Source organism: Aristolochia californica, unplaced genomic scaffold (assembly GCF_029961685.1).
Source record: "Aristolochia californica isolate CCGP_79_NKW_82.1479 unplaced genomic scaffold, dmAriCali1.0.hap1 SCAF_11, whole genome shotgun sequence".
In the NCBI taxonomy this organism is placed as follows: Eukaryota; Viridiplantae; Streptophyta; class Magnoliopsida; order Piperales; family Aristolochiaceae; genus Aristolochia; species Aristolochia californica.
This window is the reverse complement of record NW_027181782.1, coordinates 33,726,663-33,961,176: the sequence shown is the minus strand read 5'-3', so window position 1 is coordinate 33,961,176 and position 234,514 is coordinate 33,726,663. Positions and strand designations below refer to the sequence as shown.

Sequence of the window (234,514 nt, the reverse complement as noted above, 5' to 3'; positions counted from 1 at the left end):
CAATGACGAAACTCCAAATATCAATCTTAAAAGGTTGATCAATTTAAAAGCAGACCATCTCAATTTTAGAGCAATAAAAATAATCTACTCATTTTGTAAGGGTAACTCCAATATACTACTTGGATAAAAAGAATAAAATAATTGATTTAAGCTTGACCTTAGTCTATTCATTTTTATGGTATAAAATGTCTCAAAAAAAGGAAGCCTTCTATTGTCACTCAAACCTTTCTTGTTGCCTGACCTTTGTTCCTTTAAATGTCAATTTCTTTTTGTAGATAACTTAGATTGTAGAAAAAATTTTATATTAGAAAATAGACTCAAATAGATTTCCACTAACATATAATTTATAATATGAAAAATATAGTATGGAGGTGCAAATGCTAAGGAAAAATGGGTATTGGGACAAAAAAATATCAATGAGGAAGAACAATATAGAATATAAACCTAAACTAATAGAAATATTATCTTTGTGGGTGACCAAGTTAACTCATAGAACTTGCACTAATACTATGTTGAATTTCTAAAAAAAAAAAAAATTATTGACTTATGTAATTTGAGTGCAGTGGGCCTCTATTTATAATAGAAGAAATACATAGAATCATAATAAATTAAATTACCCAAGTCCTATTTACATCCAGAATAGAATTCCTCATCATAATCAAAGTAAAAAACAATTTAAAGATAAATCTAAGAATAATCAAGCAACTCTTAATAAATTAGAAATCTAAAAATACTAAACTTCCTCCTTCCCATGAGATACCTTTCCATAAGAGTCATGGAAAAAATATTCATATTTATTCTTCAATATTTTTTTAAGTATCAACTACAATTTGTCTAAGCTAGCTCTACTCAAAATATGTTATTGACGAATTCTTCAGCTTATATAGGTCTTTTTTTTTTACTTTTTTTCATAACGAATATGTTTAACAATCTAATGACTACTATGACATAGAATAGTTTTTTCTGACTTTTAGTGAAGATAAAATAATTAAAAATTACATGTTGATAATAATAAACATAATAAATATCTTTTGTTCTTTTTGGTGCACATTTTTTGACTTTTTATTTAGATTTATTTTGTCAGACTTATGGAATCCTTACATGTACTTCATCTCATTGAACTCTTGAATTTTCTCTAATAAACATATTAAATATCTTTAATGTTTTTTGGCTATTTTTTTGTCTCTATGTTTAGTGGAGACAGACGAGAACAAACTAACTGAGTCGAGTTTTATAAATCCTAAAAGAATCCAATTTGGTTTTCTATTCTTTGATGGGATACTTATGCTTTTTACATCAAATTTCCTTTTAGTGTTGAGTGAAATTGATAAATGAATTGAAGTTTTCTAAGGTGGGTTTTGTTGAACTTAGAATCCGTTAGAGAAGACGTGGGTTGAGTCAGAAGAGTATGGGTCAAAGGGATAGAAAGGGTATTTCAGATTTCTTTAAGTTATGGGTTTGACGTGTGAAACACTCAAAGAAATTAAACCCTCCCTTTACCATATATCACCTCCCCGAGACTTTCTGCAAATGTGTGATTTTTATAGAGAAACAGAAATCAAACGCTTCAAGAGAGAAGCTCTTTGAACGACCGATACAGAGAGAAGAAAGTTTTTTCTTCCGCCGCAACAGAGATTTTTTCTCCTTACCGTCGTGTGCTGCTCCGACGCTATTGATTCTCTTCAGTTGGGCATCTCCAACCTCAGCATAGAGAGAGAGACCAGAGAAGAGAAAGGGTGTTGTATCCTTAGTGTAGAGGGAGAGAGCAGAGGAGAGAAAGAAGAAAGCCTCGATAGAGGCTTTATCTGGTTTGTTTTGTTTCTGACCAGTGCTAGTTGAGCGTCGGCGAGTCTCAGGAAGCTTCATACAGGTTACACTGTTTCTTTACAAATCTATATTTCTTGTTATCTACAGTGGTAGATTGATTTATGGATTTGTAGGATGAGAATGTTGTAAACACTGTGAACATATTTTCCCTATAAAGAAATATTTGCAGCAGCTATGGACGTAGCCAAATTTGGGCGAACTACGTTAAAATTGTTATTTGTTATTATTGCCCCCTAGGTAATCTGACTGGTATAATCCTAACAAGAGTGGTATCAGAGCGAGGTTGTACAGAAGGTCAGATTTGAGTGGGAACAATGGCCGCAGATGAAGGGAAGGTAAAAATTGAAAAGTTCGATGGGGCGGACTTTGGTTTATGGAAAATGCAGATAGAAAATTATCTGTATCAGAAAAGTTATACCTACCGCTTGATGGAGTGAAGCCAGACAGTATGAAGGATGAAGAGTGAAACCTCCTTGACAAAAAAACCATTGGATTTATCCGACTATCGTTATCCCACAATGTTGCATTTAACATAACAAAGAGAATACCACAACAGGTCTTATGAAGGCTCTCACCAGTATGTACGAGAAGCCGTCAGCCTCAAATAAGGTGCATTTGATGAGGCGATTGTTCAATTTGCAGATGACAGAAGGAGCATCAGCAACTCAACATATCAATGAACTCAATATCATTACAACCCAATTGAGTTCAGTTGAAATTGAATTCAACGATGAGGTACATGCATTGATACTTTTGTCTTCCCTACCAGATAGCTGGAATGCCACTGTTACAGCAATGAGTAGCTCGTCAGGAGAATAAGTTAAAATTCAGTGATGTACGTGATTTAGTTCTCAGTGAAGAAATCAGAAGAAAATTGTCGGGTGAAGGGTCGATTTCTTCAGCATTGTCTACAGAGGCAAGAGGAAGAACTAGAGGAAACAAACCTGGAAGGTCAACTCATCGAGGCAGTTCTAATAATAGAAGGTCTCAATCTAGAAATCCAAACAGATCTCAGAATAGGAGGTCTCAATCCAGAAATCCAAAAAGATCTCAAAACTCAAGTGTCAAGTGTTGGAACTGCGGGAAAATCGGACACTACCAAAATCAGTGTAATAGTGCACCGAAGGATCAGGAGGCGAAGGTAGAAACAAATGTTGCTTCCTCCTTAAGGAATGATGCTATTGATTTGCTCTCTGGAGAGCAAGGAGTCTTGGGTGTTAGACTTTGGAGAGTCGTTCCATGCTACCTCGCAGAAAGAACTCTTCAAGAAATATGTGTCCAAGAACCTTGGTAAGGTATATCTTGGTGATGATCAACCGTGCGATATTGTAGGCAAAGGTGTAGTGAAGATTCAGTTGAATAAGTATGTATGGGAGCTGAAAAATGTCAGGCACATTCTCGACCTGAAAAAGAACTTAATCTCAGTAGGGCAGCTAGCCAGTGAAGGCTACACCACGACCTTCCATGGTGATGATTGGAAGATTGCGAAGGGTGCATTGGTGGTTGCATGAGGAAAGAAGAGTGGTACTCTCTACATGACAACAAAAGCTTGTTGTACCATTGCAGCTGCAACAAGTAACCAAGGTTCCAACTTGTGGCACCAGAGACTTTGACCACATGAGTGAGAAAGGAATGAAAATTATGCATTCCATGGGGAAACTATCAAAGCTACAATCAGTAGAAATTGATATGTGCGAGGATTACATATTTGGAATGCAAAAATGAGTTAGCTTTCAGACACATGGCAGAACTCCGAAGAAGGAAAGGCTAAAGCTCGTTCATTCTGATGTTTGGGGGGCCAACAACTGTTTCATCCATTGATGGAAAACACTACTTCGTGACATTTATCGATGATCATTAACAGAAGGTATGGGTTTACTTTCTAAGTCACAAGTCTGAAGTGTTTGATACCTTCAGAAGATGGAAAACCATGGTTGAAAATGAAACAGGACTTAAGATAAAAAAGTTGAGAACTGATAATGGTGGTAAATATGAAGACACCAGATTCAAGAAGTTCTGTTATGATCATGGGATCCACATGGAGAGAACCGTGCCAGGTACGCCTCAGCACAATGGTGTAGCTGAGCGTATGAACAGAACTTTGACTGAGAGAGCCAGAAGTATACGTATGCAGTCAGGCCTACCAAAGCAATTTTGGGTAGAAGCAGTCAATATAGTAGCTTATTTGATCAACCGAGGCCCATCAGTTCCATTGGAGTACAAAATACCAGAAGAGGTGTGGAGCGGAAAAGAAGTAAGACTCTCAAACCTTAAAGTTTTCAGTTGTATGGCGTATATGCATATCAGTGATCAAGGCAGGAATAAGCTTAATCCCAAATCCAAGAAATGTAATTTCCTCAGTTATGACTAGGATGAGTTTGGATACCGCATATGGGATGATTAAAACCAAAAGGTGATCCGCAACAGAGATGTAATTTTCAGTGAAAGGGTGATGTACAAGGATAGACATACAACAGATGACAACAATTCAGTAGAGAGTGTGCCAGTATATGTAAAAGTGGATGATGTCCCAGATGATTCAGTAGCAAACCCTCAACTAGAGAAATCTGTTGAACAGAATAATGCACAACAGTCTGACACATCACAGTCCCCTGTTCCAGCTCCTATATTGAGAAGATATTCTCGACCTCATGTACCTAACGGGAGATACATCAATTATCTACTGTTGACTGATGGAGGAGAACCTGAATACTATGAAGAGGCATGTCAGACTAAAGATGCTAGCAAGTGGGAGTTTGCTATGAAAAATGAGATGAATTCTCTAATCTCTAACTAGACATAGAAACTACTTGAGTTACCCATAGGGAAGAAGGCCCTTCATAACAAATGGGTGTATCGGGTGAAAGAGGATCATGATGGCTCTAAGAGATACAAAGCCCGATTGGTTGTCAAAGGATTTCAACAGAAAGAAGGAGATGTCAGAGTGGTTTTGTCCACTCTTGTTAGAGTTTGTGGTCTGAGTTAGGTACTTGGCTTTTCGCACCTTAAACGGCTAGTCTTTTCGGGTTGTATTGGCTAGGTATCTGACTCAAAACTCCGAAGTTAAGCGAGTTTGGGCAAGAGTAATTCTAGGATGGGTGATCTCCTGGGAAGTACTCTTGCCTAGGACTTTGACATGGTATCAGAGTTAGGCACGCCACGGCCCGCGTTCGTATCCCGTGAGAAGCGGGTCCAGAATGGGCGGGGTGGGTGTCAGAGTGGTTTCGTCCACTCTTGTTAGAGTTTGTGGTCTGAGTTAGGTATTTGACTTTCCGCACCTTAAACGTCTAGTCTTTTCGGGTTGTATTGGCTAGGTATCTGACTCAAAACTCCGAAGTTAAGCGAGCTTGGGCAAGAGTAATTCTAGGATGGGTGACCTCCTGGGAAGTACTCTTGCCTAGGACTTTGACAGGAGAAAACTGCATCTTCTCTCCCATTGTGAAGCTCACTACTATCAAAACAATGTTGAATATTGTTGCCGTTGAAGATCTCTATCTAGAGCAGTTAGAAGTGAAAATTGCATTTCTTCACTTGGATGAGGAGTTATATATGCATTAGGTTTCTCAGAAAAAAGAAAAAGAGAATATGGTGTCCAAACTCCAAAAGAGTTTATATGGTTTGAAACAGGCCCCAAGATAGTGGTACAAAAAGTTTAACAGTTTCATGCATAAGGAAGGCTTCCAGAAATGCAATGTCGATCACTGTTGCTACTTCAAAAGGTACACGTCCTGTTATATCATTTTGCTACTTTATGTAGATGATATGTTAGTAGTTGGCTCAGATATAGATGAGATCAGAAGTTTGAAGCGGCAATTGTCAAAAGAATTTGACATGAAAGACTTGGGTCCAGCAAAGAAGATTCTCGGAATGCAAATCACAAGAGATAAGCAAAGTGGAGTCTTGCAGTTATCTCAAGGAGAGTACATCAATCGTGTTTTGCAGAGATTCAACATGAGCAATGCCAAGCCAGTTGGCACACCCTTGGACAAACACTTATGTCTATCCAAGGATCAGTCCCCTCACACGGAAGAAGAGAGAGAACTTATGGATAAGGTTCCCTATGCCTCAGCCATTGGCAGTTTGATGTATGCAATGGTTTGTACAAGACCAGATATTGGCCACGCAATGGGAGCTGTTAGTAGATTTATGTCAAACCCAGGTGAGACCCATTGGAAGGCAGTAAAGTGGATCTTGAGATATCTACGATGCACCACAGATAAGTGTTTGTACTTTGGCAAAGGTGAATTGAAAGTGCAAGGGTACGCAGATGCAGATTTTGTAGGAGAAGTTAATCACCGGAGAAGAACCACTGGTTATGTGTTTACTGTGGGCACAACAACTGTTAGTTGGATGTCCCAGATACAGAAGATTGTTGTATTATCCACTACTGAGGCTGAATATATAGCAATAACAGAAGCCAGTAAAGAGATGATATGGCTTCAAGGATTGTTAACCGAGCTAGGATTCAAACAAAGGATGAATGCTTTGTACAGTGACAGTTAGAGTGCGATACATCTGGCAAAGAATTCTGCATTTCATTCTAGAACCAAGTACATTGGTCTACATTATCATTTCATCAGATATTTGTTAGAGGATGAGGTGCTAACGCTGAAGAAGATCCAAGGTAACAGAAATCTTGCGAACATGCTAACAAAACCGGTGACTATTGATAAACTGAAGCTATGTTCAACTTTAGTTGGCCTGCAAGAATGAAGAGACCAAGAAAGAGCTGCTGCATTGATATGTGTGAAGACAAATTGATATCAGTCTTCAAGTGGGAGATTGTTAGAGAAGACGTGGGTTGGGTCAGAAGAGTATGGGTCAAAGGGACAGAAAGGGCATTTCAAATTTCTTTAAGTTATGGGCTTGACGTGTGGAACACTCAAAGAAATTAAACCCTCCCTTTACCATATATCACCTCCCCGAGACTTTCTGCAAATGTGTGATTTTTTTACAGAGAAACAGAAATCAGACTCTTCGAGAGAGAAGCTCTTTGAACGACCAATATAGAGAAGAAAGTTTTTTCTCCCGTCGCGACGTTGCTGCCACAACAGAGATTTTTTCTCCTTACCGTCGTGTGTTGCTGATTCTCTTCAGTTGGGCGTCTCCAACCTCAGCATAGAGAGAGAGAGACCAAAGAAGAGAAACGGTGTTGTATCCTCAGTGTAGAGGGAGAGAATAGAGGAGAGAAAAAAGAAACGCCTCGGTAGACGCTTTATCTAGTTTGTTTTGTTTCTGACCGGTGCTAGTTGGGCGTCGGCGAGTCTCAGGAATTTTCATACAGGTTACACTGTTTCTTTACAGATCTATATTTCTTTTTATCTGCAGAGGTAGATAGATTTATGGATTTGTAGGATGAGAATGTTGTAAACATTGTGAACATATTTTCCCTATTAAAGAAATATCTATAACAACTGTGGACGTAGCCAAATTTGGGTGAACCACGTTAAAATTGTTGTTTGTTATTATTGCCCTAGGTAATCTGACTGGTATAATCCTAACAAAATCCATTGAGACTGATTAGCTAGGGATGTTAATTTTATCCGATTATACGATTTTTATCCATCATTTATCAAATAGAATAGAAACAAAAGAAAAGAAAACAACAAATCTTACCATCGTTTATTAAACGAAACATAATTGAATAATACCTATTTCATTCATATTAACCAATTTAACCATTTACTGAGAGTATTATTGAAAATTTATTATATACCTATGTAGGGGTGGGAACTTGTTATGTATGTTGTTAAATAATTTTTTACTGTTTTCGGACATTATAAACATGTTTCAAAGTTTTTTCTATTTTTAAGAATTTTTTTATATTTTAATTTTTTTCTCCTTTAGTGAGATAGTAGGACAAGAAGGCAAAGAAAAAAGGCTACACAAAAGAAGAAGAGACAACCTAAATAAAATATGAAATTAGAGGCGATGATGGGTCCATAGAACATTCCCTAACCATTGGATCGCCACACGAAGACTTCCCACGTGCATTAAAACACTACGTTACAAGCATTTATCCTGCTTAGAAAACGCTTCAGCTTCGTTCCTTGTTTTTCCAAATTTCCGGCGCGCCATATCAGTTCTAGTTTCCGCTGACTCAGCAGAGGACAAGATCGAGTGTGTTGGAAAAGTCTGCCAAGCAAGATCCCGTTTAACTCCGATTAACTTAACCATGGTTTACTCTTGTTTCATATTCCCCCTCCCCTATAAATTCCAATCTCCTTCTCTCTATCCCCGACCAATCTTTCTCCCTTCTGGATTTTCTCTTCCTACTGTAACGGAGTCACGCTCTGGCCATGGCTACTTCAGCTTCATTTTCCTGCCGACCTTCTCAATTCCTCGGCGATAGCTCTCTACGGACACCGTCGCTGTCGGCTTGGACCGCTTCACGCGTTGGATTTGGATCGCCGCGAGTTGTGGCATCCGCGGCGTACAGCACGGCGGAGACGCCCCTGCGATACGCTTCCCCGAAGAGAGCGCAGTCGACGTCGTTGTATGATGCGTTAGGGATCACCACCGGAGCCACTAGACAGGAGATCAAAGCGGCGTACCGGAGACTGGCGAGAGTTTGCCACCCAGACGTGCGCAAGGACACGTCGGCGGAGGCAGAGTTCATGCGGATTTACGCTGCCTATGCGACGCTCTCCGATCCGGAGAAGCGCGCCAACTACGATCGCATGTACAGGCCACGCGTGCCGCTGAGGATGTCGTCGTCCTTTTCCGGTAACTCTCGCCGGACCTGGGAGACAGATCAGTGCTGGTAGTGAAGTAGGCGCTGAATTCCTGTTAATTGATGGAAATCGACACCGGTGTATAGCAGTTTGGGACTGAGGATCCAGTAATCGATGTTTCTTTCCTTTTCTATCCGCCAGAGGCGAGATCAGAAATTCCGACTAGGATCCCATCTGAAATATCTCAGTACGCGGTTTTCTGGAATAAACAGAGGACGGCTGGGATCTCGTCAAGCCAGACGACCACGCACGATCGGTTTCTCAGCTGAGAGTTGCTGTACCGTAACAAATGTTTCGAGTATGTGGCGGAGAGGGAGGAGGTGAAATTATGAACTGTTCACGATTTTGTGTACATAATTGGTACATAAATGAAATATAAGTTCCTTTCAGATAACTACACAATTCACGTTGAAACTGCCGAGAGCACCCACCCCCCCCCCCCCCCCGTGTTTCTTTCATTTTGTTGTTACGAAATTGGTAAAAGATAAACCCATCAATGCACTATACATTAATATCAGATTTTTGGAAGGTGTTTGTTTTAGCTTTGCTTTTTCTTCCAATGCATCATCAAAATTGGATTCGAAGCACAGTGGAGCCTTTTGCCTGTTCGAAACGCCTTTCCCATAAATTAGTATTTCTTGTATCAAGTGACTGTCTTATCTCTTCTTGTCTCTTTTCCCCACTAGATAAATGTCAATTTCAACCACCCTTCTATTCTTATCAGGTTTGAATAATCCCAGAAACAAATATCAAACTAAGAAACATTTTAGACGATTGATTTTCCAGCCTTCATTTTTTATCAGTTTTTCAGTTTTAAAAAAAAAAACTTTTTATATTTATTCCATTTTGTTCAACTATTTTACATTTATGTACTATTTGTATTTCTGTTAGTTTCAATTTTTTTTCCTTATGTTTTAACTTAGGATCATAACTAATGATGATTGAACTGAAGTTATATTTATAGTTTCTAGAGACCATGTGCCAAGGACAAATCCACTGGCGGGCAAGTCAAAGAAACCCATTTGCATCAATCAGTTCTAGACAATTTGCTTACATTACTTTCAATCTTGCTTCTTTGAAAAGGAAAGAAATAGCTGGGGCAAGTGGAGGTGCGTGGGCTGGAGGCCACAGGGCAAGGTGAGCGGATTATTTCCAAGTCAATGTGGAAAACACAATGGAGGAAACGTCCACAGTCACTAAAATCCTGGAAAAGAAAAGGACATATGCAACAAGCTTTCTCGGGCCAAGGAATAGGTCCCCCCCCGGTCACTCTCACTGAGACTGCCGTCCACAATTACAAATGGTATGTTTCTTTTCTTACGAGCTTGTATCATATGGTCCATGTCAATTTGTCCATTTGATAGTCTTCTATTGCTTCCAATGGCCGGAATAGTCTTTAAAATATCAGACTTGTGCGTCGCTTCTTTCATTCTTTGTTTTCTTGTGGTAGTGTATACATTACTCTTTCCTGATTTTTGTTGTTTTGTTGTGTTCATGGAAGACGTTATCTTCTAGAAGATGTCTACTGGGGTGAAGGATAGGTAGACTCCAATAGAAAACCCTTCTCTACAGTTTATATTGGACTAGCTACCATTTTTTCCTACATCAAAGATAGTAAACTCCAGATGTATCTTCCACAACTCAGTGAAGAATGGGAGTCTCATAAAAGCTAAAACAAGTTTTGTAGTAGATATTCAATAAGGAAAAACGGAATATAGACCTAAGTTTGCATAGGTGCACCTAATTTTTGTTTTTACCATTAAAATTGAATGTTATAACTTAAAAATTTGATTTCTTCTTATTCTATATTTGTTTATTATCATATGCATTCAAGATGATGATATTTCATCTTTTTTCTTATTTTGATTAGTTTCGAGCATAAAACAAAGATCATTATTGTTGCAAATATAATAAAAGTTAATGACATTTATGTAAACAAATCAAATTTCCTAAAGAAGAGAAAGTTGGTTCTAACCAACCTTTGGACTTGAGTGCAGCCTCCTTTTCCACATTCAATAATGGCTAAGATATATCAAATGAAACACTTTTTTGAAGTTCAGTATAGAAGACCAAAATAGGGAAAATTATTATAAAAGGTGGTAACGTTATAACTCAAAACAAAATATCTTAAACAAAAGTTCATACTTTTCAAATTAGTTGATTTACTCCACTTTATTGAAACCAATATGGAATTTTTAAAAATATATACAAAAGGTTTCATAGGTCATTATTTTCTCCGAGTTTGCAAAAATTTTTTTTCATGAAATGACATGATGGTTTTTGCTTGGTTAAAGTTTAAATTTTAATTTTTTGATAATAATCTCTCAGTGATTAACCAGGCATGTTTAAATAGGGGTGGGCATGGGTTAGGTCCCTGTAAACCTGACATAAACCCATCCCATCCTTTCCCCATCCACACAAAATCAACTTAAACTTGACTCATCCCTGCCTTATCCATGTAAACCCTACTCATTTCCACCTCTTCCCTACGCTATTTCATATCCCCGCCTCATCCCCGATGGTCGGGTTTGGAGAAAATCATTCCTAACCTAAAACTCAAAGAGTTTTTTCTTTTTTTTTTTGCCCCGTCCTCAAATTCGGGGTTTTTGGGTTGGCTCAGGCCGAGTTCCCCCAAAACCCGGCCCAACGCCCACCCCTATGTTTAAGTGCAAATACATTAAAAAGAAAGAGACAAGCACACCTCAAAATCCCAGGTTCGAGAAAGAAAGCAAGATGAAGGCAGGGGCTGAAGACTTTATATATATGGAATTGGATGTCAAGAGGCGGAAGGGAGACGGGGAGGAAGAAAACCAGTCGGAAATCGCGTTTGATCTTTTAAAATTCATCGACCATCAATTTTCATGTCCGAAGCCAGACCAATCTCCTACTTCATTGAACCCTCTTTCTTCTCTCTCTGTCTCTCTCTCGCTCGCCCTCCCCCTCCCTCTCTCTCTCTATCGGGCGAGCGAATGAACATCTCGCTTTCCGTCATTCCAGGGTTGAGAAAACCCAAAACTGAGAGTTGGGAACTTTTGCAGATCTTCTTTCTCCTCCCGGAAAGGAAAAGAAACGAGGGTGTGAGGAATCGGAAACTTAGATAGATTTTTTATTTTTTCCTCTTCTTGTTTGGTTTTGTTGTGCTTATTTCTTTCTTCTTCTGAGGCTCTGTTCTTGATGAATTTGATTGTTGTGATATGAGGATCGTGGGATCATGGCTGCTTGTGTGTTTTATTGATTGAAGACTGTTGATTTGTGTGGGAATTGGGGGAATCGTCGATTTTTTGGGTGGGGTGGTTTATTTAGGTTTTCGCCATGGCTGACATCGTCAAGCAGATCTTGGCGAAGCCCATCCTGTTGGCGGACCAGGTGACCAAAGGGGCTGACGATGTCTCCAATTTTAAGGCGGAGTGCGCAGAGCTCAAAGCCAGGACGGAGAAGTTGGCGACGTTGCTCCGGCAAGCGGCCCGCGTTGGCTCTGACCTTTACGAGCACCCCTTGCGCCGGATCATCGACGAGACGGAGCAGGCCCTCGACAAGGCGCTAACCCTGGTTATTAAATGCCGCGCCAATGGTATCATGAAACGGGTATTCACCATCATCCCCATTGCTGCTTTCAAGAAGGTGACCGCCCAGTTGGAGAATTCCATCGGGGATGTGATCTGGGTCCTCGCCGTCTCGGCCAGTCCTCGCGTCGAGGAAGTCGGTCTGCCTCCCATTGCATCCAACGAGCCCATTCCTTGCATGATCAGGGAGCAGATCGCCACCCTCTACACGGGCTCCATGGAGGTCAAATCCGACGCCGCTGCTTCCCTCGTATCCCTCGCTGACAATGACCGCTACAGCAAGCTGATTATCGAAGAAGGCGGAGTCGTCCCGCTTCTCAGGCTCGTCAAGGAAGGCCGCCAGGAGGGGCAGGAGGATGCAGCTCGGGCGATTGGGCTCCTTGCCCGTGACCCGGAGAGCGTCGAGCAGATGCTCCTCGCCGGCGTCTGTTCTGTATTTGCAAAAATTCTCAAAGAAGGGTCGATGAAGGTACAATCCGTAGTTGCCTGGGCTATCTCTGAACTTGCTTCCAGCCACCCCAAATGCCAAGACCATTTTGCCCAAAACAACATCATTCGTCTCCTTGTGAGCCACCTTGCCTTTGAGACCGTTCAAGAACACAGCAAGTATGCAGTCAGCAGCAAGGCCATGCCCTCCATCCACTCGATCGTGCTCGCCAACAATAACAATGCCGGCAACAACAAGAGCGACAATAGTGCCAAGACAACAAACGATGAAGAAGACAAGCAGGTACAGAGCCAAATTCCTCATCCATGGGAACCAATAATGCCCAGAATCAGATGCTAACGGTTGTCAAATCGACGATGGCGGCCAATGCAAACGGTAACAACCCCAATGCCCAAAATCCATCCAAGCCCCCACTTCCTCAGAAACAAACAAACGGTTCTTCCGCGGCTAATCACCATCAACACCACCATCACGGCACTAAGCAAAATATTTCCCTCTCTGGGGCCAGCATTGAAGGGAGGGAATACGAAGATCCCGCCTCCAAAACCGAGATGAAGGCTATGGCGGCTAGAGCCCTCTGGAAGCTGTGCAAAGGAAATTCTGGAATTTGCCGCAGTATCACCGAATCCCGAGCGCTCCTTTGTTTTGCAGTACTGCTGGAGAAGGCCCCCGAAGAAGTCCAATACAACTCTGCCATGGCGCTGATGGAGATTGCATCAGTGGCAGAACAGGATGCTAATTTGCGTCGCTCAGCTTTCAAGCCCAGTTCTCCGGCCGCCAAAGCCGTGATGGACCAATTGTTGCGGATCGTTGAGAAGGCTGATTCGGATCTTCTCGTCGCTTGCCTAATGGCAATTGGGTCATGTCTAATAATAATATAAACATCATAAAAAATAGATATTAAATCTTTCATAATTTCATTATCATGAAAACCATACATATATCATAGAATTAAAATAAGAAGATTAAAGAGAGCGTACCTTTCATCTTGAAGAATATAAACAGAACTTGAAATGCACAAGATAATCTTTTATAATTCGTTTACAAGTGATAAGTTTGCTCCTGTTCAGCCAGACTGGGTGTGCAAATAGCCTTAGCCTCACTTATAAGACCACGGAGGAATTTATAGATTTTCAAAGGGTGTGACACTAATGACTATTCATAAGGATATATCCCTTAAGGAGAGATACATCCCTTCAAGAGAGATATATTTCTTTATGCCCAAGGGATGTATCCAATCAATGCACCCAATGAATATACCTCTATAGGGGGATGTGTTGGCCATTCAATGACAACATCTAGAAGTAGGCCCCACACCTTTAATATCATGGTAATTTTATTTTATAAATAATATATTTTGAAACCATAATTCCAACAAACTCCCACTTGGTTTCAAATCCATTTCAAATTTCGATTTTCGAAAAAATATGAAAAATCAATCTTGACACATAAAACCATACCATGACCATAGGCATTACCTTAAACACTTTAATATACATGTGTAGTTAACCCGAGCCTACATACTATATATCTTAGATATTCAAGGCTGGGGAATAAACCAAATCCATACTTGTCAAATTTGCCAGTTCAGCGGTCTCCATTCATAGCATACTCGGACATGAACTCAGGGTAAAACTCTGTACCAGTTCAAGTATTAGCCACTGAGGTAATTGTGCCTAATCAGTACCATAAGCCTGAATAATTTAGACATCCAACCCTACCTTCCTATTGAGATCCTTCCGTATATACATACAAGTATATACCTAATAAAAAAGCTGGACATCAAGGCATCTCACCGTCCATAGCATACTTAGTACTAGCCGTAAAGGAAACTGTGCCTATGAAGTCCCATTGGCCTGGACAATTTAGAGACTCAACCGTCATTCCCTATTGAGACCCTCATATATACACGTACAAGTGCATACCTAATAGGGAGGCTGAATCTCATGGCATACACTGAATGCTCATATTATCACACAAAAGCATATGCATTTTGTCAAAATCATTCCATGGAATATAAATTACAATATCATGACATACATAGTATTACAAATCATTGAGACCACAATGCATACAAAACAATGTTCTCCCACTTGGTCTCATCAATTATAAACAAGTCAAACCCATGTTCCCCACATGGAAAGTGAAACTGGTCACGGGAAGACACTTGGTTAGTGGATCAACTAAGTTATCCGGAGAAGATATCTTATAAATAACAACTTCCTCCTTCCTCAGCATGTCTCGTATGTAGTGGTATTTCCCTTCGATATGTTTAGCCATGGAGTGACACTTCAGATCTTTCGTGATAGCAATAGCAGATGCATTATCACTAAAGAGAGGAATAGGTCGCTCTACAGTCTACCACTAGAAGACTTTGCAAGAATTTGCTAAGATAAACAACCTCCCTTGTAGCTAAGTTCATAGCCACATATTCTGCCTCCATGGTTGATTGTGAGACACAGTCTTACTTCTTACTTTTTCAAGAAATAGCACATTCGTCAAACATAAAGATAAAACCAGAAGTAGACTTACGGGTATCAACACATCTTTGATAATATGAGTCAGAATAACCAACCAATTCCAACTTGTCCGTTTGATAAGTCAAAGCATATGACTTTGTTCTTTTTAGATAGCGCATTACCCATTTTACCCCTTCCCAGTGAGTGAAACTTGGATTAGCCTGAAACCGGCTAAGAATCCCAACAGCATAAGCAAGATCAGGTCTTGTACATATAAGAGCATACATAAAAATCCCCACAATAGAAGCGTATGGATACTTAGATTCGTCCAATTTATCTTTGAGGTGAGAAGGACAATCCATATGGCTCATCTTTTTAGTGCTATCATAAAGTACTTTACCTTGTATACAAGTAGACATGTGAAACCGATCCAAAAGAGTGTCGATATACTTCTCTTGAGACAAACTCAATTTTCGCAAAGATCTATCCCGTAGAATTTTGATGCCAAGAATATAAGAAGCTTCCCCAAGGTCTTTTATATCAAATGTCTGAAACAACCATGTCTTTATACCTTGGAGTAACTGAATATCATTCCCGGCTAATAAAATATCATCTACGTATAAAGTAAAAAAAGCAATACGATCTCCCACTGTTTTTATATAAACACAGTGATCTTCTGCACTCTGAGTAAAACCATACGCTGTAATTGTTTTATTGAACTTGATATTCCATAATCTTGAGGCTTGTTTCAAACCATAAATGGACTTGTCCAACTTACACACTTTTGCTTCAGTTCCAGATCTAACAAATCCACGTGGTTGTTCCATATAAATCTTCTCATCCAAATTTCCATTTAGAAAAACGATTTTAACATCCATTTGGAACAACTCATAGTCATAATATGCTACCAATGCCAGGAGAGCTCGAATAGATTGTATTCTTGCAGCAGGAGAGAATGTTTCATCATAATTAATCCCATATTGTTGAGTAAAACCCTTGGCAACAAGACGAGCTTTGAATCTTTCAACTTTACCTTCAACATTTCTCTTCCTTGTAAAAATCCACTTGCACTTAATGGGCTTAACCAATGTAGGAGAATCAACAAGTTTCCAAACTTCATTTTTATACATAGAGTCCATCTCTTCTTCCATTGCCGACTTCCACTTGTCGGAATCCACATCAAGGAGTGCTTCCTTGTAAGTTTCAAGATCAGTAACATTTTCATTCAACCTTGTTCTTTCATAAGTTTCTCCAGCATAGGTATAAAAATCTGAAGATGATAAGAGTTGACTAGGTTTTCTTTCTCTAGTCCCTCTTTGAATATCAATTTGGGTGGAATTCTCTATATTAGAAGGAGATTCAGAAGAAGACATTTCAACACATTCTTCCAAGTGAGACTTCATACCTAAATCTTCATCACAATCAAATCTATCCTCAATGAATTTTACATGTCTACTTTCAATAATCACCTTCTCCTTCGGATCATATAACCTATATCCTTTCGAATGTTCAGAGTACCCAACGAATAAACATCTTCGAGTTTTAGCCTTCAATTTGTCCTTAGGGTCAAGTTTTAAAACATGAGCAACACATCCCCATACTTTAAAATGGTTAAGCTTAGGAGTTTTGCCTGACCATACCTCATAAGGTGTTTTCTCAACCGACTTTGAAGGCACTCTATTTGAGATATAGGTAGCTGTCAATAATGCTTCGCCCCAAAAGGATATTGGCAAATTTGCAAGTGCCATTATAGATCTTACCATCTCTAGTAAGGTTCGATTTCTCCTTTCAGCAATACGATTCTGTTCAGGTGTATAAGGCATGCTAAACATATGGATAATCCCATTTGACTTGCAAAATTCAAAGAATAATTCCGAACAATACTCTCCACCTCTGTCGGTGTGCAATGTTTTGATCTTCTTTCCTATGGTATTTTCTACCTCCAATTTGAAGGTTTTGAAATAATCTAAGGCCTCATTTTTTCTATGTAGTAAATATACTCTTCCATATCTTGAGAAATTATCTATAAATGTGATAAAATACGAATGACCATTACGAGTATTCACATTCATAGGTCCACATATATCAGAATGAATAATATCCAAAACATGAGAACTTCTTGAGCCTTTGGATGGAAAGGGTATGTTTGTCATTTTCCCATATATACAACACTCACAAATAGGAAAATCATTATGTGAAAGATTTTTCAATAATCCTTGTGTCACAAGTCTTGTAATTCTATCCTTGTTTATATGCCCTAGTCGTAAATGCCACAAATACAATTCATTTTCTTTAATATCCGAAGAAGTAGAAACATTGAACACCATTTCCACTAAGTTGTAATTGATATAGACCAGAATTTCGAAAACCACTCAAAATAACTTTATCATCTTGTAACATAAGAAACTTTCCATTTCCAAAGTAAAATGTAAATCCTAGTTTCTCAAGACAAGATACAGATAATAGACTTCTTCTCATAGAAGGAGCATAAAGACAATCTTCTAAATCAAAAAAACTTATTATCAACAACCTTTAGCCGGTAAGTTCCCTCGCCTTCCACAATGGCCTTTTCATCATTTCCCATATAAATAAAGCTTGTTTTGCCCTCAATCTTTCTTAGCTCCTTGAAGCCCTGCAACTCATTCGATACATGAACAGTTGCACCAGAATCAGCCCACCAACTAAAAGGCTTGATATAAATAGTACAAGTTTCAAGAGATAAGGACTCACTGGTGTTCTCATGTTGCCCTTCTTACATGGTTTTCAAAGCCCTACAATACTTCTTTATATGTCCTGGCTTATTACAGAAGAAGCAAACACGTTGATTTGCATGTACTTCAACTCTTTGTTGATTGACCTTTTTGTCCTTGAAGTTTTGAAATCGAAAGTTCTTTCCCTTCTTCTTAAAATTCTTTTTCTTCGGCTTCAAAACTACATTAGCACTAGGTGAAGGTTTATCTAACTCAATACTTGGATTGAGTCTTTCGGACTGGTGGTCGATCATATTAACCAAATCAAATATAGTCCACTTTGTCTTGGACAAAGAATAAAAGTCTTGAATATATTTGAGAGATTTGGGTAAAGAGTTGATAATGGTGACCACTTTAGTTTCTTCATCCATTAGTCTACCATGATATTGTAACTCATCTGCCATGGCAAGCATGATTGAGGGAACTTTAGATAAAAAAATTCATCTACAACATGATAATTAAGGGAACTTAAAAAAATCTTCAATAAGAAAGTTTTGAGATGGAATATAATAATGGAAACTTTTGGGAACTTTCTAAAATTAGACTTCTCATAATTACTTTTTTAACACAACTTGATCAATTTGGAAAATATTCAAGAGATAAATTTTGTAATAAGAAATATTTAGGATATTAATATTTGGAATTGAAAATTTTATAATTCAAAATTTTCAGACTTTGTAAAAAAAGGAAACTAAACTCTTATAAAGAAAAATTTTTCTTAAGGAAATTAATGTAATATGAGATTAAAGAAAGGAGAATTTCAAGGAAGGAAAGCTACTTAAGTTGGTTTAGTCTTGACTTGACTTTGAAAACAAATAGGAAATTTAATCAATATTAAAAACTCAAAAAGAGGCAAAAAAAAAAAAAAAAAACCTAGCTTTCCTTTGGTTTTTCACATGTAATAGGATACTGACATAACTTTTGATTCTTTCGATGTGGATATCCCCCTCTAGAAAGATCAGATTGAGAAACATTTTAATGGGGTAGAAAGTAGACTCATATTGGTTTCTTTTGTGATTAATTATTAATATAAATTCTCAACTTTATTGGTACAAACCGTTCAAAAAGTTGAGGCTTTGTGCAACTACTCGAAACTTTTCTTCAGTTTGATCTTTGTTTATTTAGATGTCAATTTTTCTTTCTAAAAATCTTTGATTGAAACAATTCTTTTTGAGATGGAAACTAGACTCAATGATCTTTCCAACGGTATATAGTTTTATATATAAAACTTATGTTAAGAGAGTAATAAAACCAATAAAAGCAAGGATTTTGAAAGAAGACTAAAGGGAAAAATGAGAAACTTTTATTTTTTCTTTTCCTTTTTCTTATTCTTCCTCTATTTCTTCTTCTTGTTCTTCTCCTTTTCCATGTCAGATTTTTACCCACTCTAATATTTCTAGGGCCAATAATTTGGAACAAACTTAGCGGGGGAGGTTTGTTAAATTTTGCTACTTTTTTTTTACTCTTATGTGCTTAAATCTTATGTGTCTTCATTCATTCAATTAAACTAATATACACAAGTATTTTTACAATAAATGTACAAGAACATATAATTAAAGTAGGGTACGATGTAATCAACACAAAGTTCACAATCCTTTTGCAAATCTTTGTCCACCCCCAAGATGCTTTTTATACACCTTGGAGCTCCACTAAGTTTGTCATGTCCTATAACATCTATTACAATTGCCTCTAAGACCAATTACAATGTTGTCTACAAAGGGACTTATGCCACTTAATTGCCTATTAGAACCAATTTACAATAACATGTCCTTAGATTTATAACAACTAACTATGCTCTCAGCGTAGATTGACGTGGAATTTACAAAAAGAGCTCACTAGGCACACAAGGCCTAGGACCACAATGGGGTTTTTAGCACTATTTACTTACTCTAGAACAAGGCTTCTCAACCCTCAAAAATATAATAGCCAACTAAGCAACAACTTAGATTGTATAGCATCTTCTCCACACCTGCTAGGCTATTCTCAAACAACTGAGATGAGGGTGGTCTTGCCAAGCCAAAGTTTGAACCAAATTGCTTGGGTTACTTACTTACTCTTCAACCCAATAAAAATGCCTCTCTAATTAGGTAGATTTCACAATTCAAATACAAGTAAATAGGTACATAAATCATGACTATGGAATCCATATAAACAACAACTCAAAAGTTTTTAATTGATCAATTTCAAAAGATATGCTTGATAAAATGGATAGCTTTTTCAAATTGGGGCACAATAAAAAAAACCTCAACTCCAAAATGATTTCACAATGCAAGCACACTAGTTAAGGATCTGAATTTTGTGTATTCAAAATTTCTAGACTATAATCAATAAAAATATTACAAAATATCAGTGTGATGATACTTATATTTTGAGAACAGTCCCCCAAATAGCAAGACTATGCAAAAGTTTCTTCATATGCCTCAAACAATTTAATTGAATGCAAATGCCACTTCAGATTTGCTTGCTAGAACAACCAATGTGATTTCAAGGTAAAGGTTCAGGAGTTCTAGTAAAGTCTAGTTAAGCAAATGGCATTTTAAAGTAAAAGCACAAAAATTACTCAGCTCTTTATTTGGTGCTGTTAGGAGTGGCTGTCTTTGATTAAGAGTCAAGAGAGACATCATTTGGGGCAAATCTACTTAATTCAATAAGTTCTCAACATTCAAATTTCAAACTGTTAAACTAGGAAAGAGACTTTTTTTCCTTTTGAAAACTCAACAAATCTCATATAAATTCGCGAGAAAATATTCAAAATTTTCTTTATGAGCTACTAATCACATAGATAGGTCACTTACAAAATTTGAAGACTTATCTTAATAGAATTGAAGCCTTCAATCTTGTTCTACAACTTTTCTAGAACACATTGTCTGGTCGATTTTGACTTAGTTGGTCGATTTTCATTGGATGCCTCTTTCTTGTTCAACTTCTTTTGAACTAGTCATTTGATTGACTTTTCAATCACTACATATGACTTTTGAGAGAGACTTTTCTATCTCCTCTATTTCGATTGACTTGGCATCAATCCATTGACTTTCTCAATTGTTCCTTTTTCTTCATGCTTCTATGCACCTGCTCATTTGATCGTTTTGGCCTACTACTTCCAATAAAGACTGTTCTTTCTCTAGTCATTCAGTCGAGTATCAATAGGCTTATCAACCATCATAAACTCCTCTTGAGATTTTTTTATTCAAGTTCCAGTCGAATAATGGGCTTGGACAAATAGATTTCTTTCCCATTCCCTTTTTCTTTTCTGGTGTGTTTGCATGGATCATTTGGTTGACTCTTCTTTGATCAAATAATTTGCATTCCATGAATATTTTTTTTTTTCCTGTTAAGTCAGGCACTACAGGTCTAATTAGATGACCTTCTTTACTTACCCTTATTTTCTTCTTTCCTTTTCTTTTGCACTCTCTTTAATGGTGCTACTTTGCATATTGTGTTGGGTTCTCTTACTTTGTCAAACGGGTTCGCTAAGCTTTTTGCATGATGTGCTTTTCGGCATGAGCTACTTACTTCCCTTTTTGTATGAGTCATCTAGTCGATCATGTATCGTCGAACATTGTAAGAAACTTTCTTTGGTTGAGCTGCAAGGCATTCTTAATACACATAATTAGTATATTAAATATTTGTTATTATCAATATTATCTTGATGGGAATCTTGAGACTAACATCTGACACTTTCCCAACTAGCCATCCATACAAAATACATAAATTCATCCAATTTAATTGACCAATGAACTATGCAATTTTGGAGAGTTATAGAGAATAAATGCATGACAAGCTAATCAAACTTCATTTTAAAGTACATCTTAGTATGAGATCACAAATATCACAATATAATGAACATAGAAAAGTGATAGAATGAAATGCACCTCCAATGGCATATAGTTGCAATGATAAAATGCTCACAAAAGTCACTCAATATACTTTATCTTCTTACTGTTTCCCAATCTGCCAATAATAACATTAAAGTCTAACTTATTGAACATAGTTCACTGAAGAATGAGAACCTTACAAAAGCTGAAACAAGTGCTGCAGTAAGTTTTCAAATCTATCAAAGATAAAGACTATTTAACTTAACCAAAGTGCAACAACACTATCATAGAGATGCCATCTATTGTGGAGCTCCAATGTGCAAGAAGCCCATAGTTTGCTTTCAGACGGACACCAATTTGTCATCAAAAGGAACCGGAAAGCTGTGATGAGAGAGAGAGAGAGAATACAAAACATGAATATCATTGATGCCTTCCATGGCCATTTTCGTTTGCTGCACTTCATTCTAATATTTCTTCGAGTCCAGACACTCCTTTTTATCGTCTCTTTAAACTGAAGCCAGTTCCAATACAGCTCGGGCATTACCCGAGTTTTGGCCTTTCACAGCTTCTAATCTTTGTTGCCATGGTTTTTCGTGTTTCCAGTGCCTAAAGTTTGCCTGGTTTTCATTACAGAAAATGGGCCACACCTGAAAGGATTCACTAACATTAGTAATCTCTTGAACGATTACTGTTTTCTTCTTAGGCTGGTGTATCTTGTCTCCAGTGAGATTGCTGTCGATTGTCTTAGATTTTTATAAGGGAAGCCCTGCAAATTTGTTTTTCTACTTTGTTATGCTAGACGGATCCCACTTCATCACCAAGGAACAATATTTTACAGGTTGATGGCAATGAGATTGCTTTTCTGCTCTCAGAAAGGTGGGAGAGGGACAACATATAGAAAAGCTACTGACTCGTTTGAACTTGAATGATTTATCAGCACCATGGAATCATGTTCATCGAACATTAATATACCAAGCACTTTGATTCCATTTCACACTGAGAAGCTACAAAAAACATCTCAAGAGATTTGTTTGATGAAATTGTAAAATGGGCAACACAGCAGAGCTTTCTTCAGAAATAAACATTACCAACCTCTTGCATAACTGTTTCTTCTCATTCTGAAAGAAGGTAATTGATTCATTTATGTGTGTGGCTACCATTCTCACTTGCAACAGTTCTATCCTCGAAAAATTGAAGCCTCGGTTCTGGTGCAGTTTTTGGCATCACCCAACTTTAATCTTTACTGTCATGCTTTTGTGAGTGCCAAAGGTTGTCTCGGTTTCATTACAGACATTTGCTTGTTTAAGCAAATGGGCAGCAACCGAAAGCATTTCCTCAACATTTGTACTCTCTTGAGTGCTACTTTCTCTTCGCCTGATGTATCTTGTCTCCAGGATTGCCGAATATCTCCCCAAATGAGCCCCATTTCATCTCCCAAGAGGCACTGTCACACCGACTCATCAACGGCTTTGAGGTTGCTTTTCTGCTCTCGAAAAGATGCCTGTGAGAGAGAGAGAATCATATGAAAAGACTAGTGACTGCTTTCACGGACGTGTTTGAATATAAGAACTGATCAGCACCACGTGACTAGCTGCATTATGCCTGTAAATGATGCAGGTTTTTTCATGAAGAATATAGCAATCCTCCCTTGGTAGGCTTTCTCCATCAACAAAATTCTAGTTATGTCCTGATAAACACAGACAAACAGGGTTGAAGAGAAGCATTCATTCTGCAATGCCTGCTTGAAACGACAACTATAGGATAACACAGAATAAGATTCAATGGGTCTGAAGGGTCTGAGAGTTCATTCACAGGGCGGAAATTGTCTTGTGAAGCAAAACATCAAACAGGTTGAAGTGAGAGTTGCATCTGCAGAACAGCAATAGCCAGACAAAACCAGTACTAATCACAGTTACTTCAACAAGTTCGGGAGAACAAAGAATGCAATGACGATTACTTATCATGAATCCCTTCACGTCCTTTCACACAGATGCAAGCACCACTGTGGAGTCACCGTACAGATTAGTCGAGGTGGATTATGAGGGGTGGGAATGAAATCATAAATGTGCTAATCAGACTTCGTTTCAGCTACCCTTTTCGTTTGCGTACGCAACGCATCACCTTCTCAGCAACAGGGAAATCTCCCTGGTGCAGATCGTGCATGTCCTCGTCTACGGATATAACTGTATCAAATAATGTTTATGAGCCTTACGAAGATACAGCCAACACCGACATGACAGACGAATCTTTTTTCTTTGGCCACCGTAATCCGGAAAAAAGGACCCTCGAGAAGATAATCTGTTTCAACAATTCTTAGCTTTCTGGGTTGAAAGATTTCAAAGGAGGTTTGCCCAGGAACCGAACTGGCTAGCCTGAAGGAGTGATTGCCTGCCAAATCAATCTTTTCACTGTGGTGGAATCTTTCATTAAATTCAAGAAGGGAAAGAACCATTAGAATTGGACAAACTTGATAGCGTTGTCTGCGCTTATCGGAAGGAGGTCTATCCCATCTTGCCGAAACCTAAGGTGATCCCGTGGGTACACCTACTGAGCCCAATTTTCATTAGGGGCTTGCCTGGGAGCTTCCTTGATTTTGTCACCGCCTGCATCAATGGCTCTGGCCTGGCTTCCGTACTCTTGTCGGAAGACGAAAGAAAAAAATGCAACGGAAGTGCTTATCCTTGCTATCTCTGATTGTGGTGCTCATTTACTTGGAGAAGGCAAACAATTTTCTGTGGACAACCAGGCGGAGACCTGCCGGAAGGCTCCCGGTGATGACATGGAATCCACCCAATGACGCCTAGTTGCTTCTGTCGAGTAACACACTCTCATCCTCTCTACACTTATCCCGACCCGTGAATTTCGTTACGAAAACGTGAGAAACGAGGAGGAAGAACAGATTCGGGTCGCTCCCAACAGTGCGGTTGGCTCGACATTTTTGGGAGGGGCGAAATGACAGAGGATGTTTCCTATAAAAGTGTAAATAGACCATTTGATGGAATCATCAGTAATCCTATACCAAGATGGGACTTTCTCACGACATTTGGGAATTCACCTCTTAACTGTTGTCATTCCTGTCCACTTGTTAATTCCGGTAAAGAGGGAGCTTCCTGTGTCTTTATACCGAGGAAGAGAAGACAATGATAGGCGCAGCAGCAGTGCATTCCCTGTTGACAGACTGCTTACCTACCATATCCCCAGATTTTGCTGTAACATCTAACTCTAGAACTGATGGAAAATTGTTTACTCAAAAGCTCAAAGCTAAACAGATTTAATGGGTTTGCTGGAAACTAATCAGTTTTCCATTTTTCTGTGGGGATCCTCGCTCATTGTGTTTCGTCATGATGACGAAGAATTGACATGTGATGCTATCAATGGTTAAAGAACTATCCCCCAAGTGCACGGATGAAACAGCCAGAACGCCTTGTCACTGCAATTGCATTGAGCTTAGGGCTAACCCAGACAGATTCTACTTTGTTTTTGTCAACAAACTTTGTTTGGCTCTGTTTTTCTTCTAATTTTCCATTCGGGCAAAAACATTGCAAACCCGGCTCCATATGTTTCAGGTGGATGAGAGTTACAGATGCCTTAGTTTAATACTAATGTGAGTAATAATAATCATAGAAAGAAGAAAAAATAAATAGGAAAAAACACAAGATTTATACAGGTTAGTATCAACGTGAAACTACGTCCCGTTTTTCGTTGTTACAAGATCCACTCAAGTATTTTTTTTTAACCTCTCTCAAAATGATCCTCCTCCACTGATACCTGACAACGGTACTCCCAAATATAAAGAGAAAACTAAAGGAACCCAATATAAGTATGAAATTTCCAAACTATAACTATCCTTAATGATACAGTCGGCCCCGTGAATTGACTTTAACATAAGGCGTTAATTAAGGTCAGTAACTTAATATTAGGTAGCAAAAGGAACGATAATTGCTTGAAATCTAGAGTGGTGTTTTGGCCCCAATCAGCGGCTACAGTCATGGGTCTGTGTAAATGACTCGTCCTCCGTCTGGTCAAAATGTGACCTGGGGAGTCTCTTCGTTCTCTCCCCACATCCCGATTCCTACGGCAAAATGTGAGGCAGTGTTGGCTTGTTATCGCAGAAAAGGGAGTCAATTCTCAGTGTTTTTGATCCCCTTTGTCAGCCTCTCGGCTTTGCTTCGCCTGTTTGTAGAAATTCCAAACAGAGACCAAGGAGTCAAGTCTCAGTAACTTAATACTGAGCTTGATGTCTGAGACTCTACACCACTCTATGTTTCTATACCATTTATGACTCGTTCAACTTTGGGATAGAGAATAAGTAAGTGGGTTGTTGATGAGTCAACTCGTGAGCAAGAAGGGGTTTGGAAAGGAAACGAACCATAAAGTAGGAAGGGCCGGTCCGGGTCAAAATCCCAGGTTCGAGAAAGAAAGCAAGATGAAGGCAGGAGCTGAAGACTATATATATATGGAATTGGATGTCAAGAGGTGGAAGAGAGATGGGGAGGAAGAAAACCAGTCGGAAATCGCGTTTGACCTTTTAAAATTCATCGACCATCAATTTTCATGTCCGAAGCCAGACCAATCTCCTACTTCATTGAACCCTCTTTTCTTCTCTCTCTGTCTCTCTCTCACTCGCCCTCCCCCTCCCTCTCTCTCTATCGTGCGAGCGAATGAACATCTCGCTTTCCGTCATTCCAGGGTTGAGAAAACCCAAAACTGAGAGTTGGGAACTTTTGCAGATCTTCCTTCTCCTCCCGGAAAGGAAAAGAAACGAGGGTGTGAGGAATCGGAAACTTAGATAGATTTTTTTTTTTTTCTTCCTCTTCTTGTTTGGTTTTGTTGTGCTTATTTCTTTCTTCTTCTGAGGCTCTGTTCTTGATGAATTTGATTGTTGTGATATGAGGATCGTAGGATCATGGCTGCTTGTGTGTTTTATTGATTGAAGACTGTTGATTTGTGTGGGAATTGGGGGAATCGTCGAATTTTTGGGTGGGGTGGTTTATTTAGGTTTTCGCCATGGCTGACATCGTCAAGCAGATCTTGGCGAAGCCCATCCTGTTGGCGGACCAGGTGACCAAAGGGGCTGACGATGTCTCCAATTTTAAGGCGGAGTGCGCCGAGCTCAAAGCCAGGACGGAGAAGTTGGCGACGTTGCTCCGGCAAGCGGCCCGCGCTGGCTCTGACCTTTACGAGCAGCCCTTGCGCCGGATCATCGACGAGACGGAGCAGGCCCTCGACAAGGCGCTAACCCTGGTTATTAAATGCCGCGCCAATGGTATCATGAAACGGGTATTCACCATCATCCCCACTGCTGCTTTCAAGAAGGTGACCGCCCAGTTGGAGAATTCCATCGGGGATGTGACCTGGGTCCTCGCCGTCTCGGCCAGTCCTCGCGTCGAGGAAGTTGGTCTGCCTCCCATTGCCTCCAACGAGCCCATTCTTTGCATGATCTGGGAGCAGATCGCCACCCTCTACACGGGCTCCATGGAGGTCAAATCCGACGCCGCTGCTTCCCTCGTATCCCTCGCTGACAATGATCGCTACAGCAAGCTGATTATCGAAGAAGGCGGAGTCGTCCCGCTTCTCAGGCTCGTCAAGGAAGGCCGCCAGGAGGGGCAGGAGGATGCAGCTCGGGCGATTGGGCTCCTTGCCCGTGACCCGGAGAGCGTCGAGCAGATGCTCCTCGCCGGCGTCTGTTCTGTATTTGCAAAAATTCTCAAAGAAGGGTCGATGAAGGTACAATCCGTAGTTGCCTGGGCTATCTCTGAACTTGCTTCCAGCCACCCCAAATGCCAAGACCATTTTGCCCAAAACAACATCATTCGTCTCCTTGTGAGCCACCTTGCCTTTGAGACCGTTCAAGAACACAGCAAGTATGCAGTCAGCAGCAAGGCCATGCCCTCCATCCACTCGATCGTGCTCGCCAACAATAACAATGCCGGCAACAACAAGAGCGACAATACTGCCAAGACAACAAACGATGAAGAAGACAAGCAGGTACAGAGCCAAATTCCTCATCCAATGGGAGCCAATAATGCCCAGAATCAGATGCTAACGGTTGTCAAATCGACGATGGCGGCCAATGCAAACGGTAACAACCCCAATGCCCAAAATCCATCCAAGCCCCCACTTCCTCAGAAACAAACAAACGGTTCTTCCGCGGCTAATCACCATCAACACCACCATCACGGCACTAAGCAAAATATTTCCCTCTCTGGGGCCAGCATTAAAGGGAGGGAATACGAAGATCCCGCCTCCAAAGCCGAGATGAAGGCTATGGCGGCTAGAGCCCTCTGGAAGCTGTGCAAAGGAAATTCTGGAATTTGCCGCAGTATCACCGAATCCCGAGCGCTCCTTTGTTTTGCAGTACTGCTGGAGAAGGGCCCCGAAGAAGTCCAATACAACTCTGCCATGGCGCTGATGGAGATTGCATCGGTGGCAGAACAGGATGCTGATTTACGTCGCTCAGCTTTCAAGCCCAATTCTCCGGCCGCCAAAGCCGTGGTGGACCAATTGTTGCGGATCGTTGAGAAGGCTGATTCGGATCTTCTCGTCCCTTGCATAATGGCAATTGGGTCTCTAGCAAGAACATTTCGAGCTACTGAAACGAGGATTATTGGGCCGCTGGTCAGATTACTCGACGAGAGAGAAGGATATGTGACAAGGGAAGCGGTAATCGCGTTGACAAAATTTGCTTCTTCCGATAATTATCTTCATGTAGATCATTCGAAGGCAATTCTGAATACCGGCGGGGCCAAGCACTTGGTTCAACTCGTCTACTTCGGGGAGCAGATGGTCCAAAAAGTGTCCCTAGTTCTTCTCTGCTACACTGCCCTCCATGTACCGGACAGTGAAGCTTTGGCCCAAGCGGAAGTCCTAACCGTACTCGAGTGGGCTTCGAAGCAGGGATACATGGCGCAGAATCCTCTTGTTGAATCCTTGTTACCGGAGGCCAAAGGCAGACTGGAGCTGTACCAATCAAGAGGGTCTAGAGGATTTCACTGATCCAATCCAGTTTCTCTCTTCTTTCTCCTTCTTCTTGGAGTGTATATACAATTTAGCATTTCGTTGGTTACATAAAAAGGGAAGCTAAGGGGAGTTCCCAAACAGCCACTTGTTTTGTGATGTTATTTTGTTAAGCTGAAACTTGTATTTGATTTTCTTGGGTCCTTTGGTTACATCTTAGAAGTGAACAGATACTACTTCTCTTTTCAATTTCATCAATCACATTGATTCAGGTATATCGCTACAAATCTCTTTGTATCTTTTCTGTTCTTTTTATCCAAAGCTCCAGAGCACAAACTGAAATTACAGTTGCATAACTTGCATTCTCGCTGCTGCAATGAACTCATTGCGGAAAAGTCCTGATTTTCAACCTTGAAAGCTTCCTTTTCGTCTGTTTTGGTCGTTAGCTTCTGCCATGGATCTCAGAACCTAAGAATTTCCTGTAGGTTCTGGAAAGCTACAAGAGGGTCTTTGGCTCCTTGATTCATATCTGCTTCCCAATAGGATTTGCAAGCCTAGCACATGGACTTCTGGATTTAAAGCCAAGATCGAGAATGGATTTCTGAGCAAATCGGCAAATAATTTGTAGTAATCTGTGGAGATTAAATATTTACAAGTGCGCTGCCACTACCTCCGTCTCCTCGAGAGCTTCTTGCCACAGAATCAGGGCCAGAGTTTCAACTGAGGAATGTCTCCTTCACTGGAAGGCGAATCTTTGAATAGAAAAAAGTCGACAAAGAAACAGTAATCCGTCCCTGTTTCGTTGCAAACATTTCCCACCTTTTTCCCAAATAATCCCTGTGTATGCGGCAGGATTTTTGTTTTTCTCAGTAGAATAAGGAAAAGCAGAGTAAACGGTTTTGGTAAACCTCTGCTTTGATTATTCTTTTTCGAAGCATGAGGTGACTGACTTCTCTCGCAATTGTTAGGGAGAGGCATTCAATAATAGGTTTAATCAGAGCTATTTTGTATGAAGCGATGGAAGAGAAGTCAACAGAGTTCAATTCAATTATTTTCACTGTGCCACCATTTATCAAAAAATTTAGTCTAGACTACTGAAACCCAATATCTTTTACCATCAGAAAGCACTCGATCATTCAGAATCGTCATTCACATTAACACTAGGAGGGTGGAGGTAGTAAAAATTAAGATAGAAAAAAAAAAAAATAGGAGCAAGAAGGATTTATGGAGAGATGGCAATATGCCAGATTCTCCTCATTTTAGGGCTTAATCAGCTCCTAATAATCTTTTTTATTTAATTCATAATCTAGATTATACATATCAAATAGTTCTAAATTGGTTACCCAAGTAAACAAATTTGTTTTTATTCAATATTTTAGTAAATATTTCACTTAGTTGTTGTTATGAGGATTTAAATTTAGAAATAAAAAAATTTCCGCTTAACACTGCATCTGTGATAAAATAACAAACTACTTCAATATGCTTCGGTTTCTCATAGAATACCGGAATTCTAGCAATAAAAATAACTATTTGATTATCACATCCCGTCTGCATCTAACCTTTAATTGGAAAATAAAATTTCCAATAGGGATTCCACCTACATAAGCTCACACACAATGTGAGCCTGTTCTAAATATTGCCTCAACACTAAATCGTACTATCACAATCTGCTTATTACTTTTCCAACTTACCAAATTACTGCAAAAAAAATGTACTTAAACTATTAATAAACTCCCTATCTAATTTGATGCCAGCATAATTTGCTTCTAAAAAACCTCTCACCTTTAGATTCCTCTTAGGTTTATATAGAAGTCCTTTTTCTAGGGACTTTTTCAAGTATCTCAAAATCCGGGAAATTGCAACTCTTGGTGAATCCATAAATTAGCTCACCACACTGATAACAGATGAAATATATGGGCGTGTCACAGTATCATACAATAACTTTTCTACTAATTTTCAATATTGTGTTGTTTCCTTAAGCACCGGACTTTGTTGACAATACAAATCAATACCTCTATCCATCCGAGTATCAACTGGTTTTGCTCCCAATTAACCAACTTTCAATAACATATTTTCTCTTGGACAATAATACACCAAAATTACCATGTGTAACTTCAATACCCATAAAATACCTCAACTTGCCCAAGCCTTTTGTCTGGAAATGTGCCTACAAATGACATTTCCCATCTTCTATGTATTTAAGATCACTTCTAGATAAAATAATATCACCGACATAAACCAACAAAATAATAGCATTAGTCTCCAAATTTAACACATAAACATAATGGTCACATGACTCCTCGAAAAACTAAATTCCATAATCATCGAACACAATACACTTCTCCCCTTGAGCAACATAGTCAGATTATTGCTCCATATAGGCTTCCTTGATCAAATCACCATACAAAAAAACTTTCTTCACATTAAACTGTAATAACGACTAATTCATATTACAACCACATAAATCAATATACATCGCCGAATAATTAAGAGTAGCAATCGAGGAGAAAATCTCAACACAATCAACTCCATATGTCTGCCAACAAGGCAAACCTTATTCTAGTCAATACTCCCATAATAATTATATTTCACTGTAAATACTCGTCAACATGCGACCACGACACTACTAGATGTAAGTCACATAATGATCAAGTACCATGAGAAAGCTAGACATCCATTTCCTCACCTATAACACGCTATCATTCAGGGTATTGCATAGCCTCCTATGCAAACTTAGGCACAAAAACAAAAAAAACACAAAAGATGTTAAAACAACGAAAAGGAGACAAATGAGAAAACATAACATACTTCGACCAAGGATAACGTAACAAGAAACTTTATGTAAAACAATAGGAAGATGAGAATCATTATCAGAGTAAACAAAGAGGAATCAGCCACACGGATGGGATGAAAGCCCCTAAAGTATCCGCTTTAGTATCAACATCAAAAGACAAAACCAGAGCGAGCTCACCCTGACATGAAACATCATCCAAAGCTATGAGGCAGGTAGTGGCAGAAGAGGAAGGAAACCACAAGACGAAACAAAAGATTACTTGCTTTGATACCATATAAAAATTATGATAAGAATATAGTAACAAAAAGGATTTATGGAGAGACTCTAATATGTCAAAGTCCCCTCACCCTTATGACTTAATCAGCTCCTAATAGAAAAATTATTTACTTTGAGTAATTTTACAATAATGCCCTCACCTTAAATGCTTATTTCTCCAACAGGTTGCAGTGACTCGAAATCTAATGAAGAAAGTGCTGATGCTGATGACAGGCCGTGGAGGTGGCACCCAGACGTAGCCAAATTTAGTACTGAGGGAAGCTTTCTTTTCGATCTGTCTGAAAATGGGTGGTCGGGTTTCCCACTCTGTAGCCCAAACCACTGGTGTGTTAATGGCGGAAAAGAAAAGGGAGTCGAGACCTTATCGTAATGGAAATGCTGATTGCAAAAGCTTCATCGGAGTGCTTTATCCCTGCCCCAGTTGTTTGTTTTCCAGAGACACGAAGGTTTAAGCGCTGTTTGGTTGTGGAACAAGACAAGAGGCCACACAGTGAAGACAGGTGAACCTCTTTTTCAGTTTCGGAATCGGCTTTTGTGAGAATGAGAATTACCTTGACGACGAGTAAGAAATTGTGGTAAATGAAGATATCTCACATGGCTCAGAGATTAACCAGTGAATCACGTCTTGAAGGTTGGAGAAGATGCTGAATCCAGGTAGTGGCAGAAGTTTGAACGCGTCGTCATGGATTAACCATGTAGATCGAACTAGACAAATTGCCAGCTATGTGTTTCATCAACAGCTGCATAATGCATTTCTCTTTCTGATCAAGATGCAGTTATGTCCGATGCATTTCTCTGCGCCTTCGTTAAATCTTTCTGTAATGAAAGATTCTGGTTTATTACTTGTTCAGGCCTAAATATAGTCTCCCACCTGCCATTGCAGAGGAGCCGCTGAGCAGGTTCTTCTACAAATACGGCCAAAGCAGTTTCTTGAATCTCTAACACGCCATGGCAGTTTCTGTAACTGCTACCTACATTCCTTTCAGATTTTACAGGGTTCCAAAAAGCTTCAATTATAAAATCACACAAGGACCCAATATCTCTTTCATGCATTTTCATAATACAAGGTGGGTATGAACCAATTTAACTAACTTCAGTTATTTGGTCTTTGCTCTCCAGACTCCATTGTAAGCAAATTTGTACCTTCTTCTTTTCTCTCTCTTTTTCTTTTTTTCCTGATTCTTCTTGTTATTTTAGTTTTTATTCTCTTTACCCTTTGATCATTTCAACTGTGAATGATTGAAACAACGAACTCTTCTTATAAAATTTTCGTTTGGAGAGTTAAATTTTAGTCTTATTAATAGTAGATAATAAATGGTAAGAGTTAATTTTTTAATTGTTTATTATATTTTTTAATAATTTATTATTTTAGATATAAGGTAATAAAAAGTGTATTCATAAATTTGATTTAAAAAAATTATTCAAAATTTTTATCATTTAATAACGTGGCTGATGATGTGTTGAAATAATGACGTGGCAATTGATATGTTCATCTACTCATGACATAGCGACACGTAAACAGTCAAAGCTTATGTGTCACCTTTGACTATACACATGTACAGTGAACCGGTCAAAGTTGGGTATTTTTCAAAATAAGTTCGTAGTATCGTCGTTTCTCGAAATTTGTTTTTGAAATTGGGTATTTTGGTAAAAAACCCTTAATTGTTTATATACTCTTGAAATATAGCAAAATTAAGTATATACACTTAGATTTCAAATTAATTTTTATGTATCCCTTAATATCATTAGAATTAGTTAAATATCATTGCCATTAAATTAAGTTAGCTAACTCTTAGTTTAGTTTGTAAGGATATAAAAACCTTGTTGTAAGACACTAGGGGGGGGGAGGGGGGTTAGTCAACATGAATCAGGACATGAACTTCAGCCGTATTACTCAGTTCATGTCCTGAGGTCGTTAGTGGAGAGCCGGCGGTCAAGTCATGTACATGACTAACATGACTCACGAGATCATGTCCAAATCATAAACGAGGGAAAGCGTTTTCCGCCCAATTTTGAGAATCATGTACATGAAATGAGTGCGCCCCTATCTTTGCAGCACACCCTCTCCGTGAGTCTGCTCATTTCCATTTCCTGCACCCCTTCTCTCCCCGAGCTCTCTGCTCCCTCTCTCGTCTCCACCGTCCCTCGTCGATCTATGTCTCTCCGGTCTCCCTCTCTACGGCCTCTCCCTCTCAACCTCCGTTGTAGAGTACAGAAGACCAAGAGGCTCTGCGACGGAGGTGGAGAGGGAGAGGAGAGGAGGGAGGGAGGCCTTCCTCCCTCGGCGACGACTTCTCTTCTCTCTCGGCGTCCCTCTCTCCTCCTCCCCCCTAGTTGGCCATCCTCCCTCTCCTCTCCCTCTTGACCTCCATCGTAGAGCACGGGAGGTTGAGCATCTGTTGCAGAGCTTCTCAGCCTCCCTCTCTTCTCCCTCTCGGTGTACCGTGAGCGCCGCCCCTGTCGACTTTGACCGCCGTCGTCGCCATTGCCCGTTGGCTCGTCGCTGAGGAAGACGACGATGGTTTAATTTTTCCTAAGTTAGGAAAAATTAAACTATCGTCATAAAAATCATTAATTTATAATTTTTATTTATAAAATAATTATTTTTATTTATTTAATATATTTATTTTATAATTAATATATTAAAATAGTGATTTAATAGTCATAATTAAAATATTATTAAAATAAATATTTGATAAATTATTTTGGTTTAATTATTCGATTGTTATAATTAATTAAACCAATGGTTTTAAATTTTGTGACAGTATATTATTAATTAATAATACATAAAATATATTATTTACAAATATATAGTGTGTTAAAGTTATGATTAGATCAATTTTTTCTCTTAAATCATTCATTTTTAGGTTAAAGTATTTCATATGTTATTAATAAATTAATAACTCAACGTATTACTTTCATTTTTGTTATTTATAACGTTATTTATTTATTATTTGTAATTAATCATGTGCGTATTTCATTGGCTCATGTAATTACCATATGAATGCACCTTACAATATCTAATTCAATTAATAAATATATTAATATATTTAATTATTCATTAAATAACTTATTCGTGTAGTAATAATGGTTGTTTTACCTAATTTTGGGTTTAAAGATTATGTTGTAATTAAGTGTACTGTAAGGATTTAGGGATTCTTTTGTTTTTGACGTTTTTCTCATGTTGGGGCACTAATACTGGAAACTGTTTTCCAGAGTACATGAAGTTGTCAACACTAGGGGGGGGTTAGTGCACATGACTCAGGACATGATCTTCATGCGCATTACACAGCTCATGTCCTGATGTCGTTAGGAGGCGCCGAAATTCATGTCATGTACATGAATATACATGAATCACGAGTTCATGTCTCAAGAGTAACGGGCGGAAAGTGCTTTCCGCCCGATTTTGAGAGTCATCTACATGACTCTCGCGCGGGCTCTCTCTCGGCGAGCGGGGCTGTCTCTCGGGGGGCTCTCTGCCGGACACCCTCTCTGCCGTTTCATTTCCACAACCCTCTCTCGGTGTTGCCGCAGCCCTCTTTCGTTCCGCAACTATCTCTCGTTCCCGCAGCCCTCTCTCGGTGTTGCCGCAACCCTCTCTCGTTCCGTCGCCGGCCGTCGCCGTTGCCTACTAGCCCGTCCCCGTCGCCATCATCGTCGTCGCTGGCCGTCGCCATCGTCATTGCCCTTTGGCTCGCAGCTGAGGAAGACGACGATGGTTTAATTATTTTTATTTATAAATTAATTATTTTTATTTATAATTAATTATTTTTATTTATTTGATAAATTATTTTTGGCATAATTATCCGATTGCTATAGTTAATTAAACCAATAGTTTTAAATTTTGTGATAATATATTAATAATTAATAATACATAAGATATATTATGTACAAATATATAGTGTGCTAAAGTTATGATTAGATCATTTTTTTCTCTTAAATTATTTATTTTTAGGTTAAAGTATATCATATGTTATTAATAAATTAATAACTCAACGTATTACTTTCGTTTTTGTTATTTATAATGTTATTTATTTATTATTTGTAATTAATCATGTAGTTATTTCATTGGCTCATGTAATTACCATATTAATGTATAATAAAATATCTAATTCAATTAATAAATATATTAGTATATTTAATTATACATTAAATAATTTATTCATGTAGTAATAATAGTTGTTTTACCTAATTTGGGGTTTAAGTATTATGTTGTAATTAAGTGCACTGTAAAGGTTTAGAAATTCTCTTGTTTTTTATGTTTTTCTCATGTTAGGGCACTAACACTGGAAACTGTTTTCCAGTGCACATGAAGTCGTCAACACTAACACAAATTCTTACCTGATCTTCATGTACATGACATGATATGATCTTCATGTTGGACATGACTTGATCTTCAAAAATCCACTTTGGGGCACTAACCCCCCCTAGGGGGGGTTAGTCCACAATGAAGTGGAAATGAAGTGGAAAATTGAATTGAAGTGAGATGAATTGTTTCCACTTCAAGTCATGTTTGAGTGTTAGTCCAGGCCAGTTGAAGTGGCTGGAAAATAGATTCCAGTGTTAGTGCTTGGAAAACAGATTTCAGTGTCCTTTTCTAAATAAATGAGTATAGTTTATTATAAATTAAAACAATAATTACGTGTGACTACAATATATTATATAAAATTAATAAAAAAATTAAAAATAACATAAGAAAATATAATAAATAAACATAATGGTTTAATTAATGATAACAATTGGATAGTTAAACCAATTAATGATTATAGATTATTATAAATTAAAACAATAAGTACATGTGACATGAATAAATTATATAAAATTTAAAAAAATAAAAAATAACATAAGGGAATATAATAAATAAAACTAATGGTTTAATTAATTATAGAAATTGGATAATTAACCAATTAACGATTATAATTCATTATAAATTAATATACTAATTACGTGACTAGAATATATTATATAAAATTATTAAAAATTACAAAATAGCATAAGGGAATATAATAAATAAAAATAATGGTTTAATTAATTTTATAAATTGGATAATTAACCAATTAATGATTACAATTCAATATAAATTAACATACTAATTACGTGTGACTAGAATAAATTATTTAAAATTAATAAAAATTAAAAAAAAAGGAATATAATAAATAAACCTAAGTGTTTAATTAATTATAGAAATTTCATAATTAAACCAATTAATGATTACAATTTATTATAAATTGTTATACTAATTATGTGGGATTAGAATAAATTATTTAAGATCTTGTTTAGGATTATTTCAAAGTAACCTGATATTATAGATGTATAAGTCACAAAATCTGGTTTTGAAGTATCTTTAGAACCCATTTCTTGCAATAAACCGCACACTCTATTTGCCTGGTTACTTTGAAATAATCCTAGAATACGACCATTGTAAGTAATCGCATCTGGAGGACAACCAAAAATTGCCATTTCATGAAAAATTTCAAAAGCCTCACTAATATTTCCTGATTTACACAATCCCTTAATAATAATATTAAATGTGCAAGTATCAAGATTAAAGTGCTCCATCATTTGTTCTCTAAGGAATCTTACTGCTTCAGCAGTCCGGTTGTTTCTCACCATATAATTCAAAAGAGTATTAGAAACATAAAAACTAAGCTTATATTTGTATGCCTGGGCTTGATGCACTAATTCCACAGCAAAATCTACCTTACCCACCTGTGCAAAGGATGTTACCAAGACCCCCAATATTGAATCACCAGGATAATGACCATCAACCTTCATCATATCAAAAACGTCAGTGGCAGAATCTAAATGCCCTCTATGACATAATCTTCTTACCAAAAGTGCATAACTGGGAAAAATATGCTTCAACTGGACAGTTGTACGTGTAAAGTTGACGAAGTCCAAAGAAAGCTTAGGACTTCTAAAGTGTTGAACAACTTGGTAAGCGATGGAAGGACTCAAATTATGCTGAAAGAATGTCAAAATATCTTGAGATTGAGAGCAAATGAATAAGGTACAGATAACTTTAACCACCCACTTTCCAGGGTTTTGGACTCCAACCTGTCGCCTATGAGCAAGCAACTCAGAGTGAGAAATGGCAATAACACGATCATTAAAACTTGAAGCGAGACGACTTGTTTGTAACGATCGATGGAGAACCATTTAAAACCCTAAAAAAAGTCAAAGTAGAAGATGGAGCTCATTTGTAATACAAAATCCACAGACTAGATAAAAATCTTAGGGTCTTCATTAGTCCTTGCCCATCTTCAGACAATTGGAAAGTTGAAGCTTTTTTCACATGACAAGTGCTTTCGTTCAAGGGGCTGCTTGAGGGGTGGGGATGATCAGAATGGGGCAGAAGAAAAGCCCTATGCCAGAGAGACTGATTTAACAGATTAAGAGAGAGAGAGAGAGAGAGAGAGAGAGAGAGAGAGAGAGAGAGAGAGAGAGAGAGAGAGAGAGAGAGAGAGAGAGAGAGAGAGAGAGAGAGAGAGAGAGAGAGAGAGAGAGAGAGAGAGAGAGAGAGAGAGAGAGAGAGAGAGAGAGAGAGAGAGAAAACTTTAAAAAGAAGAGTCAAGAGTTACAGAACATATTTCCTAAAAATGGAATTGGCACAACACTCGTGATACTTGTTTGAAGAAAGGAGTTGCTGTTCTAACAAAGGTTTCATCAAAATTCATTTTGCAAAAAAAAGGGCAGATGTTATATATTTTTCAAGAGAATAACTATTAATTAAGATAATAAGCCTTTTTTAAGAAAAAAAAAGACCTCCGTACAGATAGGATGCAGTAAGAATTCTAGTTAAAACAACAAAAAAATAAAATTTAAGATCTTGTGGAAGAAGGATGGAAATATTTTCATTTCGTGAAGAGAGACCATGACATAGAACCTCATCAACAACATTATGATTGTGTGGTAGTTCTTCTAGGTCGAGCTGGGTACTTGACAGATGCTTATCAGTTTGTTGAAAGTATGCTAATAAAACCAGAAGTAACAATGTGGTGGGCACTATTAAGTGCCTGCAAATTCCTTAAGAATATAAAGTTAGGACAATATGCAGCAAAACAGATTTCTGCTCTTGATCCATCAAGTGTTGGCCACTATAATGTGCAACTCTCAAATCTTAGAAAAGAAGAAAAGAATTTTTTTTGAGTATTATCTTCATAGCACATCTCTCTACAGGGCATTTTACTTTCCAGATCTTTAATTCCCCCTTTTCAATACTCTCAGATTTTAAAGGTTCATACCAAGGGTAGTAGCTAAACCTGCTACATATATATCATCATCAGATTTACTCTCCTAAGTATCTACCTATCGACATACTCTTTCTTACATCCCCATGTTATCTCCAAGATATATGCCCATTCGTATATAAATCTCAGATTTTAGAGTCCGACCAATTTTCTTTTTACCAACTCTGGTTTTAAGATAGGGGTTGCAGCAACCATTTTTTAGTATTTTATAAATTTTTTAAAAGCAAACGGGGAAACGTTACAGTTCTCTTAGTCAATACTCTTCCAAATTATTTATTGGGGCACAATCAAATCTGTAACAAACCAACTAATAAAAGGGGAGTTATGTTTAGAGTCGGAACAAGTCACTTCTGTGACAGGTGTAGAGATTTTGCTGATAAACAGTATAAGAAATAAAATTCATCACAAGTTTATGAAAGATAAAAACAGCTTCAATGAATGTGATATTATTGGAATTAATTTGGCCACAATAAAGATAAATTACGCACAAAAATTAAAATTAACTCAAACACAAAACTAAATTAGTTGAAAAAAAAATTAGGGTTTCGGATTACCTTCTGAAATTTGGGGGAAATCACCGTCAAATGGGGAAATGTAAGCCCAATGGAAGAAATCGACGCCTAACTGTCAAAAATCGAAGAAGATTGAAGGAAATCGAAGGATATCGAAACCGGAATAGGTTAAATCAAAGGAAATCGGGGGAGGAGGAAAGAGAAGAGCGAGAACGAGAAGGAAGAGGGAGGCCGAGAGTGAAAAGAGATGGAGGCCTAGAGGGAAAAGAGAGAGGGAGAGGGAAGAGAAAGGCCAAGAGAGAAAGAGACGAGAGAGGGAGATGGGGCGAAAACGAGAGATAACAAGAGAGAGGGAGCAGAGAACGAAGACGAGCGCCGAGCGAGAGGAGCAGAGCGAGTAGACGAGAGCCGAGCGAACAGAGACAGCGAAAAAGAGAGAAGAAGTCGGGCAAAATTTTTTGTCCAGAGACGAAGGCTGAGCGAGAGGAGAGGAGAAAGGAAATGAGCGTGATTTTTTAGTTTTGGGGGGGGGGGGGGGGGGGGTTGGGGGCGGAAAGAAGCGACGCCGTCGCTCGTGGTAATTGGATGACTTGAAAAAAAGGGTGGAAACAAAATTCCGTAGTTTTTGCCTGAGGAGATAAAATGGTGTTATCTCACTTCAAGTCAAGTCATTCTGGACTAACGCCATAAGTGGGATGAACTAGGTAATGCGGGGGGAATTCATTCCACTTCATTGTGGACTAACCCCCCCTAACACCAAGTGCGAAGTTGAAGTTCATGTACATGACTGACATGATCTTCATGTTGGAGATGAACATGAACTTCAAAAATGCTAGAAATGCTGGAAAGACATTTCTAGTAGAAATACATTTTTAGGGAACATTAGAGCATTAGGTGTCCTGGAAATACTTTTCTATTTGGAAATTCTTGCTAGGAAAATCATATGATTTTTTTTTAAATAAGTATTTGACAATTGATGCTATATTACTTTTAGCACAAGATAATTCTCCATGGTAATTTTTCTTTTATAATTTTATTTTAATTTTTTTTATCAAATAAGTATGGTAATGTATGAGATTGATTATTAATTTCTATATATTTCCCTCGAAAAAGACACTAACATATCCATTTAATTTTCCTTGGAAATTTCTAAAATTTTCTATGTAATTTCCTAGAAAGCCACTAATAGGATTTTATTTGAAGGATCCTTGGAAATTTATATCATTTAAAAAATATTTCTAGTTTTTCCTGGGATATAAATTTTGAACCAAGGGCACTAAAAAGGCCCCGAGTCTTTTACAAATACAAAAGCGAACACTTTACATTATTTGATGTTTTCTTCACAAGCTAAAGTTAGAGTTAACTAACGGTGTTTAGAGTAGGTGTATATTGATAATTCTAGGGATATTAGTGGTCCCATTCATTTGAATGAAACCAAGGATTACTCATGCTTCAATTACAAAATGGCTGCTTATTTGGTCTAATGAGTGTTTTATATTTCAAAAGCTCTAACTTCTTCTGTTTTAACAAATTTATTCAACTAAACCCTAAACCCTAAACCCTAAACACTTTGTTAGAATTAACATATAACTTAGGCCAATTCATACCCATGAAAACACAATTAGGTGGAGTACTCCCAAACGGTAAAAAGATGGGATGAACCGGGGCTGCTTCACTAATCGTGACATAAGGCCTATTTTGATCATCTCCATTTGAAATACCTTAACCAGTGAAAAAGAAAAAGCCTCTCACTGGGTTAAAGAACCGGGGAAGCAGAAAAATGGAGGAAGAACAAGAAGAAACAGACAAGTTGTTATTGTTACAGATAGCCAAGATCTCTCAACAATGGGAAAATCTCCCCCCCTTGAGATGCCAACGATTTCCTCTGTTAGCTGAACGAATCAGCTCTTGGTGTCTTCAGTTGTCTCTTCACTGGGTTTCTTCCTCGTGTGGATCTTGTAATACAGATCTCTCATCCTGAATGCTAAAAAAACATCCAGCCCAAGTCCCACAAAGCTGGCAATGGTCATGATAATGAAAACCAACCTGTAACAGTGGCCTCCTATGCATGTGTTGCCGCCTCCAACAGTCTGTGTGGCCTCAGCGTCGTAGAGAAACCCGGCGAGCAAGCCAGAGAAGAGGAAGGAGCCGAGAGGAAGATTGAGGATGAGGATGTTGTAGAGGAGGCCATAGTACTTGAGCCCAAAGAGCTCGGAGGCTACTGGAACTGTGACTGCTAGCCGCACCCCGTAACCCATTCCAATAAGGATTGAGCCGATGTAAAGAGATCCGGGCAGAGCCATGGCCATTACTATGAATCCCACTGCCATTAAAATTTGGGAAGCTGCATTCCACAGGGGCCTTGGTGTTGCAGCCTTTCTGCACTTAACAGAGTTGGTTGGTTGATAAAACTCAAAGAAAATTCATGAAACTTTCATCAGTTGTTAGTGTGACTGAAGTAAGGTAGAGAAGGTAACTTACTTCATGAAATACTCAGAGATCCAACCAGAGCCAATGCGACCGAAGAATCCCCAGATGCTTGTGAGCGAGATGAAGATGGAGACGTCCGAGTAACCGAGCGCGAGTCCAATTTGCCCCATGTTATTTATCACCGCCATGCCCGTTCCCACCCCACAAAGAAACGAGAGGAACAAAATCCAGAAATCAAAGGTCCGAACCGCCTCCAAGAGTTTGTGATCTTCTCCTATTGCCGGTTTCTTCTTCGCTCCTCCTCCTTCTTTCTGTTGTTCTTGCTGGCTGGTCACGCTTTCCTGGGTGGGCGAAACTGGTACTACGATTCCTCGGCCTTCCACATCCAAAGTCTTTCCATTTTTACGGCGATACTTTATTGCGGAATAAATGGGAACACACAATGGGGACGCGAGTAACGCGAGGAGGATAGCTGCGAACGCGCGCGAGAGGTCGGGACCGTGCTTGCCGGTGACGTCGAAGAGGAGGAGATAGACGGCAACGATGACAGCAGCGACGTTGAAGAAAGCGAAGTACCGGGATTCTTCTTTCTTTTCTGCTGTTTCCACGGCTGCTGGGTCGACCTCGTGGAGGAAGACCATGGAGGTGAGGCAGACTACGGCGGGGATGACGGCGAGCATGAGAAGGAAGGAGGAGGGACTCTTGGAGAAGAGAGCGGTACAGAGGTCGGTAAAAATGGCGGTGCTGAGGCCGATGTACCCTTTGAGGATTCCGGAAACGGGGCCCCTGTCGTTTCGGAAGTTGCGCATGCAAGTGACCAGAACTGCTGTGTTCATCCACGTCGTGCTATTGCCGCCCAGGCAAACAAAGATGCACATCTGAAAATAAGCAAACCACTGTGTGTGAAATTGTCCGGATGAGTTTTAACAGAAACGTAGTAGTCCCATTTATCCTTTCCTGTATTGGAGGGACAGCTATCTAGCTAGAATACGGTCTTGCAGATCTGAACCCTACAGAAACGAATAACCCCTCATTGTTCAATGCAAAATCACGAGTTTGTGTTTTGAATTTCCTATGCCAAACTGTGCCCGATTTTACTTTTTTCTTTACGAATAGCGAAATCACCAACTATGGAAGAGGAAAATGAAATTAATTTACCCCAGTTGATGAGTCAGGATGGAACCAGATAAAACAAATTTTACCGCCACGGCGGAGTTATCCAGTTACGACGTCGACGATCACGATGAAGATCGAACTCCATCCTTTCTGAGATTTTCGGTATAATTTTTTATTCAGATTACACGTGCTTCTGCGTCACCATGCATGCGGGAGAACCGCCTTTTAAGAGAGAAGGAACAGTACCTGCCAATATGGAAGCGGGCGGATTCGGTGGCTGACGACGAGCCACTGAGCGCCGTACCCGATCAAACCTTCAACGGAACCGATCAGGAGAATGACAGCGGTGGGAACGCGATCGGAGGCCAGGCCGGCAAGAATGCCGAAGGCTTTCCCCATATCCTTCACGGTCGAGAGGTTGTTGAGCTGCAATTGGGTGAGACCCATCAGAATTTTCAAGGCGTTTGAGTAATTGGAGAAGGTGTAGTTGTTCCCCGAAATCGACTGGACCCAAACCGCCGTCACAAAACCCAGCCATTTCCCGGTGAGGGAGCTCCTAGAAAACAGCCTCACCATTTTCAGATTCAGTACTAGGCGGAAGAGAAAAGAGAGAGAGAGATGTGAGCCACACCAGGGAGTGATCGTCTACTTATATTAATTTTTCGCTCCTGCTTATCATAATCTTTTGAATAGGAGATCTCAGTGGCATGAGTCAGACCCAGAAAATTTTTGTGCCCTGACACATCAAAATCCATAGCATGTACACATGGTCGGATTTTTTCTGTGTTCTTTCTTGCTTTCTGGGGGTTGGTTGCATCCGAACGTTTCTGGTTTTTGCCGGTTGGTAAATGTGCCCTTTTCTGCTGCTACTCTATCATTACCAGGTAGACCTTTCCTACGTCTGGGTAAATTTCAATTTTTGATCTTTTCGGCGGATAAAACAGAAAGAGGGAACTCCTCCCAGAAGTCAACATTTGATTCTAAACCCAATATAAAACCCCAACGAGCAAGACCATTATTCGTTAATGGATCGAGCAGAAAGGGTATTGCCTTATTGGCGATCCCACCTTCGCCAATGTAAAATTTGACCCAGGAAGACGAAGCCGCAGTCATAAGTTTTCACCCAATGGCTTATTCGGTAATGGAAGAAAAAGGGGCTTGTGCGGCTTTTGCGTTTAATAAAATTTCATGATTACGAAAGAAGATAATGAAGCAAAGAGCTGATTACTGAGATAAGCTCAAATGAGCGGATGGAAACGGATATTCAGGAGCCCAAAAAAGCAAGAAAACCGAGATGACCGACCCTATCCCAAAGGTGGGATGCAGCTAGCTAAGAACGTGCCTGCGTGCTTGGCCACATTATCGTTAAGAAATGAGAAACATGAAGAATCGGAACGATGATATCAGGGGGGAGCTCCGCGGTGGAAGCTCCACTCAGAATTAAAAAGTCACAGACACGATCGATCGATCTTACATGGGCTGTCTGGTTTGTTCTGGGATCTGCACGGCCAGGGCGTACGAAACTAACGACGTATCCGTACTAGACTGTCAGTCACTGAGACTCGAAATTTCAAAATGGGCGCAGTGGGCGTCGATTCGTTTCGGACATTTTTTAATCTCAACGTCTGTTCGTTTCTTAATAATTTGATTTTCATCAACCTGCAATGGCCGAAATAATAGTTGCAGAAGAAGTGCAAATTGAAAGAGAAGTTATCACATAGAAACTGAATAAATATTGAACAGGAAATTAACCAAGTAAAGGACCATGAGAACTGTTCAAGAAAAACGGAAGCAAAACAATTGTTCCCATTATTGTATCTAGAGCATATGAAGTCAAATAATTTTTAGAGATTTTTTTTTTATTTTTTTTAAAAAGATGCCCATTATTGGATTGAAACCTTATCTGATATACTTGTGAAAATTATCTTGTAATTATAAGTTAAAAAAATTAAAAATAGAATTACAAAATTACCAATTTGAATTGATTGTAAATATGTCTTTTAGTCATAACAAGGGAAGACTTCTTACAACATTGTAAAACTTATTCTTCCAGATGAATATGGAAGATGTAACAAATTCTTCCTCTCAAGTGGTTGCTCCTTCTCTTCCGTCTAATTTCTGATTTCTGATCTCCAAGTGTTCAGCCCAAGAACCTTCAAAAAACCTCCCAAACCTTTCTCTAAAAATGGGCTCCAAAGACTTGAGTTTTGACCCTTATTTTTAGTATCTTACCAAATTCATTATGAAGGGAGAACATGGAAAATCACCATTTATGCGAGTTAAAACATTCTAAGGTTATTAGCTACAAAAACCCTATGGTGCTTGTCCCTTACCTTCCTTTTGGTTCGATTTGGATTGGTTGGAAATAGGGGTGGCATCAAACCAAGCCGGTTTGCGAGCGGCACGACCTCGGCTCGATTCGATTTATCTGGATCTCGAACCGAGTTCGAGATCTAGATACAACTCATTTGAGTTAATGAGCCGAGCTCGACCGAATCATGATTCGGTTCGAAAGCTCGTGAGTCGGCTCGTTAACGGGCTCGTGAGTCGCGGGATCGGGAGCAGGGGGGGGGGAACACCGGGCCCCTCCCGTCCGCCTCTGTCGCCGACCGTTACATCCCCTTCCCTCGGATTTTTTCCTCTTCCTCCAATTTTTCCACCTTTGTTTCTGTCGCCGTCGGCGGCGCCGCGCCTTCACTCCACGTCGTCTCGACGGAAAACCAGAGTCCAGAGAGAGTCGAGACCTAAGTTGGGAGAAATAATTTTAAAATAAGCTAGACAATATTTGGGGTAAAAAAGGTTAATATTGGTAGGTTCTAATCCATTGTCGAGATTCAATCCCAAACCTCCCCTATCATTCTTTTTTTTTAAATGTATGCATAATTTTATAGATAATTTATTTGACATATTTTTTTATGTAGAGTATTAAATGTAGGTTAACCTCGAACTCGGTTAAAATTATTAAGCTCGAGCTCAATTACAATTTTAGGCTCGAGGCTAGGTCAGCTCGAGCTCGAGTTCGAAATCTTTAAATCATGCTCGGCTTGAACGTAGGAAGGTTCAAACTCAGCTAGATTCGATGCCCACCCTTATGCCCAATTTTATGTAGAGGTCATGCCCAATTTTATGTAAAATGTATTTGACATGTATTTTTTTTAAAAATTAAATGTATGTTGGAGCTCGAACTCAAGACATGGAATTTTTGAAAAGTTTTAAATGAATGTTGAAGCTTGAACTCGGTTAAAATTATTGGGCTCAAGTTCGATAAAAATTTTAGGCTCGAGGCTAGGCTCGACTCAAGCTCGAGTTCAAAATATTTAAATCAAGTTCGGCTCAAACATAGGCAGGTTCGGGCTCGGCTCAGCTCGATGCCACGCCTAGTTGGAATTAGTTTGAATTGGACCCAATTTTCTTCGAGTTGACCAAATTAAGTTAGTGTTAGCCAAGATGGGTTTCATGTTAGATTCCTTCAGCTTGTGCAATTGGGTAGTTCATAGTTTGTGGGATTGATTTTTTGGACCACTCTCCCTTTTGCATAAAAATCAAATAAATGGGGTTTTATACATTAAATTTAATATAAAAGACACTTGCATAGTCACTACATAAAATGTCGTTTTTAATCTAAATTACACATGACGGACTAGGGATATATCATATAACCTATGTCAATAGTATCATAATTTTGATTAAAATTATATAAAGGGTTTTATGAAAATACCCTTCGATATGCAAAATTCTATATGATAAAAAATACTAACTATGTATTGGTTTTTGAATATGCTCACCACTACATCGGACTCCAATGGAGATATTTTTTAAGCTCATTATAGTTATTCAGTACAACCTAAAACATCTTCTAGTATTTAGCAAAATCAATCTCCAATGCTTTGCAGGCGCTCAACCCATGTGTTGTGCGTGAAGAAACCAAATTTTTTTCTTCACGACACACCATAAATCTCCATTATAACTTCAATCAGTTTAGTTAAATCTTATTTCTACCCCCTCCATATTAAAAAATGTTAGCACATTACTATTAATATATGTCTCAACGATGGATCCTTCAGGACGAGCTTTATTACGCAATGTGTTTTTCTACTTACAAAGAAACCTATCAAAATTTAATGAGTTGGGATAAATAGGGCATGATTGGTAAGACAATCATTAGTATAATATGGTAACATTAGTACAAACTCCTTTTTCAGCTCTCTTTTCTTCTTTTCCACCTTTTCCTCTTTCAATTAGAGTTTTCAAATGTGTATATTTTGTTTACAACTTATCTTCTTACAGAACAAAACTTGATCTTAAAGCCTTCAAGTGTATTTTTATTGACTATTCAAAAAATCAAAAAATTTATAATTGTGACCTTCCATCCATGCATAAGACCTTCATTTCAATTGATGTAACCTTTTGAATACCAACCATACTACACCACTAAAAATACTAGTATGCATAGACTTGTGCCACTAGATCAGCCACTTCAACAACCACAAGAAGACACACTAACTAAATCATTTCTGCCAAATTCAACAATGATCAGTCACTCACCTATGTTGTCTTGTGAACCTAAGGAAAATACTCCTTCCTTATCATTTTTTATGCACGATATGATGATAGACCCATTGTCATTTGTAAGCCTTCTTGTTTAATCCTTATATCAAAACCACATCTTCTCACATACCATATCTAACTTTGTATCTACAATAAATTGACCTTGACTTGTTGTTCCTTCTTAGCAACCCTATCCTTTGTTTATATTCCCAAGGCATATCAAAAGGCTATGAATCATTCAAGGTGGAGAGCACAAATTAAAAAAGAGATGGCTACCATGTACTATAACAACACTTGAGAGTTAACATCTTTTGCCACTAACAAAACAACCAGGTATGGGTTGTCGATGGGTATTCACATTAAAACATAATTTAGATGACAACATTACTTAACTTAAAGCAAGGTTAATTGTAAAAGGCTATAACTCAATCCTATAGGATTAACTATAAAGAGACTATAAAATCTCCAATGCTGTAAGTTAGAAATTATCAATCCATCAATTGGATGTAAAAAAAAATTCTTCAATAGAGATTTTCTTGAGGAAGTTTACATTTTTCTACCACTTGGATTTGTGGTTGAGGGGGAGAAGGTGTGTAGATTGAGGAAATTTATTTACGACCTCAAACAATCTTCAAGGGCATGGTTTGATAAGTTTAGAAAGGAAATATGTTTTGGACTTATCTGAAGAAATACAAATATTTGAATGTTGACTTATTGATACTCCTATGGACCCAAATATGAAGCTATGTGTTGAATATGGCAATAGGGTAGATGTGGGAGAATTCTTCAACAACTACTTGGTAAGTTAATCTATCTTACTATAACAAGGCCAAATATTTACTTTGTTGTAAGTTTAGCTTGTTTATACATCTTCCTCAACTCTCTCATTGGCCAGTTTAGAAAGAATTCTTCGATATCGCATGAAAAATCCAGGTCAAGAACTTCTATATAAGTGTCGTAGACACATCAGTATAGAAGAATTTGTAAATGCAGAATAGGCTAGGTCTCTCGATGACAAAAATGTCTGGCACAATAATTAAATGCCTTTACTTGCAAATCCAAGAAGTGCCTCAACCTTTTTCCTACGAAAGTTTTCTGATTAGGCAAAAAAAAGTGAAAATAGAAGATAAAGAAAAGCATAGGATAAAGAAAAATGGGTAGTGAGCGGAGAAACAAGAACAAAATGGGGGAAAGGAGAAAGAAGAAGAGAGAGAGAAGCATACCTTTGAGCTTGTGGGTTGAGGAAGAACAATGGATAATGTACCACACACATTGGGTAGTGAGATCTCTACTTCCGTTGATTGCAAAAGGCTCCAAGTTCCTAGGACTCTTGAATGGGTAGTGAAATGACGAACAACTATTTATCTTTTATCTCTCAAGAACATTGTGCTTCATCTCCTAAGTTTAGCTTATCAAGTTTTTTTTTCTCATTGACATATTCTCTTTTGTTTTGATGTTTCTTTTGATCATCCGTCGACATAATAGACATATCAGAGCACCATTGTGGTTATCCATTATTTGCTCTTTGCTCTCATTTTTGCTTTGTAGTCTAGATTTCATCTTAAGTTTCGTATCTTCTGTTGTTTCGTATTGCATCACCCCTTTATATCTATATATGTATATATTCATTTATGAATATTTTCATATCAGATTTCCACCCGCCGAAGGGTGCCCTATTTTCTATGTAAAGTGGGGGCCATTCCTCTCAATGAAGGATTCTATTGACAAAATATGAATAAACGCAAATAAATAATATGAATAAAAAAACAACCTTGTTGGGCAAGTGCTTCAGAAGATGCCCATATAGGAAGAGTTTGGGGAGCAATGTAGTTTAGATTGCCATCAAAACTTTGAACAAAGATTTGATTCACATCTAAATAATATTTTAATGGATTGACAACCCTAAAATGCAATCCTCACATATGTGCAGGCTAGGCACAACAATAATTTGAGATGTTGGGTCAAACAAATGGTTTTATAGCGACAGAAAAATTAAAATTTCTCGCATAATCATAAAATAATTGCAAAAAAAGAACTCATTCTATTTGTGAAAATAGATATTGGTCTGAATGCCTCAAAATTTATAGCAGGCCACAACATTGGCTAGTCTAAGAACATGAAACTCAAAAATAATAATACAACGGAAGAAATCCATAATTTCATAATAAACCAAACAATGTCCTCATGGGAGAGTAAACAAGAGTTGAAAACCAACGAATCACAACTTTGGAGCCTCCTTCAACCTAGAAAAATCACTCAAGTAGCTAGTATTGACGAACAAATATGGAAGAATCTTCGTTCAGTTGTTCAATTGTTTTAAGACTTATCTTTTAGTGTGAAACTTTGGGTGTAATCGGGATAAAGATAGTTCAATTATAATTAGATTCTACTTGTTTCTTCTATTATAGATAGAGGTTCATTATATTCAAATTATAACAAGTTCATAAAGATGATGAAACCATAGCCGAATATTCTTCTCATTTGCCAAGAGAATAGTAGAATGGTAGATACTATATTTGAGTTGCTTGTATAAGGTACTAATTTCCCTTTCCTAGTCCACAACCCAGTCTCCTTATTTTCAACCACCTTGTCTCACAATGGCTCAGTGATTCCATCTACAAAAATGCATAAAAAAAGATAGTGGAAACGTATCATTCCACACACAAAATGGTTCTTTACATTAATCCAAAGAAAGCTACTACCAAACGTGGCCTCCACTTCTTACAACAATCACTTAAAAAACTTGTCCTTCCTAGGGATGGAACAGGGAAATTCTACTTGTAGGTATTGTGGGTAGGGGTGTCCATCATTTGGATTTATCCAAACCCAAATCATTTTCTTACTTATTGGATCTTACTGGATATCCAATAAACTTGATGGAACCTTATTGGATACCCAATAAGATCCATTATGAAATTCCAATAAATTTTAAAATAAATTAAATCGTAAATTATTTAAATTAATAAATTAATTGTTTAATTTTTTAAATATGTCACATAAAATATAACTTAGGAAAATATTCTAAATTACAAATAATTTTCAACTATCAAATTAGCCTAAAATGGATGATTTTGTGTGGGAGAAACGAGAGTAGCTGTGGCGGTCATAGACTTATCTAAACAGAATCCAGACGCTCACAACCATGACCACTGCATTCCCTCCAAGTCTCCTCCACCCAATTTAATCCTCCCATCCACCTTTCTCTCTTTCCTCTACCCATCTCCATCTCTTCTCTCGACGAACACAACTTCTCTCTCTCTTCCCGACACTTTCCTTCAGCTCGAAAAACCATGGCTGCTGCCGTCACGGCCGCGGTGTCTGTACCTACGACCAAATCATCTCCTCTACCCGCCAGAACATGTCTCATCTCTTCAGAAAGAATCAACTTCCAGAAGGTAAGGGCTGCCTGCCCCTAGAGAAGTTGAATTATGTGCCATGGGTTCGAACTAAACTATAATTATCTGATTACACTTCTGGAAATGGTTTCCAGACATGTCTATACACCAGGAATGTGTCTATTGTCGGGAAGGTTGGACCCATCAGAGCTCAGGTCACCACGGAGGCTCCAGCGAAGGTAGAGAAGGTGTCTAAGAAGGATGAGGAAGGTGTGGTGGTGAACAAGTACAGGCCCAAGGACCCGTACATTGGCAGATGCCTGCTTAACACTAAGATCACCGGTGATGATGCACCTGGGGAGACATGGCACATGGTTTTTAGCACCGAAGGTAACTGTTTACGTTTAAGATTGAATCAAGACACAGTTTTCCGACGGGAGTTCTGTATTCCATTTCCCGTTTGTTGATTTCCTGTCTTTTGAATGACAGGGGAAGTCCCATACAGAGAAGGTCAGTCAATTGGTGTTATTCCTGATGGAATTGATAAGAATGGAAAACCACACAAGCTGAGACTGTATTCAATTGCAAGCAGCGCCATTGGAGACTTCGGAGACTCCAAAACTGTGAGTGTTGTCTTATGAATGTTTTTCCACCACTCTGATCTTTTTAGTTCTGTTTTAGGACTTCCTTGTCATCCTTTTTTGCAATTTTTCTTCCTGTGTAAATGAATATGTTCTTGGCGTTCTTTATATGGATGTTCATATCTATTATCCTTAGGTTTCTTTGTGCGTGAAGCGGCTTGTGTACACAAATGAGCAGGGAGAAATAGTTAAAGGAGTGTGCTCAAATTTCCTATGTAAGAACTTCTAAATCTTCACTTCGATCCTTTAATGGAGTTGCCTTCGTTAGTATAAATTAGAACTCCCATGAAGTGATACAAAGGGCAGACAGACAGCGGCCTTTGGCCTGCTGAGATAGGCGTCTCTCCTCCTGGATCTCAAGTCATTTATTTTTTCAGGTGACGTGAAGCCTGGAGCTGAAGTCAAGATTACAGGACCTGTGGGGAAAGAAATGCTTATGCCCAAAGATCCTAATGCCACAGTCGTAATGGTAAAAACCTAAGATCTCAAAATCGTGGTTAATTTTATTGTACCCAGTGATAATTTCCTGCAAACTAGATCCACAAATTGATATAGGAAAAAAAACCCAGAAAAATCTAAGTTGCTTATGCAAGAACTGTCTTATGCAGCTTGCAACAGGAACAGGAATTGCACCCTTCCGTTCATTCTTGTGGAAAATGTTCTTTGAGAAACACGATGACTACAAGGTAAATACCAGATTCAGGAAGGAAATCGTGTATACTAACTATGCGTTTGATAGTATTTCAAACACAACTAAGGTCATTTGGTTCCCTTGGCTGAGCGAGATTTCTTTCCACCTTGACTTGTTATGCAGTTCAATGGATTGGCTTGGCTATTCTTGGGAGTTCCCACAAGTAGCTCTTTGCTCTACAAAGAGGTGAGCATGATCTAAACTCATCTTTCTTCTCCTTAAGGAAATAAACAGTTATTAACTATACTACTGGTTCTGTAAAGGAATTTGAGAAGATGAAGGAGAAGGCACCAGATAATTTCAGACTTGACTTTGCTGTGAGCAGAGAACAGACTAATGAGAAGGGAGAGAAGATGTACATCCAGACAAGGATGGCCCAATATGCGGAAGAATTATGGGAACTGCTTAAGAAAGACAACACATTTGTCTACATGTGTGGATTGAAGGGCATGGAGAAGGGAATTGATGATATCATGACATCTTTGGCAGCTAAAGATGGTGAATATCCCCATTGAAGCTCTTGCATTGAGGTATCAAAAGGATTTGTAATGGGTAACTAATTCTCTGGTTGTGGCTTGTTAATTTTCAGGAATCGTTTGGGCCGATTACAAGAAGCAATTGAAGAAGGCAGAGCAATGGAATGTTGAAGTGTACTGAGGACTTCATATAGTGCTTTTTGTGGAGCCTATCTTTCAGTGGTTTCGTCGTCTGTAGATAGGTAGCTTATTTCTCTGGTGCTTTAAATTTTATTTCTCATAAAATGCAACTGTCTCTTAGTGACCTCCTCATTAGTTTTATTGAAGAGGGAATGTACAATGTCATTATCACCAACTGTATTTGCATGTAATCATTCTCAAGTTTCATTTGTTAATAGTAATCCCAATTTTCCACAGTGCTATATAAATCCTTGAATAGGATTTGCGTCGAAATATTGCAATGTATTGAATGTCTTGATTTCGCCTAATGTTATATCAAGATTACCATTAGTGGTCATCAAAAGCACACCAACTCTAGTTTGTATGATTGAATTGCATTGCAATTTTGTTATGTACGTCATTGCTCCAAGCAATTTTAATCGCATAAGGGGGACATACTTGATAAAACATAGAATCCTCTATTTCGAATGATTTTTCTCTTTGATTTACAATGTATATATAGCATAATACAAGGGGAGAAATTCAACGATGACAAGCCGTTCCTCCTGGTATCATGGATGATCCATGAAAGAAGAAAACCAATTGTAATAGATCCACAAAATCTTCTCTTTGACAACTCATGACACTATAAAATCAACCCTTAATTTATCTATTTGATAGTTCATGCTGACATTCTCCTTCAAGTTGGTGCATAGATATCTATCATGCCCAACTTGTCAAGTGACTTGTAGAAAGTCTTGCTACAAACAACTTTTGTCAGTATATCTGCCAATTGATCTTCAGACTTAACAAATGAAAATCGAATTATCTTGGCCTCAAGATTCTATTTGATGAAATGTCTATCCACGTCAACATGTTTGGTTCAATCGTGTCGGATTGGTTATGACAAATATCAATGGTTGCCTTATTATCACAATACAAGTTCATTTTAACATTAAGAGCAAATCTAATCTTGGTTATCAGACTTTGTTGCCAAAGTAGTTCACAAAAACCCTTGGTCATTCCTCTAAACTTGGCTTAGCCACTAGACAACGACACTATATCTTGCTTTTTGGTTTTCCATGTGACCAAATTGCCTCCTACAGAGGTAAAATAACTTGAGGTAGACTTTCTGTCAACAATATTCCTAATCTAATCAGCATATGTGCAACCATCGATGTTTAGATGATAATTCTTGGAGAATATAAGTGCGTTTCCTAAATTGAACTTTAGATATCGAAGAATCTGAATTATAACTCTCATATGATCTTCATTATGACAGTGCAAAAATTGACTTACTATGCCTGCAACATAAGCAATATTTGGTCAAGTATGGGATACATAGATTAGGTTACCAACTAATTTTTAATATCTTTCTTTATTAGTTGGCACCTGATCTGTGCACTCTCCAAGTTTATGATTTTGGACAATTACAGTATTGACACACTTACAATCTAGCAATATTGCTTCTGATAGCAAATCTAGAACATATCTCCTTAGAGATAAAAAAAAAAAAATTCTTGATCTTGCTACTTCAATTCCCAAAAAATATTTGAGTCTTCCCAAATTTTTCATTTCACATATGACAATTATTCTTATATTTTAGAGATCTCTTCCATGTCATCCCTTGTAATAATCATGTCATCCACATAGATTATTAGAGTTGTTACCTTTCCCATTCGATGTTTCAAAAACAGAATATGATATAAGTTGCTTTGTTTAAAGCCATATTTTTACATAGCCAAGATAAACAGACCAAACCATAGAACAAGGTGATTATTTTAGCCCACATAGTGTGCATTACAACTTACACACAACCTTAGTTTCTGGGGATGTAATATACCCTAGTGGGATATCCATGTAGACCTCCTCCTCAAGATTACCATGAAGAAATGGACTTTTTATGTCAAATTGATACGACGACCAATCTAAGTTTGATTCAAGGGATAATAATACTCAAATGCTCTTCAATTTTTCCGTTGGTGAGAAAGTCACTTGTGTTAGAGGTGGTTTCGGTCCACCTCTCTTGATTTGGTTGGTTTTCCACACCTAAACGACTAGTCTTTTAGGTTGAATTGGCCAGCCTCTTTACATGGTATCAGAGCCAGGTCCGACATGCCCCGCCTTCGAATCCCGCGGGGAGCGTTAAGGGGCAGGGTGGGTGTCAGAGGTGGTTCCGGTCCACCTCTCTTGATTAGGTTGGCTTTCCGCACTTAAACGACTAGTTTTTTAGGTTGTATTGGTCAGCTTCTTGACAACTTGATAATCAATGTTATATATCTATGTATATCATTTTGCCACAAGTCTTGCATTATATCTTTCGATGGAGCCATTTGCCTCGTGCTTAATAGAGAAGATCCATTTGTACCTGACTGTTTTCTTTCCTTTTGGTAATGAAACCAAGTACCATGTATTAATTTTTTGCAAAGCCTCCATTTCTTGTTTTATGGCTTGAACCCACTTTGGATCAGTTAAGGTTTTTTGTATTCTACTTGGAACATTGCATGAGGTAACGTATGCACAAACACTTTAAGATGTTCTAACAACCTTTGGGTAGATACGTAATTTACAATCAGGTATTGTGAACTTCTTTTCCTAAGATCTGGGGAGTATTGATTTGTTGGTTTACCACAATTGTATCTGAAAGGTAAATCATAACAAGCATAAGTTCCAATTTATCAACAGGAGAAGGTGTACTAGGAGAGTTTACCTCAAGAATATTTTCACAAGATTGATCTAGGTCTTTGGCTTTCCGCACTTAAACGACTAGTCTTTTAGGTTGTATTGGTCAGTTTCTTGACAACTTGATATTCAATGTTATATATCTATGTATATCATTTTGCCACAAGTCTTGCGTTATATCTTTCGATGGAGCCATTTGCCTCGTGCTTAATAGAGAAGATCCATCTGTACCTGACTGTTTTCTTTCCTTTTGGTAATGAAACCAAGAACCATATATTAATTTTGTGCAAAGCCTCCATTTCTTGTTTTATGGCTTGAACCCACTTTGGATCAGTTAAGGTTTTTTGTATTCTACTTGGAACATTGCATGAGGTAATGTATGCACAAACACTTTAAGATGTTCTAATAACCTTTGGGTAGACACGTAATTTACAATCAGGTATTGTAAACTTTTATTCCTAAGATCTGGGGAGTATTGATCTGTTGGTTTACCATAATTGTATCTGAAAAGTAAATTATAACAAACATAAGTTCCAATTTATCAACAGGAGAAGGTGTACTAGGAGAGTTTACCTCAAGAATATTTTCACAAGATTGATCTAGGTCTTTGGGTACAAAGGAGTGAGGGGGTTCATTCTCATATTCAGATCCTTGAAAAATATCAATAGTTCTTTCTTCCTCATTAATTACCTTCAAAATTTCTTCATTCATCAAATGGTCTTCAAACGCTAGCCACTTGCCCCAAATCTGCTCTTCACTTTGGATCTCCCTCTAAAGAGGAGACGCTAGTCTGGGTGAAGGTAAAATGTCTTTGATTCCAATAAGGTAACATCCATAGTGACATAGGAACGCAGAGTTGTAATATCAAATGTATGCCATACCACAAAAAATATAGTGCACCACACATGGATCAAGCTTAGTGCATTAAGTTTTATGAAGATAAATAAAGGCCACACATCAAGACATTCTTGGAGGAATTACCAAAATGGTAGGTAAAGAAACATGATTGGAAAAAACATGTAAGGGATTTTTAAAATTCAACACTTTCGATGTCATTCAATTTAACAAGTGAACTAATGTGGTCACAACATCTTCCCATGTCCACTTGGCATGTGTTTCGATTAACTTGGCCCAAGCTATTTCTAAGGCATGCCTATTCTTTTGTTTAACTACTCCGTTTTGTTGTGGCGTATGGGTACAAGAAGTTTCTTGTAGAAGATCATGGGTTTGAAAATAAACTTGGAATTTATGATTGACATATTAGGTTAGAGAATCTGAATTTTAGATGAAAACTATGTCTAAACCATTGCATGAAAATATTAAAAGATACCAAAAACATCATCTGTATGTTTCAACAGATAGAACCAAGTCATTCGAGTGTAATCATCTATAAATGAAACAAACCATTAGACGCCAGAAGGAGTAGTAGTAGAAGAATGACTTCAAATATCAAAGTGAATAAAGGCAAAAGGAATTTCACTTTTATGCAAGCTTACTTGATAAGGTACACGATGACGTTTGTTTTCGAACCTTGAATTCATTCCACCATTCTGGATACCATGTAACTTAAAACAAGTTTCACGAGTATGCTTCATTTTTCCACAATGAGTATATCCTCTTTTTGATTTTTCTTTTATCTTGGAAGTGGTATTCGATGTCCCATCTTGATTCATTTAGAAACCATAACAACACTGGTTATATTTTTGGTTCCCGTTATCATTACTACCTATCTCATATCTTCTTTTCTTACATAAGCATAGGTTTGTTCTATAGTAAGAAAACGGTTGCAGTTGTAGCATAGCACTTCGAATCTTATCCAACTGATCATCTAACCAATCAAGAAAAATATAGACTATCTTCTTGTAAGATGGAATTATATTTTGATATATCTACCTCGCACTCCATTTGGTTCGGTCTACAATAATGAATTTCCCTACGTAAGCTTTAAAGATCATTGTAATATTTTTCAATCGACTCTCCAACTTGCCTCATTCTAGTCATTCATCTTTTTAAATCATATACTTGGGAAACGTCAGTGCCATCATAAAAGGTTATAGCAATAGAATCTCGTACCATTTTTGTTGTTGAAAATTGAATAAAATTACTAATCAGGGATAATAGTAAAAAAAAATATTCCTTTTTAATAACTATATTTTTAATATTAAATACTTAATGACATAGTCGTAGTAAATCCCATTATATAATAATAAATTATTGGACATGAAAAAGGAAAAAATTGGTAAATGGTTTTCTTTTTTATTTAAAAATTTATAGAATAACTATTTGACATAATCTCATCAGCTCCAACAAAAAAGAGTCATTATCAAACACATGATTAAGAAGCTGAACATGCTTAACGATTTGAAAACCTATTGAAGCAAGTAGGGGCCCACAATGAGAACAAAAACTTCTCCTTCTATGCCCATTTAGCTTCTTATTTGGTCCGAGAAAAGCCCAACATCTTCACTCCTTCCCTTCCACCAAAAATCGAATTAGTAGACCCGTTTGGAAGATAGAAGCCAGTGGGAAGCATAACCGACAAAATCCAGTCCGTCGACCGGATTGACCAACCGTTTATTGTTTGACCAGCCATAAACGACAAACTCATAAAAAGCATAAAATACGACACGCACCTCAAGAATCACTAAAAAAAGTGGAAGTGGTTAGACAAGCTTTACAAAACCCTAGCTAATCCAAGGGCGCGATTGGCTTTCATCCGAGAGTCTCCACCCGTCCGATCTAGATAAAAAAATCTGAGAAGTCCATCATCGAATCTCTTCTAAAGGAAGTTTTCTTCTTTATTTAATATTTCGCGCTAACTGAACGGTCAGGATGAAGTGGCTGTTGAAGCCGCGTATAAAGAAAGCGGCTCTGCCCAGAGAGAGAGAGAGAAGGGGTGAGAGAGGCAGCAGAGGGGGAGTTAGGGTTTTGTGGGGATGGCGCAGGAGATCAGGATGAGCGGGGTGGTGAAGTGGTTCAGTGCCCAGAAGGGGTTCGGCTTCATTAGCCCTGATGATGGCAGCGAGGATCTCTTCGTCCACCAGTCGTCGATCAAGTCCGACGGCTACCGTAGCTTGGCGGAGAACGAGAAGGTCGAATTCGAGATCGAGCAGGGAGATGATGGCCGGACTAAGGCTGTGAACGTGACGGGTCCGGATGGCGCCCCTGTGCAAGGGGATAGGAGGGGTGGCGGCGGTGGTGGTGGTTTTGGCGGCGGTGGTGGTGGTTTCGGCGGAGGGAGAGGCTCCGTTGGTGGCCGAGGTGGTGGTGGGTATGGATATGGGGGTGGTTATGGTGGGGGATACGGGGGAAGGGGAGGAGGAAGAGGTGGGATGAATGGAAGCGGTGGCGGCGGCGGTGGTAGCTGTTACACTTGTGGGGAGCCTGGGCATATGGCAAGGGACTGTTACCAGGGTGGTGGTGGTGGCGGCGGCGGCGGTGGAGGCAGGTACGGTGGCGGAGGTGGTGGAAGGTACGGTGGTGGCGGCGGTGGAGGGAGATACAGTACTGGCGGCGGTGGAGGTGGCGGTGATGGATGTTACCACTGTGGCGAGCAGGGGCATTTTGCTAGAGAATGCCCGAAAAGTGGTTGATAATCCGATCTCCCCTTGTTTTTCTCTTTCTTTTGTTTAATTTTCTTCCTGAATTTTGATTTTTTTTTGGGGGTTTTATGTTGACCCATCTGGGGGTGTTTGAAAGAGGGCTTTTTGTGTTTGGCCGGCGGTGAGACTGCCGGTAAGAAAGCCAATGGAAGTAGAGATGGGTCCTATCGTCTTTCATTGTTTTTAATCTTCTGGTAATGTCTTAGTGTTTTTGGTCTTGGGTGATGGAATGTTCAAAAGGGGAGAAGCAATAGCTTGTGATATACAGATACACAGATTTCACTCTCTTTTGACATTATATTTTGTCTTGATATACACACCTAGTATGTTCAAATGAATTATCATGTTCTTTCTCGTAATCTCCACTTCTCCTTTCTTCTCTTCAATGATTCTTTTATTTTGCTTTTTCTTCGAAATGGGTCTCCATTTTCATTCTCATCTAAGCATCTCTGTGATGATAACGATGTCGTCTTGCTGGAGTTCACTTTAATGGCCGATGATGAAGCATCAGCTAAACTTGAAGTCCTGTTTATCTTCAGGACTGATTTGCACTTTCTGAGTTGAGTTGATCAGGGAGAAAAAATCAAAATGGGAAGTGAGCTTTCGTTCCAGAGGTGTGAAAACGAATACATTCTTCTAGGGTTTTCTCACCAGAGAAAGCTAAAGTGAAAGTCTGCCAAGTGCCAAGCAGGGCAAAGTGGCGATAGCATCCAGTTCTGATCGAAAGGAATCTGTTTGTTGGAATTTGTTTATTCTGTGATCTGAAATCTAATTCTCTGACGTCAGGTATCTGTAAAGTTAAAAGTTCTTAAGGGGATAATTAAATTTTCTATAGAAACTTGAGATTGGAAATTTGCATCTTTGACCTATATAACGTCATAGACGATTAGACGAAGGTGGCTTAGAAGATCCTAGTGAAGAAGCAATTAAGAATTAAGGTTTGCATTGATGCCAATAGCTTGAAAGGAGGATGTCAATCTTAAATACAAAGACCATTGTTAATTTTCTTGTTGTTTCTTAATGGTGGAACAAACACAAGAAAATGGGTCAAAAGTAATTTTTTTAATAACAAAACCCTTTTGTTATCCTCTTTGTAAATTCGGTAAACAAAGATGGTCGGATTGTTTAGAAACCGATTAGTCTTTCCATGGAAGAACCCATCAATCCATTTTTATTTCGCTGAAGAAGCAGGATTCAATTAACTGTAAGGCTGGAAAGGGGAAACGTGGTTCGTTTTCAAATAGCAGGAGGTCGCCGATTTGATCCTTTTATTGGGAGTTTGTTGTGGGCAAGTTTGCCAGTGGAACGAGAGGAACCGAAGGGGTGCAATGTTGCAGGTCTGAGGTTGATGATAGGGCCCACCCACTCGACTGTTTTTTTGAGTTGGTGGGGCCAGTGGCTTGAGACATTTGTTTTGGAAGCTTCTCGCATGCGCATGAATAAGGATCGGTAGACATTTAAATATCTGACGAGTGATGAGTTTTCTCATTCTCCGGTATTCCCTGCTCGAGAATCTACTCACCTCTTCCTTTCCCTCCCTCCAAAGCCATGGCCGCTTCTCTGTTCATCATTTTGAACTGTAAAATATGCTGCCGTCTTGGGGGATGATTCAATTACCCATCATCATCTCTTGACGTAGGCCTTACAGTCTTCGAAATGCAAAAGGAGAATAAAAAGATGTTTACATTTTTTCATGCTTTGAACCTTTTCATGCTACCGCTCTGCTGCTCTGCAACTCGGAGCTTTTTGTCGTCTAAATATGGAAAAAGCGATAAGATAGACTTCTTACATTCCGTACAGAGCAGCCGTTTTTCCTCGATAAGATTGGAACCAATGAAACGAGTTCATCTCCTGGAGATTCTGTCCGTCCTATCACCTCTTCATCTTTTTTCAACGGGGGGAAGAGGAACTCTTAGAACAAGATGATATCGACAGGCTTTGGTTACCCAACACTTCCAAAAGTTTGTCTGCTCTGAGAATTTTCTGTTTTCTGCTTACGATGAAAGGGAACTTTGGTTTTCCCCTATCCGATCAAGTTATTTGTGAGTGACAGATGGAGCAAATGAGGCAAATGTGTGGGAAAAGAAGGGATCCATCGGTAAAAACTGAACTCACTGAGCAGCAGAACAGAGAATTGAAACAAGGAATTATAAACCCATCATTTCGCTGCATTCACAATTCACAACCAAAAACATTACTTAATATGATGTGATTTCTCTACAAATTTGCATCTGAGAAGACATGCTCATGACCGAGTTTGGAGTGACATTTGCACAAACAAGAATCCTCGAACGCTTACAACTGACTAAACATAAACAAACTCTTAAAAGGGGAAGATGACAGATGTCGTCTACTTTCCAAAACTTTTTCTTCCTGTGGAGCATTTCTTTTTTCTTTTTTATTTTCTTGGGTCTTTCCTGTTCCTTCTGCTTCATCTGTTTTCTTCTTACCTTCTCCGGGTGATAGGCCAAAGGGGCTTGTAAGGGATCTCTCTCTGCTCATGGGCTGTGGAGGTGGTGCTGCTGCTGGAAGGAAGGAGGAGGCAGAGGAGCAGTGACATTGTGTAGAAGAGGAGGAGATGGAGGGCACTGATAACACTTGGTGAAGATCCCAAAAGTGTCGACCTGGTGCACAAAATTGGTCATGGATGCCCATCCTCCAAACCCGAATCCCACCACCAGAATCCAGCCTACCACAAACACATTAACCGAATAGGTTCCCACCCATCTCCCCATAAACCATGGGGGCCTTTCCACAGCATTCTGCACAGCAAACAGATCTCCTTAAAAATACTAATCTCCTTAATCTTCTTCATTTTAATGTATGTAAACTGTAAAGAGCCCTTTGTCGTTCTATTGAACAGAAAGAGGAATTTAAAAAGAATACCTCTCTGGCAGCAGCAGATCGGAAAGTGAACATGTGGGCCAAGGCTGGGATGATGTACACAGTGAAGCTGACAAGAAGAGATCCCACAGCAGAGTTGATTGGCCCGAAGAAAGGGAAAATAATGGCGAGAAACCAGATGGGGATGACAACAGGCAGCCTTGCCAAAGCACGCTTGCACATGCTTTTGCATTCATGCATCCCTATCGCCTTTTCCCACACGAAATACAGAGGTGTGCATGCAAAACCAAACGTAATGAACTGTAGAAACAGGAGCAGAAGGAGAAGCAGATCAGAGAGAGAAGAAGAAAAATAGTAAAACACCATCGGTAGATGAGAACTGAGAGCCCACTAAAGAAAAGAAAGAAAGACCTGGTGGATGAGCATCAGAACGACTGCCATGTCTCTGAAGTGGCTCCTGGGGAGCAGAGCGAAGGCATTGGAGTGATTGAGAAGCAAGTCTCCGAAAGCCCAGTAAACAGAGGCAGCAGAAGGTAGAGTCAGTGACATCACGTACAGAGTAGCCAGTAGATAGATGGCTTTGAATTTTTGAGGCTTCCACATGGCGTGCATGATCTCCCTGCAACAAAAACCCAATGAATGCCCCATTTTTTTTATTGATCCAATTTCCCCCCTTCTGTTCTAAAATTCAGCAAATACATTGAATGTCCCTATTCATCTCTGCTTGCTTTCTTCTCAATGTCACAAAAAAAATAAAAATAAAGAGGTAGGTGTACATGTTTCGAACTCTTCTTAGAGTTCCATTTCGTTAAAACGAAGATCTGTAATACTTGAAGACGACAATGGAATTTTACGTTCTACGAGACAAAAAAACCAGGGAACAAGCTGTCGTCTTACACTGTGACTGCATGCCCCCCGAATGTGTAGAGAATGTTTGTAGCTCCCGTGAAGTAGAGAACAAGCTGGGTGGGACCTGAGTGCTTCACACCCTCTATCTGCAATTTTTTTAACAAATGAGAAAATTTACAGAAATGTAACATAAGGTGTTTTTTTTTCGATCTCGAAGATGGTCCAGGTTTCGTTTTGTTTCATTGCGTTACCTGCCCATGAGCCAGTGAAGCAATGGTGAGGTACCAGGCAGTGTAGGTAGTCATAATCAGACCCAGAAAGGACCAGATTCTGTAGTTGTGAAAGGATGGAATGAAGACTGTTGTAGCACAGCAAGCACCGAATATGTACGTCCAAGTTCTCTTGTCTAAATTGTCATTAATGTAGTAAATGTTGCTGCAATTTTTCCATTGAAGGACAAGCAAGTTAGTTCGATCAAAACAGGAAGGAAGAAATAAATGAATGAGGTAAGAGGAGAAAATGAAAGTTACCTTGCGCATGCTATGAGCTGAATAACGGATCCAAAGAGTAGAAATGTGCAGTTAAATGCCAGACCCACATTTCTCCAGTGCTTCCCAAGCAGGCCGTCAAGAACTTCGAACCACTTTTCAGAATCAAGAAATCTAAGTTGGTTATGGGTTCAAAGCGTCCAAAATGAGCAAGTAGGATAGCTTAGAAAGAGCAGAAGAAATAGATGATGAACCTGAATGACATGGTTCCTGAAATCCACTTTCTCTCTCTCCTTCCTGGTTCTGTACTCTACATACAAAATACTGATGAGATACGCAGTCCAACTACCCATCAACCCATAGAAGAGCTGGAAGAGGATGCCAGATGCCATTCCAAGCTGAGAAAATGAGTAGGGCAAGGTGAGCAGAACCTGAGCAACCTGGAATACACAAAGAATGAAGAAAAGTTTCAGTTTTGAGAAGAGTTTGTCATCTTCAACTGCAAAAACTAACCAAAACCATCACTGAAATATCCATTATCAGTTTCTTCCGGAATATGCATACAATAAATAAACATGACGTACCTGGTTGGAGGCACAGCTGAACCATGCATCATAAACGGAGCCACCATGCCAGAAGAAATTGGACAATTTGGATTTTATGGTTTTAGGCTTTCCTTCAGTCTCCATCTCCACATAGCTGCCTACTATTACAGTCTCCACCACCTTATCCGAAGGCTCCATGGATCTCTGCTTCTTCGACTGTCTTCTTTTTTCTCTGAGGGAAAAAAACGAAAAATGGAACGGGGAGGTCGGGGAGAAGGTAAGGTCTAGAGGGTGTATTTATACAAGACAAGCTCTAGCTTTTGGGACACTACTGTTCCAAAAGATTAGTGGTTTTGCAGCACAGACAAAACCACTTCTCCAGCTTCAAGAGCGGGTTTGACGAATCCACTTCTATTCATATTAGTTTGAAATAGTTTATTAATATGCTAATGCTGGTAAAATTGGGTAGGGTTCTTCGCACGATTGGTTTAGTTGCTTCCCAAGCTGATAAGTATGCATTGGATTCTTAAGCTTTCTCATAATTGCTCACAGAATCCTTCCCAGTTCCTATTCAAGGACCCAAATCCATTTTTGTGAAAGACACGTTTCATTTCTCGACCATTTGATGCCAAGGAAGGAAAAAAAAAATTGGATGTTTATAGGAATAATTAAAGAATACAGTAAGTAATGGAAATAATAAAAAGGAGGGAGAGAATTATTCTAGGGACGACCACATGATTGCATCCAAACGGGCGTGTTCACTTTAAGAGAAGAAAAAATTGAGAGAGACAAAGGGAAAGTGGCTTTCTTCCCCACATGGGGCAGTGGGGGAAAGGAGACAGGAAAAAGGGGCCAAGGCCTTCTTCCCACATGCCCCTGAGCAAAGGAAATGGGATGTGCCCTTGGGAAACGGCAAAGTTATTAATACGCTTCTTCTCCTGTTTCCCTTGCGCCCCCCAAAGTCCACCTCCTCTCTTCAAGCTCTCTCCTCTCTATTCTTTTTCACTCTCACTGCCCACTATTTTTATTGAAAGATTAAAGAATCCCTGAGCCTCATTCTCAAATTTTACTTTTTTTTTTATTTGGGTGTGCCTACATTTGCAGCTTTATTACGTGGGGATGATGCAAATGGGGTGAGAATTAAGTTGTGGGTTTCAATGCAAATTTTTTTGTTTAGGAACAGATAGGATCTTGATTTATGATTGCTGTAGACCCACGAGCGAAAGGGCCTTGCTGTTTTTTATTCCCAATTTTGTTTTGTTGTTCTGTGGTGATGGAAACCAGGAAGTGGAACCAATCGATCGGAAGTTCAGAACTGGACTGAACAGACTGGTTGCCCTTTGATCAAATTTGAACACAGCATGGTCTGCTGTATTCAGATTCTGTCTCTTCTTACAGAAGGGTAAAAAATAGACAAGAAATTTATATAAAAAAAAAAACTCATATTTGTTAATGGTTGAGACTTTTCCTTTACATGATTCAAATCGACTCATCATCTGTTTTAATGGTGCACCCAGGTTGCAGCTCTTAAAGGGAGTCTATAGGGTCCCCCTTCGAATTATAACTTTTAAGAGCTCTCTTATTCGTGGAGGCTGGAGAGTGGAGATTCTGGAGAAAGGGAGTGATAAGCTCTTTGAATTCATGGCAAGTCAACCATGATGAACAATTATTCTCTTTCATAAATGGCTTATCTGTCATGATAAGCAGCTCTGGTAGGTTAATGAAGAACAAGACGAGTAGCACGCCTGAGATATATCCATCCATAGAAACAAACAGGAAATTTTGCTTGTTTATGATTTGATCCAATTCTTTTAGACCGCCTCTTGATACGATCTTGACGACAATTAGCTTTTGTTTTTTCCTCATCAGCCTCTCACAAATCCATACTTAAACAAGCTCAAATTAGACCTTTTCATGGACTTGAAAAGCTTATCCCTGGGAATGATTGAAGCTCCACTGTATCCATCTCTTGTGGTATCGCCTCCACGAGTCTTTTTTGTTGACTCTTAAGCACGTCCACTTTTTGTTCTCATCATCTCAAAAGAAACGAGGGTGAGAATATGGAGATGAGCCTTCTTCTGGGAAGCTCTCCTTCCTTTCGACTGTGGACCCAATGATGGTTAATTCTTCACGGAGAGAACCACTTGTCTCTCTTGCCACACAAAGTATTATTGAGTTACAGTCACTAGGGAACAAGCGGTATCATGTTGCCTCATGGAACATTCATACTTTTCATGGTATTTCTCTACTTGCCTTTGATGCAAATGGTAAGAAATTACAATGGGAGTACTGCTCAAGGATTGCTGGAAATCAATTGCTTTGGACTTGGGGGCACGATAGCCTTTTTCTTTTGCCATTGCTGACTTGTTGGAGAAGGTGATGTTGGGGTTTTGTCTGGGTATTGCATGAGGGGAATTGATTGGCATCTGAAAAGATTAAGTATTCTCAAAGCATGCTTTGCTGAGTCTGAGCAAACTTAAGCAAGTCAGTCTTGTTCTGGGTGACCATCTATGAGCACCAAATGCTGGCCGAGAAGAACATGGCTGCAGGCAAAGCATAAAGAGGCCTGAGACCAAGGACTAAACCCATATGATGAAAAGCGCAGGTTTGGCCTGACCAGATTCATTTTAGCTTATGATGTCTTGTCTGGAATCTGGAATTGGGAATTGGACTAAGAATAGGTTGACTATCTGCAGTTTTGGGATTGATCAGAAAAATGAATGTTTCTTTCATCAGATACAATGAAGCCATCATCGTGAGTCAAGTTATCTATTGATTCGTGGGTTCATCCATTGGAGTAATTCATGAACACATGTTCTACCATTTTTAAACAATACAAATTTAACTAAGTTCAGTTTTAGTTAATAGAAAGAGGAAAACAGAAGTGATTTCATTTCTTCTTCTTCCATTTCTGTCGCCCCACTAAGTGATAATCACTTCTCACCCTCCCCATGTTTGGCACCACGAGAACGGCCCCTGAATTCCTCGCTATCAAAAGCGAGAAGTGAGGCTCCTCCCTCGCCTGCAGAGAAGGATCCATTAAATCAAGGCCGACGAAGGTTTCTTTTTCAACATGACACTACAAGGGAAAAATGCCACTCCCTATCTCATGTTTAGCAGTCAACACGGGGAAGCAAGGACCTCCCCAGTAAGCAATGAAAGTGGGGGAGAAGGTGTGTAGAAGAGTACATCTTTTCTAACGTTGTCCATGGATCTTTCTTTCAGTTTAGAAGATAAATCTTCGTGATTGTATTTATTTTTTTTTATTCTAAGTTATATAAATATCACACTTATTAAATACAAATATGTGGTTCAATTCAGTATCTCATATGGTACCGGAGTATCTAAATTATATAAATACTACTCTTAATCAATACAAAAATATAGTTCAGTTTAGTATCTTATATGGTATCAAAGTAGTTCGATTAATCCTTTGCATCTACCTCTTCCGATTTTTTTTCGAAATCCTCTCCGCTCGTCACTCCCTCTCTGGCGGAAACTTGTATCAGTCGAGCTTTCGTGCACCTCTAATAATTCAAGTTGAGCCACCAGAAGTGATGGATTGCATCCCCACCATCTCTTCCTCTTCCCTTTCTACTCATGCAACACATTTGATCCACGTCGCACTTAAAAAAAAATTATCACAGTAAACGACTGCTTGCTCACTATGTCTAGTTCTAGCTCACCACAAATTTCCCTCCAAATTCAAGTTTCTCCCTTTTGGCTCTCCTCATTCTTATCATGATCTCCTTAAGTACATTGATAGCTCGAAGCCTTATCCATCGAAAACCTTCACTGCAAATCTCTCTACAAAGTCAACCTCTCCCTCTTAGCTCAAATTCGTCCTTATCTGGTATAATCTCCTGCAAGTGTAACATTCATAGTTTCAATTGTTTAGGAGATAAGATTTCTTATTTCTCTTCGATTTAGGAGATAAATCTCTATGGTTGATTCTATTATGTTCTAAATTGTATAAATACTATTCTTAATCAAAGCAATGTAAAATGTGGTTAAGTACAGCATTTCGTAGTTCGTAACACTCCACACATGCGTACGCCGAGCAAGAGCCCCAAACTTATTCTTCCCCCTGATATTTTTGTAATTTCGTTTATTTGAAAGACATAATTTATAATTTACCACCAAAACTTTTCATATGAAAAATAAACCTTAATTATAACTAAAAATTTTAAAATGATTTACCGTAGGTTATTACATCTACTTCGTCCGCTTCTGAGTTCTGAGTCTTCTGACTCGGTAGTGGAGTCGTCCGATATCCAACTGAACCCACGAGCCCATTTTTCCTAACCATGAACTGGAGCCGCCATATCCGATCCCTGGCGATAGCCTAGATTGCGGAAGCTTTCGCCGCACAGCGAACATGGCACAGGCAGCACCTCTCCGACAGCTTCCAACCGTTCTACGCCTCTTTCCCTCCGTGCGTCCTCCGGAGCGTCGCCTCTCTTTCTCCGCCTCTCTCTACTCTCGTGCCCTAGATTTTCGACCAAACGGCCTGAGACTACCTGATGCGGATCTCGGTCAGACTTCCGACTCTGAACTCCCGGCTAAAAGGAGTCGAAACGAGATGAAGCGCGAATCCAGGCGCGCTGTCCGCTGGGGAATGGATCTCGCCAGGTTCTCCACTCCTCAGATTAAACGAATCCTCAGGTTCACACTTTACATGGTCTCTGCATCTCGTAGGCACGAGATATTTTCCTGCACTTACTCTTGTCCTGAAAGTTCGCAATTCTAGTCTTATGTTTTGGTGCCTTCCAGGGTGGCTTCAGTCGACCAAGAGGTTTTCGAGGCGATCATGCTAGTGAAGGTTTTACTGAGTTTTCCCACCCCATCTTCATCTTTTATATTCTGTTTAGCTTCGAAGTGTCATTGATTCTCACTATTTTTTTTCCTTTACAGAGATTAGGTCCGGATGTTCGTGAAGGGAAGCGGAGACAATTCAATTATATAGGTTAGTTTGTCACTTCAGTTGTATAGGTTCGTTTCAGCGTTAGTCCTTCCAAAAAAACTGTTGGCTTTTAAGTTTTTGTTCTGTTTTCCCTATTTTTGTCATTGCAATACTCATGTTGTTCGCATTTGAACGTATGGAGCCCATCAGTTCGACTCACCAGTTTAGACACGGAAAGCTTTAAAGCGTTAAGGAATATTTATGGTGATAAAAATCCTTCTTGCGCTTATCGACTGTTCATGTCACTTGCATTTAGCATTGAAAATTATTAATACCATACTTTTTACCAATTTTGCTCTTACTTGTTGTGTTTCTTCTTGATAAAGGTTCCGGTTGCATAAGGAAATTCTAAATTGCAGACTTCATTGTGAATTGATAAGATATTTAACTACAGATATCAAACTGAATTGAGTGAGAAGCCAGGGTACTCTGTCGAAGTGAAATTAAACTTTTTTTTTGTATTGCTTTCTACATTTATGAAGGCCATTACTGTCTAGTAAGATGGTGTCAAGCTTTTCTGAAGATATGCTGTGAAAATGATCTGTAAACTATTCCAATGGCCGAAGATACAAAAAGGTTGGTCAAAATGCAACTCGAGTAAAAAATACTCTTGAAGCATATTATGTTGGAGTCCACAAGTGCAGTTCATTTTAACTCTAGTCCAATTGAGACTTTACCTCTTTCAACTTCAAGACCTAAAGTTTTTTACAAGAAACATGGAATTCACTACACCTGTCATCAATTTCACTGCCTGAAGGTGGGCAGTCATTAGTCTTGTGTTTTTTCCCTCTGACCAGGTACAAATACAAATGCATATTAATTGCTTTCAACATTGTATGTGATTTCTATGTACTGATCTGCAAGAACCGTTATGAAAAAAGAAGAGGAGAACGGTGAAATGCTATATGATTTTTTCATGCCTATGACTCCAGGTACTTGTCCCTGATCTACGAATAAAATGCTCCCAAATCTGGTGCTAGAATAACGCTCTTTTGTTCTCTTTTCCACACATTCGGTAGCAGGAAGAGATGTTGAAGACTCTTATTGAAGCTAGTGGTCTACTAAAACTGTATATTTGAAAGTGCACGGAGAGTGTAACGTCATTTAATTGATCAAACTTAGCAGAAAAGGAGTTGGAGGCTTTATGAAGACTTTCTAGCTCTAGATCATGCAATTCTATTTTTTTTTTAAATGGATGAAAAGCATGAATATCTTAGTCCACAGAGTGGATATGATAATTAAAATTTGACATTGCCGGAGAAGGTTTTTTTAGGGAGATAGACTGTTTTGAAGTTCCTTTGACTGTTTGAGGGAAAGAAGAAGCAAGCAAACAAATGTGGACGTCTTTTTATTGCAAACTGTTAATTTTTTTCTGTCAGAAGTTTGGTGGGACATGGCCCCTTATATAATTGTCTGTTCTGGAGGTCTTTAATTTTTAGACAAGATATGATTCTTTGAGGAACATTTTTATTTCTTGATAAGTCACTGAAATTTTTGGGCACATCCAAATGGTGTAAGGACAAATCTAGGTTTCTCATTGTAGATTCTGGGGAAAATAATCCTATGTAGTCTATTGAATTTTGTGAATTATAGGACATGGCTGCTGGGATTGCCAAGTCTTCAGGATACTTGTTCTGATTGAACTTAACATTTGAAAAAATAAAATTAAAAAGTTGACTACATCACTGAGCAGTTCTCAAGTCCCATTTTTTGGTTCTATTCTGTATTTTGCCATGCTTGTAGAAAAAATGAGGATGTATACTCTACTATGTGTCACCCTTTTTAATTTATTTTTGGTAATAACTGTATCAGACTTGTAATTAACTCTGTGTCAGTCTTTGTAACTTTTTTTCTTATTTCCATTATTATTTCTATAACCATTACATATCATTGTTAGGAAGATTGCTGCGGAATGTACAGCCTGAATTAATGGATGGCTTAATCCAGGCCTCAAAAGATGGTGACAACTCCAAGCTCCAAAGTTTAACTGGTGAAGCAAACTGGATAATTGGTGGTGAAGAAGGGGAGGATGAGGATGATGAAGAAACTGAGCATGAAGAGGAAGAAGAGGTAATAACTAAAACATCAGCATTTCGTTCTGTGGAGCTGTAGAACAGCTTTTGAGTGAAGCTTCACTTGGGTATCCTTCAAAGTGTAAATGATTTGCAATTGACTCGGCCTACCCCCAAACCAAAGTATTTCACCAACTTTATAGAGACCCTTAACATGTTTTCCTGGCTAGCTAGGATGATCTGGAAGGTGAGTTTTTCCCGTTATGGCCTGTAGAAGTGGGTCTGGTTTGCCGCAGGTTTCACATTTATAGTGGGTCTTGCAAGTGGAACTCCTGTTAAAGGTTTACTATTTTCCCACTGGTTTCAGCAATATTAGGGAATTATATTTTTATTCTCTGATCAGCTTCTCTACCCCTCTATGGGATCTTATGCAGAGTACGTTTAACTACTTTGAGGTGGCCAAGAGATGGTATGATGGCCTAATCGATAAGGATTCGTCTATTACTAATGAAGTGTATTCAATTCATAATGTTGACTTTGATCGGCAGGTATACTTTTTCCTATGTTTTTTCATATTAATGTAATTCAGTCAGATAATGCGGTCTGCTGATCATAGGAAAAAATTAATTTATAACACAAGGACAAAACTTGACAATCAAAAAAATAATAAAGAACAGAACTCGAGAAATTAGTATTGGAATGTGATCATTCTCATGTCATTCGAATTATTAGCATGTAATACTGATATAACCTCGTGTGTTCATAATATGCATTGGAGTCTAGTATGATTTGTAAATGTCAAGCTTGTGGATTTTACTCTCCGAGGTGAACCAACTATGTTCTTTATGCTGGTAGGAGCTTCGAAAACTTGTCAGAAGAGTTCAGCTGATGCACGACAAGGAAGCCATCAATGAAACTGGGGAAGATAATGATTCAGCAGTATTCACTGGGCCAAAGAAATCTCTTATTCGATTCCTGCGTAGACTTGCAAAACAGAAGTTGAGTTCAGAAGAAATGTAGCTATTCTCTTATAACAGTACAGGAAATTACCTTTGATACCCATGCATCTGCCGATAACCTCCATTCCTGAAATCATTATTGACTCAATGGTAACTGATCTGATTACAATTGTTTTAATGAAATTATTATATTTATTTTTTGGCCGTCTCTGACTGTGTTATGAATTTTGGGCAGAACCAACTGGTTGAACTAGGTTTAATCAACACTGACGGTTCTCCCATCAATTCTCCTCTTCAGACACTGGGATGTTGTCTTATTCTGAGACCCACCCTCTAATCTCCATTATTAAACCCCAATGGAGATCAATCCACGCCTCAAAAAGAGTTTGGCACCCCACGTCCACTTCAAGACAAGAATCCGTCTTACCCAAAACCAACTAACCCCAATTATAATGACGATGATTAGGAGAGCACTGTGGCTGATGGCTCCCGTTTTGGTAATCCTCGACGAAGACATCTTCCTGTCTTTTTTAGGCTTCCTTTAATCATCACCGTCCGTCCCAAATCACGAACACGAACCCCAGTGTGAAATGTGTTAGTAACAAAGTTAGCATATTCGCTTGATTAGTATATTTAATCACTTTTCTAATCTAGATAAGGTGCATGAGGTGAGGTGTTTAAAAATTGACATCTTAATTAGAGTTTAGGGTTTAAAAATTGGGGTCCCACGGTCGTGGTGGGCGTTTAATGGGCATGTGGATGTCCGCATTAATCCAACGTGGAAAGATGGGGTATCCATCTATCCGGACCTGGATCCGAGTCAGCTAATCGGGACTTGTCGGCGGTTCCGGGGACAGCGAATCCCCCAACGCGGTCCTAGCACCGCACAGGACGACGCCGGCGAGAACTGAGGATCCGACGGCCGTAATCCATTTTCTTGAAGTCAAAGTTGAAACCTAGAAAGTCCGTTTGGTGGGACCAGATTGATGACAGATTAAGGCGTTAAGCAGAGTATCAAGGTTTGCTTGGAAGTCGTTATCGAGAAAAAAAAAAAAAGTGGGCCAGGGTGTCGGATTAAATGATTTGGATGATGCCGGCATAAGGGGTGGGGTCAGCAAAGGGCGTGAGGGAGTGCTTACGTTGCTTCCATGCTCCGGAAGCATGGAAAATGGCGTGGGTCCAAACGGACAAAAGAATGAGAGGAGGGGACGTGAGAGACATGCCTTCCAGGACCGGTGACGCACCTCTGACCTCAACACGGGTCCCATTGAGGTCACACTTGTTGGCAGCCTTTCTGAAAGTGCTCCACTCAGCTCTAATAAAACTCGTCACTTCTCGCGCCGGCCTAATCATTTGATTGTATTACTCGTTAGGGATATCTTAAAATAAGAGGCAGAGGAGTATAGGACAAACATTGAACGTTAATGCGTCTTTTAAGAGTTGTTAGAAGCTGGCATTGACCCCAACCTTTCTCTCTATCTGGGTTTTCGTTTTCCTCAACTTGTGAAGCAGTCCTGGCCATATGTGCCATTTAAGAGCCGGTTTTTGTAACCTTCTCTCAGGCTGGATGTGCAAGTGTTCATTAATTTAAGTAATATAACTTTGGTCTCTTCATTGGCTCAAATACTTAATTGACATTTTTAACATCAAATTTTTTAGCCAAGAGGTAGGTGATCAATTGGGACATATTAATTGTGAGAGTGGGTAGTTTTCTGTACCTAACAGACCGGTCTGTTAGGTTGTATTGGCTAACCGCTGTCATGGTATCAGAGACGTCCCGCGTTCGAATCCCGTGAGAGACAGTAGAGAATAGGCGGGGGTTCCGTCCACTCTTGTAGGTGGTAGTTTTCCACACCTAACAGATCGGTCTGCTGGGTTGTATTGGCTAGCCATTGTCATTAATAAAGTAATGATCAAATCAAATATTTTAATAATGCTGATAAGATTATGACAAAACACATTTAATTTCATCAATTTTTCGAACAAATGTGTTTAACATGATATAGGTGGAAGTTTTTCGTACCTAATAGATCGGTCTTTTTGGTGTATTAGCTAGTCGTTGTCATGGTATCAGAGACGTCCCGTGTTCGAATCCCGTGAGAGGCGGTAGATAATGGGCGGGGTGGGTGTTAGAGTGGTTTCGTCCACTTTTGTAGGTGGTAGCTTTCTGCACCTAACAGACCGATCTGTTGGGTTGTATTGGCTAACCACTGTCATTAATAAAGTAATTATCGAATCAAATATTTTAATAAGACGAATAAGCTTGTGACAAAATACATTTAATTTCGTCAATTTTTCGAACAAATGTGTTTAATATGATATATAGATCGCTAAGTTAAAGACGAATATATGGGGGAAACAGTATTTAATTTTTTTATCATCAATAAAAATTATTTCTTATCACGAGTCTCATTCATAAATCGTTCTATATAATAATTTTTTTCATATTTCGTTATTTTGCTGACCTTAAATTGGACACTAATATTTTGTTTTATTGTTGAAGACATTAGGGTTATTCATCATTAATTCATGCATCATAAGTTCTACATGGCAAACACTAAAGAGATTTGGCAATCAAACCTAGGAATAGTTAAATGACCCTTGTGCATAGAATAAGAAATTATGTTTCTTGTAATCAAGCTTTTGTGTACTTGAGTGTAATTTAATCAAGGAACCTAAGCCTCAGGTTAAGTTGATAAAAGAAGCAACAAGATAATCTTAATATAAATAATTTCGGGGGTCGTAACTTTATATATTAAAAAAATATTTTTAAAAAAATTAAATTAATGGATTTTTTATTTAAAAAATCCCCTTGAATAAAAAGAAAATTCTTGGTAGGCAATAAATTTCCATCTTTTTCAATCATTTATTTTCTCTTTTTTTTTAATTTAATTTAGAAATTTTTTATTTTTTGGAAGGCAATGAATTACCTCATTTAATTTGACAAATTCAACTGGCCAACATGTTGGCTACAGATTCATCCATCCAAAGATTCACAGTTAAATGGACCTATTGACTAAAGATCATCTGAAAATTGACCGTCAGATGAAAGGGGGTCCAGCCAATGTTTTGGAGCAGCCCTTTTTGACCCTTAACTAGACCCATAAACATGGTTCAGTGACTTTAGTGGATACATTCCCAACCCCCAACAAAATTAAATTAATTAATAAGATCGATTTGGTGGCTGGGCAAACCCAACTTGAATACTGCAAGGTCCAAGGCCGGTGTAACGAACTCTATCAGCCTATTTGGGCCGGGCCCACGACCCCCAGCAATTAAAAACGCAAATTACAACGGTCAAATCTAACACGTGTCTCTTATCCATTTACACGCAGCCAAACGTGACCACATGTTCCCACGAACCGCCTCCTAATTTCAGATTTATGAAATTATTAAAATACCCTCGATAAAGTTCGTTAATAATATTTAATTTTTTAACTTAATTTAAATTTCAATTTAACTGGGATATAATTCTGAAAAAGTAAAGAAGGAAAGAAGGGAAATTGTGTTCTTGCGTGTTTTCGTGGGGGAAGGACATTTTGGGAACTTTCTGTTTTCAAAAAACCACTGGAAGGGGAGAGGGGGCAGAGGAGGCTTATATAGCCTGCTCCTCCCCACAACCGGCCACTCATCTCTCTTTCTTCCTCGGAACAGCCTCTTTTGTTGACGGTCCAGTGGGGGGGAAGAAGGAAGAGTTGCCGACTTCAGAGAGAATTTAAATGTGGGTCCGCTAAATGTCCAGCACAGATAGAAACTGAAAAGGAAACTTGCTCTATAAATTCGCGATTCTTGCCTGTCTTCAAGATCTCATCTTGCTCAGTTCTACCCTTCCCTACCTCCTCCTACGTTGGGAGCGTATCCTGTTCCAGGATTCTGTTTCCTTTGTGGGTGAGAAGGGGAACTGGAGTTTGAGAGTCAGACGTGAAGAACTGAAACAGAGGAAATCGTTTCTATTGTTATTTTTTGGTTAGGTTCTATATTCTTTTACCTCTTTAAAATGGCCAGAATATCATTCATGGTGTACTTCCTCTCTCTGCAGCTTCTATTCGCTTCAGGTTTGTCATGGTCATATGTTGCTCTGCTTTTGGTTTCCTCTGTTTTGTGTTTTCTACTTTCCTCTTGATCTGTTTTGTTTTTTCCTTAGGTGTTCTGTCAGCGACGTTTACGATGACGAACAACTGCGAATACATGGTATGGCCGGGAGTACTGTCAGGAGCAGGGACAGCGCCGTTGTCGAAGACGGGATTCCCCCTCCAGAAGGGCGAGTCCCAGGCTCTAACCGTACCTACCAACTGGTCAGGCCGCTTCTGGGGGAGAACCCAATGCACGGAGGATTCGACCGGCAAATTCTCCTGCGTGACCGGAGACTGCGGCTCAGGTAAAGTGGAGTGTGCTGGCGGGGCAGCACCTCCCGCAACTCTGGCTGAGTTCACCCTTAACGGCAGCGGCGGGCTCGACTTCTACGACGTGAGCCTCGTGGACGGCTACAACCTGCCCATGACCGTGGTCCCCCAGGGCGGTTCGGGCAACTGTACGACCACCGGATGCCTCGTGGAGCTGAACGGCGCCTGTCCGTCGGATCTCCGTGTGCAGAGCGCCGACGGCAGCGAGAACGTGGCCTGCAAGAGCGCCTGTGAGGCATTCAACGAGCCGCAGTACTGCTGCAGCGGCGCGTACGCCACCCCAGACACGTGCAAGCCTTCCTCTTACTCGGAATTCTTCAAGCACGCATGCCCTCGTGCCTACAGTTACGCGTACGACGATAGCACGAGCACGTTCACATGCGCTTCTGCCGATTACACCATCACATTCTGCCCTAACTTCTCTAGGTATTCTCATCGTTGCCACTTAGTTCAGAAGGGCAGTTCAGTCTAACTCCGCTTCCGAAGTACAAAAAATATCTGAGAGAAAAGCGGAAAATATCCGACTACTATTTTCCCTGACGCTTTGACTTTTTTCTCCTTGACAGTAAGAAGTCGGCGAAGCCGGACAGCAACGGGCGACCGGAGGCGATGCAGCCGCCGCTGGTAAACTCGTCGATGATATTCACCGGCATGGAGTACGCAAGCGACACCGCCTCCCACTGGGGGGTCCACTCGCGCCTCGCGATCTCCGTCGCTGTTTTGTCGACAGTGTGGCAATTGCGGCTGTTCTAAAACCGTCGTGTACTATTGCTCAAACTTAGCGCCGACGTCACTCAGGTGCCCACCACACATGAGCTGTTTTTGGCGCGGGGCTTGGCGGGAAATGACAACGGATCCGACAGGGACAAACGACTTGTACCCGATTTTTCTTTCGAGAATTGCCATTTGTTTATAATTCCATCAGATACCCATGACGGATATACGAGGGATCCCCTTTACCCGCCAGTCGGTGGGGGGGGGGGGGCGGGGGGAATTCTTCTATTTTATAATTTTTCTTTATATTTTAGAGATTTAAATTTGGAGTCGAAATAGAGAAAGGTGTTGCTGGGTTTTTGGTTCTGTTGATTTGATGGAGCAGTGTCGTGATTGCCCAAACGAAGGAATTGTTGATTGGACACTTACGTTATCGTTGAAATGTGAGGATTGTGGGATTGATTGGGGGGTTGTTTTCTGGATGTTAATAATGAAGAACAGACAGGGAACGATTCTTTGAATCTGACTCTGGATATCCTTTCACGGAATGAAACCACTAGAATTCGTCGCCGCGTTCTGATCGTGAGAGGACATGGGTGATAAACGTTAAAACTTTGCCAGAGATCGCTGTCTCTCTTCTTACCGAGAGAGAGAAGTAACCTGGGATCTAATTAAGTTCATCTTTTATGGGACATGAAGCCCTAGGAAGGGACCCTTAAGGCACATGGGGTGACTAACTGCCTTAACTAGCGGTTTAAGCAACTTTCATGTCCACTCACATTCCTGGATGTGTCCCACGTTATCCATTCCGATCTTTGACACATAGTTGTGCACCCACAGTTCCACGTGTCATGTCTGCCGGTCCAAATCTTCATCCCATGTGTTTGGGTTTTGTTAAACTCTTTTTTTTTTAGCTTTTACCGCCGTGCATAATCGTTGTTTATTTAGTTTTTGACGAAATTCGTCGGAAAGGAATCTATTCGACTAAGATTTTGATGGTGGGATTGCGACTGAAAGCGCCGGCAGGCCGGCAGCAAGCGGAGGGTCCAGAAAATTAAGAAGCCGCTGGTTGCGATCACATACCAGAAGGTCCAGAAATGACGGACAGACTCGGGTTGCGTGGATTGATTGCTCTTCTCTCCCACTTACTGTCCCTGTCCCCGCCGAACAGAGACGCGGGATTCCGCTGCTGATTCACATGCTTGATTTCTGAAGAAGAATTCTGTCAGAATTTGAAACCGAAGATGTAAAATTAAGAAGAATCCGCAGCAGTTTGCCTGCTTGATTCATGTATCTGATACTGTTCGAAATATGGAGATGAATGGGTACATGGCTACTCGATTCCCTACAGAACCATTGACAAACTGGGAACTTAGTTCCCTCTTTCTTTTCTTTTCTTCAATTCTATTACTTGGGTCGTATTCTTCTTCTATTCTTTTCAGTTAATCGACAAAATTGCAGAGCTACCTAACACCACTACGGCAATTCATGATTGAGTGTTATTTCCTTCTCTGTTTGGTTTGAAAGGAACTAGGAACAAAAAAAGTGGCAATTCCTTCATTGACGTTTTGTTCTGTGGGCCAATTCGGAAATGCCAACCATATTCACACGGTTTAACAGGCCACTGCAACTTGGAGTTTATCCCCAACAGAGCTGGAGAATCCCTTTAAAGAGAAGCTTATATATAATATATATTCATGGAGGAGGGGAAGGGAGAGAAAAGGAAGAGAGGTGCAAGCGTGTTAATGGAGGGGATGAGTCAGGACGGTAGCTTTTTTACGTGTCTGTCATGGTCGGAAATCAGCAAACGCAAGGAAGTGAACGTTTTAGAAATGTGGATTGTCCGAATCATATTCGGTGGGCAGGTGTCCTACCATTAGAAAGAGACCCATGAAAAAAATCCCTTAAAATGTATGGCAGGAGGTGGGAGGTAGGACCATCCCTTACAAAAACTCAAAAACCCTAAACCCGACCCATCCGCTTTGTCCTTACCCCATTTTCATATATTTCCATGCTCCATTCTCGCGACCCGAGTTTGGAAAAAACCTTATCCATGGACGGAACTCCCCCGCCAAGCAACCTCACCTCACCCAACAAAGGTGGGGAAAAAGGCTGAAACTCAAAAGCAGGAAAACACCAATGGATCGAAGAGGCTCAGCAGTGAGACAAAAGCTACAAAATCCACTTTCCACAACCCCATTCGCTGACCCATCGTCGTTGCTGATGACACAGGAGACGAACAAACAATCTCTCAACTTTGACCTCTTTACAATCACTTATCAGGATCATGAAACGATAAGTTTCTCTACATACTCGAAAGGCAGATTCTGCCATGAAGGATTTAACTAGAGGCATGTAGGCATGTGGCTGTGTCTTCTTTTGACCACTTGGATCGATCCTCTCTCCGAAAAGAAAAGCAGCAGCAGTAAAGGAGAGAGGAAAAGAAGAGGAAGAAGAAAGGTGAGGGGGGGCTTTTGCCATGGATTCCTGCATGGGGGGAGGGGGTTGCCATAATAGGCATAATCAAATGGAACGTAGTGGGGCTAGTGGCTTGCTTTGATAAAGGTGATCGATCAAAGGGGGAGGAAAAGGGGAGATGCTCATCGGAAATTAAAGTGGAGGGGAGCCTAATCCTCATGAAGTACTTTACATAACAAACAGCGGTAGACGTCCAGGGATATGGTGGTGTAATGGGTTTATATTATATGGCCGCGGCTTTGATCTGGTAGAGAAAGACAGACCAGTACGTCCTCTCTGATTACAGCGAAGTGCCATGCACGTCACGGAATTTTGCTCTGAAAAGGGCGCTTAAAGTCCTTCCCCCGAAAGTCGATGAATGGTAAATAAAATACTCTGAATCTTTGCGATTGTGATGATGTACATAATTGAGTTGGATAATCTGCCTGAAGATAAACCCCGTTGTTGCTGCTTATGGTTTGTCTTCAAAGTGTGTGAAACAGCAAGTAGAGGTGAATGGGCTGATCTTACTTTAATATTGGTACACTCGCTGTTCTCCCGAGGATGGCTTGCAAGCATGGATTTTCAAAAACTCTACGTAGTTTCCAGCCTTAATTCCAATAATCTAATTGGAAACTACACACAAACACTCGTGACCCTTTAATTTTAAGAAGAATATCCCAAAAGAAAGAAGAAAAAAAGTCACTAATGAGGCTGGTATACGGTGTTTGTAACATTTCACACACGTAATGTACAAACATCACGTGACACAGAATAATGCTTACCATACACTAGTGGACTTGTAGTTAGGTTACATATACATGTTGTTGCCCCCCCTTTAGGTTGTGTTTGGAACACAGAAAGTGGATAAGGGATTAGCATAATCCCTATATTTATTGGATAAGATCTTATTGTATTTATGCCCTATTGTAATTAGCTGAACCACCCAGATGAAGTGCTCTCTGATTCCGTCCGCCTCACCTTCTACCACCGTCGTCCTCATCCAACTCCTTTCCCATTGCCCAAGGCCGCACACTTGTGCCGGACTGCATATGACTTTCCCCCAACTGAGCCATCGGATATGCTGCCATCATCGCTACAGACATCGTCGTCAACCTTTGCTGGCTATCCTCATCGAGTGTTGTCATTCTATCTCGCCGGTGCCAACCCAAAACGCCTTCTTCCTCCTTCTCCGTTTGACCTTCCCCAAGCCATCACCGTCGAGCCAACCCGTCACACCACCGTGTGGCTCACCAACACGTACATGTGCGCCTCTCCTCGCAGGCACTCTGTTCGACAACCACAACTCTCAATCCCCTTGGCACAGTCAGTCATAACTTCCACTTCTCCAATCGTTGCAACCTCCTTCCCCAGTCTACTGCCTTCATTCCCTCCTACTCTATATTGAGCTACACCTTCATCATCGTCGCTATCGACCTTCCTCTCCAATCTGTCGTGGTCATCGTCAACCTTCACCATTGTCAGTATTGTTGGCAACCACGCTTGCTTTTGTTGCACTAGCCTTCTCCCCCAATTGCATCGTCACACTAGAACCAGATCTAAGTCTAGATGCCCTTGTCCCGTGCATGGGGAAACTCACACGTGCGAATTTCACACATGAAAAAAATCGTCACAGTCAACCGGCGCTCTTCCATATCTCTTCACTGGATAATGCGCTCTCTCCGATTCCAACTGCCCCAGCCGCTACCAGTGTTGCTACTCTTCCACATCTCTTCACCAGACGATGTACTCTCTCTAATTCTGTCAGCCCCATCCGCTACCAGTGCCCCTACTACTCTCTCTTCGATTTCATCCACCCCAATCGCTATTGTTCCACATCTCTTCACTCTCTCTTATTTCGTTCGCTCCAACCCCTACCAGTGTTGCTGCTCTTCCACATCTCTTCACAGGATGATGATCTCTCTCTGATTCTATCCGCCCCTGCCTCTACGAGTGCCGCTGTTTTTCCACATCTCTTCACCAAATGATGCACTCTCTCCGCTTCTGTCTACCTCAGCCGCTACCAGTGTCATTGCTCTTCCTCATCTCTTCATTGGATGATGTGCTCTCTTCGATTTTGTTTGCCCCAACCGCTACTAGTGCCACTTCTCTTCTACACCTCTTCACCAAACGATGCACTCTCCCTGATTGTGTTCGCCCCATCCGCTACCAATGTCTCTATTCTTCTCGTCCTTTTGCTTCCAAGAACCTTTGAAACAAATGTCCTTACATAGCTAGAGCCAAGTTCACAGTTTCAATTGTTATAAGACAAGATTAACTTCTCTAACAGTGAGCTATTTTGAGGGGGCATGATAAGGGATTAGCATAATCCCTTTAGTTATCGGATAAGATCCCATTGTATTTATCTTATGTTGTAATTATCTTCTCATATAAACCTTATCTTTTCTATTCTAAATTATATAAATGCTACCCTTAATCAATTGTAAAGTGGTGGTTCAATTCAATATCTAACAATTTGCACTTCGAATACTGCCATTGTACATAACACAATGGTACCCTAAAGAAGAAAACTCCGTTATTTATTGAGTCCTGTCAACATGCTCCACAATCAGCAACTTGATTGTGAAGGAACTATGAAGCACATGTAAGGTAGCAGATTCAGGTACTACCGGCATCTTCAATCATAAAGAGTTAAAGACACTTTAATGAATAGAAGCTTTGAGGTGCCCTCAACCATATCGCCTGCCAAAGGTGAACATTCTGAATGAATCCATGCTCTTAATTCTTTTATCAGTTATTTTAGATTAGCTTATGCGTATATCAGTTTGCCTATCCTTCACCATTCAACCGAAAGGCAACTTTAGCTGAAGATACAATCTGACTACCCTTGGATCAAATATGTTTCAGTGACTGGGTTTCTAAAATCAACTTTGATGGCTATTATCTATCACCAATAACAGGTGCAAGAAAGAGTGTAGGTGAAGCAAACTGACAGAACTGAGTAGATGAAAGAACGAATCAAGCTTTTAGTTGAAAAGTTTTTTTCTGTGTTTTTTTTTTTCTCCTCAACTAGCTTTATTTGTTCTTCCCTTCTTTCCTGTTACCGGGACATAGGGGTGGCATCGAGCCGAGCCGAGGCCGAATCTGCCTATGTTCGAGTCGAGCCTCGTCTCGAGCCTAAAATTGTTATCGAGCTTGAACCCACTGAGTTCGAGCCGAGCTTTGAGCCAAACTCGAGCCTCAACATATATTGAAAACATTTCAAAAAATATATATCAAATAAAATATATATAAAATTATGCATACATTTTACATAAAATTGGGCATGACCTCTACATAAAATTGGACATAACCTCTACTTAAAATTAAGTATAATTTATATATATAATACCTGTATAAAATTTGACATGACCTCTATTTAAAATTGGGCATAATCAACATACATAATATCTGCATAAATACTCCATAAAAATTTTTATACATTCCATAAACACTCCAAGAAATTGTTTATACACTCCATAAAATAGTCTAAACACTCCATACACTGCATAATATTATAAATAAATTCCATACAATAATCAAACACAACAAAATTAAATGAAATTTCACTATCAATTTACAATCACCCAAATAAAAACTATAAATTTATTATAAATTTACAAACTATAGTTATTTCTCTTCATGCTAGAAAATAATATACGTCCTTGCTTGAGCAAAATCTCCACCTATGACAAAAACAAAAAAATAAAATTAGTTATTGTCAGATAAAAAATACTCTTCTACTACTAGTTACTTAATGACGTTAAAAATATTAAAATTACCATGATGAGAAAAACATTAAAAATCATGTAGCTGGTAGCATTATCTCTGCACTCTTCTTCTCATGCTGTAATCATAAAAAAAAAAAAAAAAAAAAAAACTAAAAAATATACTAAAAAATATCATAATAAATAATTAATCAAAGAAATTCACCTTTTGATTTTTCTTTATACCGTGAAGAGTCCGAACCCAATCACTGCAACAAATCAAATTTTGAAATGTATTTGGTACCAAGGAAGAACGATACGAGTCTATTACTCTACCACCAACACTAAATAATAACTCTGAAGCTACTGTGGATATGAGAATTATAAGGGGAGTTAGTCAACAAACTTAAAGTTTAAAGTTCATTTTCATCTCCTGCTTCAAATTCATTTAATTCCTCTACATGAAATTCAATTTCAAACTTGTTGTTAATGTGGACGAGTTCATATACATTGGAAAACAGTTTCCAGTGTTAGTGCCCCAAAATAAGAAAAATATAAAAAAACAAAAAATTGAGTAACTTATAATAGTATACTTAATTAAAACATAATATTTAAACCCCAAATTAGGTAAAACAAATATGATTACAACACAAATAAGTAATTTAATGTATAATTAAAATAAATTAACATATTAATTAAATAAATTAGATATTATATTATTTAATGATTGCAGTTTATTATACATTAATATAATAATTACGTGAGCTAATTAATTGTGTACATGATTAATTATAAAAAATAAAAAAATAAACAGGAAAATTTGATCAAATGCTAACTTTAGCACACTATATTTTTACATATTAGTGCATCGTCCAGAGGAAAAATAGGCTGAGAATAGGATTTGCAAGCTTTTTTTTTTATATATAAATCACACGTGCGAAACTCGCATGTGTGAACTGCATGTGCGAGTTCACACACTGTGGGGGATGGAGCGTCGAGGGGCAAAAATAATCTCCCTCCTCAACGTAGGTATCCGAACTTTAGGCATCCAGGGGTTCTATGCCGTTCCGGCGAGAGTGGTGTCCGGCTGATTTGATTGGGGCAACAAGCAGTGGTAGGGGGGTGACGACGATGGGAGAGGGTCCAGAGCAGCCGCTCTAGTTGGGGTACGACGAGGCGAGGGCAACGCTACGGGAGTCGACAGCGATAACGATGAGAGGCAGAGAAGGCGATGAGCGGGGGGAAGGATTAGGTGCGGCGGCGGCGAGAGGGAGAAGGGAGATGGAGGCCAAGAGAGGGAATTTCGGAGGAAGAAGAGAGAAGGGAAGGAGGAGAGCGAGGGTGGGAGAGAGAGTGCGAGACTCCTGAAAATTTGCCCCATCCCACCACTCGTTAAATTAACGAGTCGGCTCGCGAGCCAACGAGCCGAACCTGGCTCTGTTCGAGTTCGGTTTGTTAACCTAAACGAGTTTATTTCTGAGTTCAAGCTCGGCTCGAGCTCGATATATAACGAGTCGAACCAAACAGAAACCAAACCAAACACGAGCCGCTTGCGAGAGGGCTCGGTTCGAAGTCACCCCTACCATGACACATCACTAGACAAGCTTGGAAAAGCTCAAGATCTGTTTTTTGACGAAATTCGTGAACGAGGACTGATATTTCAAATCAGTATGGACTGTATTGGGGACAAGTGTGTGACTGTGTCGCATTGAGAAGATTTGGTAGGTCATCATCAATGTAGGATTTCAGACTTCATCCCATCCCCACTTTGGTGTTAAATAGCGACGTCATTCCCGCTAAAGGAAACCCATTTAAGTGTTATCCGGCTATTGAAGGCAGGTCTCCTCCAATGTAGAAAGATGGTGAGCATCAATTCAAACCCATGCTGAAGGGACCTCTTCTTCCTTCATGTTTTTGTTTTTTTCAACGGAGAAGATGGTACCTATCCTCTCAAGTGCCCAACTTTGTCATTTTTCTTTCCAGAATACAGGGAACATTGTATGGTGACTCTTTGAGCTTTCGAACCTAGGTTGGATTTTACAACCTAAGTTGGGTCCCATGTTCAATGATGGTTACTAGGGATGACAAGCTCGAACCTGTATATGTTCGAGTTTGGTTTGATACTTCAAACTCGTGCTCGAGTCTAAATTAGAATCAAGCTCAACCTCGAATCTAAAATTGGAATTGATCTTGAGTTTGGTTCGAGTTCCAACCTCCATTAAAAACTAAAAAAATTATAAAAAAAATAAAGAAGGGTTGAGCAATCAATCGTGTTTGAGGTTTATAGTAAATAAGAGCTACTATAAACCAACTAAAAAAGGAATTGACAAGAGCAATTAAAGTAAAGAGTATTTACGTAACAAAATTATACTAACAAGATAGTTTACAAGTTAATATGTCGAGTTTGAAAAATCTCGAGTTTGACTTATTATACTTAACGAATCTTATTTCAAGTTTGAACTCGAGTCGAGGTTCAGTAAAAAACTGAACTGAAATGAACTCGAACGGTTTACGAACCCGTTTGGCTTGGTGGATAAGTTTTCAACAAGCATAATGAATTCAATCCATTAACGAGCATATATAAATTGGATTTGGAAGCTTTAATTGAATCAACTTGATCTAAAGTTTTATTTTCTTATGTTTTCATAATGAAGCTGTCTAATGATCTTTCTCTAAATTGATCGGTCAATAAAGCCCCGGGAATCCAATGCTTTTGTCACTTGTGCCCATTATTTACAGCCCACGGACCCACGTTCAGTCAAACCGACGTTTCCTGACGTGTATATTCCTAGGCCGCTAAAATGACCCTGGCCCACTCTTCGCCATTCTGGGACCCGCAAGCTGCTTTTGAAGCCGTAACGGTCACCTTCTTTCGTAAACGGGAATCTGGGGGCACACGAGGAAAGCGGACGTGACGGTGTTGACGGCGGGGATCCTGTTTAAGTTAAAACGGTCGCCGGATGTTGCATACGAACCAGATCTTTCCACGTGTTAGGTTGGGATTGACCTCCTCTGCCTTTACGGTAAGACCCTTTGTCATGCGCCATGGAAATCGGATTCTTCCCAGGAAATTAATTTCCCAGGAAAATGACAAATGTATCCTCCTCCGTCTTCACTCGCCGTCGTCACTCTTCGTCTTCACTCTTGAAGACAGTTGATCTGATGAACGAATTTTAGAGGTAGTTTTGCGTAAAAATGGAGACCAACTTTCCAAACTTTCAAAGTAGAAGAATCGTAATGATTCGAATAAAAAAAAATTTAAAAGTTTTGAAGAATGCTTCTCTTCCTCCTCAGGATTAAGAATTTTAAGAGCAGAGAGGTCAAAAGAATGGCTGAGAATGATAACCTCCCAAAGAGAACATCAAAAGCTAAACCTCTCAAAAACCCTATTATACCTCAAAATTTCTATTGGCCATTCATCACCCCGACGCCTCACCCATCTTCCTTCCTATGAACAAAGACCCTTGGCTTTTCTCCCTTCGATTTCCTTTCAAATATTCTTCCAAGATCTTCCCCATATCCTATAGCGATTTGACTCACCGGAGTTGCAAATCCATGTTCTAAAGTATTCAATTCTTTTAACTACTAATTTTTAACAGAAGGTAAAAATAGGAAGCTGGGAAAAAAGGAGTCAAATAACTTGACCAGTTTCAGCAGTCCCTCGAGACCCACAGGAAAAAGGGACCCGCGACGCACTGGAGGGGTTGGGTTATAAATACATGGTTCGCGGAAGGGGAGGAGATTATTCTCACAGGCGGCAGTCAGCCCAGCACGGTCTGTGAGAAACCATTGTCTGGGTGATCACCAACCTCTTAGTTATTCGTCTGCAAAGGCCTGTCTTGGTTACTGTTCCCCTCTCTCTTTGGCTTCTGATTCCTTTAGAGACGAGATCAAAACGCCATTGTTTCATCAATGCAATTTTTTAATAATATCTTAGAGTCAGATTCTTAGAACCCCAGGAGGGAGGTTTCTTGAAGCCCAGTAGGAGAATTACTGGGTATTGTTCGAAAGGGTAGTAGAAGGCACGGAAAAATAGAGGGAAAGAAACAGATACAGCAAAACGAAGGACAAGAAGCTGTCAAAGGAAATAGAGCTGCCATGGATGTCTTCTCTTGTTCTCAAATTCTGGGTTTCTTGTTTTTCTTCATTTCTAAAGGTATAACGGTGCGGAAATGTAGATGCAAGAGCTCTGTCCTGGCTTCTGACCCAGTGACTGAAGCAAGATTTGGTTTTTGTTACTGTTTCGTTGTTGCAATGTCTTACGGGACCTGAGTTGTTTGTTGGTTTTCGCAGGGGTGATGGGAGCGACATTCACGTTCGTAAATATCTGTGACTACACAGTCTGGCCAGGGATTCTCTCAAGTGCGGGCAGCCAAAGTCTAGAAAGTACCGGCTTTGAGCTCCCAAAAGGGACATCGCGGGTCTTTCAAGCTCCCACCGGCTGGTCCGGCCGTTTCTGGGGCCGCACCGGCTGCAACTTCGACTCATCAGGACAAGGCAGTTGTGCCACCGGTGACTGTGGATCCAGCCAGGTGGAGTGCAACGGCGCCGGAGCCGCCCCACCCGCCACTCTTGCGGAGTTCACGCTCGGCTCCGGTACGCAGGATTTCTACGACGTGAGCCTTGTCGACGGGTACAACCTGCCGATGTTCGTTACCGTCAGTGGGGGGACGGGCACCTGCGAGTCCACCGGATGTATGGTCGACCTGAACCGGCGTTGCCCAACGGAGCTCCGGGTGGGTGACGGGGAGGCCTGCAGAAGCGCCTGCGAGGCCTTCGCCACGCCTGAGTATTGTTGCAGCGGCGAGTATTCGTCACCGACTACATGCCGGCCGTCAGTGTACTCCGAGATGTTCAAGTCTGCGTGTCCGAAATCGTACAGCTACGCTTACGACGACGCCACGAGTACGTTTACGTGTTCTGGAGCGGATTATGAGATCACCTTCTGTCCTGGTCCACCAAGGTAAAACACCCAGAAACGCTCCAAAACTGAAGCCATCTGCGTTTTGTTCTGTTTCGCTGTCTTCTCAACTCTCAAGCTTTTTCTTCATTTTTCTTGAGAAAGCCTGTTCTTTTTCTCTCTCTACGGAGAGGTTAGTCCCCTGTCATTGTCGTTGTCCAGAAGAGTGGTTTTGTTTATCAATTTGCTACAGATTTTACTGATTCTTTCTTCTGTTAGGGTTATATGCTTCGCTTTGGTAGGTACAGATGGGTTTAGTGTTTTTCATTTTTATCATCATTTTCATCTTTGCGTCTTGGAGAAAAAGACCCACTTCATAGTGGGTTTCTCAAAAAGAAGTTGAAAATTTGAGAGGCTAACAGTTCTTCTTTGATCTTTGGGTTGTGTAATGAATGTTTTATTGAATTCTCCAACTCTGGATTAGTAAAGAAGGGGTCATTATCTTGTTTAGATTCCTAGAGTAAAAGAAGCTGAGAAAAGGAAAAGTGAAAAGTTCTGTCTTCCTCGACATCTTCGGCTATGTTTAATGCTTTTTTTTTCTTTTTTTTTAATGTTTTGACAGTCAGAAATCGTCTAAAGATCCTCCAAAGACATCTGAAACAGCGGGAACCGGAGCCACTACAGACAATGGCGGAACAGGCGCTGGTGCAGTGATGCTTGCAGACATAGCAGGCTTGGCTATAGGAGATGCGACGAGGACGCTCGCGTTGTCTCATTTATCTTCATTCTTTTCCGCTGTCATTTTTGTCTCAGTCATTTTGCTTCTCTTTTTGTAACTCCTATCCTTTCCCCACTTCCGAACGAAGGAGGAAAATCAACCAATCAAGCTCCTCTGCTGATGTTCCTCTGTAAAACCCATTTTGAGATTCAGATACAGTGATGTTAATATTAGAAAAAAGTTTTCATTCAGTTGCAACCAGTGAAAGAATTGTCTTAGCCATGTGAAGCACAAGCCAAGCAAAGCTTGCTCTGGTACTTGTAGCCGTCCTTTTACATTTTTTTATCCTATCCTTACTCATTAAAAAAAGTGAACTCGATGGTTGGTGGATCTTGTTGCCTCCACTTTACTGCAATTGCAAGATTGGGTGGTTGATTGATACTAAATGGAAGATGGGTTGCTGCTGCTACCTGTTCCTTTCTCTTTCTTATTTTTGGTTTCCGGTCCTTGTTGCGGACGCGGAAATGATGAAAAACATCAGTAGTGTTTCCAGATGTTTCCATCAATGGCAGATCACAGTAGTAAAGGTTCTATAAAATGCCCTCTAGCTGTTGTGAAAGCGTGGGATATGGAGCTGCGAAACTTTACTCTAACACCATTCTGACTTTCAATAAAGTGGTGTGATGTAGTGGGACCTCCTTCATTGTTGAAACATTGCTCTAGGACAAGCTTTGACGGGTTTTGAAGAAACTCTGGACATTTATGATGGGTAAGCCATCTCCATTGTGATAGGACCAGATCGGAATCTCACTCACTGTAGGTGAGAAGTTTTCATGCAGAAAGTAGGAACAAGAGTTGGGTTCTGATACTTTCCGTGGCCATGATGCTTTAGAGTCGGTGGATTGATAAGTAGGATCGGCCCTCTAAATTGATGGGACTGGGATAAGAATCTGCACGATGATCAAGTTTCGCTGATTAGCCAAATTGAAAAGAGGGAGTGAAGAGAATTCAGTCTATGGGAAGTTTAAGACAAAGGATTGGATTCAATTATTTCTTGGATTGTAGCAGCGGATCTGTCGCTCGGAGCTTTCACACGATAGCTTGGAACCGCACCTGAGATGATTCATCAGTAGCCATTGTCTATGTTATCTGCAAAAGCATCTAATCAAATATGAATTTTTCTTTATTTTTCTCCAGAATTAAAGGAACAATCAACTGCATTGGCAAAGCAAATCAGGCTTTCATTTGGTGGGAAATTGAATTGATAATAGTTAGATTCCCACTAGAATTGCTTTAGATAAACTACTCAAGAAGCAGTTGATTTGTTTCTCTGGGTGGTGGACCATTTTAAACTCACGGACGGCTACTTATGTATCTTTATGCCAAAGGGAAGTCAGGGAATCTCCTGCACCGTCAAAAGGTTGTATCCACCGAGCTACAAAGAACTAGCAAAGCCACCATTTATGCCTTTTCAAGTTTATAAATGTAGATGATTGGAAAACACTTTTTTGCGGAGGAGAAAGTCACAGGTGCTCATAAATTTTGTGTAAATCAGGTACCTGCTTTTAGAGTGTTTGATACAGTATAAGTACACAGAACCTCCGGGGTACAATATGCTTAGAAATTGATTTGGGTTCAATTTTAGTGTGGATGATGATGATGTGCTGTCCTGTAAAGCAATCATTCCTAAATCATAAGGCATAATGTGCTGCAATATATTTAACATGCTTCCTATGCTGTTTTAGAAATGAATCAGAGTAAAATGATCCATTTGTTCTAGCAATATTTGAGCACAAGATCATTTGTTGAGAGACAATTTTATAATCTCAAAGATTCAGAGCAGTAATCAAAGGGAAGATATCCAGGATACCTTGCCACAAAACTAGCTTGATCTTCGAACCACATAGCCGCTGAAAAGCCAGATTTACTAATCAGATGAGCACGAATGTAATAGTTCATAAAGTGATTCTGATAAGTAAAGGGTAGCAGTGATCCTTGTCATAGTTTGGCCAAGAGGAATCGCTGCCATTAAGAAAACTGGTATGAAGCTCCCAGACTTTGTTTTCATATTTCTCTTGGATGCTGAATTTCAGTCCGATCTCTTCAACTTTTTGCAGGAATCTATCCAAGGAATTACCCCTCTTTGGGCTGAAAAATAAGGCCTCTGAACTCTCTGAAGGTTTTAGAAGGGCTTTGACGATAAAAGCGAGGCCATTATGAAATTCCTTGAAGAACGTACTGTTGAAAAAAAAAACAAAAGATGAAATTACATACAGGCCTAAAGGAAAAGAGAATGTACACATCAGGAAACTAGCAAAATATCTTAGCTTCCTACGCTTCCAGTTTTGTCTTTGTCATCTTTATTGATGATAATCTTCAAAAGGATCCTAACTCAGTCGTTTTTACTTTTGTCTCTACCATACCCAAGATATAATCTACATTTCTGGAAACAACGTACCAAATGCTTTTTATGAAATCTTTCTTGGCTGCAATTGTCAATTTAACCTAATAAGGTGATGAAATTTTAACAAACCAAGATAACAGTCTTAAAAAGATAAAATGAAACACAAAATAATAATTGTTGGAAAATTGACCCAAGCCTACACGACCAAGGAAGGCCCACACGCCCAAGTGTGCGGAAGATGGGCTCAAGCCCACAGAGCAAGGAGAAGGCCTACACGATGATAGCATGACGGTAAATAAAAAATTATCTCATAAAGATGGCACTAATGTAATTAATTCATGATTTATGTCTCTTATTCACTCTTACTAGGGTGAAGGGTATTCTTGAAAAATTAGTACTTTTGATATCTATAAAAACAACTTAAGGGGGAGGGTTTGGAGAAGTAAATTACCCTAATCATCCTCCTTTTTTTTCTCCAAATTCGTCATTCTTCCTCTTCTCCTCCTAAAACGTTCTCTTCACAACTCTCCTTCTTCTTCTCACCCCTTAATCCTTTTCTATTGTGATTATACATCATGGAATCCCAAGTTTCAACAATAATAATAATAATTTTAATTGTTAGAAGATGGGCCCAAGCCCACATGCCCAAGGAAGGCCCACATATCCAAGTGTGATAGAAGATGGGCCCAAACCCATAAGATATGAACCCACCATGATCACACGAGCTGGTGGGGCTCACCATGATCACGTGAGGTAGCATTATGAGTCTTGCACGATAAGAAGTCTTACATAGCCAAAATTATTATGGAAGCGGGTCTCACAGAAGAGTTTCAGTTTAAAGGTGGTTCAGTCATGTTAGTCTTCTATTTATATTGGGCTATTTAATTATGTTAGGACTTATATTTAGGTGTTACAGTTTGGGTGTAATCGGGACAAAGGTAGTTTAATTGTAATTGGACTCAACTACCTTCCTCTTCCTCTATTATAAATAGAGGTTCATGTACTCTGATTACATAAAGTCAATGAAGTTTTTCTCTTTTCCATAAATTCAACATGGTATTAGAGCAAGTTTTGTGAGTTGACTCGGTCAACCCACAAAGATAATGTGATCCTTTTATGATCTATTATCTCTAGCAATTTAGGTTCGTATTTATCTTTTTTTTCAGTCCCTATACCCGTTATTTGCTTTACGTTAAAGCACCTCTATACTGTTATTCTATTTCCAGGCATTTTTGGTTCATCGTTGACAGAAGTTGCTGATTATCTTGCTGGATTACGATTTCTGGTTCAAGTTATTTTCTATTACGCCTGTTGCTAATGCTGGTTCAAGTTATATCTCTGTTACGCCTGCTGCTAATGCTCCTTCAATCCTCATGGTAAGAGGTGTTTGTGGCGATTGTCATCATACTGCTAACCTCTCCTAATCGTAAGAGGCGGAGAGGCAGAGGTGTCGATTGTTGATGCTGGTTTTCAGGAGAAGTTTCAGGTTGCAAGTTTCCATATTAAAGATCATGCAGGCTATAGCAAGATGGTTGCTTATATTTAGCAGGACACGTTGCTGCTCTCATAAGATCATATTTTCGTTGCTGCTGTAATCATATTTTCGTTGCTGCTGTAATCAAGTTCAGACCGTCTGCTCAATGGTATCGGATTCATTCCGAGTTAATCTCGCCAAGTCATCCTTGACGTTTCTATTGTTCCATTAATAGAGGAAGTTTCCGTTAGAGACTGGAGAATTGGTTTTTCAAAAAGTTTCCTTCCTCTGTTCTACATTGATTATCGGAAAGTTTCCATTCCCTGCAGCTGCGTATTTTGGCAACTCCTGTTCGTTGGTTGGCAACTTCATTCGGAAACCAGTTGTTAGAAACTTTATTTTCATTCGGAAACCAGCTGTTAGAAACTTTATTTCGGAAACTCTCTGCTGGATTGATTTATTACTGGAAGCCCTTCACCGGCTCACCTGGTTCTGCTGTCACACTGGCATCGCGAGGAAGACGTTCTCCGATTTCTTCTGCTTCTCCGAGGATCTTTTCCGTCTTCGGAAGCTTCGTTTCTATTTCTACTAATTACTCAGCTGGATCGCGCAGATTGTTTGCCGAGTATCTCTATCGAGATTCTATTTCTACCGAGATTACGTTCTGTAGACGTTTTTTCATTGTCCCGCTCTGTTCGACCGGGAGGAAGACGATGACTTGAAATAAAATGCCAACTTAGGTGCTGTAGCGATTTTAATCTACCGAGCGACTCGGTTCTGTTCCGCCGGGTTAACCCAACGGGCGGGCGCTAGACTCAATCTGTTCCGCTTGGGTTAACCTAGCGGATTGGGCCAACTTGGACCGACTCAACCCGGTCCGGGTCAACTCGTCCATGTCATCCCGACTTGGCCCACTTGTTTTCTGCATCGGATATAAGGGTCCGAGTCCCAAGTTTTACATATATTTCTGCCGCAACTCGGCTATATTGGTCTACTATTTGATTCGAAACAACTCGATTCTATTTCTCCGACTGGATTATTATTTTAAGGTATTCGCAACATATTCTTTGGTTAACATATTATTTGGTGAAAATACTCGCATCAGATTATTTCATGGGTCCTTTACAAGGATTTTTATTATTTGGGTTCGTGTTATATGGGCCCAGGCCCATTTCAGGTACAGCTATTGTGTCTCTTTGGATGAGACATTATTATTGAAGAAGTGGTAGCCTCAACATCTTGTCTTTTTACCCATTACCCATTGGTTATTTGACAACCTCTCTCCTACCATCCTTTATTTGACTCTCAAATACTCCTTTGGGCCAACCTCTTGTGTGTTGCTTCGGTTAATGTTTTAAGTCCATACATAAATACATATATATGGGTGTTTTAAGTACATTGAGATTTTTTTATATATATATTTGTGGGTCTTTTATCGCCATCTTGTGAATGACAAGCATTACCCACTTATGACTCATTTACTTTTGAGAGTCAGTGCCCCGGGTTGGGACACCGTGATGGAGAAGCTTATTACTACATTTATGTTATCTCAACCCCCCCCCCCCCCCCCCCCCCCCCCCCCCCCCCCCCTTAATTGGCATTTATTACTCCTACCACTTGAGAATCGATGTTTGGGGTTTAGACACGATGATGGAGGAGTTTTATTACACTTCTGAGCATTGCGTATAGACCCACTACCTACAGAAGACAGGAGTGTGCCCCACATCCAACATGGGTTATAATTGGAGTATGGAGCAATGTCATAGGGCTTGGAGTGATTTTACTCTCACTTATCTTATGCTAGTTGGGCCTCATGGAAGAGACCACCAGTGTGAAGTGGAGTGTTGGAAGATATGGAGGACTGTCATTTTTATATGAGAAGATCCTACACACCATTTGCAACAAGCTAGGAATTGATGATGTTCTCTCACCCCCAGCTTGAAGGGGAGTGTTGGAAGATGGGTCCCAAGCCCATACGACCAAGGAAGGCCCACATATCCAAGTGTGTTGGAAGATGGGCCCAAGCCCATAAGATATGGACCCACCCTGATCACAAGAGCTAATGGGACCCACCATGATCACGTGAGGTGGCATGATGAGTCTTACAAAATAAGAAGTCTTACAGAGCCAAAATTATTATGGAAGCAAGTCTCACAGTAGAGTTTCAGTTTAGTCATGTTTCTTCTACTTATATTGGGTTATTTAATTATGCTAGGACTTATCTTTGGGTATTAAAGTTTAGGTGTAATTGGGACAAAGGTAGTTTAATTGTAATTGGACTCTACTACCTTCCTCTATTATAAATAGAGGTTCATATACTCTGATTACATAAAGTCAATGAAATTTTTCTCTTTTCCATAAATTCAACAATAAGAAGAACAACAACAACAACAATAATAATAATAATAATAAGAAGAAGAAGAAGAAGAAGAACAACAACAACAACAACAACAACAATAGTAAGTAGTAGTAATAATAATGTCATTCAACAACAAAAAAAGGTCATAATGATACACCACGTAAAGCACATTATGTTATCAGATTGTAGCAAGAACTCATCTGATGTAGATTCTTTCTTCCTTTTAAAACCATTAGATCCCCGTCTGCTTTTTAATATTGACCACAAACAAACACCCAAGATATCAAAGACACCCATGAATCTTGAAGCCAAGATTTCACACAAAGAAACCCCCTCCAACATGGCTATTCAGTCAAAGGTTTAACCACAAGTCATTCTAATCTGCTGTTAGCAAATTATCCCCCCTAAGCCCTAGGTCTGACCTCCTTTTACAGATGTCGCATTCAAGATCTAGCGGTTACAACCTTAATGTTTAGCTTCATTATATGCTGTTTTGTAAAGATTTCAAGCTCAGTAGTCCTTAGCACAAATAGATTACACTAACAACAGAGTGGCATGCACATCTAGTAAAAAGCCCAGAAATATGTCTGATCAGGATCAACAACCCCAGACATTAAGCTGTTCCAACCACTAGTATGATAAACAAAGCCTGCAAGATCAGCAGAACATAGCAGCTCAATCAAATCTAATGGTCATAACACAATCATAACCATCCTATTACAAATGTGCCTAATCCCAATAACAAAGCATACCCCTCACGATTAACCCTAACAACCTCCAAGGTTGTTTACATATATTTCTCACACAGACAAGTCACCTTTCCTATCAATGGACCTGCCCTTTTTTATTTTTGGGAAAATGGTGATAACTTTTATTCACAAAAGTACTAGAACAAGATACATGGTACCAGGGCAGTTGGAAAGAGTTCCCAATGGTAAGGTGCCTCCGAGAAACTCCCTCTCTAGCTAATTGATCTGATAAGCTATTGGCTTCATGGGGAATATTCTTGAAGACTAGAGACTGAGAGGTGGCAATATCTGATTTTTTTCGTTAAAATGTTGATTGGCTTTATTTTGTAGATCAACTGTACAAGAAGGCAATAACCCTCAAGCTACAAGAAGAGGAGAGCTTCCAACAATTACAGAGTTCTGGGAAAGTTCCTTCTTTGGCCAACTTGTCAGATACATTATTTGCTGCTCTAACGATATGATGACAAGATACAACCAGTTAGGAACTTTATTCAAATATGAGTAAGAATATCCAAGGGGAAGAAGAGAATTCCTTCATCCAACTGAGGATGATGGTCAAGTTCCTTTCTATTAGAATTGGGCCTGAAAAATGCTGACTGAACAGCTCGATGCCTAGGAGAATTGCTTGGATCTCAGCCTCGGTCGAGTTGCAGCTTCAGATAGGGCCTGAGTAGGATAATAACTCCTCATGATTTCTATTGACACTCCAAATAACAGCGGGCCCCAGATTGCCAAAGGAGCTTCCATCAAAGATCGGAAGGAGGAGAGGGGGGGAAGGAACATCAAGCAATCTGGATTCTTTATTGATTAGTGAAGGAGGAAATCATTTTCCAATGATAGAAAGAGGTAGAGGAGGAAGGCCTTTACAAGTATTTGCCCAAGTGATTACTGACTGAAATGTGCTTTCAGTGAGACTGCCAACTGTGCTACGGGCCCATTAAATTTTCTGTAGTTCCTTTCTTTCCTAGCCAAGGAACATCAGCGAATGCTGCCTTCTGAAGGATTTTTCCAGCTGCAGGGAGATTCAACTAGGCATGGATTAGGAAATCTGGAAATCATTTCAGTGCAGCAGTCTGAATGCTACTTGTAGAGGACAGCACCTCATACAAGAACGGAGATTGGACATTGCAGCAATAAATGTTCAACAGTCTCATCAACTGAGCCACAGAGCTTACGAGTTTATCACTGGGAATCCCCTCTTTTGAAGCTCTTCACATTTAAGTACTTCTTGTGTGCTGCCGTCCGTAAGAGGTGCAAAGACTTTTGGAGGGCCAAAAAGATTTGAAACTAGACAGCATTTATTCACTTCTGAATTAGAGGAGAAACCAAGAATTTGATTATAAAGTGATTGTCTGCTGTTGTCGGGGACCAGATTAATTCATCCTTGCTTTTATCTTATCTTTTTATTTTTTGAAAGGTACCTTGCCTTTGTCTTTGATATGCACAAATCCGGTGCCTTTAATAGGTTGGAGGTGTCTGATATCTCATCAACATCCGAGGCTCTGTTGAAATGAAGGTTACATGAAGAGCCAAACCCAGGTATGCTCTGGAACTCGGAACTGAAATATTCCCTGTTTAGCACAAGAATGAACAGCCAAGAGAATTGGCTGTCAAGGGGGTAGCTCCAAATTCCAATTTGTTGTGTAATACCTATTTCATCATGGTGTAGCATAATCTCCATGGGGATGATGACTTCCTTGAATTGAAACCTACGAGATAACATTTCCTGAGTCATTATAGCAAAGGAGAAGAGAATCTTTGGGCAAAGAGCCAGAGCCTATCAGAAGAGGTCACATTTCTGCTTCCGCTCAGTCACTTTGGCCAAGTAACTACTCAAGATTTTGTACCAATAGCTCATGTTATAGAAGATTTTCCAGGCTCTTTGACAGAACAAATACGGCACTTCTGAATTTTTAAAAATATGCACCGCATGCACACAGCTAACTCAATCCCTTCAAACCTTTACTTAATGTATTGCTCTCAAGCTCATCATCCAACCCTTCAAGAATATTCTTCCTTACAGACGTAACCAATCTCCTAGACTAATTCTCACTCAACTTAAAAGAGCAATTTCCCAGAAATTCCTAGAAGTCCAATTTTAACATAATTTATCTTCTCAAAACAACTTGTCATACGGAGTATCAGTATATCTGAGATCTAGACAACAAATAATGGTGTCCAAAACATAGATAATTTGAAGACAAGAAGGTTCAGTCAAGTTTCATTAGAAAAAGAAGGTTGAATCAATATTTTTGTTGAAGTTTCAATAATATTAGTGCATGTGGTCCAAATTGCACATATCCACAGAAATAATAAGCAACTTCAGTGCAATCTCTCATCTTTATGTGGACTTTATAAGGACATGGCTGGACATGAAACTCAGTGAATGTGGAAAAATTTTAGAGAGGGATGCAACTTGAGCACAAGAACAATGACAGAACTTGCCGCTCATAAGTGCCTTAGAACAGAAATGGAAGTTACCAGTCACTGGCAATGATGATATCAAATGTGTTTCTGAGATCTGATGCTACTTCCTCGTTCCAGTGCAAAGCCATACCCTGCACTTTAGTATGACCAAAAGCTCCAGCATTGCCAAGGATATTGCGCTGAATGTCTAAAAGTTAAAGAGACCAAAATCTAGAGGATACTCTTGGCAATTTAAACCACAACACCTGAAGATACCTAGATCTATCTCAATTTAAATCCAAAAAGAGTATCATTTTTTCAAATAGATAACTGAAATGATTGTCTATAATCACTGATCAGGACATTAATATCACTAAAACTGCCATCAGAAAATATTTCTCGTGCACATCTATACACCAATCTAGATAAGTATATTTGTTCAGTCTTGGAGAACACACTGGAAATAATGATGATAAGAGCTCATAAAACTACAACTCAATCAATACGGGATGCGATCAATAGCATCAACATGGATTTTTATACCAGAAAGATACAACAGAGAATGTTTTTTCACAACTGGATCCAAGGATACAATCAACAACTTGAGGATTTCCATCAGAAATAACAATCTCAGAGGCATCTGTGCTAGCTGCAATAGCTAATCCCGCTAATCCATAGCCAGAACCCAGTTCGAGAATTTTCTTGGACCTGGTTGAAAAGGTAGAACACTTAAAGCAAATTTTATCTAAAACAACATAAATGCATGAAGTAGGTGGCAAGCACTTGCAAAGTGCAACGAAAGAAAGTTTCCCAAGTGTAGAAATTCAATAGCTTTTCATAAACCTGAAAATCTCAGCATGAGTCAAGCAGAAATAAGCAAGAACATCTTCTGATGGCCACTGACCTGTTTGTAGAAAAATTATAAGAAGGATGAACATGTTACAAACTATTATATAAATTCATGGTTCGTCATAACCCAATTCATAAAGATCGGCACATGACAATGAATAAGAAGGATAAAGAGGCAAAATGACTAGTCTGCAGCAAAAGAATCAAGTCCACTCAACATACACTTGAAATACAAATTAAAATAAATTAACAGACGAGATAAAATTACTGATACACTTGATGTGAAAAAATAGAAAGAGGTAATAATGAATTTGGCAAAGACAAGAGCTCTGTAATAACATCAAAGCCACAGGGCATCACCTCCATGAGAAGCCTGCTGGCTATCAACAAAAGCTCGTGTAGCAACTACAATATGAAAAAAACAAAATCACCCTGCATAGCACCCAGTTGAAAATTCAAATAACTACTGAGTTAAAATACCAGTCCAGGGGTATTTTAGTCATTTCCCACATTACATTTTTCTCTTATAGTATGACTATTAGATAGACTGTCATATTTTATCTCTGGTTCAATTTTCATTCAATTTAGACATGTATTTTAGGAGATATGTAATTTTTAGTGTTGGGGGGCATTTTTGTCCTTTTATAAATTATCACTTAAACCCTGATTATAAAGGAGGACGTGCCTTTCTGGCACTCTCTCCAAGGTAGCAAGGCTGCTCTTCTTCCGGGCTTCCTTTTCTCATCTTTTCTCTTCTATTTTCTCCCCAAATCTCATATTTTTCATACTGGATAGTGTCACTCAACTTATCACTATATTCTGAAAGGGAAGGCTACAATTAACAATGGCACTGAATCTATTGATCTGATGGTGAGGTTTTCCAATCAGAAAAGTTCCTTTACCATGGGCAATTGATGTTGTTTCCCTTCAGTCTGTGTACCTGGATACCAACATGTTGCCATGACAGCAGAAATCAAGCCACTAGATTCTAGACAAAATAAGCAACCTTAGGTGACTGCTCCATTCCAAATGAGCTGAAGGAACTGACTAACAATGCCAAACAATGGAGGAGGCTTTAAATGTAGAACCCTAACACGACCATATGTTGAAAAGTGCTTCACAGAAACCATTTAGGAATCTAATAGTGATTTCAAGAAACTTAGATGTGTGATTTAGAGAATAGACAAAAACATTCTTCGACCGGATTGTCCTCCATGAAACTTAGTTGACGGGCCTTGAAGAACTTACACACAAGGCCAGTGCTGTCAATGTTGTATCTATGAGATACATCAAAGTCTTTGAGGTCCACATGGTTTTCTGCTCTTTGGCTGCAAGAAATGGAGACGTCTCAAAGTAATGATCACTGAATTGAACATACAACAGCTAAAACAATCTTTCCTTACGCAATTGGACCGTAACTACATTTGGTTTACCTCTAAGTAGAAACAATGACTATATTTTCATAAATGTACCAAACTTACACCAAAACAAGTGTCGAAGTTCCCCCAACTGGCAACTTATAGGTAACATGAACATCTGTTAATCCATCTGTATCTTTAGGCTTTGATTCTTCAGTTGTGGACACATCGAGATGCCATGGAATCAAGTTAAAGCCACGTCTTGTCCTCCTAGATATGCAATTTACACTAATTTCGGAGGAACCACCTGTGCAAAAATACCATCCACCCCGAGTAAGCCATACCAAACTTGAGTACAATCACTAGACAGTGAAGACCATAATAACATCCAAATTAGAAAAAGTTACTTAAAATGATATGAAAGTCTCTCAGTAACAGGAAAAAGGAAATAAAGAATCCTCGAGAGGCAAGATGGAGCAGAGCTGTGTTAAAAGTGATCATCAGAGAATGACGAAATGATAAACAAGCTACAAGTTGGAGCTTCTCATGATTTTTTCACAAAATTCAATAACTAGATTCAAAGTAGTCGAGTTAAAAGGATGAATTACATTGGACTTAAGGCAATCTAAAGCACGCAGCACTTAGTGTCAGGTTGATTTGAGCAAATTAAAAAAAAAAAAAAATCCTTAAGCGTTACTTTGGATGTAAATATTAGAAAGAGGAAGTAAAGAATGGAGTCTGTACATAACTATGGAGCAAGAAGAGGAGAGATAAAAAACCGGTACCTGGTGGAGGACGAGATAGGAAGGCGCGGCGGAGGATGTCCCACCTGAGAGAAGCCGTCGTGGGCGACGAGGTGTTATTCGTTGCTGGTGGTATTTTTGGCGGCATCGAAGCGTCGGAGTTGAAAACTACGCCCTAATTATAATGTCATATATGAAGTGCTTCTCTCGTCGTTTTGCTTCTGTTTCAGTTTCTTTCAAGGAACATTCGATAGATAGCCAAGATTGTTGCTGTGAACTCTTAATTATGAACTCTCAATCATAGCCCCTTGTCCAGGAACTCCACATTCTGATCTGCATTCGCTACCCATGCGCATTACATTTTAACCCACAAGCCACAGCATCTCCATGTTTCAAGTTACAGGCAAAAAATTTGACCAACCTGGGCCAGTTCAAGACGACAAGTACAAACCGACTGTTTTGACGGTTGCAGTTAATATAGTCCAAGATGTTTGTGTTATCAAAAAATTCTACCGCAATGGAACAAATCATACGGTTGAAATGGACTCTACTACGTTATCAGTTTGCTATCTATAATTTCTAACCAGAAAATTATAGCTAATCTTCAGTAGACATGGCATTCTTGAATTCAAGGATGGATCACATATAGCAGGCTCTGCAAGAACGCTTCACAGTTTCGTGATGATGAAAATGGGAATAGGTGGCTCGTTTCCAAAAGACTAAATCTAGAGCGTAATTGAATTATATTAAAAGTACATTCAAGTCAAAATTCCGCTGCTTAGGCTAATGCTTAGAAGCTAACCACGAGGACGGCCGTTCACTTCCTCTTCAGAATCCTAAAATGGTGAGCAACATTTTGCGGGCCTTCACTTAGGTAACAAGATCTAAGAGGCACTCTTATGACAGCCTACAATTCATCCTTGACAGAAAAAGATTCCGTTTCTTCGTCTTCCTTAGCTTCAGCTTCCTTAGGAGCAGATTCCTCTTCTTCTACGTCAGCTTCCTCTTCCACGGTAGCATCGGGGCTAATGTCCATACTGGATTTCACTGTATCATAAATTTGAGAAGCGAAATCTTTTGGATCATTAGGCAGAAAACCACTCTCCATTAACGCTGTCTGATAAACAAGGCGAGCGGTCTGTTTTAAACTCTCGTCCTGCAATCAAAGCCCAACTTCAGTTAACATGCTGTAAGTAGATACAAATTTACTAGAGATGGAAAGAAACCTGCTTAGAAAAATATTTGGTACCTGTGGATCGTTGGCAACTCTCTCCCTGAGCTCTTTAATTATTGGATGTCTGTGGTTGACTTCGAGAACCCTTTTGCCTCTCATGTATCCCTGTTTGTTGGCATCAGATAGAGTCTGTGCTTGCATGATCCTCTCCATATTGGCACTCCACCCATACTTCGAAGTCACCACCACGCAAGGAGTGTTATCCAGCCGGTTGGATATCTTCACCGAGTCCACATTCTCACCGCTGAGAACATCTTTCCACCAGTTGGTGAGGTCCTTGAAAGACTCTTTCAGTTCCTTGATCTTTGATTCCTTCCCTATTTTGAGGCCCTCCTTGGACACATTCTGGAATTTCTTGTCTTCATAGTCCATCAAGTACTGCATCAGGTATTCATCTACTGGGTCTGTGAAGAAAATTACCTGCAATTATAATAAATACAAATTTAAGATACTTCAGGCTTTAAAAAAAAAATGTGAGAGATCAGCTATTTTTAATACAATATGATTAAAGAAAAATTAAAAGATGAACAAAGAGCAGGAGGTAAATCTTTTCATTTTTCTTAGATCCAATATTTTCATTTACCTGTGGTCAACTCTAAAACTTAGTAAAGATGCCTAAATAGCAGAGTACATTATGCTTATCTAAATGATAAACCTATCATATGAATTTTTCCAAAAAAGACAAAAACAGAAACAAAACAAAAAAAAATCTCAAGAGGAAGAAATGTGGGCATACAATTGTCCAAACCCTCACACAGAAAAAACCCTCCGTAGTTCATACAAGGCCAAAACTCCAACTAGAACCACGGGGCACTCTTCTGTGAAATGTAGAATGAGGAATGATAATTTAAATCATCCAAGCAGATTCAAACATATAGACAAGGAGGCAAATTGCTTTTTACGAAAAAAGAATTTAGAACTTTCAACAACAAGGTGATAAGAATTGTTATCACATACAATGAGGAAGTTTACAGTTGTTTATAAAACGAAAAATGGAAGAAAAGGAGAAAATGGGTGAGGGAAGAAAAGGGGAACCAAAGACAGATGAGAGAAGATTTCTCTCTTGAAATTTTGTTTACTTTCTCCCAGAATGCAATAGAAGTTTCTATTATAAAGTGAAAAGATAGCATCCTTGTAGCTGCTATAGTAAATCCCGTACCTAAGATTATCTTTCTTTTTCTTTTTTTAATTAAACCTATAAGTGTCGTTACTCTTTGGCAGGCAATGGCAATGTAAAATTTTCAATCACATTCTCATAGTAAGTTCTCAAGGGTTATAATTGCTAGTTGTCAGAGCATAATATGGTCATGTAATTTGGTTATAACACTAGGCCCTTATTATAACTCTCATCAAACAGTACCTCATAGTCCTTCTTGGTGAGCCTCTCAAGGAATGGAGATTTTTCCAACTGTTCCTTGCTGGTCCCAGTAATGTAAAAGATGTCCTTCTGCCCTGGTTTCATTCTAGAAATGTACTGATCCAGTGATGCTAGCTTCCCTTTAGACTTGGTACTGAAAGAAAATACATAAACTTGTTAACCATCAAACCGAAAGAAAACCAAGTGAATACTTAAGACAAACTGTACCCAAATTATTCTCCAGGGATATGTTATAAGTCAAAATGAAAAGGAAACTATCTCCTTTACCTTTCAAATCTAAGAAGCTTTGCTAGACGGTTCCTGTTAGTTGCATCCTCGATAATGCCTAGTTTTATGGACTTGCCAAACTCTTTCCAGAACTTAGCATATGATCCTCTCTTCAACAACACTTCATCACTGAGTTCTGTTCACCATTGGAGTAAAAGAAAATTAGAATGGAAAAAAAAAAAAAAGCAGAGTCAAGAAAGATGTTTGATCCAAAAGGATGATTAAAAGTTATACCAGCTATATTATCTCCAGTGTAAAACTCATCAGGATCCTCATCAGCAATACGACGGATCATGTCCAGTGCCTTCCTGATGAGTTTCTTCTTTATTGTCTTCAAACTGCTATGTTGTTGAAGCATTTCTCGAGACACATTGAGTGGCAAGGTGTCAGAGTCAACAAGACCCTGCATAACAACCAGAGAAAAATTAAGCTTCCAAAAGCCCATGACAGTCATAAAATTCAAAGTACCAAAAGAATTGATCTAGACATAGTACAGACAGTTTTAAATACCTTCAAAAAGCTTAAATATTTTGGAAGAAGCTCATCAAATTCATCTGAGATGAAGACTCGTCTCACATACAACTTCAAATTGGCTTTGTTGGTATTGTAGTAACTCTCATACAAATCAGGTGAAGCCTGAGGAGGAACAAACAGGACAGCTTTGAACTCTACATCACCTTCAGCAGTGAAGTGACTCCAAGCCATTGGCTTTTCATCACCAAAGTCCTGGTGGAAGAAACTAGCCTTGTGAGAACAACATTTTAGGAAGAAGTTATCATCAAACAGAACGAGTTTGACTAGCTTTTTTCATTTTCTGAAAGTAAGGAAGTTTACCTTTGCAAGAGAATGGTAAAATTTGTTGTACTCTTCATCAGTAACCTCTTTGGGATTGCGTAGCCATATGGCCTTCACATCATTCAAGACTTCCCAGTCATAAGTTGTTTCCTTCACTTTTTTTGTCTTTGGCTTTTTCTCACCATCTTCCTCTTCTACTTCTTCCTCCTCTGATGAATTTTCAGCTGTTGGTAGTAACAACAATAAGAGATGAGAGCAAGCAGAAGGAAGCTAATAGAAAGTTGCAGCAATCGTTAAAGACACTACGAATGAGATTATAGCACAGAACACTTCTGTTTTTAAAGACTAGGAAAAGAGTGACAACCATACTTGATTCCTCTTCATTTGATTCATCATCATCTGCTGGAACTTCTGACTCAACCTCCTTGCTTGCCCAGAGATAGATAGGGAAGTTGATAAATTCAGAGTATCTTTTCACCAATTCCTACAATCAAATAATATTTTATCAACTACCTAAACTACTACATACATAGGGGCAATACCAAAGTCATCAATCACATAGTCTAAAACAAAGTAGAGAGTGAGGATGAAAAATAAACACCATTATTTAGCTTAACAAACAAACAGTTTTGAAAAATAAAAAGACATAAGGAAACAGTGGAAAGAAAAAAAAAAATTCTCACTAGCGTAATAGTGAAAACAAAAGTAAAGCGAGGAAAAAAAAAGGTCTGAATCCTTAATGAAAATTCATATATGTTTATCTTTAAAAAATTTTACAAGATGGAGCACCAAATCGCCACTTTCTATGAATTGTCATATTCCAGAAAATTGAACAGTCAATTCACCATGCCACCTATATCTTTATAGGAATTTGTTCACACATAAACTACACCCCATAACCCCAGTTAGACTTAAACCCAATAACTCACACAGGAACAACCCAACACCCCTCCCCCAATTGGTCATTGAGTAAAGGGCCCAATCAACAGCAAGCAAATTATACAAATGAAAACACATTACATTTGATAAAGAAAGCAAATGGGCAACTAGCAGAGATATACACCTTCAATTTGTCTTCTTCCAAATATTCACCAGCTTCATCCCTGAGATGTAACCTGATCTCGGTACCACGACCTAATGGTTCATTCCATGTGTCCTCTGAAATTGCAAAGGCTCCATCAGCGGTAGACTCCCATACATACCTGAAGAACAAAATTTCAATTAAACAGCCAGAAGGAAAAAACACAACTTTTTTAAGAAACTTAATGGTTTCAGGGGCTCACTGTTTGTCATCGTTGTGTTTGCTGATAACTTCAACATAATCCGCAACCAAATATACCGAGTAGAAACCAACTCCAAACTGCCCAATGAGATTCAGATCGCCTCCTGTTTGCATTTTCTCAACGAAAGCTGCAGAAAGGTTAAACCATGTAAGTAATGAATATTCTTTCCTCTAGAATCAAATAAATTATCTGAGAAAAGTTTTTCCTGGTCAAGTAGAAGAATACCTGACGTCCCAGATTTTGCGATCGTTCCTAAATTCTTAATCAAATCCTCTTTTGTCATCCCAATACCTCTGTCACGAATAGAAAGGATTTTCTTCTCCTTGTCTAACTTAATCTATACATAATGACAGAAAAGAGAAGTTCCGACTTCAGACTATGTACTCAAACAGCAATGAGCTTTTTAAACACGGTACATAAATAAATAGTGTTTGTTTTAAACAAAAAACACAAAAAAATCTCATTTTGGTCACTATTCACGCTAACGTGATTTCCAATACTAAAGCAGTCACTAACCTGAATTTCAAGCTTTGTGTTGTCTCCTTCTCCCAAAACCTCCTTGTCCGTGAGTGCGAGGAATCTGATTTTATCCAACGCCTAAAAAAGGCAGACACAAAAACAAATGATTTAACCGAAATGAAACCGTTAACATTCCTATTAAAGGTATTAAGCTTTATCCCTTGAGATCTACTTACGTCAGAAGCATTAGAAATCAGTTCTCTCAAGAAAATGTCCTTGTTGCTATAAAGAGAGTTGATGATGATATCCATCAGCCGAGAAACCTCCGCCTGGAATTCGAATTTCTCTGCGTTACTCCGCAGAGATTTCCGTGAGATAGACTCCGCCTCTCTGCACCAAAAGCATCATAAAAAAAAAAAAACTCAAAACAAAAGGAAAAACATAAACACAGAGGGACTCCTTTTAAAATACCTCTTGGCGACATCCGAATCGGTCGACAAGCCATGAGAAACGCCACTGATCTTTTCTTCAACCTTAGGCAGATCCACAAGTTCGCCCGAATCGGCGCTTTCATCGGCATGCGCGTGTAATTTACGGCCTAAAGATCAGAAACTCGCGATTTAAAAATATGTACAAATAACCAGATCTACGCATCCAGCAATGCAGAAAATGCTTTTCAACATAAAAGGAAAAAAGAGTAAGACATTGATGAGCTTCATCTGCCAAACCTTTAACCCATGAACCAATGCACGAAAATGAAGAGAAAACCACTCGATTTACCTTGATCCGGAAGGATAGAAAGGAGTATCAAGAGAAGTAAAGCAGCAGGAAGCGTCCACTGCCTCATCGTTGCCAAGCTTCTTACTCTCTGAGCAGGTTGCGAAATCTAGCTCCCTCCTTATTATCATTGGCTTTTATATACTGATCTTGATGCCGGCGACGGTGGACGGTCAATAGAACCCCCATGGCACGCTGTACAGACTGATGTGCCAACATGGATGATCTAACGGCAGAGGCGTGGCGCTGTAAACGTGGCTACTTTCTACTAGTTATTCCACTGACACTGACGTTTAATGGTTTGCTTACATGGCATATTTCCATTGGATGACATTCGCTGCCGTGACGTGGAGAAACCCAGCGGGGGCCTGTGGTTGAACGTAAAATATACGAAAAGACTTGTTGAAGCGGTCGCTGAGGTCAATTGACTTGGAGGGTATCAAATAATAAACGCAAGAAAGTAATATATATATATATAATTAATTAAAAAGGAAAAATATAATTTTAATCAAATAGTGCCTTAGAGTCTCTATGACAGACATAGCTGAGGTAAAGATCATTTTACAGTAACAATAGCTAAATCATTCTCATGGAGTATCATCCAATAAGAATGTCTAAGACGCTACAACTGAACATTAAAATGTCTCGTTTCATCACTAGGACAAACTGATAATGTTGTATTAATCGACCTGCTTCCATGTCTGACATACACATCGTATTCCCCCAAGAACCCCTCGAAGCTGTAGTTGCCATGCTCGTCTGTTTCACCTTCTTCCTCACCGGTTCCCCATTCTTGTAGAAGCTTGTCGACTGTGTCTCCAGCCGGTAAGTTGTTGAGATTGTTGTCCGTGAGGCACATCTGGTAGCACCCGTTTGGATGAAGAGCAGTCCACAGCATGATCCCGTTTACAGACGGGTGGGAGAAGCCTTCTCTCAATACCTCCTCTAGATAAACAGCCTGCATTTCGTTTCAGAGTCAGAAAAAAAGAAAGGATTCCTGGGTTAGTTTGGAAGATGATTGTTCGTCGCTGACCTGTGTTTTGTGGTCTATCGTTTTGCTGATATCAATCTCTGTCAACCAAATGGGAATGTCGAGAGTGGCGAGCTTGTCAATGACAGCCCTCATCAGAGGAAGATTCGGCTTGCTAAAATGCCCCTCCAGCCCAATCCCTTCCAAACGAGCTCCGCCTTGCTTCAGCTCGATCAGCCTGGAGACGTAACTGTCGACTGTAGAATTAACGTCTCCGCACGTCTCCACCACATTGAAATCGTTCATGAACAAGGTCGCGTGGGGATCGGCCTCCTGTGCCGTCACGAAGAATTGCAGAGTGGCATTTGGCCCCAGCCTCTCCTCGTAGAAATCCCAGTGCAGCATCTCGTTGCTGACGTCCCAGTGCACGAAGTCTCCGCTGTACCTGGACATGAGGCTCTGGATCCGCGATTTTACTGCTGCGCGGAGCTCAGAGCTGGTGAGGTTGACGACCCAGGATGGGGTGTAGCGAGGGTCCTCCCAGAAGATGTTGTGGCCTCGGGCGAGGATCTGGTTGGCCCTGACGAAGCTAAGCATCTCGTCGGCTAATGTGTAGTTAAGCTGGCCGGGCTTGCGTTCTGTCACGTACCACTTTAGCTCGTTTTCGAACACTGCGGCGTTGAACCGCTCCGTGAACCATTTCTGCAGTAAGATCGATGTTGTAATTATTTGCCTCAGAATCGGTACCGGTGAAGACAAGGCTTAAACAGTTGGAGAGGTTTACCTGATACGGCAAGTTTCCGATGATGGTTTGGGCAATGGCGGAACCGAAGGGGAAGTCTTTGGAGATCTGCTTGACGGTAACTGAAGCTCCAGGAAGACGCTGCCCTTGCGCGTCTGAGACATGGATGGTTACCCATCGTTTTCTTTTCTGAGAACAGTAGTAGAATTTCAGATTTGAGCAGCAGATCATTTTAAAATGCTGATTCTATTCTCATAAAACGAGCTTATCTTTACTTACGATTCTGATTCCATCTTCTTGATGCATTCTCCATTGTTCGTCTGTGAATGCTTGCAGAGAAGCACTTCGAACTAAAATCTTCATCGTCCCATTGACAGAATTCTGTAAAACAACGGCATTTTCTCCATTAAAACTGGGGACAAAAGAAGAAAAAAGAGAAATTACCGAAGATCATGAAATGGAAATTGCCTGAAACAGGATGAGTGAAGGCGAGGAGGATGAGGATGAATCTGCAGGAACAAAACCACCCTTGAGAAATGACCAACACTCGCTCTTGGCCAAAACCGTTCCTATACACTCGTTTGTAGTATTCGAGGATAATCTGGCTGTCACGAGCGAAGAATTTGCACCCGTGATCTTTACCCAACCTGTTCGTGGACACAAAAGACCAGTCAATTCGAAATATATCCATCAAATCATCGACTACAATCAACAATCAAACTCTTTCACTTTCTAATAGATCTCATTAAACTCACATGAAAAACTATATTTAGCATTGTGGGTGAGGTTCTCCAGGACAAACGCCGGGGATTCAACCCATGCTGAAGCACCGTAAGAGGTCCCCTGAAACTCCGAAGCAAAATCTCCCAAAATGCCTCCATTGTAAAGCGGTGCTTCTGGGTACTTCTTACACTGATCAGGGCAACCAATCATCACCAGCATATATCAACTTTTGGCCAGTGGGTCCATCAACAATCAGTTTTGCTACATGGTGGGACCCTCTCATCAAAGAAAAACCAGTGCAGAAGCGGTTTCTTACCTCTGTGTAAGCAGTTGAGTCATACGAAAGGCCCCCTGAAAACAGCAAAATAGTTTCAGTCCATTATAGCTCAAATAACAGATGAAAGTAAACCCAGTTCAGGAAGAAGAAGAAGAAAGAAGAGGAAATCAAGCAGAAAAGGGTGGGTGGGGGGAACAAAAGAAGATATCTAACCATCCGAGGCAGCTACAGAAGAATTAGAGGCAAAGCCCATCCAAACTAAAATCTCCAACAAAGCAACCAGTCGACTTCCCTGCGCTTTCATTTTCCTTCACCACTGCAGCAACAGCAGAAAAAGTAAAAATAAAGAAAAGGGATCCCCCAAGGCGTAGAACTGAAAGAGGAGATCCCAGGGAAAACAGTAGAAGAAAGGAATTGAATCTACCCACAGCTGCACCCGTGCTTGTTCACGTGTAGAGAAACCTTCAAGAGAATAAGAACCAGCAAACGCGTGAGTCGCTTTTAGTTTTTGGCTTGTTGGGATCGATTACTGTACAGACGCATGGAATGGGGGGTAGGGTAATTCCAAGCAAAGATGTCGGAAAATGTGGTACAGGGATTATTTTTGAAATTCTTGCTGTTGGCTTTATCCAGATCCGTGAGTGTGGTGGGTTCGGTGAGTTAAATAAAGCTCACGAAGAGGAAGGTTATGGAGTAGTGGTCTTAGCTTTGCTCTGTGGCCATGACCGGCCTGCCTGATACAGTCTGACCGCTATGTTGGTGTGTTCTTTTTCTTAATTAACAGGAGAAATTTATTTTCATGTATAACACCGCTCACACGGGCATTTGGTCTAGTGGTATGATTCTCGCTTAGGGTGCGAGAGGTCCCGAGTTCAATTCTCGGAATGCCCCATCAGGTTTTTTTTTATTTTTTCAGGAAATAAAAAGCTGAAAAACCAACAGAGATAAAAAAACCAACAAAGCACAATTATATTACTAGAGCTTTCTCTTTTGGGTTTTATAGAGATAAAAAAGACAATTAAGGAAAAATAAAATAAGATTAAATGCCTTAAATAACATACTTATGTCACCGGTGCGACCTCCTCTGCCTCCTTGATCCGAATCGTATCATAGCAAACCTCAGGTGTTTTTATATACAATAAGGGGGAGAGATGTCCCAACCTTTTTATAGTCTTCTATTCTTGAATTATAAGTGAGAAAAGGAGATTTCGTGCCTTGACTTCTTGTCTAAGCTGAAAAGGAGTAAAAAATAAACTGACATAAGTAAAGATTTTGGTTTTGTTTTTTATTAAGTAAAAGCAAATCTATGTTTGGTAGACGAGGCTTCACTAAACTCAGACACACCTATGTTGGGACCATGGCACTCAAGATGTTTGTTTCCCCATAAAAGGTAGCATTAGAAGTGAACCACCGGGCACATGGGTGGTGGACCCTCAAAGTTGATTATAGTTCAAAATTTGGTGATTATATTTAATATTTATATCCATTTTTTACTTACCCATTTGATAATAACTAATGAGGAAATAAACAACCAATCAAAATAAAGAATTATATAATAGGGTTTAAAATAATCAAAATCAAGAAATATATTATTAATTAATCGTAACACATCGGATATACGGGTATAGTGTCATTCTGGCCGATACGAGCGTTTCGGCGACAAGAGACCACGAGGGAGAACTGTCGCTCTCAGGTGCTTCGTCCACGGGAGAGAGGAAGGAATCAACGATTTGGATAAGCTAGTAAAATCTCTAACGAAAGGAATAAAACATTATTGCCTCCGTTAAGTGGGCCCTCTCTGGTGCAAACCGTTGGATCGGAAAGAACAAAAAGCGTAGAGACGCAGAGTCTCGTGTCTCTCTCGTCCCTACGCCCATTTTGCGCTTTATAGATTCAACGGTTCTAGAGTCGGTTCTCGCGCTGGATGCCGCGAATATGCTCTCGTCACTTTTCCCTGCTTTTCCTCGCCTTACTTGTGGGCCGAAACCAATTTCTTGAGCGCTTTGGTATATCTCCCTTCTTTCCCTCTTTTGCAGAGCCAACGCCAGTGGAGAAGAAGGCGGAGAGGGTCAGCGCGGAGGAGGCATGGAGATTTTTTTTGAGCTCTTTTTAACCGCGATGCTCTCGCTGGTGGTCGCTTTCTTCCTCGCGAAACTTCTCTCTATCGCGTCCGCGTCGAGCGATCCCGAGGGGAAATCGGTAGGTGTTGATGCGGTGGAGGAGGTTGCGGGAGAATCGGATGGAGGTCTGGAAGAGGAAGGAAGGAGAGTGGTGGAGGATCGAGAAATTTCGACGGCGGCTCCGTCGGTTGTGGAAGTGCGGGAATTGGATGAGGTTGCGGAAATTGGACGGGTTGAATTGCGGGGGAGTGGTTTGGATCAGGAGGAGGAGCAAGTAGTGCGCGAGTCGGTGGAGGAAGGAGGAGGAGTAATTTCTGGTGACGAACTTGGTGCAGAGATTGAGAAAGATCGACTTGAGGATGTGTGTACTGTTCGATCTGAGTCGAATTTGGATGAACATGTGTCGGAAGATGTTAGGGTTGGAGAGAAGGACGGTGAGGAGGTAATTGAAAGCGAGAAAGTGGAGAAGAGCGGAGGACTTGAGAAGCAGAAGTTATTGAATGACGAGGATGACTGGGAAGGGATTGAGAAAAGCGATCTGGAGAGGCGATTTGGCGTAGTTTCCGGTATGGTTGCTTCCGATGAGGGAGGTGTTTTGGAAAAGGTTGGAAGCGATGTGCACATGCAGTTGTATGCCCTGCACAAAATTGGAACGGAGGGCCCTTGTTACGAGCCACAGCCGTCTATGCTTAAGTCCTCTGCTCGTGCAAAATGGTACCGATTGTTTGTCCTTATCTTCGGTTCCTTTTCCTGTTTAAAATTATTGATTTTAAGTGGATATGATCTCTGAACTGTTTGGTAATGTTTTTCGGTTCGAATGCTTAATTGCGTGGTCTGAGATTAGAAACAATGCAGGAGAGGCGGAAAAAAATATGAAACAACGTATTCATTTTTGACAGAGTGAAACATTCCGTATACTTAGAAATAAAAGCTTATTTTTGTATATAGTAGGAAATAGTAGGACCATAAAATCAGGAGACTACTAGTTAATTTAATATTCGACAGAAGTTACTACGTATCAAGCATACCTGCAGGACCTACAAAATGTAGTTGTTGGAAGTAAATTAGGACCATAGACCTAAACTTGTAGTTATTGGACATTCATTTGCTGTTCATAGAAATTTATAGCTAATTGATTGAGTAGTTGTTGTGTCACACTGGTTAACATTTATAATGGTGTCCCAATGTGAATGCACATAACTCTTTTGTGACAGAGTGCATCTGTCACCTTTCTATAAATTTATATTAGGTATTTTTAATGGTTCAGCTCCTTTTGCATGTCTAGTGACTGGTCAAATCCTTCCACTCATATTTGAATTAGCCCGATGAAGTTCAATGTTCATATGATGTTGGAAAAGCCTCCTGACTGAAGTAGATTGCACTGTCTCAATGTGAATGCACACAAGTCTTTTGTGACAGAGTGCATCTGTCACCTTTCTATAAATTTATATTAGGTCTTTTTAATGGTTCAGCTCCTTTTGCATAATCTAGTGACTGGTTCAAGCCTTTTACTCATATTTGAATTAGCCCAATGAAGTTCAATGTTCATATGGTATTTGAATAGCTTCCTGCTCGAAGTTGATCGTACTGTCTTCAAGAGTCGTTTCTGTTGGGCAAATCTGGTTGGTGTTCTGACATCACATTTGTGACAGTTGTGGTTACAAAAGATGAGTCTGTACGGTGGGTCAATCCTATGGTTCCACCAGAAACTATTGTTACTTAACTTGTGGCTTTTCCTGGCAATCCATTCAGCATGATATTTTGACAGTAGAGCAAGTTTGACGTGGAATGTCTTCTCCAATCATAAAGTGGGAAGAGCTTTGGGAAAGTACTTTGTCTTCTTCCAGTTTTTCTCTAGTTTAGTGAGATTGTCAAGGGGATAAACAGAGTCCCTTGACCCCTCCTGTTCTATGCGTATCATTGTCTTGAGTTTTTTCTTCTCGCTTTAGGTTTCAAGGGCTTTGATGCTTGTGTTTTATCTATCTTCTTTTACTTGTCTGGTTGATTTTGTAGATACTTTAGAACGGGTAGAATAATGGTCTAGTTTTTGTAGTATACATAAGAAAAATATAGATGAATGAATGACCTTCCCTTAGAAAAGGTTAACAGAGATTCACTGGAGTAGACAAAATTGTAGGGTATAGTTTGATTGCTAGCTACACTAACAGGGTAGAGAGCTGCCATATATGAGTGATGGAGGCACTGGTTACGTTGTGCAAGGAATGCTTGGCAACAACTGGGGAACATGAATCCAGACTTGGCAATGGAGCAGTATATAACTCTTGTTTCGGAGAGCATTCCTGACTGGAAGGAGTCTATCTCTGCAGTAAGTTTGTTCTTATGATTATTGAAATTCCATGTTCTTAAATTCTATTATGGAAGTGTGACTTTTGACTTTTTTTTTTTTTTTCTTGATTTAATGTTTGTCAGAAGGAGGAGGAACAAATTGTTTCTCCAAGGGAAGTAGGTGGAACAGAAGATCCCGATTTGAGCTCTTCCAAGCACCATAAATTGGATTCTGGAATTGAAAGGTTCCACAGGAATTTTGCTTTTCTTCAATTTGTGAAGTCCTCCTGTTGGAAAAATTTGTTGAGTTGGCAAAGGTTTTACTGTTTTATTTGCAGGAGTCGAGATATACCTCAGGGAGCCAAAAGTAGTGAAGGTGCTAAATTCTCTGAACAGGGTATGATTTATGACCACTTATTACTACATTTCTTTCTGATGAATCTGTTCCTCAGTAAGTGGATATGGATGAGATCCAGATATTGGGTATTCTCCCAATTACTGAAAGTAGGATAGATTCCTGTAAGCTTTGTGGGTATTGTAACTCATGTTCTCTCGGGCTTTGATAGAAAATATTCGTAGGGAACATTAACTTAACGCAGCTGATGTAGGTGTGGGAATTTTGCAGGGCATGCATCTTGATCATTCTGCTTTTTTTCCGATCACTTAGGCTCCTGTATGTCAGGAGTGGTTGTCAATGTTGCTGAGCCTCTTGGGGGATACCTCCGCCTCCCACCGTCAATAAAATTGAGTAGTTATGTATTCTCTTCTGCCATTTGGTTGCTCGTATATCTGTATATAATAGTTATTCACATTTATATGCTATTGTGCCCTGAACTCTTTTGGGCCGTTTCGTCTAACGTGCTCTCCTAATTGATCACGGAAGTTAAATATTGTTTTGAAGAGGGAAAGGTCCTATCACCGAGTTCAATTAGAGGTGGGCCCGAGTCCCGTTTCCGTCGCCGAAAGGATAACCCAACTAAGAAAAAGAAAAACTTATCTAAAAATTTAAGTTAAATTTATCTGAAAAATCAAGTTACGTAATACATACATATTAAATGCGGATTACCCAAAATGATCACCTAATTAAGAAAAAAACTATAAAGGGGGGCTATTGCACAATATAAGTGCTAGGGAGGAAGTGGAATAAAAAGTGAAATACTTTGAGATGGAATGTAAAGTATTTTTTGTGTTAGTGTGTACAATGGAAAATGTGGTATAAAGTGTAGATAAATTATTTATTAAATAAAATATTTGGATATATCTGACTTTTAGAAAATATAAATAACACAAATATAATTCAAACAGGGCTCGAAGGCGCCAGGGAAGTGCACTCGCTCCCCCGTGTTGGACATGGGAATATCTAAGCTGTTAATGTTTACATAATATAATAGTTATTTATTAATTTTTAACCACTCAAATAATTTATTAACTATTTAAGTATTAATCAGTAAACATATTTTAGTAATTTATATTACAACTATTATGTTTTATTTTTATTACCATAAATTCAACATTAATTATAATACACATTTCACTATTACACCAATCATTAATCATTAATTTTAGCCAATAATTACCACGATTTGATTAATGAATTATTTAGGTGTCTACTATCAACCACTGATTAGTTATTAATTACTTTATAAACTACTTCAGTTACTTAAAATTAAATATTAATTAACCCTGCGTTGTTAATTACTATTAACAATGATAATGTTAGATTTTTCCGAAAACTCCACCTAGTTACCTTGAAAATAATACCAATAAATCTCACAAAAAAACAACTGCTGCTCATGTATGAGGGCTAAGGTGACAGAGACCCAACTGCTGTTTGAGCAACAAGGAATGAAAGAAAATGAGGGAAAAGGAGAAGAAACAACAAACACTGGAAAAGACATTGTAGATAGACTATTAAGCGCCAAAATCAAACACGGAAATTACACATGATGGTAAAACAAAAAGAGGAAGAAGATGAAACCAAGAGAGGAAGAGGGGGATGGGAACTAAAAAACCCCCCCCACATCCCCAGCCATAGAGCCCGATGTAATTGAGAGAGGGAAAGTGAATTTGAGCTCGACCCTTCTGAATTCGTTTTCCCTACCATTACGCCTAAAACGGGAAAAGTGAAATACAACTGTATTTTACTTTCCCCTTGCTCTTACGCACGCCGGGCACTAACGGCTTGTGGTTCCTTTTACTGCATTTCACTTACAGAGGGCCTAAAGTGAATTTGGTTGAAGAATCTGAAGATCAAATAAATGGTCGCGGCAGGATAAAATGAATGAGATAAAATAACAGATTTGAGTTCTATAAAATCGTTTATCTGATTAGAGTTCTACACAAAAATACTTACCGTTTATGTGGGGAATTGACGGTGCCAACAACGGAACGACGACGGAAGGCTGGTAGACGATGAATTGACAACAAGATGGCGATCTCAAGGCTGGTAGGCGATGAGTCAACTACGCGATGGCGATCGCCAGGCTGGTATTCAGCTACTTATAGCAACTCAACAGGAGAGAACGATAGGAATTAGGGCTTACAAGCATGAAAAGGGGATTAAGGGGGAAGAAAAATTGGGCTTCAATTTTAAAAATGTTTGAAATAAAAAATTTGTTCCTTAAATACCTTAATTAAAGTTAAGAAATTACATTCTTTTTTTTATTAAAATTTATGTCATTTTAAAATAAAAAGGGCCCGGGGATCGGGTTTGGGTAAACACGTCCCCAACAAGAAACCGGGTTTTTTTGGGGTGGCTTGGACCGGGTTCCCTACCAAACCCGACCCGATGCCCACCTTAAGTTCAATGCTTGAAACTCCTAGTCCGGTCGTAGCATGACTTGGATTAGTTAAAAAAATTATTGTAATTTCAGCCGAGTCCAGTCCTTATTGGCGGATTGAATTGAGTTCAAAAAGATGGAACCTTAGGGAATTTTTGCATTAATGGAATCTAGTCTTCCGCAGAGGTGATTCAGCTGCTTGAAAAGAATAGCCGAATTGCCCGAGCCTGTTTCACAGTACACCTAAAAAAGAATCCTTCCGAAAGAGGGAACAAAAAATATATAAACTTCCCTCAGTTTTTAATGGCTCGAGTTGCCCCTCTCCGCGATCTCTTGCTCAGCTGGATCTTTCCATACAGAACCTTCGTCCTGAACGCTAGTAACACATCCAATCCGCACCCGATAACGCAAGCCAGGGCCATGATTACGAACACTAGTCTGTAGCAGTGAGCTCCGACGCAAGTGTTGCCGCCGCCGGCGACTTTTGTCGCCTGAGCGTCGTATAAGAAGCCAGCCAGTAGACCGGAGAAGAGGAAGGAGCCGAGGGGGAGGTTGAGGATCAGAATGTTGTAGATGAGTCCGTAGTATTTGAGACCAAACAGCTCTGAGGCTGTTGGGACGGTGACGGCCAAGCGGACCCCGTAGCAGATTCCTACGACGATGGAGCCGATGTATAAAGATCCCGGCAGAGCCATTGCCATCACTATGTAACCGACCGCCATCAGAATCTGTGAAGCTGCGTTCCATAGTGGCCTGGGTGTGGCTGCTTTCCTGCAATTCGATGAAAGACAAAGGGATTAAAGTCAGAAACATGGGCCTCAGAGTCGTATTGATTGAAATTTCCGTGTTCGATTTTTTTTATTCTGGTTTTTCGATTTGACTGATCAGAAAAAGCAAGCACAGTGGGGGGTGGAGGTAAAGAGTAAAAGAGCTACAGCTTACTTGATAAAGTACTCGGAAATTGTGCCGGAGCCGATTCGTCCGAAAAATCCCCAGATGCTGGTGAGCGACACGAAGATGGAGACATCAACGTATCCGAGGGCGAGACCCATCTGGCCCAGGTTGTTCATGACCGCCAATCCTGTACCTACCCCACAGAGGAAGGATACGAACAAGATCCAGAAATCCAGAGTTTGAATCGCTTCAAAAATGGTGTGGTCTTCGCCAATGGTCGGCTTCTTCTTCACAACTTCTTGTTCCGGCTTCTGTTCTTCCGGTTGTTGCTGCTCTTGCTGGTGTGTCCGAGGCTCCTCGCTCAAGAGCGGCTCGCGGATCTTGTCCTCCAAATCGGAGCACTTCTCGCGAGTGAGGTAATTTTTAGCGGCGACGTAGATGGGAACGCCCATTGGGGACGCGAGTAGAACGAGCAGGACGCCGGCGAAAGCGCGGGAGAGGCCAGGGCCGTGGTTGCCGGTAACGTCAAAGAGAAGAAGATAGACGGCGACGACCACTGCGACGACGTTGAAGACGGAGAAATACCTTGATTCTTCCTGCTCTTCGCCCGCTTCAGCGGCAGACGGATCAACCTCCCGGAGGAAGATCATTGAGGTGCAGCAGACAACAGCAGGGACGACTGCGAGCATGACGAGGAAGGAGGAGGGACTATCAGAGAAGAGCGCCGAACAGATGTCGGTGAAGATGGCGGTACTGAGACCCACGTACCCTTTGAGTATCCCCGAAACAGGGCCTCTGTTTTTCCTAAAATTCCTCATACAGGTAACAAGTATCGCAGTGTTCATCCAGGTCGTGCTATTGCCGCCCATACAAAGAAAGATGCACATCTGCAAATCGTTTTTGAAAATGCCCGTATGTGAATTATCAAAACTAGAGGAATTTAAAGAAGAAAAAAAAAAAAAAAAAAAAGGATCTGCAATTCTTGTACATTACCTGCCAGTAGGGAAGCGGGCGAATCCGCTGGCTGACGACGAGCCATTGCACGCCATAACCGATGAAACCCTCGACTGACCCAATCAACAGAATGACTGGAGTAGATAGCCGGTCAGAGGCGATGCCGGCGAGCAGGCCAAAAGCCTTCCCAACATCTTTCGCGACAGAAAGACTGTTCAGCTCCAGCTGCGTGAGACCCATCAAAGTTTTCAAAGCACGAGAGTAATTGGAGAAGGTATAATTGTTGCCGGAAATCGATTGCACCCAGACAGCCGTCACGAACCCCAGCCATTTCCCTGCAAGAGAGCTCGGAGGATACGAAGCAACCATTTTCAAACGATTTTCAGAACAAGATAGGGGATGGGCTTCCTCACTTTCTCTACCTCTACTTATAGATTTTCTCCCCCCATTGAAAATCAAAAAAATTATGCCAAAAATCGCCCACTACTACGCAAAGCCAATCCCCGGATTTTCCCCCTCTTAATTAATACCGACGTAAAATATTTTTTTACAGAACGGACATCGGAAAGGAGAGCGAAGGAAACAAGTCGACGAGAGAGATATTTTTATTTTCTTTTCTGGGTTTTGTATTTTGCGTCCTGAAGTAACAATTTACCCGGAAAGGAAGACTCTTTCTGGGCAAAAGAAAATTTTCCGTTCCAAAAAACACACGCTTACGCTTCAGCCAGCCACGATCGCAAGTCAGACAAGGTTCAGACTTGACGTGTTGGACTCCCGGAGCACGACGCCCGGCCGTTGGATGCGGCCCGCATCAAGTTCTTGGTACGTAGATTTCCTAACCGAGGTGCGGAGACCTAGAAAACGTGATGGAGCACCAGTTACGGAGTTGACGCGAACCACACGGAACGTCTCGGGTTACTGTGTCGCGAAGGAACATGCCTTCGAGGGTTACGCATAGTTGCAAGACGTTTGGATCGAATGGTATTATCAGTCTAGCCGAATCCGATCCTGCCTATATTTGAGCTGAGTTTGATTTAAATATTTTGAGCCAAGCTTCAAGCCGAACATCTTCTTGAGCCTAAAGTTGTTATCAAGCTAGAACCCAAAAATTTTAACCGAGTTTGAGCCGAACTTAAACTTCAATATACATTTAAATTTTTTTAAAATATATATATAAAATTATACATATATTTTACATAAAATTGGGCATAACCTATATATATAATACATGTATAAGATTGGGCATAACCTCTACTTAAAATTAAACACAATCTATATATATAATACTTATATAAAATTTGGTACGACTTCTACTTAAAATTGGGTATAATCTATATACATAATACTTGCATAAACACTCCATATACACTCCATACACTCCATAAAATAGTCTAAATATTCCATACATTGCATAACATTATGAATAAATTCCATACAATAATCAAACACAATAAAATTAAATAAAATATCACTATCAATTTACAATCACCCAAATAAAACTATAAATCCTTTAAACAAAATCCTATTACTATTAGAGACTTATTAGAAAATTACAAAAAATATTTTAAATTTTTCTTAGGAAAATTAAATGGACCTCTTATTGCCTTTTCTAAGGAAATAAATAAAAATCAATAATTAATCTAATATATTATTATACTTATTGATTAAATTTTAATCAAATAAAATGTCAAACACAAAATTGCTATGAAAATTGCCTCATGCTAAAAGTTATCATCAACGGTCAAATACTTATTCAAAAATTTTCTATACGGTTTTCTAACCCATTTTGGCAAGAAAATCTTAGAAAATTATATTATTTAAAAAAAATTATAATTATAAAAATATTTTCAAAAAACATGAGGCACTAATGGTCCCTATATTTCTACTAAAAAATGTCTTTTCAACATTAATTGAAAAAACCACTAATAGTCTATCAAAACATATTTCTACTAAAATATATTTTCGATTTCTTCAAGAGTCATGAGGAAGGGACAAAAAGTTTTTTTTTCCTTGTTTATGATCTCACACGTAGGGGAGGTTTCGAATAAATTATATATAAAATTATGCATACATTTAAAAAAAAAGAATGATATGGGAAGTTCATAATTGAATTTCAATAATGGATTAAAATGCACCAATATTAATCTTTTTTACTCACAATTGTTGTCTAGCTTGTTTTGTAATTTTTGAATCTAGCCATAAATTTACTATGGCTTCCTTAGTGCCCCTAGATGAAAGTTTATATTCTAGGAAAAACTAGAAATATTTTTCTTATGATACATATTCCCCAAAAAAACTTTAAATAAAATCCTATTACTTTTAGTGACTTATTAGAAAATTACAAATAATATTTTAATTTTTTCTTAGAATAGTTAAATAGACCTTTTATTGCATCTTCTAGGGAAATAAATAAAAATTAATAATCAATCTAATATATTATTATACTTATTGATAAATTTTTAATCAAATAAAATGTCAAACACAAAATTGTAATGAAAATTGTTTCATGCTAAGAGTATTGCAGTATAAATATTTATTCAAAATTTTTTTATATAGTTTTCTCCCCCATCTTGGTAAGAAAATCTTAGTTAGAAAATTATATGATTTTTAATAAGAATTTTAATTAGAAAAATATTTAAAAACAACATGAGACACTAATAGTTCATAGAAACTTATCTATATAAAATATATTTTTAATTTTTTTTCAAACGCTACAAGGAAGGAGAGTTTAAGGAATTTTTTTTTTTTACTTTATGTTCTCGCACGTGCGAATTTCGCGCAAGGGAGGGGGGGAGATTATTTCTCCCCTAATTTCTCCCCTGGTTCTGATTTTCTACTGAGACGAGGAGGAGGGAAGGGGGTTACGGCGTCGGGGAGGACTTGTTGTCGGGGATGATGGCTGCGACAGAGGTCACAGAAGCAGTGGTAACGGAAATGGCGACGACGTAAACAGAGGTTACGAGGTGGAGAGGAAGAAATAGAACGAACGGCCACAGAGGTAGCCGACGAACAACTGTCGATGACGGTAGAGGCGGCAACAACAGCCGACGGGATGGGCTCCGCAGTGACGAGGGGAGGAAATTTTTTTCCCCCCTCTTGCTCCCGCTCCCGCTCCCATGCTCCCGACCCGATACCGATCCCAACTTACCTCGAACTGGTTCGCGGACCGATTTCAGAACTCGAGTTGGGCTCGAAAAAGTAAAATAACGGATTTCAGAGCTCGAGTTCGGCTCGAGAGCTTGATAGATAACTAGACGAATTGAGCCGAACTCGAGCCATTCGCGAGCCGGCTCGGTTCCTGTAAGTAGTTTAAAGGCCAAAGGGTGCAGGAAGTATGGAATCCGTAACGTGTACGGTTCTTGCTAACTTGTTCCGAGTGATGTGAACTGTTCAGGACGGTGCACGGCGGGTCCCGGTGGTTCAGGGGTGGTCCTTTTTCATTTTATACCTAGGCTGCAGTTTTAAATTATTAAAATCTTCAATTTGGGTTAATGGCAGCTGGGGAGAAAAGACGATGAAGAAAAAGCAAACAAGCTTTCACTCTTTTCAGCTTTTGCAGCGGATGGGTCTCTGACAGCTCCAAGCATATGAAATATTATTCTCAGATCGAAAGCAAGGTCATGGCTGTGAGAGAAACGAACCATGAAAGCACAAAACCGACAGAATTAAGATAATATTCGCACCAGAGAAAACAACTCATCTTAATAGAGCTCCCCTGAATTCGATCTGCTTTCATTTGACCCTTGTTTTTAAGAGAAGAAACAACATTACGATGATGTGTTCCATTTTATAACAGCATGTTGCTTGCTTTATTCTGATTCTTTATTAGTTTTTACTCTAATATCTTATGTTTCTTCCTGTTTCATGTATACAATAATGTTTCTTTATTGCGATTTGTAGGAAAACAAAAATCTTCCCCATATTCCTACAAGTATAGGGGAATCATCTGCAATTCACATTTCATCTAATCATATCGTCGGTTTCGGTCTTTGCATCAGAGAGAGACGGCAAAAGAAGAAACCAGAAGAGGGCATTGTTCTGCGTTTACTGTTCTCGGCTTAAATATTCACTTTGATGGCGAAGAGACCAGCGAATAAAAAGCTGTTGGCATTGAGCATGCAGCTTATCCTATTCTGCAAATTGGACGGTAGGAAGTGATTGACGAAGACAGGATTCGAATCCTTTCTTAAATTATAGATGTATATGAGCACTGTGACTGATTTGAAAAGTCCGAAGTCTTATTGTGACAGATAGGGCGACGTTCTTCTTATCAATTCTGAAGCTATCCAGCTATCTCTGGACGTATAAGACGTTCTGCTGCTCTGGCTTTTATCGACCTTGCAGATAAGAGCAACAACAATGGTGGGTCATCACGCGTCGTACAGATTAGTCTGTACTTTATAGACGGCATGAACTTTCTTCGTCTTTTCGAGATGAACACATCGCCTAGTTCTGCAATTATACTGGTTGTTTTCACGAATTGCAAAGTGTTTTTGGAACAAATTTTCTAGCTTTTCTTTTTAAATGTTTTCGCCGTAAAAACAGAATTCAATATACAGCAGCGGGTTGCAAGTTGATGAATATCTAGTCGATTTTATTCCAAGTCCTCAATGAAAAACCTGCAACTCGAACAACTTGCGAGCGCGACTTTCCACCCACCCAATATCTTCAACGGCTGAGCGCCGCCGACGTCCATTTCGCTCTACCAGGAGACGGAAAGAGACACCCAGGAGTTGCAAAACCGTTGAAACGAAGACAGTAACTCGGTCGAATTTCTGTCATTTTTGCTTCTTCGTTTCAAACACAGGATCATTAACATGCATCTGTTTCCAGTGATGCCGATGCTGGTGAGACCTACAACGACCCTGCGCTTTTGTGAGTAATAAAAATTGAAAATAAGGAGTCCATCACAGTCAGAATTACTTTTTTCTTCTTTCTTCTTCTTAGTCGCACTGCGGATCTATATAAGATTTGCTGTCTGCAAATTAAAAAATATTGGTGGAGTGGGTGAGATATTTTCCCCGTTTGGAAACACCATTGAAGGGGGAGAGGCCGGAGAGGAAAGAAAAGAGAACCGTGCAGGGCATGGAAGAGGAGCCTGTCGTGATGTTGGGTCTTTTTCAGAGGAGTGGGAAGGAAGAAAAGCCGGGCGTACTGACCGTACTCAATTAAGAGAAGTGCGACCGCAGCACGTGGCCAGTCCTTTCTTCTGACGTGGCCAAACTACCTTCTAATCTCATTCAATCACGGGCTCACGGCTTGCCGCAGTCTTTTTAAGGATAATTAGAAATTATTTTTTAAATATTTGAATTATAAGAATTTTAATTTCATTTTACTAAAAATTGTGTAAAATTTAAAATTTTATAGTTATTATTATAATTTATTTTAAAATTTTAAATTTAATATATATATATATATATATATACACACACTCACGAGCCGGCTCGGTTTACGGCAGGCCAGAAATCCGGTTCAGTGCAGCTGCGAAATAGGAACACGTGGTGAGAGGCGACCGGACCAGGTGCCTCAAAGTCGTAGACCGAACCTGGTCCCTCTTATCGGCTGTTCGTCTGAGAGCACAAGTGATTCTGCATGAGCAAAAGGCAACCGGTTCGATGTATGAACATTCCATGAGCGGTTTGTTCGTTAAACCGGCGAAACCATTGACTATTAGTAGGCTTACGGTTCCTGTTCGCAACCGCCCGCAAGTGCCGCCCAGGTTCAGGCCTTCCTTTTTCTCCTCCTCCTCCTCCGCGCAGGAGAGGAGAAGCCACGGAGGCCGAGAGGGAGTGGGGGCAAGGAACTGCAAGAGCAGAGGGGGAAGATCTAGCGGGAGAGAGCTTGTATAGTTTTTCAACAATCACCTACAAGGGAGAAAAAGAGGAAAACCGGCCATGGTTGGATTATTGTTAAACTTCTTCGACCACCATGGCCGTAGAGCTAATTTGTTTTCGTTTGTTTTCCTCTTTTCCTCCTTGCAAGTCTCTTCTGCTGTAATTTATTTCAGAGGTCATTCGGCCAAGCCTCTGATTTTCAACCCCTTCGTCTTCGACGATCTTGCCGCCTCTTTTGGTAGGTTCTCTTTCACTCTCCCTCTCTCTCTCTGTTTCTTTAGCCCGACATCCAAATAATTCTTCAGTTTTTTGCAGCCGTTCCGTTGAATGAATTCGGACTTGATGGATCACTCCATTTGGCCGATCCTTTTCACGCCTGCTCTCCTTTACAAAAGAACATATCCATCTTAGCAAATGCAGCGGAGAAAGGCGTACGATTCGCTTTGATTGAGTCTGGTACGTGCAACTTTGACGTCAAGATCAGACACGCTAAAGACGCCGGATTGCGCCCCGTCGTCGTCTACGAAGACGAAGACTTCAGCTCCAGTAAGTCTCGTTTCATCCAATATTTCTTCCGGCGTAGGTGAAGCAAATTCTACAAAACATTTTTGTTTCTGTTTGCAGTGGACGCAATACGGAACTGGCCGGAAGCCGTTTTCGTCCCGAAAAAAGCAGGCGAGATGCTGAAAAAACTGGCCCAGAGCTCGGACCGCGGATGCAACATCAGCGTCCTCTCAGACGAGATCGCGTCCGCCATTATTGGAACCTTCCTCATCATCCTCAGCGTCCTGACAGGCATCGTCCACGTACTCGCCTGCGTCCGCCTCAACCGGACTCAGCGTCAAGTACTCCAGACCAACCCCAAACGCCCCTCTCTCGGTTCTCCCACAGTCGAAGCCCTCCCCTCGGTCGTCTACAACTCCTCTCGATCACAAGAGAAACGAAGCAAGCCTGTAGAGACTTGCGCCATTTGTCTCGAAGATTACAAAGACGGCGACGTCCTCAGAGTTCTTCCCTGCAAACACGGTAGGATCATATCGATACCTCCTCCCATTTCCACCTTCCAGACTGAAAAACCATAACGCATGATTTACTGAGGGATTGTTCATCTGGGTATGCAGAATTTCACACGGTCTGCGTAGATTCGTGGCTGACCAGCTGGGGGACAAGCTGCCCCTGGTGCAAACACGACATGCGAGATCATGCCACAAGCTCTCCTGTACGCGACAGAGGACCCTGCTGAATTATGGCTTTTTTCCCGTCGATCTCCATCAAAGACAGCAGTTTTTGCCTCTGGTATCTTCCACAGTTAAACCATGTATCTGGTTACCCGCTGCCTGCCCTTTGATAACTTTTTTTTTCTCTTTTTGATCTTTCTCATTATCTTTATCAATCTTCTGCTTCCTATGTTTTAAGCTGGAAGTAGAGCTGCACCGTCGAAGAGATGAGATTTCTTGTAACTATTGTAACACCCAAGTATTTTTTAATGAAAAACTGTGTATTATTAGTAATAGTATTCATTATAAGTTGATTTACACTACAATAACACAAAAGAAAGTTTATAAGTGATTTTTAGGTTCTATCTATAGTGACCCTCTCATTCGATCTGTTGGGTATATAACTAAAGCCCTACATTGACTAAAAGTGGGGTGGATAATGAATATATAAGTATGGACACTATTTTTATTGGTATAAGGGCAAATCTATGAAGGCTTAGGCCCAAAGTGGACAATATCATACCAATATGAAGAAAAGTAGTGTTTATAATCCTTACAAGATCTCCATCACAAATTTTGAGTCTATCTTTAATTCAAACACTAGTTATCTTTATCTCAATCTCTATCAATCCTCATCCTATGAGATTGAATCCCATTAAAACTTCTTATTTATCCATTCTATAGTTGAAAAAATCACTTTAAAAATAATTTGAATTTAATCTTATAATAAGTCTAATTTCCATATTTTAATAAATAATTAAGATTTCGCGCGTTAATTAAGGTGGTTATTCAGTTGTGGGTCACTCTATGGGCCCATACATTTGAACCTCGATAAGGTGGGCCCGAGCCTGTTGGTGAATGACTTCGTAGGGCGTTGGGCAGGAATCGGAACACGAAAAAGTGGCTCCAGGTGATAGTCACTCTTCTCGGACCAGCTCGGTTGAAGTTCGAGAGAGGGGGTGCGAGAAAGAGTTGGAATTTTGGAGAGAAAACGATGCGTGGATTTTTCAACTTCGGCCGTCATGGCTGGGGATCCACAATTCTCTGTGTTTTTATCTCAACTCTCCTTCGAACTTCTTCCGGAATCGTCTTCTTCAGAACGAAATCTCACAATAACTTCTTGTTTGATGATGCGCCTGCAACTTTCAGTTAAGTCCCTTCTGATCGTTTCGACCCTTTTCAGTTAATGGGGATCTTCTAATTCTGTCTTTTGGGTTGAAATTTCTGCTTTTTGGTTGAATGTAATCGATTGTAATAAAATGGAACTGAAGGATCTCTGATTCTATTGTTTCTCAGCTGTTCCTGTTGGTGGGTCTGAAACCTGCGGAACTCTGTATGTGGCGGATCCTCTCAAAGCCTGTTCTCCGATTCGGAACAATTCGAGATTTGGGAAAGGGGTCACCGAGGCGAGGTTTGTTTTGGTGGAGAGGGGTGAATGCTCTTTCGATGAAAAAGTCAGAAATGCCCAAAATTCAGGATTCGGTGCTGTGTTGGTGTATGATGATCGAAATGAGAAGAGTTTGACCTCCAGTAAGTTTTACCTTCTGACTTTTCAATCCTGCCAAACAGTTGAAGCTTTATAGTTGACCTACAAATACGTTGGAATTGTGCGTCTGGCCTGTGTAATTTCTAGTGGCAGATGTGCCTTCAGCTGCCAATATTAGAATCTTATTGAGGTAATTGCTGGATATGATGCTTTGTAGTCGCCCATGTGTCATTAGTAAGATTTTGTTTCATCACAAAAACTAAGAACAATGGAGAGCTCTAATCATGAAAGTACAATATAGCAACATCAATTTGAAGTTTATGTGTGTAACTTATGCGTGGTGTTGTTAATGGATCGAAAAATCACGGGCAAAAATGACATCTTGAGCCATCTCCAAAAAAGAAAAGTTCTTGAGTAAGTTTGGTTCTTATATTCTTCCTTCTATCATGTCTCCTATTAGAAATGAAAACTTCAGACTTCATGTACACACTCCTTTGGGTTGGGTTTGCAAGTTTGAGTAAAAGATGAAGTCAGATACTACAGGAGGGTTTTTAATTCAACCAGCTAAAGGACCCCCTCCTTCGCTATTTTAACTTCAAACTCTAAACTGGTCACTTTTAACACTTGGTGAAATTATGTTCTTTGCAGTTTAGTTGCAGACCACGCTTGTTGGCATGTGATCTTTAACTAAAAAGCCAGTGAAATTTTCACATAGATGTTGAAGTTAAGTATAAAGGCTTTGTCAAATTTCTAGTGATGAAGTAGAAATATAAGAGTTTACCATCTCCTACTCAGTTGTGAGGAAAATTTTCTGCCTTGCTCGAGCATCTTTTAACTTAACTCCATCTATACAAGTGGCAAGACATTCCGTGAGGCATAACTTCTACAAGGAGTATCACCTTATTTGTCTCATTCCTCTTTTTCTTTTCTTTTTTTAAAGAGAAATGTCAAGGATAGAGTAATTAATATAAAGATTACAGTACAAAGAGAGAAAAAGCATATAAAGATAGAAGATGGGGTTGAAGAGGAATGCTCTGCCAACTACTTCAGCTAAAGAGTTTGTGTACTTGTTGGCTTCCAGCTTTATTCGATTTGTCCTAATGCTTAAATGTTTCCACTGGTCTTCAATTTGTAAAAAAAATCTTGAACAGTGTAAACTGCACTCTGCCATTCCCATCCAATGAAAGTGACAGTATACTGATGTTCTCTGGAAAGGGCTTGGATGGGTAAGTAATGTCTAAACCTGGCCTCAATGTGGTCAATGACATGCAAGAGGACCCTAGAAGGATATGAAAGACTAGCCACCACTATTGTTTGAAGGCATCAAAATCTCATACCACTGGCTGTGCTTTGGAGCAACCATTAGTATCAGTTGAGAAAACAAGAGCAAACACTCTTGCATTGCCATCTCATTTAGATGTGCCTAAAACATTATACTTATTTTTCTCACTATGTATATCATGTTTAAAGTAAACAATATAAACCATCTATCTGTTATCACTGCCGATTAATTCCATTTATCGGCACCGTCTTACCTCAAGACTTCTGACTAGCTGTCTAAGTGGGTTCCATCTATATAAACCATACAACTTTCAAGAAGTAAGATCCTAGTTTTCCTTTGAGTAATTTTTCCATCTGTAGTTGAGAAATATTGTTCACTTTGCTAACTTCTCAATAGGCATGATTATACTTGGGCTTCAGTTTTTTGAGAGTGTGCTTGATTGTGCTTTTTAGTCGAAGAATGCATGCAGAGAGCACTAGGGAATCTATGTCCAAATAATACCTCTTAATAATGTGCGAATCCTTATTGTTTTCTAACCTTGCTTGTCTCAGTGTCACTTTGGAAGGCCATTGTGAAAAGTTTTCCTGCTATGTTATGATTTTTGTGGTCCTTTGTGTTGAGTGCTGATTGTTAGCTGTCATATTCATTTTCTTGTTCTGCATCTTATTACTTAAAAGACTTGTTTGTTGGAGTTCTCCATAATTCATATGCAGCATAATTTGTTCAAATCTTCTTCTCTTTTGGAATGCATACTCCTGCAAGGAAGATATAAATTTTTTTTTTTTATTCTCACAACAAACTTGTTACTAGAATCATGTTGAATGTGACCTGGGCCTTTTTTAAGTCAATCATTTGGATCTTCATGCATCCAACAAGCCCAAGGTGGTTGCTTTGCCTTCCACTGTTTCTGATAGAATGTTTTGCTTGCTTTACTTGTGCTGTCAAACCCTGTGATTTTTTGTCATTGTTGTTTGTCTTCCCAAATGAAAAATTTCCAGAAGTAGGGCATAATTGTTAGTTTGTTTTCAATAGAAGACAAAATCTGAAACTTTGTTTGGAAGTTTGCATTAATTTAGTTTGCCACTCTAGAATGGAATCTTCACAATTGCCTAGACCACCACACCTATATTGTTGATTCAGTAGGTGGAGGTTTGTGTTTTTCTCCCATGTAGCCCTTAAGCATTGGGGTGGACATTCTAAAGCTTTATATTGTTAGGTGAACATTTTGCATGCATTTGGGAACATTCATTCTCTTTTTTGCAGTGATGGGAAACCCTGAAGGCATAAAGGTATCTGCTGTTTTTGTGTCAAAGTCTGCTGGGGAAATATTAAAGAAGTTTGTTGAAAGTGAAGAAGGTGAAAGCCAAGTATGCCTTGCAACAAAGGAAACAATTCAGACCATGTTAACCATGTCACTCATCTCCCTCATTGTCATAGCATCCATTCTAGCTCTATTTCTTTTTGCTCGAAACCTTCGGGCCAGGCGTCGGCTGAGAATCCGTCACCATTCATCAACTATTAGCAATCAGATGGTAAAAGATCTTCCCTGCTTCAAATTCAACCCCTCTTCCCCTTTTAGCAATCATACCATAGAGACTTGCACCATTTGTCTTGAAGACTACAAGAATGGAGACATTCTGCGAGTACTGCCCTGTCAACATGGTAAGCATGCTTCTTACCCTATGAAACCTCACTTTTGATACTCATGGCTGTCAGGAGCAGGGTTAAAGTAGGTAAAACTTTCTTTGTTTTAATTTGTAGATTTTCCAACTTTTGGATCTATTTCTGTCATCTCCATTGCTGACTACCTGCTTTACCCAACTCATTTGACAGTTGGGTGGCTGTAATCTAGTCATGCTGATGCTGCAAAACATGGAAATCCTTATATTCTGTGTACTTGAAAAACTAATAAAAAACAGATAGAACTGAGCACACCAGTTTGTAGCACCATCATGCCAGGTTCAAGGCAACCCAAATCATTTGCTCACCATGCTTTCTAGTAACATCTGCAGTGACTCGTGCTGACCTGAGTCATACCAGTATTTCGTTACTGGTGCTGCACTGCTGCTGACAATGCCTTATCATTTTTTGTTGCTGCTAACATAAATTTATCTGCAGAATTCCATGCCCTTTGTGTGGATCCATGGCTGACAAAGTGGGGAGCCTTCTGCCCCTTGTGCAAGCACGACCTGCAAGCAGGCAAGCTAAACCAACGAGTATCCGAGCAAACACCATTACTGCCATGCTAGGGGTTGGCATGTAAGTAGCAACTTTCTGCATCCTCTCTCTTATTTACTGAGCTTTGGCAACGGCTCTCAAGGGACGAAAATACATCTCTTTCTCATCTTCTCTTTAACTTTTTTTATTTTTGCGATGAGATACCGAATCAGCTGCTCGGCTTCCTTTGTTATTGCAATCGTTACAGTTGCGAGAATGTATTTAGAAAATGGTGGGTTCTAACTTTGCAGTTTGGTTTCTACTGTGTTCCTTCTTGGTCGCATGAATGTAAATTTCTCAGACACTGGATAACAGTAATGTAAATTTGTATAAATTGTTTGTGAAAGTGAAAGGAAGTTGAATTCCCTTCTCCTGACTGAAGACTACAAAGTGTATCATTCAGAGAGCTATTTTAGTGAATATTGTTGCCCTTACCTGGTTCTGTTATCTCATGCTTGCTTGAGTAGGTTTTTTTGGTTCTATTACTGCAGGGTTATAAGCCCTTGATAGTTAGGTTCCATGAGAGCACCGTGTTATATCCAATTAAAGTTGGTCGTGTCAATTTATACTTGATCTAATTTAAATAAAAAAATAGATGGCTTCTTCGGTAAGTAATTATACGAGAATAAAAATAGAACTCAGAGAAATTCAGAAACTAATCAAACAAAGCATGCCGCTCTCGTCATCACTTCCGAGAAAAAGAATCGCCATATTCAACCGTGACGCCGAGCGCTTGGCGTTTCGTGCTTGGTTGGGACGGATAACCACAGAGAGGTTCATAAATAAAGTCAACGTGCTTCAATCGATTGATCGCTGATGCCGACGAATCTCATTAAAAACTAGTTCTAACCAGCAGGGCCACGCTGAACGAACAGATTCTTCAATTGCTGTCTTCCCTGTTTTCTCGCCTCCTGAACCCCAACCATGGCCGCTCAATCCAGGTAACAGTTGATACATTTCTCCTCCATGGCTTGTTATGAAATGGGTATTTTGGTTTGTTTAGATTTTCCTGATTTTCATCTGTTTTACAGTTCTGAAGCTGTGGTTACTGTGGATGTTCATACAGCAAAGGATCTTCTTGCTTCAGGCCAGTACAGTTACCTGGACGTCAGGTGATGATTCCCATTTCCCATGACAGCGGATCGCTTGATTATACTGGTAAAATTCTGCGTTTGACTGGAATTCGGTTGTGAAAACAGGATTCCAGAACTGTTCAACAAGGGCCATGTGGAGAATGCTCTGAACGTTCCATTCTTCCTTTCCACGCCTGAAGGTTCTGTTCAGTATCGCTTATAAACATGCTTCTCTCTCACTGTTTCCTCTCCTGGTTTCTGAAACGATTCATTCCCTTTCCAGGTAGAGTGAAAAACCCTCTGTTTCTGGAGCAGGTTTCTTCCCTTTGCAGCAAAGATGACCCTCTACTCGTGGTGATTATCCTTTTCCAGTACCCTTTACTAGCTGCATCCGATTGTTAGCATTGAAATGTTGATTGCTTCTTACGTTTAAATCTGTGAAACTGTGAAGGGCTGTTACAGCGGAGGCAGGTCCATGCTCGCCTCCGTCGATCTTCTCAACGCGGTGAGTTGAATGATTCTGGTCTTCTTCGAGCTTTTTTTTTTCTCCTGTCACGCAGTTAAACGGAATGAATTTGGGAGACGTTACAATTGAACTAACAGAAAGTGTTTTTGAACGACAGGGATTCAAGAACACGAAGAACGTAGGAGGAGGTCACTCTGCGTGGGTGGAGAAGGGATTCCCTGTGCAGAAGGCTACAGCAGAGCAGTGAGATGTTGGAACTTGAAAGATTACAGAGCATAATAAAGTGAAAGCGAAGTGAAAGAAATGGGTTAGTCTTTTTGAAGGAGAAAGTGAATTATTCTTTTGGGTTATTGTGCTTAATGGAAAGTGTTGGGTAAATTAGTACTTAATGGAAAATGTAGGGTAAATTATTTTCTTGTGTTGGTGTGGATAATGAAAAATATTTAATTATTTATTTAGTTATATATTTTATTTAAATATATTATAAAAAGTTACTCATTCTATTGTTTATATCATATTTTATATTTTAGGACACTAATACTGGAAACTATTTTCCAATGTACTTGAATTCGTCTTTACTAAACACATAAGGATGAATTAAGTTGAACAACTTGATGCAGGAGATAAACTTCAATGGCATTATTCAGTTCATCTCTCGTTATTAGTGAAACACCAACGTTCAAGTTATGTAGATGATTAAGATGAATCCGAAAATCATCTCTACGGTTTATTTTATTGAATCAAGTTCTGCATGATTTTGCCAATCATCCAGATGAAGCGGGTGCCGAGCTTCGAACCCTTTGCGATTATAATTTTTTTTCTCTCTCTTCTGCGCCCCTTCTCGGTCTCTTCCTTCTCGATTTTTTTCCAGTGTCTTTCTGCGGCCTCCATTCTCCTTGCCCCCTCTGTTATCCGTTCTCCATCTCGCTATGAACATCCTCTTGCCCTCCCTCTCTTCTCTCTCTTCTCCCTCTCTTATCCCTTTTGGCCTCCTACTCCCTTCTCCATGTCGCTATCTTCTTGTCCCCCAATATACCTTCCAATTTCGTTTGATTTCCCCATTTCGATTTCGATTTTCTTCGATTTTAACATTTGGGCATCGATTTCTTAATTTCTACTTCAATTTGGCATCGATTTTCCCATTCAGCTTCGATTTTCCCTAAATTTCAGAAGGTATGCCTAAACCCTTTGTTATTTATTTATTTATTATAATTAATTGTGTACACAGTTAATTGGTTCACGTAATTACTGTATTAATGTACAATAAACAGTAATCATTAACTAATATAATATCAAAAGTCGATAATATAATAAATAATTAAATAGAATATTTTATTAATAAAATAAGATAGATTTTAATTTAGTCTAAATTAATATAATAATTACAAGTTAAATAAATTTATTAATTTAATTGATTATAAAATATAGGTCATGTACACAAATATGTTTACTTTTATAATGTTTAGATATTTATCAAATTCTTACTTTTATAATATCTAAATTACTAATTTAATATAAAAAATTAATAAATATAATAAATAAATAATAGGGTATTTTTATTAATAAAATAAAATATATTATTAGTGTAATATAAATTAATAAAATAATTTAAAAATAAAATTATTCTTGGTTCAGTTTTGAGAGAGTAGGTGGCAAGAGAGAGGAGAGCAGTGGGGCTATTCATTACAAGTAGCAATGTGATCTTTCACGAGTTTCCATTCTTCTCATTCTGGAACTCTTCGTAGCTCAGTGGTTGTTGAGTGATTTTATATATTCAAAGGGATCCCGTTCGAATCTCATCCTCGCTAAGGAATTTTTATTTTTTGATTTTTTGATTTTTTCTAAATAAATTGCAGCAGTGCCATTTGCTGTAAGAAGTATACTAATAATCATTAGATTACTTGTCACATCATAAAGCTTGGGCCGTCTTTACTGGCATTTAAAAAATTCTTCTTTGGTCCAAAATGCCCATGTCGGAGATTCTATTTACTGAGAAGTCCTTCGTGTCTTTTAATGCGTGATTAAAGAGGCTCGAGAGGTGGCTTACAGACATTAACAGTTGGCCCTCAGAAAACTGTTGTGATCTTCGTTGTTTGATGATATCTATGGGTAGAGAGCCGTGAAGGAATGGGTGGTTTCTTTCCGTAATTCAGAAGCGTGGTTTGGGTATTATTGTGATTTCGCTTTCGTCTTCTTCATCTCGCTGTGCGGCTCGGCTGCACAAAAGAAATTTGTCAATCATTGATCGTCTTCAGATATAGAACCACAGTTTCCTCTCTCTCTCTCTGTTTATCTCTCTTCCATGGGTAGCAGTAGCGCAGGAAGCGAGGAGTCTAAGCTCCCCACTTTCTACGATCCTTCTTCTTCACCTTCTCGTCCTCTTTTGTCCAAACCCCCTGAACACGATGCCATCGAAGCGGAGGCTGATAATTACCCCTTAATCACTTATAATCATGGACCGAGGCCTCTCCGAGACCTCCCCTTTCTCTTTCTGTTCATCCTGGTGTCGTTAGCCAGCTTTGCCTTCGGCATCTTCGCAGCTGCTCATCATAACTCCAAATCTGGTAAAGTTTCGTCTTTTTATTACAACCAGACCGCCAATTCGTGCCAGTTACAAAATTCAACGGGTTTCAGAGAATCCCTCGTTTTCCTGTCGTCGTCTTCTTCCTCTGTTCTAGTGAAAAACTTGGTATGGACCCTTGTGGTTACTTTAATTCTCTCGGTTCCGTTCGTGTTGTTTGTGCTATGGTCTCTCAGGAATTACACCAAACAGATAGTCTATGTTTCTCTTCCTTTCTTTGTCATAATTCCGACCTTCTTTAACGTCTTTTGGTTTGTCGCTTGCACTGTCTCCTCCTCTTGCCGGGACGCCTTCCCCCTTGCATATCGAATCGTCGTTCTCCTGTTCGTTTTCCTTTTTATTGGGATAATTGCGTGGATAATTATAGCGAACTGGCGTCGCATCGAATTGACGATTAGAGTCATACAGCTTGCGGCTCACGCGCTTGCCAAAAACTTGGGCTTATTTGCAGTTCTTCCGGTTTTGACCTTCGGGCTCTTGGTATACTTTGTTCCCATTGTTGTATTTTTGGTGTTTGCGCCGAAGAATGGAAAGATCGTGCCCAAGTTGCATTCGCAGGGTGAGTACCATTGTATATGGAAGCAAGACAAATGGGTGCCTGCCTATTTCACTGTGGCGATTATCACGATGATCTGGTCTGCAGCCACTATGGTGGAAGCTCAGGTGTATGTGATCAGTGGGACAATTGCACAATGGTACTTCTCGAAGGAGGGCTCTCGCCCCAGCCGTGGTATAAGAACTTCAATGAGGTGATTTACTCTCTGTTTAGGTATTTTCTAGAGCAATTTTGCTACTGAATTATGAAATTGTGCAAAAGAGGCTTGGTCTATGTGGGGGGAGTGGTAGTTAATGCATTTAGCCTATTTAGCTTGTAACAGGTTACAAGGAGTTATGACTTGTGTCTTAATTGGCCAAGCTGCAATCTTTTATGTCTCAGTTCTCTGGTATAAGTATGTGTGTTTTGTTCTTAACTGACCTGGCTACAGTACTTTTATATCTCCTCAGCGTTCAGCAATAAACATAAGATTGTGTTCTTAGTTAGCCTAACTACCATGTACACGTGATTGTGTTCTTAATTAGCCTGACTGCTATGCTTTTACATCTCCTCAATTTTCTGCTATAAGCATGTGAATTGTGTTTTTAATTGGCCTGGTTATAATGCTTTTACACTTCAGTTTTTTCTACAAGCATTTGATTTGTGTTCTTAATCAGTCTGGGTTCCGTTATTAGTTATTACTTCTACACTTGTTAAGTGGAATATTTAGAAGATTTCAGTCTATTAAAAATGTAGAATACATAGACCTTAAGTTGAGTTGCCTCTAGATCATCAAGCATTAACTCCTATTGCTGAATTAGTTAATAACATTGACTTCTTTGCAAAATCAAAACAAGAAAAGGGTGCTTAAATGCAAAAGCTTGCCATTCTTTAATATGTATTACCTAGCTTGTTTCATTTCAAACACACGGAGAAACTACAGTATCTTGAGCTGCTTGTTATCTTGTCAATATTTTATATAATGAGGGAGTATTTCTTAATAGAGACTAGAGAGTTATTGACTGGTAATACTGCAAATGCTTAATATGATGTCATCTTATGAAAAAACAAGGAAGTGCTTTGGTGACCATTACTTTTAGTACCTCATCAGATGTTCTTAAGGTGATTTTAATGAAACTGATTTTCTAGATATACTGGTTTTGCTTATCTTTAACTGAAGAAGGAAGGCAAACCTGGAGTGGAGTGGAATAAGAAAGTAACTAGGGATTTTATACTTTGACAATGAACCTGGTCAGGTTTTCTGGAAAATGATACAGAGGTGCTTGATTTATACAACCTTAAGATAAGGCAAGAAATTTGTTGAATGTGTTTTTTTTTATTTCATACTTTTTATAAATCTGGTGCGTCTCTTTCTGACAGGATCTAATTGACAAGGCCAAGGTCATGGATGGTGATAAATAAAGTGCAAGATTCATCACTCATGAAACTAAGTTGAACTAGTTTGGTTTAAGTTTTTACTTGGTTCTCTTATTGTTACCTCTCCTCTATGGAAGGGAATAAGAGACTTGTATATATTTCAAATTTAAGAGGTTTTGGGTTTAGTTATTGTAGACTTACGTTGGTGCCAGGATGAAGTATATATAGGTCAAGAAACATCTGACAGAAGAAGTGCTTGAATATACAAAGAAAACGGAAAGATAGATGAACATAATATGATCAGTATCTGCACTTTTTGAGACAATTTTTTTTTATCTGAAAATCCTCTTTTCACCTTTCCCACAACGTCAGTCTTTCCTTCATGCCAGCATAGGTAGCATTAATGTAGCCCATTTTATTGAAGCAAGGGGAAACTTCCATGTTAGATTTTGGGAAGTGAAAAGGAGTGTGCCCATTTGATTAGGTTCATAGAGAATTTATTATAACCTGGGAGTCTTTTGGAACTCATAACTGGGAGCCAAGCCAGCAGAAATGAAGTGGATGTTAAATGGAAGCCATGATACATATTGAGATAGTTGTGCATTTGGAACTTGGCCTGGTAGGATATCAATTTTGTAGGTCATTACAATATTGTTATTTTGACAGTTCACCCTGAGGTTTATTGTTGTTAGAGGTGGTGCAGGTTTATATGCTCTTGTTGGCTCTGCTGCTTGTTTGTTTGCCTTTATAGTTTTTCCGGGTTTTCATGAAATTGCAGTGGCCCATCTCCTTGCATCTCACATATTGCAGATAAAGGCTAGAAATGCTGGAGATCTGTTTACTGAATCATATGAAGTAGAAAAGGATTTTTCTTGCGATGAATCTATTTGTTCATTTTTTCTGATCAATTACTAATGCCTTGTGGACAAATGACAGAAATGCTTTTGGGCCCTCCTTTGGTACTATATGTTTTTCGGGCTTGATAATGGGTGCAGTCCGATTTATTCGAGCTGTTGTTGATGGTGCAAGACGAGAAGATGCTAGTCAAGGAATGGTGAACCTCATAATTCGGGCTTGCGCTAGTTTCCTTTTATCAACTATTGATTTTCTGAACAAGTTCACGATCAACTTTGCTGCAATAACGGGTGAAGCCTACTGCTCTTCTGCCAAGATGACATATGAGCTTCTGAGACGTAACCTGCTCTCTGCTGTCTTTGTGGAGACCATTTCTACTCGAATCCTCGCTGGAATTATTTTTATATTGTCAGCACTATATGCAATTGTGGTAAGTATTATAGATCGAGAGAACTTGTTTCTTAGCATAGCCTATACAATTGATTAACTTGCATGGGTATGGCATGTATGGGTTCTGATTTTCTTTTCTGTTGTGAACTAAATTATTGAGTCATCGGTAGAGCTTTGGACAAGCACAAGCTCATGCTGTCAGTACCTGCTTTCTCTCTGTTTAGACTGCTGATTGGACATTCTAGGTACTCCTTGGATTGTTTAGGCCTGTCAAGCGGTTCAGATTATTTTTTATTCCATTTGGGACCCTTATACATACTTTTGTCCATCATTTAATCACCTTGTAGATCAGTGGATGCCAAATGCTACATCTGGTGCTAAAAGCATGGTTCAGCAACGTGCCAGGTTTGGCCGGAAAGGGTGGGAGAGTGGAATTGAAGGGTCGGATTCCTTCTATCTTTTTAAATTTCTTTCTGACTTGCCCCAAGTCCTGCATATAGACGTGGGGAAAGTGACCTGTTTTGGGTGACACAACCCAGATTTCACCATGGCTGGGTTGGGTCCCGAGTCCATGTTGCCATATCTTGGTCAAAAGTGGCTTTGGCCTCTCTCTCTCTCTCTCTCATCCATTAGAACCTTGTGACAAACACATACATAATCTGATACCAATGTCACCGAAATAATCACCTGATTATATTATTCACTGAAACTATATTTAGAAGTAAATGTGCTACCATATGATTATGATCAGTTTTTCCCATTTGCTGTGTTTTCAAGCTTTGTGCCTTCTAATTGTACTCTATCTGCTCTGCAATTGGAACAGGTCTGTGCAATCCTAAAGGCAGCTAGTGCTCTTGGAGTCGAGTCGTACTTTGTTGCAGTTCTTGCATTTGTGCTGCTAATAGGAGTATTGGGTTACTTTGTGCATGTGCTTGAAAATGTCATAGAGACTATCTATGTGTGCTATGCAATAGACAGAGATAAAGGGGATGTCTCTAAACAAGAGGTTCATGAGGTTTATGTTCTTCTTCCCATCAACAGACAGGACAGACATCACATGCCTCCTGGCAGAAGTCCATTACTAGTGTGACTGTAACTCTTTTCTCATCTGTAATTTATCTGAACTCTTCCCTTCAACCGCCAAATCCTTTGTGGGCTTGAATGTGTTTGAGTAGTTTTTGGTTAAATTTTCTCCCTGTAGTGAATGTGTATCATTTAGTTTTGTTTTACAAATAAGTGTATTTTTTTCCCTTGAACCAACAATTGCCATTGTTGAAGATCAGACGGGTTTAGTTCTCAGCCAAGTTTGAATCAATTATTCTCTTCATGTTGACATGTCTGTGGCTCTCTGGAGCTATATTTGGAGGCTTGAGCAAGCTTTTATTAACTGCATAGCTTTGTGTAGGATAGTCAATAATAAGCTTTATCGATTCAAACCGAAAAATAGAGATTACATGCTTCAGGCTACCAATCTGTGTGCAAATCAACTTGGAAAATCCAGAGGTTGTTCAGGTTGGGGTAACTCTATCACCCCTTCTATTTTGGTGATCCAGCAGCTGTTTAATCTTGCCTTGAACTCAGGCAACCGGACAAAGTCACCGATCAAATCTGCCGGCCGTTTACAGATATTGGTTTTTCTTTTTTTCGGGAAGGAATATGACATTTTGTGATAATCTTACAGACAACAAAGAGACAAGGACTCGACATGTTCAAACTTGATATTATTTGTCATGGATGAGAAGCTTGATCTTGCAACATTCTGTCCACGAGTCTTCCTAGCTCTCCTGCAACCACCACGTCTACAAATCTAATAATTTAATAAAAATAATTCTATTTAAAATATTTAATTGACCAAGTCCTGATGTGATGAATCATTTAGCAATTTTTTCATTTGATTATTATGAAAACACCCTTAAAGTCCAATAAATTGCGACTGCCAGCAACCCTCGCGTACCTGTTAATTGTCATTCCGAAACCCCAACAACTCTCGACAGTCCATGCAGAACCATTTAACACGACAACTGACGGTTGGTAGTCTGCGTTTTGACCCATCATGGCCCGACCTTCCCCTTAATGCCTCCATCAATGGCTTCCTTTCTGCAACTTCCGATCCAGAAGGAAAAGAACGGCGAGGGAAAAAGAGGTGACGAGTATAACTGGGTCAATGAAATGATCGTGAAAATTTAAATATACACGGAGAGGGAGGAAGAGATGGAGGAAGAGATGATGAGCGGGAGATCATTAGCTGAGACCCCGACATGGTCAGTGGCAACGGTCATAACGGCCTTAGTCGGTATCAGTTTCCTCGTCCACCACTCACTAGGACGTTTCAGAACGGTAAGAAACATTTGCCATCTCTGAGAGAGTTCTTGGCGACTTCTCGTTTAGTTTCCTTGTTTTCTTAGATGTCTGTGTCGTTTTGGTGGGTTTTCTGCCTGACAGTGGCTGGTTAATACTAAGAGGAAGGCTCTCCTTGCTGCTCTGGAGAAGATCAAAGAGGGTAAGCTTGTTCTGTTTTCTTGAAGACTGATTATTATGAAAAGAAAAAAAGATGATATTTTTACATTATTCGTGCTGGTTTCTGGTAGCAGAACTTATGCTCTTTGGGGTCCTGTCTCTGTTGTTGGGTCACTGGACGATTTGGGTTTCCAAAATTTGCATCAAATCATCGGGTCTGAGTACACGGTTTTATCCATGCTCAAGAGAGAACTATGAGAAGGATGTGACGCAAGTAAAAATGGGGGCATTTGCTCCTGTACACTCTTCCAATTTCTCGGCCTTTACAGGCAGGGAGGTCCATAGGCACGACTACTGCCCGGAGGTAATTTTGCTTCAAAGCCTATATTCTGGTGAATTTTCACAAATTTTTTATTGCAGCTGGAACAACGAAATTAAGTGACTTCAGTGCAGCTGATTTAACCTTAAACTTTTGTTCTTGATGCGAACTGATTTAACCATTTAGATTCCCTGGGAGCATATCTGGATAAGATTTCTGCAACATTTTTCTGGTTGAATCCCAGCTGGTTATAAGTTGATTTTAACACTTAGATCAAGTAAATCATCTACTTCAGTGAACTTGTACTTGCCATTCCTTAATTTTATGGTTGCAAAAAAGACTCTTTTATAAAAAATAGTGCACGCACTGATCATTGTTTACTATGTTCTGAATTAAATAAAAAATATCTTGTCTATGATTACTAGTTAAATTTGTTTTTTAACCATTCAGGGGCACGAACCTTTTGCTTCCTATGAAAGCCTTGAGCAGCTGCATCGTTTGTTGATTGTTCTTGGGATCATCCATGTCTCATACAGCTTTACCACAGTTGCTCTCGCCATGCTTAAGGTTAACAGCAGTCCTGATGAAAACTTTTTATACATTTCTTGAAACATGTAGATTTCCCATTCTTGGTGGATGTTGTGTAGATCTCTAGTTGGATGGCATGGGAATCTCAAGCAAGGATGTCTGCTATTGAAGGCCTACAAGGTAAGTAATTCCATATTTACTCGTCCCAACGGTGACATACCTGTTTTTGTGTAGACTTGTAGAAGTTTTTTCAGAAAACTGGAGAATGGATGCATTGGAACTAATTCGGCAGCAGAATGCCTTAGAAAGTTCTTAACCATTGCACTTCATTGTAGGTTCATCAGGGTCAGGGACAAGAAATGTTATTGTCAAGCGGCAATCTACATTCATTTTTCATCATACTTCTCATCCCTGGAGTGAGCACAAAATTTTCATTTGGTTGGTATGTTTGCAACTTTATCATTTAGTGAGAAAATAACAAGTTCTGTTCTATTATTTCTGTTTTTTTTTTGTTGATATCGTCCATCTGATAGTTTTGAATCTCCTAAGTGAAGCTCTGTTTTATCCGTCAATTTGGGAGTTCTATAAACGAAGTTGACTATAGGGCCCTGCGTCAGGGATTCATCACTGTGAGTTCTTGTTTTTCGCTGCAATTTTCTTGTTCACTTGTGTTTAATTCTTCTAGTTTCAGGATCTCATTCAGTTTAAATGACATAACATCTCCATATTGGATATCAACTGTTTACTCTATCAAACATGTTAATCAACCCTTCAAGAACAATAATCCCTCATAAAGTGTGCATGGCTAAAGATTTAGTTGGTGATAGAGTACCATCAATCCAATCTTCTAATTGTAGTTTGATCACTTTGTTTGTAGTATCATAATCTTCACTCTACCTACAATTTCCATGATTATATGCTGCGCAGTATGGATGAAGAATTCCGTGCTATTGTGGGCATCAGGTATCACATTTCACACTATTTCCAGATGCTTCCTTGTTGTAGGGTAGATCCAGACTCTTCAACTAACTAGGCCCGTTATCTCTACATTCTACTCTTTCTCATCAGCTCTAGGTTTAAAAAATAATGAATTTAAGCTTCTGAGTGCTAACTGTGTGCATGTTTTTTAGCACAGTTTTGTCTTTTCTTTTTTGAATCATATTTTAAGGCTATATTCTTTTCTGGGAAACTTTCTTTGTTACAATTGATGTAACAAATAAGCTGTTTCAAGTTTTTAGCATGTTTACCAAGGTAATATTTTGTAACCCTAGATGTATTTTATGACTGTATAGGAAAATAGAATCAGTAGAGTTGCCCATGTAGCTGCCTTCTTTTTTTTTTTTTTCCTGAAAAGCCTTGCTAAATAATGGAAATCATCTAATATGAATGAGCGGTTTGGTTAGATCTATTGTTTTATCAGCAATAAGAGTAAATCATGCCATTAAGAAACAAAGAAAGGAAAGAAGCCATAAACAGGTCACACCGGACCATATACATGATCAATAGAGGCAATACATACTCAAGTGCTAAAAACCATAAAACAAAAAACTAAAACAAGCAAGTCAGGTTCATTTTATGGGAAGCCAAAAAAGCAAATGGTGCACAAGGCAGTCTTCGATGAAAATTTTATGTTTTAGGCATCTCTTTCAACAGGGATTTTATGTGACAATATGACATCTCAGGTTGACAAGCACTTGCCTGCACCACTGCCTTTTGTACATTTGAGCTGAAACTAAATAAGGATTTCAATGCCATCATTTTGCTTCTACGGTCTGATAGACTTGTATTAGTCATAGCCCAGTGTTTATAATGGTCTACTAAGCATTACCAAGGAAATAAAAATTGTAAAAAGGTACAATCTTCCAAATTTTGGGTTTTATGTCATTACATGGATGCCAGACCTGTCTGCACTTCTGTGTGAATTCCAGATGTTCTGTTTTTGTATGTTAACCTTACATTAGCGCTTTAATCCTGCAGCGTGCCACTTTGGGGTTACACCATTTTTTGCATTTTTGTAAATATACATGGTAATTTTTCCAAAGTTCTGGTATTCTTCCTAAGGAGCTCAAAGTAATTTTTTTTTGTCTTTTTAAATATGCTGTATAGAATATTGTTTCTAAAGAATGAAAGGGTTGCTTCTTTCAGGCATAAATGCTGATTTTTGGTTATCTTTCATTCCAGCTTTTGTAAGTCCGGAACTTCACTTTTCTTGGTTTTTATATACTTACTTGTCCTACTCAAGTTGACTCAGAACTTTTTTATGCATGGAACTTTAAAAGTTGATACTGCTTGTTGGTACAAAATTGCACCACATAGTGGTCCTGTTGGCTCTTGAAGTGAAGGAAACAAACTCAAACTTTTGTACTCTGGGAAAGCAACTGAATCCTCGTGATGGACTTTTCTGGTTTGGGAAGCCTAAACTTCTTCTATGGCTAATTCAAATCATCTCTTTCCAGGTAACTGTTCAAAATTTGTTCAATCCTGAAAGTTGTCGGTGATCTATATAGTTCCATGTTTTGCTTTGTGCAGAATGCATTTGGAATGGCAACATTTATTTGGTCACTGGTAAGAGCTTGTCAGGGTTAATGTGTTCCCTCTTCTAAATTTTCAAAATATTATATTTTTGGTTTTTTTATGCCTTCAAAAAACATCAAACTGAGTTTAATAGTATTTTTTATTCAGTGGGAGATAAGGGAGCCTTCATGTTTCATGAGGAACCATGTGTTTCTTGTTGTTCGGTTGACATCAGGGTATGTCTTCATTACATCCTTGCTGAATCATAGTTTACCAGTCTTTTCCATATCTTGTAAAGAGAATAAAGATTCTTTTGGTTTCTATTGACACTGTAGAAAATAATTGATTTGGAAATCTGTAACAGAACTTATCTACTTGTAGCAGGAGACCAATTCTCTAATGTTTTGAAAGAGCAATGGAAATTATATAAAGTCATAGCTGTTTTTTTGCAGGGTCATTTTTCAGTTCTGGTGCAGCTACTTCACATTTCCTCTATACGTGATTGTCACACAGGTTAGCTACATGTTTGACCCGTCTTAGCTGATATTGTTGAGGAGAGTAAACAATTGTAACTTGAGTTTCAGTGGTAGTTGTGTTTATTGATCTCTCATTAACAGTCTCTGCTCTATGCAGATGGGTTCAAAGTTTAAGAAAGCCTTAATTGCTGAAAACATCAGAGAATCACTCCATGGATGGCATGAGAGAGTGAAGCTGAAGACGAAACTCGATCGTCCTTACGCCAGCCTCACAACTTCTACATCAAATGCTTCTTTGAGTTCTATGGCAGAGGATACAAATGAAATGAATGATGATTCAAGGCAGGACACCTCGACCAGAACTTTTGGAGATAGTGAGGGCCAGTCAAGCTTGGAGAACACAGTATTTGGCAGTCCATGTCCTGAGCCAACCAACCCTGAACTTGATTCCCATGGTGCTGATGATGAAAAGTTGGATGGAGTGTTCATGGAGAGAGGAGAGTAAGTATTTTGGTTTTCTCTTTTTTTCTGGATAATTACTGATGAGGAAAAGATGAAAATGTTTGAGAAGATGCTTGTCAGACCGAGGTGATTGGAAATCTAGATATTGTGTTTGCATTTAGCAATTAGGACTTGAAAGTTTCTTTGGTGACTCAAAATGAACTAAGAAGAAGCCTTGATGATAGTCCTGTTTACTCATTGTCTGCCAACTAATTCAGACAAATTTTCTTATAGGGTGTGTTTGTACCCATAGAAACCATAGAAATTTTTGGATAGAGAAAAAGATGGTAGGATAGAAACAAGAAAGCATTCAAAGGGAACTTGCTCTTTCCCTCCTGCACTTTCTCAATCTGTTTGGATCCACGGAAAAGAAAACAAGGTGAGAATTTGACCATTAGTGAAAAGGAGAATTTGATCATTATTTTATTTTTACTACCTATTTTTGGGAATAATAATAATGCAGTACCGAATTGAAAAATATTTATAATAATTGTTAATTACTTACGCATACCCTTCTAATTTTGTCTAAAATACCAATATATCCATATTTAGTTTTATAAACATTTAATTAACCATTAATTTAACATGTAAGAAGATTTAAATATCTCTAAATTAATATATTTGATTAACCTTTAATTAAAAATTATGGTATAATTAGGTTCTTGCTTTGTCTTCGGGAGATACAGTGGCCTGGCCCAGCTTGCTTCTTAAAGTCTCTGGACAAAAGCCCAAACGAGTTACTGGATTAGCTTTATGCCAGACCCCAAACAATAGTGGCCCATTCGACGGGACTCTGAACGCCGGTTTCCTTTCAAACCGAAAAACAGAATTTCAAGGCGAGCTTATAAAGCGACAAAAATCAGCCTTCTCCCAAGTAGACGTTCTACAATCGTTTTCTTCGTTCACACTCCTTGCCCCTCATCCTTTCAACCATGGTCCTCGAGGTAAGCGAGCAATCACAATTCTTTCTCCGTCACTTGAATTTTCTCTTCACTCAATTCCTGAAGATCGTGGTTTCTGATCAAGACACCGTTTGCTGCTTTATGTGTTTAGGCGACGATGATCTGTATCGACAATTCGGAATGGATGAGGAATGGGGATTACTCACCGTCAAGGTTTCAGGCGCAGGCCGACGCTGTTAATCTTATTTGCGGAGCTAAAACTCAGGTATCTGGTCTTCGTTTTAAAGGCGTTCTATTAATTTTCCCGGAATGGATGAACTTAGGGTTTTAAGATCGGGGCTATTCTTGGGTTGCGCTTATTGTTCTCTATGTTTATGGTGCTTTGAAGTGTTGTCTAGGGTCTTTATTTTGGATATTCGTATTCTCCTTAAGGAATGTATTTTGGTTTTATGCAGTCTAACCCGGAGAATACCGTTGGTATTTTGACAATGGCTGGTAAAGGAGTTCGAGTGCTGGTCACTCCCACTAGCGATCTTGGGAAGATTCTCGCATGCATGCACGGTATTTTCCTTTTGCTTTTAATTTATTAAAAAAACTTCCTTTGAGCGTTCCTAATCTGTAATTTTTGTGGATGCGGATAATGTGGGCACCAATGGTTAGAGTTTTCATGGTAGTTATGTTCGATATAATTTTTCTTTCATGTAGTCCTAATCTGTTCTGTATTGTGGAGCGTCTTGGAGCTTGCTGTCTTATTGTGTATGCTCTAATTGATTGGTGCTAAATTATACTATGCCTCTTAGTTCTTCTTAACTGAAGTTTAGTTTTATATTTTTCCCTTTCATCTCTGGGCTGCTCTTTTTTTGCACTTATCTTAACTTTTCAACTCAATTTTCTGGTAAGAGCAAAGGCAGTACCATTCGTATTATCAAAGAAAGGGAAAAATACCACTTTTTTGCTATTTTGGGTCAGGGGGGTGGTTAAAATCACCATTAGAGGCGCCAGTTTTTTTTTTTTTTTTTTTTTTTGTGTCGTTTTTATATTATTTTATTCTATTTAATGAGTAGAATGGAATCAGGGAACTGAACCAGGGAGTTGAACTAGATGAGAGAACAATTTAGGTGTGTTTATTTTTAAGTGAATGAATGACCATATAATGTAAACTACTAATTTGAGTACGAATTAGATTTACTTTTTTTATTTTTTTTTGGATAATGGTGAAGTTTCATTCCAGTGGCAAAACGTTGAAAAAAGAAGAAGCACAAGCTAGGAAGGAGATCCTGCTGTAATGAGAGATTGGAAGGACACTCCTTGGTCACTTGGATGTACTTTTGATTCATTCAAAGTGGTCTTGTACTATTCATGAGAAGTTAAAAAAAAAAAAAAAAAAAAAAGCTAATTGGCCCTAGTGTTTTCTTTAGCTTTATTCACAGTGTGAGGTATAGTTCCTTTTTTTTAGGCTTTAATTTGTAGATGTATCGTAAAGGGCTGTTGACATGCATATGTCATTTTTCTAGCTTTTGAACATTGAGTCGTCTCTTTTCTACCTGCTTCCCTGTTCTGCTTATGTAGGGTTCTGCCATTGGAATAATATATGTGAATTGAAGAAATTTTTATCATGAAGACCCTTTTCTTCTTATGTGTAGGCTTGGAAATAGGTGGTGAGATGAACTTGACAGCTGGAATCCAGGTTGCTCAGTTAGCTCTTAAGCACCGTCAAAACAAAAAACAGCAGCAAAGGATTATAGTTTTTGCTGGAAGGTAGGAAAATTTCTAGATATTGATTCTTTGAAAAATATTTTTCTGCATATCATATTCTCATATCCTCTTAGTGCTACAAAGCTTATATTTCTGTTTGTCCCTGTAGCAGTCCAGTCAAGTATGACAAGAAAGTATTGGAAACAATTGGTAGAGGGTTGAAAAAGAATAGTGTAGCCCTTGATATTGTTGATTTTGGTGAAGAAGATGATGGGAAGCATGGAAAGCTGGCGGCCCTTATTGGTGCCGTGAACAAGAATGATAGCAGCCACATTGTTCATGTTCCTTCAGGCCAAAATGCTCTTTCTGATGTTCTCTTAACGTAAGTGAAACTATTTCCATTTGCGGTTAAATTTAGATGTATTAGGTGCTTCTAGTTCTACTGCATGTTCTTTACATGATAGTTTTTATCTTTTTTATGTGCAGTACCCCTATATTCACAGGAGATGGGGAAGGAGGAAGTGGTTTTGCTGCAGCTGCTGCCGCTGGTGGTACTGGTTTTGATTTTGGTGTGGATCCAAACTTAGATCCTGAGCTGGTTCTTGCTCTTAGGGTTTCAATGGAAGAGGAGAGAGCAAGGCAGGAAGCTGTAGCTAAAAAGGCTGCAGAAGAAGCAGCAGGGCTGGAAAAAAGAGGGGAACAGGCTTCAAGTTCTCAGGATGCCACCATGGCTGAACCTGTTAGTACTTCAGATCCTGGGGATAATAAAAGAAATGAACCGACGGTAATTTTTATGGTTTATTTTCTCGTGGAAATTTTGCTTTTTCAGCTATTTGGACACAGTATGGTTGATTTGTGCGTGTTTTAATAATGGAATGATTTTCATATCTAGATTTGTAAAGAATATGCTTTCATGATGATCTGGTTTTATGCAAAATAATGTATAGGGACTGAAGCATTAGATCAAGAGATACTTTAGAAATTGAAGTTTGTGGATATGTTAAACTCTGAAGAGAAATGAATATTTTGATGAATTATGCTGTTATCAAATAAGTCAGGTGGAAGAAGAGGAAGGAGAACAAGATTGAGATCAGTTAAAATAACTCTTCCATCAGTAATCTATGATAAAAGGAGCTAGATACTACCCTCATCATTTATGAAACTCGATTCGTATCTTTAGTTTTGTTTGGTTCTTTAGTACCATCACAGAGCTGGGCTTTTGAGGAATGTTTTAAATATGGAAAGGGAAGTGTTTGTTGCTTCCACTGGATGATAACACATCTGCAGACTATGCACACACAGGATGTCTTGAACAAAGTTACTGAATATAAAAACACGTGCTTTTTTTTTATTTGCATTTTTTTGAAAATTGCTAGAACACTTTTATCAGTGTTTTTCATTGTATTAAACTTCCATGGTGAAATGTTATGTCCAGCTCTTGTTTGCATAACTATTTTTTTAAGAAGTTAGTGGTGCTGAAAGTCAATTCTAAGTTTTTGTCATCCATTTTTCTATTAGTAAAGAGACAATAACAATGACACTGGCTAGGTCTTTACTATTTTTTTATGTTTCTTTTTTGGAGGAGTACATGGTTGTTTCTTAAACAGTCGAATACTCTGCCTTAGATTCAGCTATATCTGGGTAAATCAAACTTGTTATAATGAGGTCCAATTGTGTGTTGGAACAGACATCAATCTCAAATGTTCAGTGAAAAGCGAATAAAGTTCTTCTGTGAATTTTGCACTAAAGTTGGTTATTTTGCAGATCAAGTATTTGGCCATAAAGTTTCTTTTCTATGTTTTTGTTTTGTCTAGTTTTCTCAGAGTACAGTCTGTAATAATCTTGTTGTCGTAGTATGGATGAACATATCCTAAGGTTTAAAAGAGCACCCTTTTCCAGAAATTATTTTAGCCATTTTTTCTAGAAGACAATTGTAGCAACCAAGGATTTGTTCTCCTGTATTTATTTAGAACAGATCTCTCTATTTGTATTTCTTTTTCCTAAAAAGTTGATGAATTTTTCTACAGGAGATTCAGTTAGTTGCTATTTTCTATTTCTTCTGTTGTGTCAGAGCAGATCTTCTATAAATTTTCTGCAAGTAATCTTTATATGGTGACATGCTGGGCTATGGATGGATAGTTTTTTACATTTCTGTTGTAATAAGTTTGTCCTTTGGCATGTAATGGTCGTTTGATTCATCCTCTGAACATGGCTTTTCTCCTATGCTAAAATCAATTATTTCCATGTGCAAGAGCATAAATTCTCAAGTAAATTTTATTGAACATGTTGTAGGATTATGAAACAGCCTTACTAGAGCAGGCCCTTGCCATGTCAATGGATGATCCTAGGTCTAATCAATCTGGGGGTGGAGCTGCGGGAGACACAGATATGTCAGAGGCCACGGCAGACGATCAAGAATTGACTTTTGGTATGTGTCTATGTTCCTCAAGTGGTTCTTATATCTGATTTATTCTTTGTAGCTCGAGCGGCATTTAGCAGGTGAATGACTTGTATGTATAATTATTATTATTTTTTTAAAGCCTTGTAAGCATTAATGTACAGTAATGTCTCAAAAATTTTGTATGTGCTGAATTATATGAATATCTTTTGTGCAGCCCTTCAGATGTCTGTGCAGGACAATGCAAAAGATCAGCCTTCCCAGTCAGAAATAAACAAAGTCTTGGGAGACCAATCTTTTGTATCTTCCATTCTTGCATCGGTATGTCTTTTGCCTATAATCATCCAGGCAATTCTGACTTCCAAACTGTTACAAAGTAATATGATATGCTATTGCAGCTTCCAGGAGTTGACCCTAATGACCCATCGGTGAAGGACTTACTTGCATCTTTACAGGGTCAATCAGAGGTGAGTTTTTGAATATCTACTAAATGACAATAATCTCTACTGCTTTACATGTCACTGAGGTGTACAAAGAGTGACGCAGTTCTGTGGATTGTGGAATGAGGACATAAATGTGAGGCTTTGAGCCTTTTATGGTGTTAGAGATGTATTTTTGATAAATTGAGTAAGTAAAGAGACATATGGGCGTTGCCTACATGGTATCAGAATCTATAAAGTGCATCATTTACATGTGGGTTCATCCATATTAAAAAAAAATGAAAATTGTCTAATGATGAAATATTCCTATGCTTGCCGACTGGAAAAAAAATGAAAAAAAAAATCCAGATTATAGTGGCTTTGTTTTTCTTTAAATAATTGATTATTAGATAACTGGCATTTGAAACATCCCCATGATGGATTGTTGTTAAATCCTTCGTTTTTTTTTGGGAAAAAATACGACTGCTTACTTATAAAGTATTGATGAGCATTTAAAAAAAAAAGTATCAATGAGCAGTAATTGCTCTTATGAGCTTCTACAGCCGGTTTCCATAGATAGAAGCAGCCAATATCATCTTTTTGAAGATTGGATCTTCCACATGATCAAGATCATGCTATTTCTAGAAATTGATGAAAACTTTAGTGGAAGATGGTTATAGATAGTGTGCTCCGCTACTACTTATTAGCGGTGAACTTAAGGAGCTTTTTTATTTTTATTTTTTTCCAAAATGGTGGTTGGCTTCTATTGCTTGAAAAATTACACAAGGATAGATAAGATTAGGATACAACGGGGAAAGGAGTGTCCAATCAATAAGGATGGTCTGGAGAACACTCTACTTAGCCAATACATCCAAAATATCTTTGCAGTGCTTAGTGCATTCTGCCAAGAGGCAACTAGTGAACTCTTGAGGCTTCAATTTCATCAAAAAATGTAAGCAAAGTGCCAAAGAAGGGGGTGGGGGGTTTCCTTCATCCAACCGATTACTATAGCTGAGTTGGCATGTACTAGCTGAAAATTTCTGCTTGTATGGTTTCAGGCTTTGAAGTTATGCCTTGATTTCTTCAGCAGAGACTCCCAATAAGACCTGAAAATGATGGAAGTATAGTACCCTCATGGTCTGACCATGATTCCCTTATGAACTACTATCAAAATTGATCTTGAGGGAGCTAGGCGAGGGTGGTAGCCAGTGGGGTGAGATGAGGCTGAGCTCGAGGGGAGAAAGTGGCAATTAATCTCCATTGCCTCCTAATGATTCAGAGGGGCACAGGAGCTAGACCCTTATATTTTTTGGCCCAAATCAAATTGTTTGGAAGTGCTTCTCAGCTAGTCCCCCGGTGGAGGTGGAGGATCTGTTAAAAGTCTTGCTATTACAATCTTTCCAAAGGAACCAGGGGACAACAACAATTGCTCTCTTCCACTTGGTTGTACTTGTAACCAGTAAATTCCAAGTGAAGCATTGTGCCATGTGATCTGGTAAGAGGAAGGGGAGGCTCCCCAAATTGAATAGATGAAAGGACTTTGCAGCATTAGGTTATCTAGAGTTTCTTCTTGAGAATTGCTAAACTTGCATAGAGGCAGCCTCTTTTTTGCAATTCAGCACAAATTAGGACTTTTTTATTGGCTGTTGTCCAGATGAAGTGAAGAATATGCTTGGTCAAGATTTTTAGAGTTTGGTCCCTGGATTGTACTGGCCTTACTACGCAAGCTTCTCTATATCACCACCTGGTGCCTAATTTATCTTGTGTTTCAAAGCTGATCGGGCCAACAAAAATATTTCATTTCTTATGGAAGCAGCAAACAAGAAAATAGTGACATGTGAAAAATTACAAAGGCACAGTTGCTCAATACTTTCTTTGCAAGTTCTGAAACTCAGCAAGGAAAGTGGATTTGTTGATGGTTCACTCCTCCTTTAGTTTCTTGGTGTGTGTTTAGGAGGAGGTGGAGGAAGGGGATTATTTGAGTTCCGAGATGTGCACCTTCCTTCTTTCTGGGCTCCGTTTCTCAATGTTTTTCTTGCATTTTGCCTGTAACTGGCCAACCCCTTTGGAAGGCTTCCATGGCGGCTGTGCACCTTTCTCATTTCTGGGCTCCATTGCTCAATGTTTTTCTTGCAATTTGCCTGTAACTGGCCAACACCTATGGAAGGCTTCCATGGTTGCTGTCCTGTGGTTCCTACGGGATGAGGAAACAAGTGGACCTTTAATCAAAGCTCTTCTTTGATTGGTGGTCTTATTGAGAGGCTGCTGTATTACATTTCGATTTGGACAAGTTCCATTAATGGTCTTCTCAACTGCCTCTCTCCATAATCAAGAAATGTTTGAAGCTAGTTGCATAGTTCTCCTCACAAGTCCCAGCTCAGCATGTGTCATGGTTCTTTCCCCCCCTCAAGGCTCTCTTAAACTGAGCTTCGATGGCAGTTCAAGGAGCAATTTGGGCACAACAGGTATTTAGGGATAGTTCGTGTTCATTTGGGCACCAACTCATTTTCTCATGCCCCATTGGCACTGCCAACTCAGCTGAGGTTGAGGTGAAAGCTTTGCTCTAAGGTCTTAAGCTTTGTGATCTGGAATTCACAGCTCCACTGGTCATTGAAGCATCATTCATAGGCTTCAATTTCTTAATATCCACCCCATCTCTCTATAGTAAATACCCAGCACCATTGAGGTGCTTTATAGATCTAAGTTCTTCTACCTTTAAAAAAAATTCCTGCAATTTGCTTTTCTTACTATTCATTCCTTTTAGGCTTCATCCATCTTCTAGATCTATAAAAGCCATAGAATAACTGCTGCAGGTATACCTTTGAAACTAAGACCATTCTCCACATGCTGTCTCTATTGAATTTTTACAATCATTACCCAGATCATCAAACCTTGGCTGATTTTGTTAGTCTGGGTTACATGAATTCCATAAACCCTTTTCGTTGTTTGTGATCTACTTCTGTACCAAGTTGATTTTAGTTCTTTGGGTTTCATTGTTTTGTCCATATCATTTCCAGTTTCTGCTGCATCTCACATGTTTATCAACACACTGATGTATTATGCATAAAACATGTGGAAATCATCTCAAATGATTTTCTTATCTTTTTCCTTGTATCTCTTTGATATGTTTTCTATATTTTTATTGTTAATTTTCTGTATTCTAATTTTGCCAAGATTCATCTGAACATCTGCCATCTATCTTCTGTCGTTGCTGCTTCTCTGCCTTATGTATCATGAAATGTTGTGGCTAATTTACTCTCTTAACATTCAGGGAAAAAAAATATTCTTTACTCTCTTTAATATACTTTTGAAACCCTCTCAAAAAAATATGCACTTGAAAAATTTACATTTTTTTACATTTTGAATAAAAAATACATTTACATTATGAACAAAGGCTAAGAAAGTTTACATTTATGTTCTTGAATGCCATCAGCAGACCGAGACAAACTCCTCTATGGTATATTCTTGATGGTAACCGTGTTTATTTTATTTATTTCCATATGAGTTAGAATTTTGCTGGATATTATAGTATTTCGGAAGTTGTAAAAATATTAGTCTTACCTCACATTTTGACCTATTTTTAGAATATTATATGATGCTCATGTAGGTTCTTGATGCTAGTGTAGTAGTGCTCTATACTAAATGATACTTTGTTATCTTTTCCTTTTTTGATACCAGCAAAAGAAAGAAGAAGATCAGCCACCTAAAGAGGAAGAGAAGTGATTGTTTACTCAGCCTGCTGGTGCTTGGACTGGATTTCATTGTAAGTAATATTGAACACCTCAGAACTTGTGTTAAGTTATTTCAAATCAGTAGTTTCACACATATCTTTGGCTTTTTACAAAGTTTGGTCTATTAAAGGCAACCTATTTAAAGAAAAAACAGAATAGAAATATAATATTTTTGGCGATTGATGCAGTTTCTTACTTATCTTGGGATCAATCTCGGCATTTTGACCTTGGTTTTGACAGGTTTGCTCATAGCCTGTCATAAATTGAAAAAGGACTTTTCTGTAGACCAAATTGAAGAATGAATGTCATATCGAGGAAATGCGGGCATGGACTGATTTCAGGTGTTTGAACATTTTCTATTGATACCCAACAGACTCTTTAATCTTGTTGCAGAGTTTCATGGCAGGTGATGGGGGACCATGCTCTATGTTAAAGCTTATTATTACATTCATTCAAAGTTTGGGGATACAACACAGATATTTGCATGATACTGAAAACAGATAATCTATCTATTTAAACGGTCTCACTCGTCAGTACCAGTCTCTGAGTTGTCGTAGTCATAAAACCTCGAAGCAGAGTCAACTACAATCACCTAGTAAACTGTTCGACGATTTACCCCAGAGAGCGTTACTTCCCGGCGGCAGAAGCAGCGGCAACGCGAAACCGTGGACGCACTCGCCACAATTACTCTGAAAACAAACAAATTAGAGAAGAGATCTCGTGATCCTAGGCAAACCTCCACCCACTCGAAAACACCGAAACCAGATCACGAAGCTAGAAAGCAGATCTACGCTCATATACATGTCTCCTCACTCTCGCTTATCTGCTTGGAGTTTTCCAACCAGTTTTCGAGTTTTAGCGTTTGGAAAGAGACTACCCCGTCAATCTCACCTGTCCAGAAATCTTTTCATTCGTCTTCTCAATAATTCTTCCAAAACTGTCCGATCGTCATGTTCCCCGGGTGAATTCAAGAGTTGAGATTTGGTGGTACGACTTTACGATCTTCGTGATCTATATGGCTAGCATTTATCGTCTTCTCGTCTCTACACGCGTCATGATCTTAGAAGGGGATGGGGGGCAGTCTTGCTAGATTGATCTCACATGTTTTCATTACTGATCTTATAAGGGGATGGGGAGAAGTCTTCTATTTTATTCCCATTAAACAATTAAATAAAAACAAGTGACACCCCATTTGTAGCATTGGACATGGATGGAGACAAATGCAGCCATGCCACTTCTCCCACAACTAGAGCATTCCCATCACCTGCTCTGTCTCCTTCGGTACCCAACCCTATAACCCAAATCACTGGACCCATTGAATGTGGGTCCACAAGTAAAAGAGATAGTGATTGGATGTCAAGTATGCTTCTCATCTTCCTACCCTACTTACTGATAGTAATCTTAATAATTGAATAAAAGATAATGAGATTGAGATGCCTTTCCGTTCAGGCTTAGCTTTTACTCCACCAAGGTAAGGCCGAGCCCCTTGCCCCTCATATAAGGATTTGAAGGAAGCCTGCCTTAGAAATGAAGTTGTTAGGAATTAGACATTCTAATTCAATACTAACGAGAGCAATAATAATCACAGAAGAAGAAATAATCAAACACGAAAAATATAAGATTTATATAAGTTCGCCTTGTTTTTAGCCGCTACAATAATTCATTACAGTTTACAAGAGAAATCGTACACACTCAAGTGTTTTTCTAACCTCTCTCAACCATAACAGATGACCATTCTCAATAATAACTCTAATAGTGGCGTCCCCCAAATATAAAAAAAAAAACTAAGATAAGGAGACTAACCTTAAACCTTAACAAAAGTTGCATAGAGACCCCTAAATAAAGGGGTGGGAGTCCTAGTCGTTCACAATGTCCCATTTACACATTCCATCAAATGTGAAAGGTACAAAGACAAGAGGGTAAAAAACAATCACACTTTAAAGTCACCCTCCCCTCCCTTGGATCTGTCGGGCATTTCATCAGAGAAGTTGGGCCATTCTTTTCACATTTTTCAGTGTCTACTTTTCGTATTAATCAAACTTTTAATGCATGTACACATTTTACTCATATTGAAATCTCCCCGGAAGCTCTTCTATATATACTGCTCAACCCCGAAGCTCCCCAACGCAGAAACACCTCCAGTGGCAATCATGGCGATGGCTTTCAGGATGGTAAAAAATTAGTTTCAGCATCCGGAGGTTGTGTTTCAGATGGGGTTTTTCTACTTTCACTGATTTTTATATATATTTTTTATGTCTTTAGGCGACTACAGGCATGAACGTCTCCGATGAGTGCAGGAACTCGTTCATGGAGATGAAGTGGAAGAAGGTGCACAGATACATCGTGTTCAAGATCGACGAGCGATCCAAGGCCGTCATGGTGGACAAGGTCGGAGGACCGGCGGCGAGTTACGATGACCTCGCCGCCTCCCTCCCAGACGACGACTGCCGGTACGCCGTCTTCGATTTCGATTTTGTCACGGTCGACAAATGCCAGAAGAGCAAGATCTTCTTCATCGCATGGTTAGCCCGCTGAGAAACTTAATATCTGAAATCCGACTCCTTTCTTCTTCAAGGGAGAAAAAGAAATCATGGGTATTGTGTTGCAGGGCTCCGAGTGCTTCGAGGATCAGGGCAAAGATGCTGTATGCGACGTCGAAGGATGGGTTGCGGAGAGAGCTGGAGGGAGTTCATTATGAATTGCAGGCGACTGATCCAACAGAGATGGGTTTCGAAGTCATCAAAGACAGAGCCAAATAGCTCCAATCTTGTCACTGAATTTAAAAGGAGAACGATCTCAGATCATCCAAGCCTTGGAAAGGAGCTCGATCGATCGACTGATCCACTAATCACCTTCAATAAGAAAGTAGCAGTCTTGTTAAATTCAGATTGGATTGTCTAATTTAACGCTGGTTCGATCCTAAAATGTATTATTGCTGGCAAAAAATTGGAAAATAAAAACAGGCAAGTCCGACCGGACCCATTCTAAGTCGACTCGGGTCGAATAACTAAAAACGTGTCACCTAGACTTCAAATTCCCCCCTCAGGGTTTAGGGTTTATGACCCTTTAGTCCGTCGGACCAAGTTCACTTCTGCGTCCCCAACCCCGCGTCTCTTCCACGCTTCAATCATCCTAGGTTCGACCATTAACGAACATCTACACGAATTCTGATTGATTTCACCTTTGAAGGTTTTTGATCAGTCTCACCATGTCTTCGCCGTTGACTGAGGACCCCAAATCAGGAACCCTAGAAGAGGAAGCCGCAGCGACATCGGTACCTGCTTCTTCGGACCAGTCCGATACCTCCAATGGCGAAGCGAAGCTGAGGGGGGATGAAGCGGAGGAGGAAGGAGAGGAGGACGGCGAGTGTGGGTTTTGTTTATTTATGAAAGGCGGCGGTTGTAGAGAAGTGTTTATTGCTTGGGAGAATTGCGTCGAGGAGGCTGAGAAAAACAAGGAGAATATTGTGGAAAAGTGTTTCGAGGTCACCGGTAAGCTTAAGCAGTGCATGGATGCCCATGCTGATTACTACGAGCCTATACTCCACGCTGAGAAAGCTATGGAAGAAGAGGCTGAACGGCAAGTGAGGGAAGAAATTGCTGTGCAATCAGGGACTGAAGCGGCGGAGGAATCGGTGAAGGAGCCAACTCAGGAAGAGAAATAAAGGAGGTTTTTTTTTTTGGAAGAAAATTTCTTTGACTACTATCTATAATCTAATTACTATTTTTAAGGATTCGCCGAGTTAACTATTGAGATCCCAAACCTGTTTTGTTCTTCTCTGTAAGGTAATAAGCAGCTGATTGTTTCTCATTGAACCAGCTGAAATATTCATCTGTAATCATTAAGATTAAACACACACCAATTTTGCAACATGTATTCTGATGTTCGCCTTGAGCGGTATTCTCTCAGCATGAATTTTGTTTTACAATTACATTTTCTGTGTTAGATACTATATCATGGTCTCAGTAAGACAGGGAAATACAGCTTAATTGTGTCTGATCTCTGGAGCATATATGGGAGAGTCAATAGACAGAATTTGTAGCTGTGGAACTACTTTTTTATCAGACTAATTACAAGATTGGAAACGTCTCTATACTTTCACCTGTTATTGAAACGGCTGAAATATTCATCTCTATAAATTACTGATTAGACACCAATTTTGCATCTTATATTTTGATTTTAGGCATAAGCTGCATGCAAACTGCATTCTTGTATTCGTCTTCATTCTTGTATTTCGGAGATCTAAACAATGAGTAAACATAACTGTGTCTGGTCCCTGTAGTCTGTGTCATAGACAGCAGAAACAATTTGTAGCCATCAAACCTGTTGTTTAAAACCAATTCATAAGGTTGGAGAAGAAGGGTTAAACCTGTTGTTTTAACCTTTTGAGAGTTTTGACAATTTACATCTCGTAGCCTTTCATTTTTGGGATCAGCCTGCTGATCAAGGTTAATACTTGAAACTGATGTCAGGAATAAGTCGGCAGAATGTTCAAGTTAAAGTGCTTGACATCATTCTCCTGATTCAGGTTTCAGGGGAAAGTTCGGACTTGCTACAACATTTGTATGGATCTAATTACCGACAACCCATTTTCTCTTGCTTGTTGATAAATTCTGGTTGTTTTCATTCCTTACACAACTATTTCTTCCTTATCACTAACAGCTAAAATTTAGACCACTTAGGAAGCTGTATTTGGCTGCAAAGTTCTATATTCCAAATGGAGCATGATAAATTTCTGCCATACTTCTATCCTGGTGTGATCCTAAACTTGAGAATCTACAGATTAGCTAAAGTTGACGATGGCAGCTGTTTTTGTTTATTAGAAACAAATCATCTTCCATGAAATATTTTTTTCAGTGTGTGTTAGTTGTAATTTCATCTTCTATAAAAAAAAATTGGTCCAGAGTCTTCCAATATCAGTAGCTCATAACTCAAACTGAGTCTGTATTCAGTCTCAGTTCTTGCTCTGATGGTTGATATTCCTTACTCTTCATTTGGTAAGAATGTCTCATTAGGATGCAAAAACATTCATAGTTGGAAGAAAAATAAGATCTGGTGTTTGTTTGATTCAACAGTCTGGTCACCATATATATATTTGACTCACTTCAACAAATTCTCAAATCATCATCTGCTGTAGTAATACCAAGTTGGCATTGCACCTTGGTGATTGATTCAGTTTCATTGTTCGTTTTCAAAATTCGAAGACTAACTCAATGAAGTTCTCTTGTTCATCTGGATAATGCAGTGCAAATAGCCCAAGGTGATTTCATATTGATCAGACACCTAGACTTTAATGACAGACGAATGGTTCTGAAGTATAGATAGTGCTTAGTCATTGAGAAGGTTCTCCTTCTTTGGCTCTATGATCAGAGTCATAGCCTGTTCTTTGCTTAGATGGATTAATGAGGTCTGCAACCCAGTTCCTGTAAAGGATAAAAGGAACAGGAAGATTGTGGAACTGGTTTTTTTCCTGCTTTATCTTTATATTTATGAACTCTTCCATTGGCCTCTCCACAAACAGAAGCTGACCAGGTTCTAAAACATCAAAGAGCAGGTGATGCAAGAAGATGATTCAATATTTGGAAAGATTTGGAAGTGATGTTTGGTAGCTGGAGCTCAGAGTGGGGGGAAGAATGGTGATCGCTTTCACTAAAGTGTGGGGAATCCTGAGCTGTTGCACTCCATTAACCTGAAAGGAAATCTTCTCAAAGCAATGTCAGTTCAAAAAAAGGTACACTCCACTATCTCAAAGAACACTTTGCTACTTTCTAGTGCCACCCAACCGAACCGTTGGAGGGTCTTATCTGATGTTAACACATAAACCTTTTGAGTTTAGTCAATTTCCATTAATTTCTAAAGGATTCGTAATTGTCTCAAAGACACGTTGCTACTTTCGATAATTACCCTTTGGCTTGGACTTATCTACATTTTTTTCTTTAATCTGAGCAATTACCCTATATCCTAATACTAGATATTAAAACCTACCATTATCTCTGGATGAAATCCGATTCCTGGACCAAATGGTACTGGAGATCCCATCTAGTCTCTACCTTACGCTGAACTCTGCTACTAAAAAGGATGGATCATGACGACCACGTAAGCAATTAACGAAGACTTAACAAAAGTTTGTACTGGTTAAAACCCTTGAAAAACTCTTGATTGTTGGTATGTCGACACGATTGACCGAGTCCGCCAAAGAAGAAAAACCCAGCGGAGGAAGCAGCCTGGAGAACGAACAGGGGTAGGAAGAAGAGAGCTTTTCTGTTTGTTCATGAAAGGAGGTGTATGTGAAGAAGAATTAATCGCACGGGAGAATTGCGTCGAGGAGCCGAGAAGAACAAGGAGGATACGGGGAACTTGAACTTGAAGTCTTATCGTTTTGTTTTCTTTGGTAAAAAAAATTCAGCAAGAAACAGGTAAAGATTCAAATCAGTAGACAGGGGAGAGACCACTTTTCCATTTTATACAGGGATTCAACGCAGAAGCTTCATCGTAACAACAGATTAGCTCGCACAGTGCACTCCATTATTATGTGGGTTTACTTCGAAGGGAACCTCTGTATCGTCATCAAACCAAACCGTTGGAGGGTCTTATCAGGTGCTATCAGAAAGCTCTGTATGTCACCAGAAATTTTCGCTCTTATCATTTTACGGGGCAATGGAAAGAGTGGAGTTTCCAAGCCCGGATTATGGCTTTTCTAAGGTCCAAAGACACGTGGATTAGAGGGAGTACAAACTCTTGGGGAGTATGAAACACCCGCTCCCTTATTGGTGATTTTACAAGGTTCCCACCAATACGGAGAAAAATGCGGACTGTTCTCTGTCACATCACCTGAACTGCCGCGGGCTGCCGAAACCCCAGAAATTCTCTTCTTACGGCTATCTCTTTCTTCATCGGGCCGGACAAGAATAGCCTCCGTCATGGCCGAAACTCCTCCTCCGGCGGATGCGGCGGCTGCTGTATCGAACTCGTCCACTGCCACGCGGTACTGGTGCTACCACTGCGAAAAGCAGGTCTCCGTCGAGAACGTCTCTGATCGGCCGGATGACATCGTCTGCCTGGACTGCAAAAACGGCTTCGTCGAAGCAATCGCTGGCGTTGCTGGGCCTGGCAACGGGACCGAAACCGGGGGCGAAGCGTCTCCGGTGACGTCGCCATACGAGGGTCCCATGTTCAACCGGCAGTTCCTCCAGGTCCTGCGGTTGATCGCCCAGGCCGCCCGTGAAGAGGATCCCCCCATTAATCCGCCTCTTGAGCCCATCCAGGACTCGGATGATTTTCTCCGGATCGAGTTCGATGATTGGGGACTCGATGAGGAAGACGATGAAGAGACGGCGGGGGAGGAGCGGGCAGAGCAGGAAGAGGAGCGGCACAATGTGGATGAGGATGAGGAAGCGAGGAACCGGAGGCGGCGCCGAGATCTGCTGCGGTGGAGAATCAGGGACTTCACAGGAGGTCGCGCCGCCGGGCGGCGGGGGCTGGATCTAGACTGGTCGGAGATACTTCGAGGTTTGGAGGACAACTCGATTGAGTTGCGAGTCGAGATGCCGGAAGGATCGAACCGGTATGTCGGAAACCCCGACGATTACCTGGACGCAGCGGGATACGAGGTGTTACTACAGAACATGGCCGAGAACGACGGTGGCTCCAGGCGCGGGGCACCGCCGGCAGCTAGATCCGCCGTGGCGGCACTTCCGACAGTGGATATCGGTGAGGGCGAGAATTACGTCTGCGCGATCTGCAAAGAAGGGATTTTGGTCGGGGAGAAAGGGAAGAAGCTGCCATGCGAGCACGTCTATCACGGCGACTGTATCGTTCCGTGGTTTGACGCGAGGAACTCGTGTCCAGTTTGTCGGTTCGAGCTGCCGACGGACGATGCCGACTACGAGGAGGAGAAGAGGAGGAAGTCGACGGCGGGCCGAGGCGGAAATTATACTATCTAGGAGGTTATTTTGGGAAAGGCAAGTAATAATTGTTTGTGTTCTTTTCCTTCTTTTTCTGTGGTTCCTGTTTGTTGGTCATCTGAAATTGTGAACGCTTCTCCTAAAATTGTCCTCAATTTTTTCTTTTTCCCCTGTAAATATTCTTTTCTCATCTTCTGATTTCTGTCTCTCCCACAGACAGACAGAAAGAAAACTCTTGCCTCTTTAATTTCAGAAAATTTCTGTCTACTGTCAAGGCTGAAAACAAAAAAACTCAGAATAGGGAGAGACCAAATCAATTGGAGCTTAACCAGCATCTAAAGTGCAATAAAATATGCTACTCTCACTATATAACAAGCAGCATAAGCTGCCTGAAGGACCTGAAATTTTACATTTGGGCAGCATTATCAGCCTTACAAACTCTTTCTATCCACACATCTCTCTCATTGGTTTGGGTTTAATTGTTACTCTAGGCACAACCATTCAGCAAGAAAACCAAGAGTAGCCTGTTTGTGGTATAAACAGTTCTAAAAGAAAACAGGTAGGGCAACTTTGTCCAGCTGCTTCTGTCTTCCTCGGAGCTTGAAACATGCAACCAAAAAGCTGTCGACTCTGGTCTTCCTAGGACGATACAGCTTGCCAAACAAAAGCACCAAATGGTAGATACTGCAGCAGAAAAAAACCTTTCGAGTTAGGCAACTGGGCTTTGACTGCTTCTATCATTTTCTTCGGTTCTTGTTTATCATTTAGCAGAGCAAATATACTTCTGGAAATAGTAAATACAGATGATATGCTTAAGCAAACCTTGATAGTTAAGAATGATAATCGCCCAACCCAGAAAAGGCAGATAGCAACTGGTTTTCTTGAACGAGCTTCTATCGGTTCGCCTTTGCGGTTAGCCAATGGTCGCACGCCGCGTGTGCTCAACGAGATGAACCGAAATGACTCAAAAGATCATGTTTCTTTCCTCGGGTCCGAATTACTTAGCAACCCGGTAACCGATCAAAACCCGGGTTGACCAAATTGGTTAAACTCGATTAATAAGACAAGGTTAGTGGCTTTTCCGTAAAACCAGTTGCCTCTGATCGAACCTCGAAGCATGGGACCATTATGAGGTTACTTAATTAAGGCATGAAAATCGGATTAATAAAACTAGAACCCGGGTCAACGTCTCTGATCGAACCTCGAAGCATGGGACCATTATGAAAGTCAAACTGAACCCTTGAATCACCTTTGGAACATCTAGATCAAGATCACCAATCCAGATTTAGTCAATTAGAAATAGGCCCCATAATCAAAAAGGAAAAATGAAATGTGGTCTAATCCAAAAGTGACATGTGGCATACTCTCATTAAGAGAAGAATTAGTGCAATGACACTCTGCACATGCCTATGAGCAGAAAATGGGGATTTGTTTGAATTACCTCTGTTGGCCTATAAATGGAGGCCAATTCTCCAGGAAAAGGGAGTCTTTTGGAATACGAATAAGAAACCTAACAAAAACAAAATTAGAATATCAAAAAACCTAATACAGAAATGGAGACAGCCAAAAAGGAAAAGCAATCCTAATGCTATTCTTAGATCAAACAGAGAGCCTGTTGCAGAATTAAAGTAGTAAAATAGGAGACCTGTTAGTTTCTTTTTCTCTGATAATGTGAGCAGACCCGTGAGTATAACATCAACGAAACTTTTAAGCTTAATTCCAGGAGGAATAGTACTTACTAAATGTGGACTACATTCTCTTACAGTAGTAACATTTGTTAACCATTTCATGCCTCAAATGAGCACTTTTTGTGGAATGGAGATGGGAGTCTCATAAATTCCAACATAGATATTCCGTATAACTTTTCTTTCCTACTGCAGGGTCCAGAGTATGACAGAGAAACTTGCACAATTTACAGACACCCGGTGGGCTTTCACCAAAGGTTTGCATTTTGCATTCTTTGTCTACTGACAGTGGATATAAATATACTTCGTATGGTTTGTTAAGTCAGAAAGTCATCCTCATATCCGATGATGTTCAGAAAGGTCTTTTGGGTGTTTTCCATCAATTGCCTGTGGTGCTTATTTTTTTCATGCTCGAATGGTGCTATTTTCCTTGCTGCATGAGTTTAATAAAAAAATTCCATGTATTTTTCTTTCACTTACATGGTTTGAGGCAACATATATATTTGATGGGGAACTATAACTAAGTATTATCTTGCTTTTTACTGTCTCTTTCTTTTATTATCTATCATGAAACCTCGACTTTGTGTCATGTTGTTTCAGGTCCAAGAAGCTGCCTTAAGATCCATGCCAGATATTGTGGTAACTACACCAGGGCGAATTATTGACCATTTATGCAATTCCCAGTCAGTGGGATTGGAAGATCTTGCTGTTTTAATTCTTGATGAGGCAGGTCTCTTTCTAGAGCTTGGTTTTAGTGCAGAGATACGTGAACTGGTACGCATTAACTCTTCCATTAGTTTAAGTTGATTTTAGAGACACTTTTTTTCACATACTTAAGGTCTTTGTAGGTTCTATGGTAGTAATTTGCTTTTGGTATTTTTTATCTTATATGGGTTGCCTATATACCCTTGGGATATAGATAAATTGTCTGCATATTCCTGGGGTTCCAGATTAGTGCCTACATGTCCATGTAATATCACATCTGAGATTAAATATATATATTCCTTGAACCTCCTCACTGTTGTATGAGGGAAGGCAAAGGATCCCTCCCCAGCTGTAGTAACAAAATGGGAGAGAAGGGCTGTCCCTCCCCTGTCCTCCTCGCTGTTGTACAATGGGAGGAAGGGCTGGGGGTCCCTACCCTGTTGTAGTAACAAAATTGGGGATGGAGGTGGAGCCTAGCCCCTCCCCTTTTTTGCTGCTGATGAGGAGAGGAAGGGAGGAGGGGCAGGGGCTTTGCCCCTTTCATCATCTTCCTGAAGATTAGGGGAGACTTCTCCCCTGATCATTTTTCAATCCTGAGTCAACTGGCAATGAAACCGAGTTGAGGTTGATTCAACTGGACCTGGTTACCTCTTTGGGTTGGTGACCAGATTGGTTTCGTAACATTGTAGGCATTAGTTTAGAATCAACAGTTATTTAGGAAATTATATCATATTTCTTGGGTATGTAGGAGTCAACCATATTCTACGTATTTTTATGAAATGCGAGGGTATTACCTGTGAGATGAATCATATAGGGGTTTGAAGCATATGATTTAAGACGTCTGTGTGTTCAACATTGATGAGTATGGATAGCTGTGTAATGAAAATTCATAAGTTAAACTCTGCCTTCTCAAGCTGCTTCTGTTTGGATGTTAAAGGTGAATTTTTCTTTGAAATGGGTTAAGCTGAATTTTGAGGGGCACTTGTTTGGGAATCCTGTCCTGACAGGACTTGATAGTGGTAATGTACAATATCCTTTTTGAGGGCCTATTTGAAGGTGTAGTTCGGTGGAAGCTAAGATTAAGACAGAATTAAAGAGAGTCAAGCTTTATAGCCAGTTTTTATTTTTATTTATATATTTTAATAACATTTTTGTCTGAATTTTAATAGTCCACTAATTGTTGAGAAGTTCACCAGACGTTGAGTTGGTTAGCACGGAAACCTAATCCCGTTGTGGTGTTTAAAATGATTTTATGATGAAGAACTTCGATTTTACCCAATAAAAAGGGGGAGTAAGAAGAAAAGTCTATTTTTGTGGTTTTGAATGCTTCATTTAAGAATTCTTTTTTTCTTTTTTTGGAGACCATTATGAGAGATTGTTAATCTTGTCAAAAGTCTATTCTTTACTTCTAGTTCCTCTAATAAATTTCCTGTTGTTTAAAAATTGCAGATTCGTCTATGTCCAGAGCGTCTACAAACCATGTTGTTTTCAGCCACAATGACAGAAGAGGTTAAGGAACTTGTGAAGCTGTCTCTAACTAAACCTCTTCGTCTATCAGCTGATCCATCTACTAAACGGCCAGCTACTTTGATGGAAGAGTAATTATTCTTCTTACATTGTATGCTTCTAGTTGTTTAATTGTTGTCTGCACTTCAATTTTCTGTGTCGGTGAAGTTGTCACACTGTTAATACTTTTAGGTGGCCATTCAATTTGTATGTTTTTTATTTATTTTTTTTGAAAATGGCCATTAGCTTTTTATTGAAATAGCAAAGAAAGCTTAGAGTACAACATAGAATACAGCCCGGACGAAATCAAACTAGAGAGGAAGAGATGGCCCAAAGCAAAAGGAAACTTTGGACTTTCCAGCTTTAGCAATGTCAGCTGCTGGATTGGCTGATCTGGAAACTTTGCTCCAAGCAATATGCCATTCTGAGCTGAGGTCTGTAGCTTTGTCAAACACGTGCCTTGTGCTCCAAGGAGGAAATGCCTTTTTACTCTGAAGAAAAGACTTAATGTATTTGTTTTTATTTTAGAAAATGCGAGCTACGTTCAACACGTAAAATCTTGTACTTGGATAAGTAGTTAAACCCTAATTAGAAGCTCTCTCCCCCTCCCCCTCTTTTCTCTTTGGTGAAAAATTTCTTTTCCTATTTCTACTTCTCTAATGTGAGAACTATGCCAGATATTGACACATCATGCACATATATGACTCAAAGGTGTAAATGAAGAAGACAATCTTTTGTTCAGACATAATGCTTATCAATGATTGCCATGTGACTAAATTTGATGGGCACTTGTTCAGACATTCTTGGTGGTGTTTTAGTGAATTGATGATCGTTGAGGAGAAGAAAACAAAACCATGAACCCTAGTTCAGACATAATTCCAACCAGGTAATATGTTGAGATGCGGTCTTGAGTAATAAGATTATTAGTGTCTTAATTGTCAAGTTTGTCAGGGTTAGGGAAATAAGGAGAAACTTTCTGTGAGAAGTGAGTCTGGAAATCTCTGAACTACATTAGACGGATTGTTTCAGAAAAAAAATCTCGTGTCACCCTTTGGGCATATACCATCTGTCAAACATATTGATTTTTCTTTTTCTTTTTTCTCCATCTTCTCCTTTTTTGCATGCATGGTGTTCTAGCTCCATAAGCATGTCTAACAAATTTTTGAGTCTGTTGTGCCTCTATTTAAACTATTCCTCCCAATGTTCTTCAATTCTCTCTGAATCATCATTGACTCTTTGGCTTCCTGTTGTCAAATGTAGAGATGTTGTATCAATTATGTGTCTTGGATGGCTATGTTTCTCCTTGTGTATATGTTTATTCTGTGGTTTATTGATTATGTCTGCTAGTAACTTTTCCCTGTACCAGTTGTGTTTGCACGGTAGAAGGATCTGTCCCAACCGTGAAGCGAATCAGGATGCAGTTCTTCTAGCATTATGCACTAAGACGTTCACACATAAAGTGATCATGTTCAGGTTATTCTGAGTATTATCCTTTCCTTATTATCTTAATGCTCTACAGTTTTTCTTATCACAACTCATGTATTTTTAATTTCCTCATAGAAATATTTAAAATGCCATGGAGGAGACATATCTTTGATTCACCATATTGTAATTTCTGTTTCACTGTGACAGTTGAGATCTTTGCTGCAGAAAATTCCATGAGAGATTCTGTTCTACTTGTGTCATTTAATAGTTTTCAATTTTTTTGCTTTCTGTCATGACTCACTTTGTAGTGGCATTTCAGGGACTTGATATAATTGGAGTTCAAACGGTTATAAACTTTGCCTGTCCACGAGATATTACATGGTTAGTGTGTTAAATTGGGTCCAAGGCTCTATCCCAAAATGACTAGTCAACTTAGGAAACCTCTTTCCCAACTAATAAACTCAAGATACTTGTATTCACTAATCCATATGAGACTATTCCTTAACACTCCCCCTCACGTGTAGACCATCTTTTGTGGCTCTACAAGTGGATAATTTAGGAGTAGGCAGTTTAGGTTTAGGCCCTCTTTTGTGGCTCTACAAGTGGATAGTTTTAGGTGTAGGCCCTCTTTTGTGGCTCTACAAGTAGATAATTTTTAAGTGTAAGCCCACATATGAGTACATGCTCTGATACCATGTTAAATTGGGTCTAAGGCCCTATCCCAAAATGACTAGTCACCTTAGGATTCTTCATTCCCAACTAATAAACTCAAGATCTTTGTACTCACTAATCCATGTGAGACTATTCTTTAACATAGTGTATTAATTTTTATTAAAAATAATAAACATGTGAGTACTTTTGTCTCTTTCCTGAACAAGAAACACCTTATTAAGGGTTTTGGTTCCTTGAATGACCTTGACATTCACATTCCTCTGGATTATTTTTTGTGTCATTGTTTTTCTACCTAATGGGAAAAATCAGTTTTTTTGGTCTATTTAAGCTGCATCTTGCCTCATTTCCTTCCTATCTTAGAATTTCTATTTCTGCTGAATGTTGTCTCATATGCTGGACACAAGATTCTGTGTAAAATCTGTCAGAAAAGTATGCTTTTCTGAGCATTTTTAGGACAACTCTTTGTAATAGTAGCTTAACTTATTTTCCTTAAAAATAGGTGGAAACATGTTCTTTTTTTCTCAATGTACTGTTGTGCATTTGGATGGTTGCAAGAATGTTAATTACCCTCCTCTATTGACTGATGTGATTTACTTTCGTTTTCTTAATTGCAGTTACGTGCATCGAGTGGGTCGTACAGTAAGAGCTGGTAGAGAAGGATATGCTGTAACTTTTGTCACCGATAATGATAGAGCACTTTTAAAGGTTTGCTTATGCCTTTAGCACATAATCTTTCCACTAATTTTCTTCTTACTGTCTGATAAAGCTATTTCAATATTATGCAGGGAAGAGAGGGGCACTAAGAAAAGCTGAGATGGAAGCAGCCAAGGGTTCTTCTTCATTATATAAGGTTTATCCTCTCCTACTTCATGTTTCCCACACTCATTGTAGGTAAATTCCTCACGACTTGATAGGCTGAAAACATGATTGAAAATTTTCTCACGACCTAAAAGAACCTGGATTGTCACAGAAAAGGAGAAGAAACTTGTAGCTACAGCTGCCAAGGTAAGTCTACCTGTTGAATTTACACCTCAAGCTTTTCATTGCGAACTATTTTCAATATATCTATATAAATATATTTATTTAAGATGCATGAGGAAAATGTGCATGGTGCATATGTGACAATTATTTTGCATTATATTCTGTTGAAATTATTGGTGAAGATATCTTCTGTAGGCATCTAAAGATAAAGACGATGGGAAGAATGAGGTTGTCAGTGCAGAGAAGGCTGAGGAACTTAAATTGAAGGAGAAGAGGAGAAGGGTGCATGAGGTTATCTCCTCTCTTATTCTTTTTCAGAATATTTTTGATGTAGTAACTTTGTTGAGAATGTTGACATACATTTATTCCGTCTGATTTGTAACCACCTGTAGAATTATTCTCAGTGCAGTTACTTTAGCTGCATTTTTTTCCTCTGAAAGTGCAGCGAAGCAGCATGATGGAATCAACAATCTCACTGCTGCTTTACACAATACAAAGTAATTCTGTTTGACGGTAATAGACCCCTCTTGAGCTATAAAAGCAACCCAAAGCAATCGTTCGAAGTAAGCCATTTCTTTATGTTTGTCGGAGATATCTGCTATACCATTCAAAGCAAACATGATACAGTAAAACAAAGAAATGGAGATGACATAAAAACCTCAAATTGCAGCATAGCAGGAGTTGATACCATGTCGTTCTCCAAGGAAGTCGATCGTTGTCGGCGATTTGCGTGGTCAGAAGATCTTACTCCAGACAAAATCTGCATAAAAAATTGTTGGAGAGGTAAGGTCTCACTTTTTCACACTTGTATGAACACTGTCGGCATCTTATGGTCTTCAGAGCATAAAGGAGAGTCGGAAAACGATGCCTGCAAAAAAGAAAAAGGGTGGTAGGCAAAGCTAATAAAAGATTTGTCTTCTCCTAAATTATCTGCGAGATTAGAGGAGCCCAGATTGCGGGGAAGTTCATGGATTGGCACCCCAAAATTCTCTTTTCAAAATTCGATGATCTTTCGTCTCTTTTGTCTCAATTTTGCCTCTTGATCACCCCTTTCCTCTCCTGTCTTGAGCTTCCAGCCTCAGACTGCAATTCAATGCTACTCCTTTCACAGGAACATCAAAATTCTCCGGAAAACTTGTCCTGAATAAAACAAAAAACCAGACGGGAAGCCCGTAAACCATAGGAGACCAAAGCAAAGAACATGACATCACACCCAGACATTAACTGTTGTCGGTCCTATTCTCCATCATCAATAATCATCGTCCTCCTCCATTTCCCGAGGGCCCTGATCCAAAGACGGCAATTACCCTTTTGTGGATAAGACACAAAAGTCTCTAAAGCTTAGACCATAAAAACGATTAAACAAGATAGATTTTAATGTAATATAAAATAATTAAAAATAAATAAAATTATTCATGGTTCGAGAGAGTAGGCAGTGAGGGGAGAGGGGAAGCATAGGTAGGGATGAGAGGTGGAGAGGGAGGGAGGGGAGAGGATCTAACTGAAAGTGAATTAGATACTCACTTTCGTCGTGGAGTCTCACTTTCTGTCGGGGGTACTGGTCTGGTTTCTCTCGTCTCGTTGAAAAAGTATCCGTTTTTCTGGAAATGGTTGAAAAATGGGAAAATAGTATTTAAAATTTTAAATTCCTCTGAACATGTGCCTCGGATGTCGGCACTCGCCTCATTCATTTTGGAAGAAAACCCTCGCCGCTTCACTCTTCTTCCACTCTCTGCTCTGAGCTCTCATCCATGGCGTCTTGCCTCTTCGTCATCTTCTTCTTCTCTGCTCTCTCTCTGCAGGCGGTTGCGGAGACTCTTTCGCCACCTTTAGAGAAGACTTACATCGTCCGTGTTGATGAGCACTTGAAGCCCTCCGTTTTCCCCACTCACTACAACTGGTACGCCACCAGCTTTGTCTCTTCGCCACTCCAGATTCTTCATGTATACGATACGGTGTTTCATGGTTTCTCTGTGAGGTTGAGCTCGGGTCATGTGGATAGCCTCCGTGACCACCCTTCCGTTCTCGCCGTCTTTGAAGACCGGAAGCGGTATCTGCATACTACTCGCTCGCCGCAGTTCCTTGGCTTGAGAAACCAGCAGGGTCTTTGGTCAGATTCCGATTACGGATCTGATGTTATTATCGGGATTCTGGATACCGGTATTTGGCCGGAGAGGCGGAGCTTCTCAGATCATAACCTTGGGCCTGTTCCGTCGAAATGGAAAGGCGTTTGCGAAGCTGGGGAGCGGTTTTCGGCTAGGAGCTGCAATAAGAAGCTCGTTGGCGCGAGATCCTTCTCGAAAGGCCATATGTCAGCTATGATGGGTGCGATTAATGGTAGTATCGAGTTCCGGTCGCCAAGGGACGCGGATGGGCATGGGACTCATACGGCTTCCACGGCCGCTGGCAAGCATGCGTTTCAGGCAAACATGACCGGGTACGCAGCCGGAATCGCCAAAGGCGTGGCGCCAAAATCGCGAATTGCGGCATATAAAGTCTGCTGGAAGAACTCGGGGTGCTTCGATTCCGACATTCTGGCCGGATTCGACCGCGCTGTTGCTGATGGAGTGGACGTGATTTCTATCTCTATCGGCGGCGGAGATGGAGTGACCTCCCCGTACTATCTCGATCCGATCGCGATGGGATCGTTTGGAGCCATGGCGAAGGGCGTCTTCGTTTCTTCTTCCGCTGGAAACGACGGTCCTACCGGTATGTCTGTCACGAATCTGGCCCCGTGGCTCACGACCGTCGGCGCCGGCACGATCGATCGAAACTTCCCCGCAGTTATCATCCTCGGCGACGGCCGGCAACTCGCTGGCGTTTCGCTCTATGCAGGTAAGCCCCTTGCTGGTAAACATTACCCTGTTGTGTACCCGGGAAAGACCGGCGGATTGTCTGCCTCTCTGTGCATGGACAACTCCCTCGACCGGAAGCTTGTGGCTGGGAAAATCGTGATCTGCGACCGTGGTAGCAGTCCACGAGTCGCCAAAGGAATGGTTGTCAAAAAAGCTGGAGGCGTCGGAATGATCCTGGCAAACGGCGTCTCCAATGGCGAAGGTCTCGTCGGCGACGCTCATTTAATCCCCGCCTGTGCCGTCGGCGCCGAAGAAGGTAACGCCGTGAAATCGTACGTCGCGACCTCACCGAATCCCACTGCCACGATCGAGTTCCGTGGAACCATCGTTGGAGTGAAGCCAGCTCCGGTTGTTGCCTCGTTCTCCGGACGAGGCCCCAACGGGCTGACGCCGGAGATTCTCAAACCTGACTTGATCGCGCCAGGTGTCAACATACTAGCGGCGTGGACCGATGCAGTGGGGCCAACCGGACTCGATTCTGACATCAGGAAAACAGAGTTCAACATCCTCTCCGGCACCTCCATGGCCTGCCCTCACGTTAGCGGCGCCGCCGCCCTGCTCAAATCGGCCCACCCTAACTGGAGTCCGGCGGCCATTCGGTCGGCAATGATCACCACGGCGAGCCTAATGGATAACACACTCCAACCGATGACCGACGAATCGACTGGGAAACCTTCTACAACCTACGATTTCGGCGCTGGTCATCTGAATCTCGACCGGGCAATGGACCCTGGTCTTCTGTACGATATGGGAGTTCCTGACTACGTGTACTTCCTCTGCTCTATCGGTTACAACCCGAGGACAATTCAAGTCATCACGCGGACGCCGGTGACGTGCCCGAGGAAGTCCTCGCCGGAGAATCTCAACTACCCGTCGTTCTCTGCAGTTTTCGATAGCACAGCCGTCGGGAAAGTCAGCAAGGTTTTCATCCGAACCGTGACGAATATGGGGGCACCCAATTCAGTCTACAGGGTGAAGCTGGAAGCCCCGAGGGGAGTGGTGGTGAGCGTGAAGCCACCCAATCTAGTCTTCTCTCCCAAGGTGACGAAGCAGAGCTACATCGTGACTGTATCTGCCGAGGCGAGGAACCTCAAACTGGACGAATCTGGTGGGCTGTTCGGGTCGTTGTCCTGGTCGGACGGGACGCACGTTGTCCGCAGCCCCATAGTGGTATCCCGCATCGAGCCATTTTAATGGAAACAGGGAATTGAGAAAAGGGGAAGGTTGCAATCAATGAGCTGCAGCTGGCGCAGACGGTATGGACTGCCGGTGGTTGATGTGTTATCGGGTTTGTTCTGGTTTGCTTTTTCAAAGCTTTTTATGTCTTTCTTCTCCGTTGGATATTTCGTTATATCCGCCATGTGTATAAGTATTATAGAAAGCTTGTGTAATACACCTGCAACTCTAAAAATGGATTCCTGGTTCATGGGAAACGGACTGGTTCTGCAAGGCTAAATCCGAGAAGCGAGGAACAGTAATACATAACTGAGACGCGCTGAGCTTCTTCCAAGAATGACACTGATGTCTGTTCATCAATTATTTATGATTTCCGTGTACCAAACGTCTTGTTCCGGTGACACACCGGTCAGAACGAGTCTCTTTATTACAAATTATCTGAAAGAAATGGCACCTAAATTTCGAGGAAAGCAACAGGAAAAGCTCCTGAATTATTAAATACGAAGCACTGTTATTAACATCTGCTGCAGGACATGATCCTATCAATGGACTAATTAAATCGTCGAGAAGACGGGCGTCAATATTTTAATTAGACGCAGCTTCCTTCACTGCCAAGAACAGTTTGATCGCCATGGCAGAAGCCATGCCATAAATGTCTAGTTTGATTGCCATGGCAGAAGCCTTAATCTATACCATTTTCCGTGGTTGTGTAGATAAGGGGAGGGAACAGGAAGGACAGGCGATGATGGGCTCGTGAAGAAGGAATATGAGTGGAGAGAGAAGAAAACGTTGCAGCGAGGTGGAGATTGTTGACTGGTTTTAATGGAGCTTAGCTCTAACTTCTCGATTGCCATAAATTTCTGAAACAAGTAACCATGTTTCGAGTATTTCAATTTCTGAAACAAGGTCTTCACCATTCTATCTTCTTGCCTTTCTCTCATTCTCCTTCCATGATTCACCGAGTTAGGGGTCAAACTTAGGCGAGTTAACGGAAAGTCTTTTATCCAACCCCTGCCCTCTAGATATCAAAACCCAAAAGAGTGATAATAGAAATTACAGTATGGGCATTCCTAGAACACTCAGGAAAATTATCCTGGCCATTTGGTCTTTCCAAATTCTACCTGCATGTACCCTTGCTTCTTTCTCACACTGTACAACCTGCTGGATGGTATTATTATTATTCTCAAGCCTCTTCAACTTCACAAACGAAGGCCAACAATTTTACCTTGCTACTTCAAAACGCTTCTTGGCCTGCTGGGAAATCTCAGAGTGCTCGCTGCTGCTAGCCCTCTTGTTGAAGACAGGTGATTTTAGGGGGTTGAAGGCCATCGTGCTTCCCTTTCTTCTCTTCCGTAATCCTTCTTGGTCGTGAAACCAGGCTATTTATCCATCACAAAAACAAAAAACAGCTACTGCTACAATCAATATGTGCAGTGGTAATGACGAGAGAAATTTAAAGATTCAGAAAACCAACCTTTCCGTGAAAGAGGTAGTCCCATGGCTTGCCTTTCAGGATGTAGCGAACAGCAAATTTGAGAAAATCAAGAGGGACGTAAGACACGATACTGTAAAGCCAGACGACTCCAGCCCAACCCCAGCCAACTCCCTTGATTCTTGCAAATCCCCAGTTGCAGTAAACTGCTATTACAGTGGCTACCTGGTATCCAGGCAAATACAAATTGTGAAGAGAAACCATGTCATTCTTCCCTCGCAACTCAGACTAAGGACCGTGTTTCCTTACCAACTGTGCAACAATGAATGCAATCACCAAGAGGAGCCCTGGGCGTTCAACATAGGACCAGCTCCAAGAACGAGTGACAAATATAAGAGCCTGGCTTACGATACTAACTTGAAGGTATAACGCAGCCATCATTTCGTTTTCGCTGTGCCTCAATGATCCGACTCCAAACTTTTCCTGCAAAAATACGGAAACCATCAGGGACGACAACCAAATAATAATACAACATATCTCTGATAATAATAATAGGCTTACTTGTGGATTCTTACAGAGAAAAAGTCGGTGTCATGGATTGCCCAAAAGAATACGACGGTCATGAGAGCCAAATAACCACCGAGCACCACTCCAGTTGTGAAAATCTCTTTGAGCTTCCAACTGTCAGGCGCCTGAGATGGCTTCACTCTATCTTTGGAAATGGTCATGATAGTACCTAGAATTCATGCGGCAATGATGAAAAACCATGAAAGGAGAGAAATCAAAGTTTATTTTAGACCAAACTTACCATCATTTAGAACGGCAATGATCAAAACCATGAAAGGAGAGAAATCAAACTTCCAAACCAGTGCAATAAGCAGAAAGCCGAGCTACAAGGAAAAGCATGAAAAAGAGAAGCAATGAAAACACACTAAAACAGAAAAAAAAAAAAAATGATGATGGGGCTCTTGGAATACTTACCACGATACGAATCGTGATGGATACAGCATAAATCTGCATGTATAATGAAGAAAGGGAAGAACAGAGTCAGACAGAATCAAAACAGTGAAAGGGACAAAGTAGATTTCTACATCTCTCTCTGATACTTAAACATCTGACTTGGTTACTTAATGAAAAATGAATACAGAAAAATTATGAAATATGTGGAAGCTACATATACAGTGTAATTCTTCATTCTCTGGAAAATAGCCCTGCTTGTTAAGACAGCACTAATAATGACGCTAAGTCCAGGTTCAGTGAGGACTATATCTGAAGCACTTCTAGCTGCATCAGTGGCATCAGCAACAGCTATACCAATATCAGCCTTCTTCAGAGCAGGTGCATCATTCACACCATCTCCAGTCATTCCACATATGTGTTTCCTCTCTTGTAGCTTTTTCACAATTTCATATTTGTGCTCTGTCAAAGAATAGATAACAGTTCAATCTCAATGAGATTCAGATGCTGCTATTAGGTAGAAAAATTAAAAGAAAATTGTGAATTTTCAGACAAAACCCACCTGGAAAAACTCCAGCAAACCCATCAGCCTTCTCAATTAGTTCATCAACAGGAACTGAAGCAATAAAAGCATCCCTTTCTTGACCTAGCAAAGAAGATGAAGGATACATGTTTGTTCCCATTCCAAGTCTTCTCCCTGTCTCCTTAGCAATGGCAAGCTGATCACCTGAAAAAAGTATAAGAATTAAATTGTATAGAAAAAAGGATATAGCCAGAACAAGAAACTGCATAGTTCAATATAAAAATAAGAAAAACAAAGTGATGGGTTACCAGTGATCATCTTCACACTAACACCAAGATTGAGAGCTCTGCGAATGGTTTCGGCACTGTCATGCCGAGGAGGATCAAAGAGAGGTAATAAACCCACAAAATGCCATGGAGCCCCAGGACTATCCTTCGTCTTCTCGGGCACTTCCTGCAAATTCAAAATTACGAAAATTGAAGAACCCACTTTAGTAATTTAAAATACTATAAATACATTATCTATAAGAAACCTGTCGTGCGACAGCCAGTGATCGTAGCCCACGCTCAGCAAAATTGTCGATCGCAGCATGCACTTTACTGCGAACATCTTCCCTGCAGTTGCACAGAGCGATAATCTGTTCCAGTAGTTCAAACAGTATAGATCAGTCGCACGAACATAAGAAAAAAGGCAAATCTTCCATTATTATTCGAAGTAAACTTTACATTGTAAAGAAAAAAGGGAAAAGGTTAAGTACGCTACCTGCTCAGGAGCACCCTTGCTAGCACGATGCCAATTGCCATCTGCATCAATATAGGTGAGAGCAGTTCTCTTGTCAACTGGGTTGAAAGGAAAAAAATGCACTTCCCTGATGCCGGCTCTCGCCTGGAAAGAGATAAATTATAACAGACTCAGTTCTTTCACATTAAAGAAAATAATTTTAAGAACTTAGAAAAAAAAAAAGAGATAATTTCAGAGCTTCATAGCGAGAGTAAATACCTCGATTGGACCTGCAAGCATCCCAACAATGGCCGCATCGATGGCATCCTGATTTTCAATCCTTGAAGCCCTTGAGGCAAGAACAATAACATCCTCCTTGTCCACACCATTTGCAAAAACTTCAATAAGGTTTTTGTCCACACTCAGCTTGTTCAGCGTCAAAGTCCCTGTTTTATCACTGCAGAGGACATCCATGCCAGCCATCTCTTCAATGGCCGTCATTCTCTTTGTGATAGCTCCCTGCTGTGAGAGCCTGTGGGATCCAATAGCCATGGTCACAGACAACACAGTAGGCATTGCAATTGGTATCCCACCGATCAAAAGGACCAATAGGTTGTCAATCCCATCTCTGTATTTGCGGTGTTGAACAGGATACATAACAATAATCTCGACGATCATCCCAACGGCAATGGAACAGATGCAGAAGTTACCAATTGCTGTAAGGACTTTCTGGAAATGGCCAACTTGGTTGGTGCTGTCCACAAGATGGGCAGCCTTACCAAAGAATGTGTGAATACCAGTTGCAATGACAACAGCTTCAATTTCACCCTGCTTGCAAGTCGATCCTGAGAACACTTCATCACCTGGGTTCTTAGTTACAGGCAGAGATTCTCCAGTCAAGACGGATTGGTCTATCTTCAACGGATCTCCATCAAGGAGACGAGAATCTGCAGGGACAATATCTCCCAATTTAATGCTTATAACGTCTCCAGGAACGAGGATCGCTGCGTCTTGCTCGGACCATCGACCATCACGAAGAACCTACATGCAATAGATGTGGGAAAGAGCAGACAAGATTTAAAATCAAATTCAAAGCCTCGTTTACCTTAGTCTTGGGGGCAAGACCAGCCATGAGTGCGGCTGCTGCGTTACCAGCGTTGTTCTCTTCGATGAAACTGATAGTAGAGTTGATTACCAAGAGAAGAACGATACCCACTAAGTCTTGCCAATCCGGGGGCTTCCTGCCCCCGTTTGCCAAAGCAATAGCCATTAAAGCAGCCGCTTCCATCACCCATGACAAGGGGTTCCACATAAAACCCAGAAATTTCAGAAATTTGCTTTCCTGTAGTCGAGTCCGACAATACAAAAGATTAAAACAAGAAGCAAGAGAAGAGAAAGACAGTAGGAGCATCGATCGATTTTGTTGACAAGTTACCTTTTTCTCTTCGAGTTTGTTGGGCCCAAAAATTTCGAGCCTCTCGGCTCCTTCGTCCGAGGTCAGTCCCTCCCTTGAACATCGCAATTGCTGAAAGACTTCTTCGATTGGAATTCGTTCCTGAATTCACCACACAGATGCTCAACACCTTTCTGTTCAAGCTGTTCAGCTTCCAATGACTAATTCAGCTGGAACGACTAGAAAGAGATCGACAGGAATAGTTCTACAAAATTCGTAACCCAGAAAAAGAACGTTCTCTAACTGAGAGATGAAACCACCAAAAAAAAAATAAAAAATTCCTGACACTTCTATCGGACATCGACTAGCGATAAAAATCACCAAAATATTACTCTTACAAATTCCTTTTCACACAGTCGAGTTTCAGAAATAAATACCATTTGATCCAAAACCTCTTCTGAACTACTAATTCCAAGAATGGAGACAGAAAATAGCTACGCGAATCACCCCAGCCTTCATTGGCTTCATAAAAGAGACTCGTTGCTTCCCTGGATCCAACTAATCACGCAAGAAGGAAAGAAACCAATGAAAGAACGAGAACAGTTTACGCTGATCCTAATCTCCTAAGAAGAAAGAATTATGGAGGGAAAAGTTTTTTTCAAGCTGATTTCTCAAGCAACATTGAGAGAGTATGAAAAAGAAAAAAGAAACAGGCTTTTACGTAGGACAACTCCAGAACAATTGAACACTTCGGATCTCTCTCTCTCTCTCACCCTGCATTGGTCCAGCCAAATATTTACCAAAAGACAAAAGAACTCTTCTTCTCCACTACGGATCATCATGATCAGTAAACCAAACAAGACGTAAAGCTATATACAGGGAGCTAGGAGCGGATATCTAGTTGAAAATCGCCAAGCATTAGAAGAAAAAAAACAATCAGAAAGGAAGAAAATGAAAATAATAATAATGGAAAGAAGAAGTTAAAAGCCGATTTCAGAACATGCATGGGTTCTTTTGAGAAACAAAAGCCTCGTCACAGAATTGAACTCGATCTAAACAAACTTCAAAGAAACATTAATATCCTGGAGAACCTCAGATTTCTTACCAGATCGACGTTCTCATTCTTAATCTCCTGGAGACTGATCGCCATCGTCTCCGGAAATCAAACCCAGAACTATTCCTTGCAAAAAACAAGGAGCTCAAACGGAACCACAAACCTTAAATCGTTCGCAAGGAATCATAAAAACCCATGGCTTCTCCTCTCACTATGCACTATGTCTAGATTCCGGGAGTTCGTTGCCATATTTCCACATTTTAATTGATCCATTATGCATTACTGCTTCTCCGGAGCCTCTTCGTGGTTCACACAGGAGTCTGGATCCATACGGGCCGTCGGATCATCTCAAACTCGACCGTTAACGTTTCCTTCATATTTTCCCGAAATTTCCGTCGTCATAAAAGGAGCAAGAACCTCAATTGTGTAACAAATTCAAGCCTCTTAATTCTCTCCGGCAAAAAAAAAAAAAAGTGTCTAGATTCGAATTCCAAACTCCTTCCCAGCAAGAATTTCTTCACTACTAGTGTCCTTTCTCTCAAATCCACTTAACACAAATCTCGGAATCTTGTGCTGATCAGTTAACTGAAACTTAACACGAATATATATGCTACTTAGGTAAGACGCTCTCAAGGAATGAATTCCTCGCCGGAGATTCTTCTGTCATTCGGATTTTGGAAGATATTTTCAGGAACTTTTATGCCCTTTTTTAATCTGTCTTGATTTAGTCATCGTGAATAAAGATCAGTACGCCCGTGATCTGTCGATGGGTGAGATGAAATTGTAAGAGAAAATAGGGGAGAATTAAATTGGGAGGCTTTCTCGTTCTCATTCCAACCAATCATTAATTCAAACTCAGAGGCTTGTTTTTTCTCATCACAGAAATGGTTCTTTTTGCTGCTTGAAAGCTGAACTCTGGAAGGAGGCAACGTTACGCATGGCAGTGAACTGCCGTCACTATATCATACTTGTGGACGCGATTCAGAGCATCCGAATGGTGGCGACGGTGGGGGAACGTGGTAGTGCACGACGATGCAACGGGGCGGCGAGGGGTGAATCCGGGGAGCACTGCCACTGTATAAACAGAGAGACGGCAGTTGCGCGTCCCCGCTGACCACTGAACTGATTGACGGCAGTGCAGTTTCCTTCCCTTGATTTGCTCCTGACCCCTCGGTTAGTCGTTCGATCCATACTGCTGATCTCTCTCTCTCTCTCAAACCTGATCATAGTGTCTAGAGTTACCTTAATAATCATTTTAATTAGTATAAATTATTTATCAGATTTAATTTATTATCCAACGGTTTGAGTGTTTTAGATTTTGATTACAAACACAAAACCAAATAGAATTTGAGGAACACAGATGAGCAAAATACAAAAGTTCTGCTGTCTCAAGAAAGCTCTCTTCCTCCATCCCAAATCCCAACTGCTGGAGATGGTTTCTGCTTCTACTTCCGTGGCCCTGAAGAAGTTAAAGCTGCAGCAGTTCTCAACTGCAACACAAACATGGTCACAAGCATTTCAGTCTTGCAAATGTCAAATAACCAGTGTGACCTCTGCTCTCACTGCAAGGCCTAGCAATGGCAGGAGTTGACTCTTCCATTCCCTTATTTCTTTGGTTTGAAGAACAATGTCTCCTTTTATGAGGAAGAGAATTCTTCGATGCACCTACTTCAACTCCACCGTAGCCCATTGTCCCTTCTTTGACTTCATATGTACGAAGAAGAACCTCAAAAGTCCTCAAATCTTCACCAAAATTTTTTTAAAAAAAATAGTTACTGACCTTTCAACAGTGATAAATTTATGTCAGTTGATGTGTTCCTAGTTGTCAAAATGATCCAATCCCAAGGGTTACTAGTTAGATTGAAGCCAAATTATCAGATAAGAAAATGATTCATGCCAAACCAGCTAAAGCATAATGATGGAATATGATGTCCTGCACCCCAGTGATGAAGTAATACAGTAAACAACTTCACTTACATGTTGATTATCTGAAGCATCGCCTTAAACATATTTACCTTTTAACCACAGATGTTTAATACAAATGAATGATTTTAGAAAACAAGCTACCGATATAGTATAACAATGACTCCGTAATTGTCTCTAGGCCTTCCTTCCCTACTGATCAGAGACTGGTTTTCCTTGTTGTAGCTCAACCTTTTTCTCTACTCTTGTTATCTTTGGAAAATAATAAAGCCAACCACCATTTCAATTTAAAAAAAAAAAAATCTTAATTGATGGGGTAACCTCGTTTGAAATATTTCCTTGCACAATTGCATAAGGTGGCCTAATTTCCAAGAATTGGAAGCTATGATGGTGCAAATAAGTAAACGATAAGCTTATTCAAGTTAGGTGCATATTTTGGATTACTTTCTACTTAATCAGCAATCTTTTGAGATTAACGAAGACTTGCAAATGTAGCATTAGCCCCTTTTCTGAGCTAAAGATTCTCTCACCTTTAAGAATCGAAGAAGCATACCTGTAAAATTTGATCTCATAGTCTCACAAGAACGCTGAACTTGCTCAATGCATGGGGAAAATGAGCAGAGAACTCCATCTGGTTTCAACATTTGAGCAGCTGAAGGTATAGCCGACCATGGTTGTGGCAGGTCAAGGAACACTGAATCTGCTCTCTTGGAGAACTCCTCAGGAAATCCTTCACCTTGAATATCTCGAACACCAACCGTGATCAAGCTACTCAAAGCAATTTTCTCAAAATCCTCCCTATTGGAAAGACATGCAACTTAAAACACAAATGGACTTTAACATTCAATGGCAAAAAAAAGAAATTTATGGAAACTAATTTCTAAATTTTGCATCTACTGAGAACAGAAAATAAAATTGTTGATATCCCAAAAGTTGTAAGTGAGGTTACCTGGCTAAGGAGGCTCTCTGCTCATGAAAATCAAATGTATAGACATGGCCAGTAGGTGCAACAGCTCTAGCAATAGAGGTAGTGAGAGAACCACTTCCAGTCCCAGACTCAAGAACCAAACCCCCTGGAACAATTTCTAAATATGAGATCACAAAGCTGATATCTGCAATATATAGTATTTGAGTTCTATGACTTAGAACCAAGGTCCATAGCTCCGGAGTGGGAGCCAGTAGGTAAACAAATCCTCCCTTGTTGCTTAGCACTTTTGACCCAAAAGGCTTCCCAATCCAGTCAGAATGCTTAAAAATCCCAAATCGATTTTGAAGTTCTGAACCCTCACATACTTTTACAGCCTTCATGCTGTCATGCCTCTCATAGATAATAACCAAATCTCCATTACGGACCAACCGCTGAAAGGAATTCTTCTTTGTGGGGTCAAGAGGCAACATGACTAAATGCTCTTTTACAAGATAAAAAATCAGTACAGTTCCTGCATCAAAATTCAAATGTAATTAGTGATTATCAGAAGAATATAAAAAACAAAAGGACTAATATTAGTAGGATAGAAGGCAATTGTATTTTATTCCAAGAAATTCTGAAGACTCCCATTGAAGTTATCAAACTTCAATGCTTTCAGCATTATTTAAATCCCAAACTGATATCTTATAAGCAATATATGCCAGGCCAAACATAAACTGTTCTCTTTTTGGTAAGAAACTGTAACATTAAAACTAAAAGGTACATATACAACATGCAAATTGGAGTTTCAATTAACCGAAGAACAGACCACTGTTTCAGCATATGCCAGCTCTTTCTGGATTCCAAAAGCATTCCTAAATCCCAGATTAAAAAAATAGAAAGTATTTTGTATTGTTTAAATACAACAGTAAGAAACAGAAGCAGATATGTGTTTTAATACATATATTATCAGTGTAAAGAAGATTCAATTATCTTAAGAAGTTAGCCTCCTGCTTCTTCACCTTGGCATTATTCAGTACGCTTGCAAGTTGCATCTACCAACTAACATTAGATTCTGTCCAGCTAACGCAAGACCTCTCAAAAATACCAGCTTGATAACTGGATTTGAATGGCAACAGCTAAGTCAATAGGGAATTTTTACCACTTTCTCTTCCATACAAAAGGCTACAAGAAAATGCACAAAGGAATCTGGGAGCCTCAAACTCATTTTCAATGGGAAGAAAGGGATATGTGAATAATCAGTGAAAGAAGCATCTAGAGAGAAAAGGTATGGAACTCAACTACCCCTCCCTCCATCTAATCTACAACAATGCAGGTGCCTCTGTAAGTGAGACTAGTTCCATCAACTTCAAGACAAGGAATTAGTGCCTTGTCTTAAATGCCTTAAAACAGAATACAGAAACATTAACATGAAAACGCCAATTGAAAAGCATAGAAACGTCAAACACATTTGTAAGCTACTGTAAGTAAGCTCTTACAGTAGTCAATTACTTGGCAGATGAATTTGAGCATGACCATCACAACGATAGCAAAAGTCAAAAGAATAAAATAACGAAGTTTTTTTTTTCCTCTTTCAACACGAAATGCTTGTCTTCTTTGAGGAGGAGAGAACATTCGCACTTCTCAAAAAACTAACTACAACCATGACGCCGTATATTCATCGGATGTATCCATTCTCTCGTGGTTTTTCTTCAAGTTACCCTTACCTCAAAACTAAAATCAGTTTTCAGCTCCAGAGATCAAAATTTAAGACCTAAAATTTCACAAACCACAAAAACTGCTAAGACCCTGTTAGAGAAAGTCGTCTATTTCAGTGAACCATCGCACTCGGTTGTTCTAAACTCCTATGAAAACCCTAACCGAATCATTACCCCCAGAGAAAAAATCTCCGAAATAACTCGCTCAAGGGAAAATATGCTGAGACACACCTTTGCTTATTTACCAAGGAAGACTCCCAGTGCGGACTCACTTCTACACGACCTGCACTGCACTGGGCAGCTCCGTCCGTGAAAAAAGGAATACGGAAGGCGGCAGAGGATTTTCAGGGGCTTTTTAGTAATTTAAATATGTATGTCTCTTCTCGTCTCTATAGTCTATATAAGACTTAGCTTAAATACTTGGTACTGCTATCAGGTTGCACAGGCAGCGCCTTGCTAGTCAACTCGGACGAGAAGAAGAGCGGTGAGGTTCGCAATTAGGGTTGAGGAAAGATGATTATTCCAGTACGCTGTTTCACCTGTGGAAAGGTGGGTACCTCGTAACGGTTCCTCGATTTTGGTCTGAGCTCGAATATAATCAAGGTCTTTCCTTTGTTTACCCGCGTTCTTCTATTCGGAGTCGTTTGTTGCTTGAGCTGACACCTTTGAGGAATTAGGAGGATTGTCATTTCTAGTCTTCTAATTGTTTCAACGACAAGGTTTCTGTTAAGGCAATTTTCAATTTTATTCTTGATTCTTTTTAAATTAACAGTCAAGAGCTTCTTTGCAGGTAATTTGTAAACACGTTGAAGTGTAAGTGCCTAATTTGCATGTGGACTTTAGGTCTCGAAGCTTTTCTTAGTCTGTCTTTTCATCTATTTTTAGCTCATCTGCTGGTTTTGTATTTTCTTTCTATTTGTTTATTTTCAATCGATATTGACGTTGAAATCAAGGGTTTTTTTTTCTTCCTTTACTCTTTCGACCTTGTGATCCGTTTGTGAAGACTTGCGTAGTGGCAGAGTAGCTGACTTCTTTTGTTTGTAGGTAATAGGCAACAAATGGGATACATACTTGGATCTTCTACAGGCTGATTACACTGAAGGGTGAGAAATACAAAGAAGTTTTCAGAAAATCTTTGTTTATTTGTGGAAACCATTGATTACATGGTCAAGAATTTTTTTTTTTTAAATGGGTCTAGAAACTAATATGATTGCTTTTATGATTTGCTTGTAGAATATTTGTTCTTTTGTTATTTCCATGTTGTATTACCTTTTTTTCCTCAAAATAGATTCTAATGATACATGAGTGCATCTTGCTGAATTATCTCATGATGCAACTTTCAAACATATTACTCTGGCTTTCCTTTCTCAACAGTTCTTCATTTAATTAATTTAATACTTTCTAGGCAGAGACTATTCAAAATGGGGAAAATGCCCTCGAGAGAACTTGAGAGAAACTTATTATTTTTTTCCTTTTACCTCTGTCTTGACGCTTCTTCCCTTGGACCCAGCTGAGTTACTTATGGAAGCTGATGGAGAACTAGACACGTTACAACTCATAAGGGACTTTTAGATTATGTGGATAATCATTATAGTTGGGTATAATAATAGGCTTTAGTTCCAGTTTTCTACTGTTAGCTACTTGAAACCTTGTCCATTCATTGTTCTCACTTGTAGGTTTCCTTGCAATGGAGCCCCAAGTAACTGATGACTTTCTTAGGATACCAAAATATAATATGGCTATATTCCTCAAAAAAGAACATATATAATGTCTATAATGTTCAAAGCACATAATAAAAAATCCTAGTGATTACAATGCATGCCTTACCCTTTATTAACCAAACAAGATATTCTCAGATAAAGGTCAATGTAACTGAAATTATGAGAAAGGAAAATGTTGATGTACCCGAAAGCTCCTAGGTAGCTGTGATGCATAGTAGAATGTTGTCTTTAAATTTCTTAGGTGAAAACCTTGATTAATGCATAAAATATCATTTTCAAACTGAAAATAAATTGGATTAATACTTTTTTCGACTGAACATGAATAAGATCCACTGCCCTGCAGCCTCTCCTTATGTACAGAGATCCATTATATTCATAGAAAGTCATCACCGCATCTCAGTCTATATCTTGACATTATTGATTCGATTTGCTTTACCTACAACTTAAGTATCATTGACATTGAAAAGACGGAGGCTTTTGTTACATAGTCAGTGCAAAAAAAAATATGTCGATTGTTAGTTTTTCTTGGTTGGCTAAATGTTTAAATTCAAATTTCACCGTGAAATTGGTAATTAAATCTTGGAGTTGCGTGTATGACATGATGTATCTGGTACTTGTCTATTAGGTGTGCCTCCCTGTGAACTCTTTTTGATGGTTAGCAAGTGTTTACAATTGTTCACCAAGCGGTTGAGTTGTCTAATTAGAAGGTTTAGGTGATTAATGTTGCTCCCTTGATGGGGTGTCTTACCTAATCTTTTTGGATTTTGGGAATCTTTTTCTGCTTCCCACAAGTCTTTTAGTAACTTCCACAAGTCTTTTAGTAACTTGTAAGTACACGGTGCTTAGAGAGAAGAAATCATTCAATTCAAGAAGCAAATTTCCTAGCTAGGTAGATAAATGGACCAGTTGTTGAATTCCAAATTATCCCTGTAGACCCTTTTTTATAACATCGTAACCCCTTTTTTCCTTTATTATTTTCAATTTTGAACCAGCCTTCTCTTCTTTCCCTGTTATTGTAATGTTGTCTATTGGGAGATCCACCAGCAAAACTACACTCCGAACTTCCTTTGGAGATTTAGTGCCTTATTTCTTCTACATTTAAATTCCCATTGTTCAAACATTTTGGGGAGGTACTGTCAAAAAGACCTGGAGGATAAGCACTAATTATGGATTCAAAAAGTTACCTTCTCCTTGGTTAGAATAACGTAAGTAGAAGTTTAATAATCCGTGGGTTGTTGGACTTTCCATTCAGTAAGCTAATCCAGGTGACCAATGAGGTTATTTGATGTCTGGGCAGCGCAAGTAGTCCTAATTGCTTTATTTGATCACCAATATAGCTGTCCATTTTAGCAGAGGTTATTTGATGTCTGTGCAGGGAAAAACAGTTCTCCAGAAAAAAACTTCAGGATTATGGGCCCTACTGAATTATTTTTGGTGGACATGAGTGGGATGTATTCAATATCCGATTTCTGTTGCTGTAATTGCAAGGTTTTGATGAGAAATGAATTTGATGTTCAAGTAGTGGTTGGATTATTATTTGATTGCAGGGATGCTCTGGATGCCCTGGGGTTGGTGAGATACTGCTGCAGGCGTATGCTAATGACCCATGTTGACCTCATTGAGAAACTCCTTAACTACAACAGTAATTCTTCTCTTTCTTTGACTCTATAATGTCATGTTTACTGTGGAACTCCTCATTGGTTTTGTTTTTTAGCCTTAGTCTGCTAACCAAGGCCTACTTTTTCTTTGGCAGCTCTGGAGAAAAACGAGACCAGTTAAAGATGCTGCGGATGACGATGAACTCGAGGATTGCTCTGAAGCTCTCTTTGTCAGAGAATTCATCCTTATCAAATATGATAGACTTTTTGGCTCACATCATTAGTTAAATATGATATACTTTCTCAAGAAATTTTAATATTTAACAAAGCAAAAATAAAATTATCTTGGTGAAGATGGGATTCATTTTCCAAACCCAGCAACCGTGACTTGGAAGTGACAATCATGTCGTCAGGTATAACAAATTCAAAAATAACGGCACTGGAACGGAACAATGAGACGAATGTTGATCAAACTATTTAGTAGTTAAATGCACCAGTTGCAGAGAACTGATAATCGATAAGATTATTTTATGTTGCGATTAAACATATTCTAAATTCGATTAAGCAACTGTGAGCCGTATCCATTCAATTCTGAATTACCCTATTCTTCTAAAATGCAATTTCATCTGTCTTTCAAGAAGAGGTTTATCCATTTTGACTTAAGTAAGACATTTTAGAAAAAACCGAGACAGCTTTGCTGGCCTTATCAAATCAAGTAGCCAGAAATAGAATCATATACTCGTATAAATTAATGACCAATACTGGTTCACATCTCTGCAACTGCAATTTCAGGGGAACAAAACTAGCTTCAATATCAGCAAGGCTATTCAGGAGGTCCCCTCAGGTTAAAATGAGAAGGGACCATTGACCTTCAAATTCCAGCAGATTTATAAAATAGTTTTCAACTACAAGCACTTATACCTCGAAACTGTTGCAGTAATCCCCCAACTCATTCATGGGTGACAAGCATACTGGGCAGCCATGAATGGACGAGATCAACGGCAAACTCATCCTCTACCCCCTCCAAACACACTCGCCGAATACTTGTGCTGTGCCAACAGATGCCTCCTCTGCAACCTTCACCCGGACGCGGCAGGTTTCTTATCGTCATCGTAAAAGAGTCGATCAAGCATCCGAGAAGAAACCAGAGACACAGGAGAAGAGCAGAGAGGACGAACATCTCGATGCCGTAGAGGCCACGTTTAAGGGGAAACGAAACCAACTCTAACGTCTTCAAGGTCAGGATATTTACGACCCACAGATACTTCCACACCGAAACAACCGCGTCTGAACACCTCGCGCTCCGCATCGCTCACCGAACTCTCTCTGCACTCTCTGCAGCACCACCAGTTTTCGCTGTCGCGTCCAGACAACTGATGATGATGATCATCATCAACATTTATACTAACCAGAAGGCTTCATACGAACACGACACGGTAATACTTCGTTGCCCTTTTGACACGACCTCTGACGTTGAAATCTGAAAACGACTGTGTACTACGGTAGAATTTAGGTCCAACAGTAGACGCCACGAAAGCATCTGCACTTCTCCTCGTCACCGGTATCTTCAATTTTTTTAATTCTTTTATTCTTCGATTGAATCGCATCCACAAAGGTCTTCTTCACCGCCATGCGACAGACAACAAACAGACGACGATCAGCCAACCAACAACAGCCCACTGGCTTCAAGGCTCGTATCTCTGATTGTCAACTATTTGAGAAACCTCGACCAGGGTATTGAATACATGTCACATTGAGACTAAGACTTTGGGGAGGGGCTATTTGGTGGACGATGAATCAGTTTGTAACTGTAAGACTCTCTTCCTTCATTGGATGTTAGAATATTTTTATGACAGATTTACACAGAGAGAGATGAACCCATCATTTTAGCGGCTGCAATCGCCTTTTTCTATAAAACAAAGATGAAAAACCAATTAAACCCTACACCTCCTTTCTGGCATTTCTAAACAATTTACTCCTCCCAGCCTTATTTCACTTCTGTAGCATATGGCGCCCCGTGGCTCCTTTCCATCTTTCAAAAAAAGACCCAATGAACCACCATGGGTGGGGTCTGATAAAACTACCGATGCCATGGCGTCTCCTGTTTGTAGCCAACCATGTTCAGTTCCCACCCACAATCAGGTTCCTTCCTTTTTAGACTCATTCCCGCCCCACTCGGCTGCAATCCAGGTTTAATCTGATCTTCCATTAGAACACCATGTCTTTGCACAAACAGATGCCTCAACCCACCCATTTCACGGCTATCTCCCTCCACGGATGTCATGCCTGAATTCAAGTCAAGCCCGGAGCGTGGCGGCTCAAATCCATTCATACCTGTTGGGGGACCTGTTACACTCATAAGAAACGGAGGCCTGGAGAAAGGTTGCGAAACACCCGCAGCAGAGCCCATGATCTGAGGTATAACTGTGCCTCCCCTTGAATCTACCATGTAAGGGGCTGAGGCAGGCCCATACATCTGAGAGAAGGACATTGAGGGTCCGATGCTGAGTCCATTGTATCCAAAGGCTGGTAGGGTGCTCGGGGTATATGTAAGCATGGGCCTCACCCCTACACCACTGCCACCTCCAACTCTCATCATGTTCCCGCCAAACGAACTTTCTGCTCCCTGTCCATTTGGAAGTAGGCCTTGACTTCTGTGGATAAAATCTTTCCTTTCAATCTCTTGTCTGGAACCCATGATTGAGACGATAGGATCATCTAGGCGAAAGCCTCCATAATGTTTGTTTTCTTGAGTTGACAATTTGCCAAGGTCCCGCCGAGAATCCTGGAATCCAGAGGCATCAAAGAAAGAAGGGTTATCATTTAAATCAAAGTCCCTCATGGAAGGCTGTCTTGAAGAGGATGAAGAAGCAGGAGATGGACTCCGGTGCCTATTTTGGTGAAGTTGGTGAAACAATCTCCCTTCCACTCTCCGATCTGACACTGGGAATGGGTTCGCCTCTTCATTGTCACCAAGGCGGTTAAGATCCAACTTGAGCCTCTCCGCTTTCTTCGAACTGACTTCAACAGAGGACTCCCCCGATGGAAGACCAGAGGATACTGGGGCTTGTTTTACTGACCCCATATCAACCACCGGATCTTCGTCACCCTCGGCCACATTGAGATCAATCTTGAGAAAATCATGCCTCCGTTTTGACCCTTGACTGCTATTATCACCCAGACAAAACTTGTCCCCATCCACAGTTCTTCGAGGAGATGGTGCCCTAAAAGCACTTGTTGCAGCAGAACCCCTCCACCCAAGTTCTCCATCAAAGTCAAGACGTGTTCCAGGAAGATTGGATACTCCTTTGGAAGTTGGAATAACTGGAATAGGTGCAGATAAGGTGCTGTTTGGCTTAGTGACTTGTTCAACTGGCCCTTCAGTTTCTTCAGTAAAAATATCATTGAGATCAAAATCACATTTGCTCTTATCAGCATTCACAACCAATTCTTCAGGGACACCAGCTGATTGAACAGATTCAAGATCATTGTTACCGTCTAGAGGTTCAGTGTCAGCTTCATTAGATAACCTCAGACGCTTCATCTTGGAACCACCATCATCAGAAAGTTGCTCACTGACAGGGGATTCAATAGATTTTTCTTGTTCCAAAATGTTTTCATCGTGTTTATCATCATCAGACTCGGGGCTACTTGGCTGTGAAATCTCACCTTCTGAATTCTTCTCAGAAGAAGAGCCACAAGACGGTTCTCTATAATCCACAACCTCTCGTTCCACTTCTTTAGCAACCAAACGAGCTACTTCCAATGCATCCTCGCCATAATCAAGTTCCATTTCTGATCTTCTCCTCTCTATCTTGTCTACATCTTTACTCTCCACCTTTGATTTGAAGCTTCCACTGAAAAGAATGGAATCCATGACCCTAGTCCCTTTCAAATCTGACCCACTACCAAGCACCTTAACACCAGCACAGGTTGCAAGGACTTCACTGCTCTGAGAATATGAGTCGCCGCCTTGTCGAGAAGTTTTGAGCTCCATCCCGTCACTTGAATATTTTTTCATCATTATATCAGTGCTAACATTCTTCAGTTGATGCTCCGGTATAGTGTGCTCACTGCCGGGATCAGCAGATGATGTGCTGCTTCTTACACAAGATTCAGTACCTCTAGAATCCAGCTGCACCGAACCCACACACAATTCTTTCTTGCTAGACCTACATGAACTACTTTCTGTTGTCTGCTTCTTGTCATTACTTGCATCTTTGAGTTCAGGAACCTCAACAGATCTGTTACCAACATCTTTGTCAATGGGGGTTGGGGTGCCGTTAGTTACAACAGAGGCTTTACTTTCTCCATTATGCTTAGAAGGTTCTTCTGCCACTAGAGATGAACCTTTTTGAGAAGAGTTAGACATGGATGCAGAGCCCAGTAAATTCCCATCACCCAGCAGTGAAACTGCTTCACATCCCTGATTAGATCTAGAAATCTCTATATCCTTGAGAACTGCCACTTCAGAAACATCTGAATCTCTTATGGTATTCAAATGATGAATTTTGTTTCCACAAGAATCCTCTCCACCATTTCCTTTGTGAGCCATTTTGATGTCAGGTGAAGATCTCAAAGTTTCATCACAATTGGCCCCATGTTTCTCTCCAACATCCTGATATGAGCTGTCTTTGCTCACATCCAGACCCCAACTGTCACACAATGACTTTGCCCTTTCCTGGACTTTAAAATCTACACAGCCAATGAGACGCTCAATAGTCACCCTGACCCCAGAAACATTTACCCTTTTAGTGTCCACAGGTAACTTCTCCAATGCTCCAAGTACGGCATCAATTGATTCTTCAACAAAGTTCTTATTGGAGTCATTGGTACACTTTTCGGCTTCTTGAAGCCACTGATTGAGAAACTGGAGTCCATCCAACTGAATGAATTGATTAAGACAATTTTTGTTCTCTGTAGCAGCTAGAACACCTGCAACTGTTGACCATTGCCTTGCTGCATCTCCTATGTTTTTTATGGCATTTCCATTCTCTCTCTGCATTACAGAGATCAGCTCTTCTACTCTAGCAAGGGTTGTGAACCCACCCTTAATCTCAGTTAGAGTGAAGAAATCTTCGAGAGTCATATTGCAGTCAAACAATACTCAGAAGCTCAAAAACTTCAGCAGCATGGACAAAGGACCAAGATAATGCTCCCATTATCTACAAGAGTCAAAATTCTGTGTGAAGTTCATGTGGTTCCAATATGCAATAGATCATAAAACCCAGCTTAGTTGCTTGACATTGAGGTTACCACAAAAAAAAAAAAAATTAATTGATATTCATACAGATTGGCCATAAATATAAGGATTTCATTTTTCTCCCCTTTTATCTTTTTTTTTTTCCTGAAATGGTCCAATTTCAAGATAACATGACAAATAACGTCAAGGGCAATTATAGAGATGATGGATTAAAAGACATGGATAGAGTACTAATTGACACTTGCTAAACCAAGCAATGTATCCTCCATATGAGAAACCATCCTAAAGAAAGCTGCTTTGACAGTTCTATTTTCACAGGAACCAATGGACTGACTTAGAAGCTACTAATAACAGCTTGTAGGGAAAACACTACCAGCATAACATTAAATATGAACTTAACCCAGTTGTCTTCACTATAACCACAAGAAAATTTCTGCTCAACTACATCAACTGTATTTTGTGAAAATAAATTAACAATAAAGTCTACGTAAAAACAGAACTCTCCATAAGACAAACGTCATGCTATCCATTCTACAATTACTATTACTTAAGTTTACAACATAACTTATTTTCATAATACCGGTTTTGTATGAATTCTTTCTATAAATTGATCCAACCTCAGAAATTACACATTCATGCAAAAAGAAACGCATACAGGGGTTGAAAAGTAAGCAAAATCAAATTCACACACAAAGCACTCAGCAACAAGAACTTCGTCTTTTTTTCTTTTCTCGGAACAGCGAGAATATTATAAACAGAAGAAGAAAATACTAAAGGACCAAAAAGGAGAAACCAAAATTACATCAAGAAAAATCAAGACATCAGATCTAACAGATAAGAGTAAACAACAACAAGATTTAATAAGATTTATCTGTTGTCTGAAATCATATAGGTCAAGACGCATTTATCTAAATGGGAGTCAAAGTAAAACCTTTTTAAATCAAGGAAAACAACCACAAACTTCAACCATCCATGCTCGTGAATGAAGGACATAGTCTTGATAAAGTAGAAGATAAATTTTCATAAAGATACACCAAAAAGTGAGATACTGACAAAACAGTACTTAAGAAAATAAATAAATAAATAAAAGATAGAGACTGGATTGACCATCATTCAAATATGACTGTATGATCATGGATCCAAGTTACATTTAACTCAGGCACTTCCCTATTTCCTCCTAATAACAATAATAATAATAACAATAATTGACATGTACTGCAAATAACATTTCCTATGTATTGGCTAATGATGGTGTTTCCAGTTCTTCCTTACTGGTAGGGGATTCCTTCCCACTGTCCCTAATATTCTCTTTCTTTTTCTTTAAGCAATAAAAGCTCTCCGCAATTTCCGAAAATGTCATGATTGACAAGTGGTAGTAGTAGTAGTAAGTAATAGTAATACTTTAATAGCAATAACAGCAACAATAACAGCAAAAATAAACATTACGTAAATATATGGTAAACAGAAGGATGAACAATAATTGCACAATAATGTCCAAAGTAATAAAATAAAAAATAGTAAATAATACATGGAAACTGTTGATACAACAGAAAACATACAGTTACTTAGGGGGTTGAATATTTAACAAACTGAAAGCAGCTAAATAAAAGCTAAGAAAAACATTGTCGAATAAAGATGCATTGAATCCTTGATTCACGTTCACAAGATAAAACTACATACATACTTTAACAGGACTGACTTAAAGTGGCAACTTCTTCGTTAAATTCTCCCACAATTTAGAGAAAATTTTCCCAAAAGTCGTTCGACAGAAAGAAAAAAAGGAAAAAAGTGGTTGACAGACTCAAAACCCTAAATCGACTACCTGATCAGAATCAACCCCGAACAACAATCCACTCATGAAATTGCAGCTGGATTTAAACCTAAGCAAACATCCGCAAACATCACACCAAAAAATACTATACTCGCAGATCCACCGAACATAAACCCCAGAACAAACAAAATCGAGCTGAAAACAAACAAATAAAGCAATTCGAGGCAATCACACGGAGACCAAAAACCCCGGAGCCAAAGTACAAAACATGTCAGAAAAACCCACAAGCACAAAACACAAAGATGAACGCATGGAGCACCCCACCTCATTTCCCAGGACGCCCACTAATGAAAGCGAACGAAAGAAAACAAACAAACAAAAAAGCGCAAACAAAACGCTCATAGATCAACGTAAAACATCAAAGCAAGCAACAAACCAGAAGACAACCACGAAGCTTCAGTTGATCACATAAATTTAAGAGGGAAGCTAAAATTCAAGGGTGGGTTAAAAATTCCGTACGAGGCGTAATTTAGTTCCACCGCCGTGAAACCCTAGTCGAAGATTCCGCAGCAGCGCAATCTACGGCCTTTCTCGCGGTCGAACCGACGCTCCTCGCCTCTCTCTCTTTCTCTCTCTCTCTCTCTTCACAAAACCCTCGTTTCCTACCTATCGGCTCCGCTTCAAACAACCCGAGCGCAACCTTTCTCACCTCTCGCCATTTTTCCCCCCTTTGATAGGAGAGAATGGTAATGGCAGCTGCACACACGCGGAGAGTGAAATGTTCCACTGTACACTCGGGCCCGCGTGCACATGACATGTGTCCCGTAATATCACGTCTGTTGCTACGGCAGGCGGACAATTCCTCGTCTGGGACCCATGCTTCCGAACAGCCAAAATGTCTTTAAAAAGGCGAAAGATGCCGAAACTCCACGAACCGATGGTCTGGATTTGATTCTTGTACTTGGATCGGTCAGCCACACCGGTGTGCGCCCGGGCGCGAGTGGAGGGGGTCCGGATTTGTGTACGGCACACGTGACGCCGGCGTCCGGCAGAGGACGGGCTGGCTTTTGGGTGGAAGGGGTTCACAGTCTGGGTGGGCCGGAGAGAGGTCTGGGTTTTGGGTTGGATTCACAGTTGGAAAGAGTGAGGGTACAAAAGGAGGAATGATGGGTGATGATGAAGCCCTTTTTTGTTTTTGCGTTGGCAGCTTCACTGCTTAGATTTTATTATTACACAAAAAATATAATATTTTAATTTAATAGCCACTTAGAAATTGGGTCTAGGGTTTAGGGTATATGGTTCTATCCCAAAATGATTAGTTACTTAGAAAATATTTTTCTCAGCTAATAAATACAAGATCTTTATACTCACTAATATACGTAAGATTACCTTTTAATAATTATTTTAATTTAATTTTTATTTTAATTAATGGTTCCATGAAATATCAAGATTCATGTCAACTCAAGTTGCAATGTTTCAATTAATAATAATTAATGAGGTGGAAACTTGGAAGAATTGTCAAAGAAAAAAAAAAATGGTTCTCTCAATCTAAATCATGTCTTGATACATCTAAAAGGGGTCTAGGCCACGATAGTGAAAGTGACTGAAAGCGTGGATTCATAAACGATGGATTACACATTGGACTACTACCGTGACATGAAATCTGCCTAACATTTGGAATTTGAAAATATATAAAATAATTACGGAGTAGAATTACAAGTTTCAACTAAATTGCGCACAGTGTGCCCGATGAAGTTGTTAAAAAATCTCTTATTCGTAATGGCGCGCCAATCCCGCCAAGAAATTCAGAGTCAGTCGAGCTCCATTGGAGCTAAAAAGAGGCCTCGGAAATGGATACGGCGATTCTTCACACATATTACAGTGGGCAAAAGCTCTGAAGAGCTGCTAAAAACCTCATCGGGCGAATAAATTTCTGAGGAAACCTAGAGGTTTGGAAGTTTACGTTTCCGGATAAATTGGCTGAAAAATGGATAGGGGAGATCTCTGCGTTTTTCTGATTTGCCTTTGGATACGTTTTCTCCAGTACTGTGTTGGTTGGCATCTGCAGCACTTCTTTCTCACTCGCATTTAGGATCTGTTTGTTGATGTAGGGTGCTTCGTTGAAGATGAAAAACTCGGAACTCCAGCCTTCTGAGTCTAAAAGCCGACAAGTTTTGCCGCATCAGAGCTCCCGAGTCAGTGAAAACACGTCGTCGTAAACGCGACAAACCGCCGGACGTACGTCTCCTCTGCGGAGACGGTAGCCCCACCAGCAGACCATTTCGCCCAGTCCAGTCACGGGGATATTAATTACTACCAGTTTGTCTTCAACGTAAACAACATAGCTAACAGCCATGGCTGCTGTCACTGGCAGTAGAGACCATCCCGCATGGAACCGGACCTGGGTTGGTTGTCATATGGAAAAAACAGTCTGTTCAGCCTCTGGAACATGTTCGTCTCTCCGTCACTATTGGCAAGTCAAAGGGGAAGATGGCCCACCCTCTTCTTCTTCTCTCTCTCTGTCTCCTTCCTCTGCTAAGTCCCCTGTTTCCCCATTTTCGTTCTCTCCAGAACGAATTACCGTAGAGAATTTCTAAAGTCAACTTTACCGAGTTTTCCAACCGTGCCTAAAAATACTTATAATTAAAGTATACCAAACTGTTTACTTTAGCAGAGTTTTTCGTTTCCTTCTTTGGATTCATTAATCCTGCATTTCACAAGCTAAAATGGTGAGGAGGGTTAGTGAGCATGAGGACGACCTCCCTCATGGTGGGCCTCTTGGTGCTCATATCCTCCACGCAGCGCATCGCCACCTTGAACAAATGCTGCACGCCGCTCAGAGGGTACCCGCTCAACCTGGGATCCACCACCGCCAGAGCCGGCCCCGACATCTCTGCCACCTCCGACGTCGTCTTCCGAACCCACCTCACGATGTCGACGCCGTCTCCGAATTCTCCGACGGGCTTCTTTCCCGTGATCAATTCCAGAAGCACCACCCCAAAGCTGTACACGTCGCTTTTCTCGTCCACCCGCAGCGTGTATGCGTACTCTGCGCCGAACAAAGCCGACAATCAACGAGGGAAAAATGAACAAGATTAAACCAGAAGAAGAACGGCCACTGAACGACCCTGACATAGATGGCATGAGATAGTATTGTTGTTCGCCATTATCACCATTAAATGCAAACATATGTCGCATTTCTGAGCGAAAATTGACTAATTTCTGAACTTCTCTCTCACAAACAATCAAGAAAAACACAAAGTAATACGGGAAAATTTGAATTTGTAGGACTTATCGAGGAAAAAAGATGGAATATGGGGATTTTAGGACTTGTAAGAGGGCATAAACGTTAAATAAAACAGGTAATTCGATTCAAACCTGGGGCGATGTAGCCGTAGGAGCCGGCGACTGCCGACATACACTCCGACGCGCCGGCGTCTTGAAGAAATTTAGCAAGTCCAAAATCAGCGACGTGGGCCTCGAAATCGGAGTCGAGGAGGATATTGTTCGACTTGACATCTCTGTGGATGATCAACGGCGAGCAATCGTGATGCAGATAGCAAAGCCCCCTTGCGGCCTCCGTAGCCACACGATACCTCGTGTCCCACAGCAGGTTTGCACCCTTCGATCCATGCAGCCGCTCCCCCAAGCTCCCGTTAGGCATGTACTCGTACAGCAGTAGATTCTGCCCCTTGTTCGACACGTAACCGAGCAACCTGACGATGTTCCGGTGCCGGATGCGGCCCAGCGTCTGGATCTCCGCCGAGAAGCCGTGGTCATTCTGGCCGGTCGGGCCAACTAGTCTCTTGATCGCCACTTCCACGCCGTCCGGCATGGAGCCGCGGTAGACGATCCCGGCGCCGCCTTTTCCGATGATGTTGTCGTCCTTCACGCACTCCAGCACGTCCTCTGCCTTGAAACCTAGTCGTTGGAAGGCCGTCAGCTTCCAGGTTTTCGATTTCCGGCGGCTCTCGTAGGCTCGCCTTGCTTTAACAAATGCCGCGAGGGAGGGGACTAGGACGATCAGCAGGCAGCCGAGGATGAGGAGAAGCTTGGAGATGAAGGACGTGGTGAGGTTTCTGTGATTTGATGGTTCGCTGTCGGGGCACCGGAATCGAAGTGGCGGACCGCAGAGGTTCGGGTTTCCGGTGAAGGAGGTCTCGTTGAAGATGCGGAACTGACCGCCGACAGGAATCTCGCCCGAGAAGTCGTTACGAGAGAGGTCCAGACAGGTCAAGCTTCGCATCCGTGACATAGCTGGCGGAACTTCTCCTGAGAGGTGGTTACCGGACAGGTTTAATGTGTCGAGGTCCCCGAGCTTAGTGAGGTCGGTTGGTATTTCCCCTGTGAGGTTATTCTGGCTGAAATCAATCGCTGCTAAGGAGTAACACCTGGCAAGTTCAGTGGGGATCCCGCCGGAGATCTGGTTGCTGCTGAGATTTAGTTTCGATAGTTGCCGCAAGTCTGCGAGTTCGGATGGAATCCGTCCAGTAAACTTATTACTGTCAATAAAAAGATTTTGCAAATTCGATATGTTTCCGATAGCCGAAGGAATGCTTCCGGTCAATTTGTTGTTAGAGAGTAGCATGATCGCCATGTTGTCGCCGGACATTTGCGCGGGAAGCTCGCCGGAGAAGAAATTATCGCTGAGCTGGAGCATGTCCGCCAGCGGCAGATTAAAGAATCCTGTAGGAATCGTTCCGTTCAAGAAGTTATTGGCGATTCTGACTCGTAGAAGGGATTTGCACTTGCCGAGTTCCTCAGGAATCGGTCCAAAGAAAAAGTTGTTCATGAGCATCAGTGTCTTCAAGTTGCCTCCAGAACATAGGTCTCGAGGTATCGTCCCGGTGAGTCGATTAAGCGCCACGTCGAGGTTTTTTAGGCTGCCGCTCCGGCCGAGCCCCTCCGGCAACTCGAAGGTGAAGTTGTTTCCCCACACTTGCAACACCTCGAGATTAGGCAAGTCGGCGACAAACGCCGGTATTCTCCCAACGAAATGATTGCTGAAGAGATTCAAAAGCGTCAGTTCCTTGAGTTCAGAGAAACTCTCAGGAATCTCTCCGGTGAGCTCGTTTAACGAAAGGTCCAGCGATTTCAAACTCCGCAGGCCCGAGAGCTCCGCCGGAATAGTACCATAAAGACGATTAAACTGCAAAAACAACGAGTCAAGCTGCTTTAAATTACCCAAACTGGCCGGAATCTCACCCGTGATACTACATGATGCTATATCAAGCCGAACCAACGCCCTCAACGATCCAAACTCCAGCGGAATTCCTCCTTCATATGAGTTATAGTACCCCAAGTACAATTGCTGGAGATTCTTTAACCGGCTCAAACTCGCAGGAATCTTCCCGGACAGCGCATTACCATTCAGGCCCAAATACTCCAAAGACTCGATTTCAGAGTAAATCTCCGGTATCTCTCCAGAAAAGTAGTTCCCTCCAAAATGCAAATGGCGGAGCTTGTTGAGCTTCACAACTCCAAGCGGAAGACGTCCGCTAAAATTGTTGTTATAAACGTCAAGCACTTCGAGTACGGGCAATCCGCCGGCAACTTCAGAAGGAAACTCCCCACTCACGTTGTTATTGGAGACGTTGAGCAACCGTAGGTTCTGCAGTCCCGATATCTCCGGCGGAAGTCCACCGGTGAGATTACATCCCGAAAGCGTGAGATTAACGAGAGACTTCAACATTCCGATTTCCGTCCCCAGATGTCCAAACAGAGGAACGAGGGACACATTGAGAGATACCACGAGCCCATCAGCATCGCAAGTGACACCGGAGAAGAAACAGTGCCACGACGTCACCCGCCAATCGTCGAGACCGGCGCCACCGTGGCCGAGTATGACGGCTTTAAGCTTCATCAACGCATTGTGGTCCGGCGGGAGCGGCAGGGACGAGGAAACGCAGAAGAAGGAAGAGAGAAAGATCGCAAAAGGAAGGAACATTTGCATTTTTCCTCAAAGGAACTTTTTCACCTGCGCGCTTCTATTGGCGATTTGAAAGGAAAGCGGGGAGACGAGGAATGAACATAAAAAGGCGTTCGCTGGATGCCTCGCGTCTCGACTCGAATCCGAATACTTCTGTAACCCGCTCGATACTTATTTGCCTCACTCGCACTCGCATATATATCGTGGGCCCTCGCCGTACTCCAGTCACGTGATGGAGGTAACGGCAACGGCAGAAGATGCCAAAGAAACCAGCCGTCGCGTCGGGTATCAGAAGGGGACAATACGTGGACAGACTGCGAGGGTTTTCGTTGACGGCGGACACGAAAGTACTGCCGTCGTTTCACTCGTGCCTGGCCAACACACGGGCCACATCCGAAAAGATCCACGAAATGGGTTGACATTTTATAGCATAAATAATAGAAAAAAATTACGAGTGATTTCTTCTCCGTTTAGATCGTTCAATCTCTCGTTTCCTCTCTTATATTCATGTTGCGCTTTCAATTACGAGGGGCGACGACAACTCAGGAAATCGACCTTGCATGGTAACCCTGAGCCGTTCCCACCGAGAAGATAAGAACAAGAGCCAGTAAACGGAAATTCGGAGAGCAGAGCATTCCATGGGAAATCTGCATTGGACTTCCCTTTACGGAGCATCGCAACGACGGCAGTCCGCAGAGGTAAGGATTTCCGGCGAAGGAGCTTTCCTTGAACAGCTTGAACTGGCCCTCGGCAGGTACGTGGCCTGAAAGATTGTTCCAAGAGAGGTCCAGCGATACTAAGCCCACCATCTTCTGCATTTCCGGCGGGATCTCGCCGGAAAGTCGGTTTTCGGACAAGTTAAGCGTGTTCAGGATTGTGAGCTGCGTGAGCTCAGTTGGGATTTCCCCTGTGAGATTATTGCCACTGAAATCTATCGAAGCCAAGGAGCTAGATCGAGAAAGATCGTGGGGTATGGACCCGGAGATGTCGTTGCGGCTGAGGTTTATTGTTGAGAGTCGTTTAAGGTCTCCAAGCTCGGACGGTATCTCTCCAGAGAGTCGGTTCAGTTCGAGGGCGAGGACCTGTAAATTGAACAGGTCTCCGATCGCCGGGGGGAGTTTACCCGTGAGTTTGTTGTTGCCGAGGATCAGCTGTGTTACCTTGCCGCCGGACATTTCCAGTGGAAGTTCACCCGAGAACTGGTTGTTGTTGAGCTCGACGATATCTGCCGATGGCAGATTGAGAAAACCGGGTGGAATACTTCCGTTCAGTAAATTGTTACCGAGACGGACGCGTTGGAGCGATTTGCATTCTCCGAGCTCCGCCGGGATCGGGCCGGAGAAGCTGTTTTGCATCAGTATCAGGCTTTTTAGTTTTGTCCCCAAACAAAGGTTCCTTGGAATCGTACCACTGAGTCGATTGATTGCAACGTCCAGTAATCCAAGCTTGCCATTAGTTCCGAGTCTCTCCGGCAGAAATCCAACGAGATTGTTATCCCAGAGCTGTAAGACTTCTAGCTTCGGTAAATCAGCTAGGTCAGCTGGAATCTGGCCGACGAGATGGTTGCGGAAGAGGCTCAAAAGGTTCAGTTCCTGGAGTTCCGAAAAGTTCATCGCCATTTCTCCTGTCAATTCATTCAGTGAAACATCGAGCTGCTGCAAGCTCTTTAGCTGGGAGAGTTCAGTGGGAATCTTACCAGAAAGCCGATTAGAATGTAAATACAACCTCTTCAGCGTCTTCAATCGGCCCAAATTCGCCGGAATCTCACCGGAGAGGTTACATTGTGCCATGTCCAAAATAGTCAAACGGCTCAACGACCCAAAGTCGGGTGGAATTCCTCCGTCAAAGCTGTTAAAGTAGCCCAAGTAGAGCTCCCGCAGGTTCACCAAACCACCTAGGCTTGGAGGAATCTTGCCAGTGAGAGCGTTTCCGTTCAGAGCTAAAAACTCCAGTGTTTGGATCTCCGAATATCTCGCCGGAACCTCCCCAGAAAAGAAATTGCCTCCCAGATGAAGATGCCGGAGCTTTCTGAGATTTGCCAGCTCTACGGGGAGTTTCCCACTGAAATTGTTATTATAAAAATCGAGAACTTCGAGTTCGGGCAAGCCACCTGTTATCTCGACCGGAAACTCGCCGGAGAAGTTGTTGATGGAGAGGTTGAGTAACCTGAGAGAAGTGAGTTTCGAAATCTCAGGCGGGAGTTTCCCATTGAGGTTGCTCGCGGTTAGAGTGAGGTTCACCAGCGATTTCAGGAGCCCGATCTCTGGTGGAACCTGACCATAGAGAGGGACGAAGGCGATATCGAGGGATATCACTTGAGCATTAGCATCGCACGTCACTCCAGAAAAGGAGCAATGCGACGTCGCCGACCGCCAGTCGTCCAGCCCAGAGCCGTCAGGACCGAGCACAGCGAATTTGAGCTCCATAAGCGTCTCATGATCATCAGCAAAAGACGTCGCGAACACCACGCAGAAGAAAGTGCAGAAAATCGTCACTTTGTCTATGTTTCTGTTAGTTATCTCCATTTTCGTTTTCTTTCAGGCCGGTTTCAAGCCTGAGAAGTCGTTTCGATGGTGGACAACAAACCCGGGATAATCAACCATGAGCATCAAACAAAAGAAGCACAGAGAAGATCCGGAAACGCGAATCACACAATGACGACCATCAGAGGCATAAACAAAAGTCGGTTGAAGTCAAAAAGGGACTTCAAGAGATTAATTGTCTCGAATTATTCAATAATACAAAGGCATTTATTCCTAGTCATCGGAAACTCGAAAAATTCGTATTCTTACAAATGGGTGTTCGTCAGAATCGAATATGGTGACTGGTGAGTGAGTCATTGAGGAACTTTTCCTTCTTCATGTTGTGGAAAGTTCATTAAAGCTGCTTTTAAGCTTTAACGTATGATATCCATTGGAGAAGGTAAGGATGACCAGAGATGCTTTTTTTTAAAGTTCTTGGCGAATAGCATTTTTTTGAAACTGTTTTGACTTTGTTGAAGAAAGAGCATTTGATAAGGTTTAAGAGATTTGATGGGCTTTGGACCATTTCTACAAGAGCTGTTCTAATTGAGAAAGAGTTGGGATTGTTCATGACATAACATGTTTAATCCTTTATGATCAGAAATTAAAGTTTCCAGAGTCCATTCTCTATAATTCAAGAAAAAGAAAAAGAAAAATAAATTAAAAGATAGATATCACATTACAAAAAAATTGCTTGTTTATTTTGGTGTATATAATTGCAAAAATACATTACAAAATGTTGAGTAAAGTCAGGTTTTAATTGGGTTTGGGAAACCTAAGTGCCTTGCCAATCTATTCTCATTCAAACTCGTGATACGGTTGGCCAAAGAAGAAAGAGTACTCAATTCGGTTATATTACAAAGTTCAAAATCTATCAATTTTTTTATCTCAAAAGAAGTATATTTTGTGAATAAATATTATATTTTAATAAAATATATCAGAGTCTAGTTTTAGAAAGATCAAATTTCATGTCAATCTGATCTATTTATAAGGAAAAATTCACATTATTGTCGACAAGGGTTAAGCTATAGAATGATACAAATCAAGAGGTCATAAACGATTTAAGAACAAAACTTTTTTATGTTAATTTAGGTATCAAATTAAATTTATTTGAATCTAGTTTCTTGAGAAAGAAACCGTTTGTGATTATGAACTATATTTTTGGAGATATCAATATCAGAAGTTTCAAAGATTAGTTCTACAAAAATCTCTCATTTTCTTATTATCTCTCCATGCGTTGATGTGAATTGAGTCTTTTTTCTTCTAGAAAACTAGTTTTTAGCCAAATTTCTCTTGTATGTCAGATTTAATCAATCCATGATGTACTCGTTCAAGGTATGAAATATCCTCCTTCGATGTTGTTTTCAAGTTTTGTGTTTTTGTTTTTTGGTTGTGTATCTTTTGCATAGTCAGCTCCGAAAAATTGTGATCAATGTAAAAAAAAATTTGTTATCCTTGGTCAATTTTATTATGTTTCTACCATTATATCCTCCCCTAATTTTTTTTAAAGGTCACATTCTAGATTCATTTGGAGGTATGGGTGTTGTATAGTCGCCTCCTTCCAGTTAAAGTTATTTTCCTCTAGTATTTCTTCAGTTTATCATCTTATGTTTTCATCACTTTAGAGCAATATTTAACCCACTATCGAAAAAAGTGTAGGAGTAGTCATTTTGTTGTGTCTTAAAGTTGGGCTATTTTTTCGCCTTTAAAATTGAGCGGAGTGTGTTTGAGATTATGACCTTTTTCACTAGTATTTGGAGCTTTGTTGTATGGCTAGGAGAGATTTTCATCTCTCATATTGTGACGTGTCCAAGTTGGGTCTCCATGTCCTTTTTATCCCCAACTTGAAGGGGAAAAGAAAAAGAAAAAGAAAATATACAAGAAAGAGGTATTGTATTTCATATATTGTAGTAATTTTTATGTTACAAAAATATTCAAGAAATGGAGAGAACAAAAGACAAAGATTTACATCTATGAAAATATATATATAGCCAATGAAGATTGAAGACCAATATTGAAGATCAAGAATCTTTTTTCATTGCAAGATGAAATTATAAACTCTAGCTCGAGGGAGAGTGTTGAAGAGCAAGTATCAAAGAGTCACACATGACTCTCACAACAAGAGTCTCATAGAAGTCGGAATTAATATGATAGAATATTACAGGACAGGAGGAGGTCTTATGGAAGAATCTCAATTAAATGTGTTTTATTATTATTTTATTTATTAAAAGGTAAAGAAAATTTTGGTAAATGAATAAATTGACATCCCTTCTGGGATTATTCGTCAAAATTGAACTTCGTCCCCAATCTAACTCATGTCGGTTAAAAAATGTAGGATGAATGAAATTACTAATTTGGACAGGATTCATTGTAATGTTAACAATGAAATCCTTAAATCAAAAATAGATGAAAATATAATGCAATAATAACCATAAATAAAGCAAGTAAATCTTCAAAAATATAGGTTTGTTACACTATTACAATTGTTCATGCCTATATAGCTGTGCCCTTAGTTCATGATAACATCGTTAATACAAGCCAATGGTTCACATATCCTTGGTTGTAAATGAAGGTGAGGATTTGATTGCTTGAAGCCGTTCTTGGTCTCCTCACCATTTCATAAACAGATCACTTCCGACTACCAAGACAACAAAAATTATTTGCAGCGACAATAATTGAAAATCTATGTGTAAATTACTATCGAATCTGGCTCCTTAACGAGATGCTTTCTCAAATAATTGACAACTCCTGCCTCCAACCCAACCTTCCATTAAACTACTCTAAGCAGTAAACGCAATTGCTTTCTTTTAATAAATAAACCCAGAGCCTTACATTGCAGCTTCCGATAAATAATAATTCTATCCGATTCAATTCAATTATTGTTTCTTCCGCCGAAAAACAGCTTTTGATTTGGTTTTTCATGGCTGGTTTAATCTGTAATCCGTTTTCGCTCTGTTCGTTTACTAAGATCGCAAGGGAGCTCTGTGGGGGACGCCTTTCCTTCGCCTTGGGTTCGAAGACGGCGGAAGAGACGTGCAGGGGTAAATGCCGTGCTGGGCTCCTTCACGCAATTCCGACATCCCTTCCCTCTTCTCCATCTTTGCTTCGTGAGTCTCGGCGACGAAGGTCGTGTTTCCGTTTCGCCGGATTCCGACCAACTGATCATTGTCGTACATTGTGTCAGGAGACGGAAAACGAAACGGATGATCGAATCTAAGGTGTTTTAATAACCATGGAGGAAATTAATGGAAAAGTGTTACAGACCTTACAGCCTAGTGAGCAGAAGTGGAAAGGATCCAGGAGGCTCCTCCCACATATCTCGCATGTATGGGCGACGCCTTTGCCTGTTTTGGGCTGAGGCCGCTCGTTCAGGAACAGGACTCTGGCGCTGTTGATCACGTACGTCTGGACGCCGCCGATGTCCAGGAGGTTCTGGATTTCGGAGACTCTTACCACGTCGTGGTAGGATGATCTTCTGATCTGAAACACAACCATTTTGTTTTTGTGTTTTTTTTTTTCTTCGGTTATAAATCAATCAACCAAAGGTTGAAAATGGTGAAGGAAGAGATGCAATTTGATCAGCTTGTCAATAATTTTTCCAGTGCATTGTCAACCAACCTGAATAACTCGATGGTTCTTATGTTGATTAGCCCGGCAGTAGTAGCATAATGCGTCGCCGCCGGCGCAGTCCAGGCAATACATGTTGCATTCGCTGCGCGTCTCTTCCCCGTGAGCGCGGCAGAGGGAGAAGAAGGAGGTGGAGAGTAAGGACTCCAGCCATGGAGGCACTAACGTGCACTGCTCCTGTAATACCCAGAAACTCAACTTCATCAATACGACCCATCACAACAAAATCTTCAATGCAAACTACGTCCTCTACCAGTACTATTTTACCATTGTCGCCGGCAGCTTTCTGGGTGGTGATTCTGCACAAAGAGAGACAGAGAGAAAAAAGAAAAAAGATGCCTGACCGACTTGCAACTTAGAATTCAACTACAGAGAAATCTTTGAGAAGGGACAAACTAATAAACAAATGCGCAGCGCCTAGGCGGTGGCACCGGGGAGACTGAGAGGGGATGGTTTGTGAGCCGTCGGATACTGGAAACGAGGTGGGAGATACTTTTGGCTTACGCTATTTAGGCTGTTCTTTGCGTCTCTTCATAGGAACGATAACGAGGACGGCAAGTAGTCTACGCATCTGAAGAAATTGACTTTGACCTTAAATGGAGATTCAGACATACTATGACGTGCTCAATCGTTAACCGTTGATTTAGCTGTGATTCCAATATAAGAGGAATGGTTTTTTAATAGAATTATTTTATTTTATTTTCTTCCCAAATTCTGCCATTTTGTTAGAGAAAAATTATATTATTTAATTTAAATATATTAAGTGGTAAAAGTAAAAAAAGTTGTCCAAAGGTGAATTTTAAAGAAAAATATAATTATATAATTTATTTTAAATAATAAATATATAATTTAATATCTTATGTTTAAAGTAAATGGGACCCAGGGATTACATTAGATGTGTCTCAATTTTTGCAGTCGCCGGACCGAACCCGGATCACCCATTCAATTTGTTATTCAAGTTTACTCGAACCGGTTGCAAACCGAAGAACATGGTTTAGTTTGACACGAGAAACGGGTAAACTTCCCGGGGAAAGCGCTGCTGGAAATAACGGTCGCTCTCCCGGATCTGAGTCTGCTTCGTTGGGCAATATGCCCACACTTCTACATTCCATTTTTTCAAACCTTAAGAAACTAAATCCTGGGAATTCTGTCCTTCCCCCTTTTCGCCATCTCTTGTTCGCACCCACAAGCTTTGCGGAGGTAGCTTCGAATCCATGGCTTCTAATCAGAGTAGGAAGAATTCGAACTCCCTGTATCCAGAAGTGATCCAGTCGAACCCGGACTCGAATTCACCTTTCGTGTCAAAGCCCTCTTCGAGTTCTCTCTATCCGTCGTTGGATTCGCCTCCGGGGACGGAACGGAGAAGCGGCCCTTCTCCGTCTTCTTCTACTCCGCTTTATCCCTCCGTTGATATGACGGACTTGGTGGAGAATCTCTTCCCGGAAGCCAATGCGGATGAGGTCAAGAACGATGATGGGAATCGTCCGACGGCCCCGCCGGAGTGCTACGAAGAAACCCTTATCAGAATCCCCGGCGCCATTATTCACCTCATTGATAAGCAGTATAGCGTCGAGCTCGCGTGCGGGGACCTCATTATTATGCAACTTCGGCAGGGTGCTACCGTTCTCGCTGTCTTGGCTCGCGTTGCGAACGAAATCCAGTGGCCGTTAACGAAAGATCAGGCCTCCGTCAAGCTCGACGAATCGCACTATTTCTTCTCTCTGGGTCTTTCATCTACTCATTCGGGTGATTCCAGCGACGATGAGGCGGGGTCACCGAAGGTTTCCAAGGAAGATGTTCTGAGTTATGGTTTGACATTCGCATCGAAGGGGCAGGAGAAACTCTTGAAGGAGTTTGACGGGATTCTGGAGAATTACAGCAGCTTCTCGGTCCAGAAGGTTATGGCGAAATCAGAGGCGCTGGACAAGTCGGTGGCGAAGGAGATTTCGCCTTCGGATTTGAAGGCGGGACCGAAGAAGGAAATGTTAGAGGAAAGATCAGCAGCGTACTGGACGACGCTCGCCCCCAATGTGGAGGATTATAATGGATACGTTGCAAAAGGCATTGCTTTGGGCACAGGGCAGTTGATAAAGGGAATTTTGTGGTGTGGAGATGTTGCGGTAGATCGCTTGAAATGGGGCGATGAGGTCCTGAAGAAACGCATGGATCCTAATGCGAAGAAGGCCGACATTAGTCCCGAAACTCTTAAGAGAATCAAAAGGTAAGGAAATTTGATGAATAAAATACTTCGTTCTTATACTCTTACACCATTGAGTGCCTCTATTAGACCTCCTAAGGGTGTCCACGCTTGCCTTCGGAATTTACATTCTCTTCATTCCAGTTCATATTTTTTTCTCCTTCTTCAGAAGCTTACCTGGTTGTGTTTGAAAGTCTCATAGGGGGATTTCACTGTCAATACATTGTGTAGTGATGGTGGGTTGGGAGGCTCTTGTTGTTTAACATGGATATGTATACTCAAAAGTGATTAGATGCTGGTTATTATTAGAAAGCAATCTCTGTCGTTGAGGACTTCATTTTTGTGGTAATCTGTCTTCTGAAGGTTTGCAGGGTTTTGCAGAATGTTGATCTAGGGTCTAGGAAGTATTTTTTTTTTTTTTAACCTCTTGAAATATAATCCCTTATTACCTTGTTTCTTTGTGATCTTGCTGTAAATTCATCGTATTTGCATGGGTTTTCTATATCTTGTTGTCTTGTTTGACTTGATTGATTGTTCTATCATTCTTGTTATCCTGTTTTCTTCTTCCTGTTAACAATGGAGCTGACTGATGTTCTTGATGTGAAAATTTTTAGGGTCAAGAAGGTAACAAAGATGTCAGAGAAAGTGGCCTCCGGAGTGTTGTCAGGAGTTGTGAAGGTCACTGGATTTTTCACAAGCTCTGTTGTAAACTCCAAAGTAGGCAAGAAGTTTTTTGGGCTTCTACCTGGGGAGCTCGTTCTTGCTTCACTTGATGGATTTGGTACGCTCGTTTTGCTTCTTCAGTGATATGGAAAAGCTAACTACGTTAGATTTAGGTTTGAAGGAAATTAAAAGAAAAATTACACCATTCATTTTAGGATGGAAATCTGAAAGTGCATGGTTGTTGTTGATCTCTGTTTTCTATCTTATTGCAAGATCGCAATTACAGTTTTTAGGATCACCGGAGTTTTGGAAGACTGTTTTCATTAAGGAACAAGAGAAAGGAAAGCTGCAATATTCATCCGTCAATTCCTCTGTTCGAATCTATGGATGTTTAGTTTACATCTTAACCATTTGAAATGAACTTCATTTGTGATATTACAGGAAGGATTTGCGATGCTGTTGAAGTCTCAGGAAAGAACGTATTGTCCACCTCATCGGTTGTCACAACCGGACTTGTTTCTCAAAGGTAATCAAGATTCAGCTTGAAATATTTTGAATACCATCAAAATTTTCTGGGACTTGTTCAAGACTTGGTTCTTTCATTACCACCGTTCCCATGTTCTCAAGAATTCTTCATTTCCCGTGCAGGTATGGAGAGCAGGCAGCTGAGTTAACAAACGAAAGCCTGGATGCAGCAGGCCATGCTCTAGGCACCGCATGGGCTGTGTTTAAGATCAGGAAAGGATTTAACCCAAAGAGCGCCCTCGGCCCCTCTGCCTTGGCAAAATCTGCTGCTAAAGCAGCAGCTGCTGAAGTAAAAGCCAAACAAGGGTAATAGCCTGTGAAGCAAAGAGTCATCGTGATGGCATTGCTTGCTTCTTTGGCTTCTGTACATTGTGTATCCTGGTTCGGATGTGATTTCATTCATGGGCCGCGTCGTATTGATACAAAAAATCTTTTAATCACTCTCTTTATCGAAATTCTTCTATGATGAGACTGTTCTTCCTACTTCCGCAGTTCGCAAATTTTTTTAAAATTTTTTTGGGTACTGTTTGTGTACAGTAGATGTGTAGAACTGAGTGGAAAGCTTCTTGCTTGTATTACAATCTTAACAGTATCATGATATGAATCTTCAGTCGGTAGTAATGGTGTTTTTGGCCAAGATGGGTTACAGCAACACCTCTATCGTCAGCTACGAAAATCAAGCTTGATGAGTGATTTCTTGTTCCCAAACAGCCAGCCAGTACTGGATCTCCATCGCGTGCATCTCTGAGCTGCAAGACTGATCATCAGCTGAATGGTTTATAGGACTTGAGGTCCATAACTACTCCGGCGGCCACCGACACGATCAGACCGGCGAAGCTCTGCAACTTGAAGGAAAACTCCATGGTACAACACAATCAGAAGAGAAAAGTAGAGCTCTTCACGATTTGATTTATAGCATATTCGGTGTTATCTATTGCCAAAATTAACTTTAAAAGTAAAATAAAGTAGCTTAATCCAAATCTATTCGAATCTAGTCCTACTCTATTTATTGGAGGATATGTGCTTACTCTTGAATCAGCTGATACTGGAATTTTCTTGCGTTCTCTCCTCCTCCTCCCCCCACCTTGTTGTTTAAAATGAAGATTCAACTTCAAGAGAGAAAGGTTGAAAAATATAGATCTTCAACTTAAATAGAGAAAGGGTGAAAATTATAAGTCTTCTTCGCTACCTCCCTTTAATTTTGTGAGGTGAGGAGATGGTGGCCTCGTAGGGAAGAAAAAACGAAGGAAAGGGAAGAGTTAGGCGCGATTGCGACCTTGACCTAACTGTGGCCAACTAACTCTTCATCCCCTCCATCTTTTAGGATCCAAGGATATACTAACCAGGTCCCAATTGTTTAACAAACAAGAGCAAGAGCTTCCCCTCTTCTTCTTCTTCTCCACCAATACAAAAACCACAAAAGGGTGGGATGAGTGGCACCATGATGCTAATACCTAAGTTGGTACCACCACTTACAGCCCCTGCTTTTTCCCCGTTTGCTTTATAATGCTCACACAATGACCTCCTCATTGGCCATTTCTTCCAGATAAGATTGCGAATCTCTCTTCGCCGTCTTCCCTTTCCACTTGGATTATTTTTCATCGTCCGATTCTTTTTAGAAACAGAGCCAGCCTCTACTACATGAAACCACCTTCGCTCATGGTTTAACTCTTGGGCAGTTGGGTTATTTCACCCTTAAATCGGTCTCCTGCCTTTGCTTTTAATCCCATTTCATTCAACCGTGCTAAAGAAATAGATTTTGTTAAATGAATCAATTGGATTCCAGTTTTGGTTTGTTTCTGTGATGGGTCTGGTCTTCGAATCTCACTTATTAGAGGAATCTCTGGTTTTCAATCTTTAAATTATCCTTTGTCGATTGATACTGGAATAAAACATCGATCATTAATTTCTGAAAAAAAAACTATTTTTGTTACTTAATCTTATGATTAAATAAGAGTTTACTTGTGACCATAAAGGAGAAAGTACAAACACGTAGAGTTAGGTTGAGTTTGGATCGAATTAAACCTATATTTATTAAACGAATAAGAGTTTAAAATTTTTTATGGGTTCAAACCAAGGTGGGTTTGATGCCCCAGAACAGTAATAAGAAATTTGTCCAAGAAATAAAAAAGAAGAAGAAGATAATAAAGAGGTTTCACATATCATGTGTTTTTCTCTTTAAATCTGCAAAGTTTATATTGTGGGTCTATTGGTGGAAAAAGTAAGCATAAAATGGATGATGGTAAGCTTGTAGATGACATTCCACCTAGAGAGCCTGATTTCTGATTAGAATGATATATTCTGGCCTTAGAAGCTGCCTAAAATGTCCTTTAATGTATTAATTTTTGTTTGATTGTGAATTAACACCGTAATGATGACAAAATTAAGAGGAAATCTTGTGGTTTATTATAGTATCCCATGAGAAGAGGGATGCTTGTGGCACTCCGGTGGAGTCATCTTCCTAATAAACCGCAATAGCTGATGAAGTCAACTGGATTTCATCTTTACCAAATCAAGATTTTTCAGCTAAAGATTAGAAATATCTAATGATTATCACTTGCCAATTGCTTATGAAGTGCTCTTTGTGCTGTCATTAGCTTAAAAATCTCCAGACTGGATGAGCGGCTGGTGATCAGTTACCAGGTGCAGCAATGGATGGGTGGTCACTGTTCACAGGCTACGCGGGTGTGTCGAGAAGCCAAGTCACAGGCTCTCCTTTGCTTTTGGCTGCTTTCACTGTTCTTTGAGCTTTTTTCCTGTGTAGATTGCTGCCATTTAATGGCTTTCGAGGGTCACCAAGGTAATCTCCGCTTTGCTCTTTCTGGGTATAATTTGCTCTCTCCGTCGTCCCTCAGGAGGCAACGGTCAAGTTTCGCAAAAGGGAATTTAAAAAAGGGGTGAAGGAGGAGACGGGAGAGGAGGCATATGAGGACTCCACTCTTGGAATAGCGAGCGAATCAGTTAAAAGTGGGACATGACAAGGAGAGTAATAAACAACCCATATTGGGAATCATGCCAACTATCTTTTTATTGCAGCTGCTGCTGCCTCTTCCTGTGTATTACATCTCGTCTGCATGAAGCTAAGCTGGCTTGGTATCAGAGGTTGGAAGAACCATGGCGAGGAGGACTCCTTCCGTTCGTTTTGAGTCACCTCCGACTTCTCCGGCCCCACCTGTGGGCATTTGGGGAAGATTGCCTGATTGCTTCCGACATGTAACCAATGGTTCGACCGAGAATCGGGGAAGTTCCAACGGCCCACATAGAGCAATTCTTTGTGGGGAGAATGAAGAACAAAACTTCCAGTTCGAGAAAACTCACTGTCTCTCCTCTTACTACAGTGTATTTGTTGCTCGCCTTGCGATAATGGTACTTAAGAGCTTTGAAGACATTTTTAGCGACTCCTTGCCATCTATCTTGGAACTGTCTTTGTTTCTTTAATGTGATATTGCCTTGGGAATCATTTATGAGAAATATGTGTTTAATCTAGATTAACTTTCTCAAGTAATAGCAATGTTCTTCTACACTGTTTATGAACAAAGATTTGGTTCTTTACTGCTGTCAGTCTGTATTTGAAGATGGAATATTGGATAGTACACTTCTGTAAATTTAAGTACATGAAGGACTAACAGTTTCTGTTTATCCTGACCTCAGAAACATGATAGGAGTAATATTACACAATTGGCAATTGATACTCTTCAACAGTGATAAACAATATAATAACATTTAGGACTTTTGTATTTGTTATCAGCACTCGTACTATGAACTGTGGAAGTAATATCTTTCGAATGGCAGAGGGCTACAGGACCTCATGCCAAGAAGTTCTTATAGTTAACTTGTCATATCCTTCATTCCATAGCTGCACTGCAAGATTCATTAGGTGGGTTTCATCTATTACTAACCAGCAAAATTATTCCTTGTGATTAGCCTCTTGAGTTTCATGGAAACTGTACATGGATTAAGGTTTGTTGGATTCGTGTTCTTCTCAAAGGGTAGCTTTTTTGGTATACTGAAATCTGAATGAGAGTCTTGTTTTTAGGTTAGCGTGCCAAAATCTATCCATCCTACTTTAAATTATTTAACTATATTCATTTTGTGCTTCTTTGCCTCTCAAAGTTACTAGAACGTTCTAGTGCACCACTGAGTGGAAGTGAACCACTTACATATTATCAAGTGGAATAAGTATACAAAAAATGCTGTCAAGCAGAGTTATGACTTGAAAACCAAAGAAATGCCACTGCTTATTAATATGACAATCTCATGTAACAGGTACAGCACAGAGACAACAAAAGCTCTAGAATCTGTGTAATAACTAGAACTAAAAGTCTGCAATCACGGCAAGTTCTTGATGTCCCTTCAAAAAATTGGAAAGGTTCTTGTGACTAAATCATATGATGGCTCTTTGTTGTTGAAGATGACAGGTCTTAAGTCCATTTCACTGAAGGCGTGCTTTTAACTCCATGTCAAGTTAACAAACTTAAATTAATAGGAAGTTGAAAACTTTGGCTCGATGCTGTCACTGTTAAAACATGAAACATTGGTTTATGATCCAGTATTTGATTCTTGAACAATTTGTTGCCTGAGAAGTTAGAATTAGATTATGTACGGAATATTTTTTGAGTCAATATGATTGCACTACTTGTCAAACTCTATGAATTAATAGACCTGTCCCAGAACCAGAAGTATCTGTTTATTATTATATTGTTGTTGTTGATGTGTTTGCTGTTGTTGTTATTACCAGTATTTTCTAAAGTAACTCAGTAATGTGCTTGGGAACCAATTCTTTACTACTTGCATCGGTAGAATAGTAAAATAATGTACGGCAAGCCAGGTTCACCTATCTATGTGTTGCTGCAGGTGATGCTAGCCATTTTAATTGGGATGCTGACAATACTGACATGGCATTTTACAAGGTCATACACAACAAAATCAATAAACAGCCTAGCATATGGCCTCCGTTATGAACTTCTACAACGCCCTATACTGCGGATGTGGAACATTCTGAATTCCACAGTTGAGATAACTATGGCCCAGGTTAAGCTTTGTGAATACGTGATTGACCGTTATGGAAAACCTATGGCCCACACAAGGCAACTTGAGGTAAACAGTGTGCCTTCACAATCGATTAGATCTCTCTATTTTATGCTTGTAATTTGATTAAAATGTGTATCATGGCAGTTATATGAAGTTATGAGGGATGTAACATGGGCACTCTTTGCAAGCCGAAAAGCTCTCAACGCAATAACTATTAGTCACCGTAACGGATTTGTTCAGGCATTTCACAGGGATCACAGAAGTAATAACACATACTATATCTACTCTGATCTTTCAAATTCGTCACATATGGGTGGGAACTATAGCTTTTTAGAACGTAATGCTTCATCTATTTGGTATAGAGAACCACTTAATCCTAATACTGGTGTGACAATGGGAACCCCAAGACAAATCCCCCCAGAAGATCTAATCAAAATAGCAGGTCTCTCTGAAGTTCGTGATGGATCTGCCTCTTGGCATGTGGCAGTGAGCAAATTTACTGATTCACCATTGCTTTCAGCAGCATTACCTGTCTTTGATCATACTGATAATAAAAGTATAACAGCAGTTGTTGGGGTTACAACAGCACTTTTTAGTGTTGGCCAGCTAATGAGAGAACTTGTAGAGATTCATAGTGGTCATATGTACTTGACTTCCAAGGAGGGTTATTTACTTGCAACATCAACGGAATCTCCACTGCTGAGGAATTCATCAAGTGGTCCCAGTCTTATGATGGCTACAGATTCAAAAGATGACATAATAAGATCAGGAGCAGAGTGGTTGCAGAAAACTTATGGAAATAAGTTCTCGATAAATCATGAGATTCATGAGGAGAACATCATGCTTGGATCACAGAGATGTTACATTGACTCATTTTTTCTGGACCTAAAGAGACTTCCTCTGGTGAGCTTCAGTTTGTGTTATGATCTTGCACTTTCTATTCACTCATTCCATATAAGGCCTATTTATTTATTCTTTGTTCCTTAAGTAAAATTAGTAAATAATTAAATATGGTAAAGCTTTACACTTTATGACGTCTTCCTTTTTGTGAGGTTAATACCACTTTGGTTCTTCTACAATAGTTGATCTTTCTTTTGTCTAGAGATTTGAATACAAATTCAAGAAGTAGAACAAAAGTGTGTCACTCTATTTGTTTTCAGAATTGTCCAACTCTTATTTGATTTTCTGCTCTTTGCTGAGACTTATGAGTAATACAATTCACTATTCCAGGTAGGTGTTATCATCATTCCGAGAAAGTATATAATGGGAAAGGTCGATGAGAGAGCACTCACAACTTTGATCATACTGATCACTGCATCGCTTTGCATTCTTGCTATTGGTTGTGTTTGCATTTTTTTGCTGACAAGTGGGGTATCTAAGGAAATGAAATTGAGGGCAGAATTGATAAGCCATCTTGATGCAAGAAGAAGAGCAGAGGCTTCGAGCAACTACAAAAGCCAATTCCTAGCAAACATGAGGTTATTTTTGTTATTGTTATTTGTATTTTAAAATGGAGCTCCTATCTTGATGCAATCAAGAAACTTCCAAATTCATAGTTTTTGTACCAACTTTCCTATAAGATGTATCAGGTGGGAATAGTCCTACAAATAAGAGTAAAAAATAGTGTTATTGGGTTTTAATGTTGAACAACATGTATCTTAAATGGCTAGTTATTTTGGGATGGAACCGGACTCAATCTTTACAGTACTATCAGAGCAAGACGTCTGCTTGTGCCTAGGCCTAGTTTGTGCTCCTTGTATGTTATCCAGATCTCAGGCTTGTTATCTTTACACTTGGACGTGAAAGGGAGGGTTCAATGGGAAAAGTCCTACAATGGTATATGTTAAAAAGTGTTCTTGGGTTATAAGGTTGAGTAATAGGCCTCCTAAGTGGTTACTATTAGGATTTAGATTGGTTCCATTCCAAAATGATTAGCCACTTAGGAGGCCTATTGCTCAATGTTATAACCTAATAACACTTCTTAATTTATATAAATGTGGGACTAGTCCCACTCAATACCCTCACATCTAGACTTGCACATAATGGGCTTGAGACGTGGGAACAAACCCAAAATGGAGCAAAAATAGGGTCTGGGTGCAAGCAGACATCCTACTCTAATACCATTGTGGGATTGAGCCCAATACCATCCCGAAATGACTAGCCACTTAAAAGGGATTATTGCTCAACCTTATAACCTAATAATACTTTTTAGTACAAATCAATATGTGACTTTTCCCACTCAACTAGATGCACTGAAAATAGAAGGGTGCTTCTCTTGCCATTTGGGACTGCACATTTGATACAAAATGATTCTATTTATTTAAAATAAATTGTGTCTGTTCTACATGAAGAACTGGATTGTGTGAATGGAAGAAACACATGCACATAAATCATGGTTGATAAATAAGTCAGTGGTGTTAGTCCAAATTGAAGGACTCACATCAACTCTTTATCAGGGACCTGAAGTCGAAATTTTTGTTTTTTGTACAATCACATGCATTGAATGTGCATATGCCATATTAAAAGTTGTCTTATTGTTGAAAATAAATAAATAGGAATTTTTGGATGTGTACCTGCTCTTTTGAATGGTATAATAGGCAACCCTTCACGAAGGCTTCTTCCCATTTGTGTCCTTGTCTTCTATTTTGTTTATTTCATCTGCTCAATCAACCATGTTAAATTAGTTTCAATTGCATCCATATATGAAAAGATATCTTTCTACATGGAGGTGATTTTGTTTCCTCTGATTATTTTACAGTCATGAATTGCGAACACCTATGGCTGCAGTTTTAGGATTGCTGGACATCCTCATGTGTGATGATTGCCTTTCAAATGAGCAGTTTGCCACAGTTACACAAATCCGTAAATGTTCAACTGCTCTACTCCGCCTTCTTAATAATATCTTGGACCTTAGCAAGGTGAGATCACATTGTTGGGTAATACTGAAATATAAACTTGGGAGTGAGATTCTGCACATTATCTTTGTTTATATTGTCCTTATAGTTTTATGTACTTCTCCATCTAGGATGGAATAGCTTTAATTAGGTTTGCTGGTTGAAATGATTGCTCACATGGAAGTTGCAAATTACTCGGTGACAAGTTATCAAGATAAAGAAAAGAAAACACTAGCTCGAATGTGAGCCACTTGGTGTTCACTACTATAATTTTTCATGTATTTTCGTGTTTGATCAGAAATTGTCAGTGTTATTGGTGACTTCATGATAATGTCATATTGGAACTGTTAATGTAAATATGTATATGTAAAGGGGCATACTTGTCTTTTTCTTTGGTCCAAGGGCATACTTGTAAATTCCCTCTTCCTCTTCTTTTTCGAATAGGGTTTCTCATGAACCCGACGGGATTTTGTAATCTGGATTCTGAGTTTGATAATGGAAAACCTCTCTGAAATCAGAGAGATTTACAGGAACCTGGTTAATAGCAACCCCCTGCCCTCCTTAAGTTTTGGTAATTGTAGGAAAGAGCCTCCACTCTCTGATCGTGACGGCTGGGACAATCACTCCTCGCCCCTTGTCAACACTACAAAAGGGGAGGAGAGGGGCGGTGATCCGTCTCCATTTTTTCTTAAACCAAAATGATAGGAGTGGGATGCCCCGCCCTCTTTATTCTGTTGGTAGGGGGAGGCCCCCTCCCCTCTGTGCAAAAGAAGGGGGGAAGACAGGAGCTCTGCTGCCCTCCCCTAAAATGAAGATTGAGGGGAGCTCTTCCCTTGACATAACCTTTTTTTTTGTAAAAAATGCTTTAAAGGATGACATCATGATAATGTCATACCAGTTCAACCAGCTGTCATTGAACAGGACCTGATCACCTCATCAAGTCAATGACCAAGTTGGTTTTTACAACATTGGAATTAGTGTTTGGCAACCCATTTTTCTAAAAGGCTTGATAAAACATTATCTGAAGGGTGCCAATATGAACCACATCGAAACACCCGATTTAAACCTTTGTCATTTGACCAATGATTTTCTATCATTTGAATACAGAACCAGTCATCAAATTTGTTTCAGCTGTCCATTTGCTTACTAAATGAGTGATCAGGCCTGTAAGATTGGTCAACCTTGTCATCATTTTAGATTTTGAGACATTCATGACGAATGCGTTTAAATGTTGAAGGAAGACTGCTTATCTCATGTGACTATGGCAATAGGAACTTACTCCTTACATCTTACTTAAGGAAAATGGCGGATAGATATTGTCGAGAAAAGATGTCAACTACATAAAGAGTAAATTATTCTCACCACCGGAAAATACTGAAATTACTCTCAACCCCTAAAATATGGTAATTGCTCTTATTCCACTGATCTCCAATTTTCTTTTGCCCCAACTCCTTTTTTTTTTTTTTTTTCTTACTATCGGTTATCCATTCCCATTGTTAGGAGGAGGGCTGCAGTTGGGGGAGGGGGCGCAGTGCACCTCTCTCTCTCACTCAGTGAGAGGTAAGGAGGCCCTGCCTGTCCTTGTCTCTCCCTGAGTTGGAAGTGAGGGGATGAGAAGCATGCAAGGCCCCTTTTTCGTCCATCCCTTTGCATCCTCTCCATTCACTAATGGGGGAAGTGGGAGACAGAGTGATGCCATCATTATCACTTAGTATGGGGGGATGAGACCTTGCTTCTCTGTTCGTCCTCCCTCCTCCCTTTGTTGGAGGTAAAGGAAGGGCAGGAGAGACCTCCTGCCCCTCCATCCCTGTTGCAACCCCACTTTGCACTGGAGGGTAAAGAGGGCAACAGGGCAGTTCTGTCTAGGTTGCCTGACAAGAAGGAAGTGGGTCTCTGTGCTGGAGGCTGGTGAATGGAAGGGAGGTGGCGCCCCCTTTTCTTCCCACCGGGTGACAGACCTTGCTCTTCACTGGAGAGGAAAGTAGAACAAAGGGGGTTCTCTGTCCCTGTCACCCCTCAAGATTTTCCCTCCAAGTGGGGAAGACACATTCGTGCACTCCCACCCCCCACCCAAGAGGGCTTGCAAATTAAACTTTGAAGTTTTGAGAATTTTTCCTAGTGTAAATTTATTATATTTATTCAGGAAAAGAAGAGAAAGGGGTGAGAGAAGAAAATTAGAAATAAGAGGCATGAGTGTAATTTGTCGTTTCTTGTGCGTTGGGTGGCAGTAATGAGTGTTACAGAAGCAGATGGTAATTGACGGAAGCACATCCAAATTGTCGTTATAGTTGCAACGTCTGTTGTGATGTCTGAGAAATGAAAAATGTAAAATATGGTCACCAAAGAAATAAAACATTCCTTGTAGAGTTAGAAATAGTATATAACCTTAAAATCAGGATATTAAATTTATATTTGGTGACCAATTCTCTCTTAGCTTGTTGTTTGAAACCTCTGATGATTCATAAATAATTTATAGACAACCATGATATGTTGCTGCATGTGACACTTCATTTGTAATTATTCCTTGTGATCTACTTTGTTCAATGTACCTGCAAGGCTGCTGTTATTAGGTAATATTACTTAAAGCATGTATCCATTCTCGCACCAGCTCCTTTGCTTATTCAGGTACTATTGATATCAGGTATTCTGTTGGTGTGTAGTTAAATTTCCTTAGATAGGACTTGTTTTCTGTTAAAGTACTGCCATTCAAAATTGAAAATAGCTCTGAGAATGATAATTCAAGTTTTTGATATTGAGTAATTGTTTGGTTAGGACCCGTACACACACGGAACACTTACAACCTTCTAATCATTTAGTATCTTCCAAATCCTTATGAATTTTTTTTGACAAAGAATATATATGTCCTTGTATCTTTTAGTACATTTAACAGTATTTTCTGGTGCTTCAATCATGCATCTATCAATTTCCTCGTTACAGGCTGCAAATGGAATCAGTACCTAATTTGCAAGTTTTTGTAGGTTGAATCTGGAAAATTAGTTCTGGAAGATGCTGAATTTGACTTGGGGCGAGAACTGGAAGGACTGATGGATATGTTCTCAGTGCAATGTATAAATCATAATGTAGAGACGGTTCTGGATCTTGCAGGTCTGCATTCCAACTTATCTGCGCATATCTAAGAAGGAAAAGAAAAGAACTAATAATGTCTAAGCAAATTAGTCTACTATTTCATCGAGTTTTTAGTAGGAGAACCCATTCTTTTTCCTTTCTTTGCCTTCTCCACAGGAAAGTCTACTAAGTGCTAATAAGCATGTAGTACTTTACATACATGCACTTGGCTTGTGTTGGTTTATAGCAGAAAGTGTCACTTTCATTTGTTTTGGCTCCTGTACTCTTTAAACATTCCCCATGGAAAGACTTTGCTTAATCATTCTAAAGATAAGTTTCTGTTACATCTAGTCAAAACATCCAATTTAGATCAATTTTTTGGTGACAGACATTTTAAGATTCCTTCAGAAACAATTTCAGAATTTTCCACAGATTTCAGTAGATTCTTAAAAAAGAAAAAAGAAAAAAATCAGGAGAAATCAGTAGACTTTCTGGAGGGATAAATGATTTTAAAAAATGGATTTTTCTATTGGATTTGTCAGAAATCATTGTGACCATGCATTCTTTGTCATGAGGAGATCATCTTGTATTGTGGTAATACTGGTATATATAGATTATATCATATTATTTGGCAGTGATGTACAAGGCATTGAGGAGGTAAAAGCACATTTAGCAAAACAATTTCAGACTAAAGACCTGGGGTCACTAAAATACTTTCTGGGTATTGAAGTAGTTAGAAGCAAGGCAGGTCTGGTATTGACTCAGAGGAAATATGTTAGACATATTACATGAGTATGGATTGTTGGGTGCTAAGGCCGTTGAGACTCCTATGAAGGTTGGACATGGCCTTCATGACGGACAAAGTGATGGACTCCGCAATAAGACAATGTATTGTCGGTTAGTTGGAAAACTCATATATGCTACTGTCATTAGTCTTGACATATCCTTTGTTGTAAGCGTTATTAGTCAGTTTATTGAGTGTCCTCACAAGGTTCACTTGCAAGCTGCTCAAGGGATTTTGAGATATTTGAAAGGGGCTCCAGGAAAAGGACTATTCTTTAGGCCTCACAATCACATGAAGATAGAGGCCTTCCCAAATGCGGATTATTGCAAATCTAAGCTTGACAGGAAATCTATTACTACTTATTGCGACTTTCTGGTAGGTAATCTAATAAGTTGGAAGAACCAGAAACAGAATGTTGTAACTCGTTCCAGTGCTAAAGTTGAGTACAGAGCCATGACTCATACAGTTATGGATTTGATGTGAGTAAGATCAATGGTAAGAGAATTGAACCTACAACAGGAAGGACCAATGACCATGTATGGTGACAATTAAACGTCTATATTCACTGCAGAAAACCCAGTGTTTTATGACAGGACGGAACATATTGAAGTATTATCACTTCTTTCAAAATGTTGTGATGAAAAAGGAAGTTGCAACCCCCTATGTGTGTTATGGTGATCAGATTAGGGATATGTTTAAGCAAACATGAATTTAGGGTATTCTGCAGTAAGCTGGGCTTTATGGATATATATGCTCTAGCTTGAGGGGGAGTGTTAGAAAATCTACGGAAGGGCAATATCATCATTTTTACACTTATTATAAAGTCCAGCAGCTACACTATCTTAGTCTATGTGTTTAGTTTTATCTCGAGTTCAATTTTCATTTAATTTGTATAAGTATGGAGATATAAGGGTTTAAATGCTTTTAAGTGAGAAGGGGCATTTCTATAATTATATTTCAGAACTCTATTGAAGACCTGGTGGTCGAGCTTGACCCCCAAACTAGAGCCATTCCACCGCTCTGAATTCTTCTCCTCCTCTCTCTCTCTTTCTAAAACCTTGAAGTTCACTCTTTTACATTATCCATTTTGTTATTGCATGCACTTTCTCATGTCTAATGGAAGTTTTATGGATTTCAAGTAGTTGACCAAGCATGAATATTAAACATTAACCATTTGTTTGGGAAGTTATAGTGATGTTCTAAGAAATATCTTGATGGGATACTCACCTCATGTGTCAAATGTGGAGTGGTACATAGACTTCATTCTTGAGTGTTTTCTAATCAATGTGTATGTATTCCAATGTAACTGTTCCTGTAACAACATTATGTGAGCTCATACATATTTTATAGGCAAATATTTGTTTCAATACATAAATGAGAAGATAATACAAAAAACAGCATTTTAACCAGGCTGCTTCTCTATGACCTTACTAAGAGACCTAAGTTTCAGGTCTCATATTTTGCTTAATCATGATTTATATCCATTTGAATTGGTGTTCTGAAATCCTTCATATTTGAATTGCAGATGATATGCCAAAATTGGTTAGGGGAGACTCAGCTAGAGTTGTTCAAATTTTTGCAAATCTCATCAGCAACTCAATCAAGTTTACTTCATGTAAGTGCACTTGGGTTAAATGTTTTTGCCAATCTTCATTATCTGCTCTTTCGAAAGCAGCTCTTTCAGTTCTCTAGTATTATTATTGAAACAAGTTATCCTGGAGGAAGAAATGGTGGTTGATGTATTTTTGGTAGCATAAATTTTAGCCAAACCCACATCTTTGGCTTTTTATTTGGAAACATTATGAGAAAGCTTAGAGATTATACAGCTTTAACATTGCAGCTGGGCACGTCATTTTGCGTGGTTGGTGTGAAAACAGCAGAGAGGCATTGTATCTTGATCAAAAGGATCCAATGCCTGCTGTAAAGACAAAATCAAGACACCATAGAAGCCTCTCAAAAGGATCCATCTACAAGGATGACACAATTACTCTTAGATTTGAAGTTGATGACACTGGTTCAGGTATTGTAAGTTTTGTTATTTTTCATGAGGCACATGAAAGTGTAATTCAGTTATTTCTAAATCTTTCTGCTGTTATTTTCTGATAAATCGACCTTATCTGTCAACATTCTTTTGTAGGAATTGATCCAAGCAAATGGGAAACAGTGTTTGAAAGCTTTGAACAAGCTGATCCATCGACTACAAGAACGTATGTACTTCATAAATTGTTTTGTCTTCCATGGGGAAGTTCTCTTGGGAGGCCTTAGCTTCAGAAAAAGTACTCTTTGGCCATGGGTGTGACAGATTCCAGATTCTTAGTACCTCTCGGGTGTGTTTCCATGAAGGATGTGTCATGATTTGAAATGCTTACAGGATAATCCTTAGCATTTGTGCAATGCCCTCAAGTTGGGTGCAGAGATATCAGTTCCTGATGCTCAAAAGAATGACCTATTCCTGTTATGACAGTATTATACAGTTTTCCATCTGGACAATTGCCCATCCAGATGCCACAATTCAGTTTGTCATCAAGATTCTCTACACATGCTTTATCCAAACTCCAGCTACTGGTTTCCTGCAGGTCTTTTTAAGGGACTGTACTGTCCCTGCATTAGAGGATAATGTGAATACTCAAATTTCTCTTTCAAAAAAAAAAAAAAAGTCAATTTCAAAATACTTATTAGTTATTTTACATTTTACAGAGATTACTAAAAGTTTATATGCACCTGATGGTGGTTTGCTTTACTGATGTTTTCAGGCACGGAGGAACAGGGCTTGGCCTATGCATTGTACGCACCCTGGTGAGTTTGACATGTCTCCTGTCATTAAATTGGAATCGCACTTTGGTGGCTGCAAGGGAGATCCAATTCACTTAGTCACTTTAATCGATGCTTAGACATGTCAAATGTTTTCTCACTTTTTCAAAAAAAGTATGTCAATAGTTTGAATATTTGGAAAGAGGCATAAGCATCCCTTTGAATATGGAGAATAGGACGCGTTTTCTCTTTCCTGTATTCCTGTTGCAACAAGATGACTGGTCTGTTGCTTAAACTTGATAAATGTGGATTTACGTCACACGCTATGAATATTTGGCACTAATTAGCACCAAAATGAAACCATGATAAGATAGCTTAAGGGTTCAATAACCTTAAATGGTTATTTCTGAAAATCTGTACGCATCATACATTCAGGAAATAAATGTAGTCTGAGCTTGCAACTTTGACATGGTAGCAACTAACCGGTATGCTTGGTTTTTTTATGAATAATGACAGGTTAACAAGATGCGTGGAGAGATCAAGGTGGTAAAGAAGGATGGTCCAGGGACTCTTATGCGACTGCACTTGGTCCTGAGTGCACGTGTAGATAGCATGGGACATTATTGTCAAATACAATTCATAGACCGGAGCTTAATGGTGACTGCCCGTTCATTATACTTAAGTTTTCTCAAACTCTTTTTTTTTTTCAAACATGATTGGTAACCATACGAGTATGGTTAAGTTAAAACAGAAAACAGCAACCATTTTGTAATGTATGGGTGATAAAGCATGACTATCATGTTTTGTAGTACCTCAGTTTATAATTAACTATTGTTTCAATGGCACTTGCTGCAAAACTTATTTCTCTTTTAACTGGTATTTACTTTTTTATTTGTATTTAGGTGTTGCTTGCACTAAATGGCAAGACAGGTAGATGCATCATTTCCAACTGGTTAAGGAAAAACAGGATCTGCACAAGAGAAGCATCTGAGTGGAATGAACTGACACAAATACTTCAGGAGGCTTTCCAGGGGAACAAAATAGATGAATCTGCATTTAAAACAGAGTGTACAACTAATGAACATCTGAGACTAAATAAGATGAGAGCTTTCAATAGTCAAAACTTGAAGACAGCAACTATAGTTATACTGGTTGACATTGGACTTCTAAATATTAGCACAAACATATGGAAGGAACAGCTAAACTTCCTTGAAAGGTATCATGGGAAAGCAAGCTTTGCATGGATTCTAAACCATGACACACCTAATGTCGTCAAGACCGAGCTTCGGAGGAAAGGTCATCTGCTGATGGTTAACAAACCACTGTATAAGTCGAAAATTTTTCAAGTTTTGGAAGCTATTGTAAGAGAAAAGAACCTTGATCTTCAAAGACAAAATCATGTCTGTGGAACTTCAGGTATTGAAGATTTATGTGAATGCCTTGAAACAGATCAGATTCACATTGATGTTGCCAGCACAGATGACTCCGATATTTCTGACTTGGGTGGTTGTGACTTAGGGAAACTTTCAATTCCCATTGAAGAAGAAAATGGAGAAAGAATTTTGCCACCTTCTTCTCCTTGCTTGAATACTAGTAGTCCAAGTATATCGGAAAGCAAAGTAAAATCATCTGAAGTGTCTAGTTATTTTGATGCTTCAGCAGCAGAAGTTAAGGACACAGGCACACATTTGGGAAACAGTTGTTTCAAGAAATATAACAGTATCTCAAGTGAGCCATGTCAAGTGGCTAGCACAGATAGAGAAGTCATCAAGGCAGAATACCCAAGTCAAACAAGATCTGTAACGTCACAGGTGATGCCAAACCAATATTTCCAGTCATTATCATCTGAAGACACGACAAGTAGCCAAAGGATGTCAAAGTTCACCAGTGAAACTTTACAACTCACAAATCATCAATCAATCAAGGACTGCTCTAAGAAGAACGACTTTGATGGTTCAACTAAGGCTTCAGCCCACCAGGGATCTCTCCAAGGCTTATGTATTCTTCTTGCCGAGGACACACCTGTACTACAGAGAGTTGCAAGTATAATGCTGGAAAAAATGGGGGCAACAGTTATAGCTGTAGGGGATGGACTGCAGGCTGTAGAGGCTCTGAGATACACAGTGAATAGAGAGACAATATCCCCCGCAGAACTGCATGAAATTCCTCATATAGATCTGATCCTTATGGATTGTCAAGTGAGTAAACAAAATCAGAAAACACATGTTTTTTAACTCTCATAGCATCAAAATGCTCAATATAGAAATAAATAGCCGGTTGATACTATAGTTATTGCATAGCTGCTCCAAAACTTCTCTGCAAATTGCAGATGCCGAAGATGGATGGCTATGAAGCGACAAAGGAAATCAGAAGATCTGAAGAAGGAACCAGTTCACATATCCCCATTGTTGCCCTAACAGCACATGCCATGTACTCAGATGAAGCCAAGTGCTTGGGAGTCGGGATGGACGCATATCTTACAAAACCTATTGACTACAGGCTAATGGTGTCCACCATACTTTCTCTGACCAAGAGAGACGACAGTTGAAACTTCTGAACAGTGAGAAGGTAAAGATTTAGAGGCATTATTTTGAGTTTTGCTACATCGTTTGCATTCCATGTACAGTAGTTTATCGAAGGTAAATCTAGCCAATCATTTGTATATAGCCTCACCAGTATATGTTGCAAACTTAAAAACTTGTGTCTGAACAATAAAACAAAAGCAGAATGACCTTCATCTCCTGTGGCAGAATTTGGTATGTTACTTTTTTTCTGTGCTTACAGCAAGATCATGTACCAAACTGCAGCTTTAGTTTTCCATACTAAAAAATATCTATAACTAGCTTATGTTGAATATATTCACATCAACTGGACTTGCTCTGTTCATTCTGAGTGTTCATATTCACACCAACTGGACTTGCTCTGTTCAGGTAAGTCCCTAGTTCATCAAAGGTGAATTGCACAAAGGATCTGAGACCTACTGTGCAATCTACTTCTGGTGTGCATCTGCATCAGCCGGTGATGCTCAACGAGTCGTTCTCCTATCTTGTATTCAAATCCCATGTTTATAGATTAAATGGCTAAATACTGTTTATAATTTTGTGTAAAAATCGATAAAACAATTCCCCTCAATCTCCTTTGGTTAGTTGATTCAACACGCATTGATATCCAGCTAGAAAATGGTGAATACACGTTGAGTACTTGTGACAGCTTCAAGAGGGAATCGAAAATTTTATTTCTTCCTGGAGAACATAACCTACCATGCAAGAAAGAAGCTGAGAAACTGAGGCAAGAAAGTACGACTGGATAGTAAATTTAAACCTTTACTTCACTTACATTAAGCATTTCAAACCTGATATAGAAAAGGTTGGGTGAGCATTTCAAACCTGATATAGAACACCCAGTGAGGTGCGTCAATGGCAAGATCTGGTAGAGTTTATTGCTGTATTCATGCCGGTTGCCCATGCATTCCTGGCATAGATTTCTTAGGTCTTTTAAATACCGCAGGGAGATTATACGTGGGGTTGGTAAGTATCATGGATCAGAAATATTTACCAGGAAAATCATATAATTTTTCAAACAAGATAAGCCGAAAAACTATAAGAGAAAAAAATTATGGCAATTTTATAATTAATATTTTATTTAACTAAAAAATTATCGAATAAGTATAGTAATGTATAAGATTGATTATTAATTTTTATTTATTTCCCTATAAAAGACACTAACAAATCCATTTAATTTTCCTTAAAAATTCCTTAAAAAATTTATATATTATCTTACTAATCAAAATTTTATATATAAATTTTTAATCAGGAGCACTAACGGGGCCAAAAGGGTATTCAGATATTGAAGTGATAACATGGTTTCAGGTGGGGAAGAACTTATCTTGAGGCTGATAGAACTTGCAACCCAGGATGGTTGTAAGTGATCACGATTTGAGATTTATGAGCAAGTTTTGGGCAAAGTGGTTCGAACTACTTGAACAACCTCACATTGTTGTTCTTCAATTGGATGCCTAGATGGAGACTATCTGAGACGTCTTGATAGTCCAAACCAAAGAAATTTAAAGAATCACAAATCATCTACACCTGCATGGCCAATCCATATTGTTCACATCAATAATATTGTAGACAAATAATAGAATGGCTTAAAATTTATTAAAAACCAAACAGATCCTATCCAAAATGGTTCACCTTATGAAACATGTCGACCCACCACCTCTGGTTCCTTAACTAACACCAACCTTTACATCCACACAGTGTCTCTGAGCCCACTTCAGAGCCTAAACACATGAAGATGAGGTGCACTTGGGTTGGTACTAACAACAACTCATCAGAGCTCCTGTGGCTCAAAATGCAAGAGTGGGGGAGACATGACTGCTGCCCTCTTCCATACATCCAGTATCAACCTGCCTTCTTTATGACCCATAAGATCATTATCTAATTTTTACTAATGACAGATACCTAAATGACATTGGATGTGACAATTGAGACCAGGGATCCCACCATCTTCTATTTATGGCACCAATGATACCTCTTTCTATAAAAGAATGAGTTACATCACTTGAGTGATAATAGACAACAAAACTTAACTATCAATTTTTATTTTTTTTAAATAATTTTCCCTGGCTATAAGAGAGAGAGAGAGAGGGAGAGAATGTGAAAGGGTAGTTGGCATCCCAATCTTAGGCCACGTGAGGTGGGCAACCCCATGTCCCCACAGGGGTACGAGATAACAACAAAGCCCTAACTCCACTAGCAACCATCCAGTCTTGCCCCACAAGGTTGGTAGCATATTATGACTAATGGCTTTCATTTCTCCCACACAAGGTTGGCGTCGCCACGCTACCTCCCAAAGATGAGGAATGACAAGACGAAGAACCGGAAGAAAAAGCCCATTTTTCTTTCTTCATTTTTGTTTAGGAATCAGATATCTTAATTCAATACTAACGAGAGCAATAATAATCGCAGAAGAAAAAATAATCAAGCACAAAAACATAATATTTATACAGATTCGCTTCAAGATAAGCCTACGTCTTGTCTCTCGCAGCTGCAATCATTTAAATTACACACAATCAAGTATTTTTTCACAACTTAAACATGTTTTTCTGTCTTAATTAAATTGGGGAAGGTAAACCTAAGCAAAAGCCCACACACCACTCCAAAACCCCACTCTATCTCTCTCTCTCTCTCTCTAAGATTCCACAGAGAGTTGTTTCTTCGTTGGAAGAAACCCCCCCAAAAGCATAATCACCTCATCTTCCTTTTCCAAGCAAAACTGGTTATTGATGTAGTTATATGATGACCATAGGACCACTACACCCACCACTTGAACACCTAAATTGGCACCACTTTTGAACAGAACCCACTTCAACAAATCAGTCTGCACATATCTCTTGGGTCCCACACTTGAATTACAAACAGGTGGCCCACCAAATCAACAGCCAGGATTAAAAGAATTTTGTCGCTTGGAGTGTAGAAAAAGCAGAAGAAGAGTAAAAAAACAAAGGCCGGAATCATGCCCATATTGTCATCCTACCTTTTTAAAAACCTACCTACCTGAGTGTTACCAAGAGAAGGTGCTGTCACTGTCACATTTATTTATTGCTTTCATTTTCGATAAAAATATAAATTTTTTTATATATAAAAAAAAAAAAGCATGCTGACGTCGTCATTTCATCTTTCGATCGAGCGGCTACCACTACCAGCCAGTCCTCTCAACCTTTCCCACCAACTCGCGTCTAGAAGAAAGTGGGTCCCGCGGGTGCTGCGCCCACGCCCGGTCAAACGTCTATAAAGCCCAGGGCGGAGGCGACTGAACGATCCAAAAGAAGAAGAAAGGAAGCGGGAGGAAGGAAGATGGGGAGATCACCTTGCTGCGAGAAGGCGCATACCAACAAGGGCGCCTGGACCAAGGAAGAAGATGATCGCCTCATCGCCCATATACGAGTGCACGGGGAAGGCTGTTGGAGGTCGCTGCCCAAGGCGGCGGGCCTGCTAAGGTGCGGCAAGAGCTGCCGACTTCGCTGGATCAATTACCTGCGGCCTGACTTGAAGCGCGGGAATTTTACGGAGGAGGAAGATGAGCTGATTATTAAGCTCCATAGCTTGTTGGGTAACAAGTGAGTCTGCTCGTAGTGTCATTAACTCTTTCTCTCTTCTTTTCCTCCTCTGGTCTCTCTGTCGTGAGACTAGAAAGCTGGAGGAGAATTCCTAATTCCCCTTGAATTCATTCAATTATTCGAGTTTGGCTTTTCTCGATTTGGACTCTGTAGATTTTCCAATTCTGAACTTTCTTGAAGGAGAACGTACTTCTCTTCTTCTGCAGATGGTCTCTGATAGCGGGAAGGCTCCCTGGAAGGACTGACAACGAGATAAAGAACTACTGGAACACCCATATAAGGCGGAAACTATTAAGCCGAGGAATAGACCCAGCAACTCACCGACCCAGCAACCAAGAGCCCCACGCCCTCTCCTTATCTGACATCTCCGTCTCCTACTCGAAAGGACAAGTAAAGAATCAAACACAGGCGCAGGAATCCTCCAAAGGGTTTCGAGGCTTGGACCTCAATTTAAACCTCTGTATTAGTCCCCCCTCTCAACTGCAGGAAACAAAGGACCCCCTCAACAGAGGTAAAAGCTGCTTCTCTTGCAGTTTGGGGTTACAGAAGAGTAACGACTGTAGCTGTAACGGGTTCTTGGAGTTGAACAAGACTGGAATTTTGGATTACAGAAGCCTTGAAATGAAATAAACGAGGAGATAAGCTCTGCTGAAAATTTGAGTTGTCTCTGTGTCAAAAGAGTACGAGAGAGTACAGATCCGAGGAAAAATGAAGGAAGAAATGAGATTGCTCTCACTCCTTTTTTCCACTCTCTGTGTTCTCTTACTTGCTGTCTTGTAACTATTGCCATATAATATACAGGTATATTATTGCAACACCTATCTACTTCTACCACTCCACTTTCTACCACCTTTTTTCTGTTCTCACTTCTTTAGCAGATTTAATTAACAACAGAAACGAATCGATCCCATCTTTCTGTTCTTCTGTGCATGGGATTTCAGAATCTGTTCATCACTTGTCAGCCACAAAAATAACTTGTGTTCTGCTCAGAAAATACCGAATTTTGGCTCCATTACATTTCCGGATTTCTGGATAAGCAGTGAGAGGAGGAGAACCCATGGGGCGGTTGGTAGGTAGGCGATCTCTTCATTGAAAAAAAAAAAAAAAAAAGAGACAGAAGTATAAAAGCTCCCTTCAGCTAATATCTCAACGAGGGCGAGAACTCCACTACGTTATCCAGAGGACACTCACTCTCCTATCTACTACCAACCAGAATTAATTCGATTGCCCCATAAAATAGGGTGCCTTCCTTGCAGTCTCTTTTGTTGCGAGAAACAGCTCCACAGTGTAAAAGGTTTCAACAGTAATCGGCAAACATCTTTACGGCAATACATCGAGCAGGTCCCGGTCATTGTTCACAGTGCTTCTAAATAGAATCCTTCCGTCATGTTACAGAGCCGGAAATAAAGAATCAAAAGAGAGCCAAACATTGTCTTTTGAGCATTTCATCGAGCAGGTCCTCATCGTTATCGACCAAACGTAAGGCAACTGTCATCCGAACAACAGGCTCCTGTTTTTTAAAAAAAACTGATGACTCCATGACGACGTCGTCATAATCACCAAAAGTCAGAAAGCTAATAATTGGTATAAATAAATAAACAGATCAACCCTTTCAGACTAATCTTCCCGTAACCAACCGTAACTTCAGTATACTGAATCTCCAGTTCCCCATCAAATTCTCCAGATTATGCCACAAAACAGAAAAAGACATCACGAATTCAGAAGCTATCAGAATCAAGACAAGATAAATTAACAAACACAAATGGTTTTTTACACTGAAAAAAAGAAAAAAACAAATCAACCAGGAGCAGTCAAGCTTGGTAAAATGCCTTTGTCAACCCCTAATTATACGATAAACTTCTCAACCCCACATCATTCTCAGTAGATAATCTTTTAATCACGTTATAGTGGAAGCTTCACAAGAGAAAAAAAAGTCTGATTATTGTAATGCCAAACTAAACAAGGTTTAAAAACACCTGGTACGACACACAGGGTCGGGAAGGCAAATGATCTTGATGGCGAGGGAGAAGAAGCGCTCAGGGTCGCTTTTCAACATTCACCCACTTCTGCCTTTTTCAACGTGTTAGGTAGGCAAAAGAAGCTTCAATAAGCTTTTTTTTGTTTCCTCTTAAAATTACCGCTTTAATTACTTAATTATCGCTGACGGATCTAATAATTTAATAATTCAACTCCCACCAACATCACATGCCTGATGCTGCTGGTGGGCCCTGTGGAGTACGAAATGACCTAACCGCCCCCGACAGTGCACGAGAGTGTATCCCACCCGATCTACACATGCAAGTGGTAGTTGGCTACGTTCCTTTTTGTTGGACCCACCGGAGTTAAGTTAAGGCTACGGAATTATGAATTATGCGTAGGACCCATCTTGTCGTACCACTTTTGATCAGCCCAGAAGAGGAAAAAGAATGAAATCTGGACGGTTGAGATGGTTCAAAGGGGGGTTAGAATCCCAACAACCTTTGCTGTATTCGGAAGTGGGCCCCATCAGCGAATGACCCAAAATAGCTTACATGCATGTCCGGACATAAGGCGATGCGAGTCAGTTAAGTCGGGGACAAGGGCGGAGGATAATTTCGTAGTTTTTGGGTAGGCTAGGGGCTTTTCTTAAAGGAACCGGCGGTGGTGACCCAAGGACTACCGACTCCGTCGCTTTTCGGCGGTGGTTGGCAGCGGCAGTGCCAGTCCGACCCCGGCATCACGTAGCATGTGCGCCGGTTTTTAGTGGGACCCGCTTATGTTTTATGGGCCCCACCGAGATTTTTTTTTTTCTCTCTCTTCAGTTCTTCTAGAAACATTTTTGTTCAATGTTCCAAATCTGATAACGATCAGCGAAGATTTTTTATTTCACCCTTGTGGCCCCACTTTCTTCACTTGGATGATGGTTACTAGGGGTCTACCAGAACTGACAGGTGTCAATTTTATTAATTTACTCGAATTTTCCTTTATTATTAATTAAATAGACTGAAAACGGTATAGAAATCTTACTTCATTAGAGTAATTATATGATTTTGTTAATTACTTATTTAATATTTATTAGATCAAACTAAAATTCCGCCAACCTGGGGCCGGGAACCGCCGCGTTTCGATCGGGACCACCTAAAGTGAGTCCATATCTGATTCGGTAAGATTCCGTGAGATCCCTAAAAGACGACTGAGTGCGGGGATTTTTTTTTTTTATGGTGAGAGGCGGATGAGGTACCGTTAACGCAACCCTAACGTGACGTAACTGGTTGGGGCGGAGACGGGTCGCCTGGTACCGACCACCACTTCTCCACGGCGCCTAGGCCGTTCGATTATGACGTGCGACATAAAATCAACCGTCCATTTTCTACGGTTTCTTTTTTTTTTTTAATTATTTGGCTGACATGATTAGTTAAATCGGTACGCGTAAAGTTGATGCGCAACCTGTGTTTTTTAATTAAATTTAACCCAGGGGAGCCGGTCCATCAATGCCGGACCAGGAAAGCGATATCCCACGTCATCGACCCGTTGGACTCGGGCTGTGGTCTACTGCGCCGTATAAGTTCGCGTCGTGGACCCGGTAGTTATAATTGTCTGTTATAGATGGTAGGGCCCAGAATTTTCTATTTAAAAAAGGTAAAAAAAGTCTTTTAAGTTAGGTGTACCAAGTTTTTAATTAAATCATTAAATTTAATTTGAAGGACTTAAGACTTGATTTCTTATTGTTTGATTAAAAATTATTTTTTATTATTTTATTATTTTATTATTTTTATTATGATCGATTGAGATAACCATTTCGCATGTTCCACCCCACAGATCCTCACGTACATTAACTTGTCACACCCTTTTAATCGCACCCAAGCAGCCAAATATTAATTAAACAATCTCTTGCTTCAATTCATTTTAAAAAAAAAAATGCCAAATAATTGATAATTGTTTCTAGTAGGGGTGGCATCGAGCCGAACCGAGCCGGAACCTGCCTATGTTCGAGTCGAGCTTGATTTAAATATTTCGAGCCAAGCTTCGAGCCGAGCCTCGTCTCGAGCCTAAAATTGTTATCAAGCTCGAGCCCAACAAGTTCGAGCCGAGCTCGAGCCCCAACATACATTTCAAACTTTTCAAAAAATATATATCGAATAAAATGTATATAAAATTATGCATACATTTTATATAAAATTGGGCATGACCTCTACATAAAATTGGGTATAACTTATATATATAATATGTGTATAAGATTGGGCATAACCTCTACTAAAAATTGAGTATAATCTATATATATAATACTTGTATAAAATTCGGCATGACCTTTACTTAAAATTGGGCATAATCAATATACATAATACCTGCATAAACACTCCATAAAATTGTTTATACATTCCATAAACACTTCATGAAATTGTTTATACACTCCATAAAATAATCTAAACACTCCATA

General features: G+C 39.9%; 34 protein-coding genes, 1 non-coding gene and 2 pseudogenes across 46 annotated transcripts; 25 read left to right on the top strand and 12 right to left on the bottom strand.

Moving 5' to 3' along the window:
• The first annotated feature begins 8,126 nt into the window (after positions 1–8,126).
• Positions 8,127–8,594, top strand: LOC137943828 (chaperone protein dnaJ A6, chloroplastic-like). Its single transcript, XM_068789262.1, has one exon. The coding sequence runs from the start codon at positions 8,127–8,129 to the stop codon at positions 8,592–8,594; it is 468 nt and encodes a 155-aa protein (XP_068645363.1).
• Positions 8,595–11,342: 2,748 nt separating this feature from the next.
• Positions 11,343–13,461, top strand: LOC137944253 (uncharacterized; annotated as a pseudogene).
• Positions 13,462–26,097: 12,636 nt separating this feature from the next.
• Positions 26,098–28,828, top strand: LOC137944028 (uncharacterized). The gene has a single exon (XM_068789518.1). The coding sequence runs from the start codon at positions 26,604–26,606 to the stop codon at positions 28,590–28,592; it is 1,989 nt and encodes a 662-aa protein (XP_068645619.1). The 5' UTR covers positions 26,098–26,603; the 3' UTR covers positions 28,593–28,828.
• Positions 28,829–36,873: 8,045 nt separating this feature from the next.
• LOC137943827 (pentatricopeptide repeat-containing protein At2g06000-like) lies at positions 36,874–37,782 on the bottom strand. Its single transcript, XM_068789260.1, has one exon. The coding sequence runs from the start codon at positions 37,780–37,782 to the stop codon at positions 36,874–36,876; it is 909 nt and encodes a 302-aa protein (XP_068645361.1).
• A 3,407-nt stretch (positions 37,783–41,189) lies between these two features.
• On the bottom strand, positions 41,190–43,507 carry LOC137944787 (protein NUCLEAR FUSION DEFECTIVE 4-like). Its single transcript, XM_068790539.1, has 3 exons — positions 43,178–43,507; positions 41,867–42,693; positions 41,190–41,764 (listed from the first exon to the last, which is right to left on the bottom strand). Exons 1-3 carry the CDS (start codon positions 43,505–43,507, stop codon positions 41,287–41,289), a joined length of 1,635 nt encoding a protein of 544 aa, XP_068646640.1. The 3' UTR covers positions 41,190–41,286.
• Positions 43,508–50,643: 7,136 nt separating this feature from the next.
• On the top strand, positions 50,644–53,066 carry LOC137944027 (ferredoxin--NADP reductase, leaf isozyme, chloroplastic). Its single transcript, XM_068789517.1, has 9 exons — positions 50,644–50,874; positions 50,970–51,204; positions 51,304–51,437; positions 51,592–51,670; positions 51,833–51,924; positions 52,064–52,141; positions 52,270–52,332; positions 52,410–52,644; positions 52,736–53,066. The coding sequence occupies exons 1-9, from the start codon at positions 50,770–50,772 to the stop codon at positions 52,801–52,803; spliced, it is 1,089 nt and encodes a 362-aa protein (XP_068645618.1). The 5' UTR covers positions 50,644–50,769; the 3' UTR covers positions 52,804–53,066.
• Positions 53,067–58,339: 5,273 nt separating this feature from the next.
• Positions 58,340–59,363, top strand: LOC137944927 (cold shock protein 2-like). Its single transcript, XM_068790740.1, has one exon. The coding sequence runs from the start codon at positions 58,400–58,402 to the stop codon at positions 59,054–59,056; it is 657 nt and encodes a 218-aa protein (XP_068646841.1). The 5' UTR covers positions 58,340–58,399; the 3' UTR covers positions 59,057–59,363.
• Positions 59,364–61,225: 1,862 nt separating this feature from the next.
• On the bottom strand, positions 61,226–64,159 carry LOC137944926 (auxin transporter-like protein 2). Its single transcript, XM_068790739.1, has 8 exons — positions 63,831–64,159; positions 63,501–63,686; positions 63,289–63,401; positions 63,010–63,193; positions 62,807–62,904; positions 62,321–62,528; positions 61,952–62,209; positions 61,226–61,827 (listed from the first exon to the last, which is right to left on the bottom strand). Exons 1-8 carry the CDS (start codon positions 63,987–63,989, stop codon positions 61,564–61,566), a joined length of 1,470 nt encoding a protein of 489 aa, XP_068646840.1. The 5' UTR covers positions 63,990–64,159; the 3' UTR covers positions 61,226–61,563.
• Positions 64,160–68,124: 3,965 nt separating this feature from the next.
• Positions 68,125–71,878, top strand: LOC137944925 (uncharacterized). The gene is made up of 6 exons (XM_068790738.1): positions 68,125–68,456; positions 68,565–68,613; positions 68,706–68,757; positions 70,652–70,824; positions 71,201–71,314; positions 71,622–71,878. The coding sequence occupies exons 1-6, from the start codon at positions 68,170–68,172 to the stop codon at positions 71,784–71,786; spliced, it is 840 nt and encodes a 279-aa protein (XP_068646839.1). The 5' UTR covers positions 68,125–68,169; the 3' UTR covers positions 71,787–71,878.
• A 3,499-nt stretch (positions 71,879–75,377) lies between these two features.
• Positions 75,378–77,332, top strand: LOC137944923 (thaumatin-like protein 1b). The gene is made up of 3 exons (XM_068790737.1): positions 75,378–75,780; positions 75,870–76,554; positions 76,695–77,332. Exons 1-3 carry the CDS (start codon positions 75,723–75,725, stop codon positions 76,879–76,881), a joined length of 930 nt encoding a protein of 309 aa, XP_068646838.1. The 5' UTR covers positions 75,378–75,722; the 3' UTR covers positions 76,882–77,332.
• A 9,437-nt stretch (positions 77,333–86,769) lies between these two features.
• On the top strand, positions 86,770–89,105 carry LOC137944922 (thaumatin-like protein 1). Its single transcript, XM_068790736.1, has 3 exons — positions 86,770–87,162; positions 87,300–87,969; positions 88,529–89,105. Exons 1-3 carry the CDS (start codon positions 87,105–87,107, stop codon positions 88,740–88,742), a joined length of 942 nt encoding a protein of 313 aa, XP_068646837.1. The 5' UTR covers positions 86,770–87,104; the 3' UTR covers positions 88,743–89,105.
• Positions 89,106–90,338: 1,233 nt separating this feature from the next.
• On the bottom strand, positions 90,339–101,171 carry LOC137944921 (calmodulin-lysine N-methyltransferase). The gene is made up of 7 exons (XM_068790735.1): positions 101,009–101,171; positions 100,347–100,530; positions 100,114–100,193; positions 98,860–98,920; positions 98,609–98,724; positions 98,092–98,224; positions 90,339–90,862 (listed from the first exon to the last, which is right to left on the bottom strand). The coding sequence occupies exons 1-7, from the start codon at positions 101,112–101,114 to the stop codon at positions 90,580–90,582; spliced, it is 963 nt and encodes a 320-aa protein (XP_068646836.1). The 5' UTR covers positions 101,115–101,171; the 3' UTR covers positions 90,339–90,579.
• Positions 101,172–101,692: 521 nt separating this feature from the next.
• LOC137944920 (endoplasmin homolog) lies at positions 101,693–107,272 on the bottom strand. Its single transcript, XM_068790734.1, has 15 exons — positions 107,163–107,272; positions 106,854–106,980; positions 106,619–106,772; positions 106,440–106,520; positions 106,149–106,260; positions 105,924–106,050; positions 105,704–105,842; positions 105,010–105,124; positions 104,680–104,864; positions 104,356–104,571; positions 104,080–104,248; positions 103,846–103,981; positions 103,561–103,711; positions 102,216–102,620; positions 101,693–102,122 (listed from the first exon to the last, which is right to left on the bottom strand). Exons 1-15 carry the CDS (start codon positions 107,227–107,229, stop codon positions 101,874–101,876), a joined length of 2,433 nt encoding a protein of 810 aa, XP_068646835.1. The 5' UTR covers positions 107,230–107,272; the 3' UTR covers positions 101,693–101,873.
• A 408-nt stretch (positions 107,273–107,680) lies between these two features.
• Positions 107,681–109,422, bottom strand: LOC137944670 (endo-1,4-beta-xylanase 5-like). The gene is made up of 5 exons (XM_068790385.1): positions 109,340–109,422; positions 109,151–109,252; positions 108,914–109,060; positions 108,193–108,831; positions 107,681–108,117 (listed from the first exon to the last, which is right to left on the bottom strand). The coding sequence occupies exons 2-5, from the start codon at positions 109,232–109,234 to the stop codon at positions 107,782–107,784; spliced, it is 1,206 nt and encodes a 401-aa protein (XP_068646486.1). The 5' UTR covers positions 109,235–109,252; positions 109,340–109,422; the 3' UTR covers positions 107,681–107,781.
• Positions 109,423–110,690: 1,268 nt separating this feature from the next.
• Positions 110,691–110,762, top strand: TRNAP-AGG (transfer RNA proline (anticodon AGG)). Its single transcript has one exon. It is a non-coding gene; the product is annotated as a tRNA-Pro (tRNA).
• A 1,039-nt stretch (positions 110,763–111,801) lies between these two features.
• On the top strand, positions 111,802–115,132 carry LOC137944369 (acyl-CoA-binding domain-containing protein 3). The gene is made up of 5 exons (XM_068790032.1): positions 111,802–112,705; positions 114,212–114,317; positions 114,422–114,522; positions 114,616–114,674; positions 114,903–115,132. Exons 1-5 carry the CDS (start codon positions 111,957–111,959, stop codon positions 114,914–114,916), a joined length of 1,029 nt encoding a protein of 342 aa, XP_068646133.1. The 5' UTR covers positions 111,802–111,956; the 3' UTR covers positions 114,917–115,132.
• Positions 115,133–117,179: 2,047 nt separating this feature from the next.
• On the bottom strand, positions 117,180–119,447 carry LOC137944026 (protein NUCLEAR FUSION DEFECTIVE 4-like). The gene is made up of 3 exons (XM_068789516.1): positions 118,945–119,447; positions 118,000–118,838; positions 117,180–117,828 (listed from the first exon to the last, which is right to left on the bottom strand). Exons 1-3 carry the CDS (start codon positions 119,272–119,274, stop codon positions 117,351–117,353), a joined length of 1,647 nt encoding a protein of 548 aa, XP_068645617.1. The 5' UTR covers positions 119,275–119,447; the 3' UTR covers positions 117,180–117,350.
• A 5,073-nt stretch (positions 119,448–124,520) lies between these two features.
• On the top strand, positions 124,521–126,194 carry LOC137943826 (receptor homology region, transmembrane domain- and RING domain-containing protein 1-like). The gene is made up of 4 exons (XM_068789259.1): positions 124,521–124,748; positions 125,045–125,285; positions 125,364–125,765; positions 125,861–126,194. The coding sequence occupies exons 1-4, from the start codon at positions 124,521–124,523 to the stop codon at positions 125,980–125,982; spliced, it is 993 nt and encodes a 330-aa protein (XP_068645360.1). The 3' UTR covers positions 125,983–126,194.
• Positions 126,195–126,867: 673 nt separating this feature from the next.
• LOC137944342 (receptor homology region, transmembrane domain- and RING domain-containing protein 2-like) lies at positions 126,868–131,361 on the top strand. Its single transcript, XM_068790001.1, has 4 exons — positions 126,868–127,104; positions 127,253–127,486; positions 129,988–130,386; positions 130,843–131,361. The coding sequence occupies exons 1-4, from the start codon at positions 126,951–126,953 to the stop codon at positions 130,971–130,973; spliced, it is 918 nt and encodes a 305-aa protein (XP_068646102.1). The 5' UTR covers positions 126,868–126,950; the 3' UTR covers positions 130,974–131,361.
• A 355-nt stretch (positions 131,362–131,716) lies between these two features.
• LOC137944839 (thiosulfate sulfurtransferase 18-like) lies at positions 131,717–132,902 on the top strand. Its single transcript, XM_068790606.1, has 6 exons — positions 131,717–131,882; positions 131,973–132,053; positions 132,141–132,214; positions 132,298–132,368; positions 132,466–132,519; positions 132,638–132,902. Exons 1-6 carry the CDS (start codon positions 131,866–131,868, stop codon positions 132,725–132,727), a joined length of 387 nt encoding a protein of 128 aa, XP_068646707.1. The 5' UTR covers positions 131,717–131,865; the 3' UTR covers positions 132,728–132,902.
• Positions 132,903–134,550: 1,648 nt separating this feature from the next.
• Positions 134,551–139,551, top strand: LOC137944919 (uncharacterized). Its single transcript, XM_068790733.1, has 3 exons — positions 134,551–135,810; positions 137,910–138,258; positions 139,042–139,551. The coding sequence occupies exons 1-3, from the start codon at positions 134,783–134,785 to the stop codon at positions 139,306–139,308; spliced, it is 1,644 nt and encodes a 547-aa protein (XP_068646834.1). The 5' UTR covers positions 134,551–134,782; the 3' UTR covers positions 139,309–139,551.
• A 790-nt stretch (positions 139,552–140,341) lies between these two features.
• Positions 140,342–145,180, top strand: LOC137944210 (MLO-like protein 4). Its single transcript, XM_068789790.1, has 15 exons — positions 140,342–140,555; positions 140,661–140,718; positions 140,810–141,039; positions 141,445–141,561; positions 141,642–141,702; positions 141,858–141,964; positions 142,077–142,151; positions 142,400–142,485; positions 143,500–143,549; positions 143,668–143,708; positions 143,802–143,978; positions 144,052–144,087; positions 144,205–144,272; positions 144,489–144,549; positions 144,670–145,180. Exons 1-15 carry the CDS (start codon positions 140,430–140,432, stop codon positions 145,015–145,017), a joined length of 1,641 nt encoding a protein of 546 aa, XP_068645891.1. The 5' UTR covers positions 140,342–140,429; the 3' UTR covers positions 145,018–145,180.
• A 686-nt stretch (positions 145,181–145,866) lies between these two features.
• On the top strand, positions 145,867–154,676 carry LOC137944917 (26S proteasome non-ATPase regulatory subunit 4 homolog). 2 transcript variants are annotated; one of them, XM_068790730.1, is made up of 11 exons: positions 145,867–145,957; positions 146,067–146,180; positions 146,371–146,476; positions 147,559–147,673; positions 147,783–147,992; positions 148,097–148,394; positions 149,903–150,038; positions 150,226–150,329; positions 150,407–150,475; positions 154,106–154,190; positions 154,399–154,676. In XM_068790730.1, the coding sequence occupies exons 1-10, from the start codon at positions 145,946–145,948 to the stop codon at positions 154,148–154,150; spliced, it is 1,209 nt and encodes a 402-aa protein (XP_068646831.1). In that variant the 5' UTR covers positions 145,867–145,945; the 3' UTR covers positions 154,151–154,190; positions 154,399–154,676. The 2 variants fall into 2 exon arrangements, with proteins under 2 accessions (XP_068646831.1, XP_068646829.1); XM_068790728.1 differs by having other exon boundaries at positions 147,780–147,992.
• A 1,631-nt stretch (positions 154,677–156,307) lies between these two features.
• LOC137944918 (actin-depolymerizing factor 5-like) lies at positions 156,308–157,131 on the top strand. 2 transcript variants are annotated; one of them, XM_068790731.1, is made up of 3 exons: positions 156,308–156,329; positions 156,421–156,680; positions 156,767–157,131. In XM_068790731.1, the coding sequence occupies exons 1-3, from the start codon at positions 156,309–156,311 to the stop codon at positions 156,915–156,917; spliced, it is 432 nt and encodes a 143-aa protein (XP_068646832.1). In that variant the 5' UTR covers position 156,308; the 3' UTR covers positions 156,918–157,131. The 2 variants fall into 2 exon arrangements, with proteins under 2 accessions (XP_068646832.1, XP_068646833.1); XM_068790732.1 differs by having other exon boundaries at positions 156,310–156,356; positions 156,456–156,680.
• Positions 157,132–157,366: 235 nt separating this feature from the next.
• Positions 157,367–157,822, top strand: LOC137943825 (uncharacterized). The gene has a single exon (XM_068789258.1). It carries the CDS (start codon positions 157,367–157,369, stop codon positions 157,820–157,822), a length of 456 nt encoding a protein of 151 aa, XP_068645359.1.
• A 2,919-nt stretch (positions 157,823–160,741) lies between these two features.
• On the top strand, positions 160,742–162,207 carry LOC137944916 (E3 ubiquitin-protein ligase CIP8-like). The gene has a single exon (XM_068790727.1). It carries the CDS (start codon positions 161,079–161,081, stop codon positions 162,099–162,101), a length of 1,023 nt encoding a protein of 340 aa, XP_068646828.1. The 5' UTR covers positions 160,742–161,078; the 3' UTR covers positions 162,102–162,207.
• A 1,733-nt stretch (positions 162,208–163,940) lies between these two features.
• On the top strand, positions 163,941–170,387 carry LOC137944914 (DEAD-box ATP-dependent RNA helicase 28-like). Of its 9 annotated transcripts, XM_068790719.1 has the most exons (9): positions 163,941–164,004; positions 164,348–164,521; positions 165,902–166,050; positions 167,325–167,431; positions 168,670–168,760; positions 168,841–169,060; positions 169,232–169,327; positions 169,446–169,599; positions 169,707–170,387. In XM_068790719.1, exons 2-4 carry the CDS (start codon positions 164,372–164,374, stop codon positions 167,386–167,388), a joined length of 363 nt encoding a protein of 120 aa, XP_068646820.1. In that variant the 5' UTR covers positions 163,941–164,004; positions 164,348–164,371; the 3' UTR covers positions 167,389–167,431; positions 168,670–168,760; positions 168,841–169,060; positions 169,232–169,327; positions 169,446–169,599; positions 169,707–170,387. The 9 variants fall into 9 exon arrangements, with proteins under 9 accessions (XP_068646820.1, XP_068646822.1, XP_068646824.1 ...); XM_068790721.1 differs by lacking the exons at positions 169,446–169,599; positions 169,707–170,387 and having other exon boundaries at positions 168,841–168,905; positions 169,026–169,060; positions 169,232–169,436; XM_068790723.1 differs by lacking the exons at positions 169,446–169,599; positions 169,707–170,387 and having other exon boundaries at positions 168,841–168,905; positions 169,009–169,060; positions 169,232–169,436.
• Positions 170,388–170,619: 232 nt separating this feature from the next.
• LOC137944913 (subtilisin-like protease SBT1.6) lies at positions 170,620–173,404 on the top strand. The gene has a single exon (XM_068790717.1). It carries the CDS (start codon positions 170,788–170,790, stop codon positions 173,083–173,085), a length of 2,298 nt encoding a protein of 765 aa, XP_068646818.1. The 5' UTR covers positions 170,620–170,787; the 3' UTR covers positions 173,086–173,404.
• An 884-nt stretch (positions 173,405–174,288) lies between these two features.
• On the bottom strand, positions 174,289–179,242 carry LOC137944024 (plasma membrane ATPase 4-like; annotated as a pseudogene).
• A 1,206-nt stretch (positions 179,243–180,448) lies between these two features.
• Positions 180,449–184,019, bottom strand: LOC137944025 (uncharacterized). 2 transcript variants are annotated; one of them, XM_068789514.1, is made up of 4 exons: positions 183,926–184,019; positions 182,019–182,508; positions 181,623–181,867; positions 180,449–180,889 (listed from the first exon to the last, which is right to left on the bottom strand). In XM_068789514.1, the coding sequence occupies exons 2-4, from the start codon at positions 182,465–182,467 to the stop codon at positions 180,654–180,656; spliced, it is 930 nt and encodes a 309-aa protein (XP_068645615.1). In that variant the 5' UTR covers positions 182,468–182,508; positions 183,926–184,019; the 3' UTR covers positions 180,449–180,653. The 2 variants fall into 2 exon arrangements, with proteins under 2 accessions (XP_068645615.1, XP_068645616.1); XM_068789515.1 differs by lacking the exon at positions 183,926–184,019 and adding an exon at positions 183,704–183,849.
• A 109-nt stretch (positions 184,020–184,128) lies between these two features.
• LOC137944577 (DNA-directed RNA polymerases I, II, and III subunit RPABC5) lies at positions 184,129–187,324 on the top strand. Its single transcript, XM_068790261.1, has 4 exons — positions 184,129–184,243; positions 184,739–184,797; positions 186,963–187,057; positions 187,169–187,324. Exons 1-4 carry the CDS (start codon positions 184,208–184,210, stop codon positions 187,192–187,194), a joined length of 216 nt encoding a protein of 71 aa, XP_068646362.1. The 5' UTR covers positions 184,129–184,207; the 3' UTR covers positions 187,195–187,324.
• Positions 187,325–187,737: 413 nt separating this feature from the next.
• On the bottom strand, positions 187,738–194,717 carry LOC137944912 (uncharacterized). The gene is made up of 2 exons (XM_068790716.1): positions 194,507–194,717; positions 187,738–192,178 (listed from the first exon to the last, which is right to left on the bottom strand). Exon 2 carries the CDS (start codon positions 192,100–192,102, stop codon positions 189,094–189,096), a length of 3,009 nt encoding a protein of 1,002 aa, XP_068646817.1. The 5' UTR covers positions 192,103–192,178; positions 194,507–194,717; the 3' UTR covers positions 187,738–189,093.
• A 1,074-nt stretch (positions 194,718–195,791) lies between these two features.
• On the bottom strand, positions 195,792–202,528 carry LOC137943823 (receptor protein kinase CLAVATA1-like). Its single transcript, XM_068789257.1, has 4 exons — positions 200,477–202,528; positions 200,101–200,287; positions 197,366–199,945; positions 195,792–197,036 (listed from the first exon to the last, which is right to left on the bottom strand). The coding sequence occupies exons 1-4, from the start codon at positions 202,439–202,441 to the stop codon at positions 196,702–196,704; spliced, it is 5,067 nt and encodes a 1,688-aa protein (XP_068645358.1). The 5' UTR covers positions 202,442–202,528; the 3' UTR covers positions 195,792–196,701.
• Positions 202,529–205,401: 2,873 nt separating this feature from the next.
• LOC137943822 (uncharacterized) lies at positions 205,402–207,177 on the bottom strand. The gene is made up of 5 exons (XM_068789256.1): positions 207,030–207,177; positions 206,333–206,364; positions 206,057–206,242; positions 205,703–205,918; positions 205,402–205,596 (listed from the first exon to the last, which is right to left on the bottom strand). Exons 1-5 carry the CDS (start codon positions 207,175–207,177, stop codon positions 205,402–205,404), a joined length of 777 nt encoding a protein of 258 aa, XP_068645357.1.
• Positions 207,170–210,067, top strand: LOC137944231 (protein EARLY-RESPONSIVE TO DEHYDRATION 7, chloroplastic-like). Its single transcript, XM_068789841.1, has 4 exons — positions 207,170–208,286; positions 208,877–209,043; positions 209,367–209,451; positions 209,574–210,067. Exons 1-4 carry the CDS (start codon positions 207,280–207,282, stop codon positions 209,758–209,760), a joined length of 1,446 nt encoding a protein of 481 aa, XP_068645942.1. The 5' UTR covers positions 207,170–207,279; the 3' UTR covers positions 209,761–210,067.
• A 2,497-nt stretch (positions 210,068–212,564) lies between these two features.
• LOC137943821 (histidine kinase 1-like) lies at positions 212,565–226,710 on the top strand. Its single transcript, XM_068789255.1, has 13 exons — positions 212,565–212,816; positions 214,305–214,547; positions 214,626–215,384; positions 215,712–215,959; positions 217,240–217,399; positions 220,354–220,480; positions 222,751–222,840; positions 223,066–223,245; positions 223,363–223,432; positions 223,979–224,021; positions 224,493–224,633; positions 224,879–226,174; positions 226,306–226,710. Exons 1-13 carry the CDS (start codon positions 212,565–212,567, stop codon positions 226,522–226,524), a joined length of 3,828 nt encoding a protein of 1,275 aa, XP_068645356.1. The 3' UTR covers positions 226,525–226,710.
• Positions 226,711–229,817: 3,107 nt separating this feature from the next.
• LOC137944911 (MYB31 transcription factor31-like) lies at positions 229,818–230,912 on the top strand. The gene is made up of 2 exons (XM_068790714.1): positions 229,818–230,097; positions 230,304–230,912. The coding sequence occupies exons 1-2, from the start codon at positions 229,835–229,837 to the stop codon at positions 230,725–230,727; spliced, it is 687 nt and encodes a 228-aa protein (XP_068646815.1). The 5' UTR covers positions 229,818–229,834; the 3' UTR covers positions 230,728–230,912.
• Positions 230,913–234,514: the final 3,602 nt, after the last annotated feature.

What these genes read in the sequence shown, in the direction of transcription:
- LOC137943828 (XM_068789262.1), top strand. Translation starts at nt 8,127, where the DNA reads ATGGCTACTTCAGCTTCATTTTCCTGCCGACCTTCTCAATTCCTCGGC.
- LOC137944028 (XM_068789518.1), top strand. Translation starts at nt 26,604, where the DNA reads ATGGCTGACATCGTCAAGCAGATCTTGGCGAAGCCCATCCTGTTGGCG.
- LOC137943827 (XM_068789260.1), bottom strand. Translation starts at nt 37,782, where the DNA reads ATGGTTCTCCATCGATCGTTACAAACAAGTCGTCTCGCTTCAAGTTTT.
- LOC137944787 (XM_068790539.1), bottom strand. Translation starts at nt 43,507, where the DNA reads ATGGTGAGGCTGTTTTCTAGGAGCTCCCTCACCGGGAAATGGCTGGGT. An exon ending in GCCCGCTTCCATATTGGCAG is followed by an intron (nt 42,694 to 43,177) that starts GTACTGTTCCTT and finishes GCTTATTTTCAG; the next exon opens with ATGTGCATCTTTGTTTGCCT. An exon ending in ATCTCTGAGTATTTCATGAA is followed by an intron (nt 41,765 to 41,866) that starts GTAAGTTACCTT and finishes TGTTAAGTGCAG; the next exon opens with AAAGGCTGCAACACCAAGGC.
- LOC137944027 (XM_068789517.1), top strand. Translation starts at nt 50,770, where the DNA reads ATGGCTGCTGCCGTCACGGCCGCGGTGTCTGTACCTACGACCAAATCA. An exon ending in CATGGTTTTTAGCACCGAAG is followed by an intron (nt 51,205 to 51,303) that starts GTAACTGTTTAC and finishes TTTGAATGACAG; the next exon opens with GGGAAGTCCCATACAGAGAA. An exon ending in AGTGTGCTCAAATTTCCTAT is followed by an intron (nt 51,671 to 51,832) that starts GTAAGAACTTCT and finishes TTATTTTTTCAG; the next exon opens with GTGACGTGAAGCCTGGAGCT.
- LOC137944927 (XM_068790740.1), top strand. Translation starts at nt 58,400, where the DNA reads ATGGCGCAGGAGATCAGGATGAGCGGGGTGGTGAAGTGGTTCAGTGCC.
- LOC137944926 (XM_068790739.1), bottom strand. Translation starts at nt 63,989, where the DNA reads ATGGAGCCTTCGGATAAGGTGGTGGAGACTGTAATAGTAGGCAGCTAT. An exon ending in TCAGGAACCATGTCATTCAG is followed by an intron (nt 63,402 to 63,500) that starts GTTCATCATCTA and finishes GATTCTGAAAAG; the next exon opens with TGGTTCGAAGTTCTTGACGG. An exon ending in CTTCACTGGCTCATGGGCAG is followed by an intron (nt 62,905 to 63,009) that starts GTAACGCAATGA and finishes AAAAAATTGCAG; the next exon opens with ATAGAGGGTGTGAAGCACTC.
- LOC137944925 (XM_068790738.1), top strand. Translation starts at nt 68,170, where the DNA reads ATGGCACAGGCAGCACCTCTCCGACAGCTTCCAACCGTTCTACGCCTC. An exon ending in CAGATTAAACGAATCCTCAG is followed by an intron (nt 68,457 to 68,564) that starts GTTCACACTTTA and finishes GGTGCCTTCCAG; the next exon opens with GGTGGCTTCAGTCGACCAAG. An exon ending in ATGTTGACTTTGATCGGCAG is followed by an intron (nt 71,315 to 71,621) that starts GTATACTTTTTC and finishes TTATGCTGGTAG; the next exon opens with GAGCTTCGAAAACTTGTCAG.
- LOC137944923 (XM_068790737.1), top strand. Translation starts at nt 75,723, where the DNA reads ATGGCCAGAATATCATTCATGGTGTACTTCCTCTCTCTGCAGCTTCTA. An exon ending in GCAGCTTCTATTCGCTTCAG is followed by an intron (nt 75,781 to 75,869) that starts GTTTGTCATGGT and finishes TTTTTTCCTTAG; the next exon opens with GTGTTCTGTCAGCGACGTTT. An exon ending in TTCTGCCCTAACTTCTCTAG is followed by an intron (nt 76,555 to 76,694) that starts GTATTCTCATCG and finishes TCTCCTTGACAG; the next exon opens with TAAGAAGTCGGCGAAGCCGG.
- LOC137944922 (XM_068790736.1), top strand. Translation starts at nt 87,105, where the DNA reads ATGGATGTCTTCTCTTGTTCTCAAATTCTGGGTTTCTTGTTTTTCTTC. An exon ending in GTTTTTCTTCATTTCTAAAG is followed by an intron (nt 87,163 to 87,299) that starts GTATAACGGTGC and finishes TGGTTTTCGCAG; the next exon opens with GGGTGATGGGAGCGACATTC. An exon ending in TTCTGTCCTGGTCCACCAAG is followed by an intron (nt 87,970 to 88,528) that starts GTAAAACACCCA and finishes ATGTTTTGACAG; the next exon opens with TCAGAAATCGTCTAAAGATC.
- LOC137944921 (XM_068790735.1), bottom strand. Translation starts at nt 101,114, where the DNA reads ATGCCGCCAAAAATACCACCAGCAACGAATAACACCTCGTCGCCCACG. An exon ending in ACTCATGCTGAGATTTTCAG is followed by an intron (nt 98,725 to 98,859) that starts GTTTATGAAAAG and finishes CTTTTCAACCAG; the next exon opens with GTCCAAGAAAATTCTCGAAC. An exon ending in AAATCCTCAAGTTGTTGATT is followed by an intron (nt 98,225 to 98,608) that starts GTATCCTTGGAT and finishes TTTAACTTTTAG; the next exon opens with ACATTCAGCGCAATATCCTT.
- LOC137944920 (XM_068790734.1), bottom strand. Translation starts at nt 107,229, where the DNA reads ATGAGGCAGTGGACGCTTCCTGCTGCTTTACTTCTCTTGATACTCCTT. An exon ending in GATTCGGATGTCGCCAAGAG is followed by an intron (nt 106,773 to 106,853) that starts GTATTTTAAAAG and finishes CTTTTGGTGCAG; the next exon opens with AGAGGCGGAGTCTATCTCAC. An exon ending in TCACCAAGAAGGACTATGAG is followed by an intron (nt 102,621 to 103,560) that starts GTACTGTTTGAT and finishes TTATAATTGCAG; the next exon opens with GTAATTTTCTTCACAGACCC.
- LOC137944670 (XM_068790385.1), bottom strand. Translation starts at nt 109,234, where the DNA reads ATGAAGATTTTAGTTCGAAGTGCTTCTCTGCAAGCATTCACAGACGAA. An exon ending in TCGGAAACTTGCCGTATCAG is followed by an intron (nt 108,832 to 108,913) that starts GTAAACCTCTCC and finishes ATCTTACTGCAG; the next exon opens with AAATGGTTCACGGAGCGGTT. An exon ending in CGATAGACCACAAAACACAG is followed by an intron (nt 108,118 to 108,192) that starts GTCAGCGACGAA and finishes AACGAAATGCAG; the next exon opens with GCTGTTTATCTAGAGGAGGT.
- LOC137944369 (XM_068790032.1), top strand. Translation starts at nt 111,957, where the DNA reads ATGGAGATTTTTTTTGAGCTCTTTTTAACCGCGATGCTCTCGCTGGTG. An exon ending in TCCTCTGCTCGTGCAAAATG is followed by an intron (nt 112,706 to 114,211) that starts GTACCGATTGTT and finishes ACGTTGTGCAAG; the next exon opens with GAATGCTTGGCAACAACTGG. An exon ending in TTGGATTCTGGAATTGAAAG is followed by an intron (nt 114,523 to 114,615) that starts GTTCCACAGGAA and finishes TTTTATTTGCAG; the next exon opens with GAGTCGAGATATACCTCAGG.
- LOC137944026 (XM_068789516.1), bottom strand. Translation starts at nt 119,274, where the DNA reads ATGGTTGCTTCGTATCCTCCGAGCTCTCTTGCAGGGAAATGGCTGGGG. An exon ending in GCCCGCTTCCCTACTGGCAG is followed by an intron (nt 118,839 to 118,944) that starts GTAATGTACAAG and finishes AACGATTTGCAG; the next exon opens with ATGTGCATCTTTCTTTGTAT. An exon ending in ATTTCCGAGTACTTTATCAA is followed by an intron (nt 117,829 to 117,999) that starts GTAAGCTGTAGC and finishes ATCGAATTGCAG; the next exon opens with GAAAGCAGCCACACCCAGGC.
- LOC137943826 (XM_068789259.1), top strand. Translation starts at nt 124,521, where the DNA reads ATGTATGAACATTCCATGAGCGGTTTGTTCGTTAAACCGGCGAAACCA. An exon ending in GATCTAGCGGGAGAGAGCTT is followed by an intron (nt 124,749 to 125,044) that starts GTATAGTTTTTC and finishes ATAATTCTTCAG; the next exon opens with TTTTTTGCAGCCGTTCCGTT. An exon ending in AGACGAAGACTTCAGCTCCA is followed by an intron (nt 125,286 to 125,363) that starts GTAAGTCTCGTT and finishes TTCTGTTTGCAG; the next exon opens with TGGACGCAATACGGAACTGG.
- LOC137944342 (XM_068790001.1), top strand. Translation starts at nt 126,951, where the DNA reads ATGCGTGGATTTTTCAACTTCGGCCGTCATGGCTGGGGATCCACAATT. An exon ending in TGATGCGCCTGCAACTTTCA is followed by an intron (nt 127,105 to 127,252) that starts GTTAAGTCCCTT and finishes ATTGTTTCTCAG; the next exon opens with CTGTTCCTGTTGGTGGGTCT. An exon ending in AGTACTGCCCTGTCAACATG is followed by an intron (nt 130,387 to 130,842) that starts GTAAGCATGCTT and finishes ATTTATCTGCAG; the next exon opens with AATTCCATGCCCTTTGTGTG.
- LOC137944839 (XM_068790606.1), top strand. An exon ending in CTTCCTTTCCACGCCTGAAG is followed by an intron (nt 132,215 to 132,297) that starts GTTCTGTTCAGT and finishes TTCCCTTTCCAG; the next exon opens with GTAGAGTGAAAAACCCTCTG. An exon ending in AAGATGACCCTCTACTCGTG is followed by an intron (nt 132,369 to 132,465) that starts GTGATTATCCTT and finishes GAAACTGTGAAG; the next exon opens with GGCTGTTACAGCGGAGGCAG.
- LOC137944919 (XM_068790733.1), top strand. Translation starts at nt 134,783, where the DNA reads ATGGGTAGCAGTAGCGCAGGAAGCGAGGAGTCTAAGCTCCCCACTTTC. An exon ending in GGTATAAGAACTTCAATGAG is followed by an intron (nt 135,811 to 137,909) that starts GTGATTTACTCT and finishes GACAAATGACAG; the next exon opens with AAATGCTTTTGGGCCCTCCT. An exon ending in CAGCACTATATGCAATTGTG is followed by an intron (nt 138,259 to 139,041) that starts GTAAGTATTATA and finishes CAATTGGAACAG; the next exon opens with GTCTGTGCAATCCTAAAGGC.
- LOC137944210 (XM_068789790.1), top strand. Translation starts at nt 140,430, where the DNA reads ATGGAGGAAGAGATGATGAGCGGGAGATCATTAGCTGAGACCCCGACA. An exon ending in TGCTATTGAAGGCCTACAAG is followed by an intron (nt 141,703 to 141,857) that starts GTAAGTAATTCC and finishes ACTTCATTGTAG; the next exon opens with GTTCATCAGGGTCAGGGACA. An exon ending in TATCTTTCATTCCAGCTTTT is followed by an intron (nt 143,709 to 143,801) that starts GTAAGTCCGGAA and finishes GAACTTTAAAAG; the next exon opens with TTGATACTGCTTGTTGGTAC.
- LOC137944917 (XM_068790728.1), top strand. An exon ending in GATTCTCGCATGCATGCACG is followed by an intron (nt 146,477 to 147,558) that starts GTATTTTCCTTT and finishes TCTTATGTGTAG; the next exon opens with GCTTGGAAATAGGTGGTGAG. An exon ending in ATAAAAGAAATGAACCGACG is followed by an intron (nt 148,395 to 149,902) that starts GTAATTTTTATG and finishes AACATGTTGTAG; the next exon opens with GATTATGAAACAGCCTTACT.
- LOC137944918 (XM_068790731.1), top strand. Translation starts at nt 156,309, where the DNA reads ATGGCGATGGCTTTCAGGATG. An exon ending in TGGCGATGGCTTTCAGGATG is followed by an intron (nt 156,330 to 156,420) that starts GTAAAAAATTAG and finishes TTATGTCTTTAG; the next exon opens with GCGACTACAGGCATGAACGT. An exon ending in AAGATCTTCTTCATCGCATG is followed by an intron (nt 156,681 to 156,766) that starts GTTAGCCCGCTG and finishes ATTGTGTTGCAG; the next exon opens with GGCTCCGAGTGCTTCGAGGA.
- LOC137943825 (XM_068789258.1), top strand. Translation starts at nt 157,367, where the DNA reads ATGTCTTCGCCGTTGACTGAGGACCCCAAATCAGGAACCCTAGAAGAG.
- LOC137944916 (XM_068790727.1), top strand. Translation starts at nt 161,079, where the DNA reads ATGGCCGAAACTCCTCCTCCGGCGGATGCGGCGGCTGCTGTATCGAAC.
- LOC137944914 (XM_068790719.1), top strand. Translation starts at nt 164,372, where the DNA reads ATGCCAGATATTGTGGTAACTACACCAGGGCGAATTATTGACCATTTA. An exon ending in GTGCAGAGATACGTGAACTG is followed by an intron (nt 164,522 to 165,901) that starts GTACGCATTAAC and finishes TAAAAATTGCAG; the next exon opens with ATTCGTCTATGTCCAGAGCG. An exon ending in CCAGCTACTTTGATGGAAGA is followed by an intron (nt 166,051 to 167,324) that starts GTAATTATTCTT and finishes TCCCTGTACCAG; the next exon opens with TTGTGTTTGCACGGTAGAAG.
- LOC137944913 (XM_068790717.1), top strand. Translation starts at nt 170,788, where the DNA reads ATGGCGTCTTGCCTCTTCGTCATCTTCTTCTTCTCTGCTCTCTCTCTG.
- LOC137944025 (XM_068789514.1), bottom strand. Translation starts at nt 182,467, where the DNA reads ATGTTGCCTCTTGACCCCACAAAGAAGAATTCCTTTCAGCGGTTGGTC. An exon ending in CAGAGAGCCTCCTTAGCCAG is followed by an intron (nt 181,868 to 182,018) that starts GTAACCTCACTT and finishes TCTTTCCAATAG; the next exon opens with GGAGGATTTTGAGAAAATTG. An exon ending in TATGAGATCAAATTTTACAG is followed by an intron (nt 180,890 to 181,622) that starts GTATGCTTCTTC and finishes ATTTTGGTGAAG; the next exon opens with ATTTGAGGACTTTTGAGGTT.
- LOC137944577 (XM_068790261.1), top strand. Translation starts at nt 184,208, where the DNA reads ATGATTATTCCAGTACGCTGTTTCACCTGTGGAAAG. An exon ending in GCTGTTTCACCTGTGGAAAG is followed by an intron (nt 184,244 to 184,738) that starts GTGGGTACCTCG and finishes TTTTGTTTGTAG; the next exon opens with GTAATAGGCAACAAATGGGA. An exon ending in GAAACTCCTTAACTACAACA is followed by an intron (nt 187,058 to 187,168) that starts GTAATTCTTCTC and finishes TTTCTTTGGCAG; the next exon opens with CTCTGGAGAAAAACGAGACC.
- LOC137944912 (XM_068790716.1), bottom strand. Translation starts at nt 192,102, where the DNA reads ATGACTCTCGAAGATTTCTTCACTCTAACTGAGATTAAGGGTGGGTTC.
- LOC137943823 (XM_068789257.1), bottom strand. Translation starts at nt 202,441, where the DNA reads ATGGAGATAACTAACAGAAACATAGACAAAGTGACGATTTTCTGCACT. An exon ending in CGATATATATGCGAGTGCGA is followed by an intron (nt 199,946 to 200,100) that starts GTGAGGCAAATA and finishes AGTTCCTTTGAG; the next exon opens with GAAAAATGCAAATGTTCCTT. An exon ending in CTACGGCTACATCGCCCCAG is followed by an intron (nt 197,037 to 197,365) that starts GTTTGAATCGAA and finishes TGTTCGGCGCAG; the next exon opens with AGTACGCATACACGCTGCGG.
- LOC137943822 (XM_068789256.1), bottom strand. Translation starts at nt 207,177, where the DNA reads ATGGAATGTAGAAGTGTGGGCATATTGCCCAACGAAGCAGACTCAGAT. An exon ending in TCGGTTTGCAACCGGTTCGA is followed by an intron (nt 206,365 to 207,029) that starts GTAAACTTGAAT and finishes CTCTTTGTGCAG; the next exon opens with AATCACCACCCAGAAAGCTG. An exon ending in AGAACCATCGAGTTATTCAG is followed by an intron (nt 205,919 to 206,056) that starts GTTGGTTGACAA and finishes GTTGTGTTTCAG; the next exon opens with ATCAGAAGATCATCCTACCA.
- LOC137944231 (XM_068789841.1), top strand. Translation starts at nt 207,280, where the DNA reads ATGGCTTCTAATCAGAGTAGGAAGAATTCGAACTCCCTGTATCCAGAA. An exon ending in TGCTTCACTTGATGGATTTG is followed by an intron (nt 209,044 to 209,366) that starts GTACGCTCGTTT and finishes GTGATATTACAG; the next exon opens with GAAGGATTTGCGATGCTGTT. An exon ending in ACCGGACTTGTTTCTCAAAG is followed by an intron (nt 209,452 to 209,573) that starts GTAATCAAGATT and finishes TTTCCCGTGCAG; the next exon opens with GTATGGAGAGCAGGCAGCTG.
- LOC137943821 (XM_068789255.1), top strand. Translation starts at nt 212,565, where the DNA reads ATGGCGAGGAGGACTCCTTCCGTTCGTTTTGAGTCACCTCCGACTTCT. An exon ending in CTCAATCAAGTTTACTTCAT is followed by an intron (nt 222,841 to 223,065) that starts GTAAGTGCACTT and finishes TTAACATTGCAG; the next exon opens with CTGGGCACGTCATTTTGCGT. An exon ending in TGATCCTTATGGATTGTCAA is followed by an intron (nt 226,175 to 226,305) that starts GTGAGTAAACAA and finishes TGCAAATTGCAG; the next exon opens with ATGCCGAAGATGGATGGCTA.
- LOC137944911 (XM_068790714.1), top strand. Translation starts at nt 229,835, where the DNA reads ATGGGGAGATCACCTTGCTGCGAGAAGGCGCATACCAACAAGGGCGCC. An exon ending in CATAGCTTGTTGGGTAACAA is followed by an intron (nt 230,098 to 230,303) that starts GTGAGTCTGCTC and finishes CTTCTTCTGCAG; the next exon opens with ATGGTCTCTGATAGCGGGAA.